General features: G+C 45.5%; 5 protein-coding genes across 16 annotated transcripts; 2 read left to right on the top strand and 3 right to left on the bottom strand.

Moving 5' to 3' along the window:
- The first annotated feature begins 12251 nt into the window (after nt 1–12251).
- Nucleotides 12252–109962, top strand: odad4 (outer dynein arm docking complex subunit 4). 8 transcript variants are annotated; one of them, XM_068013651.1, is made up of 23 exons: nt 12252–13216; nt 25692–25823; nt 28331–28484; nt 29530–29591; nt 30206–30374; nt 34467–34691; nt 35846–36053; nt 37900–37986; nt 41397–41593; nt 42512–42612; nt 47259–47358; nt 50492–50542; nt 51531–51587; nt 56768–56818; nt 58956–59030; nt 63590–63667; nt 69580–69642; nt 71218–71292; nt 73508–73570; nt 84105–84179; nt 86411–86473; nt 98286–98348; nt 108332–109962. In XM_068013651.1, exons 1-23 carry the CDS (start codon nt 13094–13096, stop codon nt 108652–108654), a joined length of 2595 nt encoding a protein of 864 aa, XP_067869752.1. In that variant the 5' UTR covers nt 12252–13093; the 3' UTR covers nt 108655–109962. The 8 variants fall into 8 exon arrangements, with proteins under 8 accessions (XP_067869752.1, XP_067869749.1, XP_067869744.1 ...); XM_068013648.1 differs by lacking the exons at nt 50492–50542; nt 51531–51587; nt 56768–56818; nt 58956–59030; nt 63590–63667 and adding an exon at nt 105609–105737 and having other exon boundaries at nt 108332–108391; XM_068013643.1 differs by lacking the exons at nt 50492–50542; nt 51531–51587; nt 56768–56818; nt 58956–59030; nt 63590–63667.
- A 110-nt stretch (nt 109963–110072) lies between these two features.
- On the bottom strand, nt 110073–145748 carry sp2 (sp2 transcription factor). 3 transcript variants are annotated; one of them, XM_068013655.1, is made up of 7 exons: nt 145651–145731; nt 132631–132720; nt 130536–130615; nt 127776–129090; nt 121178–121388; nt 119480–119673; nt 110073–116284 (listed from the first exon to the last, which is right to left on the bottom strand). In XM_068013655.1, exons 3-7 carry the CDS (start codon nt 130599–130601, stop codon nt 116181–116183), a joined length of 1890 nt encoding a protein of 629 aa, XP_067869756.1. In that variant the 5' UTR covers nt 130602–130615; nt 132631–132720; nt 145651–145731; the 3' UTR covers nt 110073–116180. The 3 variants fall into 3 exon arrangements, with proteins under 3 accessions (XP_067869756.1, XP_067869755.1, XP_067869754.1); XM_068013654.1 differs by lacking the exon at nt 132631–132720 and having other exon boundaries at nt 145651–145748; XM_068013653.1 differs by lacking the exons at nt 132631–132720; nt 145651–145731 and adding an exon at nt 145117–145229.
- Nucleotides 145749–150867: 5119 nt separating this feature from the next.
- LOC137348243 (uncharacterized) lies at nt 150868–164871 on the bottom strand. Of its 2 annotated transcripts, none has more exons than XM_068013638.1 (6): nt 164570–164871; nt 163158–163825; nt 154306–154376; nt 153760–154017; nt 152928–153174; nt 150868–151263 (listed from the first exon to the last, which is right to left on the bottom strand). In XM_068013638.1, exons 1-6 carry the CDS (start codon nt 164791–164793, stop codon nt 151154–151156), a joined length of 1578 nt encoding a protein of 525 aa, XP_067869739.1. In that variant the 5' UTR covers nt 164794–164871; the 3' UTR covers nt 150868–151153. The 2 variants fall into 2 exon arrangements, with proteins under 2 accessions (XP_067869739.1, XP_067869740.1); XM_068013639.1 differs by having other exon boundaries at nt 150868–151190.
- A 3012-nt stretch (nt 164872–167883) lies between these two features.
- On the top strand, nt 167884–202228 carry pnpo (pyridoxamine 5'-phosphate oxidase). Of its 2 annotated transcripts, none has more exons than XM_068013642.1 (7): nt 167884–168168; nt 176124–176248; nt 182552–182651; nt 182786–182839; nt 185231–185359; nt 186560–186630; nt 202103–202228. In XM_068013642.1, the coding sequence occupies exons 1-7, from the start codon at nt 167977–167979 to the stop codon at nt 202152–202154; spliced, it is 723 nt and encodes a 240-aa protein (XP_067869743.1). In that variant the 5' UTR covers nt 167884–167976; the 3' UTR covers nt 202155–202228. The 2 variants fall into 2 exon arrangements, with proteins under 2 accessions (XP_067869743.1, XP_067869741.1); XM_068013640.1 differs by lacking the exon at nt 202103–202228 and adding an exon at nt 187251–187428 and having other exon boundaries at nt 167886–168168.
- A 10560-nt stretch (nt 202229–212788) lies between these two features.
- On the bottom strand, nt 212789–214281 carry LOC137348242 (proline-rich protein 15-like protein). The gene is made up of 2 exons (XM_068013637.1): nt 213736–214281; nt 212789–213259 (listed from the first exon to the last, which is right to left on the bottom strand). The coding sequence occupies exons 1-2, from the start codon at nt 213953–213955 to the stop codon at nt 213117–213119; spliced, it is 363 nt and encodes a 120-aa protein (XP_067869738.1). The 5' UTR covers nt 213956–214281; the 3' UTR covers nt 212789–213116.
- Between the last annotated feature and the right edge of the window lie 22568 nt (nt 214282–236849).

Raw genomic sequence — 236849 nt, 5'->3', positions numbered from 1 at the left:
TTAAACCATGGCAATCATGTGATTGAGGAAATCCTAATCAGACCCTGGGACACAACGTTGAACACTGTCCTCAGAGGAAATTTACAGGCTACCTACAAGAGATCCACACTATTACACCAGGAGCTTTGGCCTGGGTATCTGACTTAGATATTGACATTTGATTTGTTTATTGCTCCGACCATACAAAAGAAGACCAGCATGTCTATCCTCCTGAAGTCTGTTATCTTTCTCCTCCCTGTTCACATTTCTAAATGGCAGGGGTCTGAGTGGGGAACAATATCAAAGGATGTGTGAACTCCTCACTGTTGTGTAAACCTCCTTAATTACATAACTCTATTAGCAAAAGACCAAGAACCAGGTTGTCTCCCCTCCCTCATGAGCCCAGAACAGCATGTTGTACAAAATCTAAATTGCATTATCACAATATTAAACAGATGTTCGTTATGCTGCATTACAGAGGGATATTAGGGCTTAAGGAATGATTGCTCATTCAGTATATTTAGTTTCTGTACAATAGTTGCCTGAAATGATTATGTTCTCCAATAAACCAGTGGAGGTTTCTATTTGGATGGGTAGAAGCTATGATAGATAGATTGTAAGACTTTAGAAGGAGATTAAATGGGTGGGTATATTTTCAAAGCCAATGGAAGGGGTGGGTTTGATGGCCTGAATCACCTTATTTTCCATGTTTTCTCAAGTTTTTGAATTGTATTTTCATTATGAAACTCAGATTATTTGACATGTTCAATATTCCGTACAACGCCACGCATTTAGTACCAACTTGTGAAAGAGCAATTATTGCTTAACCGAAAGAGGCTCTGGAAATGACCCCACATTGTGTTTATTAATTTGAAGTTTGTTTTGTTCAGCGTTACAGAATCACAGAATTGTTACAGCACAGAAGGAGGCCATTCGGCTCACCGTGTCTGCACTGGCTCTCCAAAGGAGCAATCTACCCAGTGCCACTCCCCTGCCTTCTCCCCGTAGCTCTGAACATTCTTTCTTTTCAGTTAACAATCCAAGTCTCTCTTGAATGCCTCTATTGAACCTGCCTCCACCACACTCCCAGGTAGTGCATCCTAACCACTCGGTGAGTGAAAAATTATTTCCTCATGTCGCTATTGCTTCTTTTGTCAATTACCTTAGATCTGTGTCCTCTTGTTCTTGATCCTTCCACAAATGGGAACAGTTTTTCTCCAGCTGCTCTGCCCAGACCCCTCATGATTTTAAATACCTCTATCAAATCTCTCAACCTTCTCTTCTCAAAAGAAAACAGTCCCAATTTCTCCAATCTATCTACGTAACTGAAGTTCTTCATCCTTGGAACCATTCTTGAGAATCTTTTCTGCATTCTGTCTAATGTCGTCACATCTTTCCCAAAGTGCAGCACCCAGAACTGGACACGGTACTCCAGTTGCAGCGAACCAGTTTAACAAAACTTCCTTGTTTTTGTACTCTATGCCTCTATTAATAAAGCCTAGAATGCTGTATGCTTTATCAACCACTCTTTCAAACTGCCCTGCCAGCTTCACTGATTTATGTACATAAACCCCCAGGTCCCTCGGCTTCTGCATCCCTTTTAGAATTGTACCCTTTGTTTTATATTGTCTCTCCACTTTCATCCTACCAAAATGAATCACTTCACACTTCTCTGCATTAAATTTCATCTGCCACTTGTCTGCCCATTCCACCTGAAGAAGGGTCACTGACCTGAAACATTAACTCTGTTTCTCTCTCCACAGATGCTGCCAGATCTTCTGAGTATTTCCAGCATTTCTTGTTTTTATTATGCCCATTCCACCAACCTGTCTATGTTCTTGTGAAGTTTAACACTATCTTCCTTACAGTTCACAATACTTCCAAGTTTTCTGCCATCTGCAAATTTTGAAATTGTGCCCTGTACACCCAAGTCCAGGTCATTAATATATATCAAGAAAAGCAGGGGTCCTAACACCGACCCCTGGGGAACCCCACCATAAAATTTTCTCCAATCCATAAAACAACCGTTCACCATTACTCTCAGTTTCCTATCTCTCAGCCAATTTCTTATCCATGCTGCTACTATCCCTTTTATTCCATGAGCATGTGACATAAGTAGGTGGCACTAAGGGTTTGAATTCTTGGCATCTCAGAGTGGTGATGGACACCATTCTTTCTCTTCAATTTGCCTCCTCAACTTTCCTTCTGAAGATATTCACTTCTTGCTGGGGAACTGTTCCATTGGCTCCGGCATCCCCCCAGTACTGTGCTAAGTAGTTAATTTCTCATGTTTGAGCCTTGACCATGAGTCTCAGCATTAACTATGGAAGGGTACAACAAACAAACCCGATTCTGTACCCAAAGATTACAGTGTGATTGATAGAAATGTTTAAACTTAATGGACAGAATAGATAGGAATAAACTGTTCCCAGTGATTGAGGGATCCAGAACAAGGAAACATAGATACTGTATAAGATTAAAGTAAAAGATTTAGGACAGTAGAGAGAGTAGGAGAAAATTTTATACAGAGGTTTGTGGGACTGTAGAATTCACTACTAGACTTAGCGATTGAAAGCAGAGACCATGTCAACCTTTGAGAATAGATTGGATTGGCAGTTGAAGGAAAGGTGAATAAAGGATATGGAAACAGAATAGACATGTGCAATTAGAACCACTGCTCATGTGGAGGATAAACAGCAACACAGATTATTTGTGCTAAATAGCATCTTTCTGTGTTAACCTCTATGTAATTCTGTGGGCTCAGCTGATGTCCATCCAGCAGGATTGTGATCAGGGGTAGATAACTTGGATGATTTATCCTTCTCTAAACCAGAGATACTAAGCCAAAATCTAGAGCTCCTTGTGCTATTCTGGCTCAAGGCAGCTAACAGCTCAAACTTGGAAGCATAGCTGAGACCTTTGCACACTGTCTGGCCTGAGATAGTCACTGAACTTGCTGACCTACTGGTGGAGCTTCCACATACTAATTTGATTCCTTCTCCAGTCAGCTTTCTGAACAAAGGAGGATCACAGTCGAGCATCTCACCTGAGTCACTCCTGCTGACACCTCTAGAGTGTGTTGCTGGGCTCCAAGAGCTGACCCCATCGTCCTCAATGATGGGGGAGCCTAGCACATCAGTGCAAAAGATAAGGCTGAAGCATTTGCAACAATCTTCAGCCAGAAGTGCCGAGTTGATGATCCATCTCGGCCTCCTCCTGAAGTCCCCAGCATCACAGATGCCAGTCTTCAGCCAATCCGATTCACTCCGTGTGATATCAAGAGAAGACTGAAGGCACTGGATATTGCAAAGGCTATGGGCCCTAACAACATTCCGGCAATAGTACTGAGGACCTGTGCTCCAGAACTTGCCGCGCCCGTAGCCAAGCTGTTCCAGTACATTTGACATCGACCCGGCAATGCGGAAAATTACCCTGGTATGTCCTGTACACAAAAAGCAGGACAAATCCAACCAGGCCAATTACCGCCCCATCAGCCTTGATCATCAGCAAAGTGATGGAAGGTGTCGACCACAATGTTATCATGTGGCACTTGCTGAGCAATAACCTGCTCAGTGACGCTCAATTTGGGTTCCGCCAGGGCCACTCGACTCCTGACCTCATTACAGTCTTGGTTCAAACATGGACAAAAGAGCTGAACTCAAGAGGTGAGGTGAGAGTGACTGCCTTTGACATCAAGGCAGTATTTGACCGAGTATGGCATCAAGGAGCCCTCGCAAAACTGGAGTCAATGAGAATCAGGGGGAAAACTCTCTGCTGGTTGGAGTCATACCTAGCGCAAAGGAAGCTGGTTGCGATTGTTGGAGGTCAATCATCTCAGACCCAGGACATCACTGCAACAGTTCCTCAGGGTAGTGTCCTAGGCCCAACCATCTTCAACTGCTTCATCAATGACTTTCCTTCAATCACAAGGTCAGAAGTGGGGAATTTTGCTGATGATTGCACAATGTTCAGCACCATTCACGACTCCTCAGATACTGAAGCAGTCCGTGTAGTAATGTAGCAAGACTTGGACAATATCCAGACTTGGGCTGATAAGTGGCAAGTAACATTTGCGCCACACAAGTGCCAGGCAATGACCATCTCCAAAAAGAGAGAATCTAACCATCTCCCCTTGACATTCAACGGCATTACGATTGCTGAATCTCCCACTATCAACATCCTCGGGGTTATCATTGGCCAGAAACTGAACTGGAGTAGCCATATAAATACTATGGCTACAAGAGCAGGTCAGAGGCTAGGAATCCTGAGGCGGGTAACTCACCTCCCGTCTCCCCAAAGCCTGTCCACCATCTACAAGGCACAAGTTAGGAGTGTGATGGAATACTCTCCACATACCTGGATGGGTGCAGCTCCAACAAGAAGCTCGACACCATCCAGGACAAAGCAGCCTGCTTGATTGGTACCCCATCTACAAACATTCACTCCCTCCGCCATCGAAGCACAGTGGCAACAGTGTGTACCATCTACAAGATGCACTGCAGCAATGCACCAAGGCTCCTTAGACAGCACCTTCCAAGCCCGCAACCTCTACCACCTAGAAGGACAAGGGCAGCAGATGCATGGGAGCACCACCACCTGCAAGTTCCCCTCCAAGCCACACACCACCTTGACTTGGAACTATATCACCGTTCCTTCACTGTCACTGGGTCAAAAGCCTGGAACTCCCTACAGCACTGTGGGTGTACCTACCTCCCATGGACTGCGGCAGTTCAAGAAGGCAGCTCACCACCACCTTCTCAAGGGCAATTTGGGATGGGCAATAAGTGCTGGCATAGCCAGCGATGCCCAAATTCCCATAAATGAATTTTTAAAAAATCTGTCCTTGTAGAAGCATCAGCATAGTTAGCTGATTGAAAATCAGATTAAATGAAGTAAAAACTCACTAAAATAATGTATAAATGAGAGTGCTGTACCATGTAATGCTGGGTCACATGTTCACCCATGTCTTGGACACCAGAAGCTTCCCCACAAGCACAGGTGCAACCACTGTGGGGACAATGAGGGTGGTGCCCCACTCTAACATCCCCATTGCCCAGCTCAACTTCAAATTCCTTAAATGTCCCTCAATGCTTTCTCCCTCAATTCCCATTTATAAATGGTTGCACCTCTGCCCACAAAAAGATGGATCATTGATGAATCAGTAAACCATTTTATTTTAAACATAAAAGTTTCCAAATCACAGAATTTTCACTTTATTTTACAGGAATTTCTGTTTGGAATGTATGGGGATTATTTCAATAATAAAAACGGAAAATTCCACTTCTGATGATAGGTAATTGACTCTGTTTCTCTCACAACAGATGCTTTTTATATATTCTTTCATGGGATGCGGGAGTCACTGGCCAGGCCAGCATTTATTGCCCATCCCTAATTGCCCTTGAGAAGGTGGTGGTGAGCTGCCTTCTTGAACTGCTGCAGTCCATTTGGGGTAGGTACACCCACAGTGCTGTTAGGAAGGGAGTTCCAGGTTTTTGACCCAGTGACAGTGAAGAAACGGCGATATAGTTCCAAGTCAGGATGGTGTGTGGCTTGGAGGGGAACTTGCTGACAGACCGACTAAGTATTTCCAGCATTTTCTTTTTTTATTTCAGATTTCCAGCATCCACAGTATTTTACTTTTGTGTTGGTGGTCACTCCAAGTTGGTTAGTGCACTGATGGGAACAGATTCACTCATGTCCTATAGGGAAGGAAATCTGCCACCCTCACCTGGTCTGGCCTACATGTGACTCCAGACCCACAGCAATGTGGTTGACTATTAAATGCCATCTGAAATGGCCTAGCAAGCCACTCAATTAATGGGCAATTAGGGATGGACAACAAATACTGGCCTAGTCAGCGATGCCCACATCTCATGAATGAATAATAAAAAAAGACAGTCCAGATGGAAATCATTATCAGGACTGGAACTCTGAACATCAATGGCACATAGTTGAGCAAATAGTGTGAGCAAAGAGTTCCTTTTTCTTCTCTTTTTGCCTTTAATTTTATTTGAGGAAACTTGCACACCTTGTGCTCAAACGTTACTCTGACATTTGGATCCAGTAACGAACTAGTTCAGGATAGAGGAATATCAGATAACTTGCTGTCTGTCCAGAAAGATTCCATTGTTTAATAATTGAATCAGCAACCTGTGAGAAGAGAGCAGGGCTAATGGTTTGGCGTTTCTAAAACTATTGCAGGAGACATTTCAGCCTAGGGATGGGGTGTTGATGTTGATTGACAACTTCAATTGGTTGGCACTGGAGTGCTGACTTGGGTTGCATTAGAGTGCTACAGTGGAAGTTTGGTAACTGAGGAAGTTCAGTAAGGAGGGAGCAAGGAGCTCCTTTCATTTCCTACCTGTCCTCAGAGTGAGGGGAGCCGAGAGCTTCCAAAGAACACAGCTGACTGGGAGAAGACTCGGAGGGCGGATGTTCCGGACCGGTAAGGATAAAAAACCTACCTCTGGTAAAAAAAACTGAACGTGACGTCACAGGAAAGCTGTGACCTGATTGGCTGGTAGGGAATTTCTTTACTGTTGAAAATAAAACATTAATAAAAATCGATTAAAACCCTAATTAACTAATTAATAAGTAGAGTAACTAAACCAGAGGGAGGAGATTACTGTATTTAGTTAGCATTTAATATTTATAGTAGGAATCTAGCACTAGGGACCATATAGTTAATTATAACAATTTAGTAAGGATTTAATAAGTATTTATTTATCTTAAATTAATTTATTAATTAGTGCTAGAAATGTCAGTTAGAGGGGTGAAGTGCTTCACCTGTGAGATGTGGGAGGTCCATTACGCTTCCAGCGTTCCGAGCGACTACATCTGCAGGAAGTGTACCCAGTTGCAGCTCCTCACAGACCGCATGGATCGGTTGGAGCGGCAACTGGATGCACTTAGGAGCATGCAGGTGGCAGAGAGCATCATAGACAGGAGTTTTAGAGAAGTGGTTACACCCAAGATGCAGGCAGATAGATGGGTGACCGCTAGAAGGGGCAGGCAGTCAGTGCAGGAATCCCCTGTGGCTATCGCCCTCCCTAACAAGTATACCGTTTTCGATACTGTTGGGGGGGATGGCCTATCAGGGGGAAACAGCAGCAGCCAGAGCAGTGGCACCACGGCTGGCACTGTTGTTCAGCAGGGAGGGACAAAGCGCCGAAGAGCAATAGTTATAGGGGACACTATAGTCAGGGGCACAGAGAGGAGCTTCTGTGGACGTGAAAGAGACTCCAGGATGGTATGTTGCCTCCCTGGTGCCAGGGTCAAGGATGTCTCTGAATGGACATGGGGCATTCTGAAGGGGGAGGGTGAACAGCCAGAGGTTGTGGTACACATCAGTACCAACAACATAGGCAGGAAGAGTGACGAGGTCCTGCAGGGGAGTATAGGGAGTTAGGCAGAAAGTTAAAAGACAGGACCTCCAGGGTTGTAATCTCGGGATTATTCCCTGTGCCACGTGCCAGTGAGGCTAGAAACAGGAAGATAGTGCAGCTAAACACGTGGCTGAGCAGCTGGTGTAGAAGGGAGGGTTTCAGATATCTGGACCATTGGGATCTCTTCAGGGACAGATGGGACCTGTACAAGAAGGACGGGTTGCATCTAAACTGGAGGGGCACAAATATCCTGGCTGCGAGGTTTGCTAGCGTCACTCGGGAGGGTTTAAACTAGTGTGGCAGGTGGGTGGGAACCAGAGCAGTAGGACAGCAAGTGAAATAAATGAGGGGGAATTAGTAAATAAGGCCAGTAAGACTAAGAGGAAGAGCAGGCAGGGACATGTTGCAGAGCACAGCGGGACTGGTGGTCTAAAGTGCATTTGTTTCAATGCGAGAAGTATAACAGGTAAGGCAAATGAACTTAGAGCTTGGATTAGTACTTGGAACTATGGTGTTGTTGCTATTACAGAGACTTGGTTGAGGGAAGGACAGGATTGGCAGCTAAATGTTGCAGGATTTAAAAGCTTCAGGCGAGATAGAGGGGGATGTAAAAGGGGTGGGGGAATTGCTTTACTGGTTAAGGAGAATATCACAGCTGTACTGCGGGAGGACACCTCGGAGGGGTCATGCAGCGAGGCAATATGGGTGGAGCTCAGGAATAGGAAGGGTGCAGTCACGATGTTGGGGGTTTTCTAAAGGCTTCCCAACAGCCAGCGGGAGGTAGAGGAGCAGATATGTCGACAGATTTTGGAAAGATGTAAAGGTAACAGGGTTGTAGTGGTGGGTGATTTTATCTTCCCCTATATTGACTGGGACTCACTTAGTGCTAGGGGCTTGGATGGGGCAGAATTTGTAAGGAGCATCCTGGAGGGCTTCTTGAAACAATATGTAGATAGTCCAACTAGGGATGGGGCCGTACTGGACCTGGTATTGGGGAATGAGCCCGGCCAAGTGATCGAAGTTTCAGTAGGGGAGCATTTCGGGAACAGTGACCATAATTCCATAAGTTTTAAGGTACTTGTGGATAAGGATAAGAGTAGTCCTTGGGTGAAGGTGCTAAATTGGGGGAAGGCTAATTATAACAATATTAGGCAGGAACTGAAGAATTTAGATTGGGGGCGGCTGTTTGAGGGTAAATCAACATCTGACATGTGGGAGTCTCTCAAATGTCAGTTGATTAGAATCCAGGACCAGCATGTTCCTGTGAGGAAGGATAAGTTTGGCAGGTTTCGGGAACCTTGGATAACGCGGGAGTCTAGTAAGCCTAGTCAAAAAGGAAAAGGAAGCATTTGTAACGGCTGAAAGGCTAGAAACAGACGAATCCCTTGAAATATATAAAGACAGTAGGAAGGAAATTAAGTAAGGAGTCAGGAAGGCTAAAAGGTGTCATGAAAAGTCATTGGCAAACAGGATTAAGGAAAGTCCCAAGGCTTTCTATACGTATATAGAGAGCAAGAGGGTAACCAGGGAAAGGGTTGGCCCACTCAAGGACAGAGAAGGGAATCTAAGTGTGGAGCCAGAGGAAATGGGCGAGGTACTAAATGAGTACTTTGCATCAGTATTCACCAAAGAGAAGGACTTGGTGGATGATGAGCCTAGGGAAGGGAGTGTAGATAGTCTCAGTCATCTCATTATCAAAAAGGAGGAGTTGTTGGGTGTCTTGCAAAACATTGAAGTAGATAAGTCCCCAGGGCCTGATGGGATCTACCCCAGAATACTGAGGGAGGCAAGGGATGAAATTGCTGGGGCCTTGACAGAAATCTTTGCATCCTCATTGGCTACAGGTGAGGTCCCAGAGGACTGGAGAATAGCCAATGTTGTTCCTTTGTTTAAGAAGGGTAGCAAGGATAATCCAGGAAATTATAGGCCGGTGAGCCTTACGTCAGTGGTAGGGAATTTATTAGAGAGGATTCTTCGGGACAGGATTTACTCCCATTTGGAAACAAACGAACTTATTAGCGAGAGGCAGCATGGTTTTGTGAAGGGGAGGTTGTGTCTTACTAATTTGATTGAGTTTTTTGAGGAAGTGACAAAGATGATTGATGAAGGATGGGCAGTGGATGTTATCTATATGGACTTTAGTAAAACCTTTGACAAGGTCCCTCATGGCAGATTGGTACAAAATGTGAAATCACACGGGATCAGAGGTGAGCTGGCAAGATGGATACAGAACTGGCTCTGTCATAGAAGACAGAGGGTAGCAGTGGAAGGGTGCTTTTCTGAATGGAGGGATGTGACTAGTGGTGTTCCACAGGGATCAGTGCTGGGACCTTTGCTGTTTGTAGTATATAGAAATGATTTGGAGGAATATGTAGCTGGTCTGATTAGTAAGTTTGCAGACGACACAAAGGTTGGTGGAGTTGCGGATAGTGATGAGGATTGTCAGAGGATACAGCAGGATATAGATCGGTTGGAGACTTGGGCGGAGAAATGGCAGATGGAGTTTAATCCGGACAAATGAGGTAATGCATTTTGGAAGGTCTAATACAGGTGGGAAGTATACAGTAAATGGCAGAACCCTTAGGAGTATTGACAGGCAGAGAGATCTGGGCGTACAGGTCCACAGGTCACTGAAAGTGGCAACGCAGGTGGATAAGGTAGTCAAGAAGGCATACGGCACGTTTTCTTGCCTTCATCGGTCGGGGCATAGAGTATAAAAATTGGCAAGTCATGCTGCAGCTGTACAGAACTTTAGTTAGGCCACACTTAGAATATTACGTGCAATTCTGGTCGCCACACTACCAGAAGGACGTGGAGGCTTTGGAGAGGGTACAGAGGAGGTTTACCAGGATGTTGCCTGGTCTGGAGGGCATTAGCTAGGAGCAGAGGTTGGATAAACTCGGATTGTTTTCACTGGAACGACGGAGGTGGAGGGGCGACAAGATACAGGTTTACAAAGTTATGAGCGGCATGGACAGAGTGGATAGTCAGAAGCTTTTTCCCAGGGTAGAAGAGTCAGTTACTAGGGAACATAGGTTTAAGGTGAGAAGGGCAAAGTTTAGAGGGAATGTGCGAGGCAAGTTCTTTACACAGAGGGTGGTGAGTGCCTGGAACTTGTTGCTGGGGGAGGTGGTGGAAGCAGATACCATAGAGACGTTTAAGAGGCATCTTGACAAATACATGAATAGGATGGGAATAGAGGGATATGGGCCCCGGAAGTGCAGAAGGTTTTAGTTTAGGCAGGCATCAACATCGGCGCAGGCTTGGAGGGCCGAATGGCCTGTTCCTGTGCTGTACTGTTCTTTGTTCTTTGTTCAAGCTCAGATGGCAGAGAAATATGTACAGAAGCTTTTACCCAGATCATCCCTTTTCACTGCACTGTTGTTCATGAGAAGTTGTTCAAAGTACCACAGAGCTTTGACTAAGGCTTTAAGTTGTTTTATTGTCTTGTACCACATTTTGCAACTGAAGTGAAGTAGTGTGATTTGTTGATCTACTGGTATTTGACTTTTGTTTAATTTAATTTTATTCCTTAATAAATCCAATCTGTAGTTTGTAGCCTGTTATATACAGCCTCTCAAGATTGCAATGTGTCCATCAGCTGGAGAGATCTTGAGGTTGGATTTGCCTATGGGAGCAACCCTTTGCATTAGGTGTGAAAGAAATTGTTTGTAGAGTACCAAATCACTCCATTCACAGATCAGAAACAGCAGAGTGTTCCAGGGCCAGATTCCCGATTCATTTCTGCATAGGGGTGACATATAATTTATTGCAGAATATAAGCTCACATACCAAATATAAAATAATTTCTGCATTAAATAACCTAGAAATGATTGTTGTCAGTATTAATGTGTGAAATCGATACTGTTTTTTTATTTATTCATCAAGGGGATGTGGGCGTCTGTGGCATTTTTGGGGTAGGTTTACCCACAGTGCTGTTAGGTTGCCTACCCCTCTTCCACAGTTACGTTCGCGCCCGGGTGTCCCTGGAGAAGGAGCATGTGGTGTCCGCTGGTACGCTTGAGGCCTTCCGCGACTGGTGGGCACCGCAGGGACTGGAGTGCATTGTCGACGCCGAGAATGGCATTTTAATTTGACTTTTTTGTTTATTTATCTGTTTTTTAATAAAGTTATTTTTTAAAATATGTATATAAAGGAGGCCTGAGGAATAAAGGCCCCCTCGATATAAAAGATATAAAAGGGGCCTGGGGTATAAAGACACCTTATATATAAAAAAAACAGTGCTGTTAGGAAGGGAGTTCTAGGATTTTGATCCAGTGACAGTGAAGGAACGGCAATATAGTTCCAAGTCAGGATGGTGTGTGACTTGGAGGGGAATTTGTAGGTGGTGATGTTCCCATGTTGGGAACATTCCGAATGGATCCTGCCAGATGAATACTTTGAACGACCCCCAGGCAAATTCCTAGGCTATTGTCTTGTCACATTAAAAAATATACCAACATTTGAATTGGATGGCTGAAAGTTTTACTTTCGAAAGTAATTTTGTTTCATGTACAATCCCTGTCAGCTCAAATTTATTCCGGTCGCCGATTTCTCAATTTTTTTTCGTGAAGCCTTTAATTAGTTCTTAATGAAACCGATTGAATCCATCGGCACTGAGTGGAAAGAAGTTAAATGCATTAAAAGCCCCGGTTAAAGGAGATTCCTTACACCCCGGCTGGGGTGATTATAAAATATTGACACCGGATGATTGATATAAAATAAAAATTAAATTGACGAGAAGGCGAAACGTCCCTTTAAGGAAGTAACCCCGCGTCCGGTTGTTAGGGGGTTGCTAGGAGACAGCCTGGTTACATTCCAAACAGATTGTAACTGCGAGAAACTCAGGCATTGAATTCATTCCAACAACTGCGAGAGAGGCAGCGAAGCAGAGACAGAGACACACAAACAGAGAGAGAGAGAGAGAGAGAGAGAAACAGACAAGCTAAGAGGGAGAGAGGAAAAAAGAGGTAGAGAAACAGAGAGAGAGAGAGAGAGAAACAGGGATAGAGAAACAGACAGGCTAAGAGGGAGAGAGAGGAAAAAAGAGGTAGAGAAACAGAGAGAGAGAGAAACAGGGATAGAGAAACAGACAGGCTAAGAGGGAGAGAGAGGAAAAAAGAGGTAGAGAAACAGAGAGAGAGAGAGAAACAGGGATAGAGAAACAGATAGGCGAAGAGGGAGAGAGAGGAAAAAAGAGGTAGAGAAACAGAGAGAGAGAGAGAAACAGGGATAGAGAAACAGACAGGCTAAGAGGGAGAGAGAGGAAAAAAGAGGTAGAGAAACAGAGAGAGAGAGAAACAGAGATAGAGAAACAGACAGGCTAAGAGGGAGAGAGAGGGAAAAAGAGGTAGAGAAACAGAGAGAGAGAGAGAGAAACAGAGATAGAGAAACAGATAGGCGAAGAGGGAGAGAGAGGAAAAAAGAGGTAGAGAAACAGAGAGAGAGAGAAACAGAAATAGAGAAACAGACTGACTGACAGAGAGAGAGAGAGAGAAACAGAGAAAACAGAGGTAGAGAAAGACAGACTGAGAAAGACAAAAACTGAGAGAAAGAAACAGAGACAAAGACAGAGAGAGTGAGAGAGAGAGACACTGACAGAGAGAAGCAAAGACTGAGGGACTGTCAGAGACAGAAAGAGAGCCACAGAGAGACCAAAGGAGCGAAAGAGAGGCAGGCAGACAGGGAGAGACTCAGACAGAGAGAGAGATAGACAGAGACAGAGGAATATGGCTGAGGAGGAGGAGGAGGTTTTGTTGCACCCAATCTGCTCCTTCCTCACTTACAAGTCAGAGGGAGACCGCCTGTACATGCTGGGAGAGTATGAAAAAGCCATCAGCAGTTACACACACGTAAGTTAAAGTAGATCTCCAGCCCGAGGGTAGTAACTAGTGATTACTTAAACCAGTGCAAGCGGAGGGTGTTGTAACTTTGAGAGGCTGATACTATTTTCATAGAATTGAAGGGGATTGCAGGTGTTGTGAGGCAGGCGGGCTGTGACGATGGTTATTTCCAATCTGAGTTGTCCTTTGTTCCATGGGGAACTGGGACGAGGTGGACAGTGGGGTGAGTTTTAGTGCGGCGCAGATTCCCGTGAATCATTTCCCAACTTGGAACCTTTAGACCAGAATCAGAATTCTTACTGCAGCATATTTAATGTTCGCAGGTAACTATAGTCCCTTGGAGCTGATCACAGATGTGTCCCCTTACCCAGGAGCTATCATGACTAGTGCTTTGGGGATGGGCCGGGGGCAAGAGACTGCACTGTCCACTGAATCCTGGTCACCTTGATGGGATTTTCTGCTCTTTCTTTTCCTATGTCCATTTGAAAGCGACTGTACCTGTCCTGGGAGTGTTTGATGGGGACAGTGTAGAGGGAGCTTTATTCTGTATCTAACCCCATTTGTTTTGGGGTTTTTTTTCTCAAGGTGGCCCTTATATCCCAGGCACCTTTTATATATTTTATGTCGAGGGGGCCTTTATTTGTATCTAACCCCATTTTTCTTTTTTTTTTGTAGAGGGAGCTTTACTCTGTATCTAACCCCGTGCTGTACCTGTCCTGGGAGTGTTTGATGGGGACAGTGTAGAGGGAGTTTTGATGGATTCTCCCATCGCTTCAGCGGATGCATGTTCAGCCAGGAAACTGGTCGTTCACGGTCTAGGGTGGTATTGTCTCATATGTGATGTTAAACCAAATCTTGATTTGCAGGTGCGATTACAAATATTACATAACAAGTCATGTTTGGAGGGGTGGGTGAAGGTACTGGCTTTGCTATGTGCTCAATTGTCCTGTAGGGACCTGACTCTGTTCTCCTCAAATGTTGAGATTGCTTGAATACAGGGATTCTCCATTTGGATCTGTCCATGGATGTTTTATCCCATGTTATGGGGTCCAACTTACAGGCTCTGAGATTGGCTTTTGGAATGTCCTTGTATCGAAGTTTAGGATGTCCTTTGGTGTGGGTTCCCGCGATCAGCTGGCTGTAGAATACTGCCTTTGGTATGTGGGAATTCTCCATGCAAACCACAAGGTCAACCCAGTGAAGCTGAGCGCTAATGAGCATGCGCTCAATACCAGGTATGTGGCACCTTGCAAGAGCTTCAGTGTTAGGGATTTTGTCCTGTCACTTAATGTTGCAGATAGATCGTAAGCAGCGAAAGTGGAATGTCTCTTCTTGCCTTACGTGATGCTGCTAGGTTGTCCATGTCTCACAGCCATAGAGAAGTGATGTGAGAACCACTGCCTGGTAGACTTTGATCTTAGCTTTCAGAAAGACTCCATGCTCTCTCCAAAGCCTGTGGGTGAGCCTGCCGAATGAAGACCTTGCTTTTGCCAGGCGATGGTGATTTCATCATGCACCGATGACCTGATCATCTTTTCAGGGGAGCCATATTTGTACAGCAACATGCACGACCTGAGGATTCTCCATGAAGGTCTCCAGTATGCCTTTGGGTAAGTCTCTGGGAGCCAATGGCATTTCACCTGAAGTATTCAAGTATGGAAGAGCTCAGATGGTTCAGAAACTCACTAGCCTCTTCTGCTTAATCTTTTCTTATTATTCGTTCATGGGATGTGGGCGTTGGTGGCTAGGTCAGCATCTTATTGCCCATCCCTAATTGCCCTTGAGAAACTGAGTGTCTTGCTAGGCCACTTCAGAGGGCATTTAAGAGTCAACCACATTGCAGTGAATCTGGAGTCACATGTAGGCCAGACCAGGTAAGGATGGCAGATTTCCTTCCCTAAAGGACATTAGTGAACCAGATGGGTTTTTACAACAATCGCCAACAGTTTCACAGTCACCATTAGACTAGCTTTTTAATGCCAGATTTATTAATTGAATTAAAATTTCACCATCTGCTGTGGTGGGATTCGAACCCATGTACTCAGGGCATTATCCTGGGACTCTGGATTACCAGTCCAGTGACTTTACCACTACGCCACCCCCTCCCCCAAATGTGGAACCAAAGCATTGTGCCCCAAGATTACAAGGATACTTCTATAACTCAAGCATAAAAGCAAAATACTGCGGATGTTGGAAATCTGAAATAAAAACAAGAAATGCTGGAACCACTCAGCAGGTCTGGCAGCATCTGTGGAAAGAGAAGCAGAGTTAACGTTTCGGGTCAGTGACGAAGAAGGGTCACTGACTCGAAACGTTAACTCTGCTTCTCTTTCCACAGATGCTGCCAGACCTGCTGAGTGGTTCCAGCATTTCTTGTTTTTACTTCTATAACTCACCTATACAAACAGGAGAGAAGCAAGTCCGTCAGTGACAATCATCGCAGAATTTCACTTTCCTCTATAGCAGGAAAAATTCTTGCAAGGATTGTCACTCATCTTACAGACTCGGTGTGCCCAGAATCACAGTGTGGCTTTCGTGCTGGACAAGGAACGGCCGACAAGATCGTTGCAGCGTGTCAAATTCAAAAAAGTGTCCCGCTAACAGAACAAGGACCTCTACATGGTGTTCATTGACCTGAGCAAGGCCTTTGACACAGTAAACTGTGAAGGCCTGTGGAAGGTGCTGTACAAATATGGCTGCCCTGAAAAGATGATCAGGGTCATCAGCTTATTTCATGATGGCCAGTGTGATGCAGAATGGTGCCTTATCAGGTGCCTCTCCTTTCACCAATGGCACCAAGCAAGGCTGAGTAATGGCTCCAGTTCTATTTGCCATCTACTTTTCAGCCATGCTCTTGTCTGCACTCAAAGATCTTGAGATAGGAGGACACATTCAGTTCAGGACAGGCGGCAAGCTCTGCAATCTGCAAAGGCTCAAGGCTCCCACAAAGATCAAAGAACAACTACTATGTGAATTCTTGTTTGCCGATGACGATGCTCTCACAGCACCCACTCGGGAGGACATCCAGATGTTTATTGAATGCTTTGCCCGAGCTTTAAAACGCTTCGACCCGACAATAATTCTGAAAAAGACCCTGGTCACAAACTCCAAGACCCCATGATCCTAATGAACAATACACCCCGCAACTCAGTTCAGAAGTTCTGCTATCTTGAGAGTATCTTTCCACAGGCCTTCATGGTTTACTGTGTCAAAGGCCTTTCAGGTCCTTGTTCTATTTGCGGGACTTTTCTTGAATTTGACACACTACAAAGATCATGTCGACCGTTCCTCGTCCAGCACAAAAGCCACACTGTGATTCTGGGCACACGGAGTCTGTAAGATGAGTGACAATCTGTGCAAGAATTTTTTCTGTTGTGGGGAGAAGTGAAATTCGGTGATGATTGTCACTGACAGACTTGCTTCTCTTCTTTTTGTGTAGGTGAGTTATGGAAGCATCCTTGTAATCTTGGGGTACAATGCTTTGGTTCCACATTAAGCAGAAGAGGCGAGTGAGTATCGTAACCATTTGAACTCCTCCATACTCAAATAATTCAGGTGAAATGCCATCAGCTCCCGGAGACTTACCCACAAACAGCTGTTTTATGGCCTTGGTGACTTTAGCTTGAGATGGATCAAGGGCAAGCTCACTCAGTAAGCAATGCTATGGAAGTGATACAATGGTGTTGTTGCACACTGCGGATTCTTGGTTCAGGAGATTGTTAAAGTGCTCTGCCCAACAAGAGAGAATCTTATGCCTTTTCATTAGGAGCTGTTTGCTGTCTGCTGAGAGTCTGCAGATCAAAGACCTTCATGGAGAGTCTTCAGATTGCGCATATCGGCAGTTTCATGAAGGTCTGCAGCCTTGTTCTCTCATCATCAGGTTTCTTCATCTCTCTTAGTTTGGCCTGCAGCGTGCGTTTTGATTGATGGTATCTGGCTTTTTTTGCTGGTGATTTTTTGTCAGATATGTAGGATCTGTGAGCATTGTGCACATCATCTAGTAGCTTGACTATATCTTGGTCATTCTTGCCAAACCAATCTTGGTGCTTCCATTTGATGAATCCAAGGATCTCAGATGCCATGCTATGAGTGACATCCCTTAACTTCTTCCAAGAATCTTCAATGTCTGTTAGTTTCTGGGATGCCAGCAAGTTCTGCAGCTAATCTTTGTTCCAGTTCCTGTGTATTGGTTGAGTCTTTTAGAATAGTAATGTCAGGTTTCCTTTGTGGTTTGACTCTGTGATAACACTTTATGTGTTATCTTCAAGGACATGGTGCTCCTGACAAGCCGATGGTCTGACCAGAATTCAGCACCTCTAAGGCAGCGGGTAGAACGCGCGTCCTTGAGGTCTCTCTGTTGTACAATAATGTAATCCAACAAGTGCCAATGTTTAGATCTGGGGTGCAGCCATGTTATTTTCAATTTATCAGCTTGTTGGAAGATTGTGTTTGTGATAGTGAGGTCAAACTGGCTGCATTTAGAGAGAAGCTGGTTGTTGGAGTTTACTCTACGAATGCTGTGCTGTCCCAGTACTCCCCTCCATGTATTACAGTCTGTACCAGCACAGGAACTGAAATCACCAAAGTGGATGAGTTGATGAGTATTGAATACTGGTTTCTAGCAAGACTTACTTGAAGTACCATGAGTCGGTCGTTCATACCCTTGAGAAGTGAGTCAAGCTTACGTGCCAATTCAAATTGATTGACAAAGCCCACAGCTGACTGTCGAGGCTCATCCTTGGACTTGCCAATCCAGTAGAATGTGTAGCTTGCACCTACTTCCTCAAGATGAGACACTTCTGCAAACTTTGGTTTACTCCATATCTAACCCCATTTTTTTTTCTTGGGAGTGTTTGATGAGGACAGTGTAGAGGGAGCTTTACTCTGTATCTAACCCCCGTTTTTTTTTTAGCAGGAATCTATCCCGGTTTTTTTTTTATGTCGAGGGGGCCTTTATTCCTCAGGCCCCCTTTATATATTTTTTATGTCGAGGGGGCCTTTATTCCTCAGGCCCCCTTTATATACACACTTATATTTTTAAAATAACTTTATTAAAACCAGATAAATAAACAAAAACTCAAATTAAAATGCCATTCTCGGCGTTGACGATGCACTCCAGTCCCTGCGGTGCCCACCGGTCGCGGAAGGCCTCAAGCGTACCAGCGGACACTGCATGCTCCTTCTCCAGGAACACCCGGGCGCGAACGTAACCGCGGAAGAGGGGCAGGCAGTCGGGGCGGACGGAACCCCCGACGGCCCGCAACCTGGACCTGTGAATTGCCACCTTGGCCAGGCCCAGGAGCAGACCGACGAGGAGATCCTCCTCTCGGCCCAAGCCCCTCCGCACCGGGTGCCCAAAGATCAGGAGCATGGGACTGAAGTGCAGCCAGAATTTGAGGAGCAGCCCCTTCAGATACTCAAAGAGGGGCTGCAACCTCGCACACTCCGTGTAAACGTGGAACACGGACTCGTCCAGGCCGCAGAAAGTACAGGAGGCCTGGGAGTCCGTGAACCTACTTAAAAGTCTATTGCACGGGACTGCTCTGTGCAGCACCCTCCATCCCAAGTCCCCGATGTAAAGGGGGAAGACTCCCGTGTAGAGAGACCTCCATCGGGGTTTCCCCTCGCCGCCAGATGGCAACGCGGACCGCCAGGGCGTGTCCGGCCGGCTGACGAGGGCGAGGAAGTGGAGAGTGTGCAGGAGCAGCCCGTACAGGAAACCCCTCCGCGCCGATTGGAATGGCACGGAGGGCATTTCCGAGAGGCGGCTCGGGTTGTGCGGGACCGGCTCCCGAGGAGGGTTTCGGGGCCTGGGTCCGATGAGCAGTTCCGGCCGAGCGGGGGTCAGCTCGGCCGGGATCGCTCCGCACTCCCGAGCCCCCTCGCCACCCGCAGTGAGGGGCGTCCCGGGGGTTTCGGCTACTCCTCCGCCCGCCGGACCGTCCCCGGAGTCGGCCGCCCGGACAGCCGAGGCGCTCTCCTCCACCGGCGGGGGAGCGCCCTGACTGGAGGTGACCATGTTCCAGACTCGGAAAAGATCCCGGTAAAAGACAGGCAACTCCCTCAGAGAGGCGCGGCTAACGGACTCCACCGGGAGCTGCGTGTCGTCTTGAAGGCAGTGACACTGGCGGAAAAAATACGTCGCCAGCGCACACCATCTGGGAGGACGCTCGACGTACAGGTATCTCTGCAGGGTCCGAAGGCGGAGAGTCGCAGCCTGGGTGCGGACGCACACCAGCGACTGACCGCCCTCCTCGATCGGGAGACTCAGGACCGCGGCAGAGACCCAGTGTTTCCTCTTGCCCCAGAAGAAATCGACGAGTTTCTTCTGGATCTTGGTGGCAAATACAGGGGGCGGGGCCAAAGTGACCAACCGGTACCACAGCATGGAGGCCACCAGTTGGTTTATGACCAACGCTCGGCCCCTGTAGGAAAGCACTCGGAGCAGTCCTGTCCAGCGCCCCAGCCGAGCGGTGACTTTCGCCTCCAACTCCTGCCAGTTTGCCGGCCAGGCTTCCTCAGCGGGGCTAAGGTGGACTCCCAGATAGAGGAGGTGCGTGGTGCTCCACGCAAAAGGTGTCATCTCCTCCGGCAGGGAGTCCACCCGCCACTGACCAACCAGGAGTCCGGAACATTTCTCCCAATTGATCCTCGCGGAGGACGCGGCAGAAAAGGTCTGCTGGCAGTCGCACATCCTCCGCAAGTCAACGGGATCTGTGATTGCGAGGAGCACGTCGTCGACGTAAGCCGAGAGGACGACCCGCATGGCCGGCTCGCGCAGAGCCAATCCCGTCAACCTCCTGCGAAGCAGGCACAGGAAGGGCTCCACGCAGATGGTATACAATTGGCCGGACATGGGGCACCCCTGACGCACTCCTCTCCCAAATCGAAGGGGCGCCGTCAAGGACCCGTTAACTTTGACTAGACACTCTGCGGCGGCGTATAAAAGTCGGACCCGGGCCACAAAATGCGGCCCGAGTCCGAAAGCGCGCAGAGTCCTGAAAAGGTAATCGTGATCCACCCTGTCGAACGCCTTCTCCTGATCGAGGGAGAGAAAGGCGACCGACTGACCAGTCCTCTGGGAAAGATGGATCAGGTCCCGGACCAGGTGGATGTTGTCCTGGATGGACCGGCCCGGGACCGTGTAGGACTGGTCGGGGTGGATCATGTGGGCCAGCACGGAGCCCAGGCGGGTAGACATAGCCAGGCTTTCCCTCAGGACCCGCGCGTAATCGTCCCCCAGGACGTCCCAGAACGCCCTGAGGAACTCCACGGTCAACCCATCCAGCCCTGGGGATTTGCCCCTCGAGAGCTGGTGGAGGGCGCCAGTCAGCTCCGCCAACGTGAGCGGAGCCTCCAATCCTTCGGCGCCCTCCGGGCTGACCTGCGGCAGGTCCTCCCACAAAACTCTGCGCGCATCCTCGCTGGACGGATCCGGAGAGAACAACGCACTGTAATACGTCCGGACCAGGAGGCCCATTCCCTCCGGATCCGTGATGGAGGATCCGTTGTCGGCCAACGAGCTGCTTACGGACCCCCCGCCATTTTTCCAGCGAGTAGAAGAAGGGAGAGGCGCGGTCCAAATCTTCCAGGATCTGGATCCGCGACCTCACGTACGCGCCTCGGGACCCTATGAGCTGCAGGTTCCTCAGCGCGCCCTTCTTCTCTTTGTACGCCTGCCACAGGGCCGGGTCCGCGATGGCATGACCGAGGCGGGATTCCAAGTCGAGCACCTCCCTCTCAAGGCGCCCGATCTCGGCTTCCCGCCTCTTGGTCGACCCCTTCGCGTACTCCTGACAGAAGACGCGGATGTGAGTCTTGCCCACATCCCACCATAGCCTCAAGGAGGGGAAGCCCCCCTGCTTCCTTCTCCAGTCGGCCCAGAATCGACAGAACGAGTCCCGAAATCGCACGTCCTCCAGCAGCCGGTTGTTAAAGTGCCAGTACGCGGACCCCGCCCGCGTGCGGAGCGGAGTGAACTCCGCCCACACCAGGCGGTGGTCCGAGCACGGCACCAGCCGCATGGAGGCCGCCGAAACGCGGGAGACGTACGCCTGCGAAATGTAGAGGCGGTCGATTCGCGACCCCCCTCCTCCAGACCTCCACGTGAAGGCGCTGGAGTCGGGATGGAGATTCCGCCAGACGTCCACCAAGTTAAGGGAGCTGATCAGTCCCCTCAACTTCTCCACTGACGCTTGGCCGCGCTGGGGACCGGAGCGATCCCCCCACCTCGAGGGTGCAGTTAAAATCCCCCCCGAGGATGATGCACTCGCCGCTATCGATGGAGCTCAAGAGAGCGGACACTTCTTCAAAGAAGCGCGCTTGCAACGCGCCGGGCCTGGGCGCGTACACGTTCACAAAGTGGAGCGGCACGCTACCCAGGCGAACGGCGAGGTGGAGCAAGCGGCCCGGCACTAGCTCCTTGACCCCCAAGATCTCCGGCTGAAAAGTCAGGGCCAACAAGATAGCCACCCCACTAGAAATAGGGGTGAGGTGACTCATGTAGACCCCACCCTGCCACTCCAGGAGCCAGGTGGCTTCGTCTCCCGGAACGGTGTGGGTTTCCTGCAGAAAGCTCACCGCGTATCTCCCTTCCCTAAGGACTGAGAGATTGTGAAATCTGCGGTGAGCCCCTCTGCTGCCGTTGATGTTGAGGCTGGCTATGGTTATCTTCATGTCAAAGGTACTTAAAACCCGTCACCAACAGCTCACTGTGAGGAGGGAGTGGAAGTGCACCTGGCCCTCCACTCCCCCAGCAACCCATTGAGGAACACATTAAAACGGCGCCTCTCAACCAGTTTCACGTCCGCGCGCTTGCCCGCTATCTTAAGGGCGGCACGGACGGACTGTATGATCAGCGCCAGATTCGACCAACGGTCGAGGGCCAGCTGAACTTTATTGCGGCAACCCCTGCAAGCCGCGAGGAAATCCCGGAGTTCCGCCGTGGGGATGAGAGGAGATTCGGTGGGAGGCACGAGGGACTCCACCACCTCACTGGCGATGGAATCAAGATCATCCTCCGTGCCCCGCACCGAATCCCCATCCTCCTCCGGGTCGTCACCGCCAGCGGCCAACACATCTACCACACACTGTGGGGCGGACGTCCCGGCCGCGCCAGCTGGTCCCGCCTCCGTCACGATCCCACCCCCAGGATCGATGGCGGAGGAGTCCTCTCTGGGTTCTATTGTGAAACTGGAGCCTGTAGGCACCAGTGGTTCAGGACCCCCCTCCACCTCCGTCCCCAGGGCAATGAGTGGTCCAGGGGAGACAGAAGTTCCCGACTCCGGGAAACCAGCCGGAGCCGAGACTGGAGGCGGAGGGAGGAGGCTATCTCCCGCTCCGCCAGCACCGACAGGCCCAGCAGATGGGGCAGCATTCTCAGTTATAACTGGGTCGGGTGTCTCCTGGTTGGTGGTGGACTCCGGCTGGGAGGCCCGACCCTCTGGGGCCTCGCCCTCCCCTTCATTCAGGACACCCGACCCAGTAGCAGTGGCAGAATGGGCGGCTTCCCCAGGCTCCCCCACCACAAGCAGGGCCCCACTTACTCCTTCAGGAGGGGCCTCATGTACCGGGGCCATCCCCTCCCCTCCATCCTGAGGAATAGGGAGCACCTGCCCGGACTTTGCAGCCTTGGTGGTGGCGGTAGGGGAAACCTGGGGACCCGAAACAGGAGACAGTTCCCCTCCAACAGATGGGCCCTGCGCCTCAGGGCCCCTTGTTACCTCTGTGGAGGGGTGCCTTCTCCTCTTTTTCCCAGTTGTGTGCGGAGGCTCAGAGACCTCCATATCATCAGAGGCCTTCACCTCCACACTCTCCTTTTTTTTATTCACCCTGGGCCTGAGCCCAGCCCTGGGGCAAGTTGACTTCCCGAGATCGGGCCTTGGGCTGAGCTCAGGCTCGGGTAGTGTCACGATATCCAGGGGACGCGCCTCTCGATGTTTATTTCTCCTCCGCGCCTTCCTTCCACTTGGACGGTCACCCCCCTCCCTGCCGGAGGCCGTGAAAACCACAGCCTCTGGTACCGACTGAATGGTATCTGGTGGTGGTGTAGTGGGGGTGGGAGGAGGTGCAGCATCGCCACCCTGGGCCGCCGAGTTGGAGTTGGCAGCCGGGAGGTTGGGGCAGTTCTTACGAACATGCCCCACCCCCTTACAGACATGGCACCGCACCCCGTCCAAGGTCCAGAAGACGCGGTAGGCCGTCCCCTAGAATTCTACATTGAAGTGGCCCTCTGTCACCTCCTCCCGCGCCAGCTGCATGAATAACTGGCGGCGGAAGGAGTACACGTGTCGGAGGCTGTTCTCCCGAAGACCGAGCGGGACTGGGGTGAGCCCCGTCTTTACCTCCCCCAGATGGTGCAGGTGGCGAAGGAGGAGCTCACCAGGGATGAAGGGCGGGACATTGGATAAAATGAGCCTTTGCGCAGTGGCCTCCAGGGGGTCCACTGGCAGAAAGGTCCCGCCCACGGTGAGCCCCTTGCTCAGAGCCAGGGACACCGCCCGCTCGGTCCTCAGGAAAAACACTGCCTTCCCGTACATTTTAGAGGCTGCAACAATGGCCGAAGGGCTGACAACCTTGGCCATTGCTTTCACGCATGCCTCTATAGTCATGTTCGGGTGGACGTAGCTCTTGACCCCATGCTTCGATGTTAATAAAGCAAACGGTGACGGGGCAACAGGTGCAGCTGCAGCAGCCGCAGCAGCATATGTACGGGAAGGCCCCGCCACCGGCGAAGAGGGGCTTGCCATGGGCTCTAAGAGCTACGTCCACCCCCAAGAAACAAAACAAATTTACACAATTTTTAAAAAAAAGCAAACTTTAAACAAGGTGGAGTGGGAGTAGAGGAGGATGGCGTAGGATGGTAAAGGAAAAGGGGAGGATAGGTGACTGAGGCGACTGAGTGGAGGAAGGGTGAGAAAGGCTGAAAAGGATGTTTGTTCCAACTGCCAGTTGGAGCACATTTATCACAATTAGTCCAAACTTGTTTGTTGTCTTCCAGTTGGGGGAGGCTTCTTCGCCCGGGACAGCTGGAGCCGCCCGGTACTCTCCTCTTCTGATTTTAACAAGACAGTCTTCACCTGGGCAACTCCAGCTGTCCCGAGCAGGCAGTTGGGGTGGGGAGGGAGCTCCCTGTGTGCAAACACCAATACAAACACAGGGGCCCCTACTGGATTTGGCTGCCCCACCCCTGAGTCTTCAGGCCTCTTCTCCCTCCCCCAAACAGTTTAAACTTAATAGTCTTTCAGGTGCCCTGACACCCACCTCTCCAGAAAAATTGCAGCCTTCCTTGATGGTTTCCCTCCACTCTGTATTCACCTTTCTCCAGTCTCTCTCTCCAGTTGCTGCAGTCTCCACTCTGTATTCACCTTTCTCCAGTTGCTGCAGTCTCCACTCTCCACTCTGCAATTGCTGCAACACAGGTGCAGCTGCTCCCCCTGATTGCTGGCAGGAAGTGCTCCAAATTGACCAGCCAATCCCAGTGCTGTACCTGTCCTGGGAGTGTTTGATGGGGACAGTGTGGAGGGAGCTTTACTCTGTATTTAATCCCGTGCTGTACCTGTCCTGTGAGTGTTTGATGGGGACAGTGTGGAGGGAGCTTTACTCTGTATCTAATCCCGTGCTGTACCTATCCTGTGAGTGTTTGATGGGGACAGTGTAGAGGGAGCTTTACTCTGTATCTAATCCTGTGCTGTACCTGTCCTGTGAGTGTTTGATGGGGACAGTGTAGAGGGAGCTTTACTCTGTATCTAACCACGTGCTGTACCTGCCCTGGAAGTGTTTTGATTCTGGACACTGGACATAGAAAGTGTTCCATTCTCCAACACGGTTATTCCTCACCTTGGAGGATGTAAAGAAAAAAGTATCATCAACGCAAGCTCAAGGAACAGCATCTTATTTACCGATTAGGCACACTACAGCCTGCCGGACTGAACATTGAGTTCAATAATTTCAGAGCATTACGGGCCACCCATTTTACATTTATTTTTAGTTATTTTTTTCTTTTTCCTTTTTTAATATTTTTTTTGTGTTTATTTTATTTCATCTTAGTTTGTTCAGTTTGCTTATCCACTTTTTTTTCATGTTTGTACTTGTGGCTGTTCAATTTTCAGTCCGTTAACACCCTATCTGTACTAATGCTTTGTCTTTCAACACACCATTAACATATTGTTTGCCTTTGCTCCATGACCTTCTGGTCAGCTATTCTGTAACCTTGTCCTATCTACACCTTCTCCTTTGTTATCTCTTGCCCCACCCCCTGCTTTACTTGCTTGTAATCTTTCACATTTCTAATATTTGCTAGTTCTGAAGAAGGGTCACTGACCTGAAACATTAACTCTGCTTCTCTCTCCACAGATGCTGTCAGACCTGCTGAGTATTTCCAGCATTTCTTGTTCTTATTTCAGATTTCCAGCATCTGCAGTATTTTGCTTTTATAAAAAAAAAGTATGCTGGATGTTGAAGTTTATTGAAATTTCCATTGCAGGCACTTCACCAAGAACCAAAGAACAGAAACTGTCTGGTTGCCCGTTCACGATGCTACCTGGCAATGGGAAACACCACACTTGCTCTGAAGGATGCAGAGGCCTCCCAGTTGGGCAATAAAGAATTCTACAAGGTAACATTGGTATAACAATTCAGTTATTGGATTCATTCCCATTGATGTTTCTCCTCCTTTGGCACTATACCTGAAGAGCCAGTCTTTTGTGTATGATCCTAGGCAGTGAGAATTATCAGTCTAATCAAATATGGAGGGTATCACAAACTAGACAGATCCTATGCTGACAGGAAGCTCTACACTAGTGGACCTCCCAGATGGTATTACTAGATAGTGATCTCGACTGCACTTCTTCACACCCTGCCTCCTGTAAGGACTCCATTCCATTCTCCCAGTTTCTCCGTCTCTGACGCATCTGCTTTGATAATGCAACCTTCCATGACAGTGCTTCTGATATGTCTTCCTTTTTCCTCAGCCGAGGATTCCCCCCCACTGTGGCTGACAGGGCCCTCAACTGTATCCGGCTCATTTTCTGCACCTCTACCCTCACCCCTTCCCCTCCCTACCAGAACCGTGACAGGGTTCCCCTTGTCCTCACTTTCCACCCCATCAACCTCCGTATCCAAAGAATCATCCTCTGCCATTTCCACCACCTCCAGCGTGATGCCACTACCAAACGCATCTTCCCCTCTCTTCCCCTGTCAGCATTCCAAAGGGATCGTTCCCTCCGCAACACCCTGGTCCGCTCCATTGCCCCCACCACTTCATCCCCTTCCCACAGCACCTTCCCCTGCAATCGCAGGAGGTGTAATACCTGCCCATTTACCTCCTCTCTCCTCACTATCCCAGGCCCCAAACACTCCTTTCAGGTGAAGCAGCGATTTACTTGTACTTCTTTCAATGTAGTATACTGTATTCGCTGTTCACAATGTGGTCTCCTCTACATTGGGGAGACCAAACGCAAACTGGGTGACCGCTTTGCGGAACACCTCTGCTCCGTCCACAAGCATGACCCCGATCTTCCGGTTGCTTGCCATTTCAACACTCCCCCCTGCTCTCATGCTCACATCTCTGTCCTGGGATTGCTGCAGTGTTCCAGTGAACATCAACGCAAGCTCGAGGAACAGCATCTCATTTACCAATTAGGCACATTACAGCCTGCCGGACTGAACATTGAGTTCAATAATTTCAGAGCATGACTGGTCCCCCATTTTACTTGTATTTTTAGTTATTTTTTCTTTTTCTTTTTTTAAATATTTATTTGTGTCTATTTTATTTTATTTCATCTTAGTTTGTTCAGTTTGCTTACCCACTTTTTTTTTCACGTTTGTACATGCGGCTGTTCAATTTTTAGTCCGTTAACACCCTATCTGTACTAATGCTTTATCTTTCAACACACTATTAACACATCTTTGTTCCATGACCTTCTGGTCAGCTATTCTGTGACCTTGTCCTATCTACACTTTCTCCTTTGTTATCTCTTGCCCCACCCCCGCTTTACTTGCTTATAACCTTTTACATTCCTAATATTTGCCGGTTCTGATGAAGGATCACTGACCTGAAATGTTAACTCTGCTTCTCTCTCCACAGATGCTGCCAGACCTGCTGAGTATTTCCAGCATTTCTTGTTTTTATTACTAGATTGTGTCCTGGAATCTCTTACTTCTGTCCAAACAGGTGGACAAAGTATGGTTTAATGCAGCTCTCACTCAATCCTGCACGGAACTGTCAGCCTAGATTATATACTTAAATTCTGGTTGTCCTGAACTGCTGCTGTGACAGAGATCATGTGAGTGAACCCAGGACCTTCCCACTCTGTCAGTCTCAATTCCTCATTGGGCAATGTATTTGGACATTGAAAACATTAGGGAGTTTATTATTGTGCAGTTTCTGATCTGATTTGGACATGCAGTGGTCCCACTCAAGGCGTATCCGTCCCACCCTGACCAAATACTGGTGGGTTCACCAATCACCAGGTTACTAATCTGAGGGACTTTTTTTTATCTAATCAATATTTCACACATTTTCCTCCTACTCAGGTTTGACTCCACGACCATGTGTCAATAACTCACCAACTGACTGTTCTTCACATTTGAGCCTAGCACTATTTGACATTGAAGGGCATCACAACCAAAGTCCAGCCTTGTCCTTGTCTGATGCCCAAATACTTGCATTTTTCAGCAATGGAGAGGAATTGGAAGCCCGAACTCTGACTGATTTCCCTACCTTATTCCACAGATCTAAGGCCGTGGCCACTGAACCATCACCACTGCCGCCCCAACTCAAATCAGCAAACACAGCTCAGACCAGGGAACATACCTGAGATGACCCAAGGACTTTGTAGGGATAAGCTCTCAGCTTTGCGGGGTGCTTAATGGAGGCGCACTTAAAATTGGCTTCTCTTTGAAGGGGTGGCGATTATTAAGCCTGGGACTGTCGCAATGGTGCACGATATTGGTGCATTGTGTTGGATGCTGGCAACGTAAATTTAAATCCAGTAATCATTTAATAATTAAAGGTTCCCCACATTATCATAAACGTCCTGCAAAGTAGTCCAATGTTTATTAAAACTAATGTGCAAGTTTCAAAATGATAGAGAGTATTTTAATATATTTTTGCCTTATTAGGGGCTTTATCGAAAGGCTGAGACCCTGTATGCTAAGGGTGAGTTTGAACTCGCATTAATGTTCTATCATCGAGGACATAAACTCCGTCCAGATGACCACAATTTCCGTCTGGGAATTCAGAAGGCTCGGGAGGCTATCGACAACTCTGTCGGGAGTAAGTGTGTGCTCTGGGAGGGAATTGCTTTTGTTTGATCCGCCCATCTCTCTCTCTCTTTCTAGTGCTAGGATTTGGCCTCACCTGGAGCCAGGTGAAGGAGCTGCCCATTTCCCTGTGGAGCCCTGACTCTTCCTGCTGCACAAAGCATTCGGCAGCCGGAACCTTTTTGCTTCTCTTTCATTCTGATTCTCAACACCAACAGCACAAACTCCACAAAAACTCCTCACGCACAGAAAGGCGATTTCAAAACCACCGTTTGGAGGGGAGAAAGGGAATGGAGACAAGTTTTTTTTTGAGGGTGGTGGGGTATGGAGGTGGGGGGGTGTGGAGGTGGGGGGGGGGGGGGTGGTGGGGGGGGGGGGGTGGGGGGGAACACGAAAACCCCTGGATGAAGAGAAGGATTTTACAAATAAAAACAGAAAATGCTGGAAATACTCAGCAGGTCTGGCAGCATCAATGGAGAGAGAAGCAGAGTTAACGTTTCAGGTCTGTGACCCTTCACCAGAGAGATTCTATTGAAAGATCACAGACCTGAAAAGTTAACCCAGTTTTTCTCTCCACAGATGCTGCCAGACCTGATGAATATTTCCAGCATTTTCTGTTTTTATTTCAGAGTTCCAGCATCCGCAGTATTTTGCTTTGGTAATAGGATTTTTAACTGTTTTTTGAAAGCAGGGAAGGAGTTGGTGGGATGGAGGAAGTTCGGGAAGCAAAGATCCAGAAGCTCCCCTGCCCCACAGATGAGTGGAGATAAATTGGAGGGAATAAGATGTTCAGCGGGTGGTGAATGATACAAGGTCCTGGGTGACTGAAAAGCAGATAATCCCTTTTGAAAACTGAGCTACTACATGGTCACTCTGGGCACCAAGGTGCAAGTCACTGCAGTATAACAGAGTAGCACAAGAAAACTCCATTCATCACGGGGTGAGGGAATAAGTAAAATTGAAAACCAAATGGAATCGGGTCAGAACTCTTCTCCATAGCTACTGTTACCTGCCAACAAGAACACTCACCGATTTAATAATTCATTTAATTCACACAGGCCCTTCCTCAGTGAAGCTGGAAACTAAGGGAGACTTGTCCTTCTTTTACAGACGAGAGGAGGTAAGCTACTTTAATGGGACCAAACATCTTGATTGGTTCTGGAATTCACAAGGATGAAAAAAAAATAATTTCAAAAGTTCTCCCATCATGGATTGGATTATCTGAGGTTGGGAATGGGGTTTCAGGGATATGGGGAGATCTTTATTTATTTATGGGATGTGAGAGTGAGGTCAGCATTTATTGCCCATCCCTAATTGCCCTTGCCAATGTGATGATAATCTGTCTCCTTGAGCTGCTGCAGTCCATGTGGAATAAAGTTTTTTTTGTAGCGTTTTTGATGCAACTGAATGTCTCACTCGGCCACTTCAGAAGCAGTTACAAGTCAACAACATTGCTCAGGGTCTGGAGTCGCATATAGGCCAGACCGGGTAAGGACAGCAGATTTCCTTCCCTAAAGGATATTAGTTAACCAGATGGGTTTTTATAACAATCCAGTGGTTTCATGGTTACCATTGCTGAGACTAGCTTTTTATTCCAAATTTATTTAATTTACTAAATTTAAATTCCCCAGCTGCTGCTGTGCTGGGATTTGAACTCATGTCTTGCTTAGTTTCTCTTGTCATGCCAGGACAGTGAGAATAAACTGATTATACTTTCTATTTTTTCTCACTAAGAAAGTGCTACCGAAAACCAAATCTCAACTGCGGCGGCTGAAATTAAACCTGAAGCAACAGAGCAAAAAACAAGAGCAGGAGGAGCCGAAAACCAACAAAACAGTGCGGGTGCTGCTGGGGGAGCTGTATGGAGACAAGGAATACCTAGAGAAACTGCTGCTGGACAAGGGTAAAGATACACTGTCACTATCAATGAATTGCTGGTGTGATTATCAGCTTGGTGAACTATTGTAACTGCCCATGCAGTGTTAAAACAATAAAGTAAGCTGTTTTAAAGAGAGAGATACATATTCCGATTCACCAGCTGAACCCGATGAAGGGTCACTGACCCGAAACGTTAACTCTGCTTCTCTTTCCACAGATGCTGCCAGACCTGCTGAGTGATTCCAGCATTTCTTGTTTTTACTGGAGAACTAACTGTTGGATCCTGTCCTCACCTTCAACATCCACACTTTCCAGCAGCAGGTCACTGGGTAGCTATCAGGAGTGGGAAGCTGAGCTGACCTTATCCCTTCCCTTTCCCAAGGTGCCGAAGTCAAGGTTCCAATTTAAATCCCTGCCTGTGTTTTAATTTCCTCCTCTCCTTCTCCCGGACACGCTGATGCCCATCAATACCTCATCCTCCAGTGCCTGACCCAGGAGAGGCCATTCATCATGGGTGGGCAAAGACAGTGAGTGTCTGCAGAGCAATTAACCCTGGACGGCTCACATCTGAGCCTGATCTGTGAGGATGCAGACCTTTGCCTAGTTTTGTCCTCACTGGACATTTAGTTGTATATGTTTTCCAGCTGGAGTCATAAGATGGTGACCAGGATCAGGATTCTTTTTTCAATCAGGGCCTGAGGTCAGCAGTGATGCTCCCAACCTCTGAGACTCAAATCAACTAACTCAGCTCAGCACAGTCCAGGATCAAATTTGAGGTCCTTCTAATCTTTGTGGGTTAGTATGACATGCAGCAAAACTTTCATTCCACAATCTCCGACAGGTCCTCCTCTCCCCCACCAAGTCGTCTCCCCTTCATCCCTGACAAAGAACAGTACAGCAGAGGAACAGGCCATTCGGCCCTCCAAGCCTGCGCCGATCTTGATGCCTGCCTAAACTAACACCTTCTGCACTTCCGGGGCCCATATCCCTCTATTCCCATCCTATTCATGTATTTGTCAAGATGCCTCTTAAACGTCTCTATGGTATCTGCTTCCACCACCTCCCCCAGCAACAAGTTCCAGGCACTCACCACCCTCTGTGTAAAGAACTTGCCTCGCACATCCCCTCTAAACTTTGCACCTCTCACCTTAAACCTATGTCCCCTAGTAACTGACTCTTCCACCCTGGGAAAAAGCTTCTGACTATCCACACTGTCCAGGCCGTTTATAACTTTCTAAACCTCTATCATGTCGCCCCTCCACCTCTCTCGTTCCAGTGAAAACAATCCGAGTTTATCCAACCTCTGCTCATAGCTAATGCCCTCCAGACCAGGCAACATCCTGGTAAACCTCTTCTGTACCCTTTCCAAAGCCTCCACGTCCTTCTGGTAGTGTGGTGACCAGAACTGCACGCAATATTCTAAGTGCGGCCTAACTAAAGTTCTGTACAGCTGCAGCATGACTTGCCAATTTTTATACTCTACACCCGACCGATGAAGGCAAGCATGCCGTATGCCTTCTTGACTACCTTATCCACCTGCGTTGCCACTTTCAGTGACCTGTGGACCTGTACGCCCAGATCTCTCTGCCTGTCAATACTCCTAAGGGTTCTGCCATTTACTGTATACTTCCCACCTGCAATAGAGCTTCCAAAATGCATTACCTCACATTTGTCCGGATTAAACTCCATCTGCCATTTCTCCGCCCAAGTCTCCAACCGACCTATATCCTGCTGTATCCTCTGACAATCCTCATCACTATCCGCAACTCCACCAACCTTTGTGTTGTCAGGGTCTGCAACCTCCTCCAGCCTCACATCCCCTCCCTCGCCTCCCACCCCTTTGCTGGCTGATCCTTCGTACAATTGGTCCCACTGTCTGGAACTCTCTGTCTATACACCGCCTCCTTCTCCACTTCTCTCTCCAGTGTTGAAAACCTGACTTTTCTCAAACCATCACCTTTCTTACTGCTTTACAACATTGCCCCCTCCTTTTCTCCTTTGGAGGGAGTGCTGCACTGTCAGAGGTGCTGTCTTTCAGGCGTGATATTAAATTAAAGCTCTGTTTGTGCCCTCAGGTGGATGTAACTATTTTGCAGTAGTGCAGGATAGTGCTCCCAGTCTCCTGGGCCAATATTTATCCGTCGACAAACACCTAAAACAGGTTATCTGGACATTATCTCATTGCTGTTTGTGGAATCTTGCTGTGCGCAAGTTGGCTGCCATGTTTCCTGCATTACACCAATGACTACACTTTAAAAGTGCTTTACTGACTATGAAGCCTTTGGGAGGTCTTGAGGTTCTGAAAGGTGCTATATAAATTCAAGTAGCTGCTGTTCAGTCACTGCGCCACCAGAGGGAGCTCAGGGTCCTCTAAATCTACAAATATTTCTCCATTTCAGTAAACTTTCAATTGAAAACTTTTTTTTTTAGTTAAGCTCTTCCATGGGGAGCTGGCTAGACAGCTCGTTGATCATCCTGAACTACACTACTAAAGATTGGAGTAGCTGTGCCACAGTGGGGAAGGTCTGAGAGGAAGCCAAATATTTCCCCACACAGAGTGGGAAAATAATTAGAGGAGGAACTCCCTCCCCCCAACTTCATTCCTAAACCCCTAGTTTCACAGCTGCCGTTAGAGGGGGCTAGATGGAGGCCTGAGTGTGGGCAGTCTGAACACCCCCCCATTCCCCACCCCGCCTTCCGAGTTCTGCAGAGAGACTTTCAACCAAGACAAGCAGTGAAAAATAATCTTAACAACACCAAACCTGGAGGTGTGGCGAACAGTGAGGATGATATTAACCGCCTGCAACAGGACATAGATAGACTAGCAGAATGGGCAGAGAGGTAGCAGATGGAATTTAATACTGACAAGTGTGAGGTGGTGCATTTTGGCAGAAGGGGTAGGGAGAGGCAATATAGACTTAATGGCACAGTTCTAAGGAGTGTGCAGGGACAGAGGGACCTGGGGGTGCATGTTCATTGATCTTTGAAGGTGGCAGGACATATTGAGAGAGTGGTTGGCAAAGCATTTGGGATCTTGGTCTTCATAAATAGAGGCATTGAGTACAAAAGCAGGGAAATTACGCTAAACCTCTATAAAGCTCTGGTTAGGCCCCAACTGGAGTATTGTGTCCAGTTCTGGTCACCGCACTTTAGGAAGGATGTGAGGGTCCTTGAGAGGGTGCAGAGGAGATTTACTGGAATGGTTCCAGGGGTGGGGGATTTTTGTTACAAGGTTAGACTGGAAAAGCTGTGTTTGTTCTCCTTAGAAAAAAGGAGATTGAGGGGAGATTTAATAGAAGTGTACAAGATTATGACAGGTTTAGATAAGTTAGACAAGGAAAAACTGTTCCCATTAACTAACGGTACAAGTACTAGGGGACACAGTTTGAATGTTTTGGGCAAAAGATGCAGAGAGAATGTGAGGAAGAACTTTTTTAACGCAGCAGGTGGTAATGACCTGGAACTCACTGCCCACAAGGGGGTGGAAGTGGAGACGATCGGTGACTTCCAGAGGAGGGTTGGATGGCCACCTGAGAGAAATAGACTTGCAGGGGAGTGAGACTGCATAGCTCTGTGGAGAGCCAGCATGGACTCGATGGGCCGAATGGCCTTCTTCTGTTCCGTAAATGACTCTATGACTAAAAATGCTTCCCCTTGTCTCAGTGGGTAAATGCACTGCCCAGTATTGTATTCAGTAAAATGTCAACTTCCATCCCAGGTTGGTGCTGAGTTAGTTGGTCTCACCTGGAGCAGTGTTAGGGGTGCTCCAATTGACCTCAGTGCCACAGGCCTGTGGAGGGTGGGGGAGGAAATCAGCTGGAAGTTCCATTTCTGATCTCCATCCAGTGATTCATACTGGAAACTGCACATGCTGAGTGAGGACTGTACTTGTCTCAACTGTTCTTCATGGTCGATCAGCCTACTGATAAGTCTAGTGAAGGCAGTAGGCGTCATAGCCTTCACCCCGGTGAGAATGAGAGCATTAAGGAGAGAAAGGGAGAACATTCGGGAGCGGGGTTTTGGGGAACTTCATTGTCAGAATTGTTGATGCATTTTTCCTTGTTGCGAGGGTTCCAAAACAGACTTTTCCCATTTTTCTTTTCCACGATGGAATCAGAACTGATGAAGACGAGCACAGAGTCTGGAGGAACCATCCAGGATCTGATAATGAGCGGAATTGCGTTCCTCGACACACGCACAGAGTTCTGGAGGCAACAGAAACCGATCTTTGCCCGAGAGCGTGAGCAGAGAATGAAGGAGCAGATCTGGAAAAATAACAGAAGGCAACAAGAGTCGGAACAAACCACTTTCATCCTCGAACGGATGGAGGAAATCGACCTGTGTATGTGAAACAGATACAATGGTAGCCATCACCAAACAGATTGTGTTATATCCGGGCGATTGTTGTAGTGTGACTAGTAAGAGTTTTGCACTGGACAACAGAACATCTCCCACTACAGTGCAGTAAAATACATAATCTCACTCCCCATCAAACACTCCCAGGACAGGTACTGCACGTGGTTAGATACATAAAAGGGCCTAGGGTATTAGGGTCCCCTTTAATAAAAAGGGAAGAAAAGGGAAAAAAATGGGGTTAGATACAAATTACAAAAAAGAAAAAGATAAAAAAGAAAAAAGCGGGGTTAGATACAGAGTAAAGCTCCCTCTACACTGTCCCCATCAAACACTCCCAGGACAGGTACAGCACGGGGGTTAGAAGAAAAAAAAAACAGGGTTAAGATACAGAGTAAAGCTCCCACTGCACTACCCCCAAACTTGTGCCTTAACCTCCTATCTCAGCATGCCCTCATTCCCTGCTTCAATTTGAGAAAATTGCACAAGTGCAGTCTATATCATTACTTCAGTTAAGGAGCTTGTTAATGGTGGTTCCCATGCACCCCAATGGAAACTCCCATGTATACTGTATGCATGGTGATCATTCTCATGTATATTGATAGCTGGGAAAGGGTACTGAGCTGGGACTGGTGATTGGAGATCCAAAGACTGGTAGAAGAAGCCAGTTTCCCTTATGAGTAAGAAAGGAAATAATGGGGTATCATTTATCTGTGTGCTGTGCAGCATCCCAGGGCTGATCCACAGTCTGTGCCTAGTCAGTCAGTCTCAGCTGGAACAGAAGTATGGGCACTACAGTAATTCTCAGTTCCCCAGGAGGGGACCATGAGGGTCCCTGCTCCTGATTGAAAGCTGGTGATTACTGCTGGAAATTGCATGAGCCCAGCTGTTGGGTAAGGATAGGATTGGATTTGCCAGTGCTGCCAAGTATCACCATCCAACCCTCACTCAATATTTAGGCTCCCATAGGAAGATTCGGGCAAGGTACCAAGGGGTGGTCTGCCCCCATGGAATCTGAACCACAGTTAGCAAGAGAGATGGGGGGAAGAGAAATGGAAAAGCAAAGAGAAAGAAGGATTAATGTGGAAAGAGTGCTGTGCCTAGGGGCTCACTCACTGCCATTTGTGTTTCCTGTTTGCTCAGTGTTGACTGATGGCTATGCTGAGGACTGTAAAAATAAGGCCATCGAATTGGTGCAGATTGTGAAAGAATCTTCGCAAAGAGATGTTCCCAACAAAGTGGAATTCCTGGGAAATCTGTATAACACCATCGGACTCGCTCAGGTTGAACTAGGAGACTTTGAGGGTGCTTTGACAAGTCATCAGAAAGATCTGCAAATTGCAAGGAAATAGTGAGTGTGATGTTTGTGCATAGATGCTCCTCAACTGTTATACTCTAGATAACCAGGCAGTGAAGGAGAGTAGGGACTAGTCCTGACACACCTATAAGCTTTTATTTACAGAGACACAATTATAAACATGGACTTCCAAGCCCAACAAATACAATTTCGGTCTGTGTTATATTCTAGAGAGCTTGTTGTAGAAGGATAATGCTGGAGACAATTTTACTCAATCTTGCATTTATTTTACAAAGTAAAAAGATTACAAACATGCAGCTCCTCATTCAAATCTTCACCCAGTTTCAGTAAGTGTCTCCTTACATATACTCAAGCATGATTAAACACAATTAACAGTCTGCTCCTATACATAGGAGCACGAGTGAATCGCCAGTTAATGCCCAGCACCTGAATACAATTAATATGCATGTAACACCAACTTTGAAATGCCAGCACTGGGGACTGGACCAGTCCTCCCCTGTGAAAGTACGAACCCAGTGTTCCACAGCACTGAGGCAATGCTCCTCACATGGGCTGGCTGATCTTAGGCAGGGTGACAATAAGACTGTTATTGTTGGACTCAGTGCCTCCTCGAGGTTTATGGAGGGGTGGGGGAATAATCACCATGAAGTGACCCAGCTGGTAAGTCTTCAGTGGGAATGTTGGGTGAGGATAGGTTGGGGTTTGCTATTTAGACTGATACAGAGGGTGCCAGTGCCTGTGCAGCCGGAACCATTTGGCAGAATAATAAGCAGTTATTCTGCTATTAACACTCTCTCTGGACTAATGCTTTGTCTTTCACCACAAGCATTAACATGCTCTTTGCCCTTGTCCCATGACAGCTTTGTTTTAGATTAGATTAGATTAGAGATACAGCACTGAAACAGGCCCTTCGGCCCACCGAGTCTGTGCCGAACATCAACCACCCATTTTATACTAATCCTACACTAATCCCATATTCCCAAACATCCCCACCTGTCCCTATATTTCCCTACCACCTACCTATACTAGTGACAATTTATAATGGCCAATTTACCTATCAACCTGCAAGTCTTTTGGCTTGTGGGAGGAAACCGGAGCACCCGGAGAAAACCCACGCAGACACAGGGAGAACTTGCAAACTCCACACAGGCAGTACCCGGAATCGAACCCGGGTCCCTGGAGCTGTGAGGCTGCGGTGCTAACCACTGCGCCACTGTGCCGCCCCATAACTATGTTATTTAATCTCTTTTGCTCTCTGCCCTATCAACCACCTTCCCCTTTGTTTTCTTTTCCCTACCCCTTCCTCTTCACTGATCTTAAGTCCTGGAACAAAACTTAAAACCTAATTCTTTTTTGAACCTTTGCCAGTTCTGATGAAAGGTCACAGACCTGAAACGTTAACGTTGCTTCTCTCTGCGCAGATACTGCCTGACCTGCTGAGTATTTCCAGTACTTTTTGTTTTATTTCATGAGTGGCAATCCTTTCTGCAGCTGGCAAAGATGAATAATGTTGGCCTGAGGGCAACTGATTATGTCTGATTCTGCAGTGATTAAATACATTGGGAGGTTTTATTATGTTAAAGGCACTATATAAATGTAGTTGTTGATGCTGCAGAGTACGGGTTGTGCCATCACGCTGCCAGGAGGAGGTGCTGAATGCAAGTCAGTGAGGCAGAGAAAACCAGAGGCCCACCTGCCCATTACACTGAGAGCAGGATTGGCAGAGACGGTGAAAGTGAGTCTGTGCCTACCTGCCTCCTATCCTGGGAATAGGGTCCGAGTCCAGCAAATCAACCTGAACAATTGTATGGAATAAATTTATTTAAAAATGGTATCAAAAGGAACACTTTTTCATCATTTTTTTAAAAATTGTAAACAGTGACATCTTTGAAGGAAAGTCAAGAGCCCTGGACAACATCGGCAGAGTGTATGCAAGGATTGGAGAATTTGCAAAGGCTGTGGAGGCGTAAGTATGATGTGTGGTGCTGAGGTGTCAACAGGGATTACCCTAAAACTCCATGGATAAAGTCTGCGGCAGTGCACCTGCTTCAAATCCTGAAGGTATTTGCATGGTGACAGGATATGGAAATAAGGTAAATTACTGACTGATCTTTAGTCCTGGAACAAAACTTCTTAATCACGGGTTTGATGCTGGTAATGGTGGAAAAATATAGTTCACCGCAGTGAATATCCCACACATTTTTAGTTGGGTTTAAAGTAATAATTTAGGCTGTACTGAAGGGGTGTTGCTTTGGTAGGAGTGCGGTACTCCAGAGGTGACATTAAACTTCCAGCTTAGGTAGAAGTAAAAGATCTCGTGGCACTATTGGAAGAAACAGCAGAGAGTCCTGGCCAACATTCACCCCTCAACTAACACCATTGCTTGTGGAATCTTGCTGTGTGCAAAATATCTGCCATGCTTGCCTACATATCGTCAGCAATTGGCTGTGAAGTGCTTTGGGATGTGATAAGGCACAATAACAATGCAAGTTCTTTCACTGTCTAGTTATCCACCCATCCAACATTAGATGGCAAATAAGGTCTAAACAGATACTTTACCCTTTTTGCTGATGACTCCAAGGTAAATAGTGCAGGGGGGAGCAGTAGGCTGCAAAGGGACATTGATAAACTAAGTGAGTGGGCAAAACTCTGGCAGTTCAATGTGGGGAAGTGTGAGATCATACACTTTGGATCTAAGAAAGATAAACCATGGTATTTTCTAAATAGCGAGAAGCCGGGAACTGTGGAAGAGCAGAGAGATTTGGGGGTCCAAGAACAGAAATCACCAAAAACTAGTAAAGAGGTATTAAAAGTAATTTTAAAGGCTCATGGAGTGTTGGATTTTATCTCAAGGGGGCTGGAATATAAAGGGATGGAAGTTGTGTTTCAGTTACATAAAGCTCCCACCTTGCTCTCTTGCCTTGTCTCTACTCTTTGATTTGCCACATCTTCCCAAATTTGATCCCTTGCTCCCACTATTTAGTTTAAAACCCTCTCTACTTCCCTAGTTATGCGGCTCGCTAGAACACTGGTCCCAGCACGGTTCAGGTGTAGACCATCCCAACGGAAAGCCTCCACTTTTCCCAGTACTGGTGCCAGTGCCCCACGAACCAGAACCCACTTGTACCACACCAGTCTTTGATTCATTTCTCTTGAGCCATTTCTCTAATCTTATTTACCCTACACCAATTTGCACGTGGCTCAGGTAATAATCCAGAGATTATTACCTTTGAGGTTCTGCTTATTAATTTGGTGCCTAGCTCCTCATACTGACTATGCAGAACCTCTTCCCTTGTCCTGCCTATGTCATTGGTACCTACATGAACAATGACGACCGGATCCTCCCCCTCCCATTGTAAGTTCCTCTCCTGCCCTGAGCAGATGTCCCGAACCCTGGCACCAGGCAAGCAACACAATCTCCTGGACTCTTGCTCTTTGCTGCAGTGAACAGTGTCAATCCCCCTCACTATACTGTCCCCTACTACCACTACTTTCCTTTTTGCTCCCCCCGCTTGAACAGCTTCCTGTACCACGGTGCCATGGTCAGTCTGCTCATCCACACTACAGCCCTCGCTCTTGTCCATACAAGCTGCAAGAACCTCAAACTTGTTGCTCAATTACAAAGGTTGAGGCTCCTCCACTCCCACCTTCTCGATCCCCTTACCTGTCTGACTCGCAGTCATACCCTCCTGTCCCTGACCACTGACCAAAATAGATGATCCTATCCTAAGGGGATGTGACTGCCTGCCTTCTGGAACAAAGTGTCCAGGTAACTTTCCCCCTGCCTGATGCATCACAGTGTCTGCAGCTCAGCCTCCAGCTCAATGACTCTGAGCCGAAGCTCCTCAAGCGGCAGACACTTACTACAGACGTGGTTGCCATGGATTGCCGTGGCATCCAGGAGCTCCCACATACAGCTGTGACACATCACCTGTTCTGTCATATTTATTGTGTTAATTTAATTACATTTATTTTTTCTTAATTATTTTATAGTTCCCCTCTTTGCCGAATTCCCTCACTTACCAAACTCCTTTCTTCTCAATCTGTGCTCACCAGCAGCACTCAGAGGAGTCCGGAACAAGGGGTATAACCATCAAATTAGAGCCAGGCAGTTCAGAGATTATGTCAGGAAGCACTGCTTCACACAAAGAGTAGTGGCAATCTGGAACTCTCCCCCAAAAAGCTGTTCAGGCTAGGGGGGTCAATTGAGAATTTCAAAACTGAGATTGACAAATTTTTGTCCGTCAAGAATATTAAGGGTTATGGAACCAGGATGGATAGATGGAGTTAAGATTCATATTAGCCATAATCTAATTGAGTGGTGCCACAGTGGCGCAGTGGCTAGCATCACAGCTCCAGCGACCCTTGTTCGGTTCTGGGTACTGCCTGTGCAGAGTTTACCAGTTCTCCCTGTGACCACGTGGGTTTCCTCTGGGTGCTCTGGTTTCCTCCCACATGACAAAAGCCTTGTGGGTTGATAGGTAAATTGGCCATTGTAAAAATTGCCCCTCGTGTAGGTAGGTGGTAGGGGAATTGTGGGGATGTGAGAGGGAAAAATGGGATTAATGTAGGATTAGTATAACCGGGTGGTTGCTGGTCAGCACAGACTCGTTGGGCTGAAGGGCCTGTTTCAGTGCTGCATCTCTCTCTATGAACAGGCTTGAGGAGCTGAATGGCCTCCTCCTATTCCTATTATTGTGTGATTCTTATTTTCCCAAAGGGGCCTTCCTTTATGTTAACTGAACTGAATTGTTGCTCTTGTGTTTATGCAGTTAACTTGATTAACCCATTATGCCAGAGCGGTAGTGTATGGTTTGATGCAGTACTCAAATATATTGACTGGAAAATCCCAGGTCTGTGCTCCATAAACTGATCTCAATTGATTGGTAGAAAAGGCGCAGTAATTGGCCTCAGTACCTTAGGCCAGGAAGAGGCAAAATCAGCCAGGATTCCACCTCTGACCAGAAAGTGTGTGTCTGTGTGGAACATGAGATGAGGCATGATAAGGCTTAGATGTGACAATTGATTAACCTGCAAACACACACCATGTAGACTGAGACACATAGGGAGGGCTGAGGCCAGTTCCAGCATCGTTCCAGCTACCCTGACTGAGATCTGCTAACCTAGACCAAGGGTTAAAGTTGGGACCTTCCTGTTCCATACAGCGGAATGCATTGTGTCTGTCTGGTAACTACAATGCACTCAGTGCCATGCCGGGCAGTGTCTCTATGACTCTGTGCAACACCAGACAATATGCTCTGTCATGACAGATGTGTTTGTTGCCCATTTTATTAAATTCTAATTTTCTTATGATTACTTTTTTGAATTCCTGCTTTTGGAAAACTCCTTTTATTTTGAATTTTCTGATTTTAACAGTTGGGTGGAGAAGGAACCTCTCACTAAAACCAACCTGGAGCGCACTTGGCTCTTCCACGAGATTGGGCGCTGCCACCTGGAGCTCAACAACTATGCAGAGGCTGGGGATTACGGTATAAAAGCCTTGGCAATGGCGGAAAAGGCAGGAGATGAAGAGTGGAAAATGAATGCCAATGTGCTGGTGGCACAGGCTGAACGTAAGGAGGAATATGCTGCAAAGTCTTTCCCAAGATCAAACCCATTCCAAATCCTCCCAAATTCATCCTGTTTGGACCAATTTCAGATGTCAATTTCATTTATTCCCACTTTCCAAAGTTTTGTACTAAAAATGAGTCACACCATTACAGAAAATTCATCTCCAAACCAATTTGGAACGCTGAAAAAAAATGGGATTTTCAAATCCCAAATTTAGATTTGGGATGCTGCAGTCAGCGCATGGAGAGTTTGATCCTATATTTCTGGTTTGAGTACCCTGCTGACGTGAACTAAGTTCACACATGAGGAATGAACATGTAGCCAAGGGCAGTCACTGCCTGTGGTATCCTAGACTGTTCTATCAGAACTTCATTTGTCTGTTAGAGAAATGAAAAGTGTATGATGGAGTCCACATTAATTCTGGTGTGAAACTTAACTTAAAAGGGTTATTATTCACCATGAAGCCCACTATCCAGGACTACCTTGTACATTTGGTCATATTTTAGCTCGCTGATTTGCCTTTAAAAAAGCACTGTTGTGTTGGGTATAATAAAAACTACCAGGAATGACCGAATGTGATAACAGTTTGGAACCAGTGTCCCTTTTAACCCACTAAAAACCCATTCACTTACACAGAGTTAAAATCGGGCCTTACTAGGTTCCTGCTCTCAGCTGTGCAATGCAGGAAGAGCTGAAGCCAGGAGTTTCCTTACAGGGGAGGGGGAATATTTGAGGAAGAATTCTTGTAGATGTTGAGGAACTTGGCTGCAATGTTGCACTAGGTGATGTAGCTCTGAGTCACGGTGAACAGGGAGAACACAAGCTTCATCCCTGTACTGCAAGGTGGGGAAAAGAAAATAACAAAAAGAAATTTCACAGCATCTTCCACAACCTAAGCCTTCGCTTTTTTATTCTTCCAGTTAAACAAAACAATCCTCAGACTGCAGTTACATACTTTGAAAAGGCCTTGAACAAAGCCAGGCAGCTGGGTGATGAGCCTGCACAACAGGCAATCTCAAAAGTGAGTACTCCTGCTTAATTCACGTGGTTATCGTATTGTTGCTGCTTTCCTATGGTTTCAGCAGTATGAAAGCTGATAGGTCACTGCTGATTTAGTACTGAACCTCCCCATACAGGAAGGACGCAGGCACCATTCCTGTACAAACTGGTAGATACCAGATAATCCTGGGTAGAATTCACCATCCTTCATGTTGCATAAAAACTTTTTAAGTGTCGCTAACTTCAAACTACACCACAGCTCCTTCTGCCTCCATGTCCCCAATGCATGATCCAGACATAGTAATGCACTGACCTAATCCCTTCCCATTCATGTCCACTGTACAGAATTCCACTGGACCAAACTAATATATGTAATAGAATAAAAACCCCATGGAAAAAGTGTTCCTCCGTGGCTAAAAAGAGAAGTTAAAATAGTGTACGATTAAAGGAAGAGGCTTATAACGTTGCCAAAAAAGAGCAGTATGCCTGATGATTGGGAGGATTTTAGAATTCAACAAAGGATGGCCAAGAAATTGATAAAGGGAGAAAGAGAATATGAGAATAAATTAGCAAGAGACATAAAAACAGTTTATAAAAGTTTCTTGGGGTATGTAAAAAGGAAGAGATTAGCAAATGTTAACAAGGGTCCCTTACAGGCAGAACAGGAAAAATTATAATGGGGAATAAGGAAATGGAAGAAATTAAACAAATACTTTGTATCTGTCTTCAAGGTAGAAGACACAAAAAATCTTCCGGAAACAAAGAGGAACCGAGAGTCTTGTGGAAATGAGGAAGTTAAGGTTAAAGAAATAGTGCCTGCATCCTAGGGTTTTAAAAGAGGTAGCTACAGAGACAGTGGACGCATTGGTTTTGATCTTCTAGAATTTTCTAGATTCTAGAACTGTCCCCATGAATTGGAAGGTAGTAACCGTAACTCTGCTATTTGGGAAAGGAGAGAGAAAACGAGGACCTATAGGTCAGTTAGCCTGACATCAAAGTAGGGAAAATGCTGGTATTTCCTATTAGGGATGTGATAACAGGGTACTTAGAAAATCATAACATGATTAGGCAGAGACAATACAGACTTAGGAAAGAGAAATCATGTTTGACAAATCTGTTAGAGTTTTTTGAGGTTGTAACTAGTAGGGTCGAACTCGGTGAACCAGTGGATGTGGTGTATTTGGATTTTCAAAAAGCACTGGATAAGGTACCACACAAGAGGTTATTACACAAAAATAGGGCTCATGGGATTAGGGTAATAGCATGATTTGGGGATTGGTTAACGGACAGAAAACAGAGAGTAGGAATTAATAGGTCATTTTCGGGTTGGCAGGCTGTAACTAGTGGGGTATCACAAGGATCAGACCTTGGGCCTCAGCTATTTACAATCTATGTTAATGACTTAGACAAGGGGACCAAATTTAATGTATCTAGGTTTGCTGATGATACACTGTTAGGTGGGAAAGTAAGCTGTGAGGAGGATGCTAAGAGGCTGCAAAGGGATATAGACAGGTTGAATGAGTGGGCAAGAACATGGTAGCTGCAATATAATGTGGGCAAGTGAGAAGTTATCCACTTTGGAAGGAAAAATAGAAAAGCAGAATATTTTTTAAATGGTGAGAGACTAGGTAATGTTGGTATTCAGAAGAACTTGTGTGTCTTTGTATATGAATCACAAAAGGTTAACATGTAAATAGGAAAGGAAATTGTATCGTAACCTCTATTACAAAGGGATTAGAGTATAAGAGTGAAGATGTCATACTGCAATAGTATAGGGGCTTGGTGAAACCACACCTGGAGTACTGTGTACAGTCTTGGTCTCCTTACCTAAAGAAAGATATACTACCCTTGGAAGCTCACTAGACAGATTCCTGGGATGATGGAATTGTCCTACGAGGAGAGATTGGGTAGGCTGGGACTATATTCTCTGGAATTTAGAAGAATGAGAGGTGATCGCATTGAAACATATAAAATTCTTAAAGGACTTGAACAGTGTAGATGCCGGAAGAATGTTTCCCAGACTGGGAATTTAAATCACCGGGTCACAGTCTCAGAATAAAGGGTCGGCCATTAAGGACTGAGGTGGGGAGAAATTCCTTCACGCAAATGCTTGTGGATCTTTGGAATTCTCTCAGTCGTTGAACATATTCAAGACAAAGATTGATAGATTTTTAGATTCTAAGGAAATTAAGGAATATGGGGATAGTGCAGAGAAGTGGAATTGAGGTAGAAAATCAGCCATGATCCTGAAGGACCGAATGGCCTACTCTTGCTCCATTTTCTAATGTTCTTCTTTTGTTCACTTCCACTATATAGAATCACAATGGATGAAACCCTATATAATTCACTCAAATTGTATAGATTCCCTATGGACCAAACCATTCCTGTTCACTCCCACAAATGGCCAGGTGTAAGAGCCAATCAGCTAGTCCCACTCTCTAGCCCTTTGCCTGTAGCCTTGCAAATTTTTTCTTTTCAGGTAATTATCCAGTTCCCTTTTGAAAGCCATGATTGAATCTCCCTCCCCCACACTTTCAGGCAATGCATTCCAGTTCGTAATCACTCGCTGCATAAAAAAAGGTTTATCCTCATGTCACTGTTGGTTCATTTGCCATTCACCTTAAATAGGTGTCCTCTGGCTCTCGACTTTTCTACCAGTTTCTCTCTATCTACTCTGTCTACATCCTTCATGATTTTGAACAACTCTATCAAATCTCCTCTCAATCTTTTGAAGGAGAACAGATCCAGCTTCTCCACTCTTTCCATCTCATCCCTGGAAGCATTTTCCTAAATCTTTTCTGCCTCCACTCTATTGCCTTCACATCCTTCCTAAAGTGTGGTGCCCAGAATTGGACACAATAGTCTAGTTCAGGTCAAATCAGTGTTTTATTAAGGTTCATCATAACCTCCTTACTTTTGTACTCTATGCCCCTATTTATAAAACCCACGATCCTGCATTCCTTTTTCACCACTTTGTCAACCTACCCTGCCAGCTTCAATGATTTGTGCACAGATACCCTCAGGTTTCTCTGCTCCTGCACCCCTTTTAGAATTTCACCCTTTATTTTATATTGACTCTCCTTATTCTTTTGACAAAAATGTATCACTTCACACTTCTCTGCATTAAATTTGATCTGCCACGTGTCTGCCCATTCGACCAGCCTGCCTATGTCCTCTTGAAGTCTATCACTATCCTCCTCACTATGCTTTCAAGTTCTATGTCATCTGTAAATTTTGAATTTGTGCCCTGTAGACCCAAGTCTAGGTCGTAACAAGAAATACAGTGGTCCTAGTACTGAAACCTCAGGTACCCCACTGCATTGGGCAGCACAGTGGCGCAGTGGTTAGCACCGCAGCCTCACAGCTCCAGGGACCCGGGTTCGATTCTGGGTACTGCCTGTGTGGAGTTTGCACATCTCCCTGTGTCTGCGTGGGTTTTCCCCGGGTGCTCCTGTTTCCTGCCAAAGACTTGCAGGTGATAGGTAAATTGGCCATTGTAAATTGCCCCGAGTGTAGGTAGGTGATAGGGAATAAAGGATTACTGTAGGGTTAGTATAAATGGGTGGTTGTTGGTCGGCACAGACTCGGTGGGCCGAAGGGCCTGTTTCAGTGCTGTATCTCTAAATAAATAAATAAAAATACCATCCTCCAGTCTGAAAAACAACTGTTCACCACTATTCTCTGTTTTCTACCACTCAGCCAAATTTGTATCCATGCTGCCTCTGTCCTTTTTATTCCATGAGCTTCAACTTTGCCAGCAAGCCTATTATGTGGCACTTTATCAAACACCTTTTGGAAGTCCATGTACACCACATCAACTGTATGACACTCATCAACCCTTTCTGATATCTCATCAAAAAACTCAATCAAATTGGTTAAACATGATTTGCCTTAATAAATCCATGTTGGCTTTCCTTAATTAATCCACATTTATCTAAGTGACTGTTAATTTTGCCTTACATTATTGTTTCTAAAAGCTTTCCCAGCACCTGAGATTAAACAGACTGGCTTGCAGTTGCTGGGTTTATCCTTACCCCTTTTTTTGAACAAGCGTGTAACATTTGCAATTCTCCAGTTCTCTGGCACCATCCCTGTATTGAAGGAGGATTGGAAGATTATGGCCAGTGCCTCCGCTATTTCCTCTGTCATTTCTCTCAGTATCCTTGAATGTATCCCATCCAGTCTTGGTGACTTTTCAACTTTAATTACAGCCAGCCTCTTTATCGATTTTTAGCCCATCCAGTGTCTCAAGTACCTCCTCATTCACTATGACTTTGGTAGCATCTTCTTCCTTGGTAAAGACAGATGCAAAATGCTCATTTAGTACCTCAGTCATGCCCTCTGCCTCCATGCATAGATCCCCACACCTCCTACTACCCTTTTACTATTTATATGCCTATAGAAGACTTTTGATTCCCTTTTATGTCAGCTGCTAGTCTCTTCAAATACTCTCTCTTTGCCAACAACAGGTGACACTGAGATCAGTTGTACCATTGTAAAAGCTGCCCTGCTTGTGACCAACCAACTAGCACAAACCAAGGGATAAAGCCTGGGACTTTGTTCCTTCATCTTTATTTAATGTCCTCTAATCTAACTATATGAGAAGCTGTGGTACCTTTGTGTCTGTCTGTTGTAAGCCTCGTTAACACCGTACTGATTCTACTGCAGGCTATGAAGGATTGCAAAGAACAGATAGAGCTGGCTGAGAAGGCGAAACAAGTAGAGCTTGAGGAGCTGCACGAGAAACAGAGAGCCAGCAGGCTGAATGGTAGGACACCAGGCTATGTCTGGTCGCACTCACTGGGAAACACACACCACACATCTTCTGACACCTCATTTAGCAAGCAATACCTGTCACCACTGGTGGGATGCAGTTATACCAAGTCTGTTCTCTTCATTTTGTCCTCTGCCCTGAGATCTGAATTGAAGTAGTTTATTTCCACAATCACACGTCATAAACAGTAATTGCACTACAATAGTAATTGTAGAGAAGGGATTTAAGACATTGAAGATAACAAGATTAAAATGTGTTTTCCTATTTCTTTATTCTTCTTCCATCTCGATTAAATAGTTCTCTACAGGTATTCTCCCCAATTATTTTCCTTGGTATTTTCTAAACCCTTGATTTCTGATCTGGGAATTGTTTACAGGAGATAAAAATGCTGAGGTTTCAGTTAAGAGAGCACCACTTTTTTTATTTTCATGAACTTGTATTTGCGCTCTTCAAGTTGAGGAATGGAGAACAGAACAATTTGCATTCCAGGCACCAGTGTCAGCATCAAGCCATCCGACGGGTTAAATAATGAGAGAAGTTTTTTAATATGAAATAAGGCACAATGGAACTAAACCTGTTGGTATAACAAGTGAAGATGACCAGAGACAGATTCAGATCTGCCACCAAACCTGGCTTTGTATATGTTCAGTGATGACCATAGGAGTTTGGTGTTTTTAATCACTGTGTTTTCCTCATTAAGGCATCTTTTTGTCTTTCATTGTCTGCACTAATTTTTGGGCTAATTTTTATTGAGTTAGTGCTGCTGACAGGCGACCTTGCCCACTGGAAAATCAAAAATTTGGGTGTGAACTGTCCACAATTTTCAGACTATTCAGGATCGTGGCCTAATTTCTGCATGTGATCTCGGTGGGCGAGGGAGCTAAGGCAGAAATTTCTCCTTACAGACCAGGTTGGACCAGCTGGACAGAAGGTGACCTTACCTCTCTCTGCTTTGCATCCAGACACTAGGAGGCTCGGGACAATGTTTAACATGGGTCTGTCCATTATGTGCACAGCCTCTACTCAGGGTCTCTCCAGAGTGATAGAGCCGAGCTCAAACTATCTCACCTTGTGTTTTACCACAATGTGCATCAGCTCTGCAATTGAGATCCTGTAGCCTGCATGGTTTTTGTGACTTTGTAATGCAATTCACCTCTACTCCCTCTACTCCAAAATACATTCTGACCACAGAGCTACCTCCCAAAATTGTAACTGCAAACAGCACATATCCACTGTTTGTCTACTAAAGGACTTGTATGTTGATTAAGGACCTGGAATTCAGTACGAACAAGGGATTTGTGAGCACAGTTCAGGCAAGATCCGATTAGAGGATTTGCAGACACTATAAACAAAAGCAAAAGTCAGATTTTTATTTTAATATCCTTTCTCAGAACCTTAATTCTTAATAACAAGGCTGAATATATTAAGTAAAAGTTGCAGAATTAACAAGGCCACAAAAAATGGCACAAGATGCTCTTTTGACAATTGTGAGGATAATGGTGATAGACATGGGCTAAAATTGGGCTTTTCTTGGTTGAGAGAAGTTTTAAAATATGAAATAAGGCACAATGGAACTAACAAAACACTGGGGTTCATTTCGAGAGGAATAGAATTGAAAAGCAGAGAAGTTACGGTAAATAAAAACAAGAAATGCTGGAACCACTCAGCAGGTCTGGCAGCATCTGTGGAAAGAGAAGCAGAGTTAACATTTCGGGTCAGTGACCCTTCTTCGGAAAAGTTACGGTAAAGTTTGGGTAAACTCATATAGAACTTTAGTTCGAGCACACTTACTGTGCACAGTTCTTATCTCCGTATTACAAAATGTAGCCTTAGGATAAGGGGACGATTTATTAGGACTGAGATGAGGAGAAATTTCTTTATTCAGAGGGTTGTCAATTTTTGGAATTCTCTACCCCAGAGGGTTGTGGATGCTCAGTCATTGAGTATGTTCAAGACTGAGATGGATGGATTTTTGGACTGTAAGGGAATCGAGGGATATGGGGAGAGTGCAGGAAAGTGGAACTGAGGTAGAAGATCAGACATTGAATGGCAGAGCAGGCTTGAGGGGCCGTATGACCTACTCCTGCTTCTATCTCTTATTAAAAAGGATATAGAGGCACTGGAGAAAGTGTGTAAGATTTACAAGGATAATACCAGAACTGAGAAGTTATAACTTTCAGAAAGATTGAACAGGCTGGGACTTAATAGAGGTCTTTAAAATTAGGAAGGAGTTTAATAGAGTGCATATAGAAAAGATGTTTCCATTGTTGGGGAGACCAAAATTAGAACTATAAATATAAGATAGTAAATCCAAAAAGGATTTCAGGAGAAACTTCTTTTTATTTATTCATGGGATGTGGGCATCGCTGGCCAGGCCAGTATTTATTGCCCATCTCTAATTGCCCTTGAGAAGGTGGTGGTGAGCTGCCTTCTTGAACCGCTGCTGTCTGTAACAGTGCTGTTAGGGAGGGAGTTCCAGGATTGTGACCGAGCGACAGTGATGGAACGGTGATATATTTCACAATGGTGTGTGACTTGGAGGGGAATTTGCAGGTGGTGGTGTTCCCATGCGCCTACTGCACTTGTCCTTCTAGGTGGTAGAGGTTGCGGGTTTGGAAGGTGCTGTTGATGGAGTCTTGGCGAGTTGCTGCAGTGCATCTTGTAGATGGTGCACACTGCTGCCACTGTGCACCAGTGGTGGAGGGAATGTGCGTTTAAGGTGGTGGATGGGGTGTCAATCAGTTGGGCTCCTTTGCCCTGGATAGCATTAAGCTTCAGTGTTGTTGGAGCTGCACTCATCTAGGCAAATGAAGAGTATTCCATCACACTCCTGACTTGTGCCTTGTAGATGTACTTTCTGCCCATTGAGTAGTGAGAATGTGTAACTTGCTACCAGATGGAGTAGTTGAGGTAGATGCATTTAGGGGGAAGATAGATAAGAACATGAAGGAGAAAGGAATAGAAGGAAATGCTGATAGGGTGAGATGAAGTAGAGTGGGGCTGGTTTGGAGTATAAACACTGGCAGACAAGTTGGACTGAAAGGTCTGTTTCTGTGCGGTAAATTTTACTGTAATTCTCTGTAAGGGTTGAGTAGCATTTTTTAACCTCTCAGTTTTATCACTGTAGCTACCCCGGTGGTTGTTGACCGCATCAAGACTGAAAAACCTAAACATGACGGTAGGTCCCTAGTGTAGCCAGCCTGTGTATGTTAGCAACATTTACCGAGTCTGCCCAGTCTCATTTACATCACTGCCTTGAGTTCCAGTAAACTCTTTGCTTAAGCATGGTTCACATGGGCTGTGGTTATTCCATTAGCTCACTCAGCGGACCATTGTACACGTCAGCCTTAACAGTGATTGTTGATGAGTATTGGAAGTGCCTGACTGTACAGGTTATCAAAGCTGAACCGAATGCTGTCATCACCCAATGTACAGACACTTCACTGGATAGTGAGCAGGAGGAGGAACCTTGGTGGGTTTATTCCTCCTACATCCAAAGGCACTAAAACATTGTACGATCACTACCACCAACCGAGCTGAGATCGACTGACTCAGAACAGAGCAGGCATCAAAGCCAGCAGCATCCTGGTCGGAACAGTTCAGCCCTCCACTGGACCAAGTCCCTGAGCTGTGGTGGGAGTCAGCTCCATGTTTCAATGGCCTAGAAATTCAGGAGTGCCCATCTTTGGGCAAACAGGGAGGGGGAGTGTTAAATTCCCAACACCAGAATGTGAGATCCAAGGCTCCCAGCTATTGGGCCTCAGACATCACTGAGAGCCAACATGGCTTAACAGCGTGATGGTGAAGACTGGAGAACAATCGGGTCCGGTAAGTACGGTGGGAGTGAAATTAATGCCGAAGCGTGGGTCAAGGGTGGGCCGATCACTGTGGGGAAACAAAATCAGGAAAGTGGGCCCTTGTAGGTCAAGAGCAGTGGTGATCGGGAAAGTGGTTAAATGTGGAGTTAGGAAGAGCATTCTTCCTTTATCCTGCATCCACATTCAGTTAAGTTACATTTTTTGTTGCAACTGATCCTCAGGGCTGGTTTCCCAGAGTGCAGCCTGCAATAGCACTGGCTGCCTCAGGGCACAGCAATCCTGGAGAGAGTGAAGTATAGCTTGCACGTCTGAGTGAAATTTCTGTAACCTGCTATATTCCTACTGCAGCCTTCCCAACTGAGGAGATCCCTGAAGATATCATTGATTCCACCCTCCGTTCTCAGGGTAGGTAGTCAGGACTGTGTGCGGCTCCCCTCCAGCCAGGACATTGCGCGGTTCCCCTCCAGTCAGGACATTGTGCAGTTCCCCTCCAGTCAGGACATTGTGCAGTTCCCTCCAGTCAGGACATTGTGCAGTTCCCTCCAGTCAGGACGTTGTGCAGACCCTTCCAGTCAGGACATTCTGCAGTTCCCTGCAGTCAGGACATTGTGCAGTTCCCTGCAGTCAGGACATTGTGCAGACCCTTCCAGTCAGGACATTCTGCAGTTCCCTCCAGTCAGGACATTGTGCAGACCCTTCCAGTCAGGACATTGTGCAGTTCTCTGCAGTCAGGACATTGTGCAGACCCTTCCAGTCACGACATTGTGCAGTTCCCTCCAGTCAGGACATTGTGCAGTTCCCTCCAGTCAGGACATTATGCAGTTCCCTGCAGTCAGGACATTGTGCAGTTCCCTCCAGTCAGGACATTGTGCAGACCCTTCCAGTCAGGACATTGTGCAGTTCCCTCCAGTCAGGACATTGTGCAGACCCTTCCAGTCAGGACATTGTGCAGTTCCCTCCAGTCAGGACATTGTGCAGACCCTTCCAGTCAGGACATTGTGCAGTTCCCTCCAGTCAGGACATTGTGCAGTTCCCTCCAGTCAGGACATTGTGCAGACCCTTCCAGTCAGGACATTGTGCAGACCCTTCCAGTCAGGACATTGTGCAGTTCCCTCCAGTCAGGACATTGTGCAGACCCTTCCAGTCAGGACATTGTGCAGTTCCCTGCAGTCAGGACATTGTGCAGTTCCCTCCAGTCAGGACATTGTGCAGACCCTTCCAGTCAGGACATTGTGCAGTTCCCTCCAGTCAGGACATTGTGCAGACCCTTCCAGTCACGACATTGTGCAGTTCCCTCCAGTCAGGACATTGTGCAGTTCCCTCCAGTCAGGACATTGTGCAGACCCTTCCAGTCAGGACATTGTGCAGACACTTCCAGTCAGGACATTGTGCAGTTCCCTCCAGTCAGGACATTGTGCAGACCCTTCCAGTCAGGACATTGTGCAGACCCTTCCAGTCAGGACATTGTGCAGACCCTTCCAGTCAGGACATTGTGCAGTTCCCTCCAGTCAGGACATTGTGCAGTTCCCTCCAGTCAGGACATTGTGCAGACCCTTCCAGTCAGGACATTGTGCAGACCCTTCCAGTCAGGACATTGTGCAGTTCCCTCCAGTCAGGACATTGTGCAGACCCTTCCAGTCAGGACATTGTGCAGTTCCCTCCAGTCAGGACATTGTGCAGACCCTTCCAGTCAGGACATTGTGCAGTTCCCTCCAGTCAGGACATTGTGCAGACCCTTCCAGTCAGGACATTGTGCAGTTCCCTCCAGTCAGGACATTGTGCAGACCCTTCCAGTCACGACATTGTGCAGTTCCCTCCAGTCAGGACATTGTGCAGTTCCCTCCAGTCAGGACATTGTGCAGTTCCCTCCAGTCAGGACATTGTGCAGACCCTTCCAGTCAGGACATTGTGCAGTTCCCTCCAGTCAGGACATTGTGCAGTTCCCTCCAGTCAGGACATTGTGCAGACCCTTCCAGTCAGGACATTGTGCAGTTCCCCTCCAGTCAGGACATTGTGCAGTTCCCTCCAGTCAGGACATTGTGCAGACCCTTCCAGTCACGACATTGTGCAGTTCCCTCCAGTCAGGACATTGTGCAGACCCTTCCAGTCACGACATTGTGCAGTTCCCTGCAGTCAGGACATTGTGCAGTTCCCTCCAGTCAGGACATTGTGCAGTTCCCTCCAGTCAGGACATTGTGCAGACCCTTCCAGTCAGGACATTGTGCAGTTCCCTCCAGCCAGGACATTGTGCAGACCCTTCCAGTCAGGACATTGTGCAGACCCTTCCAGTCACGACATTGTGCAGTTCCCTGCAGTCAGGACATTGTGCAGTTCCCTCCAGTCAGGACATTGTGCAGTTCCCTCCAGTCAGGACATTGTGCAGACCCTTCCAGTCAGGACATTGTGCAGTTCCCTCCAGCCAGGACATTGTGCAGACTCTTCCAGCCAGGACATTGTGCGGTTCCCCTCCAGCCAGGACATTGTGCAGACCCCTCCAGCCAGGACATTGTGCAGACCCCTCCAGCCAGGACATTGTGCGGTTCCCCTCCAGCCAGGACATTGTGCGGTTCGACTCCAGCCAGGACATTGTGCAGACCCCTCCAGCCAGGACATTGTGCAGACCCTTCCAGCCAGGACATTGTGCAGACCCTTCCAGCCAGGACATTGTGCAGTTCCTCTCCAGCCAGGACATTGTGCAGACCCCTCCAGCCAGGACATTGTGCAGACCCTTCCAGCCAGGACATTGTGCAGTTCCCCTCCAGCCAGGACATTGTGCGGCTCCCCTCCAGCCAGGACATTGTGCAGACCCCTCCAGCCAGGACATTGTGCGGTTCCTCTCCAGCCAGGACATTGTGCAAACCCCTCCAGCCCAGGGTTAAACTGTATTCTATCCTCACCTGCCCTTTCTAATTTGAAACATTTCCCTTTCATCTCTTTCCTGTAATTTTCTCCATTGTATATCAAAACCTTGATTTCTGACACAGGGAACATTTGGGGATTGTTTTCTCGCTTCATAATTACTTTAGTCTGTGTGTCACAATATCTAATCTTAGCTCAACTAACTTTAATTTAATGGCTTGGCAGAAGTAGAAATGGACACACAATATCACGGGAACATGGGGGGTGTGGGGGTTGGGAAGAACTTGTTTATATAACTGTAGTTGGAGGGATTGGTAAAAGGGGGTGTTTGGATATGAGCTTATCAGACCAAAGAAAACTACTTCAGAAATTTTATTTTTCAAAAAGTTATTTGACAATTAGGTTCAAACATGGTTGATATGTTCAAATGAAATGTGACTCTATTGCAAATGTAACCCCACTATTTAAGAAAGGAGGGAGAGAGAAAACCAGAATCTACTTGTTCCCCCCCCCTCTCTGTGTCCCCCGCTCTGTGATCTGCCTTTTCTCCCTCTGTTCCCCCTCTTTGTCTCTCTCTGCCCCCACTCTTTCTCTCTCTCTCTGTCCCCCCTCTCTCTGTCTGTACGCCCCCCGCAACACCCTCTCTGTGTGTCCTCCCTCTTTGTGTCTCCCCTCTCTCTCTGCCCCTCTCTCTCTGCCCCTCTCTCTCAGCCCTCTCTCTCTGTCCCCTCTCTCCCTGCCCCTCTCTCTCTCTGCCTCCTCTCTCTTTCTCTCTCTCTGTTCCCTTCTCCCTCTCTCCCTCTCCTCTACAGTTGCAGGGAGCGGGAGCGCTCTGTACAGCAGCTTTGTGGTTGGTCAGTTTGTTGAAAAAAATTAACACTGTCAGTTTCACAGCTGATAGCTGCTTGGTGTGGGAACAGCGCTTTCCCAACTTTGGACAGATTTGGGATTTTTGGCAGGTTCGGACTTTTTTTTAAAAGTCTGCCGGAAAACTCTGAATCTGCCCGAAGTTGGGAAAGCGCTGTCCCTGCTCCAAGCAGCTGTGAGCTGTGAAACTGACAGCGTGACTTTTTTTAAAAAGCCGGTCTGGAAGAAAAAGACAATGGAAATTTCTCATCTCTGAAATAGATCCGTGGGCCAGAAGGAAACTTTGGCCGGCCAGATGCTGGCCCGCGGGCCTTATGTTGGACAACCCTGCTCTGTACAATTGCAGCAAGACTTCTTTACTCATGTACTCAAATCCTCTTGTAATAAGGGCCAAATTACCATTTGCTTTCCTAATTGCTTGCTGCACCTGCATGTTAGCTTTCAGTGACTTCTGAACATAAGCTAACATGCAGATGCAGCAAGCAATTAGGAAGGCAAATGGCATGTTGGCCTTTATTGCAAGAGGATTTGAGTGCAGGAGTAAAGAATTCTTGCTGCAATTGTATAGAGCCTTGGTGAGACCACACCTGGAGTATTGTGTACAGGTTTGGTCTCCTTATCTAAGGAAGGATATACTTACCATAGAGGGAGTGTAGCGAAGGTTCACCAGACTAATCCCTGGGATGGTGGGATTGTAATGTGAGGAGAGACTGAGGAGACTGGGCCTGTATTCTCTATAGTTTAGAAGAATGAGAGGTGAATTCACTGAAGCATACAAAATTCTTACGGAGCTCAAAAGGGTGGATGCAGGAAGGATGTTTCCCCTGGCTGGGGGGGCTCTAGAACCAGGACACACAGTCTCAGAATAAGAGGTAAGCCATTTAGGACCGAGATGAGGAGGAATTTCTTTACACAGAGGGTGGTGAATCTTTGGAATTCTCTATCTCAGAGGGCTGTGGAAGCTCAGTCATTGAGTATGTTCAAGACAGAGATCAATAGATTTCTAGATATTAAAGATATCAAGGGATATGGGGATAGTGCGGGAAAATGGTATTGAGATACAAGATCAGCCATGATCTAGTTGAATGGCGGAGCAAGCTCGAGGGGCTGAATGGCCTACTCCTGCTCCTATTTCCTATGACTCACTGCACACTGCAGCCACAGCAATTCATTCCATTTCTTTACTCCGTCCTTACTCCTTCTTCCTGCCCTTCCCAAAGCCAGAGACTCATTCTGGTCCGTGTTGGCACTACTCAACCAACTTGGCCTGTTGAACTACAGGACAGCCTCCCACCCACGTGCAATCACTCTCCCAATTGTCATTCACACAAGTGTCTTTTCCAGTATGGGGGTCATGGGATTTCAGTCAGAACTGATCTTGCCGGACTATTATTTTACTGCAACAGCCCCGACGTTATACTGTCCTGTTGCCATGCTTTGATACACTGTGTGCACTGGATTGAACCAAGCCAGGAGCTGCCCAAGACCCAGCAAAGTAAGTGGGATGACCACACTCAATCTGCACTCATAGACTGACTTCCAGTTAAGGTACTGCGATCCTGGCCATGAATGCAGACCAGACCAATAGCAAATCAGCCAAAATGGGAAAGAAAATGCAGTTTCAGACAATTTCACCCCCGGGACTCCTGATTAAATCACAGATTATGAGTCTGCCCAGCAAAGATTCTCATCAATGGATTAGAAGCTACCAGCATCTCAAACAAAAGCATCAGTCAGAATGTTATTTGCATCTAGATAGAGTCACTGACTAATTTAGAATTTAGAATTTTCATAAACTGTTGAGGTGCAGCTCACGCGACTGAGCAGAATTTGTTTAACGTGCTGTTTTCCTGCACTAGGCTCTGAACAGGTTGGTGAGGCTTTAGAGGCTGAGGAGTCCTGCTCCGAGGGTAGGTTTTTATGTAGCCAGAACTGTGTGACATCATCACTGTATCATGGCATGGTTATACTAAATCACATAATCATTGCCCTTTCTAGATCCCTGCCTCTTGAGTTCTGATTTGAAATCCTTTCCCAATTCCTCCCAATTACTGGGCTCTCCATTAAACCACAAAGCCTCAATACCTGCTGGGAAATATCCGAAAGGAATTGGAAATAGATTCCTTTGTTAGAATTCTGATTGTGTTCATAAAGGTCAGGGATGCCAGTGGGGGAATAGCAGACTTTCCATTACATGGTCATACACTCCCAGGACAGGTACAGCACAGGGTTAGTTACAGAGTAAAGCTCCCTCTACACTGTCCCCATCAAAGACTCCCAGGACAGGTACAGCACGGGGGTTAGATACAGAGTAAAGCTCCCTCTACACAAAAAAAGAAAAAACAGGGTCAGATACAAAGTAAAGCTCCCTCTACACTGTCCCTATAATATGCCTATGTCCCCATTATCAAAAGAACTCCCCTTACTGCTCACTGTGAAATTTCTAAAAATAAAAGGGTTAAATACAGAGTAAAGCTCCCTCTATAGTGTCCCCATCAAACACTCCCAGGGCAGGGTTAGATACAGGGTAAAGCTGTCCCAATAAACACACCCAGGGCTGTTCCAGGACTCCAACTGTCCTTGAACACACATCTCAGTGATAACAGACTTGTCATTGATTGATCTGGGCTGGATTTATACCTAGCTTCTATAAGTGGAAGCTGGCAGCTAACCTACTACGCCCTGAAGTCTCACCTTTCTATTCTGTGTTATAACTGGACGACATGCTTTAACTGGTGGCTGTGGCAAAACTGGGTGGAGGGTGAAGGTCCTTTGTATTTGGAATATTCAGTGGAATGGTAGCAGCTGGTGTAAGGGAGGAGCATACACATGCATTTCCTTCACGATCAAACCCTGTCATAACCCATAACAACCAAATACAGTTTCTACTATTATGTTGGATAAGGTTTCAAGGGTGAGAGCTTTTGTTCTGTTTTGGTACCAGAATTTCCGTGAAGGTTGTTGAAGGTCTTTCTCTGCTTTTACCATTCCAAGTGTCCCAGTCTCACAAACTGAGAGGACCAGTAGATAACCTGCTGTGTACTGGCCACCAAGACATCCTCATACTGACTGGGGGGAAAAGTCTCACCCACTGCGAATAGTCACCTGGGCTCACTGGGCAGCCAATAGATCAGCAGTTTGTCAGAGTGGGCATTAAACCTGTGCCCAAAGGTTAGTCGACAGCTACATTGCTTCTCCATGGTACACAATGGCTGCATTGCTGGACAGTATTATGTTGTAAACAGGATGGCTCCATTCAATCTGCACTCAAGACCTGAGTGCTGGTTAAAGCACAGGTGCTCAGTGTAAGTGAGGTTTGAGCCAGGTTCCCATCTGAGATATCAGCTTTTGAATGTTATGCATATTTAGTTACCGGGAACCACTGGTGTCTGGCCCTGAAATTCTGATCAGTGAGCTCTGCCAGTGGAGGTGGGTGAAGGGGGGCTGTAAGTGAGGAGGCCAAGACCCTCTCCCAGTTACAGCTTCAGACTCATTTACTCAAGGGGCTGGGCCAGCAGAGTCTTCCTGATCCACCATCCACAAAGTCGGAGCAGTGTTACACTGCCTCAATGGACAGAAGGCCAACAAGGGTCCAACAACTTACAGCTCCTAGTGCCACATTTTTAGAAATAATTGATCCCTGGGGATCTCCCCCAGGATCAGTCATCAGAAGCTGGCAGAGTTTTGGAGCCTCTCCTCAGTACCACTAGCTGCAGCATTCAGTGAGCAAGTTTCCCTAAAGCCTGTCCAGTGTGTAATGTTTGGAATTCTTCAGGTGCCCACCCAGATGGGCCCCATTGACATACTGGGCTGCTGGAAGATTGAGCTTCCTCATATTCCCCCCACTTCTGAGAATTTTCTTAAGGGCACCCACAGAGCAGAGTCTCAGTGGAACCGTGCTCTGGCCGACCCAGTTCCACTTACAGCTTTACTCCATTCAGAACTGCAGAGCATCATTTATGAGACTGTTTATGATTGATAAATTGATGCAATTTAGTTGGCACAGTTGACTGGTTGTTTGTGTTATCTCTTATTTTGATACAATAGGCTCCAGCTCCTTAGATTCTGTCTGTGGGCTTTATTCGTCTGAAAGTGGTCACGTTTCTGATTTGTCTCCACGGGGTAGGTTCTCTAGTTAGACCGTGCGTGTAGTCACTGTTAGATCGCAGTTATACCATGTCACACCCTGTTCTACTCTTCCTCATTTTATTCTGTGCCTGAGTTCTGATTTAATGTCCTTTCCCTGCTGGGGCTACCAATGCTCCTGGAGGAATCATCAAAGGATCTCAAACTGCCTTGTCAATCAAACAGCCTTTAATCCCCATCTCTAATACTTTTATACTTAATAAAAAGAAGTGTTCAAGGAAAATTTTAAAAACGCCCTCTCTGCGAATTCTCCTGGATTGCTCGCAGCAGTGTCCAGAAGATTAATCAGTAATATCTGGTGACTATCTGGCAGGCCATAATTTCACACAGGGCAGTTATTGGGCTGGTCCAATGGGAGAAAAGGATCCTGCTGCTGCTGCTATACAGTGAGGAGTAGCTGGACACACAACCTCACAGACACACCTGGATAGAGGTGAACGAGTGATCGGCCAGGGGATTGGGAATTTTTTAGAAACCAGCAGTGGATGACTAAAAAACTAATAAAGAGGGAGAAAATTGATTATGAGAGTAAATTGGCAAGAAATATAAAAACAAACAGTAAGAGCTTCTACAGCTATATAAAGAAGAAGAGAGTAGCTAAAGTAAGTGTGGGACCCTTAGAGATGAGACTGGGGAATTAATAACAGGGAACAGGGAAATGGCAGATAATTTAAACCAATATTTTGCATCGGTCTTCACGGTGGAGGACACTGTAAACATCCCAACAATAATAGATGAGCAAGGTGTAAATGGGAGGGAGGAACTTGTAACAATCTTTATCAGGAGGGAAAGGTGCTTGACAAACTGATGGGACTAAAGGCAGACAAGTCACAAGGACCTGACTGCCTGCAGCCAAAAGTTTTAAAAGAAGTGGCTGCAGAGATAGTGGAGGCACTGGTCGTAATATACCAAAACTCATTGGATTCTGGTAGGGTACCAGCGGATTAGAAAACCGCTAATGTGAAGCCTCTATTCAAGAAAGGAGGAAGACAGAAAGCAGGAAACTATAGACCAGTTAGCTTAACATCCTGTCACTGGGAAAATGCTAGAGTCCATTATTAAAGAAGAAATAGCAGGACATTTAGTTTAGTTTAGTTTAGAGATACAGCACTGAAACAGGCCCTTCGGCCCACCGAGTCTGTGCCGACCATCAATCACCCATTTACACTAATCCTACACTAATTCCATATCCCTACCACATCCCACCTGTCCCTATATTTCCCTACCACCTACCTATACTAGTGGCAATTTATAATGGCCAATTTACCTATCAACCAGCAAGTCTTTGGCTGTGGGAGGAAACCGGAGCACCCGGAGGAAACCCACGCAGACACAGGGAGAACTTGCAAACTTCACACAGACAGTACCCAGAATTGAACCCGGGTCGCTGGAGCTGTGAGGCTGCGGTGCTAACCACTGCGCCACTGTGCTGCCCTATGTTAGAAAAACATAATGCAATCAAACAGAGTCAACATGGTTTTATGCAAGGAAATCATGTTTGACATATTGATAAGAGTTCTTTAAGGATATAACAAGCAGAGTGGATAAAGGGAAACCGGTAGATGTAGTGTATTTGGATTTTCAGAAGGTGTTCGATAAGGTGCCACATAAAAGGTTATTACACAAAATAAGAGCTCAGGGTATTGGGGTAATGTGTTGGCATGGATTGAGGATTGGCTAACACACAGAAGGCAGCGAGTCGGATCAATGGGTCTTTTTCAGGTTGGAAAGCTGTAACTAGTGGGGTGCCACAAGGATCAGTCCTAGGGCCTCAACTATTTATTATCTATATTAATGACTTAGAGGAAGGGACAGAGTGTAGTTTATCCGAATTTGCTGACGATACAAAAATAGGTGGGTAGGCAGGGTGTGATGAGGACACAAAGAATCTGCTAAGGGATATATATAGGTTAAGTGAGTGGGCAAAAACTTGGCAGATGGAGTTCAAGGTGGGAAAGTGTGAGGTAATCCATTTTGATAGGAAAAATAAAAAGGCAGATTATTATTTAGATGGAGAAAGACTACAAAATACTGCAGTACAAAGGGATCTTGTACATGAAACACAAAAAGTTAGCATGCAGGTGCAGCAAGTAATTAGGAAGGCAAATGGAATTTTGCCCTTTATTGCTAGGGGGCTACAGTTTAAAAATAGGGAAGTCTTGTTACAACTGTCTTGTTACAATAGGGAGTTGGTGAGGCCCCACCTGGAGTACTGCGTACAGTTTTGGTCCCCATATTTATGGAAGGATATACTAGCATTGGAGGCAGTTCAGAAAAGGTTGACTAGGCTGATTCCTGAGATGAAGGGGTTGTCTTATCAAGAACGGATAAACAGGTTAGGCCTTTATTCATTGGTGTTTAGAAGAATGAGAAGTGATCTTATAGAAACATATAAGATTCTAAGGGGGATTGACAGGGGAGATGCTGAGAATATGTTTCCATTGGTGGGGGAATCTCAAACTAGGGGATATAGTTACAGAATAAGGGGGTCACACATTTAAAACTGAGATGCGAAGGAATTTCTTCTCTCAGAGGGTGGTGAATCTCTGGCATTCTCTACCTCAAGAGAGTTGTGGAGGCTAGGTCACTAAATGTAATTAAGGAGGAGGTAGATAGATTTTTGAAATCTCGGTGAGTTGAAGGTTATGCGGAGCAGGCCCGAAAGAGGAGTTGAGGCCTGGGACAGATCGGCCATGATCTTAGTGAATGGCGGGGCAGGCTCGAGGGGCTGAATGGACTACTCCTGCTCCTATTTCTTATGTTCTTATATAGTTGAATGGATTTTGAGTAACTTGCTGTATTTATACAATAGAATCCCGGGTACCTACTGATCAAAATATTCCTCAATCATCCAGTGCCAGTCATCCAGATAGAGAGGGGCTGAGCAGGGTAGGTTCGGAGTACAGACAGCATGAACTGCATTGACTGCCAGAATACAATTATTGTGTCAGATTCACATATGCTGTTTCTCGTTTTGTTTTCTATCTAAGATGTTGCTATTGATGAAATAATCTTCCTGTTGTTCTTTGTTATCGAGCTACTCACAAGCTTTCTTACTTCTCATTTACTCATTGCTGTGTGGGATCTTGCTCTGTGCAAATCGAGGATGGGAAAGCTATGCTTGCATTAGCGTTGACTGCATTTCAAAAGTGCTGGAGATGTTTCTGAGAGATGCAATGAGGTGCTGTTCAATTGCCAGTCTTCATCCCATTACATCAGAGAACCATAATATAATGGTTGCCAGGTGACTGTTATAATGAAGTACATTGGGCTCCTTCTCCCTGAAGAATTGGGCAGGAAGCCCAGAAGCTGACAATATGCCTGAGGTATCAAGGGTGCCCCAAATAGGGCAATGGTTGCAAAAGGGATTAGGGGTCAGGTTGCAGAGTGTGTGCTGGGCTCATTAGCTCCTGAGTTGTGTTTCAATGAGGCATTTGTCCCACACTGCGGGTGAAATGTCTGGGCATGTGATACAGCTGCTCAGCACTCTTTTGGAATGGGTAGCCCATGTTTTGTTGAAGATGTGGCTGCCTTTGCCCCCCCTCCCTATGCCTGGTCCCTACCACCCATATGGGCATAGTACAGTTAGCTGATGGCCCTTTAATGACTGCTTGTGCATCAGGGGCATACGGGCAGTGCCAGTGAATTATGCAAGTGAGGTGAACTGGCATTATTCAATGTAATGCATGATTATACTGAATCACATCATCATCTGTCCTTTCTGGTTCCCTACCCGAGATCTGATTTGAAATCCTTCCCCAATTTTTCATGATAGAGCTCACCTTGGGTTACTTTCTGTTATTTATCACATTACATCACAAACCCTCCTGAACCTCTGGGAAATATTCAAAAGGATATGAAAATAGATTCCTTTGTTAGAATTGTGATTGTGTTCATAAAGGTCAGGGATGTCAGTGGGGAAATGACAGATGTTCCACCAGGACAGGTACAACATGGGTTAGATACAGAGTAAAGTTCCCTCTACACTGTTCCCATCAAATGATTCCAGGTAAGGTCCAGAAATTAAGAAGGTAATGAAACATTGGCCTTTATCTCAAGAGTGTTGGATTATAAAGGGGAGGAAGTGATGTACAGGAAGTTGTACAGCTCCTTGGCCAGACGGCATCTGGGGTTAACTGCATTCAGTTTTGGGGACCACACCTCAGGAACGATATACTGACCATGGAGGGGTCCTGTGCTGATTCACCAGAATGATACTGAGGCATAAAGGGTTAAATTATGGGGCCAGGTTACATAAACCTGGCTTGTATTCACTTGAATTTAGAAGATTAAGGGGTGATCTGATGGAGCTGTTTAAAAAACGGATTCGTTAGGGTAAATACATTCTACCTATCCAACAAATACAATCTACTTGCTACTTGTGGGAAGGATGGAAGTTGAAGGGAGGACAATAGGAAGGTGCCCAGCACCCTGGAACTATACCTAAGGAGAGGACAGAGAAACCGAGAGGAAAGATTTACGTATCGGTCATATGGTTGAAAGGTTTTGTGTAACCTGCTGTATTTATACAATAGGCTCCCAAGTATCTACTGATCAAAACGTTCCTCAATCATCCAGTACTAAACTTCCAGATGGTGAGGGAGCTGAGCAGGGTAGGTTCTGAGTCCAGCCAGCATGAACGGTAATGACTGTTGAAACACAATTACTGTGTCAGATTCTCGTCTGCTCTTACTCATTTTGTTTTCTATCCAAGTTATGATTTGAAATATTCTTCCTGTTGTTCCTTGTATTTAAGCTCACCCACAAGTTTTCATTCCTTCTTATTCACTCATTGCTGGAAATCTAGGCAGGGAGCCAAGGGGCAGGACTTTCCCCAGAGGCTTCTCAAAACACAAGAAATAGGAGCAGTCCTGCTCCACCATTTAATAAGATAATGGCTGATCTGCTTGTGGCCTTAACTCCACTTTTCTGCCCTCCCCCCATATGCCTTGACTCCCTTGTAGATCAAATATTTGTCTAACTCAGCCATGAATATATTCAGTACATTCAGGACCCTAATGTCAGGTTCAAATGGAGTCAGAAGCCCACACTCTGTGTAGAACAGTCACCTGGCTATGATTTTCCCTGAATTGGTCAATTAATGGCCAGAGGGTGAGCTTACCTTCCAATTAAGGATGGTGGGTGGACTCTCGAAGCTGGAGGGCCAGTACAAGGCAGCCTGCCTTTTCAGATAAGTGAGAGAGAGCAAGGGCTGCCTCAAGATGGAGGCACCCTATCTCCAGCTATTTTTAATTGTAAAATGAAAAATGCCCTTAGAAGCCAGGCCACCATTGTGGGGGTGGGGGTCAAGGGGATCCCCTCCACAGGGCATCTACTGTTGCAGCTGAAACCAGGCAGGGAGGGCCTCAAAGCCTACCTGGAGCACTAACCCCCTGGTCTGTTGCCGGGAGGACACTTCCAGGCAGCGACACTGTTCCCCGATGTCTCCAAGGGCTTGGAGGCCGACTGGAACATTCCAGTCATCCTTTGACAATAAGCCTTAATAGGCCTTTAAACAGATTTAATTTTGCTACAAGCCACTTTCAAGCAGGTAGACCCCCCTCTCCCGCCTCCAGGACAATTACCCAGAGCAGGATGGTGCCGGGAAACTGCGAAATTACGCACCCAACTGCCTTTGTGCTCACTCTCACTGGGACCTAAACATTCAACCCGTGAGGTCTACACTGTGCTCGAGACACCAATGTGTCCCAAATAGGGCAATGGGTGCAAAAGGGATGGGGAGGGGTTAGGGTGCAGAGTGTGTGCTGGGCTCATTAGCTCCTGAGTTGTGTTTCAATGAGGCATTTGTCCCACACTGTGGGTGAAATGTCTGGGCATGTGAAACAGCTGCTCAGCACTGTTTTGGAATGGGTAGCCCATATGTTTTTGAAGATGTGGCTGCCTTTGCCCCCCCTCCCTATGCCTGGTCCCTACCACCCATATGGGCAAAGTGCCTAGTGCACAACAGTTAGCTGATGGCCCTTTAATGACTGCTTGTGCATCAGGGGCATACGGGCAGTGCCAGTGAATTATGCAAGTGAGGTGAACTGGCATTATTCAATGTAATGCATGATTATACTGAATCACATCATCATCTGTCCTTTCTGGTTCCCTACCCGAGATCTGATTTGAAATCCTTCCCCAAATTTTCATGATAGAGCTCATCTTGGGTTACTTTCTGTTATTTATCACATTACATCACAAACCCTCCTGAAACTCTGGGAAATATTCAAAAGGATATGAAAATAGATTCCTTTGTTAGAATTGTGATTGTGTTCATAAAGGTCAGGGATGTCAGTGGGGAAATGACAGATGTTCCACCAGGACAGGTACAACATGGGTTAGATACAGAGTAAAGCTCCCTCTACACTGTTCCCATCAAACACTCCCAGACAGGTACAACATGGGTTAGATACAGAGTAAAGCTCCCTCTACACTGTTCCCATCAAACACTCCCAGACAGGTACAGCACAGGGTTAGATACAGCGTAAAGCTTCCTCTACACTGTCCCCAACAAACACTCCCAGGACAGGTACAGCATGGAGTTAGATACAGAGTAAAGCTCCCTCTACACTGTCCCCAACAAACACTCCCAGGACAGGTACAGCACAGGGTTAGATACAGAGTAAAGCTCCCTCCACACTGTCCCCCATCAAACACTCCCAGACAGGTACAGCACAGGGTTAGATACAGAGTAAAGCTCCCTCCACACTGTCCCCATCAAACACTCCCAGACAGGTACAGCACAGGGTTAGATACAGCGTAAAGCTTCCTCTACACTGTTCCCCATCAAACACTCCCAGGACAGGTACAGCACAGGGTTAGATACAGAGTAAAGCTCCCTCCACACTGTCCCCCATCAAACACTCCCAGACAGGTACAGCACAGGGTTAGATACAGAGTAAAGCTCCCTCTACACTATCCCATCAAACACTCCCAGACAGGTACAGCACAGGGTTAGATACAAAGTAAAGCTCCCTCCACACTGTCCCCATCAAACACTCCCAGACAGGTACAGCACAGGGTTAGATACAGAGTAAAGCTCCCGCCACACTGTCCCCATCAAACACTCCCAGACAGGTACAGCACAGGGTTAGATACAGAGTAAAGCTCCCTCTACATTGTCCCATCAAACACTCCCAGAACAGGTACAGCACAGGGTTAGATACAGAGTAAAGCTCCCTCTACGCTGTCCCATCAAACACTCCCAGAACAGGTACAGCACAGGGTTAGATACAGAGTAAAGCTCCCTCTACGCTGTCCCATCAAACACTTCCGGGAAGTAAGCAATGAAAAAACCTAGTGAAGCATTGTCATTTATTTCAAGCTGCTGGACCACATAGGGAAGGAGTTTGTGCTTTAAGTTGTTTAGAGCCTTTGTCACACCCCATCTGGAATACTGCATTCAGTTTTGGGCAAGAAGGATATATTGGCCATGCTCAAGTCCAATGCTGATTCGCCAGAATCAAAATAAGGGGGAAGCCACTTAGGACAGAGATGAGGAGAAATTCCTTTACTCAGAGGGTTGTGAATCTTTGGAATTTTCTTCCCCAGAGGGCTGTGGAAGCTCAGTCATTGAGTATGTTTAAAGCAGAGATTGACAGATTTCTAAATGCAAATGACATAAAGGGATATGGGGATAGTTTGGGAAAAAGGCATTGAAGTGGATGATCAGCCATGATCATATTGAATGGCAGGACAGGCTCGATGGCTGAATGGCCTACTCCTGTTCCTATGTTCCTAATCTGAACTTTAGAGGGTTAAATTATTAGGACAGGTTGTATAAACTTGGTTGTGCTCCCTTGAATTTAGAAGATTAAGGGGTGATTTGATTGAGCTGTTTCAAATGTTAAACAGATTCGTTAGGGTAAATATATTCTACCTATCCAAAAGGTACAATATACTTGCTACTTGTGGGCGTAAGGATAAAAGTTGAAGGGAGGACAGTCAGAAAGTGACCAGCACCCTGGAAAGGAGAGGAAGTGAGAAAATTAGTGGGAAGACTCAAGTATAGCTCGAATTGTTGAATAGATTTTGTGTAACCTGCTGTATTTATACAATAGGCTCCCAAGTATCTACTGATCAAAAAGGTCCTCAATCATCCAGTACTAAACTTCCAGATGGTGAGGGAGCTGAGCAGGGTAGGTTCAGAGTCCAGCCAGCACGAACGGTAATGACTGTTGAAACACAATTACTGTGTCAGATTCTTGTCTGCTCTTACTCATTTTGATTTCTATCCATGTTGTGGTTTGAAATACTTCTGTGTTTCTTGTTATTGAGCTCACCCACAAGTTTTCAGTCCTTCTTATTCATTCATTGCTGGAAATTCAGGCAGGGAGCCATGAGGTCTGCACTGCACCTGAGGCACCAAGAGTGTCTCCAATAGGGCAATGGGTGCAAAAGGGTTTGAGGCCCAGGGAACTCTATGTGTGCTGGGCTCATTACTTTCTGACACAATAGCAAAATACTGCGAATGCTGGAAATCTGGAATAAAAACAGAAAATGCTGGAAATACTCAGCAAGTCAGGTAGTATCTGTGGAGAGAGAAAGAGTTAATGTTTCAGATCGATGACCTTTCATCAGAATTGGGAAAATTAGAAATGCAATAAGTTTTAAGCAAGTGAAAGGAGAAAGGTGGAAAAAAGAACAAAAGGAAGGTCTGTGATCGAGTGGAAGACAGGAGATTAAATGACATCACCAGTCCTTTTGTTATTGAAGTAAGCATTGGGGAACATCATGGCAATAGCAGTCACAACATAATAAGATTAAAGATAATTATTGAGAGAGACATGAATAAGGTAGAGCAAAGTAATAGAATGGAAAAAAAGATAATAATGAGGGGATGAGGATGGAAGTAGGGAAAATGAAGTGAATAAGTACTTGCAAAGGGATAGAACAGCTGTGCAAAATGAATGAGAATAAACTAGACAATAATGAGACATCATGGATGGATAAAGTGATAAGGGTAAAATTGAAAATAAAGAAAGAGGCATACATTACGTATGCGGACAATAAAGGAGAGGATGACAAAAGGGAATTTGAAGAAGTTAAGAAAGATGTCAAAAATAATTAGGAAGGCAAAAAGGAATTATGAAATTAAATTCTTAAAAAATATAAAACTAACTAATAAAATATTCCTTAGACACATAAATAACAAAAGTAAAATTAAGATAGCGATAGGGCCATTAAGGGATAAACAAGTTAAACTCATAGGTAATAACACTGAAATGGCAGGAATATTGAATAATAGACACGACTTTAGAAGAAGGGTTCAAAAAGGCTATCAAAACATTTAAGATAGATAGGAGGGAGATAATTAATAAACTTGAGAAATATAGAGTGGATTAAATGATTTGGACCCGGCAATTGTAAGTTTATCAAAATTTTCAGATGACACCAAATTGGAAGGTGTACTGAGGAAGACTGACAAAATATTAAACAACTTTAACAAACTTGCAGATATTTGTGTAAATGCCAAATGAATTTTAATATAGCTAAGTGTGAGGTGGTACATTTTGATAGGATGAATAATGTGGCTACTTGTTCCTTGGAAAATAAAGAGTCCAAATAGGGTAGCGGCATAAAGGGATCTAGGCGAACAGACTCAGAAAAGATTAAAAGTAACGATGCAGGTTAATAAAGGCCTAACAACTGCAAACAAAGCACTGGTGTTCCATTCTAGAGGAATAAACTGTAAAGAAGATGTTTCCACTCGTGAGGAAATCCATATCTAGGGACCATAAATTCCAGATAGTCACTAGTAAATCTAATGTTTCTGCTGGTTTGGGGAGTCTAGGATTAGGAGGCATCTTCTAAAAATTAGAGCCAGACCTTTCAGGAGTGAAATTTGGAAACACGTCTACACACAAAGGGTGGTAGAAGTTTGGAACTCTCTTGTGCAAATGGCAATTGATGCTGGATTAATTGCTAATTTTAAATCTAAGATTGATAGAATTTTGTTATCCAAAGGTACTAAGGAAAATGTGCAAAGGCGGATATATGGAGTTAGGTTGCAGATGAACCATGATCTCTGAATGATGGAACAGACTCGAGGGGCTAAATGGCCTTCTCCTGTTCATATGTTCTTTACTCAGAGAGTGTGAGAATGTGGAAATCGCTACATGGACTAGTCAAAGTAAATAGTATAGATGCATTTAAGCAGATACAAGCTATATGAGGGGGAAAGGAATATAAGGATATGTTGAAAAGGTGAGATGAAGTAGGGTGAGAAAAGCAGAGCTACCTCTTGAAAACTGTAACTGCAAATAGAGCACATCCACTCACTCAGGGCTCAAGCACTTAGCGGTTGATTAAGGAACAGAAATTCACACAAGGGAATTGCAAGCACACTCAGCATCTGATCAAAGGATTCTCAGAAACGAACACCATAAATGAAGGAACTGTCAGATTTTCATTTCAATGTCCTACCTCAGAACCCTGATTCTTGATGATGAGGCTGATTAGATGAAGTAAAAGTCGCAGTATTGAGTAGAATTTTTAAATCTCTCATTTTAAACCACAATAGGCCCTACAGTAGCTGATGAGGCCAGCAAGCCTGAAAAAGCTGAAGATATTTCTGAAAATGATGGTAGGTTTCGGATGTAGCCAGCACACTATGTCATGAACAATATGTACCAAATCAAATCTTAGCCTGCACCTTCTCATTTACCTCGCTGCCATCATCTCCATTTTGACTACTTCCTGAAACATGATTCACATGGGCTGTGCCTCTTCCATTATTGGTGTCATTTGTGGTCCAGTTACATGCTATGGGCTCACGGCCTCTATAAACTGGTATGAGACTGGAAACTCCTGGGCACTTGCCGGATTGACAGTCCCTGAAGTTGTGGGACACTTTCAGGACAGAAACTGTCTGATCTCCAGGACTGTGGACTGCCCAGATATCACCTCAGATTGGGGTGGGCTGGATTGGTACCTAATTCCTATAAGTGGAAGCCAGTAGCTAACCCACTGCAACCTGAAGTTCCACCTTGCTACATTGTGTTATAACTGGGCGACAGTGCTTTAACTGGCAGCTGTGGCAAAACTGGTGATGAAGAGAGTTAGTAGTTTCTATGTTTTGGGGAGAACATTTATGGGAGATGGTCCTTTTTTATGTTAGGAAAGTTCAGACACACACACACAAAACAAGCAAACACAAACATACAAATATATGAGGTAAGATTTCAAAAAGAGAGTTTGTGTTGTTCTGTTTACGAAGCTGAAGTCCTTGCTGCGGAAGGATTACTCTCCTTTCCCATTGTGAGTGATCCAGTCATTCAAGCTCTAAGTTACGTGATGACTGTGTCCTTGCTGCATGTCGCACGACGACTGCATTGCTGTTCATTCTACATTGTAAACAGCATGGCTGCATTCAATCTACATTCATGACTCAAGGGCTGGATAAAGCAGAGGCATTCGGTATAAGGAAGGTTTGAGCCAGCACTGCCCAGGATCCCAGTGTATTAGCAACTTAGAATAATATTCACACTTAGTTACCTAGAAATTCTAAGGTCTGGTCCTGAAATTCTGATCAGTGCCCTCTGCCAGTGAAAGTGGGGTGAGGAAGGCTGCAAAGTGCGGATGTCCAGACCGTATACCAAACTACAGGGATCAGGGTCTGTGACAGCAGGGTCTCCCACCCGCCAGCCACAAAGTCGGACAAACATCACGCCAATGGACAGGAGGCCCAACAAAAGTTGAATTTTAAACCTGCAGCTCCCAGTGGAGGTAGTGGAGCATTTTTACAATTAATTAATCCTCAGTGATCCCCTCCCGAAGACCAATCACCTGGAGGTGTTTTGCAGTCTCTCCTGGACTGCCACTAACAGCAGCATTCAGCGGGCGAGTTTCTGTAAAGTTTCCCAGAGTGTATGGTCAGTATACTCCCTCCCCATCCCCCACTCCAGATACACCCCATTAACCTAGGGACAGGCAGAAGATTCAAACCTTCATTCCCACACCATCCCTCCTCAGTTAGAATTTCTCCGAAGGGCATCAGTGGTGCAGAATCTCGATGTTACTGGGTCTCATCCCTGTCCCCAGTCCCATTTACACCGAATCAGAATTTCAGAGTCTGATTGATGAGGCTGATTGTAGATACATAAGAAGATCAGATGTAGTTTGTGCAGTCCAGTAGGATGTTGTGTAATTTTCTATTTAGATACGACAACCTCAACTTCGACTGATTCTGTGTGTGGATTTCCAAGTGGACACGTTTCCGATTCCTCTTTGCGGGGTAGGTTCTCTGGTTACCAGTATGTATAGTTACTGCTGAATCACAGTCAGACCATGTTGCATCCTCGTCTGCTGTCATTTTATTCTCTGCATTTGCCCACTCGGGTTGCATGTGTTCCTGGAGGTATCATCTAACCCCCTCCAGCCTTCTGCCAATCAAACAGCCTTTTTCCTTATCTTCAGTATTGTACAAAAACAACAACTTACATTTATATAGCACCTTCAACATAATAAAATGTCCCACCATGTGATGCAGAAGCATTAACAAACAAGATTCGACACCAAGCAACAAAAGAAATATTAGGGCAGGTGACCAAAAGCTTGGTCAAAGAGGTAGGTTTTGAGAAGTACCTTAAAGTAGGAAAGACAGAGGTGGAGGCTTAGGAAGGAAATTCCAGAGGTTAGGGCCCAGGCACCTGAAGGCACTGCCACCAATGGTGGAGCGATTAAAATCAAGGATGCGCAAAAGGCCAGAACTGGAGGAGTGCAGAGATCTCAGAGGGCTGTGGGGCTAGAGGAGATTACAGAGAGGGAAGCCATGGAGGAATATGAAAACAAGAATGAGAATTTTACAATCAAGGCATTCCTGGAACAGCAGCCAACGAGTGCAGAAGGTGACGGGTGAACGGAACTTGGTGTGAGTTAGGACACAGGCAGCAGAGTTTTAGATGAGCTTGTGTTTATGGAGGGTGCAAAGTGAGACAGTCAGAGGAGCACTGAAAAAGTCAAATCTGGAGGTTACAGAGGGTTGCAGCAACAGAGGAGCTGAGACGGGGATGGAGACAATTAAATAAAACATTTTGAATGGCTTGAGGACTTTTCTCCTGGGTGTCTTGTAATCATGTCCAACTTATTACCACCCTTGGGATCCTGCTCTTGATTGCTATACTTCAATCTGTAGCTGGACACACACACGTACGTGTGATAGCAGGTGAAGCAGTAACATGCTCCACTCTCACTCCCCAGGCTCATTGGTGAAGAACAGTACTGATGGCAGGGATAAAGGCTTAAAGAAAAAACTTCTGGTGAGGCATTTAGGTTACTGGAGGAATTGGTTTCAATGTGAGAATTAAGGGACTGGAAGGATGTGCTTTAATGACCCTTTCTCATCCTTGATGGTTCCTATCTATTTCTTCTAAGTAAGAACAATACTGTAATCTATACATCATGATAAAATGAAAAACAGAGTCGTGGAAACACATTGGCATCTCAAACAGAAAAAGCAGGTTAAAAGTTAGATGGATTCTTCATTAGAACTCCCGCCTGAAACATTAACCTGTCTTTTCTCTTCAAACACTAATCATTTATTTGGATGCGACTGTCATAGAGTCATATAGCACTGAAACAGGCCCTTCAGCCCACTGAGTCTGTACCGACCACTAACCACCCATTTATACTAATCCTACATTAATCCTATATTCCCTACCACATCCCCACAATTCTCCTACCACCTACCTACACTATTTTACAATGGCCAATTTACCTATCAACCTGCAAGTCTTTGGCTGTGGGAGGAAACCGGAGCACCCGGCGGAAACCCATGCGGTCACAGGGAGAACTTGCAAACTCCGCACAGGCAGTACCCAGAACTGAACCCGGGTCACTGGAGCTGTGAGGCTGTGGTGCTAACCGCTGCACCATTTTGCCACCCTAATTTATCCAGTATTCCTGTCTGTATGGGGACAGTGCAATTGCCTCTTTCTTCTTCAGTTTTCTTCTGCCTCAGTGTGATGACTGGATCAGATCTTTACAATTTCAGTATGTGCAGTATTTTCATTTTAGAAATACATATCCCCAATTTCAGGAAGGAGAGGGAACAAGATTAAGCAACAGAAAAAGACAACTTGGAGATCAAGGGAGGCTCAAATGAAGATCAACACGCAATGCCACATGGTGACATTGTGTCGAGTTTCTGGGGAGGAGGTGCCATTGAGGTCTCATGTTAAATGAAAGGAGGAATCACATGTTGTTCAGTCTTGGCTCCTTCTGTTTAATTGCAAAGATCTTATCCTCACAGTGAAAGTTCCGGCTGGTACAATCTTGTATTGTCTGGGGTCACATGTAAAGGAGTGAGGGAAGGTTGTAGGAAGGTGCCCAATGCTTTGGAGCTGGACCTCGGCAAGAGTCAGCCTCCTTCAGGAGAGGAGGTAAGAAAATGAGAACAGATGAAATATAGTTGAACAGACTGTTATTAACCTGCTGTATTTATCCAATAGATAACCCATCAATTCCTGACACACCCAGTAATAGCCATATGGATGCAAGATTTACTAAGCTGGGTAGGTTCAGAGTACAGCCAGCAGATACTGCACTAATTACTAAACCACAATTACTGTGCAGATTCTCATCTGCTTTTTAAAATTTTCTCTCCAAGTTCTGGTTTGAAATACTTCTTCTGTTGTTCCTTGCTTTCAAGCTCACCCACAAGTTTTCATTCCTTATTTACTTGTTTTTGTTTGTGGGATCTTGCCACTCTCAAATCTGGGAGGGGGGAATGTGGTCTTCGGAAAAGCAGTGACTGCACTTCAAAAGGTAATCCATGTGAATTGCTGGAGATGTTTCTGAGAGATGGGGTGAGGCACTGTTTAGTAGCCAATGTTTATCATATCATCACATCTGTTGTGTCTTCTTTTCCTTGTGCTAACCAGGACATCAGACATCAAGGCATTAACCACGCATCAGGGGTCAGTTAACACTTAAGTAGTGGGTTCCTTTATTCAGGGGAGTAGTATGGCAACACATTGCAAGAGAACATGTCTGGTCTGTTTGGTGATCAGCAGCATATTGAGGATGAGACTCAGTCACATGGTATGTTACATCATCATTTCCTCTCTCGCATGGTGTACTGAAAATGTAACTACAACATCCCTCTTTTTTCAAACTAAAAGACTTCCCCCTCTAATTAAACATAACTATTTACAATGCAAAAAAATGTGTGTCTATGCATTGTAGAATGATGAGCTAAAAAAACTCAAAAGGGTTATAGGTCTCTCAATCTCTAACGGTGAGCTCACACAGCCCGACTTAGTAATTGTAATGTTTGCTTGCGATTGTTGGACCTTCTCACAGTGATGTGTGGGAGTAGGATGTTTGGATGTTACATGGAATGTGGTCTTGGACCTTGTCCTAGATGCAGTGGAGTTACCTGGATGTTGAGAATGAGGTATTTCTCTGATTTGCCCTCTGTTTCTTCTCACAGTTGCTCCACTGGGTGTACTGAGCTCGTATGCCCTTGGCTTTGGACAGATCTGTGTTACTTCAGCTGGCTGTCACGTACCTTCCGTGGAATGCTGAATGCTTACTTGCTGTCCTATCCTTAAACCTGGCAATTCTTTAACTGCTTTCCTATCATTCACATCTTTCATCGTCCCCTGTTTTTCCAAAAATGCCTCTCTCACTTCTGGAAGGGTTAAGTGAGTAATGGAAGTGAGGTAGGTTTGTACGTACTGGCCTGCCAAATGACAGTTCCCTGGTGAGGGTATTGTTGAGCTCAGAGGAGTAGCTCTGAGGTGAATTATAGCAATGTGTAGATCCTGCTTGGTTTTCCTACATTTCTAAGTTAGTGATTTCACCATATGAACCATAGTCTCAGCCATGCCATTGGATCTCGGGTAATGTGGGGATGTACCCCACTTTTCACACATGTCCCTGAATGGCTTCCCTGTGAACAGCAGTTCATTGTCCAATATGGTCCAATATGGTCTCCCTAGGTGCTGCAAATAGGCTGAAAATGGCACTTAGTGTTTTGGCGACCATTGTGCTTGACATATTGTGCAAATGACGGATGATAGGATACTTTGAGAAGTAGTCAGTGACAACTAGGAAACCATCCCCATGGAAATGGAATAAATCAGATGTGATCTTGGCCCATGGATGAGTAGGTACCTCATGAGGAATGAGTGGTTCCTTTTGTTGTCTTGGCATGTTTTCTTGGCATGCCTTGCACTGCTTCACTGTGACCTCAATGTTGTCATGAATGCCTGGCTAATAGACTGTTTCTCTGGCCAGTCTTCTGGTCCGATCAGTGCCCATATGAGATTGGTGTAGTTGTTGTAGTATGTCACATCTCAATGCTTCTGGTAAGGTGGCCTGTTTACCTTTAAAAATAACTCCCCTTGATATATCAAATTCATCTCAGTATGTCCGACACTGTCTCACATGCTTGTGGATATCCTGAATTGAGTCTGGCCATCCTTCTATAATCATGTTCCAAAGAAGCTGTAGTGTTGGATCCTTTGCTGTCTCAACCTGCAATTGTTGACATTTCTATTGCACCAAGTTCATTAGATCCACATGGAGTACATCCTCTAGCTCCCCGTCTATCAAATCGACTTGTAAATTGATGTTTACTTCTGTAATCTTTGCCAGATTGAGTAATCTGCTGTAACGTGTCAGACATAACTGTCAGTTTGCCAGGTTTGTACATGTCGCAGTTGTTCTTCTTTGGCCTGCTTGTGTCGAGAGACAATGGGTAAGCGCCTGGAGGTGGTCAGTGGTTTGTGAAACAGCGCCTGGAGTGGCTATAAAGGCCAATTCTAGAGTGACAGGCTCTTCCACAGGTGCTGCAGAGAAATTTGTTTGTCGGGGCTGTTGCACAGTTGGCTCTCCCCTTGCGCTTTTGTCTTTTTTCCTGCCAACTACTAAGTCTCTTCGACTCGCCACACTTTAGCCCCGTCTTTATGGCTGCCCGCCAGCTCTGGCGAACGCTGGCAACTGACTCCCACGACTTGTGATCAAAGTCACAGGATTTCATGTCGCGTTTGCAGACATCTTTAAAGCGGAGACATGGCGGCTGGTGGGTCTGATACCAGTGACGAGCTCGCTGTACAATGTGTCTTTGGGGATCCTGCCATCTTCCATGCGGCTCACATGGCCAAGCCATCTCAAGCGCCGCTGACTCAGTAGGGTGTATAAGCTGGGGATGTTGGCCGCCTTGAGGACTTCTGTGTTGGAGATACGGTCCTGCCACCTGATGCCAAGTATTCTCTGGAGGCAGCGAAGATGGAATGAATTGAGACGTCGCTCTTGGCTGACATATGTTGTCCAGGCCTCGCTGCCATAGAGCAAGGTACTGAGGACACAGTCTTGATACACTCGGACTTTTGTGTTCCGTGTCAGTGCGCCATTTTCCCACACTCTCTTGGCCAGTCTTTGGGTACATCTCTTATAGAATCCTCAAAGGGATTATGTTTGCATTCACCCCATATCTATTTTGGCCAATAACGAATGTTTCCAACTTTTTGTGGATAGATGATCTGGATCGTGGCAAAAACTTCAGATGGTTCAATGACATCGATATGTTGTGATACAGACGGTATGGAAAGTATGCTCACCTTACCTCGCATCAGCTTTCTCTTCATTGCCACTGTCCACTACTTCATGTAAGCTTTTCCTGCTGAATCTGCTCTGGTCTTTAATGCTGCCTGAAGTAACTATCTGCCTGTAGTCAGCTGGAACCTTTGCGCGACTCCTCACAGCTGTTGTAGCCTTTACTCTTCTGCATCGGCTCTGCCAGTGACTCTTCATGCCGCATGCTTTGCAGAAATCAAAGAAGGCTGGGCAACTCTTTGGCGCATGTAGAAGTCTACATCTCTTACATGGTTTCCCGGCCTTGCATACTCATGTCACTGTGTTCACCATCAAGGTTGTACATAGACCTTGTAGACTCTGTCGGCCCTCAATGATGGTTTCATATTTGCGTCCGTCCTTAAGCAGCTCGTCAATGCTGCAACCTTTGGGTTTATCCAGCAGATCTTTCTGAAATGCATCGATTGGTGTGGATGCAATCACCAGCTCAGCAATCCTTTCTGCTAGCTCGGCATCATCACAGTATGTACCCTTTTCCCTGCTGTTATGACCAGGTGAGAAAGATGTCTCGGGTTCCCTTTCAACATTCACATGGTCTTATTGTAACAGGGTTTCATTTTCAAACACACTGTATTTTGAGCTCCTGATTGATGAATCCTTATTTACTGCTTTCCAATTTTAAGGTAAAGAAATGAGCACAAACAGGCTTTCTTAGGTTTAAAGAAGAAAGGCAAATTTATTAAAACTTAAACTCTAATTCAGTTGACTCCTACGGATACACAATGCGCCCATGCTAGCATGCATACATGATACACACATGGAGATAGAGACACTAAAAAGAAGAAAAATAAAGTGGAGAGGTTTGAGGCAATATCTAAAGAGTTTCCTGTTACCGTGCTTCAAGCTCACTGTGGAGTCCTTGCTTGTAGGTAATTCTTGTTTTTCGTTGGGGCCTAGTATTCTTCTTAAACCTTGTTCACTGTAGGAGACTTTTCTCTCTTGGGGTTCATGTGTCTTCAATGGATTCCAAAGCTGGCGAGAAAGAGATGGAGCAGACAGGAAAGAAATGTTTTCAATCCAGGAGCTAGGAGTTTTTTCTGTTCAAACACCGCTCTCTCAAATTTAAAACTCTCAGTTCAAAACTCTGCAACAGCCAGTTAGTCATGTGACTAAACTGGTCTGACCATGTCCGTCCTGTGTATTCGGCCATCTTAGCAGTTAACCTGGAATGTAAGCTCCTCCACCCTTAAAGTCTGGTAATCAAAAGTCCATTGTAGATTAAATTGGAGCAGGAAGTAGCCCCTTTGTCCTTTCCAAGTACTGTCTGTTGATATGCAAAAATATCTTTCCAGCCAAGGATCCATTGTGGTTTTTTTTTAACCAGTTTTTTTTTCACTCCAGTAAAGTTTAAAATTAATGTTCATATGGCAAAATTAATATTCCTCATTCTTAGAAGGTGGAGGCCTGCATGACACCTGCACCTCCTAATAAAGTGGTCAATGGACCCATGGGGTTACTGACGAAATGCCCTAAACTCTAGTCTATGGAAGCAAAAATTAATTTGGACTCTAGGCTTCTAGAGTTGACCAGATTTTCTTTGGATCCCTTTGTTCCTCTGTGAGCCCAGAAGTATTTAATCAGTGTAGGCCTTCGTTTCTAATCGCAATATGAATTTTGATATATTTCGCTTCAGATATGTCTTCCTTTTTCTTCAACCAAGGATTCCCCCCCACTGTGGTCGACAGGGCCCTCAACCGTGTCCGGCCCATTTCCCACACCTCTACCCTCACCCCTTCCCCTCTCTCCCAGAACCGTGACAGGGATCCCCTTGTCCTCACTTTCCACCTCACCAGCCTCCACACCAGCCTCCACATCCAAAGGATCATCCTCCACTATTTCCGCCACCTCCAGCGTGATGCCACTACCAAACGCATATTCTGCTCCCCTCCCCTGTCAGCATTTTGTACTTCTTTCAATGTAGTATACTGTATTCACTGCTCACAATGTGGTCTCCTCTACATTGGGGAGACCAAATACAGATTGAGTGACCGCTTTGTGGAACACCTCCGCTCAGTCCGCAAGCAGGACCCGAGCTTCCTGTCGCATGCCATTTCAACACTCCCCCCCCATCCCACCAACCCCCCCTGTTCTCATGCCCACATCTCCTGTCCGGGGATTGCTGCAGTGTTCCAGTGAACATCAACGCAAGCTCGAGGAACAGCATCTCATTTACCGATTAGGCACACTACAGCCTGCCGGACTGAACATTGAGTTCAATAATTTCAGAGCATGACTGGCCCTGCCCCACCCCCCATTTTTAATTTTAATTTTATTTTAGTTTGTTTCATCATTCAGTTTTTTTTTACCATGTGCCTGCCCCACTGTTTTTTTCATGTTTGTGGTTTTGGCCAGGGCTGTTCATTATTCTGTCATTTAACACCCTCTCTGCACTAATGCTTTGTCTTTCACCACACCATTAACACACTCTTTGCCTTTGCCCCATGACCTCCTTGTCAGTTATTCTGTGACCCTCTGTCCTATCAACACCTCTTTTGTCCTCTTTTGCCCCACCCCCACTTAATTTGCTTAAAACCTATTACATTTCTAACCTTTGCCAGTTCTGATGAAAGGTCACTGACCTGAAACATGAATTCTGCTTCTTTCTCCACAAATGCTGCCAGACTTATTGAGTATTTCCAGCACTTTTTGTTTTTATTTTATGAATTTTGATAGACTGCTTATCTGGATCAGAGACTCCCAGGTTGATAAACCAAAGCTCTGTTCTATGTTTGAACTGCCTGAACTCTGATAATAAATCGGCCGTTTTCCAATTGATGCTCAGAGATTTAGCAGTAATTTTTCTGGTTTTTCAAGGACTTTCCTGCTGCTTTCTGTGTTTTAAAATGGTGTCCCTGTTGTATTTGCTGCTCAGGGCCCGAATGCTGCAGTCGCTTTAGGTGCAGCAGTTCCTCAGCTTGCCCCAGCTTGTCCTATTGCTGAAGCACTAGTTAAGTTGGCTGGCAGCATTGTTGCTTTCGCATGCCTTTTCCTGACTCCACCCACAAAGCTCGGCTGTGGCAGGAATGACTACAATGCTTGCACAGCCTGTAATGGCGACGTAAACCTTGACAGACTTTTGCTCTTGTTTTCACCGTTAACTTTCAAGACCCTACTTGGCCCAATTTCAACAGCAATTCCGGGATTTAGATGTTTCAGTAAGAACAGAGAAGATGGTAAAAGAGCGGGGGGGGGGGGGGGGGGGGGGGTGGCATTGTTAATCAAGGAAAGTATTACAGCGACAGAAAGGACGTTTGAGGACTCGTCTACTGAGGTAGTATGGGCCGAGGTTAGAAACAGGAGAGGAGAGGTCACCCTGTTGGGAGTCTTTTATAGACCTCCGAATAGTTCCAGAGATGTAGAGGAAAGGATAGCGAAGATGATTCTCGACAGGGGCGAGAGTAACAGGGTAGTTGTTATGGGGGACTTTAACTTTCCAAATATTGACTGGAAATACTATAGTTCGAGTACTTTAGATGGGTCAGTTTTTGTCCAGTGTGTGCAGGAAGGTTTTCTGACACAGTATGTAGACAGGCCAACCAGGGGCGATGCCACATTGGATTTGGTACTGGGTAATGAACCCGGCCAGGTGTTAGATTTAGATGTAGGTGAGCACTTTGGTGATAGTGATCACAATTTGGTTAGGTTTACCTTAGCGATGGGCAGGGACAGATATATACCGCAGGGCAAGAATTATAGCTGGGGGAAAGGAAATTATGATGCGATTAGGCAAGATTTAGGATGCGTAGGATGGGGAAGGAAACTGCAGGGGATGGGAACAATCGAAATGTGGAGCTTATTCAAGGAGCAGCTACTGCGTGTCCTTGATAAGTATGTACCTGTCAGGCAGGGAGGAAGTTGTCGAGTGAGGGAGCCGTGGTTTACTAGAGAAGTTGAAGCGCTTGTCAAGAGGAAGAAGAAGGCTTATGTTAGGATGAGACGTGAAGGCTCAGTTAGGGCGCTTGAGAGTTACAAGCTAGCCAGGAAGGATCTAAAGGGAGAGCTAAGAAGAGCAAGGAGAGGACACGAGAAGTCATTGGCGGATAGGATCAGGGAAAACCCTAAGGCTTTCTATAGGTATATCAGGAATAAAAGAATGACTAGAGTTAGATTAGGGCCAATCAAGGATAGTAGTGGGAAGTTGTGTGTGGAATCAGAGAAGATAGGGGAAGCGTTAAATGAATATTTTTCGTCAGTATTTACAGTAGAGAAAGAAAATGTTGTCGAGGAGAATACTGAGATTCAGACGACTAGGCTAGATGGGATTGAGGTTCACAAGGAGGAGGTGTTATCAATTTTGGAAAGTGTGAAAATAGATAAGTCCCCTGGGCCAGATGGGATTTATCCTAGGATTCTCTGGGAAGCTAGGGAGGAGATTGCAGAGCCTTTGTCCTTGATCTTTATGTCGTCATTGTCGACAGGAATAGTGCCGGAAGACTGGAGGATAGCAAATGTTGTCCCCTTGTTCAAGAAGGGGAGTAGAGACAGCCCTGGTAATTATAGACCTGTGAGCCTTACTTCGGTTGTGGGTAAAATGTTGGAAAAGGTTATAAGAGACAGGATTTATAATCATCTTGAAAAGAATAAGTTCATTAGCGATAGTCAGCACGGTTTTGTGAAGGGTAGGTCGTGCCTCACAAACCTTATTGAGTTTTTCAAGAAGGTGACCAAACAGGTGGATGAGGGTAAAGCCGTGGATGTGGTGTATATGGATTTCAGTAAGCCATTTGATAAGGTTCCCCACGGTAGGCTATTGCAGAAAATACAGAAGTATGGGGTTGAAGGTGATTTAGAGCTTTGGATCAGAAATTGGCTAGCTGAAAGAAGACAGAGGGTGGTGGTTGATGGCAAATGTTCATCCTGGAGTTTAGTTACTAGTGGTGTACCGCAAGGATCTGTTTAGGGGCCACTGCTGTTTGTCATTTTTATAAATGACCTGGAAGAGGGTGTAGAAGGGTGGGTTACTAAATTTGCGGATGACACTAAGGTCGGTGGAGTTGTGGATAGTGCCGAAGGATGTTGTAGGGTACAGAGGGACATAGATAGGCTGCAGAGCTGGGCTGAGAGATGGCAAATGGAGTTTAATGCGGAAAAGTGTGAGGTGATTCACTTTGGAAGGAGTAACAGGAATGCAGAGTACTGGGCTAATGGGAAGATTCTTGGTAGTGTAGATGAACAGAGAGATCTTGGTGTCCAGGTACATAAATCCCTGAAAGTTGCCACCCAGGTTAATAGGGCTGTTAAGAAGGCATATGGTGTGTTAGCTTTTATTAGCAGGGGGATCGAGTTTCGGAGCCACGAGGTCATGCTGCAGCTGTACAAAACTCTGGTGAGACCGCACCTGGAGTATTGCGTGCAGTTCTGGTCACCGCATTATAGGAAGGATGTGGAAGCTTTGGAAAGGGTGCAGAGGAGATTTACTAGGATGTTGCCTGGTATGGAGGGAAGGTCTTATGAGGAAAGGCCGAGGGACTTGAGGTTGTTTTCGTTGGAGAGAAGGAGGAGGAGAGGTGACTTAATAGGGACATATAAGATAATCAGTGGGTTAGTTAGGGTGGATAGTGAGAGTCTTTTTCCTCGGATGGTGATGGCAAACACGAGGGGACATAGCTTTAAGTTGAGGGGTGATAGATATAGGACAGATGTTAGAGGTAGTTTCTTTACTCAGAGAGTAGTAGGGGCTTATAGCCACTCCAGGCGCTGCTTCACAAACCACTGTCCACCTCCAGGCGCGTATCCATTGTCTCTCGAGATAAGGAGGCCCAAAAGAAAGTAGGGGCATGGAACGCCCTGCCTGCAACAGTAGTAGACTCGCCAACTTTAAGGGCATTTAAGTGGTCATTGGATAGACATATGGATGAAAATGGAATAGTTTAGGTGAGATGGTTTCACAGGTCGGCGCAACATCGAGGGCCGAAGGGCCTGTACTGCGCTGTAATGTTCTAATTCTAATTCCGATTTCCCTTGCTGGTGATCGATCCGGCTGCCTGTGTCCCCATGACTCACCTTCCCTAGCTGAGGGAAGGTGCTATACCTTTCAACGCGCTGTTCGAATTTTTAAAACTTACAGAACTTGCTGCATAGCTGTCTTCGGTTTTTACACTATGCACACTTTTTTGACTGAGTGGTTTTGACTTTGAAGCTCGTTATTGTTTACCAGCCGATTCAGTTTCTGCACATTCGATGGTTCCGCACTGTGCTTGGTCAACTTAGATTTTGAGAATCTTCAAGTCTTCAAATCTTCACTGCTAGCTGATGTTGTATTTGGTGGGCTCTAAATTGAAAACAAATTCCACTTCTGCCGCCATATTGTGTTTTCTTTTCCTTGTGCTTGCTAAGACTTCGGAAATCAAGGCACTAACTATGCATCAGCGGTTAGTTAACACCTAAATAGTGGGTTCCTTTATTGAGCCTAGTAGCATGGCATTTCATTGCAAGAGAACATCTGTACATGTCTGGTCTGTTTGGTGATTCACAGCAAACTGAGAATAAGACTCAGGCACATGGTATGTTACATCATTTCCTGTCTAGCAAGGTTTAATGAAAATGTAACCACACCCACTTAAAGGTGTACTACACAACATCGTGGGCTGTTAATACAACCACAAAACTCAGTCCTCCCAATTCCCATTTAATTGATTGATTTAAATGTCTCTTCCCAGCCCCAAGAAGGGAAATTTGGGTAGAAATTTGTCTCAGGCCATGGCTCAAAATGGGCTGTATCTGATTGCCTGCCTGTTATAAACACTGTCAGACATTTAATTCCATTAACTGCAATGAAACTGAATTTCAGGCTCTGCATGTAACAGGCAGCCAATCCGATACAGCCTGTTTTGAGCAACTGCCGAGATGAACTTTTACCCTATTATAATTCAATTGCACCTTTCACAATCTCAGGATGCACCAAGGCACTTTTTGAAGTGTAGTCACTGTTGAAAATTGAGAAACACAGTGCCAATTTGCCCATAAACAGCAGTGAGATAATGACCAGATAAACTGCTTTAGTGGTTTTATTTGAAGAATTAATGTTGCCCCAGAAAAATGGGGAAAATACCCTCACTCTCCTTTGAAATAGTGATCTTTTACATCCACCTGAGAGAGCAAGTCAGTGCCACAAGCTTAACATCTCATCTGAAAGACAACACCTCTGGCAGTGCAGCACTCCCTCAGTACTGCACTGGGAGGGTCAGCCTAGATTTTGTGCTCAAAAGCTTGGAGTGGGGCTTAAACCGACAACCTTCTGACTTAAAAGCGACAGTGTTACCACAGAACCAAGGCCGTCTTTTAATTAAATAGGGGATAACCAGTGCACTGAGCCAGACCTGATCAGTGTATTAGCAGGTACCAGCACCTTAAATTAAGGTCAAATGGCAGAATGCCCCTTGTATTTAGTTACCTTGAGTGAACAAATGAAATGTAGAATCCATATAACCTACTATTTTCCTACAGCACCCTTCTCATATTCCGAAACGTCAGCTGCGATTCAAAAACTTGAATTGTTCAAGAATGTCAACCATCATTTGGGTAGGAGAAATTTCTTTATGCAGTGTGTTGTTAGAGCTTGGGGACAGTTAAGACATATACTGCTGCATCTTTTAATTGAAAATGAGATAAATGTTTGAAGCAGGGGATGTTACAGGGATATGGGGGGAAGAGCAGGGCAGGTGAATAACTTTTGGTTTGCTTTAGCAAAGAGCCGACACTGACTTGATGAGCCGAATGCCTCTCTGTCCTGTAAACCTTACTGGTTCCAGGATAGTTCCTCCCAGTATTAAATATAATGCGCAATCATCACTAGACTGGGGCTCTGAAATGTCACATCCTCATCTGCTATTTCTTATTTAGTTCCCTGCCCCCAAGTTCTGATTTGCAACCTTTTCCTGCCATTACTTGTTATACTGCTTCCCACAGGCTTTCATCCTCTCACTGCTGTTTCTGAAAAGTCTAGAGGAACGAAATGCCAATTTAATGGTTGGTTTTCCGTTCCTGCTGATCACAGATCGGTTTGAGTGTTGCAAAGCATTGTCACAACACCATTTGAGAGGCACCTCCCTTTGCCAGTGCCAGACGTGTACAGAGTACGTCCTTTTAGAGAAAACAGATTCCTCCAGTTTCCCCCCTCAAGATGCTGGAGGTGCCTCAGTACCTCACCCGTTGCAAACCCAGACAGTGAGTTTCAGTCGGCAGGGAGCAGGGTGAGGGAGTCAGCCAAAGCTCCTGTGCTTCATTGCTTGGAAATGACAACTGGTTTTGGCTCAGTTGTAATGCTGCTGTTGTTGAATATCCTGCTGTCTCTCTATGCTCACACAAGGAATGGTGGTGAGCACCCATAATCTTCAGGGAAGGTGAGAAGGAAGAATTACAGTATTAATTGCTGAATATTGAGAGTTCAGGGAAAAATAATTGTCTTTGTGTCATCCAGCACCTTCAATGAGGATGATGAGTGTTTTATAAATAAAATGAAATGTGTAGCCGTTTCGATTGAATAGCATTTGTGCAAACTGCTTCGACTGGTACTAACCATGGTGGTGATTAGTGCCAACATGAGGCTGATGAGCATAAGCCCAAATCGCACTCTATGGTTAGGTTGTAGTGCAGCCAGTATCCGGTGCAGTCAAAAGATGGTCTAGGAGTGAAGGGGGGTGGTGGAAATGATTTTGTGACTTTAAAGGTGCAATAGTTATTGTTCTCTAGAATTGTTGGGTCCTTAGGTTGACTTCATTTGTAGATCAGCGACTGAGACTGGGGCCCTGATATTTACTCAGAGGCAGGAAGAAAGCAAGGGTGGGGGGGGGGGGGGGAGGAGGGGGGGAAGAGTTCTCAGGCCATTTTAACCCATTCAAAACCCACCCACTTGCACAGAGTTAAAATCAGACCTCAGGAGTTTCTGGATGAAAAACCTGAAAGTAAAACTTTCCCAAACATCCCACTGAGCTTAGCAGTAGAATATCTTTGAAATTCTTTGAGCAGGTTTGCATCCCGCCAGTCAGCTGGATTGACAGGCTGGCTGTTTGTTGGGTTGGAATGCAGCCAGGGGAAGGGATGCCAGGTAAGTCTGACATTGACTTGGTGTGTTGGGAGGTGAAGTTGTTGGACTTCAGTGCAGAGTGGAGGGGGGGGGCGGGGTGGGGGTGGTGAGGCATTGCGGGGTTGGAGAGGTGAATTGTATATTGGGGGGTTCAGCCAATTTTGAGGTTTCGATCATGTGGAGTTAAACTTGTTGAGCCTGGGGGAACACTCCTACTCCTCCTGGCACACAAGCATTGTAATAACTGCATTTTACCTCACAGATAAGGTCTTTTGTGCCTCCTTTTAGTTGCCCGGATTCCCAAGGCCCAGGAATCATGGCTCCCGTGCATTAAAAATAAAAATTCAGTTAAAGTGGAGACTGAGAGTGGGTTGATTTCCCCCCAACCTCCAACTCCGCATTCAACCTGTCTCTGTTAAAACCAAAAGTGGCTGGGTTGGGGTCAGGTTTGAGAATTTAAAATTTTTATCTTCCCACCTGCCCCCAATCCATCCATCCTTGAGGGTGAAAGTTCACCTCTGGGACTCAGTACAATCAAGGTAATAGCACACATTACACAGCATCCCATAGTCAATCAGTAGATGCAAGGACTTTCAATAGCATCAAGAGTAAGAATGCAATTACATTGAGTTTAGTGTTTGAGGTGAATTAGAATATTCATAAACTATTAAAGTGAAGCTCGTGTGATTGAGCAAAATTTGTTTAACCTGCTGTTTTCCTGCACTAGGCCTCGAAGAGTCTGAGGAAGAGCTAGAGCTCAAATCCATGGTTGATGATTCCCATTCTCTGGGTAGGTTCTCAGTGTAGCCAGCACCATGTGCCATCTTCACCAAGGCACATTCTTTCCTGCTCTTCCACATTTAGGTCGCTTATCCCTGAGCTTTGATTTCAAATCATTCCCCAACCCTTCATTATACAGCTCCCCAGAGGCTTCCTTCCTTGTTACTTATGCTGTTCCATTACAAGCTCTCGATTGCTGCCAGGAAATATGAGGAGGGACCAGTTGTGATGAGGTGTGTTCATTTTTCAACTCTCCTGGTTACAATCTCACATGGGCTACATGGTGTGAAACTGTGCAACACACATTTGTGAAGTGATGCATTTTGGAAGGTAAAATGAGGAGAAACAATATCAACTAAATGGTACAAATTATGAGATTGCAGGAACAGAGCGACTTGGGGGTATATGTGCACAAACCTTTGAAGGTGGCAGGAGGGAACAGTAGTATAGTGGTTATGCTGCTGGTCAAGTAATCTAGAGACCTGAACTAATGATCTGAAGACGTGAGTTCAAATCCCACCACAGTATCCAGAAAATTTAAATTCAGTTAATTAAATGAATCTGGAATAAAAAGCTAGTACATACAAACATATGAATTAGGAGCAGGAGTAGACCACTCAGCCTGCTTCAACATTCAATAGGCCAATTTGATTGTAACCTCAACTCCAGATTCCTGCCTACCCCCGATAACCTTTCACCCCCTTGCTTATCAAGAATCTATCTACCTCTGCCTTAAAAATATTCAAAGACTCTGCTTCCACCGCCTTTTGAGGAAGAGAATTCCAAAGACTCATGACCGTCTGAGAGAAGAAAATTCTCCTCATCTCGGTGATAAATGGGCGACCCCTTATGTTTAAACAGCGACCCCTAGTTCTAGATTCTCCCACAAGGGGAAACATCCTTTCCACAGACACCCTGTCAAGAGCCCTCAGGATCTTATATGTTTCAATCAAGTTGCCTCTTACTCTTCTAAACTCCAGCGGATACGAGCCTAGCCTGTCCAACCTTTCCTCACAAGACAACCCGCCCATTCCAGGTATTAGTCCAGTAAACCTTCTCTGAACAGCTTCCAATGCATTTACATCCTTCTTTAAATAAGGAGACCAATACAGTACACAGTACTCCAGATGTGGTCTCACCAATGCCCTGTATAGCTGAAGCATAACCTCCCTACTTTTGTATTCAACTCCCCTCGCAATAAACAATAACATTCTATTAGCTTTCCTAATTACGTGCTGTACCTGGATACTAACCTTTTGTGATTCATGCACTAGGACACCCAGATCCCTCTGCATCTCAGAGCTCTGCAATCTCTCACCATTTAGATAATATGCTTCTTTTTTATTCTTCCTGCCAAAATGGACAATTTCACATTTTCCCACATTATACTCCATTTGCCAGATCTTTGCCCATTCACTTAACCTATCTGTATCCCTTTGTAGCTCCCTTACGTCCTCTTCAGAACTTACTTGCCTACCTATCTTTGTGTCAACAGCAAATTTAGCAACCTTATCTTCGGTCCCTTCATCCAATTCATTTAAATAAATTGTAAAAGTTGAGGCCCCAGCACAGATCCCTGTGGCACACCACTCATTACATCTTGCCAACCTGAAATTGATCCATTTATGCCAACTCTCTGTTTCCTGTTAGCTGGCCAATCTTCTATGCATGACAATATGTTACCCCCTACACCATGAGCTTTTATTTTCTGCAATAGCCTTTGATGTGGCACCTTATCAAATGTCTTCTGGAAATCTACGTACAGTATATCCACCAGTTCCCCTTTATCCACAGCACATGTTACTTCTTCAAATGAACTCCAATAAATTAAACATAATTTCCCTTTCACAAAACCATGTTGACTCTGCCTGATTACCTTTATTTTTTCTAAATGCTCTGCTATAACGCGGCACAGTGGCGCAGTGGTTAGCACCGCAGCCTCACAGCTCCAGCGACCTGGGTTCAATTCTGGGTACTGCCTGTGTGGAGTTTGCAACTTCTCCCTGTGTCTGCGTGGGTTTTCTCCGGGTGCTCCGGTTTCCTCCCACAGCCAAAAGACTTGCGGGTTGATAGGTAAATTGGCCATTATAAATTGCCCCTAGCGTAGGTAGGTGGCAGGAATATGGGATTTGTGTAGGATTAGTATAAATGGGTGGTTGATGGTCGGCACAGACTCGGTGGGCCGAAGGGCCTGTTTCAGTGCTGTATCTCTAAATCAAAAATCAAATCAAACACCTTTAATAATAGATTCTAACATTTTCCCCGAGACTGATGTTAAGCTGACTAGCTGTAGTTTCCTGCTTTCTGTCTCCCTCCCTTTTTGATAAAGGAGTTACATTGCTATTTTTCAATATAACGGAACCTTCTCCGAATCTAGGGAATTTTGGGAAACTAAAAACGACGCATCAACTATCTCACTGGCCACTTCTTTTAGGACCCTTGGATGAAGTCCATCAGGACCCGGAGACTTGTCAGCCAGCAGCTCCAACAGTTTACTCAGTACCACTTCCCTGGTGATTTTAATTTTCTTGAGTTGCTCCTTCCCTTCCATTTACTGATTTACAGCTATTTCTGGGATGTTACTTGTATCCTCTATAGTGAAGACCAATGCAAAATACCTGTTCAATTCATCTGCTATCGCCTTATTTTCCCTCATTAATTCTCCAAACTCACTTTCTATCGGACCAACACTCACTTTATTAGCTCTTTTTAAATATCTATAGAAACTCTTACTATCTGTTTTTATATTTCTAGCTAGCCTTTCTCTCGTACTCTAATTTTTCCCTCCTTATCAATCTTTGAGTCATTCTTTGCTCTTTTTTATATTCTGTCCAATCTTCTGACTTGCCACCCATCTTTGCGCAATTATACGCTTTTTCTTTAAGGTTGATACTATATTTAACTTTTTTAGTTAACCACAGATGGTGGGTCCTCCCCTTGGAATTTTTATTTCTTGTTGGAATGTATCTATTCTGTGTATTCTGAAATATCCCCTAAATGTCTGCCACTGCATCTCTATTGACTTTAACCTAATTTGCCAGTTCACTTTAGCTAGCTCTGCTTTCATGCCCTCATAATTGCCCTTATTTAAGTTTAAAATATTAGTCTTGGACCCATTCTTCTCTCCCTGAAACTGAATGTAAAAGTCAATCATATTATGATCGCTGCTACCTCAGGGCACCTTGCCTACAAGGTCATCAATCAATCCTATCTCATTGCACAATACCAGGTCTCGTATAGCCTGCTCTCTGGTTGGCTCCAAAATGTGTTGTTCTAAGAAACTATCCCGAAAACATTCTATAAACTCCTCATCTAGTCTACCTTTGCTCGTCTGATTTTTCCAGTCTATATGTAGATTAAAATCCCCCATGATTATCGCAGTACCTTTCTGACAAGCTCCCATTATTTCTTCCTTTATACTCTGTCCTACTGTGTGGTTACTGTTAGGGAGCCTGTACACCACTCCCACGAGTAACTTCTTGCCTTTATCATTCCTCATCTCTACCCAAACTGCTTCTACAACCTGGTTTCCTGAACTTAGTTCATCCCTCTTTAATGTGCGAATACCATCATTGGCATTAATTAACAGAGCTGCCCCTCCACCTTTTCCTAGTTTCCTGTCCCCCCTAAATGTCATGTACCCTTCAATATTCAGGTCCCAATCTATGTCATCCTGTAGCCATGTCTCTGTAATGACTATCAGATCGTACTTATTTACTTCTATATGCGCTATCAGTTCATCTGTTTTGTTTCAAATGCTACGTGCATTCAGATACAGAGCCTTTAGTTTTGTCCTTTTATTATTTTTGTAACCTCTAGCCTTGACTGCTGATTTACTCTTAGATTTGTACTCTCTATCCTTTCCTGTCACGGTCTGTTTATTATTTTCCATATTAATACCTTTCTCTCTTGCCTTGTCTCTACTGGGTATGATCTAATTGCCATAACAGAAACATGGCTACAGGGTGACCAAGACTGGAAACTGAATATTCAAGGATATTCAACATTTAGGAAGGACAGGCAAAAAGGAAAAGGAGGTGGTGTTGCACTGATAAGAAGGGGTGGGATCAGTACATTAGTAAGGTAGGATCTCAGATCGGAAGAACAAAATATGGAATCTGTTTGGGTGGAGCTAAGAAACAGCAAGGGGCACCAAACATTTGTAGGAGTTGTTTATAGACCACCAAACAGTCGTGGTAGTGTGGGGCTTGGTATTAATCAGGAGTCTAATGTAGATTAAAGAAGCATGTAGCATGGGTAATACAGTAATCATGGGTGACCTCAATCTGCATATAGACGGGGTAAACCTAATGAGCACTAATGCTGTGGAGGACGAGTTTCTGGAGTGTGTTAGGGATGGTTTTCTAGGGCAGTATGTTGAGGAACCGACTAGAGAACAGGCTATTTTAGATCTAATGTTATGTAATGAGAAAGGGCTAATTAATAATCTTGTTGTAAAAGAACCTTTAAGGATGAGTGACCATAATATGAAGAATTTTACATTATGTTTGAAAGTGAGGTACTTCAATCTGAAGCCACAGTTTTAAATTTGAACAAAGGAAAAAATGAAGGTGTGAGGGGCAAATTGGCTGAGGTGGATTGGGAAAATGCATTCAAAGGTATGACAGTACATAGGCAATTCATAGTCTGTTAAGAAATATTATAGTTTACAGTAACTATACATTCCTTCAAGGCACAAAAGCTCCAAAAGTAAAAGTAGTCAACCATGGATAACAAAGGAAATTAAGGATTGTATAAGATTAAAAGAAAAGGCCTATAAAGTTGCCAGAAATAGTAGTAAACCTGAGGAATGGGAGGATTTTAGAATACAGCAAAGGAGGACCAAGAAACTGATAAAGAAAGGGAGAATAGAATAGGACTGTAAGCTAGCAAAGAATATAAAAACAGACTGTAAAAGCTTCTACAGATATGTAAAAAGGAAACGTTTGGCTAAGACAAATGTGGGTCCATTACAGGCAGAGTCAGGAGAATTTATAACAGGGAATAGAGAAATGGTAGAGAAGCTAAATGATTACTTTGTGCCTGTCTTCACTGAGGGAGATACAAGAAATGTCCCAGAATTAGAGATCCAAGGGATGAGGGGGAATGTGGAATTGAAGGAAATTAGTATTAGTCAGAAGGTTGTATTGGAGAAATTAATGGGCTGAAGGTTGATAAGTCCCCAGGACCTGATATTCTACATCCAGAGTGTTGAAAGAGGTAGCTATGGAGATAATGGATGTATTAATGATCATCTTCCAAAATTCAATAGATTCTGGAGCGATTCCTGCAGATTGGAAGGTCACAAATGTCACCCCACTAGTCAAGAAGGGAGGGAGAGAGAAAACAGGGAATTACAGACCTGTTAGCTTTACATCAGTCATTGGGAAAATGCTAGAATCTATTCTAAAGGATGTGATAAATGCACACTTGGATAATAATAATCTGATTAGGCGTAACCAACATGGATTTATGAATGGGAAATCATGTTTGACGAACCTGTTGGGAGTTTTTTGAGGATGTCACTAACAGAATTGATAAAGGGGAGTCGTTGGACGTGGTATACTTGGATTTTCAGAAGGCTTTTGATAAAAATCCCCCACAGGAGATTAGTTAGCAAAATTAAAGCACATGGGATAGGAGGTAATATACTGGCATGGATTAAGGATTAATTAACAGGCAGAAAGCAGAGAGTAGGAATAAACGAGTCATTCTCGCATTGGCAGGCTGTGACTAGTGGGGTTCTGCAGGGATCAGTGCTTGGGCCCCAGCTGTTCACAATACACATCAATGATTTGGATGTGGGAACCAAATATAGTATTTCCAAGTTTGCGGATGACACAAAAGTAGGTGGGAATGTGTGTTGTAAGGAAGGTGCAAAGTGGCTTCAAGGGGATTTGGACAGACTTAGTGAGTGGGCAAGAATGTGGCAGATGGAATATAATGTGGAAAAATGTGAGGTTATCCACTTTGGTAGGAGGAACAGATGTGCAGAGTATTTCTTCAATGGTAAGAGACTAGAAAGTGTTGATGTACAAAGGGACCTGGGTGTCCTTATCAATAAGTCACTGAAAGCTGACATGCAGGTGCAGCAAGCAATTAAGGCTAATGGTATGTTATCCTTTATCGCAAGAGGATTTGAGTACAGGAGTAATGAAGTCTTGCTTCAATTGTATAGAACCTTGGTTAGACTGCACTGGGAGTACTGTGTGCAGTTTTTATCCCTTTACCTTAGAAAGGATATTATTGCCATAGAGGGAGTGCAACGAAGATTCACCAGACTTGTTCCCAGGATGGTGGGACTGTCCTATGAAGAGAGATTGGGGAAACTGGACCTGTATTCTCTAGAGTTTTGAAGAATGAGAGGTGATCTCATTGAAACCTACAAAATACTTAAAAGGGATAGACAGGGTAGATGCAGCTAAGATGTTTCCCCTGGCTGGGGAGTCCAGAACCAGGGGACACAATTTCAAAATAAGGGGGAAGCCACTTAGGACCGAGATGAGGAGAAATTTCTTTACTCAGAGGGTTGTGAATCTTTGGAATTCTCTAGCCCAGAGGGCTGTGGAAGCTCAGTCGTTTAGAATGTTTAAAGCAGAGATTGACAGATTTCTAAATACAAATGATGTAAGGGGATATGGGAATAGTGTGGGAATGAGGCATTGAAGTGGATGATCAGCCGTAATCATATTGAATGGTGGGGCAGGCTCGATGGGCTGAATGGCCTACTCCTACTCCTATGTTCCTACTCTTTGATTTACCACATCATCCCAAATTTGATCCCTTGCCTCCACTATTTAGTTTAAAACCCTTTCTACTTTCCTAGTTTTGCGGATTGCTCGAACACCAGTCCCAGCACGGTTCAGGTGTAGATCGTCTCAATGGTACAGTCCCCACTTTCCTCAGTACTGATGCCAGTGTTCCATGATCCGAAACCCACTTCTACCACACCAGTCTTTGAGCCACGCATTCATCCCTCTAATCTTATTTGCCCTACTCCAGTTTGCACGTGGCTCATAATAATCCAGAGATTATTACCTTTGAGGTTCTGCTTATTAATTTGGTGCCTTGTTCCTCATAGTGACTATGCAGAACCTCCTTCCTTGCCCTACCTATGTCGTTGGTACCTACATGGACCACAACAACTGGATCCTCCCCCTCCCACTCTAAGTTCCTCTCCAGCCGTGAGCAGATGTCCCGAACCGTGGCACCGAGCAGGCAACAGAGCCGTCTGGACTTTCGCTCTTTGCTGCAGAGAAGAGTGTCAATCCCCCTCATTATACTGTCCCCTACAACCAATACATTCTTTTTCATCCTCCCACTTGAATGGCTTCCTCTACCATGGTGGCATGGTCAGTTAACCCATCCACCCTGCAGCCCCCACTCTCAAGTTGAAAGAACCTCAACCTGTTGGACAATCGCAAAGGCTGAGGCTCCTGCACTCCTGCCCTCTGAGCCCCTTTACCTGCCTCAGCTACAGCCACACTCTCCTGTCCCTGACCACTGACCAAATCAGAAGACCCTATCCTAAGGGGTGTGACCGCTCTTGGTACAAAGTGTCCAGATAACTTTCGCCCTCCCTGATGTGTTGGAGTGTCTGCAGTTCAGCCTCCAGCTCAATGACTCTGAGCCGAAGCTCCTCAAGCCGCAAAAACCTACTGCAGATGTGTTTGCCCTGGATCACACTGGTATCCAGGAGCTCCCACATGCTGCAGACATGACACATCACCTGTCCTGCCATCCTTAATGTGCTTTAATTAACTACTTAGTTATATTATTCAATTATTTATTTTCCTTTTTTATACATTTTATTAACCTTACCACCAGTTCCTGTACTGTTTTAAACCTTAGGAATAGAATAGACATTAATCACTTACAAGATACTCACCAAACAGCTAACTTCTTCCCTTGTAGTGGAGTAAGAACCAAATCCTACAGGGTGAAAAAGTTAGGAAAAAAAGGGCAGCACAGTGGTTAGCACCGCAGCCTCACAGCTCCAGCAACCTGGGTTCAGTTCTGGGTACTGTCTGTGCGGAGTTTGCAAGTTCTCCCTGTGACCGCATGGGTTTCCACTGGGTGCTCCAGTTTCCTCCCACAGCCAAAGACTTGCAGGTTGATAGGTAAATTGGTCATGGTAAATTGCCCCTAGTGTAGGTAGGTGGTAGGAGAATGGGGGGATGTGGTAGGGAATATGGGGTTAGTGTAGGATTAGTATAAATGGGTGGCTGTTGGTCAGCAGAGACTCGGTGAGCCGAAGGACTTGTTTCAGTGCTGTATCTCTAAATAAATAAATAAAAAGGAGCACATTCTTCTTCAACTCACCGAACTCCCAGCACTCTGTTCAAGTTGCACTCTGTGCTAAGTCACACTGAGATGCCTGTATTTATATGTTCTGAAACTAAGGAGATTAGCTGAGCACCAGGTACAGAAAAAAAACAGTTCAAGCTAGTTTTCTTAATTAACTAACTACAGCTGCTCCACAGTAGATAGCTTATATATCCCTACTTAGGCCCCTGGATGAAATTTAGAATTTAAACAGTAACTTTCAGTTAAATATTTATAACAGTGACTATGTAATTACTTAATTTTCATAAAAATCCATCTCTGGTTCACTATCGTCCTTTTGGGAAGGAAATCTGCCGTTTTTACCTGGTCTGGCCTACATGTGACTCCAGACCCACAGAAATGTGGTTGATTCTTAACTGGCCTCTGAAATGGCCTAGCAAGCCACTCAGTTGTAGTCAAGGAGGCAGCTCACCACCACCTTTTCAAGGGCAATTTGGGATGGGTAATAAATGCTGGGCCTTGCCACTGATGCCCACATTCCATAAATAAAACAAAAGTTGATAAGATTGTTTTTTAAAAAATGAACAGGATTCTGGGCTATATTAATACAGGCATAGGCTGAGATTTTATGCTGGCGATGGGGGTCTTGACGTGTGGAAGAAGTGACACTGAGAACCCCGTGTTGCCTCTTCTGCGAAAGGCCTGCCGAATCTAGTGACAATCAGGCACTTACGTGGACAGCGGTGGGTCTTCCATGGGTTTAAGGACCTCAGTGATGGCAGTCCCACCCTCTTCCCGGAGGAGCACCTACCCAAGGTCCGGAAACATCGCTGGTAGGTCAGGGTGGGAGTCACACAGGAGGGGGGTTGGAGTGGGGTTGTCAGCAAGGGCAGGAGGATGGCTCTCAGTGGGCCCCCCCCCTCCTGACACCGGGTCCCTTGTTCAGGCACTAAGTGCCTTTTAACGAGGAACCCGCCCCCACCCCAACCCCACCCCCACCCCGACCAAGCAGCCTGTATGGTTTTTCATGCCATGCTTCCCCTGCAGTGGCAGGACCACCTGCTGCATGGCTAATTGCAGCAATGGCAGAATGAGGCCCTTAATTGGGCACTCATTGCCCACTTAAGGGCCTCAATTGGCAGTGGGGTGGGTAGGCTGTTCACAGGCCTCCTGCCCCAGACTTAATTTTGGCGGAGGCAGGAAGGGTTGCCTCCACTTTATGCTCTCCCTGCCTCCAAACCTGTTGCAGGGAAGAGTATAAAATTCCCCCCACCCCCCCATAGAGTACAAAGGCAAGGAAGTTATACTAAACCTTTTCAAATCACTGGTTAAACCTGAGCTGGAATACTGTGTCCAATTCTGGGCATCATACTTTAGGAAGCCAAGGCCTTAAAGAATGTGCAAAGGAGATTTAATAGAATGATGCCAGGCTTGAGAGACTTCAGTTATATGGAGAGAAGCTGGGATTGTTTCCCTTAGAGCAGAGAAAGTTAAGGAGAGCTTTAATAGAGGTGTTCAAAAGTAAGAGCTGTTTTGACAGAGTACCTCGAGAGAAATTGTTCCCAGTAGTAGGAGGTTCAATAACCAGAGGACACAGATTTAATGTAATCGCTAAAAAAAATCCAGGGGGTTTTTGCGGAGAGTTTGTTTTTACGCAATGAGTTGTTATGAGCTGGAATGCTCTCCCTTAAAGGGTGGTGAATAATAATTTTCAAAAGGGAGTTGGATAAGTACTTGAAAAGTAGAAATTCACAGGACCGTGGGGAAAGAGTAGGGGAGTGGGACTAATAGGATCGCTCTTTCAATCACAGCTTAATTAATTGTAAATTTGTCTTAACGAGTTGCCCTGAGGGTGTGGTACTGTTAATGGTACCATCTGCACCCTCACACTCAAGGGCTGATTAAGGAACTGGGACTCAGTGTAAACAAGATATTAGTCAGTACAGCGTCTGATTTGTGGATTATCAGGTAGAAGCACTTTAAACTAAAACATCACAACTTCATTTGCATGTAGTTATGCAGACCCTTTTAACCTTTAGATTAGATTAGATTAGATTAGAGATACAGCACTGAAACAGGCCCTTCGGCCCACCGAGTCTGTGCCGAACATCAACCACCCATCTATACCAATCCTACACTAATCCCATATTCCTACCAAACATCCCCACCTGTCCCTATATTTCCCTACCACCTACCCATACTAGTGACAATCTATAATGGCCAATTTACCTATCAACCTGCAAGTCTTTTGGCTTGTGGGAGGAAACCGGAGCACCCGGAGAAAACCCACGCAGACACAGGGAGAACTTGCAAACTCCACACAGGCAGTACCCGGAATCGAACCCGGGTCCCTGGAGCTGTGAGGCTGCGGTGCTAACCACTGCGCCGCCCTCTAGTTAAACAGAAGGCTGTGCAAACCTTTATAAAGCTCTGGTTAGACTTCAGCTGGAGTATTGCATCCAGTTCTGGTCACCACACTTTAGGAAGGATGTGAGGGTTCTTGAGAGGGTGCAGAGGAGATTTACCAGAATGGTTCCAGGGATGAGGGATAAGGTTAGGTTGGAGAAGCTGGGGTTGTTCTCTCTGGAGCAAAAGAGATTGAGGGGAGATTTGAGGTGTACAATGTCTACCTTATCTAAATCTGTCAGAATAAAGAAAAGCTGTTCCCATTAGCTGATGGTACAAGGACTAGGGAACACAGATTTACAGTTTTGGGCAAAAGATGCAGGGGAGACATGAGGAAGAACTTTTTTTACGCAGCAAGTGGTAATGACCTGGAATTCGCTGCCTACAAGTGTGCTGGAAGCAGACACAATGAATGATTTCAAAAGGAAACTGGATGGGCACCTGAGAGAAATAAACTTACACAGCTACGGGGATAGAGCTGAGGAATGGGACTGACTGGATTGCTCTGCAGAGAGCCGGCATGGCCTTGATGGACCGATTAGCCTCCTTTTGTATCATTATGACTCTATGGCTGGGTGAGTCCAAGCCCCAGTGCCATTGTTAAGTACACTGAGGGGAAATTTCCCCAAAGCTTCTCCTGTCCCCGCAACTTAATTTTGGTGGAACTGTGTTAATGCGCATTAACGGGATTTCCACTAAACTTCTGCCAAATTTAAGGCAACAGAGCAGGAGAAGCCGAGGAAATTCACCCCCAAATCTAGACTGGCATTACAACGCAGTGTCAGAGATGCTGACATTAAACTCAATCCTATTTTAGTGGATGTTAGAGATCATATGGCACCATTCAGAGAAGAGCAGAGTGTTTGTTACAGTGTCATGGCTGTGATTCCACCATTAAACATCGCCAGCAGAGCTTCATTCATCTTGTTTTATTTATTGGATCTTGCTGTGTGAAAAATGGGTACCAAATAATCAACAATCACTGCATCTCAAAGTAATTCACTGTGTATGAAGTCCTTAGAGGTTTCTGAATTAGATAAAAGACGTTACAAGAAGCAAATCTTTTCCCAGTAATGATTAGAGCTCATCTATTGACTATATTTTACATAACCTTGTATTTTCTACAATAGATGCCAGCCAGGTTGAGGAACAATTGCCTGAAAATATTGAGAATGAAGGAGTCACGTCAGAGGGTAGGTTGCTAGTGTAGCCAGTACCCAGTGCGTAGTGACCTATACCAGCTCACAAATCTGCCTCTTTCTGATCTTGCTGTCTGTCCTCCAATCATGATTAAAAATGCTTTGCCCACCTTGCCTGCAGATTTACTCCCATTACTTAATTTGTGACTGATTGAAAGAATATGAAGAATGAGTAAATCTGTAATGCGTTGTTCATTTTGCAATCCAGCACACGCATTGTTCTGCTTGATAACAGCACAACACACCTCATCATTGCAGCACCTGGCTTCCATATTGGTTCCCACCACCCATTCCTTCAGTCTCACCTGATTCCAGCTCCAACTCCAGTCTCCCCTGATTCCAGCTCCAACCCCAGTCTCCCCTGATTCCAGCTCCAACTCCAGTCTCACCTGATTCCAGCTCCAACTCCAGTCTCCCCTGATTCCAGCTCCAACTCCAGTCTCACCTGATTCCAGCTCCAACTCCAGTCTCCCCTGATTCCAGCTCCAACTCCAGTCTCACCTGATTCCAGCTCCAACTCCAGTCTCCCCTGATTCCAGCTCCAACTCCAGTCTCACCTGATTCCAGCTCCAACTCCAGTCTCCCCTGATTCCAGCTCCAACTCCAGTCACACCTGATTCCAGCTCCAACTCCAGTCTCACCTGATTCCAGCTCCAACTCCAGTCTCCCCTGATTCCAGCTCCAACTCCAGTCTCACCTGATTCCAGCTCCAACTCCAGTCTCCCCTGATTCCAGCTCCAACCCCAGTCTCCCCTGATTCCAGCTCCAACTCCAGTCTCCCCTGATTCCAACTCCAGTCTCACCTGATTCCAGCTCCAACTCCAGTCTCCCCTGATTCCAGCTCCAACTCCAGTCTCCCCTGATTCCAACTCCAGTCTCACCTGATTCCAGCTCCAACTCCAGTCTCCCCTGATTCCAACTCCAGTCTCCCCTGATTCCAACTCCAGTCTCACCTGATTCCAGCTCCAACTCCAGTCTCCCCTGATTCCAGCTCCAACTCCAGTCTCCCCTGATTCCAGCTCCAACTCCAGTCTCCCCTGATTCCAGCTCCAACCCCAGTCTCCCCTGATTCCAACTCCAGTCTCACCTGATTCCAGCTCCAACTCCAGTCTCCCCTGATTCCAGCTCCAACCCCAGTCTCCCCTGATTCCAACTCCAGTCTCCCCTGATTCCAGCTCCAACTCCAGTCTCCCCTGATTCCAGCTCCAACCCCAGTCTCCCCTGATTCCAACTCCAGTCTCCCCTGATTCCAGCTCCAACTCCAGTCTCCCCTGATTCCAGCTCCAACTCCAGTCTCACCTGATTCCAGCTCCAACTCCAGTCTCACCTGATTCCAGCTCCAACTCCAGTCTCACCTGATTCCAGCTCCAACTCCAGTCTCCCCTGATTCCAACTCCAGTCTCCCCTGATTCCAGCTCCAACTCCAGTCTCCCCTGATTCCAGCTCCAACTCCAGTCTCCCCTGATTCCAGCTCCAACTCCAGTCTCCCCTGATTCCAGCTCCAACTCCAGTCTCACCTGATTCCAGCTCCAACTCCAGTCTCACCTGATTCCAGCTCCAACTCCAGTCTCACCTGATTCCAGCTCCAACTCCAGTCTCACCTGATTCCAGCTCCAACTCCAGTCTCCCCTGATTCCAGCTCCAACTCCAGTCTCCCCTGATTCCAGCTCCAACTCCAGTCTCACCTGATTCCAGCTCCAACTCCAGTCTCACCTGATTCCAGCTCCAACTCCAGTCTCACCCGATTCCAGCTCCAACTCCAGTCTCCCCTGATTCCAACTCCAGTCTCCCCTGATTCCAGCTCCAACTCCAGTCTCCCCTGATTCCAGCTCCAACTCCAGTCTCACCTGATTCCAGCTCCAACTCCAGTCTCACCTGATTCCAGCTCCAACTCCAGTCTCCCCTGATTCCAGCTCCAACTCCAGTCTCCCCTGATTCCAGCTCCAACTCCAGTCTCACCTGATTCCAGCTCCAACTCCAGTCTCCCCTGATTCCAGCTCCAACTCCAGTCTCACCTGATTCCAGCTCCAACTCCAGTCTCCCCTGATTCCAGCTCCAACTCCAGTCTCACCTGATTCCAGCTCCAACTCCAGTCTCCCCTGATTCCAGCTCCAACTCCAGTCTCACCTGATTCCAGCTCCAACTCCAGTCTCCCCTGATTCCAGCTCCAACTCCAGTCTCCCCTGATTCCAGCTCCAACTCCAGTCTCACCTGATTCCAGCTCCAACTCCAGTCTCACCTGATTCCAGCTCCAACTCCAGTCTCCTCTGATTCCAGCTCCAACTCCAGTCTCCCCTGATTCCAGCTCCAACTCCAGTCTCACCTGATTCCAGCTCCAACTCCAGTCTCACCTGATTCCAGCTCCAACTCCAGTCTCCTCTGATTCCAGCTCCAACTCCAGTCTCCCCTGATTCCAGCTCCAACTCCAGTCTCCCCTGATTCCAGCTCCAACACCAGTCTCCCCTGATTCCAGCTCCAACTCCAGTCTCCCCTGATTCCAGCTCCAACTCCAGTCTCCCCTGATTCCAGCTCCAACTCCAGTCTCCCCTGATTCCAGCTCCAACTCCAGTCTCCCCTGATTCCAGCTCCAACTCCAGTCTCCTCTGATTCCAGCTCCAACTCCAGTCTCCTCTGATTCCAGCTCCAACTCCAGTCTCACCTGATTCCAGCTCCAACTCCAGTCTCCCCTGATTCCAGCTCCAACTCCAGTCTCCCCTGATTCCAGCTCCAACTCCAGTCTCCCCTGATTCCAGCTCCAACCCCAGTCTCCCCTGATTCCAACTCCAGTCTCCCCTGATTCCAGCTCCAACTCCAGTCTCCCCTGATTCCAGCTCCAACCCCAGTCTTCCCTGATTCCAACTCCAGTCTCCCCTGATTCCAGCTCCAACTCCAGTCTCACCTGATTCCAGCTCCAACTCCAGTCTCCCCTGATTCCAGCTCCAACTCCAGTCTCCCCTGATTCCAGCTCCAACTCCAGTCTCCCCTGATTCCAGCTCCAACTCCAGTCTCCCCTGATTCCAGCTCCAACCCCAGTCTTCCCTGATTCCAACTCCAGTCTCCCCTGATTCCAGCTCCAACTCCAGTCTCCCCTGATTCCAGCTCCAACTCCAGTCTCACCTGATTCCAGCTCCAACTCCAGTCTCCCCTGATTCCAGCTCCAACTCCAGTCTCCCCTGATTCCAGCTCCAACTCCAGTCTCCCCTGATTCCAGCTCCAACTCCAGTCTCCCCTGATTCCAGCTCCAACTCCAGTCTCACCTGATTCCAGCTCCAACTCCAGTCTCACCTGATTCCAGCTCCAACTCCAGTCTCACCTGATTCCAGCTCCAACTCCAGTCTCCTCTGATTCCAGCTCCAACTCCAGTCTCACCTGATTCCAGCTCCAACTCCAGTCTCACCTGATTCCAGCTCCAACCCCAGTCTCCCCTGATTCCAACTCCAGTCTCCCCTGATTCCAGCTCCAACTCCAGTCTCCTCTGATTCCAGCTCCAACTCCAGTCTCACCTGATTCCAGCTCCAACCCCAGTCTCCCCTGATTCCAACTCCAGTCTCACCTGATTCCAGCTCCAACTCCAGTCTCACCTGATTCCAGCTCCAACCCCAGTCTCCCCTGATTCCAACTCCAGTCTCACCTGATTCCAGCTCCAACCCCAGTCTCCCCTGATTCCAGCTCCAGCCCCAGTCTCCCCTGATTCCAACTCCAGTCTCCCCTGATTCCAGCTCCAACTCCAGTCTCACCTGATTCCAGCTCCAACCCCAGTCTCCCCTGATTCCAACTCCAGTCTCACCTGATTCCAGCTCCAACTCCAGTCTCCTCTGATTCCAGCTCCAACTCCAGTCTCCCCTGATTCCAGCTCCAACCCCAGTCTCCCCTGATTCCAACTCCAGTCTCCCCTGATTCCAGCTCCAACTCCAGTCTCCCCTGATTCCAGCTCCAACCCCAGTCTTCCCTGATTCCAACTCCAGTCTCCCCTGATTCCAGCTCCAACTCCAGTCTCCCCTGATTCCAGCTCCAACTCCAGTCTCCCCTGATTCCAGCTCCAACTCCAGTCTCCCCTGATTCCAGCTCCAACTCCAGTCTCCCCTGATTGCAGCTCCAACTCCAGTCTCACCTGATTCCAGCTCCAACCCCAGTCTTCCCTGATTCCAACTCCAGTCTCCCCTGATTCCAGCTCCAACTCCAGTCTCCCCTGATTCCAGCTCCAACTCCAGTCTCACCTGATTCCAGCTCCAACTCCAGTCTCCCCTGATTCCAGCTCCAACTCCAGTCTCACCTGATTCCAGCTCCAACTCCAGTCTCACCTGATTCCAGCTCCAACTCCAGTCTCACCTGATTCCAGCTCCAACTCCAGTCTCCCCTGATTCCAGCTCCAACTCCAGTCTCACCTGATTCCAGCTCCAACTCCAGTCTCACCTGATTCCAGCTCCAACTCCAGTCTCACCTGATTCCAGCTCCAACTCCAGTCTCCCCTGATTCCAGCTCCAACTCCAGTCTCCCCTGATTCCAGCTCCAACTCCAGTCTCCCCTGATTCCAGCTCCAACCCCAGTCTCCCCTGATTCCAACTCCAGTCTCCCCTGATTCCAGCTCCAACTCCAGTCTCCCCTGATTCCAGCTCCAACCCCAGTCTTCCCTGATTCCAACTCCAGTCTCCCCTGATTCCAGCTCCAACTCCAGTCTCCCCTGATTCCAGCTCCAACTCCAGTCTCCCCTGATTCCAGCTCCAACTCCAGTCTCACCTGATTCCAGCTCCAACTCCAGTCTCACCTGATTCCAGCTCCAACTCCAGTCTCACCTGATTCCAGCTCCAACTCCAGTCTCCCCTGATTCCAGCTCCAACTCCAGTCTCCCCTGATTCCAGCTCCAACCCCAGTCTTCCCTGATTCCAACTCCAGTCTCCCCTGATTCCAGCTCCAACTCCAGTCTCCCCTGATTCCAGCTCCAACTCCAGTCTCCCCTGATTCCAGCTCCAACTCCAGTCTCACCTGATTCCAGCTCCAACTCCAGTCTCCCCTGATTCCAGCTCCAACCCCAGTCTCACCTGATTCCAGCTCCAACTCCAGTCTCCCCTGATTCCAGCTCCAACTCCAGTCTCACCTGATTCCAGCTCCAACTCCAGTCTCCCCTGATTCCAGCTCCAACTCCAGTCTCCTCTGATTCCAGCTCCAACTCCAGTCTCACCTGATTCCAGCTCCAACTCCAGTCTCCCCTGATTCCAGCTCCAACTCCAGTCTCCCCTGATTCCAGCTCCAACTCCAGTCTCCCCTGATTCCAGCTCCAACTCCAGTCTCACCTGATTCCAGCTCCAACTCCAGTCTCCCCTGATTCCAGCTCCAACTCCAGTCTCCTCTGATTCCAGCTCCAACTCCAGTCTCCTCTGATTCCAGCTCCAACTCCAGTCTCCTCTGATTCCAGCTCCAACTCCAGTCTCACCTGATTCCAGCTCCAACTCCAGTCTCCCCTGATTCCAGCTCCAACTCCAGTCTCCTCTGATTCCAGCTCCAACTCCAGTCTCACCTGATTCCAGCTCCAACTCCAGTCTCCCCTGATTCCAGCTCCAACTCCAGTCTCCCCTGATTCCAGCTCCAACTCCAGTCTCCCCTGATTCCAGCTCCAACTCCAGTCTCCCCTGATTCCAGCTCCAACTCCAGTCTCCCCTGATTCCAGCTCCAACTCCAGTCTCCCATGATTCCAGCTCCAACTCCAGTCTCCTCTGATTCCAGCTCCAACTCCAGTCTCCTCTGATTCCAGCTCCAACTCCAGTCTCCCCTGATTCCAACTCCAACTCCAGTCTCCTCTGATTCCAGCTCCAACTCCAGTCTCCCCTGATTCCAGCTCCAACTCCAGTCTCCTCTGATTCCAGCTCCAACTCCAGTCTCCCCTGATTCCAACTCCAACTCCAGTCTCCTCTGATTCCAGCTCCAACTCCAGTCTCCTCTGATTCCAGCTCCAACTCCAGTCTCACCTGATTCCAGCTCCAACTCCAGTCTCCTCTGATTCCAGCTCCAACTCCAGTCTCTCACAAATCAGTCATTTGATGTGAACTTCAACTTTTCACACACTATTCTCACTGTAAAAGCCATTGAAAATGTTATGCTTTGCTGAATGAGGTGCAACTAAGTCATAACTACTGCTGAACAACCTCTTTGGCTCTGAAAAACTAATTTTAGAAGTTTGGGATATTCCCTCCAAAATACCATAGATTAAAATAATACAAATTAATTTTTATTTTTTAAAGTTTGTTCATAATATTTCAGTTTCTACTTTAATTCCATGTGTATAGCCCAATCTTTACTCTGCCTAATGATTAAAAAGTGAATGATAATCATTGCTTTTTACCTCCTGATTTGCTGGATAAATTCTGATTGGCTGCTCAGCCTGTTTGATGACTTCACTGTTCCTGCACATCAGGACGGTGCCAGAATGAAATTAACGCCATAACAGGGGAAATTAATGCCGCAGTATGCACTTAATCTTTGTCGGCAGCTTCTTTTGCAGTGAGTGTCATCCCTTCACTGCTCACTGCAAAATCTGGGCCAAAACGTTCCTGTAAGTGTCTTCAGCCAGTATTTTAAGCAAATGTTTTATCTGCAAGTAACACTGGAGAAAAAAATCCTTTAAATGAGCCGTCACTTGTTCCAAAAGTAAGTTTAGTAAAAGAAAAATCTTTCCTTGACATCTATATTTCTGCAGAGATGTCAAAACAAGACCCTGTTTGTCTACTCAATTGGTTGTTAATGATCCTGTGGCACTATTCGAAGGAAAAGAGGGAGCTCCTCCTGTGTCCTGGCCAGCTTTCTTCCGTCAACCAACACCACCAGACAAACATTAACTGGTCACGCATCTTAGCAGTGTTTGTGGGATCTTGTGCACTAAATGGCTTCCAAGTTTACATGCATAACAACAGTAACGACAAAATGTAATTCATTGTAAGTAAAGTGCTTTGGGACACTGCTGAGATGTTGTAAGATGTTGAACAAACAGAAATTTATGTGGTACCTTTCACATCCTCAGGATGCATTTCACAACCAATTAAGTACTTTTTGAGTAGTCCCTGTTGTAATGATTGGGAACGCTTGCTTTAAATTTACACATACTTGGCATTATATATCTCTTAATGGACAATAAAGATTAATAGACAATAAAGATTAATAGACAACCTGTGAAACTTCCTTGCAAAACCTTGCAATATTTCTCTTCTGGGTGCATGCGAGAAGAGGTGAACTGTGCTAAGAATTGTTGGTTTTTTTAGCCAGGCAAGAATTCAGCTGCCTTTTCAGTCCCCGTAACACAAAAGGCAGCTGGAATCCATGAGGGTCAGTTGGGATCTAGGAGGTAGCAATTGTGCAATGAATCCCAAGATGATTGCCAGCCCAGGACAGCAGGTACTGATATTTCAGTCTGAATGCCCCTGAATTCATTGACGCTTGTAAATGAATATTTTGGGTGCAGCTGGAGACCAGAAACAGCTGATCCCCGGAGGAGAAGTTTATCGACTTGGTGATGTTCTAAGGTAAAAGGCGATTTTGTCTTTCCAATTGAAGAGAAAATTGTTTCAGATCAAAATGACTTTCCCTAAGCTTTCCTCTTTCTTTAGTGAAATCAAATTATTTAATAAGTCACCTATGGCAGCAGATAAGGTCCATAGTTAAGCATTTCTGTTACATAGGGAAGGAATTAAACATTCCTTCAAGTGGGCCTTAACCTCTAGTCACTGTCCTGTGCAACATTGTTGAGCAACAGAACACAAGGTTTTTGCTCTAGTTACACATTTTTTTTTAGAATTAGAATTAGAACATTACAGCGCAGTACAGGCCCTTCGGCCCTCGATGTTGCGCCGACCTGTGAAACCATCTGACCTACACTATTCCATTTCCATCCATATGTCTATCCAATGACCACTTAAATGCCCTTAAAGTTGGCGAGTCTACTACTGCTGCAGGCAGGGCGTTCCACGCCCCTACTACTCTCTGAGTAAAGAAACTACCTCTGACATCTGTCCAATATCTATCACCCCTCAACTTAAAGCTATGTCCCCTCGTGTTTGCCATCAACATCCGAGGAAAAAGACTCTCACTATCCACCCTATCTAACCCTCTGATTATTTTATATGTCTCTATTAAGTCACCTCTCCTCCTCCTTCTCTCCAACGAAAACAACCCCAAGTCCCTCAGCCTTTCCCCGTAAGACCTTCCCTCCATACCAGGCAACATCCTAGTAAATCTCCTCTGCACCCTTTCCAAAGCTTCCACATCCTTCCTATAATGCGGTGACCAGAACTGCACGCAATACTCCAGGTGCGGTCTCACCAGAGTTTTGTACAGCTGCAGCATGACATCGTGGCTCCGAAACTCGATCCCCCTACTAATAAAAGCTAACACACCATATGCCTTCTTAACAGCCCTATTAACCTGGGTGGCAACCTTCAGGGATTTATGCACCTGGACACCAAGATCTCTCTGTTCATCTACACTACCAAGAATCTTCCCATTAGCCCAGTACTCTGCATTCCTGTTACTCCTTCCAAAGTGAATCACCTCGCACTTTTCCGCATTAAACTCCATTTGCCATCTCTCAGCCCAGCTCTGCAGCCTATCTATGTCCCTCTGTACTACAACATCCTTCGGCACTATCCACAACTCCACCGACCTTAGTGTCATCCACAAATTTACTAACCCACCCTTCTACACCCTCTTCCAGGTCATTTATAAAAATGACAAACAACAGTGGCCCTAAAACAGATCCTTGCGGTACACCACTAGTAACTAAACTCCAGGATGAACATTTGCCATCAACCACCACCCTCTGTCTTCTTTCAGCTAGCCAATTTCTGATCCAAAGCTCTAAATCACCTTCAACCCCATACTTCCGTATTTTCTGCAATAGCCGACCATGGGGAACCTTATCAAACGCCTTACTGAAATCCATATACACCACATCCACTGCTTTACCCTCATCCACCTGTTTGGTCACCTTCTCGAAATACTCAATAAGGTTTGTGAGGCACGACCTACCCTTCACAAAACCGTGCTGACTATCGCTAATGAACTTATTCTTTTCAAGATGATTATAAATCCTGTCTCTTATAACCTTTTCCAACATTTTACCCACAACCGAAGTAAGGCTCACAGGTCTATAATTACCAGGGCTGTCTCTACTCCCCTTCTTGAACAAGGGGACAACATTTGCTATCCTCCAGTCTTCCGGCACTATTCCTGTCGACAATGACGACATAAAGATCAAGGACAAAGGCTCTGCAATCTCCTCCCTGGCTTCCCAGAGAATCCTAGGATAAATCCCATCTGGCCCAGGGGACTTATCTATTTTCACACTTTCATATTGCTGGGTAAGTAATAATTGGTCTGTGCAATTAAGCAATTATATGACTGAAACTTTCAATATAATGGACCATGGCTTTTAATAAGTGAGCATTGAGTATTAAGCTCTGTATAAAAATGCAACATGTACATGGATGTAAATGATTCATTTCTGCTTAAATTACACTCGTGAGTTGAAACAATATTATTCCACAGAATTAAGTCTAGTGAAGGATGGCATTCCACACACAAATATTTGCTAGTGCGTTGTGACAAGATACAAAACTTGTGTATCTCCTATCCATTCCCCCAGTAAATACTGTACCTGTCAGTGATTGTTTGATTGGTTAATGTGAGTTTTTCTCTGAATTAATGGTGAAAGTACGTATGTTTGTGCATGTGTATGACTTTAAGATAACAGGGCAAGTAAGTGGCAGAGACACTTCAGTTTTGGCAAGTGTGAAACCATTAATATGGGAGAAAGGAATCAATAAAGAATATGTGTTCAATGGAACAGTGGTCAGTGCACTGACCAGGAAAGAAACATTAGAAATAGGTGTATCTGTAAAACCACTAGTCCAGGTATATTGAAAAATACAAATAAGGAATAAGCCCTTCCTGCTCCTAAAATTCCCATATTGCAGCTTTTATTTCCTCCGCAGAGACAAAGGCGCAAAGTTACGACACAGAAGCCACAATGGTAGAAGCTGTGACAGAAAAAGGAGAAACGGCAGAAGTGACAGAAAAAGGAGAGACAGCGGAACACGTAGAATCAGAAAAAGGAGAGACAGTGGAAGACGTAGAATCAGAAAAAGGAGAGACAGTGGAAGACGTAGAATCAGAAAAAGGAGAGACAGTGGAAGACGTAGAAACAGAGAAAGGAGAAACAACGGAAGACGTAGAATCAGAAAAAGGAGACACATCGGAAGACGTAGAATCAGAAAAAGAAGAAGCAGCAGAAGTTGTAGCACCAAAGGATGAGTAAAACATGCCAGGAATAACTCTTCTTCTCACTCATCTTTGTTGATGTGATAATGTCTAGAAACAGATCTCAGTATAATTAACTTCTTTGTTTTTATTAATAAATGATATTGCTGTTAGTTTTTTTAAGTCCTTGTAAACGCAAGGTCGTTTTTATAAATATAAATTATAAATAACCCTTTTTTTGTTGTATTTAATTCCACTCCTAGTAGACTCTACTCTAGTCAGACCACAGTTCAACTGTTTTCGTTTTTCCTTTTTGGAAACTCGTAAGGCTGGCAACATAGAAACAGGAGGCCATTCAGCCCCTTGAACCTGTTCTGCCATTCAATGAGATCGTGGCTGATCCATATCCTAACTCCATCTACCTGCCTTGGCTCCATATCCCTAATATCTATAATACAAATCAGTGGAAATGAGCATCGGGCAGTTTCTGACAGTTTTACGCTTGTGGTGCCAAGTGGAAAATTTACACCTACATATATTGACAGACAGAAAATAACAAAAAGAATGTAATTATTTTGAAAAGTGGGTATTTAACCATAAAAGGGATTCATGGTGAGAAAGTAGGAACTGTAGAGGAGAAAAGATACTTGGGAGTACAAGTACACAATTACTAAAACCAGTAGACAGGTACAAAAACACTACAACAATCGCAAAATACTGCAGATGCTAGAAACCTGAAATAAAAACAGAAAATGCTGGAAATACTCATCAGATCCGGGCAGCATCTGTGGAGACAGAAATAGAGTTAACATTTCAAGTTGACAACCTTTCATCAGAACTCTACATATGACCGTATATGATCAAGTCTTAATGTTCCCTGAAGTGGTCTAGCAAGCCACTCAGCTGTAGAAGACACTCCTTCACCACCGCTCAGGGAAGTGAGGTGTGGGCAATAAAGGCAGCGTTGTCAATGTTCTCTAAATCCTGAGCCAAGAAGGGGGTGACACTGCACACTAGATGGAAGACCTTATATAGACAGAATAAATCCAGTGCATTCCTCACATTGTGACTGAGTCATCTAGTCGTAGCAACTAAGTGCAATGGTTTTACCTCCTTATCCAACTTTCTCAATCTTCAATATCCATCACAGAAAACTCACCCCTTCCCCAAACCTTCTTTGCTTGCAGCAAACTGAGGAGATAAGAAAAAACACTGACAGGTAGTAAAATTGTTTTAAATTTTGGCATTACTTTTGTGTATGTAGTGTGTCTATACATGCATGCGAATATACATGTATGGTGTGTCAGAACACGTGGTGTGTCTACTAGTGTGTATATACATATATGTGGTGTGGCTGCACATTAATATGAGCACACATGTATACAAGTATGGTATCTGTACATACATATATGTGTATGTGTATTACATGTGCTTTTAAATCATATTTAATGTGAAAAATTAGAGAAAATTATATTTAAACATTACAACAAAGTCACAGTACTAGGAAGCAAACATAAAGATTCTGGTTTTATATAAATTCTGTGCCCTGATTTCTCAGTGCAGTAACATTCAGAAATGTAAGACAATCAAACAGTATCTTAAAAGATTCCAACGTGGTCTTAAAGATCAAAGGATGTTGTCCTGGTGGTGCAATGCAATGGAACTTCTCAATGTAAAAGTATGACACACATAGCACAGGCTTTCGGCTTCAATCTCTGATGTGTGCTGAGTTGGTGGAGATCTCAAGTGGGATAGTGATGGGGACATGGCAATGGCCCTCACTTCCAGGGCAGGGGAAAACCACCAGCTGAGGTTCTTCACTATCCCCAGTGACTGCTGCAAGGAAGTGCAGATGTATGGACATCAAGGATGGATGTGCTACCCAACCACATTTAAATGGTCTACTGTGACCGACTGCCTAAGCTCACAGAATCACAGAATTGTTCAGACCATTGTGTCTGCACCAGCTTTCCGAAAGAGCAATTCACTCAAAGCTCAAACACAAAGAATGGCCACTGGGGAGTAGGGGAGGTCACCTGGCGGACTGCAAATGAATCATCGAAAAGGGAACAGTAAATTTAGATAACTTAGGGCGGCTGTTTGGGAATCCAGTTAATGGATTTTTGATGCTTTTGCAGTTCAGCTTCAGACAGACTGGGATTAAAAATCACACTACCTTAAGAATTTACACCCTGCACAAATCTTTAATGAAGTCAACAGATATTTTAACCTGTTGTGGTAACACCTTCGTTATAATACCCAAGTTGTTTTTAGAAGTGTTTTAAGCATCTGTACAATAAAATCATGCGTGAATTGGAGACTGCTGTCTCTGTTAATGAATTCTATAGGTAATTTATTAAATCAGCACCAATCTTTACATTTCCCTTTATTACGAATCTGTCTGATTTGCTGGACACTGCTCACTCTTACCGAGAGGTAAGGTTTGTGCAGTCTGAGTGTGGAATCTAACTGGAAGCAGGGCAAACCATTCTATCAATACAGTAGCTGCTGAATGACATGAACCGATCTCAGAATCATACTTCACTCAGTTCTCGTTATTAATTTTTCCTCCCTATAAATTTTCTTTTCACGCTATTGAAGAGTCTCACGGACACCAAAACCCCACCCATACTTAAGCCACGTGCCACTATACAAATATGAGCATTGGCAAGATATTTAACCACTGAGGGCTTCACAGCTGTCCACACATGTGCAGTTTCCAGCAGGAGTCACGTGATATTGATCCGGCAGGGGAGATTCCGATTGATTTTCGCCCTCCCCCATGCAGGGGCAATGAAAGCATTTGTTGCATCCCTACTGCAATCAGGTAACTCAGAACAACACAGGAGATGGCAGTGTAAATGTGGCTGAGTACCACACTGGCTGCTGTGAGTGTGGCTCAGTACAAGGTAAGGGACGTGCAGAATTGCAGCGTGGCTCCGATGAGTTGAACTGGTTATCTGAACTGCGATGTCACCTCTCTGAAACATAAAGAATATTTTTGTGATAACCTTGGCATCAGGTGCAGTATAGACTTAAACTGGGGGTCTCACTGGGTCAGTCTCGGATTCCATGCAAGACGAGCACAGTCGATCGCGCTGCCTCCAGCCAGCTTCATCCCTACCACACAATGACTTCGCTATCATTACAGCGGAAGCTAGACAAACATGAGGGAGAAAGGAAGAAGGATATGCTGAGAGGATGAGATGAAGTAAGGTGGGAGGAGGCTCATAAGGAGCATAAACTCTGGCACAGACTGGATGAGCCGAATGGCCTGTCTCTGTGTCTATAAATTCTATGGAACCTTGCTCTGAGATAGAAAGACTAGCACCTGGAGACGGTGCTTTGTGACCTGTATTTATAGCTGAGCTTGGGACACTACCATGTGGCAGAAGGAGACCAGCGTTCCTCTGCTCCAAAAACCAGTAGATTAAAAAGCAGTGTCAGCCTGGGCTGCCATTCTTTATTTTTTTTATATAATATACCAAAGAACATTTACAACACTTCATAAATCCAAGCAGTATTCATCGTACGAAGGCTATTTGCTAAGACAGTACTTTTAAAAAAACAAATAGCTATACACTGTGTTGCAGCAGTGAGCATACCGCTCAGACCAGTACTCATTGCACCTATGATCCCCACTGACCCTCAGCTCTGAGCAGTCACTGCATAGGCTGCCAGGCGCAAGCAAATATTGGGCAAAGACTCCCTCTTGGGCAGCGAGCCCGCTTGCCTCATCAGCAGAGAGTGTGGGGAGAGCAGTAATTTGAGAGCAAGGATCAGAGAAACTCCGAACTTTTATCAATTTAAACCAGCGATTGACACATTGAACAGTCTGTGATGCTAACTCAGTAAATCCCAAAACAGCTATTGTTTATTTTCCCGAATGGGCATTGAGGATTGCCCGATTACAAAAATCATCTGATCAACAGTCATTCTTTTTCCTGTCAAATAATTTACATCACTCCTTATAATCAACAGTTGTTATTGGGAGAGTAAAGCACCTTCACAAATCTGCAAGTTACCACGAGACCTCATACCCAACTGGACAATTCAGTTACACTCCTGCTGTGTGAAGTTAATACCTGCGCCCCCGCGCCCAGTTTTTTTTTCTCCTCTCACCTCCCAAAGATGTTGGCCACTGGTACCTCGAACACTCAGTGACTCTCCACGTGTGACCCAGTCACTTGAGTGCTGGGAGAAGGTGGACAGTGGCACCTCTGAACCCAATTCTGCTCTCAGCCGAAGCAGGCAGTGATCAGTGAACAGGAACCCTGGCCCATTTCCTTTCAACGCCCCCCGTCCCACCCCACTGCCTCCTACCTTGGTCTGGCCTGACGGGACTGAGGCTAATTGAAGTGTCTCAACAGTCACAGACCTGGGAAGAAAGCTGACAGTGCCGGTACTTACTGAGGGAGCTCACTTTGACCATAGGCCAGTAATTGTTTTTATCTGTGGAATACGACAACCAAACATATACGTACTATTGATGAAGGTTAATTAAAAAAAAATCTATAGAATTAGCTGTGCTTTATATTGGCTTTATAAAATTCTGGATTTTGTAATATCTGAGGGACAGACTACACCACAGTCAGAAACAACCAATAGTGACTGGACACATCAGCAGAGGAGCAGGTTCCAAAGCTATTTCCCTTCCACCCCTTCTACCCTCAAACAGAAAGGGGGAAGTTAAGCCCACTTACAGAAAACAACTTTAATTGGGTCATTGTGGGAGAGGGAATTAGAAATGTTTATTTTGCTCCCAATGTGAGCTCAATATTCTACCTAAACACAATGTACAACCAGAGCTAAAGGCCTTGGAGAGAGTGTAAAGGAGCTTTACTAAAATGGTCCCAGGGATGAGGAACTTCAGTTATGTGGAAGAATGGAAAAGCTGGGGTTGTTCTCCTTAGAACAGAGACAGTTGAGGAAATTTGAAAGAAGTGTTCAAAATCATGAATAGTTTTGATAGAGTAAATAAGCAGATCCTGTTTCTAATGACAGAATGGTCTGTAACCAGAGGACTCAGATTTAAGGTGATTGGCAAAACAGCCAGAGGCAATATGAGGAAATATTCTGCTACACAGTGAATTGTTGTGATTTGTAATACACTCCCTGAAAGGGTGGTTGAAGAAGATTCAACAGTAACTTTCAAAAGAAGATTGGATAAACACTTGATAGGGAAAATTTTGCAGGGCTGTGTGGAAAAAACAGAGGACCGGGCCTAATTGGATAATTCTACCAAAATGCAGGCACAGACACAATGGGGCGAATGGCCTCCTTCTGTGCTGTATTATACTATGATTCTATAAGATTATCTGGAAAGGTAAGAAATAGGAGCAGGAGTTGGCCATTTGGCCCTTTGAATTGGCTCTGCAATACACTAAGATCACGGCTGATCTTCTATCTCAACGCAACCTTCCCGCACTGTCTTTATATTCCTTAATTCCTTTAGTACCCAAAAATCTAATGATCGCCATCTTGAATATACTCAATATACGACTGAACATCCATCGTCCTTTGGGATAGAGAATTGCAAAGATTCACAAACCTTTGAATTTCTCCTCGGTTCAGTCTAAAACTTATTCTGAGACTGTGACCCTGTGTTCTGGATTTCCCAGCCAGGAAAAACTTTCACTTAGCATATACCCTGTCAAGCCCCTTAAGAATTGTATATGTTTCAATGACATCACCTCTCAGTCTTCTAAACTCAATCTCTCCGCATAGGACAAAGCCTCAACCAGGAATCAGTCTAGTGAACCTTCATTACATTCCCTTCAAGGCAAGTATATCATTCCTTATGTAAGAAGACCAAATTTGTACATAGTGGAAAGATAAAGCACAAATAATACCTCACAGTAAGCTGAGGAACAGAGCTAGGAGAGAACAGATATAACACAGAACTGAATCCATTTCACCCAAGTCCAGGTCACCTGACTGGGTAAACAGTGTTCCATTTGAGAAATCTTTACAGAATCAAATGACTTAATGCATCTCCTTCCACATAAACCAAAGCACAAAACAATTCCTTTTATTTTAATTCTTTTTTTAAAAAAAACAAACACACAAGAAGTGACAACATGGTCAGGAAATAGTGCAGATTCCATAATAGAAACTTCCTTGTGATGTGGCAGGAAGTGCTCTGACATCACTTCCACATGACATCACAAAGTGGTTTAACTGGCTGGCAGCCACTCACCAGGATGAGGACCGACCCTTCAAAAAGAGCAGCCATAATCAACTAAACTGGCCCATAGTCCTAAATGTTATGAATGGAAGATAAACATGTTTGTGTGTGTTTCAGCTCGCACAGTATTTGGCTTGGTCGTGTTGCTCCCTCGTGGTCAAATATGAAGAATGAGCATTTGGGTGATGGACTGAAGGAGCAGCTGGAAACCACGGAACTGTCACCCTCGCGAGATTCACTGCCTTCCAAGAGTGGAGGGGAGAAAACCGGAAAAAAACCCCACTCTGCCACATTTAGGAATATGGAGCCATTCTATTCAGTATTCTAATTCCTTTGATCTACTGTGTTAACAGGAAAAGATTTCTTGTGGGCTGTTTGCAGCAAATTCATGAGTGTGCAAAATCAGACACACAGGAAATCTTCCTGTATTGTTTTGACCCATGATACTGAGAGTATGGGAGAATCCAGAACAGGGTACGTCAGCCAGGATTTTCAACCCATTCACTGTAATGGGCTGTTCTATAGGATAAAGTGGCAATTGATTGTATTCCCCCCCTCCCTCACTGTGTTTAACTCCAATTAAGAAATTTATCACCAGTCATCTTACACCATCCAAAACTTGCATACTAAAATAAAGTCAGATTTCCTTCCAATCAAAGCTCAAAAATACAACCAATATTTCTTTGAAGCAACTGTAAACACTATGCTTATCAATCTATTAAACACCGCAGGATACTACAATCCCAGGATTTCTTTTTTAAAAAATCAATACTTTTTTAAAAAAAATTATTTTCTTTTTCCTTCTACTTGTGTCCAAAGATGACGCATTTAAAGATAAATCACCTCATGATCCTGTGTCAGAATCACACTTGGAAAATAAAAACATATTGTGTTTCAAAATAAAATAGCAAATTGACTAATTGAAAAGCCTCCACTCAATCACAGTACAATGCTCTCATTATCATATATGACAAAATCTAAGGCAATTTATCATTAGAAAACAAGACATCGGCAAAGCTACACCTGTGTTACACAGGGAGGAATGGACAAAACAACCCAGGTTGAGACTAGTTTTGCTTAATCTCTTCTCTCTGTGTTCCTCTCTCTCTCTCTGCTCCAGTAGTCTCCAACCCACCCCCAATCCACTGCGCTCTTCATGCTGTGCCATCTCGCTGGTAATGCGGGTTATCACAGTAACAACGCGTCCAGCTGCATTTGTAGCATAGGGAGGAGGGGAGGAGGGGGGGGGGGGGGGGGGGTACAGACCAACACGACCCCTCACTCCCTCCAGGAAAACATTTTTTGTTTTTCTTTAAAAATGCAAAAACAAGAAGAAAATTAAAATGTTCGGCTTGTGTTGCTATGGAGATCATTATCTCCCAAGTTCCCCGCAGTCTTTACACCAAGTTCTTTGTATTCAAGTGCGTTTTGTAGTGTTTGGTCAGGTGGTCACTCCTCATGAAACGCTTGTGACACTGTCCACACTCGAAGCGTTTATCACCTGCAACACACAATTAGCGCACAGCTTTAAATTTACACAAATAGTGAAACATCGCACGTCACTCCTGAAAAGTCCTGCACCAGACACTTGACATAATCCAAGCTGACATTCCCAGTGCAGTACTGAGGGAATACTGCACTGCTGGAGGTGCTGTCTTTCAGACGAGAGGTTAAAAACTGACACCCCGTATGCCCTGTCAGGTGAAAATAAAAGATGCCATGGCACTATTTTGAAGAAGAGCAGAGGAGTTCTCCCCAGTGCCCTGGTCAATATTTATCCCCTCAACCAATATCACTAAGAACGATAATAAAAGCAAAATACTGCGGATGCTGGAAATCTGAAACAAAAACAAGAAATGCTGGAATCACTCAGCAGGTCTGGCAGCATCTGTAGAAAGAGAAGCAGAGTTAACGTTTCGGGTCAGTGACCCTTCTTCGGAACTGACAAATATTAGAAAAGTCACAGATTATAAACAAGTGAGGTGGGGGTTGGGCAAGAGATAACAAAGGAGAAGGTGCAGATTGGACCAGGCCACATAGCTGACCAAAAGGTCACGAAGAACAGGCAAACAATATGTTAATGGTGTGTTGAAAGACAAAGCATTAGTACAGATTAGGTGTGAATACACTGAATATTGAACAGCAGCAAGTGCAAACCTGAAGAAAAACAACCTGAAAAAAACAGTGGGTAAGCAAACTGAACAAACTAAGATGAAATGAAATAAATGCAAAAAAAGATTGTAAAAAATGTAAAAAGGAAGAAAAAATAACTAAAAATGAAAGTAAAATGGGGGGCTGTCATGCTCTGAAATTATTGAACTCAATGTTCAGTCCGGCAGGCTGTAGTGTGCCTAATCGGTAGATGAGATGCTGTTCCTCGAGCTTGCGTTGATGTTCACTGGAACACTGCAGCAATCCCAGGACAGAGATGTGAGCATGAGAGCAGGGGGGAGTGTTGAAATGGCAAGCAACCGGAAGCTCAGGGTCCTGCTTGCGGACTGAGCGGAGATGTTCCGCAAAGCGGTCACCCAGTCTGCGCTTGGTCTCCCCAATGTAGAGGAGACCACACTGTGAGCAGCGAATACAGTATACTACATTGAAAGAAGTACAAGTAAATCGCTGCTTCACCTGAAAGGAGTGTTTGGGGCCTGGGATAGTGAGGAGAGAGGAGGTAAATGGGCAGGTATTACACCTCCTGCGATTGCAGGGGAAGGTGCCCTGGGACGGGGACGAGGTGGTGGGGGTAATGGAGGAGTGGACCAGGGTGTCGCGGAGGGAACGATCCCTTCGGAATGCTGACAGGGGAAGGGAGGGGAAGATGCGACTGGTAGTGGCATCACGCTGGAGGTGGCGAAAATGGCGGAGGATGATCCTTTGGATATGGAGGCTGGTGGGATGAAAAGTGAGGACAAGGGGAACCCTGTCACGGTTCTGGGAGGGAGGGGAAGGGGTGAGGGTAGAGGTGCGGGGAATGGGTCGGACACGGTTGAGGGCCCTGTCAACCACAGTGGGGGGAAATCCTTGGTTGAGGAAAAAGGAGGTCATATCAGAAGCACCGTCATGGAAGGTAGCATCATCAGAGCAGATGCGTCGGAGACGGAGAAACTGGGAGAATGGAATGGAGTCCTTACAGGAGGTAGGGTGTGAAGAAGTGTAGTCGAGTAGGAGGTGTAATACCTGCCCATTTACCTCCTCTCTCCTCACTATCCCAGGCCCCAAACACTCCTTTCAGGTGAAGCAGCGATTTACTTGTACTTCTTTCAATGTAGTATACTGTATTCGCTGCTCACAGTGTGGTCTCCTCTACATTGGGGAGACCAAGCGCAGACTGGGTGACCGCTTTGCGGAACATCTCCGCTCAGTCCGCAAGCAGGACCCTGAGCTTCCGGTTGCTTGCCATTTCAACACTCCCCCCTGCTCTCATGCTCACATCTCTGTCCTGGGATTGCTGCAGTGTTCCAGTGAACATCAACGCAAGCTCGAGGAACAGCATCTCATCTACCGATTAGGCACACTACAGCCTGCCGGACTGAACATTGAGTTCAATAATTTCAGAGCATGACAGCCCCCCATTTTACTTTCATTTTTAGTTATTTTTTCTTCCTTTTTACATTTTTTACAATCTTTTTTTGCATTTATTTCATTTCATCTTAGTTTGTTCAGTTTGCTTACCCACTGTTTTTTTCAGGTTGTTTTTCTTCAGGTTTGCACTTGCTGCTGTTCAATATTCAGTGTATTCACACCTAATCTGTACTAATGCTTTGTCTTTCAACACACCATTAACATATTGTTTGCCTGTTCTCCGTGACCTTTTGGTCAGCTATGTGGCCTGGTCCAATCTGCACCTTCTCCTTTGTTATCTCTTGCCCAACCCCCACCTCACTTGTTTATAATCTGTGACTTTTCTAATATTTGTCAGTTCCGAAGAAGGGTCACTGACCCGAAACGTTAACTCTGCTTCTCTTTCCACAGATGCTGCCAGACCTGCTGAGTGATTCCAGCATTTCTTGTTTTTGTTTCACTAAGAACGATGATTTGATCATTATCACATTGCTCTTTGTGGGATCTTGCTATGCACAAATTGGCTGCCATGTTCTCTACATTACAACAGTGACTAGACTTCAAAAGTACTTCAATGGCTCTAAAGCACTTTGGGACATCCTGAAGTTGTGAAATGCACTATAGAAAAAAAGTTATTTCTAATTCATGGGATGCTGCTACTGTCCAATTGAATGTCCTGCTGTTGATAAGTTTTGTGAAAAGCTGGGTATGAGTATGAAGTTGTGAAAAACACATTTTACTTGAATCGGCTTTTTTGCTAAAATTAGTAAAGACAGGAAAATCGATGGATTAACAAGTTTAGAGGTCCCAGGGGCTCGTCAGCATAGCTTTAGCAGCAACAGATTGTTTTTAAAAATCCTTTCATGGGATGTGAGCGTAGCTGGCACTGTCCCACAAATTTACTGGAGTTCATTAAGGATGTAACAGTCAGTGAAGAAGGACTATTCTGTGAATGTGATTTCAGAAGGCATTTGATAAAGCGCCAAATGTGAGACTTTTACAGAAGGCACCTGGAATAAATGGGTAAGCCACACAGAAAGTTCCTGTGACACTGTCAGAACTTGTGCAGCACGAACTGGGTTAAAGATGACGACTGCCCATGAAGAAGAAAATTATCTGCTTGTGCAGCACTGACCTGTGTGAGTTCTGGCGTGCCTCTGTAGCTCATCACTGCGAGTGAACCTCTTCCCACAATAGACCCAACTACAGACAAATGGGCGCTCCCCTGTGTGCAAACGGACATGGGCTCGTAGCAAGGATGTTTTCCGGAATACCTTCTCACAACCTGGAATGTGGCAAATGTGCTTCTTCTTCCCTACCTCTCCGCTCCTAGATTTAAGACAAAGCCATGTTAATACCAGTTTTAAGCACCAAACTGTTTAGCAGTTGACCATTCAATCCAGAAAACCAACCCAGCCTCATTTCCGCCAGAAATTCAAGTTTAGTAGAAAAAAAAAGGAACAGAATCACTGGGAAAAAAAATTCTGACCAATAAAACAGGATCTGAGAAACCGAGGGGGCCAAGTTATATTGAGCCTTTATGTTATGTTAAAGCGTTCTGATTTCTAAAGGTTTAGAAAAGAATGGTTAGATCTCAGCTGAAGATTCTGGGTCCAATTCTGGACACCACACTTTAGGAAGGATGTCAAGGCCTTGGAGAGAGTGCAGAGGAGATTTGCTAGAATGGTACCAAGACGAAGGATTTCCATTGTGTGAACAGACTGGAGAAACTGAGGTTGTTCTTACAGCAGAGAAGGTTAAGAGGAGATTTGATAGAGCTGTTCAAAATCATGAACAGTTTAGATCGAATAAATAAGCAGATAGTGTTTACACAGCAAGTTGCTGTGATCTGGAATGTGCTGCCTGAAAGGGCAGTGGAAGCCGATTCAATAATAACTTTCAAAAGGAAATTGGATAAATACTTGAAGGGAGAAAGAATTGCAGGGCTATGGGGAAAGAGCAGGGGAGTGGGATTAATTGGATAGCGCTTTCAAAGAGCTGGCATATCACAATGGGCTGAATGGCCTCCTGTGTTGTATCATTCAATGATTCCAAGTATAAACAAATGGAATTTCAGAATCAGAGTCCCAACAAAGCAATAAAAAACTTCATTAATAAATAATAGAACCTGCCTGAACAGCGTCTCTCTGCTCACTAAGTAACAGCATGAAATGATGAAAATATGCAAAGCAGATAAGTTAGATCTGAGAGAGGAAATACAGGTTTACATTTCAGATATACTCTGCACTCAGACCCAAGGACATTTTTAATCTTAATTTTTAATAAAAATTGCCATTTCTGCCTTTCCTATTGCCTCCCATGTACATCCACTATTTGAACAGTAGTCTTGCATTTCAGTTTTATTCCCCCAATTACAGAACTCTCGGAAGTGCTGTGGGGGGAGGGGGAGGAGGACCTCACCCCCTCCTACCCTCACTCTGATGCCAGCCCAAGTTAGGTGACTAACAGGGAAGCACCTGCCCTGCGCAGTGCTGTTTCAGAGTTCAGGTGTGTCAGGTTTAAATCTTGGGCTCTTTGCAGATCATCTGCGGGATCATTTTGCTGAGCAGGATAACAAGTGGGCAGAAAATTTGTTCCTTTGTTATCGTTCGGTCAAAAACCTGGAACTCCTGACTGATCAGCACTATGGGGAGCACCTTCCATCACATGGACAGTGCTGGTTCAAGAAGGCGGCTCACCACCACCTTCTCAAGGGACAAGTACAGGCAATAAATGCTGGCCTTGCCAGCATAACCCACAACCTGTGCATGAATGGGAGAAAAAAGGAAACCCAAAGGCAGAACAAGAGACAGGAACGAAAAGCAAGGCACACCTTTTCTCGCCATCCTTGCAGTTTGGACAAGTGCAGGCCATCCGTTTCATCTTCTTGTTCTGTTGCACCTGCTGCTCCACGATATCATCAGCTGGCAAGGCTGGCTCCATCTGCAGCTGGCTGAGCTGACTCGGACTCAGTCCAGTGATGGTGATATTGTTGGCGGAAACTGGGGACATGACCCCTGCCTGCACACTTAACTGTTGCTGTCCTGTCAGGATTAAAACAACATCTTTAATTAACAAATCTTATAGTTTTACAGCACAGGAGGAGGCCATTCAGCCCATCACACCTGTGCTAGTTCTCCAAAAGAGCTATACATTTATTAGCATTCTGCTGCCCATTGTTCTCCTATCCTGATTACATTTTTCTATTTCAAATAATTATCCATTTCCATTTTAAAAGCCATTATTGTTTTCACCACTGTTTCTGGTTGGGTACTCCATGTCCTAGCAATCTTGTCTTTTAGTTATGATATTAAACTTATGCCTTTGTGTTACTGCCTCAATAAGAACCTCAGAACATAAGAAATAGAAGCTGAAGTTGGCCATTTAGCCCTTCAAACCTTCTCTGCCATTCAACAATATCATGGCTGATCTACCTCAACTCCACTTTCCTGCACTATCCCTTTCTACCCAAAAATCTATTGACCTCTGTCTTGCATATCCTCAAGACTGAGCTGTCTTGGATAGAGAACTGCAAAAATTAATAACCCTTTGAATGAAGAAATTTCTCCTCATCTCAGACCTAAATGGCCGACCCCTCATCCTGAGACTGTGATCCCTGTGGTCTAAATTCCTCAGCCAATAACCAGTAGAAAATATTTTTCATGATTTAATTTTTCAAAACCTCTTATAATTTTGAAAACTTCTATCATATCTCCCGAACCTTCTGTGTTCTAATGGAAAGAGTTGGATCTTCCCACATTAAAACACTGACCACACTTCAAGAGTACTTCATTGCTGTAAGGCACTTTGCAACATACTGAGGTTGTGAAAGGCACTGTATAAATGCAAGTCTTTCTGTTTTTGTTTCTCTTCATAACTGAAGCCTCTTATCCCTGGTACTCATTTTAATGAAGCTTTTCTTCACCTGCTCCATGGTCTATGATATCCTTCCCAAAGCAAAGCGTCAATATTTGGACATACTTCTCTAAAAAATGGAATTGAATCCCATAATCTTCCATTTCAAACTTACAGGATTCCTATCACCTGTAACCCATTCAGCACATTCACCATCTCTTTCTCAATGATTTCCATAGGCTCCGCCATCTGTCATTTCAACTGCTTATCTTCAAATCCCTACAAAGCCTCACTCTACCCCACTCCTCCAATATTCTTCAACCCCGCATCCCAACCTTAACCCCCTGCTCTTCTTCAATATTCTTCAACCCTAATCTCACTGTACACGCAAGGGGTGAAGGTGAAAATGGTCCCCTTCAATGTGAGCTATGTGCTCCTTAATGGGAGAGGACTTTAGTGTTGAAAAGGTAAATAACAAGGTAAAAGACCAGGAATATAACAAAAGGGCAAGGAAACACTGTAACAGGCAAATTTAGGGCCAATATCTTCTTCACACAAAGAGAGTGATCGACATACAGAATGTCTGGATTGGGGGTCGGAGGTGGAAATAGTGGAATTATTTAAGATGCTGTGATAAAGCAGCTCTTGGGTCTTTCTGGACTCAGACATGATGGGCTGAATGGCCTGTTCACATTCGTACCTGTCTTATCATCTCGTTTCAATTGGATTCTGTTGCCCTGCCCCTTTATTTTCTAGGTGCACATTCAGCCTCCCTGAGCTCTGTGGCATTCTTTGATTAAGGAATGCAACAGGCTCTCACGCCATCTCCCAGCAAGTACGTGAGACTGGGAAAGATCAAATGCCTTCCAGTCAGAACTCCACTCTCTCTGGAAAAGCATCGTCCCTCCACTGGGCACCTTCATAGAATCATAGAAACTTATAGCACAGAAGCATGCCATTCAGCCTGTAATGCCTGTGCAGGCTTTTGGAAAGAGCAGTTATACTTCATCCCACACCCCTGATTTTAGTCAGTAAACCTGTAAGGTCCTCATTCTCAAATACCTGTCCAACCCCCTTTTAAAATTATATACGCAATCAGCTGTCAACAGCTTTTCAGGTCAAGTGTTCCAGATCCCAACAATTTTCTGAGTGAAAATATTTCTCCTCATCTCCCCTCTCGATCTTTTGCCAATGATTTTAAGTCTACCAGAATGGTTCCAGGGATGGAGGATTTTAGTTACAAGGTTAGGTTGGAAAAGCTGGGTTTGTTTTCCGCAGAGCAAAGGAGATTGAGGGGAAATTTAATAGAGGTGTACAAGATTATGACAGGCTTAGATAAGTTAGACAAGGAAAAACTGTTCCCATTAACTAACGGTACAAGGAAAGGAGATATGAATTGAAGGTTTTGGGCAAGAGATGCAGGAGGAATGTGAGGAAGAACTTTTGTTTTACTCAGTGGGTGGTAATGATCTGGAACTCGCTGCCCACAAGGGTGGTGGAAGCAGAATCAATGATTTCAAAAGTAAATTGGATGGCCACTTGAAGGAAATAAATTTGCTGGGCTACAGGGATTGAATGGGGGAGTGGGACTGACTGGATAGCTCTGTGGAGAGCTGGCATGGACACGATGGGCCGAATGACCTCCTTCTGTGCCGTAAAGGCTCTATGACTTTATGATCACTGGTGATGACCCTTTTTTTATTTATTCATGGGATGTGGGTGTTGCTGGCCAGGCCAGCATTTATTGCTCATCGCTAATTGACCTTGAGAAGGTGGTGGTGAGCTGCCTTCTTGAACCGCTGCAGTCCATTTGGGGTAGGCATACCCACAGTGCTGTTAGCAAGGGAGTTCCAGGATTTTGACCCAGCGACAGTGAAGGAACGGCGATATAGTTCCAAGTCAGGATTTGCCTAGACATCTGGGGTTAGGATCAGGAACTCATTGTTTGGGGAGTTGGAGGGGGAGGAAATATGAAGTAATAATCCAAAATTCAACATCCATTTTGCAGCCCCACCCTAAAAAGACCTGCCAATTAATTGCCCTCTTTGCCTTCTGGCTCTGCTCATTTTCTTGCTCTGGGTGCAGTTTTTGTATTCACCTGTAGGATTGTAAAAGGATACGTTGGCTGCAACATTTGAGTTAACTAAAGAACAACTTGTATTTATATAGTACCTTTAACGCAGTAACATGTCCCAAGGCACTTTGCAGGAGAGTTTTCAGATAAAATTTGGCACCAGGTCACGTAAGGAAATATTAGGGCAGATGCCCAAAAGCTTAGTCAAAGAGATAGGCTTTAAGGAGTGTCTTAACAGAGAGAGAGAGAGGGGTAGTGAGGTGGAGCGTTTTAGGGAGGGAATTCCACAGCAGAGGGCCCAGGCAGCTGCAGGAATGGCCACCAATGGTGCGGCGATTAAAATCGGGGATGCGCAAGAGGTCAGAATTGGAGGAGTGCAGAGATCCCGGAGGGAAATAGCACTGGAGGAGGTTACAGAGATGTGGAGGGGCAAGGCCATGGAGGGGATTTGAAAACGAGGATGAGAATTTAAAAATTAAAGCACTGCCAGACTGTAAGCCAAGTTAAGTCAGCGAGTACAGGGATGATGGGTGAATGGGACTTGGTGTGAGATTGGATATGGACAGCAGGGTTTTGGATGAGCTCAAATTTATGAAAGGTGAAAGGTGTCAGGCCAGTTTCGAGAGCATTGGAACAGTCACTACTTTTTGCTGCATTTGAATATACTACTTATAGAATCATAGAATGGTTACAGTACAGAAGGAGGCCATTCAGCCCATTGTGTCCATGCCAGCTTGCTATACGAGCAACTCAGCTATTCCCACTCCCTGGTCTTTTCCCCATAGTCCTGCAATTTTTTTCTCTTTGGATAATTATCCAATTCCCTTTTGAAAGTCATGATTTAATCTGCCTTCACCATACTCTCAAGCAGTGCATTCCAGATTTTAACCACTCGCTGCGTAAAAAAAGATTTTAGGAACATAGTACATAGGGACTAGGAGCCTGAGTAGGCCATTCGCCTGACAAGCCTGCTCCGCCATTGAAACAGATCATTTGATCATCTACCTCTATGCCACTTGTCCCCACTATCCCCATATCCCTTGATGTCATTAGTATCCAGAAAACAATAGATTTCTGTCTTGAACATGCTCAATGATTCAGCTTCCACAGCCCTCTGGGGTAGAGAATTCCACAGATGCACCACCTTCTGAGCAAAGAAATTTCTCCTCATCTCAGTCTTAAATGGCCTACCCCTTATTCTGAGACTGTGCCCCCTGGTTCTAGACTCACCAGCCAGGGGAAACATCCTATCTACATCTACCCTGTCGCGCCCTGTAAGAATTTTTTAAGTTTCAATGAGATCACCTCTCATTCTTCTAAACTCTAGAGAATACAGGTCCAGTCTCTTCAATCTCTCCTCAAAGGACAATCCCACCATCCCAGGGATTAGTCTGGTGAACCTTTGTTGCACTCCCTCTACGGCAAATATATCCTTCCTTAGATAAGGAAACCAAAACTGTACACAATACTACAAGTGCGCTCTCACCAAGGCTCTATGCAATTGCAGAAAGATATCTTTACTCCTGTACTCAAATCCTCTTGCAATGAAGGCCTCATGTCGCTTTGGTTATTTTTCCAATCGCCCTAAATCGGTGTCCTCTGGTTCTTGACCCTTCTGCCATTGGGAACAGTTTTTCTCTACTCTGTCCAGACCCCTCATGATTTTGAGCACCTCTATCAAATCTCCTCTCAACCTTCTCCTCTAAGCAGAACAGCCCCAGCTTCCCCAATCCACGTAACTGAACCAATGTAAAGATGGGAGATATTTATGCTGGGGAATGGAACACTTTCCAATTTAGTGCACCCTGAATTAGCATTAAGCACTCCCAGGTCAGGCAGGGTAGTGGCCAATGTAGAGTTAAGCTCCCCACCAGATGAAGGGCAGCCTCACCACACTGTATTTTTCCACTTCTCTCACCAATCATTCTGTAGCCCATTTGAATATGATTACCAATCTGCAGCCAAATTGCTGCTGAATTAGGAGCACTCCACTGTAATGACTCCTGGCCACTAGGAAATGGAGATTGACCATTCTACATAAGAACAAACAAACTTGCACTTATACAACACCTTTCACGTCTTCCAGACAACCAAAAATGTTGCGCAGCCAGTGAATTATGTTGAATTTCTATCTCTGTTGTATGAAAATGCAAAGCAAGAACTTACAAACAGCAGGGAGATAAATGACAGTTCATCAGTTTTTTGGTGGTGTTGATTGAGGGGTATTTGTTGTTTCAGTTTTAACGTCTCATTCAAAAGACAGCACCTTCAGCAGTGCAGCACGCTTTCAGTAATGCCCCTCCAACAGGGCAGTGCTCCCTCCGTACTGCCCCTCCGACAGTGCGGCACCCCCTCAGGACTGCCCCTCCGACAGTGCGGCACCCCCTCAGGACTGCCCCTCCAACAGTGCGGCACCCCCTCAGGACTGCCCCTCCGACAGTGCGGCACCCCCTCAGGACTGCCCCTCCGACAGTGCAGCACCCCCTCAGGGCTGCCCCTCCGACAGTGCCGCACCCCCTCAGGGCTGCCCCTCCGACAGTGGGGCACCCCCTCAGGGCTGCCCCTCCGACAGTGCGGCACCCCCTCAGGTCTACATGGAAGTGTCAACCAGAATTTTTGTACTCAAGCTTTGACCATTACACAGTCAACACGTGAGAGGAGACAGATGTCAAAGACACCAATTAATCCACTGCACCACCTAACCCTCAGTGCAGCCAATGTATTGCTTTGATAGATTATTGTTGGGTAAGGATATCAAGGGATAATGAGCAAAGAGGAAAAGGAGTTGAAGTAAAGATTCTTCCTATCTATGCTATCAAATAAAATTTTACACTATTAAAAGAAACTGTTTCCATTAGTAGTTGGGTTGGTAAACAGAGGACACAAATTTAAGGTAATTGGCAGAAGAACTAGAGGGGGAGGTGAGGAGAAATAGTTTTATGCTGCGAGTCTTTATGGTCCAGAATGTGCTGCCGAAAAAGTCAGTGGAAGAAGATACAACAGTAAGTTTCAAAACAGAACTGAATTAATACTTGAAGGGGAAAAATTTGCGTGGCTATCGGGAAAGAGCAGGGGAGTGGGATTAATTTAATAGCTCTATGAAAGGGCTGACACAGGCACAATGGGCTGAATGGCCTCCTATACTATGTCATTCTATAAATCAGCCACAATCTAATTGAATGGTGGAACAGGTTCAAGGGTCTGTATGGCTCCCTACTGACTCTCCCCATTATTTCACCTGTTGCAATAAGTTCCTTTCTCTTGCACAAAGTCTAGGAATCAGAATGATATAGCACAGTAGGGCATTCGGCCCAACATGCCACTCCCCTGCTCTTTCCCCACAACCCTGCAAATTTTTCCTCTTCAAGTATTTATGCAATTCCCTTTTGAAAGTTACTATTGAATCTGTTTCCTCCGCCCTTTCAGGCAGTGCGTTCCAGATCACAACAACTCACTGTGTAAAATTTGGTGGAATGAAACTTTTGGGCAAATTGCCTCTCACCTGCAGCATTGGTGACGGTTACTGGAACTCCTGGCACCTGCAAGCCGTTGATGCTAATGGTCTGTATTGCTTGGCCAGTGGCAAACTGTGCAGTGTTCAGGTTAATGGCACCCCCTGCCGGCGCAATCCTCGGCAAAGCATTCCCCTTCCGGATCAAAGAGCCCGCAGAGGATCGCTTCCCACTTGCGGCCGGAGCAATCCGGGGCAAGGTGCCAGAGGAGCTTGACCCTTGATGAAGTACCGAGGAGTTTTTCACCTGTAAGGCTTGCCAGTTCATCTGTCCCGAGGAGGAGATGGGTTGGGTTCTGATGATGACCGGTGTGGAGTTGTGCTCGGAGGTCTGGACCTGCAGGCTCTGCGGGGACTTCTGAGGGACAGTGGGAAGGTTGTGGCCGCTCATGGATGCCGCCTGCACCACGCGGATGGCCTGCTGGGGAATGCTCTGCACCGGCTGCTCCTGTTTCTGCTGCACCACCTGCACTTGCTGCAGAACATTGGAACCGGGGCTCTGCACCAAGAGCACATTAGTTCCTGGCTGGATGACGTTTCCCGACGAGGCCTCCACCAGCGTCACCGTTTCAGTCACTGCTGCAGGATTCACCGATTTCCTCCTCGACCTCTTGCTGAGCTTCGTCGAGCCACCTCCTCCACACATGGCATCGGCAGTCAACTGTATGGTAGTTCCATCGCCAGCGCCGACCAAGTTACTAACAGGCACAGACAATGCCACGTTTCCACTGCCTGCCAGTTTGATTATGTTCCCCTGGGCTTGTAAGGCCGTGCCCCCGATCTTCTGCACCTGGACAGGGAGTGACACAGCAGGCTTCATCTGCATCAAGTGGGGGGAGATCTTCTGTGCATTGGATGCTGGTGCGGTGGTGACGAAGGCCTGGTTGGTCCCCGGAATGATCTGGATCTGACCTGTCACATTTTGCTGGATGTTGGCGACTTGAAGGGACTGTCCTCCCAGTGTCTGGACCTGGGGGATCACCTGATACTGAATGTTTGGCCGCGAACTTTTGCTGACCACTGCTTGGTTCTGAATAGCCAGCACAAACTGTCCCGAACTGGAGGGGCTAACGGCTGTGCTGCTGACCTGTGACGCCTGGATTTGAAAGACTTTTCCATTAGCCGCAATGAAGCTGAAATTGCCACCATTTTGCCCATTAGGTGCTGGGGCTGGCTTCAACAGCGGCAGCTTCTTGTTGACGACCTGTACGGCCACCGGAGAGGGCGAGGAGCCGGATTCCGCAGCTGGAGGGCCAATCTTGCTGCACGTCGCTGCCAGAAGGGCCAGAGGAGACGGCTGTGAATCCTGTAGCAACAGCCAGAAGAAGAAAGGGAAAGAAATGAAAAACTTTAGAAAGATTTGCATTTATATAGCACCTTTCACAATGTCAGATGGTCCCAAAGCACTTTATAGCCAATGAATTACTTTTCAAAGAGTGGTAATGCACCAGCCAATTTGTGCTTAGAAAGCTCCCACAAACAACGACGAGATAATCTGTTTTAATGATGTTGCCTGAGGGATAAATATTGGCCAGGACACCAGGGAGACTCCCGCAAATCGTGCTACAGGATCTTTTATGTCCACCTGAGAGGGCAGATGGTGCCTCAGTTTACCAACTCATTTGAAAGACAGCATCTCCGACAGTGCAGCACTCCTTCAGTATGCCACTGGGGAGCGTCAGCCTAGATTGTACGCTCAAGTCTCTAAAGTAGAGCGTGAACCCATGACCTTCTGACTCAGAAGCAAAACTGCTACCAATTGAGACATGCCTCACATTTTAGCTCCAATTGTTTGCTGATGTCGTTCCTGACAACATTCAGACACAAAGCATAGGCTTTCTATTGGAGAGGATGGAGGCTCATCCAGTGTCTGCATATAGTGGGAAATCACTGGTGTCGTTCCCACAATTTCTCAGTATATGCTGCTAGCACTTGAGGCTGCTCGACGATAGTGCTGATTTGTTAAAATGCCCCAAATGTTTCTGTGCATGTGCACAAAGAATGTAATTTAAGTTCAGGATGCCCTCTGATGATTCGGGAGGTAAATCCACATCCCCACACAGAACTGAACTAACAAACTCGGAGAGACCCAGGTTCATTCCCCGTTTCCCCCGCTGAGATGACAAATGGGTCCCTCGAAGTTGGCTCAACCTTTCTTTGCCAGGCAAGAGAAGAATCAGCCAAAGTCTGGGTTCCTGATCGCTGTCCAACGACCCCAAAGTGCGGGACGTGGATGTTTTGGTTCTAATGATCTTCACAGGCTGATAGTCCATTGATACCATGCAGGCTTCTTACATGAAGAATGGGCAAGGTACTGAGGACAGTCAACAGTCACTGAACCTGGACCCTGGCAACACTAGGTGATGGCAGACGAGGGGAGAAAATAGAAAATTAGAGAGTTGTGGGGTGGGGGGGGGGGGGGTGGAGTGGTGGTGGGGGGCGGGTTGATGGAGAAACATTAAAAAAAAGGAGGGGTGAGCAAAGTCAATTGGGGTGGATTTATAGCACTTAGCCTGGAGTGAGGCAGTGAATGTGAAAGTGATAACCAGCTATGTGTGTCAGGTGTGATACCGATCTGGTGAGCCCATTATTCAAGGACCAGCACTGCACTCGGCCACTCAACGAGTGAGCAGGAGCACTGGTTAAGAACAAAGCTGGTCCCAGCAGGTACGTGCCTTCAGGTGTTACACATTCCTGGAGCCGTGACTTTGTTTGTTGGCAGGTGCTACGATAGAGAAATGTCTCCCTTACCTCTATCACTGTTGATGCTGCTGGTTGGAGGTATTCACTGGGACTAATAGCAGTGGTGGCAGCCATCGTGTCCTGCTGGTCTGAAAGAGAAAAGGAACGTTGCTTATAAAGGGCATGTGAAAAGGTATCCCCTTCAAGAGCCCTGTATGGCTTGCAGTAATCTGCACGCCTCACCCCTTATTTTGTGCTCACTCTTCCCATCCCTTCACCCCTTCCACTTTACCTCCCGCCTCTTCTGAAGACGTAGACCCATGGTCGGGCTTGCTTTCAACAGTTCCCAGCTGCCCTCAACCACTTCACTCTCTGAACCTTAAAAATCAATTCCACAAGTTGTTCAGCTGCAATGAGGAGGTTGAGCCCGAATCTGTCTTCATCGGACACTTCCTGCACACTTTTCTGAGTCAGCAGGCAGTGGGGTCAAGTCCCACTCCAAAGACTTGAGCACACAATCCAGGCTGACACTCCTAAGGGAGTGCTGCATTGTTGGAGGTGCCATCTTTCAGATGAAAGATGCAGGTGGATGTAAAAGATCCCACGACCACAATTTCAATCTACATCACAAAAACAGATTATCTGGTCATCGGGGCAGCACAACGGCGCAGTGGTTAGCACCGCAGCCTCACAGCTCCAGCGACCAGGTTCGGTTCTAGGTACTGCCTGTGTGGAGTTTGCAAGTTCTCCCTGTGACTGCGTGGGTTTCCGCTGGGTACTCCGGTTTCCTCCCACAGCCAAAGACTTGCAGGTTGATAGGTAAATTGCCCCTAGTGTAGGTAGGTGGTAGGAGAATTGAGGGAAGGTGGGGATGTGGTAGGGAATATGGGATTAATGTAGGATTAGTATAAATGGGTGGTTGATGGTTGGCACAGACTTGGTGGGCCGAAGGGCCTGTTTCAGTGCTGTATCTCTCTGTGACTCTATTATCACATTGCTGTTTGTAGGAGCTTGCTGTGTGCAAATTGGCTACTGCAGTTCCTACATTGCAACAGCAACAACATGTATTTATAATCGCATCTTTCACATAATAAAACAACCCAAAACTGACTACAATTCAAAAGTACTTAATTGGTGGTAAAGCACTTTGCAACGTCATGAGGTTGTGAAAGGTGCTATAGAAATGCAAGTCTTTTCTTTCCTATTTCAGGTTAATCCATTACTGCAGGACAAAAGCAGAAAATGGGAAAAGTCAAGTTTAGGGCTAGTGTCTGGAAGCCCCTCAGTATACAGGTGCTTAATAGCTGGAATAGTCTCCAGGTAGGGTGGTGGAGCCGAGAACTCTGGAGTCACTCAAGACTGCAGTTAAAAGCCTATGCTGGCCCTAGCTAGATGGCAGCACCATCACTGACAGAAGTGTGACAAGTTTACATAGGAACATCCCGTTATAACTGTGGACACAGGACACTATTATGGAAATTGATTAATAAGGACAGAGGTTGAGCTCTTCCACCAACATCACTGATAATTCTGATGAAAAGTCGCAGACCTGAAACATTAACTCTGCTTCTCTCTCCACAGATGCTGCCTGACTTGCTGAGTATTCCCAGCACTTTCTGTTTTTATAACACCGATAATTCGCTGGTTCCACTGCTGGCCATGACTTGTAACACTGAGCATGGGACCCTTACCTGGGCTTGGGACGCCTCGCAAAAAGGCAGGGATCTCCACCCCCTGAGGTCTCAAATGAAGAACGAGGAGAAGGGGGAAGATACAGCCTGAACATTCTTTGTCTGACAGAAGTAAGTTGGAAAGATTGTGGTGATTTTGAAAGATGCAATAAAAGAGTCATTTATGCAGGTGCTGAACAGAGCCAAAGAGATACTGCTATAATGGGCTGGATTTTACCAAGCTCACAATGTCGGACTCCGTGGCGAGGCGGTGGGGGGGGGGGGGGGGGGGAGGGGCGGCGGAAGATTGTTCTGGCAGAGGCCCACCACAGAGGCTGATGGCAGGAGGGCCTGGCCCAATTCTCCCTATGGCGCAAAGGCTCCTTGGTGGCAGCCCCCCCCACCACCACCCACCCCCCCAGCCCGTCGCTGGGCGACAGGACCTGGATTTAAATATTTAAATTACTGACATGCATAAATTTAAATAAACTTACCTTAAATCTTCTAAGCCCACCGGGATCGTCTTCGTGGTGGCCGGCACTCCCGTGCCTTCAATTCCCCGTCCGGGGAAAGCCGGTGTGACACTGGTGGGAAGGGGGGAGGAGTTAGGATTTTCAGTGCGGGAGGGGTGCAATGGGGTCAAATAAACTTAATAGGTGTAGGGGACGGTAGGAAAGGGTGAACTTTAAACATTGTGCAGCCTGGGGATGGGTGGAGGTCAGATTTAAAAGGCAAGAGTTTTTATGGGGGGGTGGATGGGGGGAAGGCAAAGACTTAATGCAATTGTTATTGGGGGGGGGGGTGGGAAAAGGGCGTTAGAAATTTAATGTATAAATTTTGGGGGGGGAATACTGCTTTAAAAATTCAAACTGACCAGCAGGGCTGGCTGCCCTTCAAAAATGGCGCCAGCGCCTGCTCACAGGCAGCTGACGCCACTGCCGGGGAAGGACAGCTCGCCCCTTCCCCATGATTGGGGGAGGGTAGGGTGGGGCGGGCCGCCCTGGCTATTTAAATGAGCCGCAGCGCGGGAGATCATGGCAGCTCTTTGGCGTGCAGCCCGCCATTTTTTGAGATTGGCAGCCGGCTCTTAAAATCCAGCCCAATGTTGGATAATGAAACGGCAAAGTGTGTGATGTTGTTATTATAGCAGTGTACATGCCCACATCAGAGCTCCAGGATGAAGAAGTGGAGCCAGAGTACCAGAAACTGGAAGAACTGATAGAAAAGGTAAAGGAAAGCATTTTCTTGATGATGATGGGAGACCGCGGTGAATGCTGTCATCACGAAAACAGAGATGCAAACAAAGTGGGAAGCCACAGACTGGGTGTCAGAAACAACAGAGGAGAAATGCAGGTTGAGTTCTATAGAAGAGGGAAGTTGGGCATCATCAACACTTGGTTTAAACATAATCAGAGGAAACAGTGCACTTGGAAGTCACCTGGGGATCTAAAGAGGTATCAAATTGATTACATCCTCATCGAGCAGAGATAATCGAAACAGCATAAAGTATATATGTGCCTGCCCATGGACACAGACACAGATCATAATCTAGTTGCCATGAAAGTAAACATTCAGCTGAAGAGAATCAAGAAGTGAAAACAAAAGCCTAGATGGGATAGAAAGAAGATGCAGGGCTCTGAGAGGGTAAAATTTCGTAGAGAAAAAGTTAGAGGTTAACAACAGTTCAGAAAGCAATTGCTAAATTCAGTGGGATAGGTTGAAAAGCGCCATCTTAGGAAGTGCTAAAGAAAACATTAGTATGGTTAAAGGGAAATGAGTTAGAGAGCCATGGGTCTCAGAAGAAATGCTGAAGAAAATGGATGTGAAGAAGTGGAAGAAGAAAAACATTAATGAAAGTAAAAGAACGCATAGAAAACTAAACAATGAGCTTAAAAGAGAGACTGAACAGGCAAGAGTGAGTTGGTGGGAAGAGCAATGCAGAGAATTGGAAGATGTACAAAAAAAGAATGAACACTCTCTATAAAGGAATTGACTGGAGGAAGGAAAGGTAAGAAAGTGCAAAGAGGAATTGATAGTAGAGATGGTACACTGCTTATAAAACCTAAGGAAGGAAAGAACAGATGCAAAGAGTACATCAAAGATCTGTATGACAAAGATGGCAAGCCAACAGAACTAGAACCTGAGAAATAAGAAGACATTTCCCAGGATGAATTAGGCCTTGATCTTCTGGATTGTGAAATAATTAGAGCTGTAAAAGAAATGAAACCAGGAAAATCAGAAGGATGTGATGGATTCACCGCAGAAATGATAAAAGAACTTGGAAAGAAGGCAACAAGAGAATTGCTTAAAAGCAAAATACTGCAGATGCTGGAAATCTGAAATAAAAACAGAAATTGCTGGAAATACTCAGCAGGTCAGGCAGCATCTGTGGAGAGAGAAGCAGAGTTAAAGTTTCAGGCCTGTGACCATTCATCAGAACTAAATTCAGAATGAAAGAGAATTGATTAACTTGTGTAAGGAGATATACACTAAGGGAGAATGGCCAGAAGACTTTATGAGGAGCACAATGGTCCCATTGGAGAAGGCGGCAAATACCATGAAATGTGAAGATCACTGCATCATAACTTTGGTTACACAGGCATCGAAGGTAATGTTAACGATCCTAGCAAATAGATTGGAAGCCAAAGCAAGCCACTACATCGGCTGTGATCAGTTCGGTTTTAGGTAGGGTTGTGGAACTAGACAGGCTATAGCAGTGATGAGAATGTTAAACAACAATACCAGCAAGAAGTGTACACCTGCTTTGTGGATTATGAAAAAGCTTTCAACTGGGTGACTGGGTGAACTAGCAAAAGCCATTGAAAGTGCTGGAGGCAATCGGAGCTGACTGGAGAGATAAAAGAATGATTGTACCTCTGTACATGGGACAGACTGGTGCAATGAGGTCAGTTTTTGGTGAAATCGAACACGGGGTCAGACAAGGCTGTCTGCTTTCACCATTCTTCTTTAACATCTAAACGAAAGCCATAATGAAAGAGGCACAAGATGAAGTACAGAAAGATGTCAAAGTAGGAGGTCAATTGGTGATGGTAGTGAGATTTGCAGACGAACAGACTCTAGTGGCCAGCACAGTAGAAGATCGGCAGATACTAATGGATAGAATGAAATGGCGAAAGCTTACAGAATGAAAATTAATGCAAAAACAATGAAAGTTATGAAGATTGGAAGAAATAATGGTGGGAAAGCGGGGGCAAGATAAATGGTCGACACCTGGTATCACAATTCAAGTGCCTGGGAAGTATCTTGTCAGAAAATGGTTACTGCCATAAAGAAATCCAAGCTACAATAGAAATGGCAAAGAATGCATTCTCCAAACATAAAGAATTGCTCAGTATAGGAATGAGCAGAGATCTTAAGAAAAGAATGATCAAGACTGTGATTTGTAGTGTCTTGTTGTACGGGGCTGAAACATGCACCTTGAGAAAAGCAGACATCCAAAGACTAGAAAGTTGTGAAATGTGGTTCTGGGGAAGGATGGAGTGCGTCACTTGGAGACAACACAAGAGCGATGAAGAAATTCTCAGCATGGTGCAGGAGGATAAATCATTAGTGAATATCATCAAGAAAAGGCAACAAGGCTGGATTGGCCATATTCTAAGGCATGAGAAGGAGGTGATTGAAGGAAGATTAGAGGAATGGAGAACAAGAGAGAGAAAGAGAATGACGTTAGACAACTTAAAATTTAAAATAGGAGGCTCCTAAGAGCATCTGAAGAAGAAAGTGCAAGACTGCGAGGCATGGAGAAATAAGCAGAGGACCTGCCCTGATGCAATCACGATTACTCTACCAGCATTTTGATTATTGTTCACTGTAGCATAATGAACCCAAAAGATTTACATACAATGAGTTACAATATTACAATACCCAGAACCTAACCACCATGCTACTGTCCATTACAACACCCAGCACCGGGATACAGTATATTACACCCAGTGCCCCGATACATAGAACATAGAACAGGACAGCACAGTACAGGCCCTTCGGCCCACGATGTTGTGCCGAACATTTAACCTACTCTAAGATCAAACTAACTACCTACCCTTCATTCTACTATCATCCATGTACCTATCCAAGAGTCACTTAAATGCCCCTAATGTATCTGCTTCTACCACCACCGCTGGCAGCGCATTCCATGCACCCACCATTCTCTGTGTAAAGAACCTACCTCTGACATCTCCCCGAAACCTTCCTCCAATCACCTTAAAATTATGCCCCCTGGTGATAGCCCTTTCCACCCTGGGAAAAAGTCTCCGGCTATCCACTCTATCTATGCCTCTCATCATCTTGTACCCCTCTATCAAGTCACCTCTCATCCTTCTTCGCTCCAATGAGAAAAGCCCTAGCTCCCTCAATCTTTCTTCGTAGGACATGCCCTCCAGTCCAGGCAGCATCCTGGTAAATCTCCTCTGCACCCTCTCTAAAGTTTCCACATCCTTCCTATAATGAGGCGACCAGAACTGAACACAATATTCCAAGTGTGGTCGAACCAGGGCCTTATAGAGCTGCAGCATAACCTCGCAGCTCTTAAACTCAATCCCCCTGTTAATGAAAGCCAACGCCTTCTTAACAACCCTATCAACTTGGGTGGCAACTTTGAGCGATCTATGGACATGGACCCCAAGATCCCTCTGTTCCTCCACACTACCAAGAATCCTGTCTTTAAGCCTGTATTCCGCATTCAAATTCGACCTTCCAAAATGAATCACTTCACACTTTTCCAGGTTGAACTCCATCTGCCGCTTCTCAGCCCAGCTCTGCATCCTGTCAATGTCCCGTTGCAACCTACAACAGCCTTCCACACTATCCACAACTCCAGCAACCTTCGTGTCATCGGCAAACTTGCTAACCCAGCCTTCCACTTCCTCATCCAAGTCATTTATAAGAATCACAAAGAGCAGAGGTCCCAGAACAGATCCTTGTGGAACACTACTGGTCACCGAGCTCCATGCTGAATACTTTCCATCTACTACCACCCTCTGACTTCTATGGGCTAGCCAATTTTGTACCCAGACAGCCAACTTTCCCTGAATCCCATGCCTCCTTACTTTCTGAATAAGCCTACCATGCGGAACCTTATCAAACGCCTTGCTAAAATCCATATACACCACATCCACTGCTCTTCCTTCATCAATGTGTTTTGTCACATCTTCAAAGAATTCAAAAAGGCTTGTGAGGCATGACCTGCCCCTTACAAAGCCATGTTGACTGTCTCTAATCAAACCATGCTTTTCCAAATAATCATAAATCCTGTCTCTCAGAATCCTCTCCAATAATTTGCCCACTACCGACGTAAGACTGACTAGTCTATAATTCCCAGGGTTATCCCTATTCCCTTTCTTGAACAAGGGAACAACATTTGCCACCCTCCAATCATCCGATACTACTCCAGTGGACAGTGAAGACGCAAAGATCATCGCCAAAGGCGCAGCAATCTCTTCCCTCACTTCCCGTAATATCCTTGGGTATATCCAGTCTGGCCCCGGGGACTTATCTGTCCTCATATCATTCAAAATTTCCAGCACATCCTCCCTCTTAACCTCAACCTGTTTGAGCATATCAGTCTGTTCCACGCTGTCCTCACAAACGACCAGGTCCCTCTCACTAGTGAATACTGAAGCAAAGTATTCATTTAGGACCTCCCCTACCTCCTCCGACTCCAGGCACAAGTTCCCTCCACTATCCCTGATCGGCTCTACCCTCACTCTGGCCATCCTCTTGTTCCTCACGTAAGTGTAGAACGCCTTGGGATTTTCCTTAATCCTACCCGCCAAGACTTTTTCATGTCCCCTTCTAGCTCTCCTAAGTCCATTCTTCAGTTCCTTCCTGGCTACCTTGTAACCCTCTAGAGCCCTGTCTGATCCTTGCTTCCTCAACCTTAAGTAAGCTTCCTTCTTCCTCTTGACTAGCTGTTCCACATCTCTTGTCATCCAAGGTTCCTTCACCCTACCATCCCTTCCCTGCCTCATCGGGACAAACCTATCCAGCAGTCGCAGCAAGTGCTCCCTAAACAACCTCCATATTTCTGTCGTGCATTTCCCTGAGAACATCTGTTCCCAATTTATGCTCCCCAGTTCCTGCCTAATAGCATTATAATTCCCCCTCCCCCAATTAAATATATTCCCATCCCATCTGCTCCTGTCCCTCTCCATGACTATAGTAAAGGTCAGGGAGTTGTGATCACTATCACCGAAATGCTCTCCCACCGATAGATCTGCTACCTGGCCTGGTTCGTTGCCAAGCACCAAGTCCAACATAGTCTCCCCTCTAGTCAGCCTATCTACATACTGAGTCAGGAAACCTTCCTGGACACACCTGACAAAAACTGCTCTATCCAAACTATTTGCACTAAGGAGGTTCCAATCAATATTAGGGAAGTTGAAGTCACCCATGACAACAACCCTGTTACTTCTGCACCTTTCCAACATCTGCCTCCCAATCTGTTCCTCCATGTCTCTATTGCTATTGGGGGGTCTATAGAAAACTCCCAACAAAGTGACTGCTCCTTTCCTGTTTCTGATTTCCACCCATAATGACTCAGTAGGCAAACCCTCTTCGACGACCTCCCTTTCTGCAGCTGTGATACTATCCCTGATTAGCAATGCCACTCCCCCACCTCTTTTACCTCCCTCCCTATTCCTTTTGAAACATCTAAACCCCGGAACATCCAACATCCATTCCTGTCCCTGTGATATCCACGTCTCCGTAATGGCCACAACATCGTAGCTCCAAGTACTGATCCATGCTCTAAGTTCATCACCCTTATTCCTGCCACTTCTTGCGTTAAAATAAACACACTTCAACCTATCATACTGGCTGCAACTTTGCCCTGTCAACTGTCTAACCTTCCTCACAGACTCTCTGCACTTGGTATCTGCCTGTTCAACAGCTACCCCATCCACTGATCCGTAGCTCCGGTTCCCATCCCCCTGCCAAACTAGTTTAAAGCCTCCCGAAGAGCTCTAGCAAACCTCCCGCCCAGGATATTGGTGCCCCTCCAGTTCAGATGCAACCCGTCCTTCTTATACAGGTCCCACCTTCCCCAGAAGGTATCCCAATGATCCACATATCTGAATCCCTCCCTCCTGCACCAGTTCTGTAGCCACGTGTTCAGCTGCACTCGCTCCCCGTTTCTAGCCTCACTAGTACGTGGCACCGGTAACAAACCTGAGAATACTACTCTGCTTGTCCTGCCTTTCAGCTTCCAACCTAACTCCCCATATTCGCTTTTCAGGTCCTCATCCCTTTTCCTAGCTATGTCATTGGTACTGATATGTACCACGACCTCTGGCTGCTCCCCATCCCCCTTAAGAATCCTGTGGACTCGATCCGAGACATCCCTGACCCTGGCACCCGGGAGGCAACATACCATCCGGGAGTCTCGTTCGCGACCACAGAATCTCCTGTCTGTTCCTCTAACCACTGAATCTCCTATCACTATCACTCTCCTATTCTCCCCCCTTCCCTTCTGAGCCACTGGGCCAGGCTCAGTGCCAGAGACCTGGTCAATGTGGCATTCCCCTGGTAGGTCGTCCCCCACAACCGTATCCAAAACGGTATACTTATTATTGAGGGGGACGGCCACAGGGGATCCCTGCACTGTGCGCCTATTCCCTTTCCCTCCCCCGACGGTCACCCAGCTACCTTTATCCTGTAACTTAGGTGTCACTACTTCCCTATAACTGCTCTCTATCACCCCCTCAGCATCCTGAATGATCCGAAGTTCATTCAGTATATTACACCCAGCGCCGTGATTCAGTATATTACACCCAGCGCCACAATACAGTATATTACACCCAGCGCCACGATACAGTATATTACACCCAGCACCGCGATACAGTATATTACACCCAGCGCCACAATACAGTATATTACACCCAGCACCCCGATACAGTATATTACACCCAGCACCGGGATACAGTATATTACACCCAGCGCCACAATACAGTATATTACACCCAGCACCCCGATACAGTATATTACACCCAGTGCCGGGATACAGTATATTACACCTAGCGCCGGGATTCAGTATATTACACTCAGTGCCGCGATACAGTATATTACACCCAGTGCCGGGATACAGTATATTACACCTAGCGCCGCGATACAGTATATTACAACCAGTGCCGCGATACAGTATATTACACCCAGCGCTGCGATACAGTATATTACAACCACTGCCGCGATACAGTATATTACAACCAGTGCCGCGTTACAGTATATTACACCCAGCACCGGGATACAGTATATTACACCCAGCGCTGCGATACAGTATATTACACCCAGCGCTGCGATACAGTATATTACAACCAGCGCCGCGATACAGTATGTTACAACCAGTGCCGCGATACAGTATATTACACCCAGCGCTGTGATACAGTAGATTACAACCAGTGCCGCGATACAGTAGATTACAACCAGTGCCGCGTTACAGTATATTACACCCAGCACCCCGAAACAGTAAATTACAACCAGTGCTGCGATACAGTATATTACACCCTGCAACAGGATACAGTATATTAGACCCAGTGCCGCGATACAGTATATTACACCCAGTGCTGCGACACAGTATATTACATCCAGTGCCGCGATACAGTATATTACACCCAGCGCCGCGATACAGTATATTACACCCAGCGTCGCGATACAGTATATTACACCCAGCACCGGGATACAGCATATTACACCCAGCACCCCGATACAGTATATTACACAGAGCACCGGGATACAGTATATTAGACCCAGTGCCGCGATTCAGTATATTAGACCCAGTGCCGCGATACAGTATATTACACCCTGCGCCCCGATACAGTATATTAGACCCAGCACCAGGATTCAGTATATTACACCCAGCACCCCGATACAGTATATTACACCCAGCGCCAGGATTCAGTATATTACACCCAGCACCCCGATACAGTAAATTACACCCAGCGCCGCGATTCAGTATATTACACCCAGCGCCCCGATACAGTATATTACACCCAGCACCGGGATACAGTATATTACACCCAGCGCCCCGATACAGTATATTACACCCAGCGCCGGTATACAGTATATTACACCCAGCGCCGCGATTCAGTATATTACACCCATTGCCCCGATACAGTATATTACACCCAGCACCAGGATACAGTATATTACACCCAGCGCCGGTATACAGTATATTACACCCAGCGCCACGATACAGTATATTACACCCAGTGCCGGGATACAGTATATTACACCCAGCGCTGCGATTCAGTATATTACACCCATTGCCCCGATACAGTATATTACACCCAGCACTGCGATTCAGTATATTACACCCAGTGCCGGGATACAGTATATTACACCCAGCGCTGCGATTCAGTATATTACACCCAGTGCCGGGATACAGTATATTACACCCAGCGCCACAATACAGTATATTACACCCAGCACTCCGATTCAGCATATTACACCCAGTGCCGGGATACAGTATATTACACCCAGCGCCACGATACAGCATATTGCACCCAGCACCGGGATACAGTATATTACACCCAGTGCCGGGATACAGTATATTACACCCAGCGCCACAATACAGTATATTACACCCAGCACTCCGATTCAGCATATTACACCCAGTGCCGGGATACAGTATATTACACCCAGCGCCACGATACAGCATATTGCACCCAGCGATGGGATACAGTATGTTCCACCCAGCGCCGCGACACAGTATATTACACCCAGTGCCGGGATACAGTATATTACACCCAGCGCTCTGATTCAGTATATTACACCCAGCGCTGCGATACAGTATATCACACCCAGCGCCGCGATACAGTATTTGACACCCAGTGCCCCGATACAGTATATTACACCCAGCACCGGGATACAGTATATTACACACAGCGCCGCGATTCAGTATATTACACCCAGCGCCGCGACACAGTATATTACACCCAGCGCCGGTATACAGTATATTACACCCATCGCCGGGATACAGTATATTACACCCAGCACCCCAATACAGTATATTACACCCAGCACCCCAATACAGTATATTACGCCCAGCGCCGGTATACAGTATATTACACCCAGCGCCGGGATACAGTATATTACACCCAGCGCCGGGATACAGTATATTACACCTGGCACCCCAATACAGTATATTACGCCCAGCGCCGGTATACAGTATATTACACCCAGCGCCGGTATACAGTATATTACACCCAGTGTCGCGATTCAGTATATTACACCCAGCACCACGATACAGCATATTGCACCCAGCACCGGGATACAGTATATTACACCCAGCGCTGTGATTCAGTATATTACACCCAGCGCTGCGATACAGTATATTACACTGTATATTACACAGCACCGGGATACAGTATGTTTCACCCAGCGCCGCGACACAGGAGATTACACCCAGTGCCGGGATACAGTATATTACACCCAGTGCCGCGATTCAGTATATTACACCCAGCGCCACGATACAGCATATTGCACCCAGCACCGGGATACAGTATATTACACCCAGCGCCGCGACACAGTATATTACACCCAGCGCCCCGATACAGTATATTACACCCAACGCCGGGATACAGTATATTACACCCAGCACCCCAATACAGTATATTACACCCAGCGCTGGTATACAGTATATTACACCCAGCGCCGGTATACAGTATATTACACCCAGCGCCGGGATACAGTATATTACACCCAGCGCCACAATTCAGTATATTACACCCAGCGCCGGAATACAGTATATTACACCCAGCGCCACAATTCAATATATTACACCCAGCACCCCGATACAGTATATTACACCCAGCGCCACAATTCAGTATATTACGGCAAGCACCGGGATACAGTATATTACAACCAGTGCCGCGATACAGTATATTACAACCAGTGTCGTGATACAGTATATTACACCTCGCGCCGCAATACAGTATATTACACCTCGCGCCGCGATACAGTATATTACAACCAGTGTCGCGATACAGTATATTACACCTCGCGCCGCAATACAGTATATTACACCTCGCGCCGCGATACAGTATATTACAACCAGTGTCGCGATACAGTATATTACACCTCGCGCCGCAATACAGTATATTACACCTCGCGCTGCGATACAGTATATTACACCCAGCACCCCGATACAGTATATTACACCCTGCAACAGGATACAGTATATTAGACCCAGTGCCACAATTCAGTATATTACACCCAGCGCCGCGATACAGTATATTACAACCAGTGCCGCGATACAGTATTTTACAACCAGTGCCGCGATACAGTATTTTACACCCAGCGCCGGGATACAGTATATTACACCCAGCGCCGGGATACAGTATATTACACCCAGCGCCGCGATACAGCATATTACACCCAGCACCGGGATACAGTATATTACACCCAGTGCCGCGATACAGTATATTGCACCCAGAGCCCCGCAACAGTATATTACACCCAGCGCCCCGATACAGTATATTGCGCCCAGCACCGGGATACAGTATATTACACCCAGCGCTATGATTCAGTATATTACACCCAGCGCTGCGATACAGTATATTACACCCAGCGCCCCGATACAGTATATTGCGCCCAGCACCGGGATACAGTATATTGCACCCAGCGCTATGATTCAGTATATTACACCCAGCGCTGCGATACAGTATATTACACCCAGCGCCCCGATACAGTATATTGCGCCCAGCACCGGGATACAGTATATTACACCCAGCGCTATGATTCAGTATATTACACCCAGCGCTGCGATACAGTATATTGCGCCCAGCACCGGGATACAGTATATCACACCCAGCGCCGCGATCCAGTATATTACACCCAGCACCGGGATACAGTATATCACACCAACGCCGCAATCCAGTATATTACACCCAGCGCCGCGATTCAGTATATTACACCCATCGCCGGGATACAGTATATTGCGCCCAGCACCGGGATACAGTATATTACACCCAGCGCCCCGATACAGTATATTGCGCCCAGCACCGGGATACAGTATATTACACCCAGTGCCCCGCAACAGTATATTACACCCAGCGCCCCAATACAGTATATTACACCCAGCGCCCCGATACAGTATATTGCGCCCAGCACCGGGATACAGTATATTACACCCAGCGCCCCGATACAGTATATTACACCCAGCAACGGGATACAGTATATTACACCCATTGCCCCGATACAGTATATTACACCCAGCACCGCGATACAGTACATTAATCTCAGTACCAGAATACAGTATATTACAGCTGTGCCTACTGTGATGCCGAATATTACCTAGAATTACATACAATGTACAGTACAGGAACAAGTGATGATGCACACTCCACACCAACCTCCACCCATCCCTCCTCATCTCACTGTAAAAGTATATCCTTCAAATCCATTCTCCTTGATGGGCTAATCTAACTTGCCCTTAAATGCATTTATACTATTCACTTCAACCACTCCCTTTGGTTGCAAGTTGCAGATTTTCACCACTCTCTGGGTAAAGATGTTTCTTCTGAATTTTCTATTTGATTTCTTGGTGATTATTTTATATTGATGGCCTCACGTTTTGCTCTTCCCCACAATATTACAGTATTGTGTACTGTGATAATGTATATTACAGGTATGGCTACCAACATAGTGTATAGTGACTGGTGCCGGAGGACAGTAATCACTTTTGCACCGAAGTGCTGGGTGATGTTGGACAGTGGTTCATTGCTGTACAATGCCAACTTTTAACATTTCGAAACGGCACGTACATCACGGAATTACCAACTCATAAAGTGTTCGACCGTTAACCCAAATCACGTCTTTAAACACAAAACTCTTGCGAGTGTAGCATGCACTCAGCCCGAGCTATTGCGACGAAGAACGGGTGAGACGGAGGGGCGATTATCGAGCGTTGACATTGCTGCGTGAACACTGCAAGATGCCCTCCTGAGATGCATGTGCCCTGCACTCACCAACTCCCCTCCGACAACAATACGGTGAGGAGCGAAGGCGGTGGTTGTGCAGGGGGTTGCCGGCTGTCACTGTCACCTGCCAACCGATGGGCATCTTGACATTACCATAGTAGAACAACGTTGGCTCCAGAAAAACAAAAAAATAATTTCATTTTTAATTTTAAAATTTATTAAAATTGTTTCCAATGCAACAGATGCAAGAATTTGCAATGCAAATCTTGCAATAAAATATTCTTCATTAAGATGCATTTCATTAATTATGTCTTGCACCCACCACCCCACCCACTAATGCGCCTTTAACTGTCGGAGGGAAAAAAAACTGGCGGCAGCGCCCGGAGCCCGGAGCGAGCGGCCCGGCCCGGCCCGGCCCGGCCCGACCCCATCCCCCACACCCGCCCGCCTGTCAGCCCGCACCCCAGCCCAGCCCGCACGGCGTGGCCCAGTCATCCCCGGCCGCCCACAGCACCGCGCCGCCATTCACCAAACACAAATTTATATCCAAATTATTTATTTTTGAAAAAAAAAGCGACCTACCGCTCATGATGTTTTATTCACTTTAAGAGGGTCAAAGTGGAGCGCGCCGCTGCCGGCCAATCGGCTCTCCCGGCCCGCCCACTCGCAGCCTGACTGACAGCCGGTTCGCCCAATCGAGTGCCGTATCAGGCCATCGGCGTATGACGTCATGGCGCGAAAGGCGGGTTTTCGCCGCTTATCGCCCATCAATTGGACAGAACTCTCCAGGGGCGGGTCTTGATTGACAGGTCCGGGAATGTTTTTCTGCAAAGAAAGGCGGGCTGTAAAGGGCAGGGCGCGTCCTCTGAGTGGTCAGTATTTTGATCGGCGGGTCTGCCAACCGATAGAAATGCAGATTTGGAAAGGGGCGTTGCAGTTAACGGGACGCTGGTTGGTTGCAGCGTTTCGACGACGCGCGTGATCCTGGGATGATTGACAGGTAGATCTGGGGATCGGCTGCGTAGGTGCAAAAGAAGCCGAGGTGGACAGGCAGCCATGTTCGTGTGGAGAAGCGAGTTTTAAGTGGCTGCAAAGCAGGAACCGCCCTGAACACAATGCAAAAACCACCCAATTAAAATATACTTTTAATTTAACATGTTTCAACGTTGCAAGTCCAGTTGTAACTTGAAAAGGACGACGCATATTAGCCACATCCTGTGAGCAGCTGCCTGCTTTACTAATGCAAAAAGTTGGCAAGGATTTCAAATTTTAAAATAAAAGTTTGGTTTTTTTCTTTCACTGGGTACTAACCAGCATCTTATCTATGCAGCATAATTAAATGCATTAGCATTATACTTAGGAACACGCAGACCTGCAAATTAATGAACTGCAGGAACTCCTACAAGTGTAAAAGCACCAGCTAGTTTGCATTGCGAGTTCCTGCCAACAACAATGAGATAAATGACCAGCGAATCTATTTTGCTGATGTTGGTTTAAGGATAAAAGTTGGTCAGACAGAACTCCACTGCTCTTACTCAACAAGTTAGTTGGGGATCTTTTATAGCCACCTCAGAGGCCAGGTTAAACAATTCAACTGACAATGGCACCAACAACAGTGCAGCACTCCGTCAACATGAAGTTTGTGCTCAGGTCTCTGAACGCCAACCCACAATCTTCTCACCCAGAGGTGAGCGTGCTACCCACTGGGTCAAGGCTAACAGAAAGTATAAGTAGTGTTACGAGTGCTTCTATATTTTAAAGTTTTTTTTTGAGGACTCGTATTTTACAGCTGGACATTGGTTTATTTTGGGAAACTGAAAAGACTCCATAGGAGGGGTTTTTTACCAGCGTCACTGAGAAGTCTGGCTTTGAAAGCAGAGAGTTACTGGAAGGCACCTGTTTTAAAATAATTACCCAGCAGGGGTTGTTTTTGACTTGGAGAAGATGCTTACAGAGAAGTGACAGGTCAAGATTTATAGAGGTCAGGAGGCTTGACTTTTATTATTCATTTGTGGGATGTGGGCATCACTGGCTAGGCCAGCATTTATTGCCCATCCCCAATTGCCCTTGCCAACTGACTGGCAGTTCAGAGTCAACCACATTGCTGTGGGTCTGAAGTCACATTTAGACCAGGTAAGGACAGCTGATTTCCTTCCCTACAGGGCATTATTGAACCAGATGGGTTTTTAACAACAATTGACAATGGTTTCATAATCACCATTAGACTAGTTTTTTAAAATCCCAGATTTATTACTTGAATTAAAATTTCACCATCTGCCATGGTGGGATTCACACCCATGTCCCCAGAACACTAGCCTAGGCCTCTGGATTATTAGTCCAGTGACATTACCACTACACCACTGCCTCTGGTAGAGGTCTCCACTCAGCTTCCTCTGTTCCAAAGAAAACAATCTTTACTCCGAAATAAAATTCTCCAGTCCAGGCAACAACTGTACCATCTCTAGTGCAGTGACCAGAAATGCACACAGTACTCCAGCTGTGTCCTAACTAGTGTTTTATACAGTTCCAGCATAATCTCCTGCCCTTATATTCTATGCTTCAACTAATAAAGGCAAGTATCCCATATGACCACCTGATCTCCCTGTTCAGCCACCTTCAGGGATCTGTGGACATGCAGCCCAAGGTCCCGCTGTTCTTCTACACTTCTCAGTATCCTACCATTTATTGTGTATTTCCCCTGCCTTGTTAGCCTTCCTCAAATGTATTACCTCACACTTCTCCAGATTGAACTCCATTTGCCACTGTTCCACCCACCTGACCAGTCCCTTGATATCTTCCTGCAGTCTACAGCTTTCTTCTTCATTTTCAATCACATGGCCAATTTTTGTATCGTCTGCAAACTTCTTAATTATAGCTGCTACATTCAAGTGAAAATCATTGATATATATCACAAAACGCAAGTTACCCAGTGCTGAGCCCTGCAGAACCCAGTGGTTAGCACCACAGCCTCACAGCTCCAGCAACCCGGGTTCGGTATGGGTACTGCCTGTGCGGAGTTTGCAAGTTCTCCCTGTGACTGTGTGGGTTTCCGCCAGTGCTCCGGTTTCCTCCCACAGCCAAAGACTTGTAGGTTGATAGGTAAATTGGCCATTGTAAATTGCCCCTAGTGTAGGTAGGTGGTAGGGGAATTGAGGGAAGTTGGGATGTGGTAGGAATATGGGATTAATGTAGGTTTAGCATAAATCGGTGGTTGTTGGTTGGCACAGACTCGGTGGGCCGAAGGGCCTGTTTCAGTGCTGTATCACTCTATGACTCTAAAACCCCATTGGAAACAGCCTTCTAGTCACAAAAATACCCATTGACCATTCCCTTTGACCTTTACCCTTTGTTTCCTGCCTCTGAGCCAATTTTGGATCCAATTTGCCACTTTGACTTGGATCCCATGGGTTTTTACTTTCAGGACCAGTCTGCCATGTGAAACCTTTTCAAAAGCCTTGCTAAAATCCATATAGACCACATCAAATGCACTACCCTCATCAACCCTCCTTGTTACCTCCTCAAAAAATTCAATGTTAGTCAGACACAACTTTCCCTTAATGAATCCAGGCCTGACTGTCTTTGATTAATCTATGTCTTTCTGAATGAAGATTTATCCTGTCCCTCAGAGGTTTTTTCCAATAATTTTCCCACCACATAGGTTAGGCTGACTGACTTGTAATTACCCGGTTTATCCCTTTCTCCATTTTTAAACAATGGTACAACGTTAGTTGGAGTTCGCACATGGTGCAGGAATTGCAAGCAACAGATCTCAGCTGCACAGTCATCATCTAAAGCTTCCCAGTGCTAATATTCTTATTATTAAGTGCTTGGGCATTTGTGTCCCAGATCTTAATTTCATGCCCTTGTTTCATACTTAGAAATGAAATGTTCTACTCTCTGCAAACACTGCATAATTAATGCCTTCAATATGGACTAATAGCTTAGTTTTCAAAATAAATATTTGTCAGCTACATGTCAACAAAAATCTCACATTTCTCAATGACCACATTTCTGTGAACTAGTCTTAAATTATCACTACTTGAACTGCAAAGTACTTCCACTGTGTTAGATGAAATAAGCCTTTGTTTTTGTGAAGCACCTGCTTCTATAGTTCTCAAACACTAGGACGGTATCAATACAGAGGGTGCACTGTTTTCATTTGCCTTTATATCATTCTGATAAAAAACCATTTGGGAAATAAGTATTGTCTTTCCTTTATAGAGCTAGAAATCCTGTCTAATACAGGTTAGGAATAAACAGAACATGGGCAGGCATGTGTGTCATTATGCAACAAGAGTGGTGTTAATCTGAAGACAAATAGTCTCATGGTGCTCGTTTGTATTTCCCCGCTAACGTGCTGAAACCCATCAAGATACCACTGAATTTTTTCATGTCCTGTAGAACATGTTATTGAGAAGCAGAGTTTCCTTCTTAGTGTTAATGGTATATTTTTTATACACATTATATGGTCCTCATAGGTCGTGGGAGTGGCGAAGAAGTGGGATTTTCAGTAATAACATATGTAAAGATATACAGCGATCAATTATGTTCTCAGATGTTGTAGACATCACTCTGCTGATTTATAATTGTTATTCAAAAATGTATAAAGGGAAAAAATGATGACTGAAAAAAGCCAAATTTATACATGTATAATTATGAGCAAAAACACAAGTAATTTTGGAAAAACTTTCACTTGAAGAAAGATCTTAGACATATCAAGGTTATTTGTGAAACACTTTTAAAAGAAAGGGTGTAGAGGAGCTTTAACAGAATGGTTCCAGGGATGAGGGATTTTAGTTACAAGGTTTGGTTGGAGATGCTGGGGTTGTTTTCCCTGGAGCAAAGGAGATCGAGGGGAGATTTGCTGGAGATGTACAAGATTATGACAGGTTTAGATAAGGTAGACGAAGAAAATCTGTTCCCAATAGCTGATTGTACAAGCACTAGGAGACACAGATTTAAGGCTTTGGGCAAGAGATACAGGGGAGATTTGAGGAAGAACTTCTTTATGCAGCAGGTGGTAATGATCTGGAACCCGCTGCCCACAGGGTGGTGGAAGCGGAGATGATGAATGATTTCAAAAGGAAATTGGATGGGCACTTGGGGGAAATAAACTTGCAGGGCTACGGGGATAGAGCAGGGGAAGTGGGACTGACTGGAGTTCTCAACAGAGAGCTGGCATGGACTTGAAGGGTCAAATGGCCTCTTTCTGTGCCAAAATGGCTCTATGACATTGCTGTTTGTGGGAGCTTGCTGTGTGTAAATTGGTTACCGGGTTTTCTACATCACAACAGTGACCACACTTCAAAAAGTACTTCATTGGCTGTGAAGCTTTGGGACGTCCCGAGGTCATGAAAGGCGCTAGAGAAATGAAGAAAGCTTAGGACGTTTTATCAAGTTAAAGGCACTATATAAATACAAGTTATTGTTGCTGGCACCTGGGAAAAAATGACCCAAGAGGCACCATCTTTTAGGGAGGGGGGAAAGAAAGTTGTGAAAAGGGAGAAAATGACTAATACAGAAAAAATTTATAGGAAAGTCCAAAGGGAACAGGGAATAAAGAACTCGAGCTTTTAGCATTATTTAAATATAGACTGAAATACATCACAGCATCCAGAGTCTTTTCTCTGAAGCTGAATTCATTCACAAACAAAAATAATATAGAAAATGTTTAATTAAAAGGTTTTCTTAAAGTACAATGGAACTATCAGAAATACAGCACCATGCAAAACTTCGAGAACAAAATATAAATGCACAATATTTTTGCTCCCCCCCCACCCCCCCCCCCCCCACCCCCACATCGTTTTAAAATGCTACGTCACTGAAAATCTCATGCAGACTCTGGTCCCTCCCATCCCTTTTCACATTCAAGTCCAGTACATCACCTAATTTCTGGGGGCAATGATGGTCCTGCAGATTAAAAACACTCTTCCCTTCCGACAAAGCAGCAAGAAGTTTGCTGGTTCAAAATCATTGGCTTCTGCGAGAAAAAGGGAAGTGAAATGTTCCTCAAGGTAGCTTAATGAGAATGATCTTGATTGCCTTCCCAGCTCACTCTCCCTCATTCTGTACCAGGGGATTTGTTTCACTCCATCTTTTCTGTCAGCTTCCTCACTGTTCTCCTAGAAGTGGCACACTTGCTGTTAATCACAGCGTTAAAGTCACATCCCTTCCCGCACACAAAAGTAACGTAATCTGGAACAGAGTTAAACAAACAAACCATTTATTTTTCAAACTCAGAATTCACCTCTGCCATCCCCATTACATGCCTCGAAGGCTCCCGACTCTTGCTGGGGTAAACTGCCCTCAGTACTTGCCTGCCATCTTCCCCAAGTGGCCAATCTTCACACGAGCCTAGACTTGAGTGTTGGTGGGTTATACAACCATGGGGATACCACAACCAGGCCTGACCCTGTGCACACACACACACAGTTCATCTCTGGAGTCACTGGACAGTGATCAGGAGCAGGAACCCTGGCTGATTTCCCCTCTCTCTAACCCAGTGGTATTCAACTAATGGTGATTTTCCAACAGCAAATATCAATATTTTTAAAAAGAAAAAAATCCTCACTTTACAGATCAAAGGTCAGAAGAAGCAGATTCAACTTCAGGATGGTACATTGTGAACCAGCCTCAGAACAACTGAACAAGCGTCTTCACCCACGATCTATGCTTGCTAAAGTCACTGACAGACTAAAATCCACAATAAGCGGCCTCTGATCGACATTAACAACAGTCAGTGTGTTTAAAGTGCTGACTGTGCAGCTTCACATCCACTTTCCATCAGTTTCCCTCTCTTTCCCCTGCCCCCGGTCCCAGGGTCTGTTTTGGGGATGATGTCATGGCATCACCCAATGACATCATTGGGCGACATCAGAGGAAACTGTCAGCAGTGGTGGGAACTGTTGCAATAAACGTTAATGAAAATAAGAACCCATCGGGCTCAATGAGGGACCCCAATTTTTGAGGTTGTATCTGGGTCAAGGGTGTGTATCAGAATCATTGGGCATATTTGGGGCCGAACCTGGATCAGCAAATGTTCCAACAACTTCTACTTAGATAGTGCTTTTAGCATAATGTAACGTTCCAAGGTACGTCTCAGGCACGATATAAAGAAAAATTAGTTCTTTCAGACCCTTAGAAAATAGGCGACAGGTTTAGATAGAGGATTTGGATCGGCGTAGGCTTGGAGGGCCGAAGGGCCTGTTCCTGTGCTGTAATTTTCTTTGTTCTTTGTTCTTAGACACCAAAGCACATAAGGCGATATTAGGGCAGATGGCCAAAAGCTCAGTCAAAGAGGTAGGTTTCAAGGAATGTCTTAAATTGAGGAATGAGAGGAAGAGAGGCGGAGATGTTTAGGGAGGGAATTCCAGAGCTTAGGATCCAGGCAGCTGAAGGCTCGGCCAACAATGGAGAAGCAATTAAAATCGGGGATGCTCAAGAGGTCAGAATTGAATGCACGCAGAGATCTCCCTGCTGAATTAATGTTCCGATGGCCTCCCTCAGGGTTCCTGGTGTTGGTTGGTGTGTCAATGCCAGTATTCTTATTATAAATTTATACTTAAAAAAATGTAAAATGGAATTGACATTTTTCTGCACTGTCACAAATATCCAGCAGGGGGAGCAGCTGGGCAGGGTTCTCAGCAGCACCACCAGCAGGAATATGATGAAACTGCAGCCTTGCCTTCTCACCCCCACTCCTCACCCCGACCCCTCATCCCCACCCCTACCCCTCACCCTCACTCCTCAGCCCTACCCCTCACCCCCATCTCACCCCCACCCCTACCCCTCACCCCCACTCCTTACCCCTCACCCCCACCCCTCAACCTCACCCCTCACCCCTTCACCAGCCTGCTCACCTTTGATGGTGTCTGTGACTGCAGTGGGTAAGCAGATGGGCTTCTCCATGGTGGTCTTGTTGTGGGCAATGCGTTCGCCCCGAGCTGACGACCGCGCTAAGGTCTGATGTGAAAAGAAATACCCCAGGAGTTTCCGAGTCATCAGCTTGGGCTTATCCCGTGGGAGCTGAGAGAGTTCGTCCATCTCCCGTTTGGTGAGATACACACCTGATCCAGGGATCAGCTCAGACTTTGGTCTCCCATTTGCCTGGTCAACAATAAAAACAACTTGCATTTTCATAGCGCCTTTACTGTAGTAAAACATCTCAAGGTGCTGCACAAGAACATGATCAGAAAAAAAACTGACATCGAGCCACGTAAACAGATATTAGGAGAGACGACCAAAAGCTTGGTCAAAGAGGTAGGTTTTAAGAAGCGTTAAGGTTTAGGGAGGGAATTCTAAAGTTTAGGGCCCAGGCAGCTGAAGGCACGGCCGCCAATGGTGAAGTGATTAAAATTGGGGGATGCACAAAAGGCCAGAATTGGAGGAGCTCTGAGATCTCGCAGAGTAGTAGAGCTGGAGGAGATGACAGAGATAGGGAGGGGCGAGGCCATGGAGGGATTTGAAAACAAGGATGATCATTTTTAAATCAAGCAGTTATCAGACCGGGAGCCAACATAGGTCAGCGAGCACAGGGATGATGGGTGAATGAGAGTTGATATGAGTTAGGATAAGAACAGAAGAGTTTTGGATGAACAAGTAAGAGATGGCGTTAACAGGGTGCGTGGGAGGGGGACCTGAACTGGTCATTTACTTTCACATTAAACAGAGGAGGGGAACGACTGACTGTACCTCAACAGCACATGCCCATACTGGTGAACCATCCGGCAGGACATCCTTCAAGACATTTTCCCAGATGCCCGCAGCCCGAATCTCCTGATACCCGAGCGGACTGGGAGCCCTCTCCTCCAGTCTCTTCCACATGGCGATGACACTGGTGTAGTCACTGACCTCCTTGTACGGCTTGAGAGGGTCAGCAGCCTCCTCAGCAATCAGAACAGATGGTAGACCCAGTGAAACATGCGGTAACTTACTGTCAGACGGTGGATTCTGATAACAAATAAGACACAAATTAAGAGACCATCGGGGGGGGGGGGGGGGGGGGGGGAGGAGGTGGATTGATGGTCCTAAATACCCCAGGGTACTCAATTAATAATTTAAAATGTGATTGATAGATTTTTGCTGGACAAGGCTATAAAAGGATATGGAATCAAGTGGACGGAGTTAAGATACAGATCAGCCATAATCTCACCGAATGGCAGAACAGGCTGGAGGGGCTGAATGGCCTCCTCCTGTTCCAGTGTTCCTGAGACTCAGTTTAAAAGCATCAACACATACCTGGGTTTCCATATTTGATTCGAGCAGTTCAACAAGGTCCTTCAAGAATTTTATATTCTTTTTGGATGCATCTGAATAAAGAAATAAATAAAAAATAATTTTCATTTCTACAGCACCTTTTACAACCTCAGGACATCCCAAAGCACTTTACTGACAATTAAGTACTTTTGAAGTGTTGTAATGTAGGAAATGCAGCAGCCAATATGCGCACAGCAAGATCCCACAAACAGCAATGAGATAATGACCAGATCATCTGTTTCTCTGTTGTCGATCAAGAGGTAAATATTGGCCAGGACACAGGAAGAACTCCCCGGCTCCTCTTCAAAATGGTGGCCATGGGAACTTTTACATCCATCTGACAGGACAGTTGGGGCCTTGGTTTAACGTCTCATCTGAAAGACAGCACCTCTGACAGTGCAGCACTCCCCGAGTATTGAACTGGGAGTGTCAGCCTGGAATTTTGTGCTCAAATCTCTCTGGAGTGGGACTTGAACCCACAATCTTCTGGCTCAGAGGTGAGATTGCTACCCACTGACCAAGGCTGATCTTTAAATAAAATGCAATAGTAACAATGTATGTTCATTATATACAAATAGTATTATTTGACAAACGGCTAATGAATAAACAGACCTGAGCTGTCTCAATGAAGCAGTGACCACTACATCCTTCAAAAGAAAATGAGATGAATACTTAAAGCAAGGAAGATGCAAACTACCCGGGAGAATGCAGGGCTGTGGAATTAGTTTTGGTTTTCTCTCTCAAAAGAGATGGGCTGAATGGACTCCTTCAGTGGTTCTAAAAGGTGACAATGGTTGAACCTGTTGTGAAAACTGCAGTCCTGCCCCTGGACACAAGAGGGAAGCACTTGTCCACACAGCTCACTAGTGCTCTCTGCTGGCACATGTCTGGTATTGCAGCACTGCAATCACAGAACCCACTCCCTAAACCCCCCATTCAGTTACGACTTGCATTTCTGTACTGCCCCAGGGTGATTCAGAGGAGGTATAATTAGACAAAAACTGAAGGTCAATTAACAGAAGGAGAGATTAGGAAGGTGTGACGATTAATTAGTCCAAGAATTAGGTTTTAAAGGGCCTTAAGGAAATAGGTTGAGAGGTTTAGGAAAGGAATTCTAGAGTTTTGGGTCCAGGCGTCTGAAGGCAGGGCCGCCAATGGTGGAGCAATAGGAATCAGGCATGCAGAAGGGGTTAAAGTCGGATGAGCGCAGAGATTTCAGAGGATTGTAGGACTGCGGGAGGTTAGAGATAGGGAGGTTTGCGTCCTTGGAGGGATTTGAACACAAGGATGAGAATTTTGAGATGCCAGACCGAACCAATGAGGTCAACAAGAACAGGGATGATCGAGGAGTGTTTATTTTTTATTCTTTCATGGAATGTGGGCGTCACTGGCAAGGCCAGCATTTGTTGCCCATCCCTAATTGCCCTTGACAACTGAGTGCCTTGCTCGGCCATTTCAGAGGGCAGTTAAGAGTCAACCACATTGCAGTGCGTCTGGAGTCATATGTAGGACTGAGCAGGTAAGGAAAGCAAAGGCACCAGCATGAAAAAATGGCACACTGATGCTGCAAGGGGCAGAACAGACAGATTTAATCTATATCTAATCCATGCTGTATCTGAAATAAAAACAAGAAATGCTGGAACCACTCAGCAGGTCTGGCAGCATCTGTGGAAAGAGAAGCAGAGTTAACGTTTCGGGTCAGTGACCCTTCAGAACTACTCATGCTGCATCTGCCCTGGAGCAATGCAACAACTGCTGCTGAAGGACCATCAACTCGGTGAAGGACGCTCTTTGGTCTGCCCGAAACTTGCTGGCCTTCCAGAACTGTCGACAATCGAGTGTTGCAGACTGACACATTCCAAGATCCAGGACTACGTGCTGAGAGATGCACTAAGGCTTGGGGCAGCTGCCAAAAAGGCTCAATGGGGAAAGGCCACGGTGTAAGGTCCCCCCGCCAGAGTGAACCGAGGGGCTGGAACCTGTGTGAACCCCCTCGGGTTGTATGTTCCAGAGAATGTTTGACATGAAATGTAAATGTATATTATAAACATAACCTGTAATTGCAAATGTAGCAAGGCAGCTCATTTACCATTTTGAAGGAAATTGATCTGTACTGCACTTTATGTAATGTCCAATTTGAACAGTTATCTAATGTACTTCTCTAATCAAAGAAGAGATAGTTCGGGCACAGTCAAGGTATGTTCCCTCAAAGGGGAAACGTAGAGCAAACAAATTCAGAGCTCCCTGGATGACAGAAGAGGTAGAAATGAAGATAAAGAAGAAAAAGTGTGCTTATGACAGATGCCAGGTAGAAAATACTCTCTGAGGCAGCGAATTCCAGAGATTCACCACCTTCTGAGAGAAGAAATTCCCTCACATCTCAGTTTTAAATGTGTGACCTCTTATTCTGTAACTATGTCCCCTAGTTCGAGATTCCCCCACCAGTCAAAATGTCTTCTCAACATCTACCGTGTCAAGCCCCCTTAAAATCTTATATGTTTCAATCAGATCACCTCTCATTCTTCTAAACTCCAATGAATAAAGGCCTAACCTGTTTATCCGTTCTTGATAAGACAACCCCATCATCCCAGGAATCAGCCTGGTGAACCTTTTCTGAACTGCCTCCAATGCTAGTATATCCTTCTTTAAATACGGGGACCAAAACTGTACACAGTACTCCAGGTGTGGCCTCACCAACACCCTGTACAGTTGTAACAAGGCTTCCCTATTTTTAAACTCTAACCCCCTAGCAATAAAGGCCAAAATTCCATTTGCCTTCCTAATTACTTGTTGCACCTGCATGCTAACTTTTTGTGTTTCATGTACAAGAACACCCAGATCCCTCTGTACTGCAGTATTTTGTAGTCTTTCTCCATCTAAATAATAATCTGCCTTTTTATTCTTCCTACTAAAGTGGAAGACCTCACACTTTCCCACATTGAACACCATCTGCTAAGTTTTTGCCCACTCACTTAACCTATCTGTATCCCTTTGCAGATTCTTTGTGTCCTCATCACAACCTGCCATTCCACCTATTTTTCTTTCGTCAGCAAATTTGGATACATTACACTCTGTCCCTTCCTCCAAGTCATTAATATAGATAGTAAATAGTTGAGGCCCTAGGACTGATCCTTGTGGCACCCCAGTAGTTACGGCTTTCCAACCTGAAAAAACCCCATTGATTCCAACTCTCTGCCTTCTGTGTGTTAGCCAATCCTCAATCCATGCCAACACATTACCCCCAAAAGCCTGAGCTCTTACTTTGTGCAATAACCTTTTATGTGGCACCTTATCGAACACCTTCTGAAAAAACAGAAAATATAGAAGGTCCAGAGGGGGAGTGAAAAAGCAAATAAGAGAAGCAAAGAGAGAGCATGAAAAGAGACTGGCAGTCAGCATTAAAGGAAATCCTAAAGTTTTCTATAGGCATATAAACAGTAACAGGGTGGTAAAAGGAGGAGTGGGGCCAATTAGGGACCAGAAAGGGGATTTACACATGGGGGCAGAGGGCATAGCTGAGGTATTAAATGAATACTTTGCATCTGTCTTTACCAAGGAAGAAGATGTAACCCAGGCAATGTTGAAAAAGGAGATAGTTCAGACACTAGAGGGGTTTAAGATAAGCCCAATAAATACAGGCCAGTCTGTTTAAGTTTGGTGGTGGGAAAACTTCTAGAAAAAAATAATTCGGGACAAAATCAATAGTCACATGGACAAATGCGAGGTAATTAAGGAAAGCCAGCAAAGATTTCTTAAGGGAAAACCATGGTTAACTAACTTGCTGGAGTCTTTTGAGGAGGTAACAGAGAGGGTTGATGAGGGCAATTCTGTTGATGTGGTGTACATGGACTTTCAAAAGGCATTTGATACAGTGTGACACAACAGACTTATGAGCAAAGTTATAGCTCATGGAATAAAAGGGACAGTAGCAACATGGATACGAAATTGGCTGAGTGACAGGAAACAAAGAGTAGTGGTTAACTCCATTACCCCCACCACCTCGTCCCCTTCCCACGGTATCTTCCCCTGCAATTGCAGGAGGTGTAATACCTGCCCATTTACCTCCTCTCTCCTCACTATCCAAGGCCCCAAACACTCCTTTCAGGTGAAGCAGCAATTTACTTGTACTTCTTTCAGTGTAGTATACTGTATTCGCTGCTCACAATGTGGTCTCCTCTACATTGGGGAGACCAAGCGCAGACTGGGTGACCGCTTTGCGGAACACCTCCACTCAGTCCAAAAGCAGGACCCCGAGCTTCCGGTTGCTTGCCATTTCAACACTTCCCCCCTGCTCTCATGCTCACATCTCTGTCCTGGGATTGCTGCAGTGTTCCAGTGAACATCAACGCAAGCTCGAGGAACAGCATCTCATTTACCGATTAGGCACACTACAGCCTGCCGGACTGAACATTGAGTTCAATAATTTCAGAGCATGACGGGCCCCCCCATTTTACTTTTATTTTCAGTTATTTTTTCTTTTTCCTTTTTTTAATATATATATTTTTTGGTGTTTATTTTATTTTATTTCATCTTAGTTTGTTCAGTTTGCTTACCCACTAGTTTTTTCATGTTTGTACTTGTGGCTGTTCAATTTTTAGTCCATTAACACCCTATCTGTACTAATGCTTTGTCTTTCAACACACCATTAACATATTGTTTGCCTTTGCTCCCTGACCTTCTGGTCAGCTATTCTGTGAACTTGTCCTATCTACACTTTCTCCTTTGTCATCTCTTGCCCCACCCCCACTTTACTTACTTATAACCTTTCACATTTCTAATATTTGTCAGTTCTGAAGAAGGGTCACTGACCTGAAACGTTAACTCTGCTTCTCTCTCCACAGATGCTGCCAGACCTGCTGAGTATTTCCAGCATTTCTTGTTTTTATTTTAGATTTCCAGCAACCGCAGTATTTTGCTTTTATTATAGTAGTGGTTAATGGATGTTTTTCAGGTTGGAGGACGGTTTGTAGTGGAGTTCCCCAGGGATCAGTGTTGGGACCCTTGCTTTCCTGATATATATTAATGACCTAGACCTTGGTGTACAGGGCACAATTTCAAAGTTTGCAGATGATACGAAACTTGGAAGCATTGTGAACCGTGAGGAGGATAGTGTAGAACTTCAAAAGGACATAGACATGTTGGTGGAATGGGCAGACAGGTGGCAGATGAAATTCAATGCAGAGAAATGTGAGGTGATTCATTTTGGTAGGAAGAACATGAAGAGACAATAAAAGGGTACAATTCTAAAGTGGGTGCAGGAGCAGAGGGACCTTGGTGTATATGTGCATAAGTCATTGAAGGTGGCAGGACAGGTTGAGAGCGCGGTTAATAAAGCATACAGTATCCTGGGCTTTATTAATAGGAGCATAGAGTACAAGAGCAAGGAAGTTATGTTGAACTTGTTTAAGACACTAGTTCGGCCTCAGCTGGAGTATTGCGTCCAGTTCTGGGCGCCACACTTTCAGAAAGATGTCAGGGCATTGGAGAGAGTACAGAAAAGATTCACGAGAATGGATCCAGGGATGAGGAATTTCAGTTATGAAGATAGATTGGAGAAGTTAGGACTGTTTTCCTTGGAGAAGAGAAGGCAGAGAGGTGATTTGATAGAGGTATTCAAAATCATGAGGGGTCTGGACAGAGTGATCAGGGAGAAACTGTTCCCACTTGTGAAAGGATCAAGAACGAGAGGGCACAGATTAAAAATATTTGGTAAGAGAAGCAAAAGTGACATGAGGAAAAACGTTTTCATGCAGTGAGTGGTTAAGGTCTGGAATGCACTGCCCGAGAGTGTGATGGAGGCAGGTTCAATTGAAGCATTCAAAAGGGAATTAGACAGTTATATGAAAAGGAAGCATGTGCTGGGTTACGGGGAGAAGGCGGGGAATGGAACTGAGGGAATTGCTCTTTCAGAGAGCCAGTGCAGACACGATGGGCTGAATGGCCTCCTTCTGTACTGTAACAATTCTGTGATTCTGTGGTACTTTTTACACATTTTATTAATAAGGTATATTTTTGGGAAAAGGTTTGATAGGACAGTGTAGAGGGAACTTTAGCTGTATCTAGGTAGTAAAGGCAGATAGTAAATTGTTCAAGGTTTTTAAAATTTAAAATTTAATCTTTTGTTTACTTTTCCTTTCTACCTCTCCCTCTCTTTTTGTACCTGATTTGACTCTAATACATCCTATTTCCTTCTCTGTTGTTCCTCTGTTTCTTTCTCAGTTATTATAGATTATAGAGAGTTGAAACAGGCCCTTCGGCCCACCGAGTCTGTGCTGATCATCAACCACCCATTTATACTAATCCTACATTAATCCCATATTCCCTACCACATCCCCTCCTACATTAATCCCATATTCCCTACCATTCTCCTACCTACACTAAGGGCAATTTACAATGGCCAATTTACCTATCAACCTGCAAGTCTTTGGCTGTGGGAGGAAACCGGAGCACCCGGCGAAAACTCAGGCGGTCACAGGGAGAACTTGCAAACTCCGCACAGGCAGTACCCAGAACCGAACCCGGGTCGCTGGAGTTATGAGGCTACAGTGCTAATCCTGTTGTTCTGTTGTTTCAATCTTTAAGGAGAAAGACCATTAGACCTAACAGTCCTGGAGTCCCAGATGTCCTTTTGACCTCACCCCACTGTATCAGCTCACATTTCCAGAAATCTGTGGTGGAAAAATAATACATCCTGAAGGGCGAGGGAAGAATTGAATCCATGGTGCTCATCGCGAGAAGCCCAGCTCCAGCAGATTCAGTCTGACAAAGATCCTGGGTCATAGAGTCGTACAGCATAGAAACAGGCCCTTCGGCCCACCGCATCTATGCCGACCATAATGCCTATCTACACTAATCCCACCTGCCTGCATTAATTCCATATCCCTCTATGCCTTACTCATTCAAGTACCTGTCCAGATGCCTCTTAAATGTTGCTACTGTTCCTGCCTCCACCACCTCCTCTGGCAGCTCATTCCAGATACCCACTATTCTTTGTGTGAAAAATTTACCCCTTTGATCCCCTTTAAACCTCCTCCCTCTCACCTTAAATCTTTCATAGGTCATTTCGCTGAGACCCAATGGGGTCAGCCTCCATCACTGACCAGAGAGTAGACGATGGAATTTTCTGGAAAAGGAGAAGGATCACGAGATAAATAGCAAGAAATTGATGAAGAGAATCAGCAGTAGACAGCAAGAGCAACTAAAAGTCAGGCTATCACCTCCTCACTGGAAGATGCACTAATAATGGTGAACGTCATGAACTCGACATTACTTTTCTGGCTGGAATTCTTCTTCTTAGAGCAATAAAGGTTAAGAGGAGATTTAATCGAGTGTGCAAAATTATGAGGGGTTTAGTTACAGTAAATAAAGAGAAACTGTTTCCACTGACAGGCAGTTCAGTGACCAGAGGACACAGATTTAAGGTAATTGACAAAAGAACCAGAGGGGGAGATGAGGAGAATTTTTTTTTCCGCAGTGAGTTGTTGTGATCTGGAACGCACTGCCTGAAAGGGCGGTGGAAGGAGATTCAATAATAACTTTCAAAAGGGAATTGGATAAATACTCGAAAGGAAAATATTTGCGCCACACAAGTGCCAGGCAATGACCATCTCCAACAAGAGATCTCCCCTTGACATTCAATGGCATTACCATTGCTGAATCCCCCACTATCAACATCCTAGGGGTTACCATTGACCAGAAACTGAACTGGAGTAGCCATATAAATACCGTGGCTACAAGAGCAGGTCAGAGGCTACGAATCCTGAGGCGAGTAACTCACCTCCTGACTCCCCAAAGCCTGTCCACCATCTACAAGGCACAAGTCAGGAGTGTGATGGAATACTCTCCACTTGCCTGGATGGGTGCAGCTCCAACAACACTCAAGAAGCTCAAAACCATCCGGGACAAAGCAGCCCGCTTGATTGGCACCCCATCTACAAACATTCACTCCCTCCACCACCGACGCACAGTGGCAGCAGTGTGTACCATCTACAAGATGCACTGCAGCCACGCACCAAGGCTCCTTAGAGAGCACCTTCCAAACCCACGACCTCTATCAACTAGAAGGACAAGGGCAGCAAATACATGGGAACACCACCACCTGCAAGTTCCCCTCCAAGCAACACACCATCCTGACTTGGAACTATATCATCGTTCCTTCACTGTTGCTGGGTCAAAATATTAGATTAGATTAGAGATACAGCACTGAAACAGGCCCTTCGGCCCACCAAGTCTGTGCCGAACATCAACCACCCATTTATACTAATCCTATATTCCAACCAAACATCCCCACCTGTCCCTATATTTCCCTACCACCTACCTATACTAGTGACAATTTATAATGGCCAATTTACCTGTCAACCTGCAAGTCTTTTGGCTTGTGGGAGGAAACCGGAGCACCCGGAGAAAACCCACGCAGACACAGGGAGAACTTGCAAACTCCACACAGGCAGTACCTGGAATCAAACCCGGGTCCCTGGAGCTGTGAGGCTGCGGTGCTAACCACTGCGCCACTGCGCCGCCCACTCACATATTGGAACTCCCTTCCTAACAGCACTGTGGGTGGACCTACCTCACATGGACTGCAGTGGTTCAAGAAGGCAGCTCATCACCACCTTCTCAAGGGCAATTAGGGATGGGCAATAAATGCTGGCCTAGCCAGTGACGCCCACATTCCATGAATGAATAAAAAACTATTTTGCAGAGCTCTAGACAGAGGAGTGGGACTAATTGGATAGCTCTTTCAAAGAGCCAGCACAGGCACGATGGGCCGAATGCACTCCTTCCTTGCTGTAAGATTCTAATTTCTGTGCCTCTAACGATGTGAAAGGATTTACCCAGCGCTCCCGCCTGCAGACCACTCATGGCAATGCCCCGCTCACTGCCACTGGACAAGAGGTCATTCTCCTCCTCCAGTTTCTGTAGCTGATCCTTGAGCTTTTGGTTTTCCACCTCCAGTGCCTCGATGCGCCTCGACTGCACCAAACCCACCTCCACCTGCAACCGTTCACGTTGCTGCAGCTCCAACACCTGACCCTGGAGTTCCTTCACCAGGTCCGCATATAGTCCCATCACCTTCATGGTCTGTCCACTATCTGAGGCAGGTGGAAGGCTGGCCACTGGGATGGTTGGAGGTGAGGCCGGAGGATCTGGCGAGCTCTCCTTCCGTGAAGACTTGTCCAGGAAGCTGGTTAACAAGCAGGGCTGTTGGGACCCAGTGTGAACGAGGCTGGGTGAAATCACAGTGGGAAATGGCAAGGGTTTGCAGTGAACAGTCAGTCTGGAGCAATCATCACGGTGTGACAGTCTCTGGCTCAGGGCTGCATTGAAGCTGCGGTGGGTCACTGGGGAAGTCAAACATTTCTGCTTCTTGGTCTGTTTGTGGCCATCGTCCTCCTCGTCCTCAGCGTCCAGCAGCTTAAGACCAGGTCTGCAATGCTCGGTGGGTCGAGAAGGCGACTGATTGGGACCAGTCACTGCATCCTCGGAGCACCCGGTCACCTGCCTGAGCACAACACAGTAAAGGAGGGGGGTCTTAGACAGTGGCTCGAGGACTAACAGACGGAAGAATTGGACAGGATGCACCCACCCCCTTCCTAAACAAACAGGAACAGGGGTCGGCCATTCAGCCCCTTGAGCCAATCCCGTCATTCAATTAGATCATGCTTGATCTGTATCTATCTATCCACTTTTGTTCCATTTATCTTGATTCTCTTACCCAACCGAAATCTCTCATTCTTGAGGGCTCCAATTGTTCCAAGAGTCCCAGATTTCCAGTACCATTTTGGGAAAATTGCTTCCTGATTTCGATCCTGAATGGCCGAGCTCTATTTTTAAATTTATCTCCCCTTGATCTCGACTCCCTCACCAGAGGAAATAATTTCTCTCTATCTTATCAAATCTTTTAATCATTTTAAACACTTTGATGAGATCACCCTCTCAATCTTCTAAACTCAAGGGAATACAAGCCTAGTTTATGTAACCTGTCCTCATAATTTAACCCTTTTAGCCCCAGTATCATTCTGGTGAATCTACGCTACACCCCCTCCAAAGCACCTCCCCCTCCTATCTGTCCTGAGGTGCGGGGCCCAGTCTGAACACAGTTACTCCACATGCAGTCTGGCCGAGGCTATGTATAACTGAATCATCTGACTCAAGAATGATTGACCCATTGATCAAACCTGTTGCCTTATTTCTACGTAATAAACCCAGTGACAGGTGTGACCCTGCTCATCTCTCCTCCACTTACCTGTGAGTGTCTTGCTGAGGCCCACAGCTCTGTGTTCTGCAGGTGAAAGCCCGTTCACTGTTCTGCTGCCGGCTTGGGGGTTTGGAGATGCCAAGCTCCCTACTGGCCTCTCCACTCCGCAGCACATCCACATCCTCCTCATTCTCCTCCTCTCTCCCACAGCCCTGCTGCTGGTATCTCTCTGTCAGTACTGCCAGGGGCACTCCCTGCAAAGTGTTAGCCATCCAGCTGCAGCTCAGAGAGACCCAGACCCAGAGCAGATCCCAGCTACAGCCCAGTAACAGACTGATTGTATCCACATCACAACACAAGCCAGGAAGTCCCGCCCACTCTCCATTTCCATTGGCTGACAAAGCAAGGAGGCGGTGCTCATTTGTCAAACTGTATTTGCTCTGGTTCCAACAACTGCCAATCATCAAAACAGCATCGAAGCTCTTTCAGCTCTTGTCAACGAAATTAATTCCCATTTCCACCGAGCAGAAGCGACCTCTTTACCTTTCTAATTGGTCACTTAGCTGTCAATCAAAATTAAATCCCTCCCCCCAGCTAGGCAGCAGGGTTTTATGTGTTGGTAAAGATTTCGAGGCGATCAGGTGCCAGAAAAAATACCAGGATTATTAATAGATGTTTTTGGTATAAAGAAAACACACAACATATAATTGAAAAGGCGGTGAAAGCAGATTCAATAGTAACTTTCAAAAGGGAATTGAATACATTACTTGAAGGGGTGAAAATTTACAGGGCAAGGTCGGGTGATTGGGACTAATTGGATAGGCCAACACAGTCACGATGGGCTGAATGGTTCTACGCCTGACAGCATCTGATCAGCAGAAAGCCGAATTTAGTTATCTGCTTTTGTCTCTGGAATTTTAGACCCTGGAATTCCCTCTCCAAATATCTCTGCCTCTCTCTTTCCATCTCTAAGACATTTGTTAAAACCTACCTCTTTGACCAAGCTTCTGGTTGTTGGTCCTAATATCACGTTAGGTGACTGGGTGTCTGGAGTATTACACTGGGGGTCACACTTCAGGCAGATGTGAAGGCATTAAAGAGTGCAGAAAAGATTCATGAGAATGGTTCCAGGGATGAGGCACTTCAGTTACGTGGATAGATTGGAGAAGTTGGGACTGTTTTCCTTGGAGAAGAGAAGGTTGAGAGGAGATTTGATAGAGGTGTTCAAAATCATGAGGGGTCTGGACAGAGTAGATAAGAAGAAACTGTTCCCATTGGTGGAAGGATTGAGAATAAGTGGACACAGATTTAAGGTAATTGACAAAAGAAGCAATGGCGACATGAGGAAAAACTTTTTCACGCAGCGAGTGGTTAGGATCTGGAATGCAGTGCCCTGAGTGTGAGGTGGAGGCAAATTCAATCGAGGCATTCAAGAGGGAATTGGATTGTTATCTGGAAAGGAAGAATGTGCAGGGCTATGTTTATGTTTAGAGATACAGCACTGAAACAGGCCCTTCGGCCCACCGAATCTGTGCCAACCATCAACCACCCATTTATACTAATCCTACACTAATCCCATATTCCTACCACATCCCCACCTGTCCCTACCACCTACCTATACTAGGGGCAATTTCTAATGGCCAATTTACCTACCAACCTGCAAGTCTTTTGGCTTGTGGGAGGAAACCGGAGCACCCGGAGGAAACCCACACAGACACAGAGAGAACTTGCAAACTCCACACAGGCAGTACCCAGAATTGAACCCGGGTCGCTGGAGCTGTGAGGCTGCGGTGCTAACCACTGCACCACTGTGCCGCCCAAGGAAAAGGCAGGGGGAGTGGCACTAGGTAAATTTCTCTTTCGGAGAGCCAGCACAGACACGATGGGCTGAATGGCCTCCTTCTGTGCTGTAACAATTCTGTGATTCTGTATCAAATGTTCTTTGATAATGCTCCTGTGAAGTATCTTGGGATGTTTTACTACATTAAAGGTGCTATATAAATGCAAGGTTTTCAGCACTGGACTAGAAATGGGTGGAATCAGCCTGGGGTCCTATTCAGATCATCACCCATTGGTCACTGCTTGTGTATGGACATGATGGGGTGGCTGTGATGCTCCCTGTAGGTGAACAGGCTGGTGGCGCTCAGTGTGTCGGCTCACACAGGGAGACTGGACACTTGCCTGACCACCTTCCCCCACCCCCACCCCTACACCCCCCCAACTGTTGAACTGGACCCCAGCAAATGTCAGCACCTTCAAAAGAGGAAGGAGAAAATTGGTGAGGTGGAGAGCTATAACTGGAGTTTCCTTTTCAAAATAGAAATCATACAATCATAGAATGAAGGAGGCCATTTGGCCCATCATGCCTGTGTTGGCTCTTTGAAAGAGCTATCCAATTTGTCCCACTCTCCTGCTCTTTCACCATCGCCATGCAAATTTTTCCCCTTCAAGTATTTATCCAACTCCCTTTTGAAAGTTATAACTCAATTTGCTTCCACTGCCCTTTCAGGCTGCGCATTCCAGATCATGACAACTCACTGTGGAAAACAATGTTTCCTCATGACACCTCTGGTTCTTTTGCCAATCACCTTAAATCCATGCCCTCTGGTTACTGACCCTCCTGCCACTGGAAACAGTTTCTCCTTATTTATTCTATCAAAATCTTTTATGATTTGAATACCTCTATTAAATTTCCCTTTAACCTTCTTTTCTTTAAGGAGAACAATCCCAGCTTCTCCATTCTCTCCGTATAACTGAACTCCCTCATCCCTGCTACCATTCTAGTAAATCCCCTTTCCAAGGCCTTGACATCCTTCCTAAAGTGTGGAATGCAGAATTAGACACAAAATTCCAGCTGACACTGAAGCAGTGATTTATAAAAGTTTATCATAACTTCTGTGCTTTTAAACAGCCTTCTCAACTTGTCCCGCCTCTTTCAAAGATTTGTGCACAAGGGAAGAAATGGGATACAAAAATATCTGATCAGCTGCAGGTAGGATTTAATTTTTCTCCTCCCTTCAGTCCATTCCCCACTCTGCTAGCATTGCGGTCAAGAGAAGGGAATCCATTTATTGCCTGTTTGTAACTGAGGGTTATGCTGCCTGGCTTCTCACCAACCTTTCCTTGTTCAATAACTGCAAACTTTCGATTGGCGCTTGCCCACATTGCTATCTCTGAGAAAGTGTGTAATCCGATTGATACACATGGCCACAGTCTAGTTTCCTGACCCTCAGCACTAACACACCTTATCACATACCCTGGCTCTTACATTCAGCCAGCTCCCACTTACAGTTTAATAAATAAGTGTTACACTTAATGATTAAAGAAGTCTGAAAGGTTATTTAAGAGTGTATTTGGTCTAAGTGCATCGGAAACTATTTTATATAAGTGGATTCACACTGAAGTGTGAGCAGTGACAGAGAGACACCCACACAGACGCTGTCCCCTAGGCTGCGATGTGGCCCCGTGTAACTGACACACTGAAGATCAGTTTCACCATCAGTTTCATTAGACGCTCCTCGCACACGTGGATCGGTAAGAAGAGCCGGCTCCCAGCTCCCAGACTCGACAGCATGACCTCCTCCTCCGATCCCAGCCTTTCCGTGGACGTGGCCGCCATGAGGGAGAGTTACAAATGCGACCGGGAAGTGAGTAGCGAAATGTAACAATCCAATGTAACAATTTCTGACCCGCAATGTATCAACTCGGTGAAATGTATCGGCGAAGGAGGGGCGCGTCCTGTACTCCCTTCGTGTCCTTCACTAGCTGAAATATTTTCAATCATTTATATCATCTTTCACCAATTTAAAACAACATAAAGCGCCTCCTCGTGGAAACCTCGTTCACCTGCACGTTTTGTAACTTGGGCAATTCAGACTTAGTCTCCATTTTCGTTTGGAAACAAGAAACAAATACAGAATGTAATTTTATCTTTACTGTGCATTAAAGGGACAATGTCTGTGATTAAGTAAATACTCACAATTTTATTTGTTTGTGGAAGCATTGATGACTCACTCCTCGGCCTTTGCCCAAACAGCTGTGTCACCAGCAGACAGAAGGCGAGTCCTTGGGATGACATTCAGTTTGTGTATTATTTTCGTCGCTCTGTATAGTAAGCATTTTTTTTATTTTTTTTATTTCCAAAATATACTTTATTCATAAAAAATCTGTAAAAATTACATTCCCAAACAGTTTAAAACAGCATCAAGTCAAAGAATACAAACAGGGAAAAGGTGATCAGTTTCCTTCTATACAATCATGAGTTGCCTCACAACCCTTCCATTTCATTGTCATGCCAGATACATTTTTACATTTTACAGCACACAAAATTTCTCCGATACAGTTCGAGGGGTTTCCCATGGATCCAGTCCCTCAGTTCAGCTTGGTGGGGGGGACCTTACACTGTGGTCTTTCCCCATTGAGCCTTTGCTGCGGCTGCCCCAAGCTTTAGTGAGTCCCTCAGCACGTAGTCCTGGACCTTGGAATGTGCCAGTCTGCAACATTCAGTGGTGGACAACTCTTTGCGCTGGAAGACCAGCAAGTTTCGGGCAGACCAAAGGGCGTCTTTCACCGAATTGATAGTCCTCCAGCAGCAGTTGATGTTTGTCTCGGTGAGCGTCCCTGGGAACAGCCCGTAGAGCACAGACTCCTGTGTTACAGAGCTGCTTGGGATGAACCTCGACAAAAACCATTGCATCTCTTTCCACACCTGCTTTGCAAAGACACATTCCAGGAGGAGGTGGGCAACCGTCTCTTCCCCACCACAGCCACCGCGGGGGCATTGCGCGGAGGGGGCGAGACTTCGGGCGTGCAGGAAGGATCTGACGGGGAGGGCCCTTCTCACCACCAGCCAAGCTACGTCTTGGTACTTGTTTGAAAGTTCTGGTGATGAGGCATTCCGCCAAATGACTTTGGCGGTCTGCTCGGGGAACCATCCGACAGGATCACCCGTCTCCTTTTCCCGTAGGGCCTTGAGGACATTCCGTGCAGACCACTGCCTGATGGACCGGTGGTCAAAGGTGTTTTCCCGCAGAAACTGCTCCACGAATGATAGGTGGTACGGCACGGTCCAACTGCATGGAGCGTTCCGCGGCAATGTGACCAGGCCCAACCTTCGCAACACTGGGGACAGATAGAACCTCAGCACGTAGTGACGCTTGGAGTTTGTGTACTGGAGGTCTACACACAGCTTGATGCAGCCGCACATGAAGGTGGTCATCAGGATAAGGGCCACGTTGGGTACATTTTTCCCGCCCTTGTCCAGAGATTTGAACATCGTGTCCCTCCGGACCTGGTCCATTTTAGATCCCCAGATGAAGCGGAAAATGGCTCGGGTGACTGCCACAGCGCAGGAGTAGGGTATGGGCCAGACCTGCGCCACGTACAGCAACAACGTGAGCACCTTGCACCCAATGACCAGGTTCTTACCCACAATGGAGAGAGATCGCTGCCCCCACATGATCAGCTTTTGTCGTACCTTGGCTACTCGCTCCTCCCAGGTTTTGGTGCACGCCCTGGCCCTTCGAACCATATCCCCAGCACCTTCAGGTAATCTGACCTGATGGTGAAGGGGACAAAGGATCGGTCAGCCCAGTTCCCAAAGAACATGGCCTCGCTCTTGCCGTGGTTAACTTTGGCTCCCGAGGCCAGTTCGAACTGGTCGCAGATGCTCATCAGTCTGCGCACAGACAGCGGATCCGAGCAGAAGACGGCGACGTCATCCATGTACAGGGAGGTTTTAACCTGAGTGCCTCCACTGCCTGGGATTCTCACCCCTCTTATGCTCGCATCCTTCCTAATAGACCCAGCAAAGGGTTCAATACAGCAAACAAACAAGACCGGGGAGAGAGGACAGCCCTGTCTGACTCCAGATTGGATCGGGAAACTTTCCGATTCCCACCCATTGATTGAGACTGCGCTACTGATGTTTGTGTAGAGCAGTTTGATCCAATTGCAGATTCCCTCCCCAAACCCCATTTTGGAAAGTACGTCCATCATGTAGGTGTGCGATATCCTGTCAAAAGCCTTCTCCTGGTCCAGGCTGATGAGGCAGGTGTCCACCCTCCTGTCCCGTACGTAGGCGATCGTATCCCTGAGTAACGCGAGACTATCAGAGATTTTCCTGCCGGGTACAGTACAGGTATGATCGGGGTGAATCACCAGCTCCAGAGCAGACTTGACTCGACTGGCTATGACTTTGGACAGAATCTTGTAGTCAACATTAAGCAGTAAGATGGGTCGCCAATTTCTGCCCCTTCCGCTTGTAAATGAGGGTGATGATGCCTTTCCTCATGGATTCTGACATGCTGCCGGCCAGGAGCATACTCTCGTATACTTCCAGCAGGTCCGGGCCGACCCAGTCCCACAGGGCCGAGTACAACTCGACCGGTAAGCCGTCGCTTCCGGGAGTTTTACTCATCTCGAAGGACTCGACGGCCTTTGTCAGCTCGTCCAGAGTTAGGGGCTTGTCCAATCTCTCCCTCGTGTTGTCATCTAAGACCTCTGTGATAGATGACAGGAAGGACTGGGAGGCTCTGCTGTCTGTGGGCTTCGCGTCATACAGCCTAGCATAAAAGGATTTGCTGATCCTTAGTATGTCGGACTGCGAAGAATTTACCGAGCCATCTTCTTCCTTCAGGCTGCTGATAACAGAGCTCTCTCTGTGTACCTTTTGGAAGAAGTAACGCGAGCACGTCTCATCCTGCTCAATGGAGCGGACTCTGGACCGGAAGATGATCTTGAAGGCCTCCGTGGCAAAGAGCGAGGCCTGCTGGCTCTTCACCTCTTGGAGGTCCTCCTTGACCTCGACCCCCATCGACTGCAGCTGGAGCAGATTTTGCATACTTTTCTGGAGTCGGGACATTTCCCTCTGTCTCTCTCTCGCTCTCTGAACACCTTTGTGGATGAAGAACCTCTTGATGTTCTCCTTGATCGCCTCCCACCAGTGAACTGGAGACTCAGAGGGGTTTCACGGTCCTCCAACCTTTGTAATCCCTTTTGAGTTCCTCAACGTTCTCTGGGGTCAGCAGTGTAGCATTGAGCTTCCACGTCCCTCTGCCAACCCGCTGGTCGTCCTGTAAGTGACAGTCGGCCTGTAAGAGGCAGTGGTTGGAGAAGAACACCAGCTTGACGTCGGTGGATCTGACCGTGACAGCACGGGACACAAACAGGAAGTCAATCCTGGAACGGGCAGACCCGTCCGACCTTGACCATGTGTATCTGCGCTGTGCTCCGTCTGCAGGTTTGCTGAAGACGTCGTGCAGTTTGGCATCTTTAACTGTTTCTATTAGGAATCTGGACGTAGCGTCCAGTTTGCTGTCGTCACTGCCGGATCGTCCAGCCGCATCGATAATGCAGTTGAAGTCACCGCCTCGGATGACCAAACATTGCTTTCAAAATCCTTGCCCTCATTTACAAATCCTCCCATATCTCACCACACAACTTGTATTTATATAGGCTCCAAAGCCCTTCACAGGAGTGGCACATAAGGAGATATTAGGACAGGTGATGAAAGGTTTGGTCAAAGAAACAGGCTTTAAGGAGCGTTTTAAAGGAGGACAGAGGCAGAAACGTTTAGGGAGGAATTCCAGAGCTTAGGGCCCAGGCAGCTGAAGGCACTGCCACCAATGGTGCAGCCATTAAAAATCAGGGGATGCTCAAGAGGCCAGAATTGGAGGAATGCAGAGATCTCAGAGGACTGGAGGAGGTTACAGAGCTAGGGAGGGTTGTCGGGCTGGAGGAGGTTACAGAGCTAGGGAGGGTTGTCGGGCTGGAGGAGGTTACAGAGATAGGGAGGGTTGTAGGGCTGGAGGAGGTTACAGAGATAGGGAGGGTTGTAGGGCTGGAGGAGGTTACAGAGATAGGGAGGGTTGGAGGAGGTTACAGAGATAGGGAGGGTTGTAGGGCTGGAGGAGGTTACAGAGATAGGGAGGGTTGTAGGGCTGGAGGAGGTTACAGAGATAGGGAGGGTTGGAGGAGGTTACAGAGATAGGGAGAGGTGAGACCATGGAGACTGTTGAAAACCAGGATTTGAAAATCAAGATTTTTTATTATTCATTCAGGAGATTTGGGCATCGCTGGGTATGCCAACATTTATTGCCCATCCCTAATTGCCCTTGAGAAGGATGTGGTGAGCTAACTTTTTGAACCGCTGCAGTCCTTGGGGTGTAGGTACACCCACAGTGCTGTTAGGAAGGGAGTTCAAGGATTTTGGCCCAGTGACAGTGAAGGAACGGTGATATAGTTCCAAGTCAGGATGGTGTGTGGCTTGGAGGGGAACTTGCAGGTGGTGGTGTTCCCATGCATTGCTGCCCTTGTCCTTCTAGGTGGTAGAGGTCATGGGTTTGGAAGGTGCTGTCTAAGGACCCTTGGTGCATTGCTGCAGTGCATCTTGCAGATGGTACACACTGCTGCCACTGTGCCTCAGTGGTGGAGGGAGTGAATGTTTGTGGATGGGGTGCCAATCAAATGGGCTGCTTTGTCCTGGATGGTGTCGAGCTTCTTGAGTGTTGTTGGAGCTGCACCCATCCAGGCAAGTGGAGAGTATTCCATCACACTCCCGACTTGTGCCTTGTAGATGGTAGACAGGCTTTGGGGAGTCAGGAGGTGAGTTACTCGCCGCAGGATTCGTAGCCTCTGACATGTTCTTGTAGCCACGGTGTTTATATGGGTACTCCAGTTCAGTTTCTGGTCAATGGTAACCCCCATGATGTTGATAGTGGGAGATTCAGCTGGTAATGCCATTGAACGTCAAGGGGAGATGGTTAGATTCTCTCTTGTTTAAGATGGTCATTGCCTGGCACTTGTGTGGTATGAATGTTACTTGCCATTTATCAGCCCAAGCCTGGATGTTGTCCAGATCTTGCTGCATATGGACATGGGCTGCTTCAGTATCTGAGGAGTCGCGAATGGTGCTGAACATTGTGCAATCACCAGCAAACATCCCCACTTCTGACCTTATTATGGAAGGAAGGTCATTGATGAAGCAGCTGAAGATGGTTGGGCCTAGGACACTATCCTGAGGAACGCCTGCAGTGATGTCCTGGAGCTCAGATGATTGACCTTCAACAATTACAACCATCTTTCTTTGTGCACGGTATGACTCCAACTAGTGGAGAGTTTTCCCCTGATTCCCATTGACTCCAGTTTTGCTAGGGCTCCTTGATGTCATACTTGGTCAAGTGCTGCCTTGATGTCAAGTGCAGTCACTCTCACCTCACCTCTGGAGTTCAGCTCTTTCGTCCATGAGCAAGTGCCACTTGATTGCAGATCAAGAGTATACTGATGGGGTGGTAATGGCTGGGTTGAATTTGTCCTGCTTTTTGTGCACGGGACATACCTGGGCAATTTTCCACATTTCTGGGTAGATGCCAGTATTGTAGTTGTACTGGAATAGCGTGGCTAGGTGCACGGCCAGACCAGGAGCCAATGTAGTTCATCGAGCACAGGGATGATAGGTGAATAGGAATTGGTGCGAGTTAGGATACGGGCTGCAGGATTTGGATAGGCAGATGTTTATAGTAAGTGGAAGGTGGGAGGGCTGGCCCGGAGAGCATTGGAATAGTTATTAAGAACAGAATTGCTGGAAATACTCAGCAGGTCTGGCAGCATCTGTGCAGAGAGAAGCAGAGTTAATGTTTCAGGTCGATGACCTTTCATCAGAACTTCCTTGACTTCTCTGTCTCCATTTCTGGGGCTAGGCGGTCCACTAATATTCATTATAAGCCCACCGACTCCCACAGCTACCTCAAATACACTTCCTCACACCCTGCTTCCTGGAAGGACTCCATTCCATTCTCCCAATTTCTCCGTCTCCAACGCATCTGCTCTGATGATGCAACCTTCCACAACAGTGCTTCTGATATATCTTCCTTTTTCCCCAACCAAGGATTCCCCCCCAACTGTGGTTGACAGGGCCCTCAACCATGTCTAACCCATTTCCCGCACTTCTGCCCTCACCTCTTCCCCTCCCTCCCAGAACCGCGACAGGGTTCCCCTTGTCCTCACTTTCCACCCCACCAGCCTCCACATCCAAAGGACCATCCTCTGCCATTTCCGCCACGTCCAGCATGATGCCACTACCAAACGCATCTTCCCCTCCCTTCCCCTGTCAGCATTCCAAAGGGACCATTCCCTCCGCGACACCCTGGTCCACTCCTCCATTACCCCCACCACCTCGTCCCCGTCCCATTGCACCTTCCCCTGCAATCGCAGGAGGTGTAATTTACCCATTTACCTCCTCTCTCCTCACTATCCCAGGCCCCAAACACCCCTTTCAGGTGAAGCAGTGATTTACTTGTACTTCTTTCAGTGTAGTATACTGTATTCACTGCTCACAATGTGGTCTCCTGTACATTGGGGAGACCAACCGCAGATTTGGTGACCACTTTGCGGAACATCTCCACTCAGTCCAAAAACATGACCCCGAGCTTCCTGTCACTTGTCATTTCAACACTCCCCCCTGCTCTCATGCCCACATCTCTGTCCTGGGATTGCTGCAGTGTTCCAGTGAATATCAACGCAAGTTCGAGGAACAGCATCTCATTTACTGATTAGGCACACTACAGCCTGCCGGACTGAACATTGAGTTCAATAATTTCAGAGCATGACTGGCCCTTTTTTATTTTATTGTATTTTGTTTCATATTTTTTTACCATCTCCCTGCCTACTGGTTTTTTCATGTTTGTTCATTTGGCGAGGGCTGTTCATTATTCTGTCATTAACACTCTCTATGCACTAATGCTTTGTCTTTCACCACACCATTAACACACTCTCTTTGCCTTTTCCCCATGACCTCCTTGTCAGTTAATCTCTCTGGCCCTCTGTCCTATCACATACCTTCCCTTTTGTTCTCATTCCCCCCCCACCCCCACCCCCACCCCCGCTATACTTGTTTAAAACCTATTACATTTCTAATATTTGCCAGTTCTGATGCAAGGTCACGGACCTGAAACATTAACTCTGCTTCTCTCTCCACAGATGCTGCCAGACCTGCTGAGTATTTCCAGCACTTTCTGTTTTTATTTCGGATTTCCAGCATCCGCAGTATTTTGCTTTTATTGGAATAGTTAAGCCTGGAGCTTGCAAAGGCATGAGTGAGAGTTTCAGCTACAGATGGGCCCTCAGTTTAAGTCTCATCCAAAAGGCAACGTCTCAGTAATGATGGCAGGAAGTCCATCTTTACACAAGAGTAGTGCAGTTAGGTCAGGAGTTCCAAGATTTTGACCCAGCCAATGAAAGAATGGCTGATATATTTCCAAGTTGGCACATGCATGATCTGGAGGGGAACTGGAGGTGATGATGTTCCTATGTGCCTGCTTCCCTGGTCCTTCCAGGTGGTGGAGGTCAAGGGTTTAGGAGGTGCTGTCGAAAAATTACATGGCACCAGTGACTAATGACTTCTCTATGCAGAGTTTGAAAGTATGCAAGCAGTTCCACCACCTTCTCGGGTTGACCGGGCTGGGCACTAAATGTGGTCTCACCAAGATATCCCAGAGCCCAGGACCTTATAAACTTTTAAAAATGCACCATGTATCCATCTGCTGTTTTGCTGATACCTTGGTGTGCATGTGTCTGTTTATCTTTCTCTCTTTCTTTTCAACAGGCTTTTGAAGAAAATCAGCTGGTTTCTCTGGACCCCATAAAGCAGTTTGCAGACTGGTTTGAAGCAGCCACGAAATGCCCATCTATCCGGGAAGCTAATGCCATGTGCCTCGCCACCTGCACCAAGTAACCACCTTTGCCAAGCTCTTGGCTGAAACTACGGGCGGGCCTCCAAAAGTTCACCAAAAAGCCTGAAGTGGAGTTAACGTTTGAAATTACATGGGTGCCCCACCCTATCTAAAAAAAAAAATATTCAAGGAGGCTGTGTTGCAGTGTTGATATGAAAGTTCTCTCTCTGCTATTTTAATTAATTTAGGTTACATCCTCATTAAAATATGAGCCAAAGAGCAGTTTCATACCTGCGCAGTAATGGGGTCCATTCCTAACAGAGGAAATTGGAAATGGGATACGGGGGTGGGAACAAGGCGGGAAGATATAATTGGAGTGGGAGAAGGCGCGTATGGAGTATAATCACTAGCATAGACCAGTCAGGCTGAATGACCTGTTTCTGTGCTGTGGAAGTTATGTTAAACCTGTATGGAACCTTGGTCAGATCACACTTACTGCGCACAGGTCTGGTCTTCATATTATAAAAAGGATATAGAGGCACCAGAGAAGGTGCAAAAAGGTTCTACAAGGATGATGCCAGAACTGAGAGGTTATAACTATCAGCAAAGACTGAACAGGCTGGGGCTCATTTTCTCTAGAAAAGAGAAGGCTGAGGGGTGACCTGGTAGAGTCATAGAGAGATACAGCACCGAAACAGGCCCTTCGGCCCACTGAGTCTGTGCCGACCATCAACCACCCTTTTGTACTAATCCTACATTAATCCCATTTCCGTCTCCCAACCCCACCTTCCCTCAAATTCTCCTACCACTTACCTACACTAGGGGCAATTAACAATGACCAATTTACCTATCAACCCCACAAGTCTTTGGCTGTGGGGGAAACCGGAGCACCCAGAGGAAACCCATGCAGTCACAGGGAGAACTTGCAAACTCCGCACAGGCAGTACCCAGAATTAAACCTGGGTTACTGGAGCTGTGAGGCTGCGGTGCTAACCACTGTGCCACTCCTGGAGGCCTTTAAAATCATGAAATAGTTTGACAGGGTAGATGTAAACTTGCTAGACAGATTTTGATCTACAAGGAAGTAAAGGGTTATGGGGAGCAGGCAGGTAAGTGGAGTTAAGGCCACAATCAGATCAGCCATGACCTTATTGAATGGTGGAGTAGGCTCGTGCGGTCAAATGGCCTACTCCTGCTCCTATTTCTAATAGATGTTTCCACCTCTGGGGGAGTCCAGAACTAGTGGCCATAAATATAAGACAGTCACTCAAATCCAATCGGGAATTCAGGAGAAACTTCGTACCCAGACAGTGATGAGAATGTGGAACTCACTACCAGAGAGAAATTGAGGTGAATAGCAGAGATACATTTAAGGGGAAGCTGGATAAACACATGAGGGGAAAAGGAATAGAAGAGTGTGCAGATAGGATGAGATGAAGCAAACAGAGTGGGAGGAGGCTTGCATGGAGCATAAACACCAACATAGATCTATTGAACCAAATGGCCTGTTTCTGTGCTGTAGGTTCTATGTAACACTCCCGCTCACTCACACACATTCACTGACACACATTCACACTCACAGACACACACACTCGCCCTCACTCATACACTCACTCTCACACATTTTTGCATACACACTCACACATGCCATAGCCTTGAAGGGATCGGACTAGTTAAACACAGCTTCATCCTTGCATCAAGGCCTTAATGAAACACCTTGAAGATGCAATCTTTCTTTCAGGGAATCAGTTTGCTAATGAAAGATCTAAGTACAATTCCTCAAACTACACTGCAGCAAATGTATTTCCAAATTTATCACTTGTCAACATGAAAGAACCACGAATAATTAGAATTCTCAATTGGCATTGATTGTGCCTTCTCATTACGATGTGCTTGGCACACAATTGGAAGTGCCATCTGTCACACAAGACATTTAAACCAAGGCTCCCCGCACTGTCTGTCCTCTCCAGTGGGTGTAAAAGATCTCACGGCCACTATTTTGAAGAGAGCAGGGGGAGTTCTCCCCGATGTCATGGGGCCAATATTTATCCCTCAACCAACATCACTAAAAAACAGATGATCTGGGCCATTATCACATTGCTGGTTGTGGGAGCTTGCTGTGCACAAATTGGCTGCCGCGTTTCCTACATTACAACCGTGACTGCACTTCATTGACTGTAAAGCTCTTTGAGACATGAGGTTGTGACAGGTGCTGTATAAATGCACATCTTTCTTTCTTAAAAGTGAGGATTGGCATATGACGAGGTTGCCTTGAGGACATAATGGGAACTTCCAGCGTTCTACTTACTGAGGCCTAGTCCAATTGGAAAAAGCCTCCCACAAAAGGGAAACAATCAACAGGCACTTGGAGAGGTTTGAATTAATTAAGGATAGCCAGCACAGATTTGTAAAAGGCAGATCATGCTTGACTAATCTAACTAAATTTTTTGATGAAGTAACAGAGAAGTAACAAGGAATGCGGTGGATGTTGTTTATATGGATTTTAAGAAAGTGTTTGATAAGGTACCACGTGAAAGGCTGTTTAACAAATTGACGCTCATGTAACAGGAGGGTCAGTGTCCAATTGGATTTTTAAAAAATGGCTTAAGGACAGAAAACAGTGAGTCATGGTAAATGGTTGTTTTTCAGACTGGAGGATGGTAGACAGTGGTGTTCCCCAAGGGTCAGTGCTGGGACCACTGATTTTTTGATATATATTTATTTATTTAGAGATACAGCACTGAAACAGGCCCTTCGGCCCACCGAGTCTGTGCTGACCATCAACCACCCATTTATACTAATCCTACATTACCCTCTCACATCCCCACAATTCCCTTACCACCTATCTACACTAGGGGCAATTTACAATGGCCAATTTACCTATCAACCTGCAAGTCTTTGGCTGTGGGAGGAAGCAACCGGCGAAAACCCACGCGGTCACAGGGAGAACTTGCAAACTCCGCACAGGCAGTACCCAGAATTGAAACCGGGTCGCTGGAGCTGTGAGGCTGCGATGCTAACCACTGCGCTGCCCTTTTTTTTATTCTCGGTTTTTTTTATTAATTGAATTCAAATTCCACCTTCAGCTGAGGTGGGATTCGAACCCATGTCCCCAGAGTAATACCCTGGGTCTTTGGTTTACTAGTCCAGTGACAATACCATTACGCCACTGCCTCCCCGAAATGACTTGGATAATATCAAACTTGAAGATGCAGTAAACAGGGAAGATATGAACCATCTATGACAGGATATAGGCTAGCAGGATGGGCAGACAATTGGCAGATGGAATTTAATACAGAGAAATGTGAGGTGATGCATTTTGGCACAAAGGTTAGGGCGAGGCAATATAGACTTAATGGCACAGTTCTAAAGAGTGTACAGGGGCAGAGGGACCTGGGGGCGCATGCACATTGATCTTTGAAGGTGGCAAGACATATTGAGAGAGTGGTTAGTAAAGCATATGGGATAAAAACAGAAAATGCTGGCAATACTCAACAAGTCTGGCAACATCTATGGAGAGAGAAACAGAGTAAATGTTTCAGGTCGATGACCTTTCATCATAACTGACATAAGTTGGAAATGTAATAGGCCTTTGAGCAAGTGATGGGGGGAGGGGGAAGAAGAGAAAAAGGGAAGGTGTTGATAGGGCAGCGGGCAGGAGAGATTAAATGACAAAGATGTCACAGAACAAAGGGAGTGGTAACAATTGTAGTAAAAGTCAAAGGTTAGTCCAGAGAGAGTGTTAATGGCAGAATAATGAAGAGCTCTGTCCAAAAGCAAAAACATGAAAAACAAGTTTAAAAGAGGCACTTGGTTAACAAATAAAATAAAAATAAACAATAGAAAAGGCAGTCATGCTTTGAAATTGTTGAACTCAATGTTGAGTTCAGAAGGGTGTAGAGCGACTAATCGGTGCTGTTCCTTGAGCTTGCATTGAGCTTCACTGGAACACTGCAGCAGGCCAAGGATAGAAATGTGGGCGTGAGAGCAGAGTGGTGAATTAAAATGGCAAGCGACCGGAAGCTTTGGGTCATGCTTGCATATGTGATCTTGGGCTTCATAAATAGAGGTATTGAGTACAAAAGCAGGGAAGTTATGCTGAATCTTTATAAAGCTCTGGTTAGGCCCCAACTAGAATATTGTATCCAGTTCTGGTCACCACACTTTAGAAGGATGTGAGGGTCCTTGAGAGGGTGCAGAGGAGATTTACCAGAATGGTTCCAGAGATGATGATCTCCAAATTTGCAGATGACACAAAACTGGATGGGAGGGTGAGCTGTGAGGAGGATGCAGGGAGGCTTCAGGGTGATTTGGACAAGTTGAGTGAGTGGGCAAATGCATGGCAGATGCAGTATAATGTGGAGAAATGTGAGATTATCCACTTTGGTAGTAAAAACAGGAAGGCAGATTATTATCTGAATGGCTATAAACTGAGAGAGGGGAATATGCAGCGAGATCTGGGTGTTCTCATACACCAGTCACTGAAGGTAAGCGTGCAGGTGCAACAGGCGGTAAAAAAGGCAAATGATATGTTGGCCTTCATAATGGAGGATTCGAGTACAGGAGCAGGGATATCTTGCTGCAATTATACAGGGCCTTGGTGAGGCCAGACCAGGAATAGTGTGTGCAGTTTTGGTCTCCTTATCTGAGGAAGGATGTTCTTGCTATAGAGGGAGTGCAGCAAAGGTTTACCAGACTGATTCCTGGGATGGCGGGACTGACGTAAGAGGAGAGATTGAGTCGGTTTGGATTATATTCACTGGAGTTCAGAAGAGTGAGGGGGAATCTCATAGAAACCTATAAAATTCTAACAGGACTTGACAGGGTAGATGCAGGAAGGATGTTCCCGATGGTGGGGGAGTCCAGAACCAGGGGTCATAGTCTGAGGATACAGGGCAAACCTTTCAGGACAGAGATGAGGAGAAATTTCTTCACCCAGAGAGTGGTGAACCTATGGAATTCGCTACCACAGAAAGCAGTTGAGGCCAAAACATTTTATGTTTTCAAAAAGGAGTTAGATATAGCTTTTGGGTCTAAAGGGATCAAAGGATATGGGGCGAAAGTGGAAACAGGTTGCTGAGTTGGATGATCAGCCATGATCATAATGAATGGTGGAGCAGGCTCGAAGGGCCGAATGGCCTACTGCTCCTATTTTCTATGTTTCTATGTTACAAGGTTAGGTTGGAGAAGCTGGGGTTGTTCCCCTTGGAGCAAAGGAGATTGAGTGGAGATTTGATAGAGGTGTACAAGATTATGATGGGTTTAGATAAGGTAGACAAAGAAAAGCTGTTCCCATTAACTGATGGTAGAAGGACTAGGGAACACAAATTGAAGGTTTTGTGCAAGAGATGCAGGGGGAATGTAAGGAAGAACTTTTTTTACACAGCGAGTGGTAATGACCTGGAACTCACTGCCTACGAGGGTGGTGGAAGTGGAGATGATGAATGATTTCAAATGGAAATTGAATGGGCACTTGAGGGAAATAAACTTGTAGGCTATGAGGATAGAGCAGGGGACTGGAACTGACTGGATTGCTCTACAGAGAGCTGGCATGGACTCGATGGGCCGAATATGTGTCGTTATGATTCTCTGACTCTTCTAATAACATTCCTGTCTATGCTGTGTGGTTTATTACATCCTCACGCTGATTTTATCCCCTTCGCTCCTGAAGATGTTCACTCCCTGGGTTGCAATTCATCAGGTGCCAGCTGCCCAACCGATATCACACTCAAGTGGCTATTCTCCTATATAGAGTCATAGAGTCCTGGCAGCCTATTTGACCACAGAGTGTATCACAGTCATGCTTTATTCTCACCTAACGCCCACTGACACACAGCTTCTACCAGGGATTGTGACTAGGAAGGGGAATCTGGACAAATTTTCCACCTCCCTAGCCGAGGAATTGTAACATAACTCCCATAAAGCCTGGCTGAGATTCAATAAATTGGCAAAGACGGGAAATCAAACTGGCAATCTGAATGGCTCAAGTTGGAAATCAGCTCTGCTGCCTACCACAGTCAAATATCCTGCCTTCGCCCATTATCTAATCTTACGCATGGGGAATGGCCCCTTGGTTCATAGTACCAGAGGGCAGGCGATGATAGTGTCACCCATTCCCCAGCAAGAGTCGGTGCCTTGAAGTTAGAAAGGGAGGAAATTAATGGGAGAGGACTGGGAATGTTGGGAAGAAGAAAAGAAAACCTCTTGTCCTCTGATTCCATGTATTATTTTCTAACTGACCAGATAAAAAAGGAAGAGTTTGCATTTCTATACACAAAGGGATAGAATTCACAATTAATGTGATGGAATTTAAAAACAGGATGTTGTTTGATCAGATTCTCTGTTTCTGGATCTTTTCTAGGGATGGAAGACCCTCTGCTCGAATGTTGCTTCTGAAAGGATTCAGCTCTGAGGGATTCAAATTCTACACAAACTATGAGAGCAGGAAAGGGAGGGAGTTGGTGAGTAGGCACCTGATTGGTTATCTCTGCAACCTTCATTATCAACTTATTCACACCTCCCCCTTCTTATAATTTATTAATTATAAAACTCCATTACATATACAGATCATGTTAATATTTCTATCATTCTCTAGGAGATCAATCCACTTGCAGCAATCGTATTTTACTGGGAGGCCCTGAATAGGCAAGTACGTTCTCATTTACATATTTGCTCCTTTTTTTTAAATATACCTTATTTTAGCTCCCAAGTTAAACTGTCAGCAGCTGTACCTGATAGATTGGCCTTGCATTTATAAAATGCCTTTTATATCCTCAGGATGCCACAAAACAGTCTGCAACCAATGAAGTACTTGTAAACTACAGTTACTGATATTAAATGGGAAAATACATCAGGCCCACAAACAGGAATTAGAAAGTACAAAAGCAAAATGCTGTAGATTACTGCAGATGCTGGAGGTCTGAAACAAAAACAGAAAATGCTGGAAATACTCCACAAGTCAGGCAACATCTGTAGAGAGAAAAACTGAGTTAATGTTTCAGGTCCATCAGAAATGTCACACAGACCTCAAACATTAACTCAGTTTTTCTGTGCACAGATGTTGCCTGACATGTTGAGTATTTCCAGCATTTTCAGTTCTTGTTTAGGAATTAGAAAGTAATGGAATCACCTGTGTCATTCATGTTGGTTGAAGGATAAATATTGACCAGGACAGTGGAAAGAGTTCCCCGTCACACTTTTACATCCACCTGATAGGGCAAACAGGACCTTGGTTTAAAATTTTATGTGAAAGACAACACCTCTGACAGTGCGGCACTCCCTCAGTACCTCACTGGAGTGAAGTGCTAGCCTGGATAATGTACTTATGTCCCAGAGAGGGCATTGAACCTGTGACTTTCTGGCTTAAGGCAAGAGTGCTTCCCACTGAGCCAATGCTGACTACCTATCTAATCACATTAGTAGGAGGCATTACAACTGCCCATTGTGTTTGAGGAGAAAAAAGATCAGCCAAGATTCCTGGTCCTGATTGATAATTAGTCAATGCCCTCTGCTCTCCCTGTTGTTGGAAAAGGTTATAAGAGACAGGGTTTATAATCATCTTGAAAAGAATAAGTTCATTAGCGATAGTCAGCACGGTTTTGTGACGGGTAGGTCGTGCCTCACAAACCTTATTGAGTTTTTCGAGAAGGTGACCAAACAGGTGGATGAGGGTAAAGCAGTGGATGTGGTGTATATGGATTTCAGTCAGGCGTTTGATAAGGTTCCCCATGGTAGGCTATTGCAGAAAATACGGAAGTATGGGGTTGAAGGTGATTTAGAGCTTTGGATCAGAAATTGGCTAGCTGAAAGAAGACAGAGGGTGGTGGTTGATGGCAAATGTTCATCCTGGAGTTTAGTTACTAGTGGTGTACCGCAAGGATCTGTTTTGGGGCCACTGCTGTTTGTCATTTTTATAAATGACCTGGAAGAGGGTGTAGAAGGGTGGGTTAGTAAATTTGCGGATGACACTAAGGTCGGTGGAGTTGTGGATAGTGCCGAAGGATGTTGTAGGGTTCAGAGGGACATAGATAGGCTGCAGAGCTGGGCTGAGAGATGGCAAATGGAGTTTAATGCGGAAAAGTGCGAGGTGATTCACTTTGGAAGGAGTAACAGGAATGCAGAGTACTGGGCTAATGGGAAGATTCTTGGTAGTGTAGATGAACAGAGAGATCTTGGTGTCCAGGTACATAAATCCCTGAAAGTTGCTACCCAGGTTAATAGGGCTGTTAAGAAGGCATATGGTGTGTTAGCTTTTATTAGTAGGGGGATCGAGTTTCGGAGCCACGAGGTCATGCTGCAGCTGTACAAAACTCTGGTGAGACTGCACCTGGAGTATTGCGTGCAGTTCTGGTCACCGCATTATAGGAAGGATGTGGAAGCTTTGGAAAGGGTGCAGAGGAGATTTACTAGGATGTTGCCTGGTATGGAGGGAAGGTCTTACGAGGAAAGGCTGAGGGACTTGAGGTTGTTTTTGTTGGAGAGAAGGAGGAGGAGAGGTGACTTAATAGAGACATATAAGATAATCAGAGGGTTAGTTAGGGTGGATAGTGAGAGTCTTTTTCCTCGGATGGTGATGGCAAACACGAGGGGACATAGCTTTAAGTTGAGGGGTGCTAGATATAGGACAGATGTTAGAGGTAGTTTCTTTACTCAGAGAGTAGTAGGGGCGTGGAATGCCCTGCCTGCAACAGTAGTAGACTCGCCAACTTTAAGGGCATTTAAGTGGTCATTGGATAGACATATGGATGAAAATGGAATAGTGTAGGTCAGATGGTTTCACAGGTCGGCGCAACATCGAGGGTCGAAGGGCCTGTACTGCGCTGTAATGTTCTAATTCTAAAAAAACAATCCCTGAGCTGGATCATAGACCCCACAAAGTCTGTTCCTAGTTTATATGTTCGTATGCTCAATGTGATGTTCTCTTTCATATTTGTATAACTGCATTGAACATGTTGCTGCCTGTATTGTCGTTCTTTCTGTTCCACCTGTTGGTAAGTCAATTGGAGCAGAGGTACTGACCACAAATGTTCACTCTCCTCAGGTACGCATCGAAGGGCCTGTGGTCAAGCTACCAGACAAGGATTCTGAGGAGTACTTCCATTCCCGGCCCAAGAGCAGCCAGATTGGTGCTGTAGTCAGTCATCAGAGCACGGTGATCCCTGACCGAGAGGTGTGTTCACAAAACTGTGTGAGTCTCGATTATGGAGTGTGTAACAGAAGGAAGCATGGAATAAGTAAAGATCAAACAACCAATCCTTCCCACAGCCTGTGTACATTCTGCCCTGTCATAGACTCTACCCACCCATTTCAATTCCTGGGTTGAAGCTCTATATGAACACTCCCTGATGCCCAAAGTGTGCAAAACCCCTGAATATTCAGCCACCCTCACAGCTCAACTATTTGACCCAGGTCTGCTGCACTCCACCCATCGTTCCCCATCTCACCAGACCCAAGCAGCACCAACACGTTTGTGGCCTGTGGATTATTTCTTCTCTCCAGTATTTCCAGCCTGTGTCAGCCTCCTGTCCATCCCCAGGTATTCATTGACACTCTCCTCTCCTCAATGTTGATCAGTGACCATAGTTACTGTGCAGAAACATTTTCCATTTCCCCCTCACATATTGCAGTTTTCAGTGTCTGAATGTGCTGTTACCAAGGAGACAGTTTATACTTTTCCAGTTTAGGATCCTATGCAGAAAGTAGTGCAGTTACTGAATAACTGAGATGAGCATTCTATAAATTCAGCAAGTTAGTCACCTACTGTCATCACCAAAAAAAAAGTCCCTGTGTTTTATCCTGTCTTCCCTCTGCAGCTGCCGTCCCTCACCCTGAGGCTGGCTTTCATGTAGAATCCATTGGGGTATTCCGCTGCATCACAGCCAAAGCTGACCTGACCTTCCTCCTTTGTCAGTCACACTCTCCGACATACACTCTCATACAGAATCATCCATTCATACTCACAAACACTCAATGCAGTGAGCAGAAAGGTCTCAGGTGTGGTCTCCAGTATGTACTGTTAGCTAAGATTTACAATCCTTTGAGTGAAGAAATTTCTCCTCATCTCAGTCCCAAATGGCCAACCCCTTATTCCGAGACTGTGATCCCATGTTCTAGATTCTCAGTCAGGGGGAAACATCCTTCCAGCATCTACCCTGTCAAGGCCTCTCGATCTTATATGTTTCAATGAGATCACCTCTCATTCTTCTAAACTCTGGAGAATATAGGCCCATTCTACTCAATCTCTCCTGGTAGGACAATCCTTTCATCCCAGGAATGCTTCCCGAGGAGTAGTTGCCAGAGCTGAATGTGGTACTCGATAACTTCATGGTTCCTCCAGTTTGACATCCACTTAATGCTCTTCTCTTTTCAGTTTCTCAGGAAGAAGAATGCACAGTTTGAGGAGCTCTACAAAGAGAAGGAGGTGCCGATGCCCGAGTACTGGTGAGTGACGGCTGAAAGCTGACCGAGCAGCAGCCTCCCTTCTGGGGTTACGATCCGTGTAGCAATTATGTTACTGGATGAGTAAATCCTGAGCATGTGAGTTCAAAACCTGTCATGGCAGTCTGAGAATTCAGTTTAAAAAATCCGGAACTATAAAGCCAGTAAAAAGTCACCATGAAGCTGTCGGATTGTCATAAAAATTCAACTGTTTCACTAACCCCTCTGTAGGAAAGGAAACCTACAGGTTTGAGAGATAGGGAGGGTCAAAACCCTAACTTTGACCTCTACAGGTTGAGCAGTATTTTTTCGCATACGTCAGTGTTAGTCGCTAATTAATCCAAAAGGGAATTCAGGAGAAACGTCTTTACGTAGAGAGTGGTGAGAATGCAGAATTCGCTACCATGTGGAGCGGTTGAGGCGAATAGCACAGTTGCATTTAAGGGGAGCTGGATAAGTACATGAGGGATAAAGGAATAGAAGCATATGTTGATGGGGTGAGGTCAAGAATGGTGGGAGGAGGCTCATGTGCAGCATAAACACTAACATGGACCAGTTCTGCTGAATGGCCTGTTTCTGTGCTGTACATTCCTTGTAATTCATGTGTGCTGTTGTTTTTGAAGGGGAGGGTTTCTCCTGGAGCCCAACATCATTGAGTTTTGGCAAGGCCAAACCAACCGCTTGCATGACCGAATCTTGTTCCAGCGTTTGAAGGAAGGGAAAGTTCCAGACACTTCCATGATTCACAAGGCTGAAGGTGATTGGGTATATAAAAGACTATCACCATGATCAACTGCCACTACCATTGGAATTCAATCTTCAAACTATTCCTCATTTCAATCAGAGAATAATGGATATCTCTTCAAAATTGTTCTAGCACTGACATATTTCTCATTGGATTGTCATTTGGAATCAAAGGTGACATAATAGGAACAGACCTTCCAACCCACCCCATTTCTGGACAAAAACCTGCATTTTTAATCTTCATATCTTGGAACCGCACGCCAGTTATTCCCTGCCCCGATGGTGCAGCACCAGGGATTTTTGGCCAAACCAGCCCAGGTTACATACTCCTCCTGACTGACAGAAACCAACCTCTCTACGAGAAAGACTAAATTCACTTTATCTGTTGCTCTACCATCTCAATACCTGATTAGTCTCCAATTTGCAGTATCAACAGCAGTGGAGGAGAGAGGGACCACCCGTTATGATGGATAACGCAGGCTTCGACAGACAATTAGCTTCTTATTCAGTTATTCGACACAATCAATAAGGAAACTGGTGGTGGAACAACAACTTGCATTTGTGAAGCGCCTTTAACATAGTCAAAGCATCCCGTGGAGCATTACCTGTTACTATTGGGATGGTACTAGTGTCCTCCATCGTGAAAACTGAGGCAAAATACTGATTTAGAGTCTCCGCCATTTCTGTGTTCCCCTCTATTAACTCCCCAGTCTCATCCTCCAAGGGACCAACATTCACTTTAGCTACTCTCTTCCCTTTTATATACTTTTTATATACAAAGAACAGCCAGGCGCTGCGCAAATGACTACTGGCAACACCTATGCAGTCACATTCAGCTGGCCTCAGACACCGTTTTGGGCCAACCATCAAGAAGATCGCCCCCCTCAAATCTAAATCAGGGGACACAATCACTGACCAACGCAAGCAAATGGACCGCTGGGTTGAGCACTACCTAGAACTGTACTCCAGGGAGAATGTTGTCTCTGAGACCGCCCACAATGCAGCCCAGCCTCTGCCAGTCATGGATGAGCTGGACGTACAGCCAACAAAATCGGAACTCAGTGATGCCATTGATTCTCTAGCCAGCGGAAAAGCCCCTGGGAAGGATGGCATCACCCCTGAAATAATTAAGAGTGCTAAGCCTGCTGTACTCTCAGCACTGTACGAACTGCTTTGCCTGTGCTGGGTTGGGGGAGCAGTACCTCAGGACATGCGCGATGCCAATATCTTCATCCTGTATAAAAACAAAGGTGACCGTGGTGACTGCAACAACTACCGTGGAATCTCCCTGCTCAGCATAGTGGGGAAAGTCTTCGCTCGAGTCGCTTTAAACAGGCTCCAGAAGCTGGCCGAGCGTGTCTACCCTGAGGCACAGTGTGGCTTTCGAGCAGAGAGATCGACCATTGATATGCTGTTCTCCCTTTGTCAGCTACAGGAGAAATGCCGCGAACAACAGATGCCCCTCTACGTTGCTTTCATTGATCTCACCAAAGCCTTTGACCTCGTCAGCAGACGTGGTCTCTTCAGACTACTAGAAAAGATTGGATGTCCACCAAAGCTACTAAGTATCATCACCTCATTCCATGACAATATGAAAGGCAAAATTCAGCATAGCGGTGCCTCATCAGACCCCTTTCCTATCCTGAGTGGCGTGAAACAGGGCTGTGTTCTCACACCTACACTGTTTGGGATTTTCTTCTCCCTGCTGCTCTCACATGCGTTCAAGTCTTCAGAAGAAGGAATTTTCCTCCACGCAAGATCAGGTGGCAGGTTGTTCAACCTTGCCCGTCTAAGAACGAAGACCAAAGTACGGAAAGTCCTCATCAGGGAACTTCTCTTTGCTGATGATGCTGCATTAACATCTCACACTGAAGAGTGTCTTCAGAATCTCATCGACAGGTTTGCGGCTGCCTGCAACGAATTTGGCCTAACCATCAGCCTCAAGAAAACGAACATCATGGGACAGGACGTCAGAAATGCTCCATCCATCAATATCGGCGACCACGCTCTGGAAGTGGTTCAAGAGTTCACCTACCTAGGCTCAACTATCACCAGTAACCTGTCTCTCGATGCAGAAATCAACAAGCGCATGGGAAAGGCTTCCACTGCTATGTCCTGACTGGCCAAGAGAGTGTGGGAAAATGGCGCACTGACACGGAACACAAAAGTCCGCCTTTATCAAGCCTGTGTCCTCAGTACCTTGCTCTATGGCAGCGAGGCCTAGACAACATATGTCAGCCAAGAGCGACGTCTCAATTCATTCCATCTTCGCTGCCTCCGGAGAATGCTTGGCATCAGGTGGCAGGACCGTATCTCCAACACAGAAGTCCTCAAGGCGGCCAACATCCCCAGCTTATACACCCTACTGAGTCAGCGGCACTTGAGATGGTTTGGCCATGTGAGCCGCATGGAAGATGGCAGGATCCCCCAAGGACACATTGTACAGCGAGCTCGCCTCTGGTATCAGACCCACCGGCCGTCCATGTCTCCGCTTTAAAGACATCTGTAAACGCGACATGAAATCCTGTGACATTGATCACAAGTCGTGGGAGTCAGTTGCCAGCGATCGCCAGAGCTGGCGGGCAGCCATAAAGGCAGGGCTAAAGTGTGGCGAGTCGAAGAGAGTTAGCAGTTGGCAGGAAAAACGACAGAAGTGCAAGGAGAGAACCAAACTGTGTAACAGCCCCGACAACCAATTTTACCTGCAGCACCTGTGGAAGAGTCTGTCACTCTAGAATTGGCCTTTATAGCCACTCCAGGCGCTGCTCCACAAACCACTGACCACCTCCAGGCGCTTACCCATTGTCTCTCGAGACAAGGAGTCCAAAGAAGACTTACAGAAGCTTTTGCTATCTGTTTTTATATTTTGCGCTAGTTTTCTTTCATAATTTACCTTTGCCCTTTTTATTACTTTTTTAGTAACCCTTTGTTGATCTTTAAAAGTTTCCCAATCTTCCAGCCTGCCACTGGCCTTTGCAATATGGTATGCCTTAGTTTTTGAATTCCTGTTATCCTTAACTTCCTTGCTTAGCCATGGATGTTTTTTCCCCCTCTTAGAATCTTTCTTCCTCTCTGGAATATATTTTAGTTGGGAGGAATTGAATATCTCCTTAAACATCTGCCACTGCTCATCAACCTTTTAGTTTTGCTGCCCAGTCCACTAGGGCTAAATCTGTCCTCATGACTATGTAATTACCTTTGTTTAACTCCAGAACGCTAATGTGGGACTCCAGTTTCTTGCCCTCAAACTGAATTTGAAATTCTAGCATGCTATGATCACTCTTCCCTGGAGGATCCTTAACTATGAGACCATTAATTAATCCCACCTCATTACACAATGCCAAATCTAGATTAGCCTGCTCCCCTCCCTGGTTGGTTCCACAACATATTGTTCCAAAAAACGATCTCTAATACATTCAATGAACTCTCCCTCGAGGCTACCCTTGTCAATTTGATTAATCCAGTCTATATGCATATTAAAATCACCCATGATTATTGCCGTACCTTTCTTACAAGCCCCCAGTATTTCCTGGTTTATATTGTGCCCCACTGCGGAACTACTGTTTGGGGACCAATAGATTACTCCTACCAGTACCACCGGTATGGTAGTGTAGTGTCAAAGTGCTGGACTAGTAATCTGGAGGCCTGGACTAATTAATCCTCGGGCAGTGGTTCTCAAACATTTTGACTGAAGGGCCCCTATTCAAATAGATTAGTAATCACAACCCCCCACCTCTAAATTATAATCCTAAATAATACCCATCATATGAAACTTCTGCAACTGCAAGTTAACAATGCTTTAGTAATGCTTTTTAAAAAACAGATGATTATTTACAGACATCAGTGCGATGGGTGTGCCTGTTTCTCACTGCAGAGTCTGTCTATCCTGGTGTGATGTTTGACAATGACACAATATAAATCATTCCATATAAAAGTCAACTTTTCTTATTTTTCACAGAAAAGCGGATGAAATTGCAGAATGTAGTCCCCAAAACACCCATAAAAATACCATGTAATTAACAATAGTATTTGATTTGCTCAGTCTGGTAAAGGAGTGGCCCTGCAAAGATTGGGAGAGTGGCTGAACAACGGTCTGAGACCGATTTGACAGCTTTGTGCTGCTCCTTGAGTGACAGTGCATCAATTCAAGAGGCTGCAGTCTCCGTTATTTACCATATCACTCTGCGTGGGGCTTTTAACCAAAAATCTCAGTGTCTTAAGCAGCGGCAGGCAGTTACAAGTAGCTACATGGTGGCAAGATAAGATCCAAACCCTGACTATGGTGCCCTGGTTGGTGACTTACCCGTAAGGTCGGCCCTGCTCAGTAAGCACTTTTACCTTGTTGCACGGACCCCCTGGAAAGTCTCTATGGACCCCAGGTTGAGAACTACTGTCCGAGGGAACATGAGTTCAAATCGCACCAGTTTGAGAATTTGACTTCAGTTTTCAAAACAGCTGACAATAAAGAGCTGGGATCAGTAAATGTGACCATGAAGCTGTCGATTGTCGTAAAAACCCAACTGGTTCACTAATGCCCTTTAGGAGAGGAAACCTGCCGTCCTTACCCGCTCTGGGCCGACACATGCCTCCAGTCCTATACCAACATGACTGACTCTTAACTGCCCTCTGAAGTGGCTGTGCATCTAGGAATGGGCAATAAATGCCAGCCTTGCCAGTGTCACCCACTTCTTGAGAAAAGGTAAAGGCAGAGGCTGGATATTGCAAAATAAAATCACTCAGGTGGAAAAAAGGTTCTGATGAAAGGTCATCGACTTGAAAGGTTAAATCTGCTTCTCACTTAAAGTCATTTACGGCACAGAAGGAGGTCTTTCGGCCCATCAAGTCCATGCCATCTCTCCACAGAGTTATGCAGTCAGCCTCACTCTCTGCCTCAATCCCCGTGGCCCTGCAAGTCTGTTTCTCTCAGATGACCATCCAACTTCCTCTTGACGTCATTGACCGTCTCCACTTCCACCCCCTCGTGGGCAGTGAGTTCCAGGTCATTACCACCTGCTGCGTAAAAAAAGTGCTTCCTCATATTCTCCCTGCATCTTTTGCATAAAGCTTTCAATCAGTGTCCCCGAGTCCTAGAGGGGATGGGGGAGGGAAGACAGAACAAGACACACACACACAAGCACGGGGAAAGGGAAAGACAGATCAAGGTCTCTCCTGAAATGTGGACATTTATCCAGAATATTCTGCATCACTACATCAGGTGTGCGGGCAGGGCAGAGAATGACTATTTAATAAAGCAAAATCAATGCCAGGTATGTCACTAAATCAGTTTTTAATAAAGTGATGATAGAGTAAGTCAATAAATTAGTCTTCTCATTTAAAGCTTCTTCACAAAAATGCACATTTGTTGTTGATTTTATTACTAAGATAAATATTTCATGCCTTTATCTTTCAAATTTTGCTCACCAGCCCCCCCCCCCCAGGCCAAGCAAAAATCGCTATGGGGCCCTCCACCCAAATAGGTTGGACAACCCTGGCCTAAACCTTATGATACAATGATCACTCTTAACCACAGACACTTGATCCACTTGGCCCACCTCATTTCCTAGCACCAGATCCAGCAATACTTCTGTTCTAGTTGGGCTGAGAACATACCGATCAAGGAAGTTCTCCTGAACACATTTCAGAAATTCCTCCCCCTCCTTTCCCTTTACGCTAAAATAATCCCAAATGATATTTGAATAAAGTCCCCCAACTCTATAGTTCCTGCACATCTCTATCTCTCTCACATTATTTGGAGGCCTATAGAATATCGTCCAGTAGTGTGATCATACCCTTTTTGTTTCTCAACTCTAGCCAGATGTATTCCATCCTTGCCCCAAGGACATCCCCTCTTTCCAAAACTACAATGTTTTCCCTAATCAGTACTTGGGGGTTCAGGTGCATAGATCTTTAAAATGCCACGAGCAAGTGCAGAAAATAATCAAAAAGGCTAATGGAATGCTAGCCTTTATATCTAGAGGATTGGAGTATAAAGGCACAGAGGTTATGCTGCAGCTGTACAAAACCCTGGTTAGACCCCACTTGGAGTACTGTGAGCAGTTCTGGGCACCACACCTTAGGAAGGATATATTGGCCTTGGAGGGAGTGCAACGTAGGTTTACAAGAATGATACCTGGACTACAGGGGTTAAGTTACGAGGAGAGATTACACAAATTAGGCCTGTTTTTGCTAGAATTTAGAAGGTTAAGGGGTGATCTGATCGAAGTCTTCAAGATATTAACAGGAAAAGACAGGCTAGATAAAGATAAACTATTTCCACTGGTTGGAGATTCTATAACTAGTCTAAAAATTAGGACCAGACCGTTCAGGAGAGATGTTAGGAAGCACTTCTGCACGCAAAGGATGGTAGAGGTTTGGAACTTGCTCTCACAAACAGTAGTTGAAGCTAGAACAGTTGTTAATTTTAAATCTGAGATAGATAGATTTTTGTTAAGCAATGATATTAAGGGATATGGGCCAAAGGCAGGTATATGGAGTTAGGCTGTGGATCAGCCATGATCTTGTTGAATGGCAGGACAGGTTCGAGGGGCTGAATGGCCTACTCCTGTTCCTATCTTCCTATGTTCCTACTGCCACCCCACCTCCCTTTCTTCCTTCTCTGTCTTTTCTGAACACTTTATATTCTTGTATATTAAGCACCCAGTCCTCACCATTTTAAGCCATGTTTCCATTATTGCCACTACATCATATTCCCATACTGCTATTTGAGCTTGTAGTTCACCAGCCTTATTCACTACACTTTGTGTGTTTACATACATGCATTGTAATCCTGTCTTTGCATTCCTCATAGTCCTTCTCTATCTGCTCCTATCTAATATGGAACTACTTCCCTCTCTAGTATTATCCAACACTCACATTATACACCTTATTCCTCTTTTCTACTTCTATATGCTGGTGCCCGTCCCCCTGCCAATTTAGTTTAAACCTTCCCCAATAATTTTATGCCTGGAAGTTGTGATAAGACCTTCCCTGTGAAATCTGTAATTTTGTTGTGACTACTGTGTATGTGATATTGTAAAGTTGTAAGTTTATGCTTGCATTATCCTGTCATTCAGAAACAGCTCAGTGTTTCTCATCCAATGAATTAAATTGTGAGGTTACTGTTGTACCTTGTGACTGCTGTGAATAAAAGACTGATCGCATCAGGAGCTCTTCCTGTCTTCTTAAACTGATGCAGGATCACAGATTCTGATTTGTTTCATTTATTCTCTGTCCCCTGCACCAATGCAGGAAAAGGCCAATAAATTATGCCACACAGACAAGGAAGGAGAGTTCAGATAAGTTAGTTATACCTGAACCAGAATACTCTGTGATTCTCCCAGTAAATACTCTGAACCGCAGAACTTCCCTGCTCAGCTTCAAAATAGTAGCTCTGGGATCCATTACATCCACCTGAGAGGGAAGACAGGACCTCAGTTTTTTTTTATTCATTTAAGGGATGTGGGTGCCGCTGGCAAGGCCAACATTTACTGCCCATCCCTAAATATCTCATCCAAAAGACAGCACCTCTGATAGTGCAGCACTCCCTCAGTACTGCAGTGGAAGTGTTAGCCTAGATGATGTCCTCAAGTCTCTGACATGGGGCTTAGAACCCACAGTCTTCAGACTGGAGTGGGAATTGAATGTACAATGTTCATGACAGAGACTTGAGTGTTACCAACTTAGCCATATTGGCGTACCGATCTGCACTGTTTCTGGAGCCATTTTGTGAATGGGAGACATGTTGCCATGACAACTTTGCACATCTGTACACTGACGCTCTCCAACATAGTTCAACGATGAAAACATGACACAGAAACCAAAATAGAAGATAGGAAAGAAACTGAGATTCAGTTTCTTTGTTGTTGAAAGAATGAAAGGGGCCTGTGTTTGATCTGCTTCCTGTATGACGGGTCTGTCTCGAATTTCTGGTTAGGTTCACAGCTCCTTATAGACTGATTCTGGGAGGTGTCTTGTAAATTAAGCCTGGGCACCAGCACTAGAAACATTCCAACCTCTTGCCCCACCTACTGAACTAACACTGTCTTACGGCAAATATAGAATTCTCACCCTTTCCCTGTCAAATAATGTTAGTGAAATTTTTGGGGTTCAAAATCATGAGGGGTCTGGACAGAGTAGATAGGGAAAAACTGTTTCCATTAACCAAAGAATCCAGAACTAGAGGACACTGATTTAAAACGATTGGCAAAAGAAGCGACATCAAGATGAGGAAAAGCTTTTTTATGCAGCAAGTGGTTAGGATCTGGAACGCAGTGCCTGAGATTGTAATGAAGGCAGATTCAACTGTGGCCTTCAAAAGAGCACTGGATAATTATCTGAAGAGAAAGAAAATGCAGGGCCACGGGGAAAAGGCAGGTGAGTGGGACCAGGTGAGTTACTCTTGCAGAGAGCATGCCCGGACACAACAGACCGAATGGCCTCCTCCTGTGCTGTAACAATTCTATGATTTCTATGAAATGGCTTCAGCCTCTATTAGTAACAAACAGTCTATACAGAATTACATAGAATGTACAGCAAAGAAACAGCCAGTCAGCCGCATATATGCTGGTGTTTCTGCTCCGCTTGAGCCTCCTCCCACCCGATTCCATCACATCCCATCAGCGTATCCTTCTATTCCTTTCCCCTTGTGTGTCAATTTTCCCTTTAAATGCATTGATGCCATTTGCCTCAACTACACCATGTGGTCTCTGGGTGGAATCTTGTCCCCTTAATGGGAGGACCATTTTTGGGTCAAGCACACGGTTTCCTAATGGGCGGGCTTAGCCAAGCCTCTTTCCCAGAGCAACGTCATTAGCATCCTGCCTCCAGGCACACCTCCACCCCACCCCGCCCCACACCCCCGACCAATTAGGGAGGGCAGGTGGAATGTTGCGTCCATTCAAAGGAAGGATTTCTAATTAAAGGGACCACGGCGTGGGTTACAAGGGCTCATCAATAGTTAGATTCCTGAGGCTGCAGCAACCACAGGAATGGAGAGGACACCTGGGAAAGTTGCCCCCCCCCCTCCCCAATCAGGTCTTTCACTCTTACCTGGAGGTCCTACAGTGGGATCTGAAGGGCTGCAGTGAGGTGAGTTCTCTCGAGCATAGGAGGAAGAGGACAGCCTCTCCAAATGAGCAGGCATGGATGGACGTGGCCGAAGAAGTCAGCAGCAGAAGTGTGCTCCCTACAACCTCTAAGTGCACCAAGAAACCAGAACCTCAGGAGGGCAGTTTAGGCAAGAGGCATAACAATTTCAGGTGCCAAGCCCCACACTCTGACATGCCCAGCATCCTCCTGCACAGCACTCCTCAGGTCAACACATCTTGCAGCTCCACTCATTCCTCACATCCCCATCCGAATGGCCAAAAGTCACCCTCACTCTTAGCCTATTGCCCTCTCTCACCTATGTCTCACAGTCACCCTCCACGAATGGTGTTGTTCTCGCCTCTGCGCACAAGCCATTATGAACACTCAAACCTCTCTGCTTTCTCTCCTTGGAGAAGAGAGCACACAACTTGGTGAGTGGCAGTGATCGGGGATGGGGGGTGGGCTTGTGGAGTGCGGCCGGAAGAGGCCCTCCAGTGACAGGCAAGGTGTGCCCACTTGCTACACTGGAAGGTGATCTTGTTCCAGGAGGCTGCAGACGTCAGCAGGGACCTGCCATGACAGTCTGCACCTCCTCTCAGACATGTCGAGAGTGCTGATCCTCTGCCTGTAGACCGTGTTAGGGGTCTCGTCTCCTTCCAGCCCATCTGCTCAGTGGAGGGGCATGTGGTTGAGGAGAAGGCAGGTGTTGCTACTGCTGCTCCTGCTAGAGCAGATGGCAGTGATGTGGCTCCTGCTCTTGCCCCTCAGCAAAGGTGAAATGTGGAGCTTGTTATGAACCCTGGACTTTGTTTTTAAAAACTGTGATTGTTAATGTAGTTTAAGACGGAGTCAGAGAAGTCAGGTGACCTCACATCAACTCTGCTTAAAGACAAGACAGAAATCTTGGTTACCAGGACCCCAGAGATCCCAGCTCAAAGATCTTTTTGAAAAGCAGAGACTGCAGGGGTATAACACCTGAAGAACAAGGGGTTTTACCCTCCCCAGACTTTCAGATCGCAAACAAGGAGTCGGTGGTTCTGAAAATGTAAATACGAATTGCAGTTGCTAACACTTGGAAACAATGGAATGCTTGGATGGTTCTGCTGCAGCCAGACTTGTGGACTTTGCATATTGGAAAAGACACTGGCTATTGACTTTTGATTCCAGATAAATTCAACAGATTTTCAGAAGGCAGGAAGGCTGTAAGGAAGACCAGAAGAAGACCAGCGGTGGCAGCCTCAAGGGAGAGAGAGAGAGAGAGAGAGAGAGAGAGAGGGAACACTTGCTCTCAGAAGACTGATACAGCAAAAGGCTGCAAAGACGTGAACCTGTTTTGAAAGTTGAGACTTGCAGAGAAGTAAAAGACCAAGAGGATCACCAGAGATCCCTTATTCATGGAAGTCCAGCTCAAAAGTGCGGGGAAGAAGTGAGCAAAGAGGACAATGACTTTGAGAAAGGTCTGGGAGATCCAACCCATTGCAACTGGGAGGAGTTTGGGACTTTTAGCTATAAGGATTTCACCAACAAGGATGATGTGTAACGTATAAGTGTGGTGTGAGGTTTTCAAGTGTTTTAATAAGTGAAGAAAATACCTTTCTCTGTAATTTGGGGTATCAGTTACTTATAAGGTGCTATTTAAATAATGGGGATTTTTAGTTTAATAAAATTCCTAAAACGTGCAATCTTGTCGTGTAATTCTTTAAATTGCTCTGGGGAGTTCATTTCTCATGTTTTAACGTTACCGTCCTCAATAAGGTCATAACAAGCTGCAGAAGCTGCTCCAATGCTGTGGTGAAGGCTGGAAGCTGGGAGGTGCAGCTGAAGGTGAGTAAAATGCTGGACAAGTGAAGTGCCTTCTAAGAAGCTGCAAATCAAGTGTCAAGCAGTGACTGCACTCTCTCAGAGAAGGAGTGCTTTGAGAAGTTTCTCACCTGGCCATAGCTGGAGCTCTTAAGTGCAACTGATCAAAGCCTCCCAGCTTGTCAGTTTCACTGAAGAAGCTCTTTTCGCTGTGCACGTGCCTCAGTGACGCTGGCAAGGTGCAGACATGGTGTGGAAGCTGTCTGCTGAAAGGAAAGAAGGATTCCATGGTTCAAAAGGCTCTTAATTGCCTTTTTAATTGGCTCAATTGCTTTTTCACCAGGCCCGACGGTTTTCCCCACTGGACTTGGAACCCAAACTGGGGAAAACCGGAAAAGGTCAGGATGTCGACAGGATACCAACTCAATGTCAATTTCAGGGGATCTGCCACCCTGCATGCACCAGAATCAGCCTCCACTTGGCTGGAGAAATCCTTCCTTCTGTGTCAGCATGGCTCAGTGGGTAGTGCTCTTACCTCTTAATTAAATGATTGTGGGTTCAAGCCCCACTTAAGAGATTTGAGCACAAAATATAGGCTGATGCTTCAGTGCCATTCTGAGGGAGTGCTGCTCTGTTGGAGGTGCCATCTTTTGGATGAGAGGTTGAGCTCCATCTGCCCTCTCAGGTGGCTGGTACTATTTTAAAGAAATGTAGGTGAGTGCTTCTCGATGTCTGGCCAGTATTTATCCCTCAATCAACATCAGTAAAGAAACAGATACCTCTTATTTGCTCATCCAAAACCCAGCTAGCCGTATCCTAACTCATTTCAAGCCCCGCTCACCCATCATCCCTGTGCTCACTGAGCTACATTGGCCTCCAGTCCAACAACTCCTTTATTTTAAAATTCTCATTCTTGTTTTCAAATCTCCCCATGGCCCTTGCTTCCCTCCCTATCTCTGTAATCTCCTCCAGCCCCACAGCCCTCAGAGATCTCAGCACTCCTCCAATTCTGGCCTCTTCAACATCCCCAATTTTAATTGCTCCACTAACAGTGATCGTGCCTTCTGCTGCCTGGGCCCTAAACTCTGGAATTCCCTCTCTAAACCTCTCTACCTGTCTACCTCTCTCTTCTCCTTTAAGATGCTCCTTAAAACCTACCTCTTTGACCAAGCTTCTGATCACCTGTCTGAATACCTCATGTGGTTCAATGTCAAATTTTGTTTGATAATGCTCCTGTGATGCAATTTGGATGTTTTACTATGTTAAAGGCGCTATATAAATGCAAGTAGTTGTTATTATCTGTGTTGTATGTTTGCCTTTAAGAGTGATGTCCCTTTAAGTGATGTCTCATTCGTATGCTAATGAGCTAAGTACCAGGGTGCAGTCATGTGACTCAGAGCCAGAGTCACTTGGCAACTTGGTAACACCCAGAGTAAGGTTTTGTAAATAGTTAGTTCTGTACTGTTTATAATAGTCTAGCTATAAATAAACCTGTTTGAGATCTTCAACCAACTGGACTCCATGCATCTCGTTTATGTTGCATCAGACAATGTAAAAGATCTCATTACATGGTGGCAGTTGTGGTGAGAAAAAAAGTCTAAGTTGAAGGCCACAGGTAAAACAGCTTTGAAAAGACTTCCCTACAACCAATGGAGAGAAAAGAAAATATTGGCTCAAACACTAAAGAAAAATGGGACTTACCTCCAGTTGTAGCAGACAGAGCTCAGAACAACAGGCTGCAAAGAAATCAAATGAGTCATTGCGCCAACAGTCGAGGGCGGCACAGTGGTGCAGTGGTTAGCACCGCAGCCTCACAGCTCCATTGACCCGGGTTCAATTCTGGGTACTGTCTGTGCGGAGTTTGCAAGTTCTCCCTGTGTCTGCGTGGGTTTCCGCCGGGTGCTCCGATTTTCTCCCACAGCCAAAGACTCGCAGGTTGATAGGTAAATTGGCCATTGTAAATTGCCCCTAGTGTAGGTAGGTGGTAGGAGAATGGTGGGATGTGGTAGAGAATATGGGGTTAATGTAGGATTAGTATAAATGGGTGGTTGTTGGTCGGCACAGACTCGGTGGGGCGAAGGGCCTGTTTCAGTGCTGTATCTCTAAATAAATAAATAGACACTGCTTAAAAAGAAAGCTTTGAATTCCTCCAAAAGATTGGGGTTTTTTCAAATACAAAAAAAAGCGCGCGGGAGAGCCTGATCTCTGCAGAACGTCTTCCACTCAGCCACAGTTTTTAAATAACCCATTAAAACCACTGGAGCCTGAATAAGAGCTTCCATTCACCCAGCCACAGTAAAAAAAAACTCATAAAACCTCTAGAAGGTGAAAAACATAAACACACTGTAGCAAAAAATAACATTGAACTGCCTATTGGACAGCTGTGTAAACAGACCACGCTTAAGTGCTGGAAGCAAGATAAACACACAGCACGAGCAAACACCTGCTCCGATCAATCAAAGCAGCTAGTATAAATAACAAAGAGTCTCTTAAAGGGGAAACCATGCAGAGTCATAGAACAAGTCTTAAAGCAAATTTTAAAGCAAAACAACAACAGAAATATGGATACCAAATTTCCCAGCATGAACAGCCTTAGATATTCTATCCGAGTTCTGACTGTTGAAACAAAGAATGCAGTTATTCTTCACAGACCAAATAATTGTAGAACTAGTAAAACAGGCTGTAAAAATAATAATAGCAGTTGGAAATGAGGGATTTCACAGAATCAACACCTCTGGACTATCTGACGAGGACCAGAAAGATCCACAAAGATATGGAAAGTGCTAGAAGCTCAGCTCTGAATAAGTGTGAATTTTAGAATTCACCACCTGGAATTGATGTCCTTACAGGCAACAGCCACAGGAATCAATACACCAGCTCGTCAATACATACCGTAGTAAGGTTAATGAATGTGACTTCTCAGAAACTGAGCTGTTGGACCAAATAGTGGAGCTAGTGATTGTATTGATACCCATTGAAGTGTTTCAGAAAGACCTCTTGGGCAAAAGGAAAGGTCACAGCATTGATGCACTGCTGGAAGATAGCAGGAAATATGAAGCCATTGTAGCTGGACAACAGCACCTGCAAGCACTAGGTGCAGCCAACAGTATTGACACCATAACCAGGTCAAAAAGAGTAAGCACACTGTGTGGTAAGTGCGGTCTGTCCCACACACGGTGAAATTGCCCTGCATTTCAAGATCTGTGCATGTAAGGACCTCAACATCATAACTATTCATGAGAGCATTGCCAAAGGGAAATCTCCAAGGACCGGAACCCGGTTGCAGACTCTGGCCAGCATCAAATGGTGCTGTCTGGAAACTCAGCAACAGCACAACTATACCGCACCTTCACTTCTGCTATCCAGAGAACTGCCGGCATCACAACGAGCCAGAATGGACAGGTACCGCCATGAGGCCAAGTTCTCTTCCCCCAACAAGTCCTTGACCTTGAGACTCAAGCCTTCAGATGCAGAGGCTGAGGAGAGGCAAAGGACACACAATGTCTAGGAGAGGCAGAAGAGGAATGAGTTGAAGCATTGTCTATTGGCTGTTTGAGATGAGGTGCCGGAACTTTCCAAGAATGACAAAGCCTCAAAGGTGGTCATCTTGAGAAAAGTAACAGAATATGTTAGCAGGTTGAAGGCAGAGCAACAGAACTGAATGCAGAGAGGGAGAAACTTCAGAAAGAACAGCAACAGATGAGACGCAAACTCCCCGAGCAAGAGTTGTCAAACCACTGAGACAATATATGGACTTTTGAGCCTCTAAACTTGTAAATTTTATAATCTATATTCCGTGTAACTAATTTTGATGTTATTTAATGTTATGTGTTTTTACTTTTAGCATACAAGGCTTATCTTTGGAAAGAAGGGAGATGTTGTATGATTGCCTTTAAGAGTGATGTCCCTTTAAGATCTTCTTTTGGGCCTCCTTATCTCGAGAGACAATGGATACGCGCCTGGAGGTGGTCAGTGGTTTGTGAAGCAGCGCCTGGAGTGGCTATAAAGGCCAATTCTGGAGTGACAGGCTCTTCCACAGGTGCTGCAGAGAAATTTGTTTGTTGGGGCTGTTGCACAGTTGGCTCTCCCCTTGCGCCTCTGTCTTTTTTCCTGCCAACTACTAAGTCTCTTCGACTCGCCACAATTTAAGATCTTAGTATGCTAATAAGCAGTCGCTCGGCAACTATAACACCCAGAGTAAGGTTCTGTGAATAGTTAGCTCTGTACTGTATATAATAGTCTAACTGTAAATAAACTTGTTTGAGATCTTCAACCTACTGGACTCCACGCACCTCATTTATGTTGCATCAGACAACATAAAAGAACTCATTACAATCTGATATATACAGAAACAGCCCACCTGTTATCACACACATATATATTCCAGTCATGTGTTGTCACATATAGAGACTCCAGCCTTTTGGTTTTTCTATATAGTTCCCAGCCCGTGTCTTGTCCTAAATATACAGATACCAGCCTTCAAGTTATTCTAAATGTATTTTTACAGAGGCCTTGCCCACATGCAGTTTGACTGAATCCTACGACTGTGCTATCATGGTGACCAGTTTGCATGGTATACAAATCCATCGAACCAGGTGCAGACTTTACCCAGTCTGCTGTTGTTAAGAGGTCTGCCTCACTGTGAAACTACATGAAGGACTGAGCATCCCCATCAGTCTGTGACTTACTGTCCAGCGCCTCCCTTTTTAGGTGTGAGGTGAGAACCAGAAGGATTCAATGCAGTAACATTAGAAGCAGAGGCAAAACATTGCTCATTAATGAGAGTGCAGCATATTACTGTGATGTTGACTTAGACTCTCCTGTCCTGTTTACATAGGATTCATGTTAATGGTTGAACACAGAAACCTTTTATTTTTGCATAGAGCTTGATATGTTTCCATACATTTCATTAGTCTCTAGGTGAACTGCGTAACAGCCCCGACAACCAATTTTATCTGCAGCGCCTGTGGAAGAGTCTGTCACTCTAGAATTGGCCTTTATAGCCACTCCAGGCGCTGCTTCACAAACCACTGACCACCTCCAGGCGCTTACCCATTGTCTTTCGAGACAAGGAGGCCAAAGAAGAAGATGAAGAGTATTTGGTGAATCTCTATAGAGACTGCAGGTTGAAGAAGGATGGCCATTACACAGCAACCTGTGATATTCCCACTAACCAGTAACAGATACCCGGGAGTGAGTTACAGGCTGCAATCTAATCGAGGGGTTCAGGGGGTTTATATATAGAATAGCAGGTACCCGGGAGTGAGTTACAGGCTGCAATCTAATTGAGGGGTTCAAGGGTGTTTATATATAGAATAACAGGTACCCGGGAGTGAGTTACAGGCTGGAATCTAATCGAGGGGTTCGGGTGGTTTATATACAGAATAACAGAGACCCGGGAGTGAGTTACAGACTGGAATCTAATCGAGGGGTTCGGGGGGTTTATATATAGAATAACAGATACCCGGGAGTGAGTTACAGACTGGAATCTAATCGAGGGGTTCAAGGGTGTTTATATATAGAATAACAGATACCCGGGAGTGAGTTACAGGCTGGAATCTAATCGAGGGGTTCAGGGGGTTTATATATGGAATAACAGATACTCCAGGAGTGAGTTACAGGCTGGCATTTAATCCAGGGATTTATATAGATACCCGGGAGTGAAAAAGATTACCTGACTGAGCACAGTTGGTGGATTAATTCTGAGCTTTCCCATTCCCTACCACAGACAGACTGTGAGGTAGAGTTTCTAAAACATTTTCTCAATCTCCCACTGTAACTTTTGCGGAACTTGCTAGTTGCACCTTTCCTCCCAGTTTCCTGCATTTGTGGGCAGGGTCCAGGAAACCTCTGTAAAAACCTGGGCCAGAATTTTACATTGGGCTGGAAGCCCCCTCACCAGCCAAAAATTTGGTGGTAAGCCCGTCTCCGCCGAGCCTGGAAGCCACACTATGATCTTTCGTGGCCCAGGCCCTTAATTGGCCTTGGGCGGGCCTTCCGACCCCCTGAGGCAGGAGGTCCTGTCTCTAAGAGCTGTGGGCCAATCAGTGGGCTGACAGCTCTCAGTCCCAGCGAGATGAGCAACAGGGACGCTGGCCCCGGAATGAAGGTAAGAATGTAGGGCCTTGCCAGGGACAATTGGCCAGGCCCTTGCGAGGCAAGGGAGGTTAACTAACCTTGTTGTTAACTAACCTTGTTGGGGTATGCAATGCCATGGGGTGGCCCTCTGTGGGGCTCAGGCTGCCCAATCAGGAGGGCACCCTCAAACCCACAAAGAGGCTGCCAGGTTTTACTGAGCTGCCCGCCCGCTCGCCACTGGTAATATACCAGCGGTGACAGTAGGAGGTCCTTCGGTGGCAGTTAACTGGTCACTTATGGGCCTTAATTAACCTGGGGCGGGCAAGCTGTTTCTAGCTGCTGCCGCGGCTCGTAAAATTGCAGCGGGGCAGGAAGGCGATGGGAACGGCACCCCCCCATCTCCTGCTGAATTTTATGCCCCACCCCCCGCCTCCAGCCCACTCCTGCGGGAGGCGTAGAATTCGGGCACTGATTTCAGGGCCTGAGTTTTAGGCTCTGTTGGGGCCGAGAATAGAGATGGGTGAGCGCGAAAAATAGTGCCACTGTCCTTTGTGCTAATCCCCCAGCTCCATCCCACCCCGGGCCATTTTCCCTGAGGTGGGATGGGGGAGGGGGTAGTGTGTGGCAGGGAACCCGCCCGCTCACAGTGGGTAGCTGACCTGGCTCATTAAGGGCCACTTTAAACTAACTGAAGGAGGCTGCCTGGGATTTTCCAGTTGGCCTCTGGGTTCCCACAGGTGGCAAGGGGCCGTTTAACTGCCTGGAGGCAGCCTTCCAGTGCCAAACCAGACAGCCAGCTCCCCAGGCAGCCTACAGTCCCTCCCTGCCTGCCCGGGTGCAGCAGCAGCCACAGGCTGTTCTGTCAAGGGGTTCCCCGCCCCCCCCCCACCCCACCCCACACCACCCCCAGCCTCACAGTAGTGGCCCAACTGCAAAGGCCATTTTTTGTTTGAAATTTAAAAAGGTTGGAGAGTGGACACCTCCATTTTGAAGTGCCCTCTCTCTCGTATAAAAGCAAAATACTGTGGATGCTGGAAATCTGATATAAAAACAGAACGTGCTGGAAATATTCAGCAGGTCTGGCAGCATCTGTGGAGAGAGAAACAGAGTTAACGTTTCAATTCTGTGACCTTTCATCAGAACTGAGGATCAGCACATTCTGTTTTTTTAGGCCTTCTCCCTCACATAGCTCCCTGGCCTCCTGCTCCTGTAGTCAAGCTAGAAGGCCTCTGATTGGCCCTCCAGCTTTGAGAGCCATCCTTAATTGGACGATGAGCCCATCCTCTGGCCATTAACTGACCGCTCCGGGGAAAATCACAATGAGTGACTGTTTCCCACACAGTGCGGGCTTCTGATTCCCATTTGAGATTGCAGGGAAAATCTAACCTGGTGTCTTTTACCTCCAGTTACTGGGGAGTCCGTCATGATTTCTGAATATAAATATATGTGTATTGAATATTTAGGTTTGTTGGGATAATAAAAGTGATTTATAATTTTCTGCCAACGCACCCACTCACCTTTAGATATCCTGACTTATTCTGGCTAGTTGTTATAAAACAAAGGATCGCAGAATGGGGAGGTGCGGGTCTCTGAAATGTAAGGTGCCCGGGACACTTAAGGGTTAATGAAACTACAGGTGGAGGACTGTGCCTGAATGTGTTTGACGCAATTTTTTTTGAAGCCATCAGGGTCCTGATCTCCACAGCTATTCTGACAACAGTCATGAAGATTAATGTTCCAACTTGTAATAAAACCCGAGGACAAATACTTTTTCTACAATACTCCTGTGGTGGTCACTTTGAATTTCGAGATGTATAAAACAGGTGATATTAGATCAGCCACCCGTTCATCCATTTCTCCTGATTCACTTCAGTGGAAAATGGAAATCAGCATCGCCCCTTTTACGTTCTCACTCAATGTTAAAAAGACATTCTCCCTGTTCTCTGCCTCAATCAAATGTGAATGGAATATATATTTAATTCTGCTGTAACTTATTAATGGGTTTTCAGAGAAAGATGCAAAAGGGGGAAATTAAGCAGGTTGGAAAATAAATTCAGTCACTGAGCTGGGGTTAATACAATGGGGTAGCAGCTTAGGTCTTTGCCAAGGGTTCTGGTCCTCATGGTTTTCTCTGCGATTGTAGCTTTAGTGGTTCCATGTTGACTGCCCAACAGCTCAGGTTCCACCAATGTCAGTCTGAATATCATCAGTCTCATGGTGTCAGCCATGGCTCTGTGGGTAGCATTCTCACCTCTGAGCCAGAAGGTCATGGGGTTTACTCTGGAGTAGGATTTGAACCCATAATCCAGTCTGACACTGCAGTACTGAGGGAATGCTGCACTGTCGGAGGTGGTGTCTTTGGGGTGAGATGTTGAAACAAGGCCCTGGCAACTCTCAGGTAGATATAAAAGATCCCATGGCATTGTTTTCAAAAAGAGCAGGGAAATTCTTCCCAGTGTCCTGGCTAATATTTATCCCTCAACCAAAACCTAAAACACAAATTATCTAGTAATTGCCTCATTGATGTTTGTGGGAGCTTCCTGTGCACAAAAATTGGCTGCTGCATTTCCTACATTTCAACAATGACTGCACTTCAAAAGTACTTCATAGGCTGTAAAGCACTTTGGGACATCCTGAGGTCATGAAAGGCGCTACAGAAATGCAAGTTCTTTGTTTTTCTTTCTTCAGAGGACTATGAGAGTTTAGATCATCTAATGGGCTCTCTACATCAAATGGGCCCTTTTCATTTTGATTGGAGCACATTTGGTGCTAAGACTTAAAAGGCCACCATACAGAAATGGACATGGTTTCAAATTATGCTCCACTCAGTATGGGGGTATGTAGAGGGGACGGGGGTGCTGTGTCAGTGGTAGTGCCATGAATCTGTGCTCCTGCCTAATCATCTCCAGAGGTGTCGGGCCCAAACAAACAAAATGGGAAACATAACCCCCAAAAATTCCACTGTAAAAAGAAATGTGAAACCCTTGGGCCTTAGGTGCCTTTTTAAAAATTCATTCTCTAGTTGTTGGCACTGCTGGTAATGCCAGCATTTATTGCCCATCCCTAATTGCATTTGAGAAGGTGGTGGTGAGCCACCTACTTGAACCACTGCAGTCCATATGGTGAAGGTGTCCCCCACAATGCTGTTAGGGGGGGGGGGGGGAAGTTGCAGGATTTTGACCTAGTGACAATGAAGGAACAGTGATACATTTCCAAGTCAGGACGTTGTGTGATTTGGAGGGGGCAGTGACCTAGTGACAATGAAGGAATGCTGATATATGTCCAACCAAGAAGTTAATCCATAACATCAGTCAAAGGCTCCAGTTGGTTAACAGAACAATTAATACCTCATAGGAGTTTCATGAGCAGCTGAACAATTCCTTCTGCCAGGTTGAGATGAAATGTTTGAGGAATGCACCAGCAAAGCTCAGTGAGTTAAAGCCTGTGTCTGTGTTACAGAGGTCTCGGATGACCTATTCCTGATGAGAGATGGAGGTATTAAGCTCTATTCATACATCTTCGGCTTGCACAATGATGTAAATGGCTTGTATCAATTTACCCTCCTATCTACCCATCTAGGGTTACTCCCAGGAGTATTAAGAAGCTCACATAACAAGGTTTAAATTTTTATAGCACAATGATTTGGGTGAAACACTAACCTTGCAATTGGATTTTCTGGGGGGAAAAGTGAACAAATTTGGGGCAGGGGCTAATGGGGACTCGCTGACTAAGCGATCAAGTGTCAACACTAGAGGCTTAGTACCAATTACTTAGTTGGGAGTTGACACATGGCGAAGGGAAAGGAAAGGAATAAACAAGATTCAAAACAGCATCTGGAGCATTTCATTCACAAACTGGCTGGGACACAATAACATGCTTTAATGCTACCTTTCTTTCTGGTGCAAAAATGAAGGTTAAGGATTACAGAGGCTAAATTCTTCACCCTAAAATTGCCATCTGATGTGGGAGGAAGCTCCGTTTCTCCCCTGGACTGACGCCCTTTGTTTGTTTTCAGCCCCTTGTCTGTGACTTATTGAGTAAATTGTTGGAGCTGAGGACTGACAAGTGCCCAGTTCCTGATGGATTTCATCCTAGGGTGTTATAAGAAGTGGCTAGTGAGATAGTTGATGTGTTGGTTTTAATTTTACAAAATTCCCTTGATTTGGGGAAGGTTCCATTAGGTTGGAAAATAGCCGAAGTAACTCCTTTATTCAAAATGGGAGGGAGACAGAAAGCAGGGAACTATAGGTCAGTTTGTCTTAGGGAAAATGTTAGGAGCTATTATTAAAGACGTTATAGCAGGCCACTTAAAAAATTTAAGGTAATCAGGCAGAGTCAACATGGTTTTGTGAAAGGGAAATCATGTTTAACCAATTTATTGGAGTTCTTTGAGGGAGTTACATGTGCTGTGGATAAAGGGGAACCAGTGGATGTATTGTACTTCGATTTCCATAAGGCATTTGATAAGGTGCCATATCAAAGGTTATGGCAGAAAATAAAAGCTCATCACGTAGGGGGTAACATATTGGCATGAATAGAAGATTGGCTAGCTAGCAGGAATCAGAGCAGGCATAAATGGGTCATTTTCTGCTTGGCAAGATGTAATAAGTGGTGTGCCACAGGGATCAGTGCTGGGGCCTCAACATTTTACAATTTATATAAATGACTTAAATGAAGTATGGTTGCTAAATTTGCTCATGACACAAAGATAGATAGGAAAATAAGTTGTAAAGAGAACATAAGGTGGCTACAAAGGGATATAGATAGGTTAAGTGAGTAGGCAAAGATCTGGCAAATGGAGTATAATGTGGGACAATGTGAAATTTCCATTTTGGCAGGAAGAATATAAAGCATATTATCTAAATGGTGAGAGATTGTAGAGGTCTGAGATGCGGAGGCATCTGGGTGTCCTCGTGCATGAATCGCAAAAGGTTAATATGCAGGTACAGCACATAATTAGGAAAGTGAATAGAATGTTATTTACTGTGAGGGGAATTGAATACAAAAGTAGGGAGGTTATGCTTTGGTTATAGAGGGCATTGGTGGGACCACATCTGGAGTACTGTGTACAGTATTGGTCTCCTTATTTAAGGAAGGATGTAAATGCATTGGAAGCAGTTCAGAGATGGTTTACTAGACTAATACCTGGAATGGACGGGTTATCTTATGAGGAAAGATTGGACAGGCTAGGCTTTTATCTGCTGGAGTTTAGAAGAGTAAGAGGCAACTTGATTGAAACATATAAGATCCTGAGGGGTCTTGACAGGGTGGATGTGGAAAGGATGTTTCCCCTTGTGGGAGAATCTAGAACTAGGGGTCACTGTTTAAAAATAAGGGGTCGCCAATTTAAGACAGAGATGAGGAGAAACTTTTTCTCTCTGAGGATCATGAGTCTTTGGAATTCTCTTCCTCAAAAGGCAGTGGAAACAAAGAGTCTTTGAATATTTTTAAGGCAGAGGTAGATAGATTCTTGATAAGCAAGGGGGTGAAAGGTTATCGGGGGTGGGTGGGAATGTGGAGTTGAGGTTACAATCAGATGAGTCATGATCTTGTTGAATGGTGGAGAAGTCGCGAGGGGCCGAGTGGCCTCCTCCTGCTCCTAATTTGTATTTTTGCATGACACTGAAACAAGCAATAACATTACAGTAATGAAACAGCTCAAATGAATTCCTGTAGCACTGCTCACACAAAATTTTAGAAAGGATATTCTCTTTCTGTAACCCACTGTCTACTTGTCTTACTTTTAAAATTATTTCTGTCTCCATTTCTCTCTCCCCTGATTGTCATTTTTCCATGATAAAATGCTTTCACAGAATGGTGGGAGATGTCACTTAACATCCATCAAAGCAAGAGTGAATTTAACATATTAATGCTATACAAATGATTAGATCTCACTCCGTTGAAATACTTTTCAAACAAAACAACAGATTGCATTTATATAGTACCTTTAATTTAGTAAAATATCCCAAGTCATATCAAAGGAGAGATTAACAAACTATGACACTGAGTCACGTGAAAAGATATTAGGACAAGTAACCAAAAACTTGGTCAAAGAGGTAGGTTTTAAAGAGCATCTTAAAGGAGGAGGGAGATGTCAAGATTTGGGGAGGGAATTCCTGAAATTAGGATCTAGGCAACTGTAGGCACAGTTGTCAATGGTGGAGCAATTCAAATTTACATTTACAGGTTTATTGTATTTTTAATCTGCTTTAAGTGCAAATTATCTGATTGTTGATGGGCATCAAAATAAGAAATGGAGACTATGATAGAATAATCAGATAATGGACACTCCCACACCTTCCACCTGCTGATCCCCTACTTTGAACCTTTCCTAACTTTCCTGAAAAATAATCAAGCAGTACAGTTAATCTTGAAGTTTGAATCGACAAACTTCTGTGTCAACAGATAATTGTTCTGGGTCCCTTAAAAAGTACCTGTTGTATTTCATCATCTCCCATCTCTGAGCATTTTAAAAAATTCTTGAGATGTCATTGGCTATGCCAGCATTTATTGCCCTTCCCTAATTGCCCTTGAGAAGGTGGTGGTGATGAACCATCTTTTTGAATCGCTGTAGTTCATGTGATGTAGGTACACTCACAATGCTGTTAGGGAGGGAGAGCCAGGATTTTGACCCAGTAACAGTGAAGTAATGGGGATCAAAGCCGAGCCCATTAGCACAGTTTACCTTATGAGGAACCCCACATGAAGCCTGGGTATGAGGACGCCAATATTTTCCCGAACAATGATACTATCCATTACTCAATCTGCTGTCAGATCGCTCGGCTGGCTTTTATTCTCAGGCAGCAGCAGAGATACGTTAAACTGCAAGTCTGTGAGGGACAGTGGAACCGTTTGATTTAATGTTTAGGATTTGGATGTTGAGCCTTTATTCAAGGCCAAGTTTCAAACTGAAACCTGCATTTATGATTTTTTGTTTTAATTTATAAAATGAATGACTTCTCAATTTTTCATATGGATCGGATATCACTTATTTCTGCAAACTATGAAGCATTTCTCCGAAATCATACAATCACCACACAGATAGAAATGTTATAAATTACCATGGAGATACCTCAGATAAGCCATTAATGCAAGTGCTTAACTTCTAACCCAGTGTTGCCCAACAGAACCTGCTGAGTAGACACAGGTGTGGTTACAGTGACACCGTGTTAGCTGCTTGCAATATTTGGAGTAGAAACGCCTTATATACAATACAAATAAATGTAATTCACATGGATATTTACTTAACTGAGTCAGAAGGTTGTGGGTTCAAGTCTGGCTCCACAGACTTAAGCACATAAAATAGGCTGATACTTTACTGCAATACTGAGGGAGTGCTGCACTGTTTGATGTGTCTTCTCTCAGATGGGACCTTAAACCCATAAACCCATAAACCGTTAAACGCCCTCTCAAATGGATCTAAAAGATCCCATGGCACTATTTCAAAGAGACGGTGTCTATTACTCATTTTTAACGTACTAACCAGAAATGCAATTAGCCACATCTGGATTCCCAATTAGCCACATCTGGCTAACTTATTAAACAACACTGGTCCAAACTACACAGCATCTTGGGGACAAGGGATAAAACAGAGGCACTGTCTTTTCCCTCTGACAGCACCTCAGCTTCACAGTACAACACCAGGGGCGAAATGGAATAAAGGGACTTGTGGCCTGAACTACTCAAAGCATGAAGCTGAAGAGGCCAGTAATCCTTCTGCCTTCAAAATGGGGAATGTACTTGCCATTCCGACTCTATGCAGTGACTACTGTCCTGAATTTCCTAGTGCCCTACACACATTTACTTAAAGATGAATATTGGGACACACTCCCAGTCTTGATAACATATCTGGGAAGATGTCCTGCTTTCTTTAAAACCAGGTCGGATGTTGGGCTTCCTATGTTGTACCCTGATAATCTGCCCAATCTCGACATCTTTCTACTCAACTCTGGGAATGATTCCATAACATTTTTAAACATTACTAAAAGCTAGCTTTACACCATTAAACCACATGAAACTTCCTGCAAAAGATGATTTCCCTCTCTCTCTCTCTCACACAGCACCCATAGCTGGTCAGAGTTCGACTGAATTAAGTTTTTGCAGGATCTCTATAACCATTTTATCATATAAAAACAGAAAGTGCTGGAAATACTCAGCAGGTCTGGCAGCGTCTGTGGAGAGAGAAACAGAGTTAATGTTTCAGGTCGATGATGTAAGGGTCACTGACCTGAAACATTAACTCTGCTTCTCTCTCCACAGATGCTCCCAGACCTGCCGAGTACTTCCAGCACTTTGTTTTTAGTTCAGATTTCCAGCATCTGTGGTATTTTGCTTTTGCATTATTTGCACCGGTTTATGATGACTGTATAACAACTTGCATTTATATAGCACCTTTAAAGTCCCAAGGCGCTTCATAGGAGCATTATCAACAAAATCTGACACCAAGACATAGTCAAATTCCAATTTTAATTACATGACCACATGACCTTAATTAAGAGACCTTTAGAACCACACTGTGCTAATCTGTATTTCCCATGACCAGAGCGCTTAATTCCACTGTACACTCGGTCGGTGCACAGCCAAAACCCTGTGACCCAATATTTTTTCTAACATTCATTGTTGACTAAACATAATGCACTCAACACAATTCAACTTTTTTTAAAACTTAAAACATCGTCTAGTTCCTTCTTTGTGGTGATTCACCAGTTTGCCTTAATCCTTGTGATTTATACACACACAATGTTTGGTTGAAAAGTTCAGTCGAGATGGATGCAGCATATTCACATCAGTGAGTTTGAATATCCTCCGCTCCGTCCCCAGCTCCCACTCCTCTCCAACAATCCTTCACTTTTAGTTCCTCCAGAAAACAGGCGTGGAATATTCATTCCCCAGACACCGATCACATTGGGAAACCCAGGACTTTCTGCAGTCAAATAATTGTACAGCAAAACTTAAGAAAAAAGATCATCTCGTCTCTTTAGAAAAAAAACTGCTGAAAGTCTGTTACTTCTGAATTTAAGTGGATTCCAGAGGTTCACATTTCAGTTGGGTGGGGTGGGGTGAGGTGGGGTGGGGTGGAATTAACACTATAAACAGTTTGCATGTATGAATCCTTTAAACGGATTGCTGGTTAACCCTTTAAATAGATTGCAGGAATTAACCCTTGAAGCGGGTAGCAGAATTAACTAAGTGGGGTTGCTGTGTTATCCCTTGAAGTGGATTTTAGGTGCTCGGTGAGAATCCTCTCATTGAGAATCGTCCCGGACAGGGTTTGTTTCGGATGGAGACGGGGTGCGGATGAGGTTCACGGCTCGGGTCCGCCTCCGTTCTCCGAATCGTTAAAGAAGCCGGGGTTTTCTGACAAACTCGACCTCACTTTCTTCTTCTCCTTGAACCTACCGGAGTTGGACACTCTCACGTGTCTGCCTTTGGTGCTTTTGTCCACGATTTTCTCCAGTCTGGCTTCCAGCTTCGAGTCCGCTCTGCTCTCCCTCTCCCCGCACTCATTGCTGTCGGTATTGCTCCGGTCCACCGGGATCTCATACAAAACCTTGGGGCTGTTCTTCCTCTTGCGCAGGAAGGTGAATTTCCACCAGCCCTGAGTGGAACCGTCACCCATCGCCCCAGACGGACAGTTCCAGAGAATGAGTCGGGATCTGTTTGAAGTTACCGGTTACCGAGTGGCTCAGGGAGTTGCTGACTCCGGGCAGCTCATCGCCTTTCCCCGGGCTGTGCTTTGGGGAGGTGGGGGTGGATTGGGTTGCTGCAGCCGGGAGGGAGTCCAGGGATTGGCGAGAGTGTGTTCGGGGCTCTCGGTGCAGCCTCTCCCGGCTCCGCCGGTTTGTCTCTCTATGTCCCAGATACTTTCTCTACATGTCTCTGTCTGTCTGTCCAGCAGGTGCAAGTGACTCCCTCACCTGTCAATGTCTCAATGAAGCTCAGCTCTCCCCATCACGTGGCTGAGACGGGCTCGGATCATTGGGCGAGTGTTGAGTATTTTACATATTTGGAGTTGCCAAGAGTGCGAGGTTCTGTCTATAAATTAATGAAACTCTCCAAGCTCCTGCCAACCTAAGTGAGGGATGGGAAATGAAGGAAAAGTGGAAAGCGACAGGAAGATTTCCCACTGCTGCCACACCTGCTGAGTATTTCCAGCATTTCTTGTTTTTTTATTGGAGGATTTCCCACTGCGAGTTCTTTTGTGCAGAATTCACCAGGACCAAGGCAACAAGAGATTTCAGCCCCTCGGTCCCAATGGGTTGTGGGGAAAGAGCAGGGGTGTGGGACTAATTGGACAGCTCGTTCAAAGAGCTGGCACAGGCACGATGGGCCGAATAGCCTCCTTCTGTGTTATCTGAAAGTTTTCTATTCCAGATTCACATGGAATTTCTGAGTGACAATAAATAGTATTTATCCCAGAATTCTGGCAGAGATCAGGGAGGAGATTTGTGAGGCACTGACAATCTTCATGAGGGAATCGCAGGGCACTGGGGACATGCCATTAAATCAGAAAGAAATTAATGTAGCGTCTATAATTTAAAAAATGAGGATGGACACAGGCAACGAGAGACTCATTATTCTTACCTTTTAAACTAATTTGGCAGGGGGATGGGAGACAGAGTGGAGGTACAGTAGGGGGTGATGCACAGCCAAATATAGAAGAGAAACTAAGTCAGTCTAGAAGGCAGAGCAAATATAGACCTGTTAAGGCACAAGCAGAATAATGCAAGGCTGGATTGCATCTATTTTAACACAAGGAATCTTACAAGTAAGGCAGATGAATTGAGGGCGTTGATTAACACATGGGAATATGATATTATTGCTATCACAGAGATGTGGTTTAGGGAAGGGCAGGACTGGCAGCTAAATATTCCAGGGTATAGAATCTTCAGGCATGACGGGGGAGGGGATAAAAGAGGAGCTGTCATTTCACTGTTAATCAAGGAGTCAACTACTCTAGTAAGGAGGGATGATATCTTAGAAGATTCCTCAAATGAGGCCATATGGGTAGAACTTAAAAACAAAAAGGGGGCAATCACTTGGCTGGGAGTGTACTACAGGCCTCCAAACAGTCAGGGAGAGATAGAAGAGCAGATATGTAGGCAAATCTCAGAGAGGTATAAAAATAATAGGGTAATAATAGTAGGGGATTTCAACTTCCCAAAATATTAACTGGGATAGTCTTAGTGCAAAAGGCTTAAAGGAGGCGGAATTCTTAAAATGCATACAGGAGAGCTTTTTGAGTCAGCACGTAGAAAGTTCTACAAGAGAAGGGGCAGTACTGGACCTAATTTTAGGGAATGAAGCTGGACAAGTGGTAGAAGCATCAGTGGGGGAACATTTCAGGGATAGTGACCATAATTCTGTAAGATTTAAGGTAGTTATGGAAAAGGACAAAGATGGACCGGAAATAAAGGCACTGAATTGGGGGAAGGCCGATTTCAATGTGATAAAACAGGATCTGGCCAAAGTGGACTAGGAGCAGCTACTTGTAGGAAAGTCTACATCAGACCAGTGGGAGTCATTCAAAAAGGAAATTGTGAGAGTTCAGGTCCAACATGTTCCTGTAAAGGTGAAGGGTAGGACCAACAAGTCCAGGGAACCCTGGATGTCAAGGGATATACAGAAATGGATCAGGAAAAAAAAGGCGGCTTATGGCAGATTCAGAGTGCTGAAAACAGCAGAGGCCCTAGAGGAGTATAGACAGTGTAGTGGGCGGGGGGGTGGGGGGGGGGTGGATACTTAAAAAAGTAATTAGGAGAGCGAAGAGGGGGCATGAAAAAACATTAGCGGGCAAGATAAAGGAAAATCCCAAAGCATTTTATAAATATATTAAAGGCAAGAGGATAACCAGGGAAAGAGTAGGGCCCATTAAGGACCAAAGTGGCAATCTGTGTGTGGAGCCGGAGGATGTAGGTGAGGTTTTAAATGATTACTTTTCATTTGTGTTCACTATGGAGAAGGACAATGTAGGTGTAGAGATCAGGGAGGGGGATTGTGATATACTTGAACAAATTAGCATTGAAAGGGAGGAAGTATTACGGATTTAGTGGGCTTAAAAGTGGATAAGTCCCCAGGCCCAGATGAGATGTATCCTAGGCTGCTATGTGAGGCAAGGGAGGAGATAGCAGGGGCTCTGACACAAATTTTCAAATCCTCTCTGGCCACAGGAGAAGTGCCAGAGGACTGGAGGACAGCGAATGTGGTACCATTATTCAAGAAGGGTAGCAGGGGTAAACCAGGTAATTATAGGCCAGTGAGTCTAACATCAGTGGTAGGGAAATTATTGGTAAAAATTCTGAGGGACATGATTAATCTCCACTTGGAGAGGCAGGGATTAATCAAGGATAGTCAGCATGGCTTTGTCAGGGGGAGATCATATCTAACAAATTTGATTGAATTTTTTGAGGAGGTGACTAGGTGTGTAGATGAGGGTAAAGCAGTTGATGTAGTCTACATGGACTTCACTAAGGCTTTTGATAAGGTCCTGTATGGGAGATTGGTCAAGAAGGTAAAAGCCCATGGCATCCAGGGCAATTTAGCAAACTGGATCCAAAATTGGCTTAGTGGCAGGAGGCAGAGGGTGATGGTCAAGGGTTGTTTTTGCGAGTGGAAGCCTGTGACCAGCGGTGTACTGCAGGGATCGGTGCTGGGACCCTTGCTGTTTGTAGTGTACATTAATGATTTAGATGTGAATATAGGAGGTATGATCAATAAGTTCGCAGATGACATGAAAATTGGTGGTATCGTAAATAGTGAGGAGGAAACTCTTAGGTAACAGGACGATATAGATGGGTTGGTAAGATCGGCAGAGCAGTGGCAAATGGAATTTAATTCTGAGAAGTGTGAGGTGATGGTAGGACCCTAGGAATTACAGAGGATCAGAGGGACCTTGGTGTCCATAGATCACTGAAGGCAGCAGCACAGGTAGATAAGGTGGTTAGGAAGGCATTTGGGATACTTGCCTTTATTAGCCGAGAAATAGAATATAAGAGCAGTGAGGTTATGATGGAGCTGTATAAAATACTAGTTAGGCCACAGCTGGAGTACTGTGTACAGTTCTGGTCACCACACTATAGGAAGGATGTGATTGCACTGGAGAGGGTGCAGAGGAGATTCACCAGGATGTTGCCTGGGCTGAAGCATTTCAGTATGAAGAGAGACTGGATAGGCTAGGGTTATTTTCCTTAGAGCAAAGAAGGCTGAGGGGGAACCTGATTGAGGTATACAAAATTATGAGGGGCGTAGATAGGGTAGATAGGAAGAAACTTTTTCCCGTAGTGGAGGTGTCAATAACCAGGGGCATAGATTTAAGGTAAGGGGCAGGAGGTTTAGAGGGGATTTGAGGAAATATATTTTCACCCAGAGGGTGGTTGGAATCTGGAACACACTACCTGAAGGGGTGGTAGAGGCAGGAACCCTCACAACATTTAAAAAGTATTTAGATGATCACTTGAAATGCCATAGCATATAAGGCTACGGGCCAAGTGCTGGAAAATGGGATTAGAATAGATAAGCATGATGGCCGGCGCGGACACGGTGGGCCAAAGGGCCTGTTTCTGTGCTGCATAACTCTATGACTCTACCTCCAGTCCATGTAAAATAAAGGAATTGATTATCAGGAATGAACCTTAAGATTGTCTGTACAACAATAATCTGGTTAACAGCAGTCAGCACAGACTCAGGTGGGGAAGTTCCTATCTGATCAAATTCCTTGACTACCTTGAGGAAATGATAACCCAAGTGGGAAGCCCAATGAAATGGTAACTCGATTTCCAAAAGACTTTTGATAAAGTTCCACATGAAAGGCTATTAACTAAACTCAAAGCAGTGGGGATTCAGGGTAAACCTAGGAATGGATAAGAAACTGGTTGAAGGGTAGGAAGATTGAGTCCTCCTTCGATGAGTTGTATCAGTGTGGGGGATGCGAGGACTAAATGGGAGGGGCCTGGGCTCAGTGATGGGACCACAATTGTTACAAATTTTCATCAATGACCTGGATTCAGAATTCACTGCAAATCTGCAGATGTTCGCAAATTAGGAGCAGTGAAATCAAAGGAGGCAGTAAGAAACTGTGACCTGAATTAGAACAAACATGCGAGTAGGCAGAATAATGACAGGAAAAGTTTAATATAGGCAGGCGTAGCATGTAAAAGCAAAGTTAGAGGGCATGGGCAGGCCATGAATGATGTCAAAATAGTTAAGAATGAAGCTGAAAGAGACCCAGGAGTCTTGATAAACTCAATATTCAACTTGCCCAGCCGATGCAGAACAATCGACAAAGCCAATAGGATGTTGAGCAACGAAGACAGCACTGTAGCGTACAATAAAAAGAGGAAGTGCTGGAAATACTCAGTAGGTCTGGCAGCATATGTGGAGAGAGAAATAGAGTTTAGGGTAGGAGGTGGCGTAGTGGTATTGTCACTGGACTAGTAACCCAGAGACCCAGGGTATTTCTCTACGGACATGGCTTCAAATCCCACCACAGCAGAGGGTGGAATTTAAATTCAATTAATAAATCTGGAATTAAAAGCTAGTCTAATGATGGCCATGAAACCATTGTCGATTGTTGTAAAAACCCATCTGGTTCACTAATGTCCTTTAGGGAAGGAAATCTGCTGTCCTTACCTGGTCTGGCCTACATGTGACTCCAGACCCACAGCAATGCAGTTGACTCTTACATGTCCTCTGAAATGGCCTAGCAAGCCACTCAGTTAGGGCAATTAGGGATGGGCAAGAAATGCTGGCCTAGCCAGCGATGCCCACATCCCATGAATGAATAAAAAAAAAAGTTAATGTTTCAGGTCTGTGACCTTTTATTAGAACTGGCAAAGGTTAAAAATGTAGTAGGCTTTGAGCAAGTGAAAGTTGGGGGGGGTGGGGGTGGGGGTTTGGTGGGGTGCGGGGAAGAAGAACAAATTGGAACGTCTGTGATAGGGCAGAGGGCAGGAGAGATTAAATGACAAAAATGCCATGGAATAAAAGGCAAAGGGAGTAGTAATAGCCATAGTGAAAGAGAAAGCATTTGTCTAGAAAGAGTGTAAATGGCAGAATAATGAACAGCTCTGTCCAAAAGCAAAAGTATAAAAAACCAAGTTGTTACAAAAGTGTTTCTGTTTTTGTTTAAAATATTTTTTGAGGAATTCATAGTCAAACTGAGGAAATGTTGGACCAGTTTTTTTCCAAGAGGCTCATCAAGAGGACACTGAAAGGACTTGTTTGACAACTACATTTACTGGTTGTCACATGATTCAAGTTAAAAATAGAACAGAAACCTTGGTAATTGAGGAAGATGTGTGCAGAGAAGTGATAAGTCAGAAGGTGGAATTTCAGTTTCCGGCTTGACTTTTGAATTGTTTGGAGTTGGGAATGAACTGCTTAAAAGGGGTTGGAGTTTTAAAAAATAAAACTGAAGGCTAGAACCCCAACTCAGCCCAGCCTGTTCCATCTCTTTTAAAAGCCTGCAGAAAAAGGAAGAGAAATTCCAAGGAGAGAAGAGAATTCCCAAGGAAGGAGAGAAGACCACAACCCAGCTCAGCTTTCCAGCATCTCTTTAAAAGACCCTGAGAAGTCCACTGTGTCAACTCATCTCATCTCCTGTCTTTGAAGAAAAGCCTGCTAAATTAATTCTCAACGCTGCCTGAAAACTGTTCTAAAAGATCCCAGTGACCCGTCTACGTGTACTCGGAGGCCAGACTGTATGCCAGTTTTGGAACACAACATATCTCATCTGCTGCTTTTTTCAAGAATGAGCAAGTATTTAGCCCAAGTGTTTTTTGTCTGTAACAGAGCTCTAAACAAAAATCCCTTTTATTTTTCCAGTTGACTGGTGTGTGTGTGTGTGTGTGTGTGTGTGTGTGTGTGTGTGTGGCTAAGGTAAAAAGGGAACTTTAAAATTTCCATCTGTGTGTTTATGCTTTACTTCATTACTGGTTAAGACTTGTTTTATAATAAACTGATAATTTTGTTGTTCATTAAAGAAACCTGATTAGTGTGTTTTATTCTGGGAAAAGGTAGAATCTATGATTGACCGTATCGGTAAGTGGGAAAATTTAAATATATGTTGTGACCTGTGGAGAAGTGGAACTAGAATAAACAGTGCACTCCTCCCACCTCGGGTGTAACCATGTTTAAGACTGGCACATGGTAAAAAAAACATCAAAATGCAGTCATGGTCAGAAGTTGTTGAACTCAACGCTGTAAAGTGCCTAATTGGAAGATAAGGTGCTATTCCTCGAGCTTGCATTGAGCTTCACTGGAACACTGCAGCAGGCTGAGGACAAAAATGTGAGCATGAGAGCAGGGTGATGAATTAAAATGGCAAGCAACCGAAAGCTCCGGGTTGCTTTCATCACCAGTGTACAAATCTGAGGAGGCTGTGATCAAACTATCCGGGGCTCTGGTCAGACCCACCTTGAGTACTGTGTCCAGTTCTGGTCAGACCAACCTTGAGTACTGTGTCCAGTTCTGGTCAGACCCACCTTGAGTACTGTGTCCAGTTCTGGTTGGCAATAAACGAGAGAGCTATTTGAGAACTGGATGCAAAGCAGAGGGGAGCCATGAGAGTGACCCCAGGGTCAGGAGATATGGGGAAAGACTGGAGAGTTTCTATCTGGAAAGTAGGCATCTATGAGACGATCTTACAGAGGGATATCAGACTGTTAAGGATATGGAGAAAGTTAACTCAGAATATTACTTTAAATTGAACTCCGGGAGTAGAATCAGGAGGCATGGGTTCAAACAAATAAATTGTAAATTCAGGACAGATATCAGGAAATGCTTCACACAGAGAGTGATCCAAATGTGGAATAAACATCCGGATAGACTACTCCATGCACCTGTTGTAATGTCTTCTTTGGCTCAGTGTCAATTATGTCACTGAAAGCTAACATGCAGGTGCAGCAAGCCATTGGGAAAGCAAATGGTAAGTTTGCCTTTATTGCAAGAGGATTTGAGTACAGGAGTAAAGAAGTCTACTAATATCCATTATAAGCCCACCGACTCCCACAGCTACCTGGACTACACTTCTTCACACCCTACCTCCTGTAAAGACTCCATTCCATTCTCCCAGTTTCTCCATCTCCGATGCATCTGCTCTGATGATGCTACCTTCCACGACAGTGCTTCTGATATGACCTCCTTTTTCCTCAACCGAGGATTCCCCCCCACTGTTGTTGACAAGGCCCTCAACCGTGTCCAGCCCATTTCCCGTACCTCTACCCTCACCCCTTCCCCTCCCTCCCAGAACCGTGACAGGGTTCCCCTTGTCCTCACTTTCCACCCCACCAGCCTCCATATCCAAAGGATCATCCTCCGCCATTTCCGCCACCTCCAGCGTGATGCCACTACCAAACGCATCTTCTCCTCCCTTCCCCTGTCAGCATTCCGAAGGGATCGTTCCCCCCGCGACACCCTGGTCCACTCCTCCATTACCCCCATCACCTCGTCCCTGTCCCATGGCACCTTCCCCTGCAATCGCAGGAGGTATAATACCTGCCCATCTACCTCCTCTCTCCTCACTATCCCAGGCCCCAAACACTCCTTTCAGGTGAAGCAGCGATTTACTTGTACTTCTTTCAATGTAGTATACTGTATTCGCTGCTCACAATGTGGTCTCCTCTACATTGGGGAGACCAAACGCAGACTGGATGACCGCTTTGCGGAACATCTCCGCTCAGTCCGCAAGCAGGACCCTGAGCTTCCGGTTGCTTGCCATTTCAACACTACCCCCTGCTCTCATGCTCACATCTCTATCCTGGGCTTGCTGCAGTGTTCCAGTGAACATCAACGCAAGCTCGAGGAACAGCATCTCATTTACCGATTAGGCACACTACAGCCTGCCGGACTGAACATTGAGTTCAATAATTTCAGAGCATGACGGGCCCCCCATTTTACTTTTATTTTTAGTTTTTTTTTCTTTTTATCTTTTTTACATTTTTTACAACTTTTTTTTGTTTATTTCATTCCATCTTAGTTTGTTCAGTTTGCTTACCCACTGTTTTTTTTCATGTTTGTACTTGCTGCTGTTCAATCTTCAGTCCGTTAACATCCTATCTGTACTAATGCTTTGTCTTTCAACACACCATTAACATATTGTTTGCATTTGCTCCATGACCTTTTGGTCAGCTATGTGGCCTTATCCAATCTACACCTTCTCCTTTGTTATCTCTTGCTCCACCCCTGCCTCACTTGCTTATAACCTTTGACATTTCTAATATTTGCTAGTTCCGAAGAAGGGTCACTGACCCGAAATGTTAACTCTGCTTCTCTTTCCGCAGATGCTGCCAGACCTGCTGAGTGGTTCCAGCATTTCTTGTTTTTATTATAGTAAAGAAGTCTTGCTGAAATTGTATAGAGCCTTGGTGGGACGCACTTGGAGTATTGTGTACAGTTTTGATCTAAGGAAGGATATACCTGCTATAGAGGGAGTGCAATGAAGGTTCACCAGACTGATCCCTGGGATTGTCCTATGAGGATAGATTGAGGAAACTGGGCCTGTATTCTCTACAGTTTAGAAGAAAGAGAGGTGATCTCATTCAAACATACAATATTCTTACAGGGCTCGACAGGGTTGATGTAGGAAGGGTGTTTCCCCTGGCTGGGGGTTCTAGAACCAGGGGACACAGTCTCAGAATAAGAGGTAGGCCATTTAGGACTGAGATGAGGAGGAATTTCTTCACTCAGAAGGTGGTGAATCTTTGGAATTCTCTACCCCAGAGGGCTTTGGAAGCTCAGTCATTGAGTATATTCAAGGCAGAGATTGATAGATTTCTAGATATTAAAGCTATCAAGGGATATGGGGATAGTGCGGGAAAATGGTATTGAGGTCGAAGATCAGCCATGATCTAGTTGAATGGCGGAGCAGGCTCGAGGGGCCGAATGGCCTACTCCTGCTCCTATTTCCTATGTTTCTATGTTCCCATGTTGTCTGAATTCTTGCCTACAAAGTAGCTTGGGATGTTTTCCTACATTAAAGGTGCTATCTAAATGCAAATTGTTGCTGATTGTTGGAGACTTTCAAAAAACCTTTTGTAAGAATCTCCGTTCTCCACTTCCCAGAACCTCCAGAAACGGTGAGGTTAAGAACATTGCCGACAAGCAATCCCTCCTCTGGGTCTGCACCCAGGCGAGAGGGACCTACAAGAGGGGATGTGTAAAGGGCCGTGCAGGTGCCAGACTTCAGATGAGTGAGAAAGCTCTGCTGCAGGCTGCAATTGCCTGAATCAGAAGAACAGTGACTGAGGGAAGAATGTCCTGTCATCTGTTGCTTAGCAACACTGAGTTGTCACAGAGCGGACAACCTCACCTACTTTGTGAGAAGTTGTAAATGGATTCTAATTAACTGAGAAGAGTGATTCCATTCAAGGGCGTAACCCATCCACCAATGGCTGTCTGGGGATTGAAATCTGAATGTTCAGGGCTATTGTTATAGTGATTTTTCTGATTTCAGTTGAGGAAAGTCAAAACTGTCGGGAAAGTTAAAAGTTTGGATTCAGAATACCAAGGTTTGATTGAAATCCAAAACGTCATTCTTAATTTGTACAGACCTGATGTAGTGTACCTGATACATTGTGTGCATGTACATCTTGTGTAACACTATGCGCACCAGTTATACAGAGCTGTACCTGATCCACTGTGCATATATACAATTTATACTCTACACTCTGCCTGATAGATGGTACCATACTCTACAATTATAAAATTCTGAAAGAATGTGCACAGTACTATAGAATATAGACAGTTTTATTATAGAATATATAAAACAAAAACAGCTTGCATTTATATAGCACCATTAACATAATAAAGTCCAAAGTTATTTCACAGGAGTGTTATCAAACAAAATTAGACACTGAGTCACATGAGGAGATGTTAGGAAATGTGACAAAAAGCTTGGTCAAAGAGGTAGGTTTTAAGGTGCATCTTAAAGGAGGAGAGAGAGGTGGAGAGATGGAGAGGTTTAGGGAGGAATCCAGAGCTTAGGGCCCAGGCAGTTGAAGGTATGGCTGCCAATGGTGAAGCAATTAAAATTGGGGATGCTCAAGAGGCCAGAAATAGAGGAGCTCAGAGATCCCTGACAGTTATATGGCTGGACATGGTTGCAGAGATAGGGAGGGATGAGGCCATGGCGGGATTAGAAAACAAGTAACTTTAAAATCAAGGCGTTGCCAGTCTGGAAGCCAATGTAGGTCAGTGAACACAGGGGTGATGGATGAAGAGGACTTGGTGTGAATTAGGCAGCAGAGTTTTTGATGAGCTCAAGTTTATGTATGCTGGAAGATGAAAGGTTGGCCAGGAAAGCATCATCATAGTCAAGTCTAGAGGTATCAAAGGCATGGATGTGAGTTTCAGCAGTAGATGAGCTGAGACAGGGGTGGAGATGGGCAATGTTACAGAGGTGGAAGTAGGCAATCTTGGTGATGAAGCAGATTTGTGTCAAATAAGACAGCAAGATTGCAAACAGTCTGGATCAGCCTCAGACAGTGACCAGGGAGAAGGATGGACTCTGTGGCTGGGGGACAGAGTTTGTGGTGGGACTGAAGGAAATGGCTTCAGTCTTCCCAATATTTAATTGGGGGATATTTCTGCTCATCCAGTACTGGATGTCAGACATGCAGCATGACAAATCCGAGACAGTGGAGGGGTCAAGAGAGGTCATGGTGAGGAAATGTTGGGTGTTGTCAGCATACATGTGGCACCTGATGTTGTGTTTGCGCATGATGTGACAAAGGGGTAGCATGTTGATGAGAAATAGGAGAGGACCAAGGATAGACCCTTGAGGGACACCAGAGGTAACAGAGCGGGAGTGAGAAAAGATGCCACTGTAGGTGATTCTCTCACTACAACTGGATAGGGAGGAATGGAACCAGGTGAGGGTAGTACCACCCAACTGGATGACAGAGGAGAGGAGTTGGAGGAGGATGGTGGGGTCAACTGTGTCAGAGGCTGCAGACAGACCGAGAATGATGAGATGGGATAGTTTATCTTTGTCACAGTCACATAGGATGTGATTTGTGGCTTTGGTAAGGGCTGTTTTAGTGCTGTGGCAGGAGTGGAAACCTGATTGAAGAGATTCAAACATGGAGTTGCAAGAAAGATTGGCGTGGATTTGGGAGGCAGCAGCATATTCAAGGACTTTGGAGAGGAAAGGGAGATTGGGGGGGCGGGGGGCGGTAGTTTGATATCCACATGCTATTCCTCAATTACTCATAATCCAACAAAGCTAATCAGGTTTTGTAGAGTGCCTGAGTTGTACCGTATCACATCCTTGTACTCTAATTGTGAGCAAGCATCATGTTTGGATACTGAAGCTGTGCTGGGCACCACCCAGATCAACGTGGCTGTGTACTGACCTTCACAACAAGACACAACGCAAGCTTGAGGAACAGCATCTCATCTACCGATTAGGCACACTACAGCCTGCCAGACTGAACATTGAGTTCAATAATTTCAGAGCATGACAGCCCCCCATTTTACTTTCATTTTTAGTTATTTTTTCTTCCTTTTTTTTTACATTCTTTTTTACATTTTTTACAATCTTTCTTTTGCATTTATTTCATTTCATCTTAGTTTGTTCAGTTTGCTTACCCACTTTTTTTTTCAGGTTTGCACTTGCTGCTGTTCAATATTCAGTGTATTAACACCTAATCTGTACTAATGCTTTGTCTTTCAACACACCATTAACATATTGTTTGCCTTTGCTCCGTGACGTTTTGGTCAGCTATGTGGCCTGGTCCAATCTACACCTTCTCCTTTGTTATCTCTTGCCCCACCCCCACTTCACTTGCTTATAACCTGTGACTTTTCTAATATTTGTCAGTTCCGAAGAAGGGTCACTGACCCGAAACGTTAACTCTGCTTCTCTTTTCACAGATGCTGCCAGACCTGCTGAGTGGTTCCAGCATTTCTTGTTTTTATTTAACATTTCACCAGGTGACTCAGCAAGATGGTGTTTTGTTAACCATGCCACTGTAGCCAATAAGACTCGCATTGCTGGGATTAGTCATGTGAATAAGGGCTATGTTCTCTGTTGATGCTTGTTGATTGTCACACCTGGGAACCTGACTCCTCAGAAATATACTGTATAAAACCCTTGGCCATACCACAAGTGTACAAATAATCCCTATGTTCACAATCTTGGCATCCTATTTGACCTGTACCTGTCCTGGGAGTGTTTAATGGGGACAGTATAGAGGGAGCTTTACTTTATATCTAACCCCGTGCTGTACCTGCCCTCAGAATGAAGGAAGAAAGCAGAAAATTATCCTATTTCCCAAATACTGATATCTTTGACCCTGAAATACACAAAATATGTCAGTGAATTAACCTACACAAGAAATAATGAGCAGCAGATCCACTGATATAATTAAGGGTTAATCTTCACTAATTGAACTTTTTGTTTGCAGTAATAAAAATTCTCTGATTCTCATGTTGCTCTGGTGATATTTGGATCTTCCATTTCCGCTGTGTGTGTTTGTGTCAGTCGCCTGGTTACCTTTCCCTTGTCTCTCAGTGATTATCACCAGCCCACGGTGTCTGGTATCCAGTGTAGCCTGATACTCTGCACCTAGCCCTCTGCCTGTCCTGGAACCAAGTCAACCCTCCTTTCACCTATTCCACCTCTGCCCCCATCCCTCCCCCACACCCCACCCACTGCCTGCAGAAAGCCACTGGACTCTCCTCAGCTGTGCTGAGATGGGATGCTTGCTGAGCACAGGGTTGCCACTGAACATTTAGATTTGGCCACAGTTGGAGTTGCAGGGGTTAACTAGATATATAGTTTTTGCTGCTTTTCTGTCTGTCTGTCACTGACTGAGAGGGACTGTGCAAAACCAACACCCAATCAACCAGTTTCACATGTTCTGATGTAAGTTCACAGACTTGAAACGTTAACTCTGTTTCTCTCTCCACAGATGCTGCCAGACCTGCTGAGTATTTCCAGCATTTTCTGTTTTGTTTCAACCAGTTTCGCACCCAGTTTCAGTCTCGTGCTTCTTTTATTCTGCTCGTCAGCTGTCAAACAAAGTAAAATAAAATATTATAAAAGGCACCTGGAGCTTGCCATACGTGGAGATTTCTGATTTTAGCTGTTTTGTTCTCCTTCAGCTGTTCTAAGCCAATGAAACCAGCAACCAGGACTGACTGCTCCAAAGTTTTGAAATCTGATTGGAGTTCAACACATATTTCCCTTTGCTGATTTCTTACCCTCCCCTCCCTTCCTCAAGGCTCAGACTTTTGGCTGGTTGATTGGGCGCAAGTCATTCACCACCATCTCATCCCGGTGCCTGTGCACCCAGCCCTCACCAGTCCCTTCTCTGGTGTATGGATCAAGAGGGCAAGATTCTGGCTACACAACTGATCCAGCGCTGACCCAGGGAAAACATTGCTGGGGGATAGGGGAGAGGGGCTTAGGGGGAAATGGGAAAGAGGGACATAGAGGAAGAGAAGGGTGTGGGAGAGGGGGAAGTGGTATGGAGGGCAGGGGATGAGGAGGGGCAGAAAGAGGAGGCAAGGGGGTGGGGGCTTCGTGGGGCAGAGAAGGGGGCACTTCACACACCACTCAAGGTTAAGCCTTAGAACAAAATCTTAAATGAAACCGTTTGCAACCTGACTGATCAATCACTACTGTCCCGGTGGTTGGTCAGAACTGATTCCTCTGCCCCTCCCCTGCCCCAAGCTCAGAGGCTGCTTCGGGCCTTGGAATGTCTCTAGCTGGGGGTTTGACTAACTCCACAATTCCATTGACTCCATTCATTGGGCACACATTTCATTTATCAATTTGCAAAGCATTGAATTTCATCTTGTATTTCTTCACTTCATTGGTCCAATCATAGGAACAGGAGGAAACCATTCAACCCCTTGAGCCTGTTCCTCTATTCAATTGGAGTTAAGATACAGCTCAGACATGATCATATCTTAAATCCATTTACCTGCCTTGGTTTGATATCTTTTAATACATTTAACCAACAAACAGGAAAGTTTTGAAATTTTCAATTGACCCTCATCCTCAACAGCCGTTTGGTGGTGAGTTTTCCAGATTCCACTAACCTTTGTGTGAAGAAGTGCTTCCCGGCAACACCCCTGACTGGCCTAGCTCTAATTTTAAGGATATGTCCCCTTGTTCTGGACTCCTCCACCAGAGAGAATATTTTCTCTCTATCTACCCTATCAATCTAGTGCAGGCACGAGGAGCTGAACAGCCTCAATCTGTGCTATATCATTTAATGATTCTATGCTTCCAGCAATCCATTTAAATCCTGTTAGCCAATAACCACTTGACCATAAAGCTTGATGTCAACAAACTAACTCTCTGTTATTCATGAATAGTGTGAATTAAGGAAAGCCAGCACGGATTTATTAAGGGCAAATCGTGTTTAACTAATTTATTTGAGTTTTCAATGAAGTAAGAGAGAGGGTTGATGAGGGTAATGTGGTTGATGTGGTGTACATGGCCTTGTAAAAGGAATCTGATAAAGTACCACATAAGAGGCTTGTCAGCAAAGTTGAAGCCCACCGAATAAAAAGGACATTGTCGGAATGGCTATGAAGTTGGCTGAGTGACAGGAAACAGAGAGTAGTGGTGAATGTTGTTTTTCAGACAGGAAGAAGGTAGATAGTGGGGTTCCCCAGGGGTTGGTATTAGGACCACTGCTTTTCTTGATTTATGTTAATGACCTAGACTTTGGTGTGCAGGGCACATTTTCAAAATTTGCTGATGACCCAAACTTTGGAAGTATTGTGAACAGTGAGGAGGATAGTGATAGATTTCAAGAGAACATAGGCAGGCTGGTGGAATGGGCGGACACATTGGCAGATGAAATTTCATGCAGAGAAGAGTGACATGGTGCATTTTGGCAGGAAGAATGAGACGATGCAATATAAAACAAAGGATACAGTTCTAAAGGGGGTGCAGGAGTAGAGGGACCCGGAGGTATGTGTGCAGAAATTATTGAAGATGGCAAGACAGGTTGAAAATGCAGTTAATAAGGCATACAGGACCCTGGGCTTTATAAATAGAGGCATAGAGTACAAAAGCAAGGACGTTATGGTGAACCTTTATAAAACACTGGTTTGGCCTCAATTGGAGTATTATATCCAAATGTGGGCACCACACTTTAGGAAGGATGTGAAGGCATGAGAGAGTGTGCATAAAAGATTTACGAGAATGGTTCCAGGGATGCGAGACTTCAGTTACATGGATAGATTGCAAAACTGTAGTTGCTCTCCTTGGAGAAGTGAAGATTAAAAGGAGAGTTGATAGAAGTGTTCAAAATCATGAGGGGTCTGGATAGAGTAGATAGGGAGAAACTGTTCTCATTGGCAGAAGGGTCAAGAACCAGAAGACACTGATTTAAGATGATTGGCAAAAGCACCAGAGGCGACATAAGGAAAAATGTTTTCACTCGGTAAGTGGTTAGGATCTGGAGTGCATTGCCTGAGAGTGCGGTGAAGACAGATTCAATCGTAGCTTTTAAAAGGGAATTGGATAATTACCTGCAGGGAAAGAATTTGCAAGGCTATGGGGAAAAGTTAGGGGAGTGGGATTAGTTAAGTAGCTCTTACAGAGAACTGGCACAGAGACAACAGGCTGAATGGCCTCCTCCTGTGCTGTAACCATTCTATGATTCTAACAGAAGGAGACCAAATCAGATTCCTTACTACTCCCTGTTCCGCACACTATCTCCCTGCTCTGGCAAGGTATTTTCCATTCAACCTCAGCTCTTCTGCTCTGTGTTGAACTCGTCAACCTAGTTTTGCTATTGTTACATAGAAAGAATTTTCATTTGAAAAGAGCCTATTACATCCTCAGAATGTCCCAAAGCACGTTATGCCAAAGAATTACTTTTGAAATGGAGTCACTCCTGTAATGTAGGGAAACGCAGCAGTCAACTTGCACACAGTAAGCTAACGTAAACAATGATGAGATAAATGGCCAGATAATTTGTTTTATTGATGAGGGTTGAGGGATAAATATTGGACAGGAGTGCCGTGAAATCTTTTATAAATGGAAGATATAAAAAACAGCATAACTTGTGCCTCAAGGGCACAAGACTTCCTCAACAATTGGCTCTGTTTGTTTGAGCCAGACACTGCCCTGGACTGACTCCAACAGTTAGATATGAAACATGGCCAATGGGACAGGTTAGACTGGTCTTTTCATATTTGGAAATATACGGTGCCAAAAGAAACTGGAAAATAATTGTTACAATGAAGTGAAACTTTGCTCTGAAAGGGGACACAGCTGCCTCCTTCCTCTATAATGTGATGACCTCAATGAAGCAACCATTGAAACTAGCAGCCTTACATTCCACAATCAGCTGTGTGAAACAGGACAGGACAGCAGCACATTGTATGCTCCACACCCTCTGGGGGTTGTTATAGAGAAGGTATATTATTATTATTCTTGTTTAAATTGCTTTTTGAAGTTTTTTTTCCTGCTCCTCATTAGAGGTTAGGAGGAGACATCTTCACAAGCCTCTGGCATGGCAGAACTATTGGTAGGTTAAAAACAAAGACTTGCATTTATATAGCACCTTTCATGACCGCAGGCGGTCCCAAAGCACTTTACAGCCAATTAAGTACCTTATTTTGAAGTGTAGTCACTGTTGTAATGAGGGAAGTCTGACATAAATTTGCACACAGCAAGATCCCACAAACAGCAATGTGATAATGACCAGATCATCTGTTTTTCAGTCATGTTGGTTGAGGGATAAATATTTGCCCAATACACTGGGTTGAGCTCTCCTGCTTTTCTTTGGAATGGTGCTGTGGGATCTTATACAGCCACCTGAGAGGGTAGATGTAATTTTGCTTTCAAATGCAGGTGTCATAGTGGGTTATGGATTCAGAGCCAATGTGGGTTCTTCTTGGTGGAACTTTGATTGCAGTAAGAGATCAGCCAGACTCTGGGAAAGGTAAAGAGCAGGGTGCGGGTTCTCTAAAAGCAAGGTCGATTCATATCAGATGTTCAGGTGTTAGGGTGTGCGTGTGTGATATCAGTTCTAAAAGGAGAGTCAGAGTTTCATTTGGCAGAGATTCACTTTCAGGTTAAAGTACAGAGATAATCTGATAAACTTCCCTCTCACTTGCCAAAGGACAGAGGCAGGTTCCTATCTGAGATTAATCAGTTCTACAAATAATAACTCAAAACTATTTGTTTTACAAACAAATTATCAACAGTTGTATTCAAGGTTATTGGCCTCAATCCTTGTGAAGTGACTAAAGGGTGTGATAGTTACACACCTGACACTGTGAAATCACCACACTAGACCTCTGTCTCAGCTTCCCACTCCCTGATATTGCTTAATTTATTCTTTTAAACAGATTGTCATGAACTTTCAGCTTTTTAAACTCAGAATTAGTTGCATTTTAGCAAATTGTGTTTTTTTTTAAAAAGCCAAGACAGAAAAGGAAATTAGAAAGTGAAAGATGTTTTGACAGACTGTATACTTTCACTAAAGAGATGAAATAGATTCACTCCAAGGGGTTTCCATCATTCTGACATCAGCAGACTGGGGGGTTGCCAACACTCCAGGATTGTTCTGGAGTCTCCAGGAATTGAAGATTAGTTTCCTGGTGCTACTGCAAACAGAAACCCGGCAGAAAAAAATCATGGGGGCATTAAAAAACAATGTTATTATCAATCTGTTTGAACACTTTAATTTATTAGTCATAAAAATATTGATAATGGTGGGGGCAGAGGGTGGGTGGGGGTGGGGGTGGGGGGTGGTGGGTGTTGGGTAAAAAGGCTGTTTGACCAAGTGGGGTGTTTAGAAGAGGGAGGTTACGTAGTGAAACCTTCAGGAATATGCCCAGCCAGAGTTGGCAACCCTAGGGCTGAATTTAGTGAGCCCATTGCTCGGAAATGAGTCCGTTTCTGTTTGTCACGTGGGCGGCCGCCCATCATGGTCACGTGGCGGGTGGCCATTTTGCATGATGGAGGCATGGCCCCCCTCCCCCCCCCCACCCCAATCATGCGGCGGGGCTGGGAGGTGAGATGCCAAGTACGGTGTCAGATGATTGCAGAGCAGGTGCTGGTGCCATATTTAAAGCCCTGCCAGCCCTGCTTGCATTGCTTCCTTGCATTCATTTGCTGCCAGCTGCTCAAAACACTGACCTGTTTTGCATTGACTCTGGACCCTCCAAACTCCCCAGGTGGACTCCCCAGGTGGACCCCGCAGGATGGTGAGCCAAGACACAGGGTGACCTCATAGTTTAGTGATGCCTCCCTCCAGATTCTCCTGCAAGGGAAAGACAGGAGGTCCTCTTCTCCAGCGACGGCAAGAAGAGGTCCTTCCGCCTGACCAAGCAAGCCTGGATGGAGATGGCTGAGGAGGTCAGTAGCTGTGGGGTCACCCCACCGGAACTGGGTACAGTGCTGCAAGAGGGTCAATGGCCTCCTGTGTTCTGCCAAGGTGAGTGCTCCATAACGCTCTCCTTTCTAGGGATTACAACTGGCTTCGCAGGAGGAACCGGGACATGGGGAGGGTGGCACCACAACTGAGCTGGCAGAGGGGTATAGGCATCACCTCATCCTGACAGATACATCTTGGTCACCTTCTTTCACAGCTCACCCCCATTAACTCCCCTGACAGCGGACGGCAGCATGAGCTATATGTGAAAGCCCAGGGGATGAGAGGCTGACACTAGCAGAATTGACATGTTCCTCTCTCTGTGAAGTATGACCATCTCCATCTTTCCACTTGCAGGACAAGAGGGCCGACAACGGGAACGAGACGGCCTAAACAGGCGGAGGCATCCCAGACCTTCGGCCTCTCACCACAGCTGACAAACAGGCCTTAGAATTGGCAGAATCACAGGGTGGCCGCACCATATTGGATGGATTATATCCGTGCTGGAGAGTGAGGATTGGCCTCCATAGACATACAGGTCACTTCGAGAGACCCACATCACGTATGGTTGGCATGACAAGATCTCCACAGCCTAACCTACACATGTTTATGTTCTCCCATGCAGGTCAGCGTCTGATGGAGACTCAAGCAGAAGGGCGACAGCTGACCACCTCTGAGGAGAAACCGCAGTCAGAGTTAGCACCGTTCAATGACTCTCCTGCACCCTCCACCAGTGCTCGGCAGCGCTCGGCTGTATGTGACAGAAATCAGACCTGCCAAATGGAAATATATTAATTTTGTCATATGGGACACTACTTGAACTTTTTTTACTGGACATTGCACATAACTTGTTTAAGAAGACCACAGAGATGAACAGCTGAAAACACAGTTGCACATGCGCATTCTGACAGACAGTTGAATAGAGAGACAATGGGAGTGTTCATTGATTCAATTAACAAGATTGGGCTGGCCAATGGTGTTAATCAACATTCTTTGTCTGTATAGGGGCCAGAACTCCACACCCCACCGAGTATGACTGCAGAACTTTGAAATCCAACAACTCTCCCAGAAGATGCTGTTTCAAACAAAGAGATGGTCACGTGACTTACCTGCTGGCCAGACTGGGGCTTTTGAATTGTGCCACACAGAAAGGAAACAGACTGCAAATGAACTCAAAGAAGAAAGCACCTCTCTCTCCAGCAAAGTCCCAGGAAAGCCACAGTGGCAATGGAAGCCTCAAGACTACAGAACTTTACAGGCAACCATCGAGAAGACAACTGAGACCTCTCTTCGGCCTTCTGGTACCAGAGAAGCAAGTTTGAAATTGTGCACTGGGTCTCAATGAGAACTCCAAGACCTCAATTTCAACTAAGGACTTTACATCAAAAACAAAAGACAGTAACTGAATTCCATTTATTGTCAACCTTACTTCAACCACCCCCCCCCCAAATTCTTTTCCTCCTCTGTATCTATTTCTGTGCGTGTTTATCTCCTATGCAGTATGCATGCTAGCATGGTTATATCGCGTATTTTAGTAATTTTAACCGTGTTAGAGTGGTAAGGCTAATAAACTTACACCTGTCTGATTGGTGCTTTCCCGCTGCTGACTAAACCCAGAACCGACGGCATGATGCCGGATTTCTGGGCGGACGCTTCTGACGCAATTCTCTGAAACCCCCACACCACCATTCCTGCTTCAAACAGCTGTGCAAATATCTGCCCCTAGTGTGCAATGTCCCCATACTGGAGCCAGCTCCTCTCTACACTCCTGGACAATACAATTCCTTTCTCTCCTCATCTACAGCTTTCCTGCTGTGTTCTTCTCTCTCTCTATTTTCCTCCTGAACTCCACATCCCCCAATCGCTCAGTCTCCTCCCTCTCTGTGTTAAAATGAGGGTAATTTCTTTGGGAATTCTAAGCATTGGATTTCCTCAGTCTGCTCATACTACAGTCAATGAAAACTTTTGGCCATTCAGCCCCTTGAACCTGTTCTGCCATTTAATTAGGTGGGCTAAAATGTACCGCTGCCCCATTTGCCTACCTTTGCTATATACCTCTTAATCCCCTACCCAACAAAAATCTATCAATCTCAGTCTTGCAAATTTCAATTGTCTGTTCAGCATCCACAGCCTTTTGCGGGAGAGAGTTGCAGATTTTTACTACTGTTTGTGTGGAAAAAGTGCTTCCTGATTTCACTCCTAAATGACCTAGCTCTAATTTTAAGGTTATGCCCCCAGTGTTCTGGACTCTTCACCAGAGGATTCCACACCCCGCACCCCTCCCCGCCAACACCCGCCCCATCTATAGGCTTTTCAAATACAAGCTTGACATCATTCATGCTTTTGATTTACCTGATCGTCTGTCCCACTGGGTGTGGTGTGCCTGTTAATGTGTGACCATAGATAGTACTGTTTACTTACTCTCTACGGCTGCTGTGGAGTCTCCAGAAATTGAAGATTGATCTTCAGTACACTGCTGTATGCAAAACCCAGGGGAAAAGGTATTACGCGCATTAAAAATAGTTAGTTTTTCCATTTTTAAAAACAATTTAGTTCATTAGTTGTAAAAATATTGGTGATAAAAGCTGTTTGAGGAATTATCCAATTGAATGTGTTTGTGTTCCGATTGTCATGGGTCAGAATGCACCGCGAAGATGGACATGTTGGGGGACCATTGGCGGGAAAGCGGGGAACGCACTAGTTGGTGGCGAAAAGTGGGTGCTTAGAAGAGGGAGGTTATGTAATGAAACCTCCAGGAATACATCCATCCAGCACCAGCAGCTCTAGATCGGTGTAACAGGGACAGAGGGGAGTAGAAAGGAGTGAGAAAGTTGTTGCTTAAGACAGCAACTTGCATTTATGGAGTGTCTTTATTGTAGAAAAGAAATATTGCACTGAACTCTGCAATAGCTAAGCTGAAATCTGACATCCCATCACCATGAATACAAAATTCACAAATCAGAAACAGGAGGCAAGGGGATTAGATGGCTTCAGCAGAAAGGAATTCTGGGAATGAGTTCAGAGGTTGAAGGTCAAATAGCATGGGGCTGTGGAGAAATATAATAAAAGTTTTCTGGCAGTTCTCACAATGTTTAGCAAACAGGAGCTCAATCATTAACTACGCTGACAGTTGGTGCACTTTCAATTTCAACTGCCCTGTGATGTGGAAAAGCTTTACACAATAATTTATTTCACTTTAGTTATAAACCTCTGGCGCAAAGCTCTCAGCAAAATCACTGTGACAGTAAAAGGTATTTGCCAAAACAGATAAAGAGAAAGAAGTTTTAAAGTAGGGCAGATTGCAACAAAAAGTCTGTTGTTTGATCATCCCACTCTCACCTCCAACCTCTTTCAACCACAACCTTCTTGGATCTCTCTTTTTCATCATTATTACTATGATTAATCCTCCTCTGAAATTGCCACTCCTAAATTCTGAATATAGATTGGATACAATGGTATAGTAATTGTGTTACTGTCTTTTAATCCCGAGGTATGGCTTAATAATCGAAAAAATGTGAGTTCAAAGCTTCCTTTTGGAAGTTTGAGGATTTGAACTCAGCTAAAAAATGGAAATTAAAAAGCTGGTCTCAGTAAAAGTGACCATGAAGCTGTCAGAGTCTTTTAAAAACCTAACTGGTTCACTACTGTCCTTGAGGGAAGGAAACCTACCTGGACTGGGTGGCACAGTAGTGCAGTGGTTAGCACCACAGTTCCAGTGACCCAGGTTCAGTTCTGGGTACTGCCTGTGCAGAGTTTGCAAGTTCTCCCTGTGACCGTGTGGGTTTCCACCAGGTGCTCCGGTTTCCTTGCAGGATGATAGGTAAATTGGCCGTTGTAAATTGTCCCTAGTGGTGGTAGGGGAATTGAGGGGATGTGGTAGGAATATGGGATTAATGTAGGATTAGTATAAATGGGTGGTTGATGGTCGGCACAGAATTGGTGGGCTGAAGGGCCTGTTCCAATGCTGTATCTCTAAATAAATATGTGACTCCAGTCGAACACTGATGCGGCTGACTCTTAACTGCCCTCTGAAATGGCCCAGCAATAAATCACTCTGCTGTATCAAACTGCTATAAAGACCAAGGGCAACTCGGGATCGGCAATAAATGCTGGCCTTGCCCACATTTTGAGAATGATTTTTAGAAGAAATCCTCCTGCCATCCC

Source organism: Heterodontus francisci, chromosome 33 (genome assembly GCF_036365525.1).
Source record: "Heterodontus francisci isolate sHetFra1 chromosome 33, sHetFra1.hap1, whole genome shotgun sequence".
NCBI classification, from domain to species: domain Eukaryota; kingdom Metazoa; phylum Chordata; class Chondrichthyes; order Heterodontiformes; family Heterodontidae; genus Heterodontus; species Heterodontus francisci.
Note: the sequence above shows the minus strand (reverse complement) of the source record. Positions and strands in the feature narration are given on the sequence as shown.

Excerpts from the sequence above, each read along its gene's own strand:
- odad4 (XM_068013651.1), top strand. The coding sequence starts at position 13,094 with ATGGCTGAGGAGGAGGAGGAGGTTTTGTTGCACCCAATCTGCTCCTTC. Across the intron at positions 25,824-28,330 it reads GCAATAAAGAATTCTACAAG|GGGCTTTATCGAAAGGCTGA; the intron begins GTAACATTGGTA and ends TTGCCTTATTAG. Across the intron at positions 28,485-29,529 it reads TATCGACAACTCTGTCGGGA|GCCCTTCCTCAGTGAAGCTG; the intron begins GTAAGTGTGTGC and ends TAATTCACACAG.
- sp2 (XM_068013653.1), bottom strand. The coding sequence starts at position 145,210 with ATGCCCATCGGTTGGCAGGTGACAGTGACAGCCGGCAACCCCCTGCAC. Across the intron at positions 129,091-130,535 it reads CAGCATCAACAGTGATAGAG|GATTCACAGCCGTCTCCTCT; the intron begins GTAAGGGAGACA and ends CTGTTGCTACAG. Across the intron at positions 119,674-121,177 it reads TGCAAGGATGGCGAGAAAAG|GAGCGGAGAGGTAGGGAAGA; the intron begins GTGTGCCTTGCT and ends TCTTAAATCTAG.
- LOC137348243 (XM_068013638.1), bottom strand. The coding sequence starts at position 164,793 with ATGGCTAACACTTTGCAGGGAGTGCCCCTGGCAGTACTGACAGAGAGA. Across the intron at positions 163,826-164,569 it reads CCTCAGCAAGACACTCACAG|GCAGGTGACCGGGTGCTCCG; the intron begins GTAAGTGGAGGA and ends TGTTGTGCTCAG. Across the intron at positions 154,018-154,305 it reads AATCAAATATGGAAACCCAG|AATCCACCGTCTGACAGTAA; the intron begins GTATGTGTTGAT and ends ATTTGTTATCAG.
- pnpo (XM_068013640.1), top strand. The coding sequence starts at position 167,977 with ATGTGGCCCCGTGTAACTGACACACTGAAGATCAGTTTCACCATCAGT. Across the intron at positions 182,652-182,785 it reads GCAGGAAAGGGAGGGAGTTG|GAGATCAATCCACTTGCAGC; the intron begins GTGAGTAGGCAC and ends ATCATTCTCTAG. Across the intron at positions 185,360-186,559 it reads CGGTGATCCCTGACCGAGAG|TTTCTCAGGAAGAAGAATGC; the intron begins GTGTGTTCACAA and ends TTCTCTTTTCAG.
- LOC137348242 (XM_068013637.1), bottom strand. The coding sequence starts at position 213,955 with ATGGGTGACGGTTCCACTCAGGGCTGGTGGAAATTCACCTTCCTGCGC. Across the intron at positions 213,260-213,735 it reads CGTGAGAGTGTCCAACTCCG|AAAGTCCTGGGTTTCCCAAT; the intron begins GTAGGTTCAAGG and ends ATTTGACTGCAG.